At 39.7% G+C, this 288,358-nt stretch overlaps 1 protein-coding gene and 1 pseudogene across 2 annotated transcripts; one reads left to right on the forward strand and one right to left on the reverse strand.

Annotated features, from left to right (window-relative positions):
• Positions 1-23,497: 23,497 nt before the first annotated feature.
• On the reverse strand, positions 23,498-228,978 carry CRADD (CARD and death domain containing adaptor protein). Of its 2 annotated transcripts, none has more exons than XM_090273874.1 (3): positions 228,848-228,978; positions 227,369-227,672; positions 23,498-24,205 (listed from the first exon to the last, which is right to left on the reverse strand). In XM_090273874.1, the coding sequence occupies exons 2-3, from the start codon at positions 227,664-227,666 to the stop codon at positions 23,904-23,906; spliced, it is 600 nt and encodes a 199-aa protein (XP_090130000.1). In that variant the 5' UTR covers positions 227,667-227,672; positions 228,848-228,978; the 3' UTR covers positions 23,498-23,903. The 2 variants fall into 2 exon arrangements, with proteins under 2 accessions (XP_090130000.1, XP_090130002.1); XM_090273876.1 differs by lacking the exon at positions 228,848-228,978 and adding an exon at positions 228,618-228,739.
• On the forward strand, positions 45,910-46,641 carry LOC150012585 (2-iminobutanoate/2-iminopropanoate deaminase pseudogene; annotated as a pseudogene).
• Positions 228,979-288,358: the final 59,380 nt, after the last annotated feature.

Genomic DNA, 288,358 nt, shown 5'->3' on the forward strand with positions numbered 1-288,358 from the left:
AAAGAAAATCACTGAATTTTTCAGTTTTTTTAAAAGGGTTAATTTTATAATACATGAATTGTATCTCAATATAATTGTCATAAAAATAATCATGGGGTGGCAGCTATTTAGAGATATGGTGAATCCCAAGTGGAACAGCTAAATAAATTTAAAATGGTTTTCACAGTGGAGTTTTAAATGAGGGAGTAGGATATCATGAGACTGATATTATTTGTAATCACTGTTACAAGACTGTTTGATTCTTTACAGAATTGCATCACTTCAATGAATGTAAAGATTAGAGAACAAGTGAGTGAAGACCGTGTGGAAAGATTTGGAAGTTCCTGCCAATCAGCACCTGGCAGCTGATAGCAGTGTTTGTAAAGTCTGGGCCACATGAGTTGACCTCAGCATGACTGTTGCCCCTTCAGGGTGTCAGTTCCTCCAATGACTTCCTGATGTGTCCATTTAACTTGGCAACAGTAGACATGAGCTGCATTGAGCAAGATGCTGTTTATGTCTTGTCACCACGGCCCACTTATTGCCTTGCACAGCACTTGATACATTGGTTTAAGTAGTTTTGAATTAGTAATAAATAAAACAACATTATTCAACTAAGTCCCGTAGGCAAATTAGAGGCTAATGAAATAATATTACGTGATACCACCTCTTAGAACACTGGGGTTCTGGATGCAAGGCCCAGGACAGGATATACTGCCCGAATATGGTGAAGGGCCAGGGCACAAGCAAGGGCCCCTCACTGCCAGTCTTATAGAAGTGGCACAATCAATCTTCAGGAATGTTTCCGGGCTTCAAGCTGTTGTGTATCATGCCAACCTTTCTCCCTGTTTCCACAGTCATTGGCTAGCATTTGTAAAAGACAATCCTTTATAGCTTTACCGTGTTGTCTTTGGCTCTAGTTCAGAGACCTAAGGGGATTACAGAGAGGTGGTCTCTTGGGAGGAAGGACCCAAGAGCCATACAAACGGTTCAACTGAGCCACCAAAATGGAAGGCTAACTGATGAAGGAACTCCAGGACGAGATCTGAGGCAGTGAAGCCTCCCTGGGGAACCAAGGTGTCCTCCCAGGAACCATTAACCCCAGGAGAAGATTGAGCCTCCTTTTGGTATGCTGCTTGGCTCCCTGATCTTTTCCTTCTCATGGCTTGTTCTTGCCCCTAACATTTTGCTAGATTGTCAGCTCTGTGAGGACAGGACCGATCCTTGTTTTGTTCACTATGATATCCCTCACCTGTGCCTGGCACATAGGAGGTGCTACAAAAATGGTTTATTAAATGAATGAATGAATGAACCAGGTAAGTGGAGGAAAGTTTCAAGTGACAAAGTGAGATGTAGAGGCTAGAGAGACAAGAGGAGACCATGGTGGCTTGATGTGGGGTATCAGCAACCCGGACACGAGGTAAGGGGCTGTTAGAGCTGCCAACTGCGCCTGCAGGCGCCAGCAGTTAAGATGCTTACGGGTGGGTTTGTACCTGAAGCCCTCACTGGGAATCTTGACTACTGGGGACATTATTGCCCAAGTAAGCACTGTTATACTAGGGAGGCCCCTAGGGTGGGAAGAAAATTCTTCAGATTTTTATTTCAGAGACCAAACTTCAGGTTGACAAATAGTGACCTCAAATAATCTTCATTGGAATTAACAAATTGAGACGACAGGACATTTCTCAGTCCAGTGAATGATCTAACAAAATTAGCTGTTTGGAAGGCAGGATGCAGTCACAGTCATCTATAAAAGGCAGAGGATTATTCCCCAGAGGGTAGAGCATGCTACTGACATTTCACTTGGGAAACAGTTTTGGAATCTGCTTTGGGGTGGGGCTAGAGAGCAAAGGGGATTCTTCAGTGAAGTCAGGAAGGAGCTCAGATTTTGTTTGGTTAAATAGAGCCAGAATAGTCCCCAGAACACTCAGATACAGAGACAGCCTTAGTACTGCCCTCATAATTGTGGGAGAATGAAAATTTAAGCCACTTATCTAAAATCAGTGTTGTCAGAAGCAGGACGTGGAATCCCCTTTTCAGGGAAAGGGGATAGGCCTCTTCTGGAGAATCTGGCTCTTCCTACACTTTTTCATGCAAAAGGCTATCATGAGGAGGTTATGAATGGAGTTATTTTCCTTCAGCCAACAAGACAAACACTCCATTCAAAATCCGATGCCCACAGACTGTCTCAGCTGGGATTATCTTGGCTTTGACGAAATCCCAGGTGGCAATAACTGCAACCTCGCTTTGCTGTGCTGTTTCACATGACTCTTTTGGCCAGTGGCAAGCAGGAGCTATTAAAGATTATCTATTTTATCCATGGCACTCACTTATTCTCTGCAGTAATGAGGGAAGAGAGGTGCTGACACCAAAAATCCAGCAGGTGGGCTGGAAATACCTGGGTCTGAAGCTGACATATACATTCGGAGGCCCTCTGCAGTTTATAAAAGACAACTCTGATGGGCCTGAGTTCCAATTTTAGCACTGCTGTGTATTTTAGTGAATGACCTTGGCTGTGTTAGTTAACTAGCTTGAAAATCAGATTTGTGACCAGGGAAATAAGGAAAATAAGGCCAAAACCCTGGATCCTAAGGTTGTCAGAGGGTTAAATGACATGACACTTGGAGTCACCATCTAGGTCATAAGAGATGTTCCATCAGTGTTGCTTCCTCCCCGTGGTGTCCCATTCCCTGCCTCTCTAGGCTCATTGCATGTGAATGTGGTGTTCCTGAGGAGTGAGTCAGTTGAGATGGAGCAGTTCAGTTCATTGGACATGGTCCAGCATTGCCTTAAAAAAAACCAAGATGAAATCTCTGGGCAGCCTGCAGCTGAGGAGGGGAGTATCACCCTAGGTTACCTGTTAGGTATCTGCAGCAGGACCCCTGCCCTGGAGCTCTGCTGCCTTGGGAACAGCTGACCACTGGGGATATGGAGTGTAGGAACACTGCAGCTCAGCATCTGTTGATTCGCTCTTTCAACAAATAATCGAGGACCTAAGTACAAGACAGGCACCATTCATTCATTATCAAGTGTTTCTATAACATTTATTCCATGTTTGGCACTGTTGTAAGCACTTCACAGATATTATCTTACTGCCTCCTCATAGCAGTACTGTGAGGTTGGTAACTATTCTCTCTGTTTTAGAGATAAGGAAACCGAGCCACAGAGAAGGTACATAACTTGCCCAAGCAATATGTGTGCAAGACTTTTTCACTCGGTGACAGTAGCATTTACACTATTCCATTGTTTATCTCCAGGTGCTTTCACTCACTCACTAACACTTTCATTAACGATGAAGAGTGTGCCAGACTTCACGTTAGGAAAAATTGGAGCACAAGACGCAGGGCTGCCTAACTCTTACCCTCTGGCATCACAATCAGCAAAGAAACAGCTGGCTTGGGTCAAGGATGCTGTCATTGCCGGTGCAACAGACATCTGTGTGTAAAAAAAAATTATCTTATAGGACATTAAGTACGTTGGTTTTGCTTTATAAGGCCTATACTAAGGGGTCTATCATGTGCACTTGCTTAGACCTTCTTAATTCTGAAGAGAGAATGATGATCCCACTGAGAACCCAACAGGATATGTGGCCATGAGAAGACTCAGGATCCCCAAACTTCATGTGTATATCACCAATGAAGAATGTTTTATATAAGGTGTTAGGTATTTATGCTTATTATGAACAGTATAAAATATAGAAATACCAATATTGATCCATTATTTAAAATATATTGTTGCTTAGAGTACAGAATTTTTAAGTGAATTAATTTAGAGAGAACTGTTAAATGATGTCACAGATATTGAAAATTATCAAAAAGGTACTCAAATGACTGGAGTTTAGGAAACATATGGTTCTCATTGGGCAATTGGAATCTTGGGTAAGGCTGCTTTTCCTTGTGTAGGGCTACTGCCCAGAGAGCAGGGTGCCTTATGTCCCCAGCCCCTTCCCACTACACAGCAATGGTGCTGCTCAGCCCTCCCCTAATGCGTGATGACACCACCCCAGCACACACACAAAAAATGCTTCCAAATGTTTCCAAACTGACACATGGTAGATGGCTGGGGGATATGGGACCACTCCAGGTTGGGAACTATTGCTAGGGCTTGCTGTCAGCCCCACTGGAAAAACAAACAAGCCAGTTTCAGATATTTTAAAAACAGAATGAAGATCAATGGAACAGAATAGAGAGCCTAGAAATTAACACACATCTCTATGGCCCATTAGTATTTGACAAAGGAGGCAAGAGTATACAATGGAATAAAAACAGTCCCTTCAATAAATGGTGCTGGGAGAACTGGACAGGGACATGCAAAAAAATGAAACTAGACCACCAACTTACTCCATACATCAGAATCAACCCAAAATGGATTAAAGACTTAAATATAAATTGTGATACCATAAAAGTCCTAGCAGAAAACATAGGCAGTAGAATTTCAAATATCTCCTGTAGTAATATTTTTGCCAATATATCTCCTAGGGCAAGGGACATAAAGGAAAAAAAAATAAACAAATGAGACTACATCAATTAAAAACTTCCGCATGGTTAAAGAAACCAACAAAATGAAAAGGGAACCAACTGTGTGGGAGAACATATTTGCTAATGATACATCAGGCAAAGGTTTACTCTTCAGAATATGTAAAAAACTTATATGACTCAACACCAGGATGACAAACAATCTAATTCAAAAACAGACAAAGACTTGAATAGACACTTCTCCAAGAAGGACATACAGAGGGCCCATAGACATATGAAAGAATGCTCAACATCCCTAGCCATCAGAGAGATGCAAATAAAAACCACAATGAGATACCACCTAACATTGGTCAGAAAGGCCATCATAACAAATCAACAGACAAGTGCTGATGAGGATGTGGAGAAAAGGGGACCCTCATGCACTGTTGGTGGGAATGCAGACTAGTGCAGCCACTGTGAAAAACAGTATGAAATTTCCTCAAAAAAATTAAAATTGTAATTACCTTTTGACCCAGCAATTCCACTGCTGGGAATATACCCTAAGAATCCCAAAACACCAATTCAAAAGAACCTATGCACCCCTATGTTCATAGCAGCACTATATACAATAGCTAAGTGCTGGAAACGGCCTAAGTGCCCAACAATAAATGAGTGGGTCAAAAAACTGTGGTACATTTACACAATGGAATACTACACAGCAGAAAGAAAGAAGGAACTCCTACCTTTTGCGATAGCATGGATGGAACTGGAGAGTTTTATGCTTAGTGAAATAACCAGGCTGTGAAAGACAAATACCATATGATCTCACTTATAAGAGGAATCCAATGAACAAAACTAAACTAATGAGCAAAACACAACCGGAGACATGGAAACATGGAACAGACTGACAGCAGCCAGTGTGGAAAGGTGGGGATAATGGTGGAAAGAAGGGGAAAGGACTAGACAAAGAACATGTATGAATGATCCATGGACATGGACAACAGTGTAGTGTTGTACTATGGGAGCAGGGGGTAGTGTGGGCAGACGAGGGCAAAGGGGAAAAATTTGGGACAACTCTAATAGAATAACAATTTTAAAAAACATAGGGACTTCCAGACAAGATGGAAGCTTAGACTGACACTCTCTGTCTCCCTCCACAACTAAGAAGGAATACAACTACCTCAAAACTAGAAACAACCAGAAATTCCAGAAAATCAAACTGCATGGAAGTCCAACAAACAAAGATATAAAGAAGAAATACTCATCCAGACAGGTAGGAGGGGCAGAGACAGGCTAGAGAGGACGCGGTGTGGTGGCGGTAGCAGCGGCGGTAGCGGCAGGCTGGAGGAAAGCACAGTTACATGTTTTAGAAGTCAGGAGGGACACCTGGGGAGTGTTCCCAGCTCTTCACCAGACCATGCAGCTCACAGTCCCAGCACTGGGGAAAATCAAGCCTCATTACTCCTGACCATGCAAACCAGTGGGGGCTGGAGTGGAAAAAGAAACTTCCAGTCTCTCAGCAGAGTCTGCTTGTTTAAAGGGCCCCCATAGTCCTAGAATGTCTGCAGACCCATCCACTCTGGGAACAACAGCCAGAGCAACAGCTAGAGAGGTACCAGTCCCATACAGAAGTGGGAGAAGTGCCTGGAAAAGGGACAAGTGCTGGGCTAGCGGCATTGATCCCTCTCAGACCCCACCCCCACATACAGTGCCATATGTGGTGAAACAGGTCGCCCTATACTGATGAATACCTAAGGCTCTGCCCCTTACAACATAACAGGAGCGACAGCTCTACCTAAGACACAGAGGCAAACAAACACAGGAACCTGTCAAGATGAGGAGACAGAGAAGTATGGCCCAAAAAAGGGAACGGATCAAGGTTCCAGTGGGAGAACTAAGTGACGAGGAGATAGCCAACCTCACAGGTGAGGAGATAGACAACCTAACAGATGCAGAACTCAAAACACCAGTGATAAAGATGCTCACAGGCTTGACAGATATGCTTGAGAATGGCAAACGAATAAGGAAGAAGTGAAGGCTATGCAGAGTGAAACGAAGGAAAATCCACACAAAACCAATGGTGAAGGAAAGAAAACTGGGGTTCAAGTCAATGATTTGGAACATAAGGAAGAAAAAAAGAGTCAACCAGTGCAGAATGAGGAAACAAAAATTTTAAAAAATGAGGAGAAGCTTGGGAACCTCTGGGACAACTTTAAACATGCCAGCATCTGAATCATAGGGGTTCCAGAAAGAGAAGAGGAAGAGCAAGAAATTGAAAACTTATGTGAAAAAATAATGGAACACTGGAATGTCATGCCTAAAGGAGACATGCTTGGGCTCTGGTTGTTACCAAAAAGCCCTGAGCAACTGGGACTGACTTTCAAAGGTAATAAAAGTCCACGAGATAAAAGGCCTGGTACCTTGGATGGATGAGCGGTCCATAGCAATCTTTCCAGGGAAGGAACGAAGGTTGTTTTCCTGAAAGATGGCTAGAAGGGACCTTAAGGCACAATGGAAAACCAGGAGGACCTGAAAAAGACAGGTGTTTACAGGCAAGGCTGAATGCCAGGTATGTGGCTCAGCTTCTGTGCCCTGAAGGGCAGACTGAAGGTCACCCTAAATGTTCCTTCCGTAAGTTCCAGCAAAGCAGAACTAAAGATCATAAGTGATCATTTGCTGCTCTTGTTGTGTGTATGCAAATGAACAGGATAAATTAAAAATGAACTTAATGCAGTCTCTTTAATGACAAGGAGGGTAATCTTAGGGAGAAAAATCACGATTCAAGGAAGATCACAATGCCCAGTGGTAGACTATAAAGTAGTGCAGCTAACCGTCTTTAAAGTTTCTTTTCATTTAAAATTTGTTTTCATTTGAAAGTTAAACTATGTCTGTGGCATTATCAAAGATGTTTAATTTACAGGCAAGAAGAATGTCAAATGCCTTGCAACTGGATGTCTTTCCGATAAGACAGTCCTACAGATCTATAAACTTGTGTGTGGGTTATGTTACATAAATTAACATGTGTTTTCTGTTTTCAAAGGGCATAATCCTACGATTTCATTACCTGAGTGATTGTCTGTACGTATAGGCCTCACTTAATCCTGTCTGCATTGCTGCCTCCTGAGACTCAATGGTTTGGCTGAACTAAGTGGCTGGGTTGGTGAAGAACGGGGTGGTCTGTGGGCTTCACTTTAAAACTGGTTTCTCTTTTCTATCCTAATGGCTTGGACAGAAAGAGCCCAGAGGCCTGAGAGGGGGGAAACCTAAAATATTTCCCTCAGTCCAAACTAAGTATAATGGGCAAAAGGGTTTTGGACAGGTGAGATGTACCTGGTATACCTTCCTCTAAAGAAGCCCTTCTTTTCCCTAATGTGGGACATTGAAAAATTAATACCTGTCTTTTGTCATCTAGTGGTTACGGATTGAATGATGTCCTTTAACCCTGTTGCCCCCAGAATACAACAAGGATGCCAGCCTGTTAAACCAAGCATGCCGTTGTCCAGAGACAGCCAACCAACCTGGAGTCTGCACGATCCTTCCCCTTGTGGGAAGGCCACCCTCCCCTCCACACCCCCACTCTTATTAGGGATTTCTTGACCCAAGGATAGGTAGGACAACGACCATGTCCAGCTTGAAGCAACTAGAGGAGCTCGAGACCTTCGTCCATTGTCCTTTATAAGATTGTAAAGGGTCTTAAGTCTGAGAGGGAGGGATTGTTATTTTTTATTGTTAAAATATTTAACTAATTAATTAATTATTTAAAAAAAGAAGAAGAAGAATATATGAAAGGGTGAGCCATGGGCATGGACTTGGGGAGGGGATTGTCGGGGAAGGGGGGTGCTGGGTGAAGGGGAGCAAAGGGGAAAAGTTTGGAACTATTGTAACAATATAATCAATAAAATATACTTAAAAAAAAAAAGATCAAAACTGTGAACACTAAAATGACAAGAAACTCACAACTATCAACAACTGAATCTAAAAAATAAAAACAAAATCCAACTAAGCAAACGAGAATAGGAACAGAATCACAGGTATGGGGATTATTTTTAGGGTTATCAGCTGGGAGGAGGAAGGGGAGAAATGGGGAAATGGTGCAGGGATTAAGAAGCATAATTGTTTTGTACAAAATAGACAGGGGTAAGTTAAGAATAATATAGGAAATGGTGAAGCCAAAGAACTTATATGCACGACCCATGGACATGAACTAATGGGGGTGGGATTGCTGGAGGGAAGGGGGGTACTGGGCAGAGGGGAGCAAAGGGGAAAAATACTGGGACAACTGTAACAACATAATCAATATAATATACTTCAAAATAAAAAGCATAAAAATTAAAAAAACAGAATGAAACTCAAGTTCAATTGCCCAGTGGCTTAGTTTGGGGTGCGGGGGACACTAGAGTAAGGTAATGAGAGCCTAAAAGAGAACCTAGCAAAGAGATAGACATTCCTGGCAAGAATGAGGACAGGCAGAAAAGGCCTGGGGCTATCAACAAGGTCTTTCTGGCTTGGGGCTGCTGTTATGGGGCAAATCCAGTTCCTTCCTGCTTGTCCTACAGGTGCCTCCTGGCATCTGACAATGACCAGAGAGAGTGCCCACTGCCTGCCGAGGAACAGGCAATACAACCTATTGCTTGAACAAGTGCAGTATGATGTCAAGCCAGGAAAATGTTTGCAAGGATACGAGAATCATGTGATTAAAAATGCGGCGGAGTTATCAATCATGGAAGAAGGCAAAGAAGGGGCCAGAAAATTACGAGTCTCTTTCCAAGTGATCTGTAATGTGTTGCTTACAGTGAGGATGAGTCATGAGAGAATAGGAATAAATATGCTGTTTGTACACCACCTGACATACTGTTGGTGCCCTTTAAAAATCTTGGTTGTTTTTGGTACCTTTGAATCACTAAGTTTCCCCAGCACACTCCAAGGTTGAGTGTTCTTTCTCTCGCTGTGTACACAGAACAAATCTTTGCAAAGATATTAATAGATGGTGTCATGGAAAAAAGCTACCAATCTCAAGTTTGGGAAATACTGCACATTTCCATTTTGGAGATTCACAGTGCACATTGACACCTTAAGGGTTTTGAGACTCCCTCTGTTTCCTTGGTAATTTCAAGGGTGAAATCCAACTCCTGGACTGGTTTTTAAAACTTGCCCCACTTTACCAAATTGATGTAATCTGCTTGGGAGACAGACTCATCACAACTGTTCGCAGTATCTGTCTTATCCATCCCCGCTTCTAGGCCTCCTATCACCTTACCCCTTCCTCTAGAAATACCCTTCCTTGACCTTTCTACCTACTTTATACTTCTGTCATGTCCAAGCTCAAGATTCATGTCCTAACAACTGCTCCCCAGTGAACTTTCTCTTTGCTGTGAATTTTCTCAGAACTGTACCTTTACCACTGATGTCATATCATTGTGATTACATTCATGTTGCCTCAGAATTATCATCTAGGTGTGTGATATATGCAGTTTGTAAGCGGCTTTACTTCTTTTCAACACCTTATGGGAGCCCATTACTGTACCATAAATTATAAAGGCCTTGTAGAAAAAAGAAAACATTTCTTAATACATATCCTAGTGGATGTTCCAATGTCTGACTTTGTTCTCTTATAAAACCACTTAGACTCTCTGTATCTCTATGAATTAGCAACCACTGAGTAATGATTGAGCACATGTGTTCACATTTGCTATGTTTATTTGCTCTTTTTCTCAAATTAAATGAAATGTCTGCTACAGTAGATTTTATCTAAAGATGAATAATGTTGGGAATATTCAAATTCAAAGGATGTGCTTCCTAGAAATGGAATTTGACCTTTTACCTGCATGAATATTAACAGTTTATTTTTTACTTCTAACACATTCCCTACCTTCCCACCTGTAAGAATGGAGTTGCTCAGAAGGCTATTAAGATGTGGCGAGCAGGAAAAAAGAAGTTTATTGGGAGAATCACAAGCGGGGAAGAAGGGAGCTGCGCTGTGGGTGGCTCCACGCTTAGCAAGTGGGGAGGGAGGGAGCCGTGCCGCGGGTGGCTCTGACTTCGAACTCCTAGGGGAGGAGGGGGTTGCTTTATAGGGGGAAGAAAAAAGAAACTACTGTATTGAGTTTAGTGGCTGTTTGGGTATCTCGCAGCTGCAAGTTCGATGGGCTGATCAAGGTCAAACGCGGATTGGTTTGATGCACCCTGCTATATCCCAGGCCACTACAGGCGGGGAACTCCTGGCCCAAAATATTGCTGTCTCCCAGGCAGCTGCAGGCAGGTGAGGGGAGGGCATGGGAACTGAGGCTGTCACTCCCGCCACCTCAAGTTCTGCCTTTGACATGATCTTTCTCATATCAGTTAATAGTAATTTCATCCTTCCATATGGTTAGGACAAAAATCTTTGTGTTTCAGAATTGATTTTTTTTTTCTTTTTAACATCACCTCCAATCCATCAGCAAATCTATTTGATTCTACCTTCAAAATATATTCAGAAGCTGCCCACTGCTCATCACCTTACGTCACAGGTGTTCCCTTGGCAGCTGGTGCTGACACGAGCTAAGTGGGCAGGAAGATCAGTGCCTGAGGAAGGGAAGGAAACAGGCCTGGACTGGGATGTGGTCACAGCGGAAGGCCTGAGCTGACTCCCCGAGAGCTCTGAGCTGGGATGGCCCATAAGAGTTGTTCTGAGCTGAGGTGAGAGGCCAGGCCACTATGCCCTTCACCAACTGGTCCCTGGATACAGATTGCCCTGAGAAAGCGGAAAGCCAATGGGCAAGACTGCTCTCTTCAGAAGAGGTAATTTTTGAAGAGGGTCACCAGCCAAAAGTTATTAGCTGGAGACCTCCCAGATGCTGAAGGAATAAGTCATTCTGGAAGCAAGCCAAGCGGCACATCAGACATCCAATACACTTGGCCATGACCATCCTGATCTAAGCCACTGTCCTCTCAAGGTCAGTGCAATAGCCTCTTTACTGTTTCCCTGCCTCAGATTTCTTAAAGCGTTAGCTGGAGTGATCCTTTGAAAATGTAAGCTAGACAATGGCATGCCTCTGCTGAGAACCATCTGGTGGCTTCCCATCTCATCCTGAGTAATAGCCAGTGTCATTACCACAACCTCAGGCCCTCTACCCTCTGCTCCCCACAGCTCTCTGACCTCAGCCCCTATTATTTGCCCTCTTGCCCACTGCACTCTAGCCACTCTGACCTCCTTGCTATTCCTTGAAAACTTGGCAAGTTCCCATCTCAGGCCTTCACATTTTACTCTTTCTTCTACCCAAAATGTTCTCTGGGGCCTCAGCATGGCTCCCTCTCTCACCTCCTTCAGGTTTTCACTCAGCTCACCTTCTCACTGAAGCCTTCTCTAACAAACCTTAAAAGTGTAGCTCCCTTCCCCCTGGTTTGTTCTCTCCCTTGGTTGTATTTTTTCTCCATAGCACGGAGCTCCACAATAGGAGGAAGTCTGGACCATTGCATCAACTGCTGTATTTTTAGTACCTATATCCATGCCTGGCACATAGCAGGTGCTCAACATATACATGTTAAATTAATTTCTCTAAGTTTCAGAAGAAAGAGTTTCCATGGTTGTTCCAAATGGAAAATTGTTCCCCGGGCTTTGTAGATCTCTGGGAAAGTCTAACAACTTTCTTTCTTTTCCTTCTGTTAAGCTTTAGTCATATAGGCCATTCGTTTTTCTTTATCTAAATTAAATGAAGAGCTAGTTTAAATGTCTTTTATAGAACAGGCAAAAATTTTTATTTTACCTCATACCAAACCTTACAAACGCAATTTCTTTTAAAAAATGTGCTTTAATCTTTTAAATGTCAAAGAAGATGTGACTTTTGAGAATGTTAAATTTTATCTGAGCCCTGTGCTCTCAGAAAACAGTTTTGGTTACGAAATCCCCTCACCCTTTTGTATTCCAAGAAACAGCTAACCACCACAAAGGACAACCCAGCCTTCCCATATTCTGAGATAAGACCCACCTCCATCCTTCCTCATGACTCCCATAAGACTTGTGGATGACTCCCTGTGTACTTGCCCCTATAAAGCTCATGCTTCCTTCCTGCTCTTTGAGACATTTCAGGTAAAAAACGTTCTCCCTATTGCAACAGCCTGAATAAAATTATATGTATAATTGACTGGAGTATTTTCTTCACACTTTCATAAAGAGGGGACTTATGATGAAGGATTTATTTTTAGCCTTAAAGATAGTGTCCATTGGAAAATCTGCATCTAACAATAGTAAGTGACAAAAGAACTCTTGATAATAGACAACAGACAACCAAAGGGTCCACGCCCTCAGCAGAAAGCCAGCATGGAGCTCAGTTTCAGAGCAGGAAATAATTACTACTTCCAGAGGCTTACAGAAACTTGATTCAAGCAGATGGTTGGACAAAAAGATGTTGTTGGAAATAATTTCCCAATATATAAAGTAGATGTGACTCTATACAATTTCTCCCTGAAATGAATTATCCCAATGTGCTTGGCACATTCAATCCTTTCCAGTCTAGGATCCCTGGTTCTAAAGAGAGGGATGAAGGCAGGATGATCCTTAGAAGCTAGAGATTGTCATACATTGTATGTCTAAAAGCTCTTACCTTTCCAAGAGGTAGGTAGAGGAGGGCCCCCAGCCTGTCCTGCCTTAGGGCAGAAAATTTGTGACCACCCATATAAAAATCAGACTTTAGACAAATGGCTTTACCTTTATTCAAATACCTGGTTAGCTCTTTATACCAGGATTTACATCCTAGTGCAATCCAAAAGAAACACTTAGCTCCATTCTGTTGGACACAAGACCTCCAAATACTCTACAAAACCAAACAATGACCAGTTAAGCCTAGATGTTAATGAAGTCTGGTGCCAGGAGCCCACTTATAGTGTACAGACAGGATTCTCAGGCTGAGTGAATTGGATTCAGGTGTACCGGGAAGCCCCTAAAGATCATATGCCAATGAATACATGGAACAAACTGACATATCTCAGAGGGATGAGGGGTGGGGGAACTGGAAGAGATTAGCTAAAGAAAACATATGCATACATGCATAGCTCATGGACACAGACAACAATGTGGTGAAGGCTGGCAGGGGTGGGCAGGGTGAAGGGAGGCAAAAGGGGGAAAAATAAGGGACATCTGTAATAGTGTCAATAATAAAGGATGGAAGGAAGCAAGTAAGTAAGCAAGCAAGCTTTGCAATGACCCAGGTGTTCCTACCCCCAGGGGAGACCCATCAGGGAATGCTGAGGACTAACACTCATGTTGAGAAATAGATAGTTCCCTCCAGAGGTCCCAAAGCATTTTCTGGCTCTTCTTTCAGTGGAAAAAAAAAAGGTACAAATTTAATTTTTAAAAGAACCTCTCACTTCATCTATAGCAGATACAGGAAAATAACAGAAGAAATTACATTGAACCTACATCCACCATTCACCAGTGGACTTGATGTGGATTTCTTGAGTCCTTGAATCAGGCAAAGCTTTCTTTTTATTACTTTTATCTTATTAAGTAACTCATAAGAACGAAATAACCCATTTGAGCTCATTTTTAAAATTAGAGATAAAGCTTAAAGGATCAAGGAAAAACAGATTATATGCCAAATGTTGTGTGTGTGCATGTGTGTGCACACATGCATGTACAGTTTTCTGAAGAATGGTTCCACAGCCTTTCACATTATTAAAGGGATCCTTACCCCCTGAATAAATAAGAACCACTATCAATGCCAGATATCTTAGACATTCAAAAAAATATTCCCTTGACAAATCTCCCTCATCCTTGACCAAGACACAACCAGGAACATCAAGTTCACCACTGGTCTATGAATGCGCTTACTTATTTATTTCATTTGTAGGTACTCATTCTTCTCCTAGGATCAGCAATGAGCCAATAAGGCATGTCAAATACCTTGGTATCAGCAAAGTCATGATTAAACCGATTCATCTCCTAGAAGCTGACAAGAGGGAGGTTTTATGCCACCAATAGAAAGATGAGTAATTATTTGATCAAATCTAACCCACTTGATATTGTCTTAGTGTGTTTGGACTGCTATAACAAAATACTACAGATTAGGTAGCTTATGAACAATAAAAACTCATTGTTCACAGTTCTAGAGGCTGGATCAAGATCGAGGTAGCAGCATGGTTATGTTCTGATGAAGACCCTCTTCTAGTTCCTATCTGAAGCCTCCTCACTGTGTCCTAACACAGTGGAGGGGCTAGGGAGCTCTGTGGGATCTTCAGGAGGGCTCCACCCTTATGACCTGATCACCCCCAAAGGCCTACTGTCCTACAACTCTTACCTTTAGGGGTTAAAATTTCAACACATAAATTTTAGGAGGACACAAACTTCCAGACCACAGCAGGTATTTTCCACAAATATTCTCCATTTGAGAATATAATTTGGGTCAAGATGTGGTGTAGACAAACGTGGCTCACCTCTTCGCACAACTACATCAAAATTACAACTAAAATATAGAAGAACCATCAGCCAAAACCATCAGAAATCCAGTTGAATGGAAGTCTGACAACTATGGAATTAAAGAAACCACATCTATCAAGATGGGTAGAAGCGGTGTAGATGTGGAACAGGCTGGTCCCACACCCATGTGTGGTGGATAAAAATTCAGGAGGGCTATTTCAGGAGCAGGAGTCCCAGCCCCACACCAGCACTTTAGCCCAGGGTTCCAGTGCCAGGAAGATAAGTTCCCACAACTTCTGGCTGCAAAAACCAGTGGGGATTGAGTCAGTGGAAGAAACTGCTGGAGCTCCGAGCAGTTCCTCTTAAAGAACTCACACATGGACTCACCTACTCAGATTCACTCCAGCTGAGCTCCAGCTCTGGGATGGTAGCTTGAAAGGCACCAAGGGTATACAGGAAGAAATTGAAGTGTCTGGCATTAAGGTGAGTAGAGGCCATTGTCTCTTGTCTAAACACTTCTCTGTAGAGCCGGCAAGCTGGTGCCATATCTGAAACTCCATCAACCTGACTAATGCTGTTTGACCTGCTTTGGAGACCCCCAGACTCCACCCACCCAACTTACAGCCCCCCCACCAAGCTGCTTTTCTGTATGAATTGCTGGTCATGGCTCATGCATCACAACTCCCTAAATCAAACAAGCAACAACTGGCTTCAGTGAGCTCAAGGCCTGGCACTACCAGCAGTTATCTTAGACTCACATCTTGGCTTCACCTGGGAATATCCAAACCCAGGACAAGTAGCAGCCATATCCGATTGCTTTATAGCTCAGGCAGGGTTGCCCGGGGCAAAACACAGGTAGGGGCTGACCTTGGCCTGCATCACGCGGGAAACCCTGGGGCCAGCACACTCAGTGAACAGCTATGTTGGAGTGCCACCACCCTGCCTCTGCAACAGTTGATCCTCCAAAGAAGGCAAAGCTTGGTGGTCAGCGGTCACAGCCAGTCCTTGCAGCTGACTGGCCTGCGAAAGTCCTTCCCATTGATCTACCAAAAGCAGCCAAGGCTCAACTACAAGAGGAGAGTGTACTCAGACCACACAAAGGGCAAAACTCGAGTACCCAGCTTGGGTGATAGGGAAGACTATGCCACTGGACCCTACAGGACACCTACATTAGGCCATACTGCCAAGACACAGAGCCAAAGCAGCTCTACCCCATGTACAGAAACAGACACAAGGAGGCTGCCAAATTGAGGAGGCAAGAAATATGGCCCAAATGAAAGAACAGAACAAAACCCCACAAAAAGAACTAAATGAACAGAGATAGCCAACCTATCAGATGCAGAGTTTAAAAGACTGGTGATCAGGATGCTCAGAGAAATTATTGAGTACAGTCACAAAATAAAGGAAGATGTGAAGGTTATACGAAGTGAAATAAAGAAAAATATACAGGGAACCAACAGTAATAGGAAGGAAGCCGGTATTCAAATCAACGATTTGGAACAAAAGGAAGAAATGAACATTCACCTCGGACAGAAAGAAGAAACAAGAATGGAAAATAACAAGGAGAGGATTAGGAACCTCTGGGGCAACTTTAAACATACCAACATCCAAATCATAGGGGTGCCAGAAACAGAAGAGGAAGAGAAAGAAATTGAAAAGTTATTTTAAAAAATAATGAAAGAAAAGTTCCTTAATTTGGCAAAGGAAAAAGACATACAAGTCCAGGAAGCACAGAGAGTCCCAAACAAGCTAGACCCAAAGAAGATCACACCAAGACACATCATCATTAAAATGCCAAAGGTTAAAGATAAAGAGGGAATCTTAAAAGCAGCAAGAGAAAAGAAGAGAGTTATCAACAAAGGAGTTCCCATAAGGCTATCAGTTGATTTCTCAAAGGAAACTTTCCAGGCAAGAAGGGACTGGCGCCCTGGCTGGCATGGCTCAGTGGATTGAGCACCAGCCTGAGAACCAAAAAGAGTTGCCAGTTTGATTTCCAGTCAGAAAACATACCTGAGTTGCAGGCCAGGTCCCCAGTTGGAGACGTGCAAGGGGCAACCACATATTAATGTTTCTCTCTGTCTCTTTCTCCCTCCCTTTTCTTCTCTCTAAAAAATAAATAAATAAATAAAATCTTTAAAAAATAATTTTAAAAAAAGAAAGAAAGAAAGAAAGGACTGGCAAGGAGTATTCAAAGTGATGAAAAGCAAGGGCCAATAACCAAGATTACCCTATCCAACAAAGCTATGGTTTAGAATGGAAGGGCAGATAGAGTGCTTTCCAGACAAGGTAAACCTTGAGTTTGCCATCACCAAGCCATTATTACATGAAATGTTTAATGGACTTATTTAAGAAAAAGATCAAAACTATGAACACTAAAATGACAACAAACTCACAATTATCAACAACTGAGTCTAAAAAACAAACTAAACAAACAACCAGAACAGGAACAGAATCATAGGTATGGTCACCGTTTGGAGGGTTATCAGCTGGGAGGGGGAAGGGAAGAAATGGGGAAATGGTGCAGGGATTAAGCATAATTGGTAGGAACAAAATAGACAGGGGGATGTTAAGAATAGTATAGGAAAGGGTTAAGCCAAAGAACTTACATGTAGGATCCATGGACATGAACTAAGGGTGGGGATGGGATTGCTAGAGAGAAGGGGGATACTGGGCATAGGGGGGCAAAGGGAAAAAAATTGGGACAACTGTAACAGCATAACCAATAAAATATACTTTAAAAACGGGTGGATTTTATGTTATAAAAATAGTATCTCAATAAAGCTGTTTCTAAAAATAAATTAAAATAATATTGTATGGCTAAAAAAATGTATAATTTGACACCAAAACAGCACTTGCTAGAGATGGAACTTGAAAAGGAAATGGAAACGTGTTGTGAAGGTGGTGGGCCTGTTTTTGTTTTTGTTTTCGTTTTTAAGTACTCAAACCTGGATTTCATGGTCTATTTTTTTAAATTAATAGTAGCTTTCAGAATTATTGCCATATATTTTGCATAATTTCAACAGACAAGACTTAACTGGTTCACTAAACTGTGTCTTTGTAAGACTTTAATTTTCCTATATAAACAGTGTCAACAAGATAGATATCCCTTTCTTTTAAGCCCTGCTTATAGTTCCAAGAAATAAACAGACAGTTATGACACTGAAAACATTCCCTGTATGCCAACAACATCCAGTTTTAATCCGCGGGGTAAGAACTGGAGATGGCACGAAGAACTCCAAAAGATGCCTGTTGTCTACAACCTGAAACCTGATGTGATTCCACTGTGAAGGATGAACCACATGCTTCTCAGTCTCACTGTTGTCTTGATGTACAGAATGGGATAATGTTGGCCACTTAGGCTATCAATAAGATTCTCTTAGTTTCTAAATTGCTTTGATACAGCACCTTGGAGGCACCCTCTATACCCACAGCAAGAAGTGTCATTTGTCAAATTGGATGTAATATAAATTAAGGGGAAATCTGGTGTACGTGTGCTTTAATGTCCCCCAAAGAGACCAACATACTAACTTGGGCAGAACTTACAAAGCTCAGTTAGTGTCACATCCTCTGAGGCCAACATAATTGCTCCCTGCTCTGTGCTGGCCACACAGTATCATAATTGCTGGCTGTTATGTTTGTCTCTTCAACAGGCTGATATCCTACAAGACAGAGACTATGGCTTCTTTATCTTTATATCTCCGATAGTTCACACAAATTGGTAGTTTGCTGATTGTTTTGCAATCAGCAAGAATTTGTTTGATGATTATAGGGATTCTTATTTAATAATAATGAGGTGTTAGATCAGAATCCCATCCCAAGTCTGAATATGCTCTGAAGAGTGCCTACCAGTTCATATTCCTTATCTTTAGAGTCCTGGTCAAAGTATTGAGGGACCATGTACTTCATGTTTCTATATCATAATTCACATCAGGAAAAGGTGATTCTGACCCCCACACTTCTCAGGGCCCTCCCTGATAGCAGGAGAATGTTAGAGAAATTCTGATAGCTAAAACAATCCAGCTCAACAATTTAACAAAACAGTTTTCTGTGCCAAGCACTGTTCTAAGCTTTTATCTTGTAGGTTCCTCACTGTAGCCATAGTTGGGGGTACTGTTATTGTACATTTTACAAAGTTGGAAACTGGGACAGAAAGATGGAGTAAATTGCCCAAGTGAGGGAGGCTATGTATTTCATATACCTCTCACCTCTGAAGAAGACAGAATGAATGAATCATTTCTCCCAGGTTCTCATAGACTTAGCACTCAGGTGTGGACCTCATTGAATTATTGGTTAAGTAGAGAGCCATGTCAGACTCCTTGGCCAAGCACTGAGTTCCTGGAGAACTGGGACTGTGTGTTTGTTGCTCATTTTTTCCCTCCCTACTCAGCAGAGTGACTGACTTACAGTAGCTTCTCAATAAGTGTCTTCTGAATAATTGAATGAGGGGAGTCCCTTTACAAAACTACCACTTCTGGGGATTTGCCCAGAGAAAGAAATGAAGACAGACTCATCCTACTGCCTCAGTTGTGTTTGTACGTATGTGTCCACAGTGGGCCACTGAAGTCTGGTGGCACTAACTGGCATTTAAAGCCAACCACCTTTATTTTGCTTAAGTAAAAGTAGTTTTTTGAATAATTTTTAAAAAGTTTTGAAAGTCAAAGTAGTTTTTAAAAATACGTGTAACTTAAACTGGGCTATTCCACTTCAAATTTATGCTAAGACTCTTTAAGGTCGAATGCCTAGGGCCGCAAGTGGACATGTGTGGGGCTGAGCAGGAGACGCAGCAGGGAGGGGAGTGGTGAGGGGCTGCATTCTATAGATGGTTGGGATGGTGTCACACTGGAATAGGCCTGCCCGTTATTGCGATGTGATAAGTGGGATACAGATTAGCCAAGATTTGTTTTTCAATAATGCCTAGACATTTCCATTTTCAAATATTGGCTTTGGTAGATTGCAAATAAATGGACCCAAGTTATTCCCCTCCCTCTGCCCAAGCCCTTGGGCAGAGCCCTCACATGGTGACTCTGGGCTGGCCCTGGGATTTGCTTTGGCCAACAGGATATTAGCAAAAAGGGATGTAAACAGAGGCTTGCAATGTGCTTGCACTCCAGGGCTTGGTTTCTTGCTGCCCATGGAACCACTGTCCCCACTACAGCAGTAAAAAAGTGGGACAAACTTTGTGAGTAAAAGTATGCGACCTAGACTGGCAATAAGATCCACTTGCCAGTCAAGCACATGAGGCCATCTAGATCACCAGGCCTCAGCCAGCCCATCTCAGATTCAGGAGAGCCCAGGAGAGTTCAGCTGCGTCGTCCCAGAGCACAGCAGTCCAGCCAGCTCCCAGAATTGAGCTAAGTGTTAAGCCAATACATGTTGGAATGGTTTCCTATGTAATAAAAGCTAATTGGTAACAAAATTTAAATCTGTTTTGAGCTGAATAAAAGAGGAATCTGGTTCACTGTAGCCTCTGGTGAACATAAAGATTCAACAACAATGACTTCTTTTACATGACATTATAATAGTCAAAAAGCAAAAACCACCTAAAGATCCACGTAACGTACTAGGAAGTGTCTGACAAGTCGTGGTACATGCAGATACAGGAAAAGTGCTAAAAGCGATGGTGTAGTGTAGAACGGCAGCCACATAGAGACCTATGGTGTGCCGCACAAGCCTGGGTCGACAGGTGCAATTTTACTGCCCCCCCGAACACATGCTCTTGCAGAATTGAATATTGAGCTGAGTGGATTTTACAGTGCAGTGGAGAGGGCAGCATGCTGTAAGGGAGAGATAAAAAGCTCAGAAAGGCCAGAATATTCACAAAAATATGCTCAACTTTGCTTTTTGAGGATGTAAGGGTACAGTAAACAGCTCTACTCAAGTGATGACAGGTTGTGAAGGAGGGGGCGGTCAGGCAAACATGTTTTGACAGTGAAAGCCATTCTTATATTTAGGAGTTAGTGTCTTTTAATTTCTTCAAACACGCTGCCAAACTTGTAAGACTTAAAAGAGTTCTCCAAACACAAAGAATGCTGACCATCACTAGGATAGAAAAATCTTTATTGATGTGAAAAGATATGTTATCTAAAAGAAACCAATTATAAAACAGCATTATGATACAATCTAATTTCTGTTATAAAAAACTATGCAGGCTTAGAAAGTAACTAAAGGACAGAGACCAAAACTGGGGTGTACAGTGGTTATCTTTGGAAGGTGGGAGTAGGGATAATTCTTATGTTTTTCTTCTTGCTTATTAGTACTTCTTTAAACTGCTACAGTACTATTTTTGTGTTGAAAAAATTTCATTACAGTTTTTAAAAAGTTTTGGGGCACAAATATCCTGTGTATGCACATGAATATGTGCAAACAAACACACACACATGCACTCCCAAACCAAGTGGAGCAAGACTATTTTTTTAACCTTTTTTTTTGTCAGTGCCTGCAAATGCTCAGTCACATCATTGAACTCATTCAGTGGGAGGAGGCCATCTCTGACATTGCAGTCTTCTTCCATACACAAACACATGGACTCCTGGCTTGGGAGGTAGGCTGATGTCACGTAGCTTCACTCTTTGAAGCCAGAGGTAGAAATGAGGCAGTGATCTGGATATTCTATCCTTCCATTCTACAAATCCCCTGCAAGACTGTGAGCAGGCCCACACAGGTGCAGCTGCCATGTGACATCTGGAGACACCCCGCTCATTAAGGGCAGGAAGTCAGAGCTCCCTAATGGCCTTGGCAGCCCACCATGGGCAACTTTGTCATGACTTGTCCTTCACTGTTGACAGAGCATAGAAGTATCTCTGTCATGACAGATTCCTTACAAATGGCAGGAAGATGGCCTAGCTAATCATCTGACCCACTTTAAAATGCGATCTAGTCAGGTGCAGCGGAGCCCAGCTATACTCTCTCATCCATAAATGTGGTGAGAGCAAAAGCTAAAGCAACCCTCTGTTAGTAAAGCCAGGGGGCAAATAGCACATAACAATTCCAAGGTTCAAAAAGAACAAGGAGTTTACTGAAGATGTCGTAGAAGTACAGTCTAACACTGCACACAGTGATGGGACCAAAAGTATGAGAATTTTACAAGATAATGAATTAATGGCTGGGCTATAAAATGGACAATCAGAGCAAATGAAGCCAGTGGCACATTCTCCTGAACTGGTTCTTGAACTGTGAAATAACCAGTAGCTTTTAGTAAAGGGAATATGGTTTAGCAGACATCCAAAAGGATGTTATCAGCATATCACCATCATCTTTTTTTAAAAAAATAATTTATTTGTTTGTTTGTTTGTTTATTTATTTATTTTTAGATAGAGGGGGAAGGAGAAAGAGAGGGAAAGAAACATCACTGTGTGGTTGCCTCTCACTCGCGCCCCCAACTGGGGACCTGACGTGCAACCTAGTCATGTGCCCTGACTGGGAATCGAACCAGTGACACTTGGCTTGCAGGCCGACGCTCAATCCACTGAGCCACAGCAGCCAGAGCACCATCATCTTTTTGAGCACCCATTTCATGTTCAACTTTACTAATTCTATATATATACTTCACCTCAGAATGGAAAGATATAAAAAGTACAATTATCTTTCCCTTTGAAAAATCCTGAGTTAAGTTAGGGTTAAGAAGTAAGCTCTTTGATTATTCAGACGGTCAGATCACAAACTGGGGATGCTCACCAGTCCCTCTCTTGATTGGACCCATTATAGGGTTAATAAAATCACAGCACATTTAAAGCTTAGGGAGAAGCATGGTAATAGCACTTCTTCCTACACTACGAAGCTCTGTCTGTGAACTGCATCCAGGTTCAGCCACAGCAGCAAGTTAACAGCTCCGATTTCCCAAGGGGTGATTATGGCCCAGGCAGGCACTAGATGAGCCCTTAGCAGACATTATTCCTTTTATCATCCCCAAAATCTTGGAGGTGGGGACAATCTTGTCCTCATTTTACAAATAAGGAACCTGAGAGGCTTAGAGAAGTGAAGTAACTTATCTAAGGCAATGCTGCTAGCAGAAGGAAGCAGGACTCAAGCTTCTTCAATGAGCATGTGAGAGAGGAGGAGGAGAAGCTGTGTTGGGCAGCTGGAAAGGGCACACAGGGGCAGTACTCCCAGGCCCACATTCTAGCTCATTCACCCAGGCAAAGCAAGTAATCTCCCTGTAGACGGAGGCTCACCTCTCTAGCCCAACTACTTCATAGGATTTTTGTGAGGTCCAAATGAGATCCCATATATGAAAAGCCTTAAAAACAGTAAAGCATTTGACAAATATGTATCATTAGTAAAAGGACAGAAGACTAAATCGAACTCCTGAAGGCCTAATACTTCAATCATTCAATGGAAAAACCACAACCCCTTTTGTCTTGGACTGAATCATTTAAAAAAATGGTACAGCATTTTCTTAAGCAATCTTTTAAAGATGAAGGGCTCAGGTATACATGCCAGTACATGAACTGTCTTTGCAGGGAGCCTCAGTGTCTTAAATTTAATGCAGAAACCCTGCCTGAGCTATTTATCTTGACTAAAGAAAGTAACCATAATCTTGCTGCTATCAATTCTGTTCCAAAGAAACGACTACTGTAAATTTACCCTTATTCTATGCAATTCAAGAATGAGGGAAAAAAAAAAATCAAAACACTTTCTCACAAAAGCACCACATTATATATAGTAATTCACTTTTTATTATCATCATAATTATTAATAGCAAAGTCCATAGTTCAGTTCCCAGGCAACATAAAAGCAGATGTTTTATGTATAAGACACTTGCATGTAACATGATAACACAGCATGGTTTTTGAACCGCTATGCTTTACCAATCTATTACAAGGCAACCACACAATTAAAACCTGAACAATTAAAATAAAGCAATCTTTGAGCAATTGAAAACAATGAATTGTAAAGCCAATGTGGGAGGTCTGAGTAATCTGGCCCTTCAGGTAATGTCAAATAGAAACCCTATTTTCTCCTTTCATCTAAAGATCATTAAAAATAAAACACACACATACACCAAAAAAAAACAAAACATTACGTGCCCTGGGCACATGTGACTCGGGGACACACTCCCCAGCAGGCTGGTAGAGACACGATCATTCCAACATGTGCTGGAGCACTGAGGGGTCCGCCTCCACAGCCTGCAGGCCCCTCTGCAAGCTCTGGAAGGTGGCCTGCTTCCCGTAGCGCTGCCTCCAGCGGACGAAGGCCTCCACCATCTGCGACTGCACGTTGTGGGGGTGGTTGGCCTTACAGCGGTAGATATCGTTCTGGGACAGTCCCAGGGACAGCACCATGGGCTCCCACTCGGGGCCCAGTCTCTGGGCCAGCTGGTTAATCTGCCGGTCTGATGGGGAGCTGTTGAGGATGTGTGGGGGGATTCCAGTCATCTGGTCATCTGGGGAGGAGAAAGACAGCAAGGTGAAAAGAACAAGCAAACACATCAGAAGAGGGCAAAAATGAAAAATGTTGCGACAATGACATGCACTTCCAAATGCTGAGGCCAATTTTTCCTAGTCTTCTTGGGGGTTGCTTAGTACCAAGTCACAGACAGGGGCTTAAAAAATACCATTTGGCATCTATAAAAATTCAGCATTTATTACAGGAAATTTGAAAACAAGAAAATAAAAATAACTAGAAATCCCATCAAAGAAGCTGACTGATACTAATTTGATCTATTTCCTTTCAGTCCCCTATATCTAAAACATACACTTAGGAACTAAGGGGGGTGGGATTGCTGGAGGGCAGGGGGGTACTGGGCACAGGGGAGCAAAGGGAAAAAAGCTGGGACTACCGTAACAGCATGATGAATAAAATACACTTAAAAAATAATAAAAAATAAAATAAAACACACATTTAGGGTTATATCGCACATACTGCTTTGTAACATGCTGTTCTCACGTCAATCTCTCCCACCGGAGAGGCCAAGCAGGGGCTCCAGGGAATGTGAGAAGGCTGCATGGGCCCCATTCCCTCCAGCTCTGGCCCGTGGTGCAGGGGTGACAGCCTCCTGCAGGACTGGCTAGTGCTGGACGGTAACATATCAAAGAGAACTGCTGCTCTCTCCTTATAAACTTGAACGTTGCCAATAAAAGGTGCAGTTTCTAACAGAAGCAGGAGCCAGGAGCCCACTGAGAAGAAAAGAAACATAGAGGCCATGACGTAGCAGGTCGAGAGGAGAGCCTAGTTCACTGCCCCAGTACAGGCCACAGGAGGAGTTACCATCGCGGCAGAGCCCCGAGGAGGAAGGGAAAACATGTGCTGAGGACGGGCAGTAAGAACCCGACCTTGCAGTTCTAATTGGAGTCCAGTCTCTCGGAGGCCAGTCCACTGAGGCAGTCTGACCTTTAGTGAGTGATTATGTGTGTCCCCAGCACAGGCAATGAGAAGTGCCAGTGGATAAACAGAAGGCCTGAACATAGAAAGGAGCCCAGCAAGAGGGAAGGAAAGGAGTGTTACATACAAAAGTCCCTGTGGCAGGAGAGAACATGGCATGTTCAAGAAAGTGAGAGAAGTTCACTGTAGCAAAGGGAAGAGATCCAGGGCTCCAAATACCCTAAATTATTGTGCTGGTTACTGGTTAGGCCAGGACTAGAGGTGAGCTCTTCATATTCCTGGTTCAGACATCTGTACGGTGGCACATTGTACTACTACACTTTCCCCAGCATCTCAGCTCATTCTCACTTCACATTCACCAGCTCACTGTTTTGATTTATGAATGCAATAAGACAAAAGGTATCCTATTAGAATAGCTAATGTTTTCCATTCACGTGCTTTGGCAATTGCCATTACCTTGGGCATGAGTTGTAAAATTCTTGCCAAAAACTCCTTCTGGTGTTTATCAAGATTGTAATTTTTGAAAAAATGACTAAGAAACAATTAGAATAATGATGGTAACACTGAGCAATATTTTATATTAACAGTAATAATTTTATGGCTTTTATTTTTAAAATATGGGCTCATTAAAAATTCAAGCAACACAAGAAAGTACAAAGAAGAAAACAAATCATCTAATACCCCACCACTGTATTTACAGAGGGCTGACATAATTTGGGGCACGTCTTTATGCACATATACTATTAGAAGAATAATATTACAGCTTTTTTCTAAGAGTTACTTAATTTTGTTTAAGTATAACAGAAGAAAAACAAGAGAAACTAAATGACTTTTTGATCTGCAGTTATAATACTTAAAACACACACACACACACAAGAATCAGTGCTGACAAGGAACTTAATATGCATGAATCATGGACATAAACTAAGGGGGGCAGTGGGATTGCTGGGAGAAGGGCGGTACTGGGCGGATGGGAGCAAAGGGGAAAAAAACTGGAACTATTGTAACAACATAATCAATAAAATATACTTTAAAAAAAGAATCAATGCTGAGAAAATATTTTTTAAGATTTAAGAGCTAAATTGCATGTTTTAACATTAATACTCTACAAAAACAGGAAAAATATATACACAGTTTATATAAATAAGTTTAGGCATTTTTTTGGGTTCCCCCCTTGTATATCTCTCTGCCTATCTTTCTGTATTTGTTTCCTTTCTTCTTTTTCAAGAAAATATTAAATTATTTATTGATTAGACATGATAATACAGAGAAGGAAAACTCTGACTCCAAAAAACCTCCGCTGCCTTGCGGCATACCTCTTCAGGGGAAAGGCTAAGGGAGTAAACCCTGACAGAAAATCCGGAGCTGGAGTCCCTAAGGCGGTTTGACGCTGTAGTCAACACCGGCAACTCCTGCGGCGCACCTGAAGCCAAGCTGTATTGACTCCGTCTTTCCCTTGGACCCTTCAGCTGCGAAGAGAGGGGGGGTCTGCTGCATGGGCAACAGCAGACCCTCCATATCACCCTGCTCAGGCTCTGTAGCTTCAGCTTCACTGGAGAGGACACTCCAGCGTCATCGCAAGATGTCGATTCAACACGGGAGGAGACAGATACCGTGTCACTCCCGAGTCGAACTGCACAGCCATTCTTGGCGGTGCAGATAGACTCTTGGGAAGCTACACCATCGTCTCTCGAGACGGACGGCTGCCGCTGCCGCTGACTCTACAATAAACACTTTATATATCCTCACACCTCTTGATATTTTTGCTTACATCATTTTTATTTTGCCAGATGCGTAATATTTATATGCTTCTGTAACAATAACACCCCCTCCCCAGTTGTTTACTCTTAAAACTACATTGTATGGTTTGACTATTCACCCTTCTTTTTTTTTTGTTGTTATTGTTTTTTTCACCCATGGAATTTCTACTTCTGAGCCTGTTATTTTCATTTAAGTCTTTGGATCAATTTCATCATAGGGTGGTTTTTCTCAAGAAATGCTTATGGTTACTATATTCTTTGAGTTCTTTCAAGTCAAGACGGTCTGATTTGCAGATGACATGATAGTGTACATAAAAATCCCTATAGACTCCATGAAAAAACTACTCGACCTAATAACTGAATTCAGCAAAATAGCAGGGTACAAAGTTAATATTCAGAAATCAAAGGCATTTCTGTACACCAACAATAAAATCTCATAGAAACTAAAAGAAAAATCCCATTTGCCGTAGCAACAAGAAAAATAAAGTACATAGAAATAAACTTAACCAAAGAGGTAAAACACCTGTACTCAGAAAACTACATAACACTGAAGAAAGAAATTAAGGAAGATACAAATAAATGGAAGCATATACCATGTTCATGGATAAGAAGAATCAACATCATTAAAATGTCCATACTACCCAAAGCAATTTATAGATTCAATGCAATCCCTATTAAAATACCAATGACATTTTTCACAGACCTAGAACAAATACTTCAAAAATTTATGTGGAACCAAAAAAGAGCCCGAATAGCCACAGCAATCTTCAGGAAGAAGAACACAGCAGGAGGAATCACAATACCTGATACCAAACTATACTACAAGGCCACAGTAATCAAAACAGTCTGGTATTGGCATAAGAACAGACATATAGATCAATGAAACAGAATAGAGAGCCCAGAAATAAACCCAGGCCTCTATGGTCAACTAATATTTGACAAAGGGGGAAGGAACATCAAATGGAGTGAAACGAGCCTCTTCAATAAATGGTGCTGGGAGAACTGGACAGGGACATGCAAAAAAAATGAAACTAGACCACCAACTTACACCACACACCAGAATAAACTCAAGATGGATCAAAGACTTAAATGTAAGCCATGGCACCATAAAAGTCCTAGAGGAAAACATAGGCAGGAAAATTTCAGATATCCCACGTAGCAACATTTTCACTGATACATCTCCTAAGGCAAGGGAAATAAGGGGAAGAATAAACAAATGGTACTACAACAAACTAAAGAGTTTCTGCTCAGCAAAAGAAAACATCAGCAAGATGAAAAGGGAACCAACCATATGGGAAAATATATTTGCCAATGATACCGCAGACAAGGGATTGATCTCCAAAATATATAAAGAACTTATACAACTCAACACCAATTAAAAAATGGTCAAAGGACCTGAACAAACACTTCTCCAAAGAGGACATACAGAGGGTCCATAGACATATGAAAGAATGCTCAACATCACTAGCCATCAGAGAGATGCAAATAAAAACCACAATGAGATACCACCTCACACCAGTCAGAATGGCCATCATCAAGAAATCAACAAACCACTTGTGCTGGCGAGGATGTGGAGAAACGGGAACCCTGGTGCATTGCTGGTGGAAATGCAGACTGGTGCAGCCACTATGGAAAACAGTTTGGAATTTCCTGAAAAAACTAAAAATGGAACTGCCTTTTGAACCAGCAACTCCACTGCTAGGATTATATCTGAAAAATCCTGAAACACCAATTCAAAAGAACCTGTGCATCCCTATGTTCATAGCAGCACTATTTACAATAGCCAAGTGCTGGAAACAACCTAAGTGCCCATCTGTAGATGAGTGGATCAAAAAACTGTGGTACATTTACACAATGGAATACTATGTAGCAGAAAAAAAGAAGGAACTTCTACCATTTGCAACAACATGGATGGAACTAGAGAGAATTATACTTAGCGAAATAAGCCAGGCAATGAAAGAAAAATGCCTTATGCTATCACCTATTACAGGAAACTAATGAACGACACGAACAAATGAGCAAAATTGAACCAGAGGGCATAAGCCTATGATCTCATTACCTGAGTGATTGTCTGTACGTATAGGCCTCACTTAATCCTGTCTGTATCACTGCCTCTTGAGACTCAACGGTTTGGCTGAGCTAAGTGGCTGGAATACAACAAGGATGCCAGCCTATTAAACCAAGCATGCCATTGTCCGGGGACAGCCAACTGACCTGGAGTCTGCAAGATTCTTCACTATGTAGGAAGGCCACCCTCCCCTCCACACCCCCACTCTTATTAGGGATTTCTGGACCCAAGAGTAGGTAGGATGATGACCATGTCCAGCTTGAAGCAGCTAGAGGAGCTCGAGACCTTTGCCCATTGTCCTTTATAAGATTGTAAAGGGTCTTAAGTCTGAGAGGGAGGGATAGTTATTTTTTATTGTTAAAATAATTATTTATTTATTTATTTATTTATTTAAAAAAGAAGAAGAAGAAGAATATATGAAAGGGTGAAGCAGGAAAGCTTGTATGTACAACCCATGGGCATGGACTTGGTGGGGGGTTGCTGGGGGTGGGGGGTGCTGGGTGGAGGGGAGCAAAGGGAAAAAAATTGGAACTATTGTAACAATAAAGTCAATAAAATATACTTTACAAAAAAAGAGAGAATCTTTAAAGCAACAAGAGAAAAGAAGAGAATTACCTACAAAGGGGTACCTAATAAGACTATCAGCTGATTTCTCAAAAGAAACTTTGCAGGCAAGAAGAGACTGGCAGAAAATATTCAAAGTGATGAGAGGCAAGGACCCACTACCAAGATTACTCTCTCTAGCAAAGCTATCATTAAGAATGGAAGGTCAGATAAAGTGCTTCCCAGACAAGGTAAAGCTAAAGTAGTACACCATCGCAAAGCCATTATTTTATGAGACTTATTTAAGAAAAAGATCAAAGCTATGAACATTAAAATAACAACAAAATCACAACTATTAACAACAGAATATAAAAAATAAAAACAAAACAAACTTAGCAGACAACCAGAGTGGGAACAGAATCATCGGTATGGGGAGCATGCAGAGTGATGTCACCTAGGAGTGGCAGAAGGGGAGAAGGAAGGAAATGGCACAGGGATTAAGAAGCATAGTAAGGGGGTGAAGAATAGACAGGGGAATGTTGAAAATAGTACAGGAAAGGGTAAAGTCAAAGAAATTATATGCATGATCCATGGACATGGACTAAGCGGGGTTGTAATGCAAGAGGGAGGGGGAGTGATGGGTGGAGGGGGGCAATGGAAAAAGAAATTGGGACAACTGTAACAGCATAATCAATAAAACATACAAAAATAAAAAAACTAAAAAAAGACTGCTTATTGCCTTCACTGCTAAATAATAACAATATTATTTAAAATTTTCATATTATATTATTTTAATGTTATACTTTTAAATTTTGAGTACAATTTTAATATTTTTTTTCCTCTTACAGGTCTGTAGACCTTGCTCATATTTCATGGTAGAGAGTGCTGGTGTGGAGAATTCTGATACCAGCTTGATATCCCAGGTTCATGTAACTTGCTTTTTCTCTCTGGAGTTCAGCGTACTGAAGCTTTAGACCAGGGTACAGCTTGGTCATTTTTTATCTGCTTTTCCAGGAACATGGTATGACCTTGTGACCAAAGATTTACTTCTTCCTTCCTTTTAAAAAAATCTCCTTGTGTTATATCTTCGCATTTTTTTCTGCCTCATATGCTGCACGGCTTTCCTTATCCTCCACAGCTATCTTTTCCCCTCTTTCTGCCTTAACTCTGTGATAAGCTCCTGCCTTTCCCCGTGTCACTCATTTGATTTTCTGCAATGTCTGTTTTATTTGTCCTGGTTCAAATCTTGTTTCATGTTTTTGTTCTCAATTTATTTATTTATTTTTTAATCTTAAGAATCCCATTGCAGTCCTGGCTGCTGTGACTCAGTGGACTGAGTGTCAGCCTGCGAGCCAAGTGTTATTGGTTTGATTCCCAGTCAGGGCACATGACTAGGTCGCACGCCAAATCCCCAGTCTCCCTCTCTTTCTCCTTTCCCCTCTCTCTAAAAATAAATAAATAAACAAATAAATAAATTATATTAAAAAAAAAAAAAGAATCCCATTGCACCTCACACCCATTAGGATGACTACTATCAAAAAACAGAAAATAGACTTCCAGTCAAGATGGTGGAATTGGTAAATACTGTGCTTGCTTTCTCCCATGACCACATCAAAATTACAACTAAATTATAGAACAACCATCCTTGTCAACCAGCCAAATACTAGCTGAATAGAAGTCCTATACTATAACTAAGGATAAAACAAAGAGTCTAGGAGAGCTGGAGATGCAAAACAAGCTGGTCCCACAAACACAGTGTTGTGGTTAAGAAACAAGAGGGATATCGTGGCTGTGGAGATCTCCCCATAAGGAATGAGGTGTTTCCAGCCCCACACTGGGCTCCCCAGCCTAGGGTTCCAGTGCAAACGCAGCAGGGATTGCAGCTGAGTGAGAAGGAGGACTTTTGGAGTCCCAGGCATTCATCTTAGAGGGCCCTGCAAATGGACGTACTAGCTCTAAGCTCCAACAGTGGGACAGCAGCTAGAAATATGCCAAGGACATAGGGGAGAACCTGAATTGTCTGGCTCAGGAAAAGAAATGGAGCGGTAGTTTCTCCCCAGTAGAAATGCTGGCAGACAGCATTGTCCCTGTGTTGAGACCTCCCACAACATAGTCTGTGGGCACAGGTGGGCAACAGGTCTGACTTTCCATCCACATGGCTAACACACTTCCCTGAGACCCTGTCCCACCCACTTTTTGGTCTGCCCAGGCTACTTCAAATAGCTTTTACACACAAATGGCTAGTCTCAGCTTAAGCTATGGACTTTCCTAAAATCTTTCAAAGGTTCACAAATCCCAAACAAGCAGTGTCTAACCTCAGCGTGCCCCATAACCCTTTCTAAGTGACTCCAAGCTGACCATTAGTGGCAGCCAGCCTTGGTTTGCAGTTTAGCCTCTCCCAGGTATGTCTAAGCCCACCACAAGTGACAACCATCTGGCGATCACTTGGTAGCTCCAACCAGATAGCCCCAGGCTAGGAAAAACGATGGCTGAAGTAGCCTGATTCAGATCCCCACCTAAAAGGCCCCAGAACCAACATACTCGGTGGCCAGCTTCAGATCACATGAGAACATCATCCAGTTAGCTCCACAAACAATATACCCAAAGAGTGGACTCCGCAGGCCCCAGAGCCCTACTAAATTGAAGTAGGCTCCATGGGATCAGCCACTGTAAAATAGTTCGTCTGATGTAGTCACAGCCGTTCCACAGCAAATCAGCCTGAGGATCAATCCCTTCCACTAACAGGCCAACAGTAATCAAGGCTCAACTACAACAGGAGGGCACACACAAACCACACAAGGGACACCCTTGAAGTACTTGGATCAGGGGACCAGAAAGACTGTGCTACTAGGCTCCATAGGACACCTACCACATAAGATCAATCTACCAAGATAGAAGATAGAGCAGATCTACCTAATACATAGAAACAAACACAGGGAATCAACCAAAGTGAGGAGACAAAGAAACATGTCTCAAATGAAAGAACAGAACAAAACTTCAGAATAAGAACTAAAAAAAAAATGAATATAAACAATTGACCAGATGTAGAGTTCAAAATCTGGTTATAAGGATGTTCAAAACACTCAGGGGAGGAGAAAATAAACACAAAACTTTAAGAGATGGGAAACATTAAAATGAAGGTAGAAAACAAATAAAATAACGAGTCATAAATGAAGATTACAATAACTGAAATAAGAAATACATTAGAGGGAATCAACAGTAGAATAGATGAAGTAGAGGGTCAAATCAGCATTTTGGAAGACAAGGTAACAACAAAAAGTAAACAATTTTTTTAATGAGGATAGTTTAAGGGATTGCTGAGACAACAGCAAGTGTACCAACATTTGCAACACAGAGATACCAGAAGGAGGAGAGAAACAGAATAAGGGACTGAAAACCTGTTGGAAAAAATAATGATAGTATAGGGGGATCACCTTGTAAAGTATATGACTGTCTAACCACTATCCTGTACACCTAAAATGAATATAAAATAATATTGAATATGAACCATAAATAAAAGTAAATTTAAAAAATAAATAATTATGAAAACCTTTTTTAACCTGGCAAAGAAATAAACATACAAGCCCAGGAAATACAAAGATCCCAAGTAAGATGAATCCAAGAGGCCCACACCAAGACACATCATAATTAAAATGCCAAGAGTTAAAGACAAAGAGAGACGAGAAAAGCAGTTAGTTACCTACAAGGGAACTCCCATAAGACTCTGAGCTAGCTGATTTCCCAACAGAAGCTTTCCATGGCAGAAGGGACTGCTATGAAATATTCAAAGTGATAAAAAGCAAAAAACTACAACCAAGATAACTCTACCGGCAAAGCTATTGCTTAGAACTGAAGGAGAGATAAAGAGCTTTCTAGACACCAAAAAACTATAGGAGTTCGTCACCACCAAATAAGTAATACAAGAAATGTTAAAGGACCTTCTTTAAAAAGAAGAGAAAGAAAGATTAAAAATATTAATAATAAAATGGCAACTACATATCTATCAACAATTACTTTAAATGTGAACAAATTCAATGCTTCAATCAAAAGACATATGGTGGCTGAACAGACAAGTAAACAAGACCTTCACATATGCTGTCTACAACAAACTCACTTCAGAATAAAAAACATACAGAGACCGAAAGTAAAGAGATGGAAAAATATATTTCATGGAAAATGAAAAAAAAAAAAAAAAAAAAGCTAGAGTAGCAATACTTATAACAGACAAAACAAACTTTAAAACAAAGGCCACAGCAAGACACAAAGAATGATCCAGTAATTCCACTTCTGGGTACTCATGCAAAGAAACCCAAAACACTAAATCAAAAAGACATATATACATTCCTATGTTCACTGCAGTATTATTTACAATAGCCAAGATATGAAAGCAACCTAAATGTCCATCAATAGACAACTGAATAAAGATGTGGTATGTATGTATGATGGAATATTACTTAGCCATAAAAAAAAATCTTTCCATTTGCAATAACATGGATGGACCTAGAGGGTATTACGCTAAGTGAAACAAGTGAGACAGAGAAAGATAAGTACCATAAGATTTCACTTAAATGTGGAATCTAAACAAACAAACAATACAGAAACAAACTTGTAGATACAGAGAACAATTTGATGGTTGCCAGATGGGAGAGGGGTTGGGGAGATGGGTGTAAGGGGACGGGATTAAGATGTACAAATTGCCAGGTATAAAAACAGTCACAGGGATATAAAGTACAGCATGAGATAACAGTCAATGATACTGTAGTAAGTATGAATGGTGTCCAATGAGTATTAGACTTATTGGGATGATCACTTTGTAAGTTATATAAATGTCTAATCACTATATTGTTCACCTGAAACTAATATAGTATTGTATGTCAATTGTAATTGGGAAATTACAGGAATTATATTTTTAAAACTGACAATAAGTGTTGTGAAGATGTGAAGAAACTGGGACCCTTATGCACTATTGGTTTAAATGTAAAATGGTACGGCTGCTATGGAAAACTGTATGGTGGTTAAATTAAAAATGGGTTTACCATACAATCAAGCAATTCTACTATATACCTAAAAGAACTGAAAGCAATGATTCAAAGAGCTATTTGTATTGATATATCCATTCTCATAGCAGCATTGTTCACAACTAAAAAATGAAAGCAACTCAATTGTCTAACAAAGGATGAATAGATAAACAAAATGGTATATATTATATATTAGAATATCATGCAGCCATAAAAAGGAAAAAATTCTGACCCGTGCTACAACATGTATGAACCTTAAGAGAATTATGCTAAGTGAAATAAGACAGTCACAAAAGGACAAGTATTCTCTGATTCAAACATGAGGACTGAAGCAGACAAATTCATCAAGATGGAAAGAATGATGGTTGCCAGGGACTGGGGAGGGAGACATGGGGTGTTGTTTTAAAAAGCACAATGTAAATGTACTTAACACTCCTGGCATGTACATTTAAAAATAGAAAAGATGGAGAATTTTATGCTATGTATATTTTACCACAATTAAAATAAAAATCTAAAAAGAATCTCATTGTTTTATCATAGCTATCTACATTGAGTTTTTATTTCTACTGAATTGATACAGAGTTCTATGGCATTAAATACTTCTGAGGTTGAGTTTTCTTGAGTTGGTTTTTTTCTCAGACCAGGTTGTTATGTCTATTTTTTGCAAGCCATGTTCCTTTCTTTCATTCCTCTGCGTAGCATCTTCACAGTTGTCATGACACTTATCTTCATCTTGTGCATATTAAAGGTGAGTATCTCCACCCAAAACTTCTATCTGTTCTCTTAGAGTAAGTTGATGTATCCTTGACACTCTGCTCACTTTATTGGGGACTAGTTGTTCTTCCTTCCCTGAGCTACAATTTCATGTTGGCTGTTGCTTTCTGTGCAGTGTTCTGCCATAGAGGAGAGCTAGGATTCACTAGGTGCGCCTTTGCTGGGGTCCTGTATTCTACTCTCTCTTTCTGAAGCTAATTAAATACCTTGTACCAGATCCCTCTCTGCCTAGCCACTCCTATGGGCTCTTCCTTGGAACTCAGCATGGAGGCTAAGGGATAGCCTGCTCTGGGTTGCCTTCCTGCCTCAGCTGTGGGTGTTTGCTGACATTTACGGAGGCTATCAGCTCACATCTATAGCCAGATTCTTTCCAAACTGATCTGTATTAGCAGGAATGCTCAGGATTTTGTCCCCTTGCCTTCCTCTCCCAGTATTGCTTCTGATGGGTCAGGGTGAGGTGTTTCCTTCATTGCCCCCCACTTTTCAAAGTACATGGACTAAAGCTGTGATTCACTTGTTTGTTTGTTTGATTGCTCCTGGTGAATGCTTTTAACAGCTTATGGGTTCAGCTCACTGGGTGGCGGGGAGGGAGCATCTGTGATTCTGCTCACTCCATCATCACTCTTAACTCCTGACCGACTATTAATGCAACATATGTGTTGAGCCAATTAACTGGAAGTGAGGACAGTGCTCTCATTCTTCTGCACTTTCAGGGTTACATTTTCCTTGGGAATACTTCCACATAACTAGGAGATGGCTAGTAGTTTGTGGACACAGCCTGGAGTGAAGATAACTGGCACATAAGCACACCCAGCCAAGAGCATATCAGCTCCTCCAAGGAGAGCTTATACACATAAAAAGACAGTAACAGCTATTTGTGCCGTCTTACCTCTATCTGGGAAAGTATCCTCATGAGGCCCTTCTAGCTCACGAATTCTGCTGAATGCGAGGTTACTTAAAAATGAAAGTCCTAAGGCTTAAGTGTCAACCTCCAAGGATACTACATAATATCTGGTCAAGCTGTAAGTTAATCCATTGTGACCATCTGGCCACTGTTTCTCAAAGTTTGATGTGCATACCACTAGCGGTGTGTAAGATGATGTCATGTGGTACATGAGTGAACATTCTGTATTAGAACAATAATGTATCTATTTTAACACAATTAGAAAAGTATAAATAGCACTTCAACTCATGATTGCAAGGATTAAGATAAATATATAAAAAGTAAACAAAAAGCATATATATTATAGAATGGTAAAAAAGTAAGCAAAAAGAATAGTAAAATTTTAAATAAAAAGTAAAATTTTGAAAAAGGATTGAATTACTGATACAGGTGGGACAAAGATATGGCAAAAATTATACAAGTATAACCCCAATGATTGACATTCGGGAAGTCTAGTGTTTCTCAACAATTGCACCATTGGCACTCCGGGCGGGACACTCCAGTGTGCAGGGCTGTCCCCAGGGCACAGCAGGGTCTTTGGCATCACTGACCTGCACCTACTATGTGCTAGTCACATCCCTCTGTGCAGCCTGAGCACACATGTCCACATACCCTGGGGTGAGGCAGCACTGCCCCTGGTTAAGAACCGCCAGATACTGTGACATAAGAATGTCCAACCTAGTTTTTAAGATTCTAGACAAGGAAGTAAATCCTTTTATACTTACAAAATGCTCTCTTATATAAAGCCTAAATGTTTCATGCAATGCTTTAATCACGTTTTCAGTGAAGTTAAAACTCACTTGTTTCAAAAGGATCAACATTCTCTGGCAAACCCATCTACCACAATGAAGCCAAGAGTCCCTTTGAAGAGATGAAACTCTCGCTCCCATCCCCCCATGTCCTTACCTACCCCTTCGCTCCTACACACCCCTGTCTTTGTGGTCATGACAGGAATGAAAGCAGCACAGTGTTCCCCTATCCTTCTCCAGCTTCCTCCCTCACTCATACCTATCAATAGCTGCTCTGGCCTCAAACCTAAAAGTCTCCTTTCCAATTCCTACTGCATTTAGAGTCATGTCTAAGAGATCACTCAACTTCTCTGTGTTTCTTAAACAACATCGCTGTCTCCCAAGCTCCTTATGGGCAGAGAATTCTATCTCTGCGCTCTCCTTCCACCTTTAGCTCTTTACTGAGCACAATGTATACTGTTTAAATATATACATATAGCTTTTAATCCTTACCTGAGGTTATGCTTATTATTTTTTTAGAGAGGAAGGGGGGGACAGGGAGAGAGAGAGAGAGAGAGAGAGAGAGAGAGAGAGAAACATAGATGTGAGAGAGAAACATCGATCAGTTGCCTCCCGTATGCACCCCAACTGGGGATTGAACCAGCAACCTAAAGTATGTGTCCTGACCAAGGATCAAACCCACAACCTTTTGGTGTACAGACAATGCTCCAGCCAACTGAGGAACCTAGCCAGGGTCACAAAGTATACTTTGTCAGTAACTGATCATATTTTTAAAACAAAAAGTTCCTCCAAGTTTTTAAATCTGTGCAGGTAGTACTCCCTGGTACATCTTGTCTGGGTGTGGATTCTCCAAGTAAAAGAGAGTCCACAGACTCAGCATCCTGTTGACCTCCTCCTTTTACCCTGTATCCAATGATATGTAAATCATTTAATGGTGACCTAAGAAGAGGAACTATACAGGGTTCAAGAAGACAGGTCAAAGACTGAAGGCCATGGAGTAAACGAGAGGCACATCAGACATGTAAACAGCTGCTACGAAAGTCAGATAAACTAGCAGTCAGAGATCTAGAAAAACAGAAGGTTTTTTAACTATAAAATTTCTTTTTAACTTCAGTTATTTTGTGATGTAACTGGAGATATCATAAGCATGGATGAATTCTTTATAAGAATGATTCAGTTGGCCATGGGGTAGCACTTTGTAAAACTATACACATTCCCCTTGGAGAGCCTGGTAGTACACCAGCCTCCCCAACACACTGCTGCAGTAAGCCACTATCACTGATGGAAGCGTCATATGCTTCAGATTTGCTGTAGCCCCCAAAAGTAAATAAATACCCCCCCCCAAAAAAAACAACTGTTGAACTAAGAGATTTTTCCCTTCTGGTGCAGCCACTTTTCATATGTAAAAGGCTTGAGAACATTTAAGGTTTCTGCTCAGGTCAAGTCTACTACTCTTCCATTGACCAAAGACATGTGGCCAAATCCAGGACTAATAGGACAGGGAATTAAATCTTCCAACAGGGTGAGAGGAGTGAAAATTTGCTAAGCAATCATCTATAAGCATTCACAAGTATACTAATAAATTTTTAAAATCTAAATGAAGTGATACATTACTGAGAATATATAAGATATCAAAATTGATGCAGGAAAATAATAGAAAATTTGAATAGACAGAAGTAATATATACATTGAAATAGCAATCAAATCTCTCCACTGCTAAAGGGCCCTAGGCCCAGACAGTTTTACAGATGAGCTCTACCAAATGTTCATGAGACATTAAATTTCCAATTGTCTGTTTTTCCAGAAAGTAGAAAACAAAAAACAAAAAAAACAAAAGCTATATGCCCATTTTAGTCAGCTACTATACTATTTACTCCAAACAGGATAAAAAGAATACAAAAAAGTAAAAAGAAAAATCACAGGCTCATTTTTGTTATGATTTTAATGCAAAAAATCCTAAATATTAACTAATAGAGTAAAAAGCCTATTTAAAATAATAGATCATAAACTAGTAGAATTTATCCCAAGATTACAATGACTTCAACATCATAAGACTCTACCAATTAATTCAAGATATCAATAGTCTAAAGACAAAATCCATTATTATCTTAATAGATGCAAAAAAATTGATAAAAGTTGACACCATTTATGATTTTTAAAAAGACTTTTTAATAATTGGAAGTATGGGGAATATTTTTAACTTGGAAAACTTGGTAAAAACCTTCAATAAGAATTTGATTTAATGGAGAACTTTAAAATGTATTCCCTTTAAGAATGGGAACAAGACAAGGAGGTCCTGACCAATGCTATAAGGAAAGAAAAAATGGGGTATCTAAGATGGCAGCAGAGAAGATGAAAACTACACTCACCTCCTCCTAGGACCAAACTGGAATTACAGCTAAAAAATAGATCAATCAACTGGAATAAACAACTGAAGACTAACTGAACAGAAGTTTATAACCATGAAGCCGCCACATTGAGACTGGTGGGAAAAGTGGAGTTGCAAACAGGGCTAGCCCCGCTCCCAGGGGCAGTGGCTGGGATTCTGGAGGGACATCTCAGCTGTAAGGGGCTCCCCCTGAGGAGCATGGGTTTCAACCCCACATCAGGCTTCCCAGCGCCTGGAAGAGGCACCCACATAACATTGGGCTGTAAAAATCAGTGGAGATTCTGTCCACCAAGGAGAGACAGGAGTCTGCTAGAGACAGAGGCACCTTTTTAAAGGGCCAATGCACAAAATCTCCTCACAGCCACTCACCCACGGCACCAATGGAGGGAGGGCAGAGCAGACTAGAGTCACATGAGGAGATATAAGGTTTGTGGCTCTGGCAAGAGAGTTGAATGGACAGCCGCCAGGATCCCTGTGCTGAATCACTCTCCTGCCCTGAAGACACCATCTTTCTTGGGTGGAGCACTTCCCTCAGTGCAGCATCAGCCTGGGGGGGAAAATAGCCCCACCCTCTAGACTCTCTGTCACCCCATCCTGTGGAGCTTGTGCCCTGCTGAGAAGTCAGCTGCCTGGGCAGGAATGTAAAGGGCTGGGCAGATCCAGGGGGTGTCAATGACCAAGTTGTGTGGCTTTGGGGCAGGGGGCATTCCCCTCACTTTCTTATAAACCTGACTGGTGCCTCCCCCTCACAGAAGATCCACTAGCTCCACTCTCCAGATCCCCCATGGCCCCACTCTCCTGACTCCTAATGGCTACATCCTGCCAAGGTCTGGGCAGAATCTAGGACAGACAGTTGTGTGGATTTGGGGTGGGGCCACTCCCTGCACTTTTCCCCAAGCCTGATTGGCAGCCCCCCTCTTCTGATTTCTGGTGGCCCTGCCCCACTGAAATCAGGCTCCTGGAAGAATGTGGGAGGCACTGAGTTGTGTGGCTCTAGAATATGGGAAAATTTTCCCTTGCATGCCCAAGCAGTGCAGAGTGCTCCCTTCATAAGGACGATTCTTGGCCTGTTTGGGCCTGATAAACTCCACTGGCATCACCCTGATGAGTCCCTGAGACCCTGCTCCACCACAATGTGTGCGAGCAGCCAGTAGATGGCAGCTAGACTTGGTATACCCTGGCATATTTGTTGAGTGGCCTCAGACCCAGCACTGGCACCAAGTTTGAACCTGCATCAATCTGATGAACACCCCTTGCCCCTACCTGGTGACTCACTGAGAACATACCTTATGCAACTCAAGTACAGCCAGAGGCCCTTTCATTGCCTGAGCCTATCAGGCAGCCAGCAGGAGGAGGCATAAGAAGGCAGATCTCAAGGTTCCTTGGTACTTCTGCTACCTGACCCCTAGCCTGGTGTTGGTGAAAGACAGCCTTAGTGTGCAGCTTGATTCTTCCCATGCACACCCAGGCCCAGCAGGGGCAACCACAAACTATGGGTCACTCTGTAGCTCCAACAGATTGCCCAGGGCCAGTCACAGGCTGCATTGGACATTGGGTTGCACCACAGTCCCCCCCAAGAGGCCCCAGAACCAACAGACCCAGTGGTCAGCTTCAGACAACATCAGAGCAGGGCCCAATTAGCTTCAAGAGTGGTACATGAAAAGGGAGACCCTGCTGAGGTGAATTCTGCTCCGTGCGGTCAGCACCTGCACAGCAACTCTTACACTGTGGGCAGGGTTGAACCTCACAGTCAAGTTAGCCTGAAGATTGACCCCACACATGACCAATAGGCCGATAGCTATCAAGACTTAATTACAACAGGAGGGACCATGTAACCCACAAAGGGACATTCCTGGAGCACTCAGCACAGGTGATCAAGGAGACTGCACCATTGGGTCCCATAGGACGCCTACTACATTAGGCCACCCTACCAAGACTGAGAGTCATAGCAGATCTACCTCATACATATAAGTAAACACAAAGATGTAGCCAAAATGGGGAGACAAAGAAACATGCCTCATATAAAAGAATAGGATAAATATTCAAAACATAAGAGCAAAATGAAATGGAGGCAAACAATTTACCAGATATAGAGCTCAAAAGAATGGTTATAATGCTGCTCAAGGAACTTAGTGAGAACTATAGCAGCATGAAATAGGGCATAGAAACCAGAAAAAGTACATCAGAAATAAAAGAATACTATACCTGAAACGAAGACTACACTAGAAGGAGTAAACTAGTAGGCTGGATGAAGTAGAGTATCAAATCAGTGGTTTGGAAGACAAAATAGAACACACCAATAGGAACAGCAAAAAGAAAAAAGAATTTTAAAAATGAGGATAGTTGAAGGGATTTCTGGGACAACATCAAGTATACCAACGTTCATATCATAGGGGTACCAGAAGGAAAAGAGAGAGCAAGGAATTGAGACCTGGCAAAGGATATACATAAAAGCCCAGGAAGCAGAGTCTCAAACAAGATGAACTCAGAGGCCCGCACCAAGACACATCATAATTAAAATGCAAAAGGTTGAAGACAAAGACAGAATCTTAAAAGCAGCAAGAAAAAAGTAGTTAGTTACCTACAAGGGAGCTCCCATAAGACTCTCAGCTGATTTCTCAGCAGAAATTTTCTAGGCCAGAGGGACTGGCATGAAATATTTAAAGTGATAAAAAGCTAAAAATCACAACCAAGATAACTCTATCCGGCAAAGCTATCATTTAGAATTAAAGGATAGATATAGAACTTCCTAGACAACAAAAGCCTAGAAGAGTTCATCACCACCAAACAGTATTACAAGAAATGTTAAAGGAATTTCTTTAAGAAGAAGAGAAACAAAATTATAAATATGAATAATAAAATAGCGATAACTACATACCTATCAACAACTACTTTAAATGTAAATAGATTGAATATTTCAATCATAACACATACAGTGGCTGAATGGATAAGTAAATAAGACTCTCATATATGCTGTCTATAAGACACTCACTTCAGATCGAAAGACACATACAGACTGAAAGCAAAGGAATAGAAAAAGATACTTCATGAAAATGGAAACAAACAAAAAAGCAGTGGTAGTGATACTACACAAAATAGACTTTAAATTGAAAGCTATAACAAGAGACAAAGAAGGACCCAGCAATTTCACTTCTAGCTATTTATCTGAAGAAACCCAAAAAGACATATGCATCCTTGTGTTCACTGCAGCACTATTTACAACAGCCAAGATATGGAAGCAACCTAAGTGTCCATTAATAAATAAATGGATAAAGAAGAAGTGGGGCATACATATAATGGAATATGACAGCCATATAAAAAGAATGAAATCTTGCCACCTGTAACAGCATGGACGGACCTAGATGGTATTATGCTAAGTGAAATAAGTCAGACAGAGAAAGATAAGTACCATATAATTACACTTATATGTGGACTCTAAAAAACAAAATAAAAGAACAAACAAAACAGAAACAAATTCATAGTTACAAAGAACAGCTTGATGGTTGTCAAAAGGGAGGGGTGTTGGTGGGACGGGTTAAAAAGGAGAAGGGATTCAAATGCAAATTTGTAGTTACATTTTGTAGTTGGGTGTGATGACATTATTATAACTTAAAGATGACAATTCTTGTAATGATAATTAAAATTTCATAATGGGGAAAGGAGAGACTTTTTGCAAACTGGGAAAACTAGCTAATTATATAGAGGAAAATAGAACTAAACTTTTACATCACACCATAAACAGGGACTTCATGTAGGTAAAGGCCCAAGTATAAAAACTAAAACTATAAAGTAAGGGAAAACAATGCAGGGGTACCTTTCTGATCTGCAATGGGAAGTGACTTGTTAAAGCAATACCCAAAAGATTAATTTTTTACATTAAAATTAAAGATTTCTGCTCAGCAAAAGAGACCATGATCCAAGCTGACAGAACAGAATTGGAAAATACATGTGTTAATAGTTTTAGACTACATAATGTACTCCTGAAACCAGCAGGAAAAGATAAGAACTTCCACAGGAAGTAGGATAAGGGCATGACTAGGTATTAAAATGTGAGAAGATGAAAAAGCAAGTATATGAAAAGATGCTCAAATACGGACATTTAATCAAAATGAAAACAAGAATAAGAAGTCACCTGATGTGCATACAAATCTAGACAATACAAGTTCTGGCTGAAATGTGGAGATGTAAGGAAGTTTATTCACTGCTGATGGGAATGAGGGATAGACAGCCATTCCAAAGGGCAAGCTTGCAGTGTGGGTAAAATTGAATATAGTTTACAATCTTGTTCCTGTGTATATATGTACCCAAGAAAAATATGAACAGACCCATACGAGACATTTTTAAGGTTGTCTGTGCAAAGTTACGTTATTTGTATTAGCAAATATTCATATACCTTATAACTCAGCAGTCTTGTTTGGGGTTTATGCATCCCAGAAAAATTCTCAATACAGATCCATGAGGGGTCATGTACAAGGCTGTTTACACCAAGTAACACTGTGGGAAGAAAGGAGTTGGAAACAATCTAAGATCTTACTACGAGGGGAACAGATAGAGAAATATTAAGAAGCACGTAGGGAATACCAGGGAGATTTAGAAAAAGGATTGCCTAAATCAAAAATGTAAGAAAAAGAATGAAATCTAGAGCAATGAAAACTTTAAAATACATGTTCAAAACAACATCATTTACAAAACCACACACAAATAAAAGAATATCCATCAGACATATAGTTGGTTTGGGGAGGAAAGCGAATGGGTGGTGTGGTGGCTGCCAGGCTGAGAAAACTAGTCTGACCCACCACCTCCCGGGGCCCACCTGTTAGCCTTGGTCCCTGAGTGCATGGCCGCAGAGAAGTCCCTTTGGCTCAAGGACTGGCTGCCTGGAAATGAAAGAAAAGCACCTTGAAAAGGAAACTAGTTAGAACCCCTTGTTCTGACAGATAATCACAGAGAATAATCTGGGCCTCACGGAGAGGTGAAGAAACTGTTTGGTCTTCTAAAACCTATTTCAGGATGATGAAGTGACAGCCTTCTCCAAATAACAAGGCTGTGTTGCAAAAGACAAGTAAATCGTACTCACTGTAGTGGAAAACTTGATTTGATTATCAAGTCCATGGAAGGTCAACAACAAAAACATTAGCAATAATTGAGTTCTCACTGAATTAAAAGACAGGAGGTAGGATGGACATGGCTCTGGGCTAAGAATTAGCAGACCTGGGTACTATCAAATTTGAACCTGCCACCAGCTAGACATGTAACTTGGGATAAGTCATTTAGCCTCTCTTTGATTGTTTTCTCATTTGTAAAAGGTAAAGCGATTACTTCCAAAGCCTCATGTAGATATGACATGTTATACTACCTTTTTCAAATGCAATTTTATCTTCTACAGATCTTATGTTTTTTACTTCATTAATCAACAATTATTCATTTATTGTTGCATCACTTTTTCCTACATGCATTCTAAGATAAAAACAAGACTTCTGGTGTTTGTGTAATAGGCTTTTTGCTTATTTTTTTCTGCTTTTCAAAGATCACTCAGGGAACCTTATCCTTATGTAGCAAACAAACAAACAAAAAGTGAAGTGAATAATGGCAGAGTAAAATTTTTCAAAGCAGTCTAAAAATTTTTAAAGTTCAAATTGATAGGCTATTCATTTTTTTTCATATCCTCTCACAAACCTGACTGAAGTCCATCAAGTTGTTATTCATCCTGCTCTTTGAATATACCAGCCCGCCTGGAACCTCAGGGCCTTGCACTAGCTGCTCCCTCTTCCTGGAACGTCCTTCCTGGAACCCTCCATTAAATGTGACTTCTCAGTGCAGCCCACGCTGACCACCCTATTCTCAATCACAAATCCCATTCCACTCTGTGATTCTCCCTTATCCACGTATCACATTCTAACATCTTATACATTTTATGGGTGTGCCATGTTTGTTCTTGCTGACTGTCCCCACTCCACACATCATTCCATCCCATCCCTGCTCACATGCAGGCGACCTTTGTCAAGTTTTGTTCAATGATGTATCCCAGGCACCTACGATGGTGCTAGCACATAGATAACACTCACTACACATATGGATGCTGTTGGATAAATGAACAAATTAAAAGGAATAATCCATTACAATTACAACATATTCGTTTAGCTCTGCTCTCTACTGCCACATGTTACCAGATGCTCCCACTTTTAGTTTACTTAGCACCTAAAAAAAAAAAAAAAAGAAGAAGAAATTATATTGCATAATCTGGGAATGGAGAGAAAATAAAAAACTCCATAACAGCAAATACCGTCAGGGTTAAGGATACATAAGCTATCCACTTTCTATACTGAACTGGGCAACAGTGAACTCCTCCCTCCCATATCCACCCTTAACCTGGAGAGTTAGAAACATAGACAGACCCAAAGGCAGCTTCTGAGTGACTATGGCACAGTGAGGCTTGATCCCAGAGTCTCCATTCCCCCAGTATCTATAGAAATAAACAGAATTTAGTAACAAGAAGCCAATGAAAAAAGATGGCAGAGTAGGGCTGACCCTGGGCTGGTTAGTAGAGTGAGACTCAAAAGGTCCTAGTGTACGGGATTGTTCTCTCCCAGGATCCTGACGAGAAAAGGATTAGCCATGTCGTCCTTAATCAGAAAGCTGATCAGCACCGCGAAAGCCCCAGCGGCCACTGGTCCCTACAGTCAAGCTGTGTTAGTGGACAGGACCATTTACATTTCAGGACAACTAGGCATAGACCCTTCAACCGGACAGCTTGTGCCTGGAGGGGTGGCAGAAGAAGCTCAAACAAGCTCTTAAACACATCAGTGAAATTCTGAAACCTGCAGGCTGTGACTTCACTCATGTGGTAAAAACAACTGTTTAGCTGGCTGACATAAATGACTTCAATACTGTCAATGAAATCTACAAACAGTATTTCAAGAGTAATTTTCCTGCAAGAGCTGCTTACCAGGTTGCTGCTTTGCCCAGACGAGGCCGCATTGAGATTGAACCCATAGCTGTCCAAGGCCCTCTCACAACAGCATGACTCTTAAGTAGGCAAAGTGTTCTTTAGTCTGGAATTTCCAAATGTTTTTATATTAACATCTTAAATTTTATAATCAATGTTGGAAAGTGTAAGACTGGCTAAAATATCTGAAGTATTATGGAAATACCATATAATAAGGGGAGTTGAATGTGAATTGAAAATGAGGTGATGAATCCAGTTACTGATACTATACATTTCATTTATGCACTCATGTTGCTGTATGTGAGAAAAAAAAGAGTATACCTAGTTCAATTAAATCATTTTAATTTAATGTTATGAAATATGTCATTCTCATGTCAGATGTATGATTCTGCTTTTACTTGAGCAAAATTAAAGATTTAAGTTTGAATGATAAGAGGTAAAAAAAAAAAAAAAAAAAAAAAAGATGGCAGAACTACCCTCCAATTCCTGCTTCCCTGAAGCTGTATCAATTATTCAGTAAAATTCCACTCTGATACCCCCTAATCTTGAGAGAAATAAAGAATTAAGGGGGATTTCTCGCCACTTTTCTCTGCTGACTTTAGTGGATTGGGGTGGTGATTGCTACATGGAGGGTTGGGCAGATCAGCAATGTGAACAACAAGGATGGGGACTCCCTGCAGAAGTGATGGGAACTTTCACATGGTCTCAGGAGGCAACAGGACACAGCTGTTACAATGTGGCTCCCATGTAAACAGCTCGGCTAAACTCTCTCCTCTGCGGTGACTCCTCATATGCCCTTTCCACCAAAGAAAATGGGCAGAATAGGAAATACTCAATCGTCAAGGGCCCACAGATGGGGTCAAGGAGAAATCAACCCCATGTATCAGAACACCAAAGGCCAAGCACAGCTGCCCAAACATGGGCAAGATGGAATGAAACAGCATGGCACTTGAGTAACATATTAATTTCTAAGTCACTAGTAATAAGTGATTTAAAAAGGGAACTTTAATTAAGAGTACGTGGAGAAAAACTGACAAAAAAATTCACAATCCCCAAGGAATAAGGGAAAGTATTTTGTCATATAACAACTTAAAAGCATAATAGAAACACAAATACAGTAAAACAAAACCCCCTAATCTTGACAATGAGATAGTCAATTAATGTTTGTCATACTAAAATGATAAATTGAGGGCCAAAAGAGCAGCATTATGAACTAATAAATAAATTAGAAACACCAAGGAATAGACATGATTCCAAATTGTTTTCAAAGGCTTGAGGTAATGAGAGACAGAAGGCAGAATTTAAAGCAATTGGGGAAAATGATAGGTATAAAGAAGAGATAAATACAGTCCATTAAAAAGTTAATAACAGGCATCCTTAAGTAAAAAACCCAGCCCAAAGTATTCAAATATACAAGAAAATAGCCCTAAAATGAATAAGCATCAGAATCTATAAATTAAAAGACCACACTCTGTTTTAGGAAAAATTGAAACAGAATTATCAACTGTGAGAGATATTCCGGCTAAATAACTGAATTTCCAGTTTCAAAAAATAATTCTTCAAGCAAAGAAAGCAAGTTGCCTACAAGTAGGAGAAAGGCAGTCATTTTTTTTCAACACTACTTTACATGCAAGAAGCAATTTCTTCAAGATTTTAAGGGGCATAAAGTACAGTCTCTGAATATTATTCCTAGCCAAGGTGACTTTCAAACACAAAAGTAATTGGTAGATATTCCTGAACATGAAAGCAACTCAAGAAGTCACTGTTCTGAGCCCTCCTTTAAAAGTCTTGACAATCTAGTCAGTGCAGTAAGATAAAATAACACATCAGTGGCACACCAAGGGTGGGCAGGGGATACAGTTTGCTTCAGGTGCAGGCAATAAGGATTCATTGTTGATAGAGAATTTTAAAAATAGAAATAAAACCACTAAAAATAAGCCTGCTTTTCCTATCACCATGTACCAACAATTTTAAGCATTGCAAATGATAAACTATCTCTCCTTTCTGGGGTGGAATACTACCCCTACCAGATAGTCAGCCCTAAGCCCCTTGCCCTGCTTCTTGATGTCAGTAATAGGAAAGCCACAATAAAAAGGTCATTACTGGACACTGAATTTATTTAATACAAAACTAATTTTAAATAACTGAATAGAACATAATGTTATATATATTGATCATATGAAAATAATAACATAAATACTCAAAATCAAGGCTAGATTATAGAACAGAATGTAAATATTATATACCTTGACTGTGTGAAAATTACAATGTAACTAACCAAAATCTAAAAGGAAGAAAGGAAAGAGAGAGAGAAGGCCTATGATCTCATGTATCATTGCAGGGAAGAAATCAATATGGCATGAAATGGAGAGGACAGCAGTCAGGATAAGCTAAGTAACTATGGTAGGAGAAAACCCCAAATCTCAGCGACTGAACAGAACAAGACTGCAGGCCCACATGGCTCCTCAGACAGCATATCTGCAAGCTGGTTCTGCTTTTTATGCCAGATGGTATGCTCCTCCACATTTACAGGAGCATCCATGATTGCCAAGACAGGAAGGGAAAGGGTGAGAGACTGCAGATCTGGCGATTAAATGCATTCACCCATAAGTGACACTAGTCACTTCTGCTCATGTTTTGTGGCTAAAGCAAGTCACAGGTCACACCTAGATGAATGGAGTGAGGAAATAAAATTCTCCTGTATCCCAGAAAGGAGACAGAACTGGGTGAGCAGCAATAATGTCTACTAAGAAATATAGTTGGAGAAAAAGAATAACCAAAACCAAATACATCAAGGTCTTTATCACCTCTTTTCTTAACCTCAGAAGGGAAAACCAAATAACATTTCTTACTGTGAAAACAAAAGTTTATTCAAAGTTCAGTAATTTCTTAATTTTCACTTTCCTTTTCCCCAGTTAATTCAAATAAAATTGAATGTAATGGTTTTTTAAATTTAAAAATTAGCATATATCATGATCCAACATTTATGGAAGTGTTTCTATCCACCCATCTATCCATTGAGAACATCTACAGATACTCTTAGAGAGATGTCCAACAGGATTCACTTAATGAGACTTTTTTCTAAACGATCGGATTTTTGATTTTTGTTTTTCTGTATTCCTTGGATTCTCTATAATGAGATATATCGTTTTCATAAACACAGTAATTATCAGAATATGAATGAATTAGAAACAACACTTGACCTTGTGTTATTATAGAGCCTTCAAAGCACTGGATGGGAAAAAGAGAAACAAATGTTTACATTGCTACAGGAAAGGAATGGGGGATTAAAGAAGAAAAAGGTGTGATTTTCATGGTCATGATACACTGTTTTAAATTACAAAATGGGCAAATGCTGATAGCTTCAAGCCATGGAACTGGTTTGAATCAGCTGTATAAAGGACATACACGTTATTTTTACCAATTTTTAAACTCTTTTATATCTTATTCAAAATAGTGCTTGATATAGGTCAGGGCTGATAGAGGTCATTCCTACCAAATACTCAGTTGTGTACAGAGTTTGATAGAAGTTGTCTACGGAAATAGAGTTGGCTTTTCCCATATAAAAATATGAACATTAAGTACAAAGGTACAATTAATAAGCTGAAGAAGAAAAAATAATAACTTCTAATCAGAGTCAACATTCATTAGGCAAGTGGGGACAGAGCCGAGAGCCCATAATACTTTCAGTTTAATTTCATTTAAAATCAGAAAATCAATGAATCTGAGGTCAAAGAAAATGTTTGAATATATAATACATATTCATCTTCATGCCAACTCAGTCATCAGCTGCAATTTTTAATATTTTTTAAATGGAGGACTGGAGCCACAAAGGCACCAGCACCTCCAGCCCATGAAAGTCATAATGTGGCTCTGTTTCTAATACTTTTAAGTCACAAATTCATTGGCAGATGGCAAAAATTACTTAGTTGAAATATGTACTTAGAAATTAAAATCAGTGTAGTTATTGATAGATAAAACTCCAAAGTGCCTTTTTAGCTACTCAGAATACACAGATGACTAATGTAAATTCTCAACATAAACAGCAACACTTTTTTCACGGGCTATCAGCAAACAACATTAAAGATCCTTTTATATGGAAGGTATATTATACAGATACAAAGTTTTGAGCTTTTCCTTTTTCTAAATAGAAACATGAACTCTTTAATCACAATATTTCCCACAAAATGATTGTCCCCAAAATCTTCAAAATAAAAAAAAAAGTGTAATTTTATTTTAGTGTTTGAGATCAAATACATAAAGTTTTAAACTGATGACCAAATTAAAGAAAACAAGCTGGCTCTGTGTTCTCTTGATACTATTATGCTGCTGGTTCCTGGACAGTAAAGAGAGAACTCCTTTAAGAAATTTCAATTGCATATTAAAATTATAAAAGAACAACTCTGGCCCTTGTCATGTGGCTCAGTTAGTTGGAACATCGTCCTGTGCACCAAAAGGCTGTAGGTTCAATCCCCAGTCAGGGCATGTAGATTCCCAGTGGCGATGTGTACAGAAGGCAACCGATGAATGCTTCTCTCTCACATCTTCCTTCCTTCCTACCTTCCTTCCTTCTTCCCTCCTTCCCTCTCTTTCTAAAAATCAATAAATAAATGTGGTGATTGACATAATCAAGAATTAAAATAATGTGGATAGATCGATGAAATGATATTAACAAGATTAAATTTGTTCTGGAATAAATTTGACATCCTACCAAGCTTAAAAAGTCAATAATAAAGACGCAGGCTATTTTCAACTTGCCTTAAATGCACTTTAGGAAAAAAGGTTCATATGTTTTAATTGATTGTGAATGCAATATGACCCTTGGGGGAAAAGAAAACCCAAAGAACAAAAAACAAAAACAAAATTACTTGAGTGTAATCTTGGTTCTAAATACATGTTTGGAATCAGAAACAAAGAAGATGACAATCTCACAGAAATCACCTTAGAGAAACACCTTTCAAATCAATGACCTGACTGCACATTATATTTCAGCAAATATTAATTGAGACCTACTATGTTGCCTGGTACTTTTCAGCGCTAATGCTACAGCAGTGGGCAAATTTAGCTCTTCATGTAAATTGTTTGCATTTTGTCTAAAGCATCTCCATGGAATTTAGGGCTTGAATTATCTGCTTAAACCAATTCATTTAGTTTACCAATGAAGGGAATAACATCAAAAAATTAAAGTCACTTGTTCAATCTCACAATTAATTGGTGATGGAGCAGGAAGACAGTGATCTACAGAGGCCTGTCATAGCAGGTATTCACTGCCCGCTCCCCATTGCATATAAGCAGCTAAAGTTCACAATTTGGAGGCACATTTATAAAAGGATCTCAGAAGTAACATAGGGCCATCAATAATAAATATTCTGTTAATGTACTTGTTAACATTCTCAAAAATGAAAAATTTCCCAGACTATGTTTTTCCATGGGTTTTTTTCTTTTTAATCCTCATCAGAGGCCATTTTTAAAATTGCTTTTAGAGAGAGAGGAAGGAAGGAAGAGAAACATCAATGTGAGAGAGAAACATCAATTGGCTGCCTCTCATCTGCTCCCAGGACTAGGGATGGAACCTGCAACCTAGGTGTGTGCCCCAACCGGAAATCGAACCTGCAACCCTTTAGTTACAGAACAACACTCCAGCCAACTAAGCCACACCAGACAGGGCTTTCTATGTTTTTTAATCAAAAATTTATTTTAAAAATATACATGTACTAGAGGCATGTATATGTATATGTATGTGAAACTAAAAGAAAAGTTTAAGAAAACAAAAAATACTTACTTTTATTATATGCTATCCTATTTTATTTTATTTTAATCCTGATTAGCAATCACCAAATGGACTTCGTGTTCCATTAATAAGTAGCAACCAGAAGTGTGATTAACACTGTTCTAGTGTACATTCCGCTGGCTCATTACTACTCTATAGTCAATAATTAACTCACATGTTACCTCCTCGGAGAAGCCTTCCAGGACTTTTCCAAGCATAAGCAACATGACTTTCTTTAAGCCCTCAAATCAGTGACAGTGAGGATACAGGGAAGGAGAAAATTCAGGAGCAAATAGGAAGTGGCACTGAAATGACTTTCTGTGTCATACCCGAGCTCCCGTTGGAACAGGAACCCCTCGAACACAGGGCACAGAAGGACTTCCCATCCCTCATCCCCAACCCATCTTATATTGAATCTCAATAAGCAATTGTTGAAATAACTCATTTAGGGAGCTGAGGAAAGAGATGACTCTGAAAGCAAATGAAAGATCTCATCCATCACAGGCTGCACACATCGTGATACCAGAGAACTGAACTTGGCCCTCACATGTTTCATTTGGCCTGTGCAGTTCAAAAAAACTACAGAGACAGCATTTGAAAATTGGGAGGTTTCACAAACTTCCAGACTTGTGGCTTTGCCTGTCAGCACAACAGGGTCATCCTCATGCCGGTTACCCCCAACATCCACTTCCCCACAATGCACGAGAAAGCCCAATTGCTGGGCTAATTTCCCATGTGCAGGACCTCTTGGGCCATACAAGTGTTTGATCTGTGAGTCTGTACCAAACAAGGGGAGAAAACTGTGTATAGTATAATAGTCTAATACTTTGTGAATGAGCCTCCAGCTATCTGGGGGAAGAAAAAGAACACAGCAAAAAGGACCCCTCTTATACAAGAAAGCACAGACCGAAGTATCTGCGACCTTTTCCCAGAGATGAAAGGCTGCCTGAGAGAACAGTCTTTACTCTTTTCTCTCTCTCGGAGGAGATAGAAAGAAAAAAAAAAAAAACAGTGAAATCATAAGAAATGAGGGCCAGTATTAGAACATTTTATTTTTCCTGTATCCTTTGGCATTGAATAATATCATTTTGCACAGGTGGGTTTTCAATAAACTTGGAAGCAAGGCTGTGGAAAATTTTTTAAATGCTATATTGGTCTCAAAAATTCCAGCTGTTCAGATGTAAAAGTGATGTTTGAATACCTTCCTTCCATGAACACATCCTCATGAAATTCCAAAAACTTTCAAGTGAAATCACTCTTAATCAAAACCCGGGATATTTTTAGGTAGAAATTGACAAGCTAATTCTAAAATGTATAAGGAGATGTGAAGGAACTAGAAGAGCCAAAATCTTGTTGAAAAACAACAAAGTTGGAGAAATTAGACTACTTGATTTCAAGACTTATTCTGAAGCTAAAGAAGTGAAGATAGTGTGATAATAGTGAAATGACAGACATACAGACCAATGGAACAGAAATAAAATACAGAAACAGATCTACACCTATATATGGAAAACTAATTTTTGACCAAGGTGCACAGGCAATTCAGTGGAGAAAGAATAGTCCTCGCTTGTCTGGCCAAGATGGAGGCATAGGTAGACATGCTTCACCTCCTTGAACAACCATAAGAAGGATTACATCTACCTCAAAACAAAAACCAACCAAAACTACCAGAAAATTGAATTGCATTGAAGTCCAACAAACAAATATATAGAGAAGTAACACTCAACCAGATAGGTAGGAGGGGCAGAGACTAGAGTCAAGGCAGAGAGGATGTGATGTGGCCGCATGGGAGGCAGTGTTGGCAAGGCAGTGGCTGCGACCAGATGACGGAACGAGCAGTCACACATTATAAAAGATGGAGGGACACCTGGGGAGTGATCCCAGTCCCAGACCAGACCGCGCAGCTCATGGTTCCAGTGCTAGGAAAATAAAGCCTCATTGCTTTTGGCTCTGAAAACCAGTGGGGGTTGGGGTGGCGGAAGAAACTGCTTATCTCTTGGGAAAGTCTGTTTAGAGGGCCCCAATTATCCTAGAACGTGGGCAAATCCACCCACTCTGGGAACCATCACTAAGGCAACAGCTTGAGGGGCGCCAGTTGCAAACGGGAAGTAAGTGAAGTGACTGGAAAAGGGGCAAGTGCTGAACAAGCAGCATTGTTCCCTCTCTGACCCCACCCCCGCATACAGCACCACAAGGCTGTGAAATGGTTCGCCCTGTACTGACAAATACCCAAGGCTCCACTGCTAACATCATAACAGGTGGAATAGCCCTACCTAATACACACAGGCAAACACAGGAGGCTGTCAAGTTGAGGAGACAAGGAAGTATGGCCCAAAAAAGGAAGCAGATCAAGGTTCCAGAGGGAAAATTAAGTGACAAGAAGATAACCAACCTAACAGATGCAGAGTTTAAAACACTACTGATAATGATGATTACAGAAATGACTGAGTATAGCAAACACATAAGGGAAGAAGTGAAGGTTATATGAAGTGAAATGAAGGAAAATCCACAGGAAACCAATAGCAAAGAGGAGGAAGCCAGGGTTCAAATCAATGACTTTGAGCATAAGGAAGAAATAAACAGTCAACTAATACAGAATGAATAAACAAGAATTGAAAAACAAACAAACAAACAAAAAAAAAAAAAAACAAGGAGAGGATTAGGAACCTCTGGGACAACTTTAAACGTACCTACATCCAAATCATAGGGGTTCCAGACGGAGAGGAGGAAGAACGAGAAACTGAAAACTTATTTGAAAAAATAATGAAAGGAAAACTTCCCAAATTTGGTGAAGGAAAAAGACTTACAAGTCAGGAAGCACAGAGTCCCAAACAAAATAGACCCAGAGAGGAACACACCAAGACACATCATAATTAAAATGCCAAAAGTGAAAGATAAAGAGAGAATCTTAAAAGCAGCAAGAGAAAAACAGAGTTACCTAGAAAGGAGTTCCCATAAGACTGTCAGCTTATTTCTCAAAAGAAACTTTGCAGGCAAGAAGAGACTGGCAAGAAATATTCCGAGTGATGAAAAGCAAGGACCTACAACCAAGATTACTCTATCCAGCAAAGCTATCATTTAGAATGGAAGGGCAGATAAAGTGCTTCCCAGACAAGGTCAAGCTAAATGAGTTCATCATCACCAAGCCATTAATTATATGAAATGTTAAAGGGACTTGTTTAAGAAAAAAAAGATCAAAACTCTGAACATTAAAATGACAACAAACTCACAACTATCAACAACTGAATCTGAAAAAACAAAAACAAACTGAGCAAACAACTAGAACAGGAACAGAACCATAGATATGGGGATCATAGGGAGGGTTATCAGCTGGGAGGGGGAAGGAGATGAATGGGAGAAGTAGTGCAGGGATTAATAAGCATAATTGGTAGGAACAAAATAGACAGGGGGATGTTAAGAATAGTAAAGTAAATGGAGAAGCCAAAGAACTTATATGCATGACCCATGGACATGAACTAAGGGGCTGGGGGGGCAAAGGGGAAAATTTGGGACAACTGTAATAGCATAATAAAAAAAAAAGTCATTCCAACAAATGATGGTGAAAAAACCGACTATCCATATGCACACACAAAAAAGAGAGAACTTCAATCCATACCTCATACCACATACAGAAATAACTCAAAATGGTTCACAGTCCCAAATAAAATACCCATAACTACAAAACTTGTAAAAGAAAATGAAGGTGAAAACATTTACAAACTCAGGCAAAGTTTTCTTAGAAACAACACCAAAAGCATAATCCACAAAAGTACAAACTGATAAACTGATGTCATCAAAATGTAAAGCTTCTGCTCTTCAAAAAACAATGTTAAGAGAACAGACGAGATCCAGGAAGTGCAGATCATTCTAAGAAGCACCAACAAACAATAGGAGTCACAAAAATGGGGAGACAGAGAAACAACCCTCCATCGAAAGGAAAGGTAGAGTCCCCAGAAAGAATGCTAAATGAAATAGAGGGGAGCCAACTATCAGATATGGAATTGAAAGCACGGATTATGGAGAAGCTCAATGAGTTCAGCGGAAACTACAAAGAACTCCAGAAAAACTACAGTGAACTCCAGAAGAACTATAAGGAACTTACTGAGAATTATACCAGCATCAAAAAGGACATGGAAGCTATCAATAAGAGCCAGGAGGAAATGAAGAATACGATCTCTGAATTGAAGAACACAGTAGAAGGAATTAAAAACAGGCTAGAGGAAGCAGAAAATCGGATCAGCGAGCTGAAGGACAACGTAGACAAAAACTCACAGACAGTGCAACAAAATGAAAAAAGGCTGAACAAGACTGAAGAGGCTCTAAGACAGCTGCAGGACAACATGAAACGTAATAATATCCGTATCATACGAATTCCAGAAGGAGAAGAAGAAGAGCAAGGGATAGAAAACCTCTTTGAAAAACTAATGACAGAAAACTTCCCTAACATGAAGAGAGAAAGAATCATGCAAGTCCAGGAAGCACAGAGGGTCCCAATGAAGATGAACCCCAACAGGCCCACTTCAAGGCACATCATAATTAAAATGCCAACATTCAAAGACAAAGAGAGAATCCTAAAAGCAGCAAGAGAGAAACAACTAATAACATACAAGGGAGCTCCAATAAGGCTATCATCAGATTTCTCAGCAGAAACACTACAAGCCAGAAGGGAATGGCAAAATATATTCCAAGTAATGAAAAACAAAGGCCTACAACCAAGAATACTCTGCCCAGCAAGGCTCTCATTCAAAATGGAAGGTGAAATAAGGAGTTTCCAAGAAAAAAGAAGGTTAAAAGAATACATCTCCACCAAACCAGTATTGCAAGAAATGCTAAAGGGTCTGCTTTAAGAAGATGAAGAAATAGAGAGAGACAGAGAGGAACAGGAGTACAAAGGGCGAAAATGACAATGAATAAGTACTGAAAGAAAGAAGGAACTTCTACCATTTGCAACAACATGACTGGAACTAGAGAGAATTATGCTTAGCGAAATAAGCCAGGCAACAAAAGAAAATTACCTTATGCTATCACCTGTTACAGGAAACTAATGAACAACACAAACAAATCAGCAAAATTGAACCAGAGGTATGTAAACGAGGAATGAACTAACAGTAACAAAGGGGGAGATGGGAGGGAGAGAAGTGGTAAGAAGGGGAAGGGTCTAGTCAAAGAGCATGTATAAATGACCCATGGACATGGACAACTGGGTGGGGACTGAATGTGGGAGAAGGGAGGGACAGGGTGCAGAGAAGCAAGAGGGGGAAAAAAGTGAGACAACTGTAATGGAAAAACAAACAAACAGAAACATTTTTAGTGGGGGGAAAAATAAAAATATAAAGAATAGAAATGCAAGTTCAGTGAATATTAGAAGGACAAGGTTTTTCCTTCACACTGTATACATTTTCTCCCTATCTGATCCCTCCAGAATTTGGCATTCTAAAGAAGTAAGTAATGACCTAAGTTTCTTTGCATAAAACTAATAAGACCAGTTGTTAATAACGATTTTTTTGACTAAGACTTTGACTGGAATGTCATGCCTAAAGGAGACATGCTTGGGCTTTGGTTGTTACCAAAAAGCCCTGAGCAACTGGGACTGACTTTCAAAGATAATAAAAGTCCACGAGATAAAATGCCTGGTACCTTGGATGGATGAGCGGTCCATAGCAATCTTTCCAGGGAAGGAGCGAAGGTTGTTTTCCTGAAAGATGGCTAGAAGGGACCTTAAGGCACAATGGAAAACCAGGAGGACCTGGAAAAGACAGGTGTTTACAGGCAAGGCTGAATGCCAGGTATGTGGATCTGCTTCTGTGCCCTGAAGGGCAGACTGAAGGTCACCCTAAATGTTCCTTGCGTAAGTTCCAGCAAAGCAGAACTAAAGATCATAAGTGATCATTTGCTGCTCTTGTGTTTATGCAAATGAACAGGATAAATTAAAAATGAACTTAATGCAGTCCCTTTAATGACAAGGAGGGTAATCTTAGGGAGAAAAATCAAGATTCAAGGAAGATTACAATGCCCAGTGGTAGACTATAAAGTAGTGCAGCTAACCATCTTTAAAGTTTCTTTTCATTTAAAATTTGTTTTCATTTGAAAGTTAAACTATGTCTGGGGCATTATCAAAGATGTTTAATTTACAGGCAAGAAGAATGTCAAATGCCTTGCAACTGGTTGTCTTTCCGATAAGACAGTCCTACAGATCTATAAACTTGTGTGTGGGTTATGTTACATAAATTAACATGTGTTTTCTGTTTTCAAAGGGCATAAGCCTACGATCTCATTACCTGAGTGATTGTCTGTACGTATAGACCTCACATAATCCTGTCTGCATTGCTGCCTCCTGAGACTCACTGGTTTGGCTGAACTAAGTGGCTGGGTTGGTGAAGAACAGGGTGGTCTGTGGGCTTCACTTTAAAACTGGTTTCTCTTTTCTATCCTAATGGCTTGGACAGAAAGAGCCCAGAGGCCTGAGAGGGGGGAAACCTAAAATATTTCCCTCAGTCCAATCTAAGTATAATGGGCAAAAGGGTTTTGGACAGGTGAGATGTACCTGGCATACCTTCCTCCAAAGAAGCCCTTCTTTTCCCTAATGTGGGACATTGAAAAATTAATACCTGTCTTTTGTCATCTAGTGGTTATGGATTGAATGATGTCCTTTAACCCTGTTGTCCCCAGAATACAACAAGGATGCCAGCCTGTTAAGCCAAGCATGCCGTTGTCCAGAGACAACCAACCAACCTGGAGTCTGCACGATCCTTCCCCTTGTGAGAAGGCCACCCTCCCCTCCACACCCCCACTCTTATTAGGGATTTCTTGACCCAAGGGTAGGTAGGACGACGACCATGTCCAGCTTGAAGCAGCTAGAGGAGCTCGAGACCTTCGTCCATTGTCCTTTACAAGATTGTAAAGGGTCTTAAGTCTGAGAGGGAGGGATTGTTATTTTTTATTGTTAAAATATTCAACTAATTAATTAATTATTTTTTAAAAAAAGAAGAAGAATATATGAAAGGGTGAGCCATGGGCATGGACTTAGGGAGGGGATTGTCGGGGAAGGGGGGTGCTGGGCGGAGGGGAGCAAAGGGGAAAAAATTGGAACTATTGTAACAATATAATCAATAAAATATACTTTAAAAAAATCCACTAAAAGTGCTATCCTTAAAACCAAAATGTTTTTATGATAGTGCAGATGATTCAGTTCCTAAATGCGCAATTTCTAGTGATGATACCTAAACTCATAATGCTCAAATTGGTAATGGCATGTAAACACCAAAAATAATTAAAACTTGATCTTCTATTGAAAAAAAAAAAAAGAAACATTTGTGGTCTAAATTTGACATCACTCTTCAGTTAATTTATTTCCTTATTTTTAATTATTCTTTTATATTAACTTATTTACATCGCTGACATCACTTAGCATTCTCAGTCACGGCCTTTTTCTTTTTAGCTTTCCCCCCACCCCAGTGGAAGGTTTGAAAAATGTGTAATATCCCTTAATTGATTTATATCATTGAAGGACAATAATAATTTCAATTCAACCTGGAGATGGGAAAATTTAGTTTCTAAGAACGTTTGATGTGCACATCACTAAAGAAATTTGCAAGAATAAAATACCTATGCAGATTATATTCAACAACAGTTTGGTTTTTGACATCCTTTATATTTTGTCATAACAGAAGCAAAAAACCTCTTTAAAAATTAGAATCAGAGTCACTGTTGTTTATTTAAATGCCAGTGTTCTAATAACACACAATCTTAGCAACATATCCTGGACTTCTAAAGGCATTTATAAAAAACAAATTTTGAATTTATAAAATAAAAAAAAGATTAATAAAGTGTCTATTATTTTGTTTGTTTTTAATACAAAATTTTATTATTCTTTTCCCAAAAAGTTATATTATAATATATAGAATTTATCACAAATTTTTGATTAACTGGAAAAACTGTATACTTAGAATAGTGTTACATGAACAAGCCTCAATATTTAATATTCTCTTAAATGTGTAAATTAAAACCCTGTGTGAAAATCTTGGCTTCTTCACTCATTAATTGTGAATATTAAATAAAATAACGTTAAAATACTTAGGATATTGTCTTCAGTAAGGTAAGCAGTGCCAGTGATTATTATTACATAAACAGTTTACCTCTAAGTAAATATCTCAGAATAACTCTTACGGGAATTGTTATATTTCTTGCTAATGAAAATTGTGTGAGTTATTAAACTTTTGTTTCAGACAATAAATGCAGGCTTTATAAATAAAAGAAAAAACAACTCTGAGGTAAACATGAAATAGTTCACAGATTATTTTTAAATGTTTTAATACATAAATATTCTGCTCTTATTCATCTGTAAACACACACACACACACACACATACACACACACACACACACGATAAACTACCCATCAGAACTCCCAGACAAGTTAGATCCTGTTTTGCTTCAGTTTCCTTTTAATGTGTCAGGACTCCTTGGGGAAGGAAATGGAAATCTTTCCCAGTGGCCTCAGTGATGAAGAGAGAGGTCTGAAGTGTCACTGGCAATGTGTCCAAAAGAGAATGATGGTTAAGAAGAGTTTCACATTTCCTCGAAACTCGAAGACTCAGCCCTGGATTTTTTTTATCTGGATATTCTGGAGTTGCTTGTGTTTTTAAGAAACATGAGGAGAGAAAATTTGGAGATTGCTTCCTAGTCATCAAATTTGAAAGACCACATTTTTACTGAGGGCTAAGTCATCAAAATCTGCATTATATGTTGTTTGTGTTTAATAAAGCTTGTACAAATTTACTGTTGGACCATTAAAAATGGCAGAAGCACCAGGGCACAACTAATGACTTGAAATGATTTATGTTGTTAAACAGTGGAGCCTGAAGGACATGTAGATATACTAGAGGCACTGGGATTACATAATAGGTGCATTTCTGAAATATAGAAAATATGTATCATTTTTTAAATAAATGAATTGAGATTTAAAAAAAAAAAAAGAGAACAGACAAACTACAGACTACAAGAACATATTTGCAAATCATATCTTATAAAGGACTTATATACAGTATATACAGAAATTATCAAAGCTTCATAAGAAAACAAGCAACTCAATTTTAAAATGGGCCAAGATTTGAACACACATTTCAATTGAGAAGATACGTAGATGGCAAATAAACACATGAAAAGATGTGCAACATCATTAGTCAATAGAAATGTAAATGCAAATTAAAACCACAAAGAGATGCCAGTATACACCAATTAGAATTATAAAAATTAAGAAGACGATATACCATACAATGTTGGCAAGGATGTGGAGAAACTGGAACTCTCAAACACTGTTGGTGAGAAAATACAATGGGACAACCAGTTTGGAAAACAGTTTGGCAGTCTCTTAAGAAGTTAAACATAACACCTACTATACAATCCAGCCATTCACCCTACTTATACACCAAAGAGGAAAAACTGCCTGTACAAAGACATGCACATGAATGTTCACAGCAGCTTTACTTGTAACAGCCAACAACATAGGTGTTCATCAGCAGGTAGTTGGAAAAACAAACTGGTGCATCTGTATGACGAAATACCGTTCTGTAATAAAAAGGAACAAAACACTGACACATACTTCAACATGAATCAATCTAAAAATCAATATGCAGAGTGAAAGAAGCCAGACAAACAAGGAGTACTATATAACTCTGTTTTCATAAAATTCTAGGGAATGACATTAATGTATAATGACAGAATGCAGGTTAACGTTTGCCTGGGTACGGGGGTGATGAGAAGCAGGAATTCCAAAGAGGTAGGAGGAAACTTTGAGGTTAATAGATATGTTCATTATTTGATCATAGTAATGGATATATACATGTGTCAAAACGTATCAGATTGTACGCTAAGAATATGTGCAATTGATTGTATGCCAATTAGACCTCAATAAAATAATAAAATGTTTTTTAAAAAACAAAACAAACAACAAAATGAACAAAAAAATAACACTCGGTTATGCTGCCCCTTCTTGTCCCCTGACCCTACGCCACTATGTTAGGTCCTCTTTGCTAGACTTTCCCATAGCACTGCCTGCTGGCCCCACTGGAATATACTTGCTATATAGTATAGTTTTCAACTAATTGTTAAGTCGAGCCATAGAAAACTGCCAATGTTCTATAAGTTCTGGTCTTAAAAGTGGCAGCTTCATATGGCTCAACCTAAATGCTTGCTGTGTACTGCACCTGATGACGAGCTCTCTGAGGTCTGGCAGGGTCTGGTCAGTGAGGCTTGCTGAATGAGAGTGATGCCGCTGTGAACATTCTTTTCTCTCCAGCTACCCACTCTCTGCTGGGTCATCACGGGCATCTGAAAAAAGGCTCTGGGGCCCTGCCTTTACAGCCTCATCCCTTTTATCCACTTAAAATCACTCAAGCATCCTGTACTGTAAGACCTCCTTTTTGTATAATCTTAAAATTTCCCATGTGAAAAGGATATTTTAAAGCAGCAGAAACACACCTCTGGCTGCTGGAAGCAGAAGATGTAGCTTTGAAAATGTAAAAAGTGTTAAACATTTAAAGCAGCCATAAATCAAAGTAAAACTCTAATTCTGGATATCTCTCAGAGGAAAAATTCCAGAGGCTGCAGTACTTTAAAATAATATCATGTGCCTTGGCCCCCCGCCTTGGCTGCTTCTCCCTTAGAACAACAGAAAGAAGCATGCCAGCTATTAAAGGCAGTCTTGTTATATAATGCAGTTAATCTCACATACTCTTCCCTATGGGACTTAACCCAAGTTTCACAGTGGTCTATTTTATTTAGCATTGATAGTTTTATTCGTTTCTTATTAAAGAGATCTTTCCACAAAATTGGCTGCTCTCTCGGCTTGGCTTGAGAAGGAGGAATATCTGAATTAAAAATCTGTGTAACAGATGGACTTCAGTTACAAAGAATATCTCTGGCTTCAGAAGTTCCTCACAGAGGCAAGTGTCAATCCTGTTACCAAGTACCTGGCTTACAGATATTCCTGAAGACACTTTAGGTCTCCCTTTATATGCACTTTGTAGGAGGAACAGAAAATAAAAGCAAAGAGCTCCGTAAATACTGGTTGAACTCTGGAGATGTATTTGCCTCAATTTTGTTCATTTAAAAGGAACAGTATTTTTATTAATGATTAAAAAACAAAACAAAACAATGCCATCAGGCAGATCTGAGGAGGAAGGAGAGAAGGGACACATAGTATTGCTGACATGCCCACCCTCCCCAAGAAGTAGGGTCCCAGGCCATGGAGGGTCTGAGAGGGAGGGAGAGACGCACTGTACACCTTGCTTACCCATGGCTCTGCACGAGGAAGGGATTGAGAAAGGGCTGCACAGAAGTTCTCCTGGTTTCCTATTATTGTTCCTCTTCCTAGCCTTAGCCAGCCCCTGTAGTTCTCCTCCTAGCTACTGGGTGGACAACAGAGAAAAGAAGCAAGGTAAGCCACTTCATTCTCTACTGTGCGGCTGAGATGACCAACGCCCTACCTGGTTTCGAGAGCTCTCATACGTGTATTCCCTCGTATCACTTTAAAACAAGGTGAAGGGAAGACAAAAGCAACACCTTTAGTCTTAAAGTAGGTACTATCATCATATTCTTTTTAAAGAGGGTGTTAATAATAGGAGAAGTTGAATGACTTGCCCCAAACCAATCAGCCTAAGAAGTGACTGCCACCTGGCTGGCTCCAGAGTCTACACTTTCCTAATGCGTCTCTCTATGCTCCTGAATGATTAGATGAGTGGCAACAAATCCCTTGAGAAAGAAAGATTACTGGACAGTGATTTCACAATGGTTCAAATACAGTTTCAAACTGCAAGTACCCAGAGATGATTGAGTTGTAGCCAGTATGGAAAGAAAACATCTGCAGAGAAGAATGAATTTATTCATTGTATAGCCTGAGGATCCTGGAGGGAAATCTCTCTGGTCAAACAGTTTGGGATTAGGCATACTTTAATAAGTAATACCAACAATAACAACAACAAAAACCTTATTTTCATGACTGGGTTTAAAACAATGCCTGCAGTGTCTACCTAACTGAAAAGATAATGTGACCAATTTAATTGACAAAGAGATAGGTGGGCCCAAAGGGATACCTCCTGTAATGTGCTGTCACCTCCCATCACCATGCTCTACTTTGTCCAGTGGCAGCTTGGACTTCCTGCTGATCAGTCACATTCTGTGACCAGAGCAAGAAATGCAGACACCACAACTAGCATCTAAAATTTTGGTGACTGAATCCTGTGACTTCCCAGAGTGAGCACCTCAGGAATACCACTCAGCAGAAGGCTAGGGTTTTAGTTTCAGCTATGACATGTCATTTTAAAATATTCTTCAGTGTTAACACAATTGTTCCATAAGTAATCTGAACTCTGACAAATATATTTGAAGTAATTTTTTTGAATTTCATTCTCCAGCAGTAGGGTACTTCTTTAAAAAAGAAAGAAGAAAAACCCAAAACAACAGAAAACCACATGTAATATTCTTTTAGCCTACTTATTGGCAACACTTTGTGTGTAAGTGTTCCAGAGAGCATAGAAGCAGCTTTTATGGTTAGAAAATTGAAGTGCTATCAAACCCAGGAAATTATAGGGATGAAAAACAAAACAGCTTATCTACACATGTCCCATCTGCTTTTGGTCTTGTGTTTTGCACAATCAATTACTGGAAGCACTGGAAAGTATGCCGAGACACTGGAAATGGAACCTGGGGTGTGTCAAAATAGTGACCAGGAGTGGACGTAATGCTGCCCTACAGCTGGCACCAAAACCCAGACTCGCAGGAGAGTTTCCAGGAACCATCAAGGCAGGGCATTACAAATAAAAACACAACACACCAAAGTGGAGCCAGTGTTTTGGAACACGGTAAAAGCAAATTTCCATTCACTGGGGAAATGCCATCTACTTCATTATTTTGTTGGTGTAGACCCTGTGTTCACCACAACTCAGGGTGTTCACGGCTGAGTACAGTTTGCTCCCAAGCTGCTGGATGGCAGACTCTGCTCTTTGACAACCCCCAGACTCGTGCATCTGGCTGGGTTTTACGATGGGTGCCCTTCCGAGCATGGTTCCCTTGGATAACTCCATTCCAACAGCCCTCCTTTCTCCTCTGACAATTCTCCACTTCACACCCCCTGTCCATTACCTACTTCTAGACTCTCCCTGCATTCTCCACAAAATCATTATCTCCACTTCTGCATGAGCCACCAAGGAAAAAGAACTCACTTTTAAAAAGACAAAGTTTGACAAAGATGAGAATAGCAATGAATTCACATTTTAAATGACTAAAAGTGAATGTATGACTATTGTAACAAAGGAACATTCTTTAGCTGAAAAAACTTGGTGGCAGAGAATTCTTAAAAGAAAAATGTTTTCTATTCTTTTTGATCCAACCAATTAATGAAAATACATCATCAGTGTAAGTAATTTTAGTTTGAATTGTGAAAATTACTCTTGTTTAAGGGAAAAGGGAGTGGAGGGGATGATATTAGTTATTGATCCTTTACTCGCTCTTTTGGTATATTCTTTAAGGGAGCAAAACAGATAAAAGTCCCAGGGGTTCTAGAAATAAAATCAACAATTGAGCCTATTTTTAAATGAGTGCATTTCATTTGCATTCATCATCATATTGATTAGTCTGCCATTATAAGATGACAATCTATGAAATCATAAACCTGATTTCCGTTGCTGAGCAATGATTAATAAATTTGAAAGAAAAAATGTGCTTGCTACATCTATGTCTAGGTGAAAATATTTCTCTCACTGATAAAATATTCAAATTATATTGGCTTAATCATAAGAGAATGTTAATGTGTGCAGAAATTGTCAGATATACTTGAATACAGATAAAAGAAGTACTATCAGGTATCATTAAACTTTTTAGATTACAATGGAAAACAAAAAGGAGAATTATACAATAATACAATAGACAAAGCCCAAAAGGTGAATGCATGTAACAACAAACTCCCTCCCATGGATTGTGATTGGGAACCTGTCCTGTCACTCCTTTTCCCTCATAAACTTTCACTCATTAGCTTGCCTTTCTACAGCTAATAGAGAAGGAACCCAGAGTTGCCACGAGGATGAGGTCTAGAGTCCTGATTCATGAGCAATCTTGTCTCTCATCTGCTTGGCAATGACACACTGTGGTACAAAGAGGATGCAGTATCCGGGAGGAGCTGGTAGTTGTCAAGGCTAATTTCCCTATGGCCTAATGTGGCCTCCTTCTCTGAAGAACACAGGAAGATTTTTTCCTTCTGACTCAAGGCTCTAAGGCTGTATTTCATTCCAGTTTCTCTTGATTAGTCAAAGCCATTGTTTGCCAAGGTAAATTGTATATTTCCCTCTTTGCAGTGATTGATCTATACACAGTAATTTTCAGGGTGTGGCAGCATGGTACAGGGAAACAAGCCCAAAGATTTGCTCTCCAGTCCTTTTCCTGTCTCTGACTATTTGCTGTCTACATCTCAATTTCTCCATCCCTGAAAAGGTGACAACCCAGCTGACTTCATACCTTTTTGCAACACAGTAAGGTTTATTTTCCATGTCATTATTCAATTCTATTTCTCCACTTTTCTTATTTGGGCTAGTCTTATGCAGAGTAGGTGATATTCATAGACTACTAGCTTGGTCCTTCAAATCATATATTCTAATTTCCATGTGGCCACAGATATAAGCAAAACAACCAAAGGGCACTTGGCTAGCAGTCATAGCAGGAAGAATAATTAGCCAAGTTGCATAGTATGTTTCCTTTCAGTCTTCAACTGAGAGGCAGCTGCAATTCAGCAGAGATAGCAGAAGCCAGGAGATGGCTCACGATCTACCTTTCTAGCCTTTACTTCCTCCCATGTAAAATTCAAGGGTTGGCCAAGCTCAAGGGCTACACATGCAAATGTATGCTGGCCTGGTGGGGAACATAACTGGGTATGCACCTGGAGCGTGGGGGCTGGGAGAATGAGTGCGCAGGCTCCAGCTAAGGGGGGCTACTGCTGCTCAGCACCCGCCAACCGTCACCCTAGGAGGAGGAGGACCCCACATCTCCACATCTTCTCTGAGGCGATACCAAGAATCTCTAATGTATTTCAGGCGAAATTTTCATTTTTAATAGTGTCAACTAACTAAATTTTCAAATGCTGTGTGAACCAAACAAATGTGTCTGCAGGCCGGCCACAGCACTTAGGGGTTCAGTACATGGCCTCTGCTCTAGGCGGAGTGTCTCTCAGCTCTCCAAAGGACTAATATGTACCCTGGGTCTAGTTTTTATAGCAAAATATTCTACCTTATTAATAACTATAAAGATAATTAACACGACGGATATTAATATACCACTGTAGATGGAGCTCAAATTTGATTTGGGGCTCAAGGGCAACAGGAAGCCATCAAAGGCTGTGACATTGGAGAGAAGTGTGATGTGATCCAACTTACATTTTAATAAAATCACTCTGACTGCTGTTGGAAGAATGAACTGGAAAGAAAGACCAGTGCATATGGTGAGCAGGTGTTGAAGTACAAGGTTGCCAGCCACCAGTGAGGGGTGAAATCTGGCTTCCGTCTGCTCACAAAGGCCTGGCCTTGGGTGCATCTTCCCATAAGGGCAGTGTACCTACTCTTGGTACACCAAGCTACCCTATAGGCTTTCCAGCCTTGGGGCAGAGGTAAAACAGGAAGGCCAGTTAGGAAGTTAGTAGAGGGGAGAGATGATGATTCCTTGAACTAGAATAGCAGTGGCTATGTAGAAAAGTAGATGCTCCAAAGATATTAAAGAGGTGGAATGGACATCTGCTGTTGATAAGTTACATATGAGGACAAGGCAGATAGAGGCATCAAAGATGACTGTCAAGTTTCTACCTTGAGTGACTGGGTGGCTGGTATTGAAATAGAGAAGGCTGAAGGAGGAGCCAGAAGAAATAGGATCCAGAGATAAGTTTTGAACATCTCAAATGTGAGATGCCTGGGAGATATCCAAGTGGAAATGTCAAGTAGATGACTAGATATGCAGAACTCAAATGCATCTGGGTAAAAGAATAAGTCCATTTGAACTCTAGTTTGCTTTGCTTACTGTTTTTCAAGGGGCCCGCTGGGCAACTCTAATATTAAAAGAAGTTAATCTATTTATTGAAGTAGATTCTCCACTGATCCAACTTTGGTCGTTTGGTGAAGGCCACTTGCTGCTCCCAGCCTTCTTATGCATAATAGCAAATATATATTTAGTGCTTGGCCTATCAAGCACTATTACAAGTGTACTGACTGCTAAATTCTCACAACGGCTCTATGAGATAGATATTATCCTCACTTTCTTAATGAGGACACTGAAGCATGGAGAAGTGAAATAATGTTCCCAAGTCCTCAGAGGTCATAAGTGCCTTAACCAGAACTTGAACTCAGGCAATCTGACTTCTAACCACCACACACTAAGTTCCACCGCCTCTGCAAATATCTTGAGATGACGTTCATGGCTCCTTTTAGTCCTCCCTCTCCACTAAATACCTGGCTCCTCACTTGAATTGGCTTCTAGATCCCTCATTAGTATTAGTTTTATTTTCCTCACATGAACTGGTTTCTAGACACCCCACCCCACCCCTGCTAACTTTATTTTCCTGCTCTTGAACCACCCTAGTTTGTTGGCTTAGACCATGTGTACAAATGAGTCTTCTCTTCAAGATGAAGGGCAGGAATCAGGCCCTGTGTTTATTCCTACTGAATCCTTTACAAAGCTGCCAAGAATGCACACACAGAACAAGCCCTCACACAGAGGGCCAGACCCAGTCAGGATAATAGGTCTGCCCATGTGGATAACAGGAGTCAGCTGGAAACATATTTTTATCTGTGACAGCCCTAATTAAGGGGAAAAGCCTTATCTGGTGGCTCAAATGCCAACATAATGGATTGGCTAATTGTTCCTTTTTGCAGACCTTCTCCAGTACTGAGTCCAGGTCCCAGTACTGAAGTTGGAAGGCATCTTACTTGGCTATGTCGTAAGATATGACTGACCCCATGTATAACACAGCTGCTCTGGGGCCAGACCACCTCTCACAGTGCATTTGATCCTGCTCTGTCTCATTGGGGTATCTTTCTGGGGCAGGATTGTTGCCCCCATCAAGACAGTGGGGAAGAGCTTCTCTACGTCTCTGTGTGTGGTTTTTCCTTCCTGCCCTGTTCCCCAGGGCCTGAAGAGGTCAGAGAATACTCATCAGCTGCTCCCTGCCAGGGGCCTGGGAACACTCCTTTCTGCGGTCACTTGATAGCTCCTTGCTTAGCGCCTACCCCCTGCATATCCTCCCCTCTGCAGAGTACAGATCTTTCTAACTCAGCAGACCCCCATGTGCTTCTTCTCCCAACTGGCCTCTGTCATTCCCACTGCTCATGCATGTCCCTACCTCCTGCCCCTATCTGTCAAGAAAAGAATTGGTGAAGGAAAGTAGCCTAACCAGACGACACAGTTACCTGGCCTGTGTGCAGGTACTTCCCTGTGCAGGAGATGGAGGCTTCAGACAACCTAACCTGTGGAAGCTGGTGATAAGGGTTGCCTCTGAGGGAGGGGCTAAGTAAGAAGTGAGTGGCTGGGGAGGCCTAGAGGGGAAGCTGGCCTTTTTTGCTAGCTGCCTTTGTAATAATTTCCTCTTCAACTATAACTACTTAATTTTTCAACAATAATCTAACTCCTCTAATTTTGATTCCAGGTGTGTTAAACAGCCTTCTTATAAAAGGCTCACTCCTCACACAAGGTTTTCTGCACAGAGAAAATATGCTGATAAGCAAACAAATATTTCTGTCCTCTGTAAAAAATAATATAAATGGGGCCACTTTAAAATGGGGTTAGAGCTGCTTCTGGAGCTTTCTCCAACCCAGAGGAACTTGCTTACACATCTTAGGCCTTTGGACTGGACCTAAAGCAACACTATATCCAAAAGAAAATGTTTGCGCCCTGGCTGGTGTGGCTCAGTGGATTGAGCGCTGGCCTGCAAACTAAAGGGTCGCCAGTTCAATTCCCAGTCAGGGCACGTGCCTGGGTTACAGGGCCACGTCCCTGGTTGGGGGCACATGGGAGGCAACCACACATTGCTGTTCCTTTTTCTCTCTTTCTCCCTCCCTTCCCCCCTCTCTAGAAATAAATATTTAAGATCTTAGGGAAAAAAAATGTTTGCAAGGGGAACAAGGAAGCAGATATGATGACTACTGGATTGATGACCACCAAACTGAAAATTTAAAACACTGTTTACAATTAGTGTCACTATACTGGCTTGTCTGCACCAATAGCAATGCTTTCCTTGTGTTGATGTAACTGTTCCCCTTCCCCTACCTCTTGCCTTTGTCCCTGACCAGCAGCAGCAGCAGTCCCCGTTCTGACCCCCAGGAGATGACAGGCAAACTGGATCCCTGACGGCTGTATTATGTAAAGTTGAATCACACATTCCCAGCTTGAGCTTCCAAAGGAAGGATTCTGAGCCATCAAATGAAAACAAGTTTAGAAGTCTGAGGGCCACAGATAGTGGATTAGAGGCCTCCAACTTATTTTATGATGAGCTTCTCCTCACTGAACTGAAGCTCATTTGTGGTGGAGGGATGAGGCGCGTGGGGAGAAGAAGATATTCATGAAAAAGAATAATAAATAAGAAGGGGCAGGCAGGTTTATGCCAAGAAAAAAAAATTCTGCCACACAACCATAAAGAATAGAATAACGACAGCTACTGGGACCTCTCTTGCCTCCATTTCCTTTTGTGGAAAATGAGAACAACTAAGGCATCTACCTCAAATGGTTTTCCTACTGAATCGTATGTTAAGCACTTTGCCCAGCCAGGCTCCGCACTCTCTGCCCCCATCCACCCTCCACACACACACAGACACACACACACCCTGAACGCAGCTGTTGGACATTTTAAAAACATATTTTAAATACTTCAGAGCCACTGTGGGGAGACCTAGCCTGAATTTGTGTCCCTTGAAGGACCAGGTCCAATGCTCTAATGAACTGCTTTCCAAACTAGGAGGCAGTAACATAAATAGGGAAGGACTTTACAAAGTCACCTGGTCCAATTCCCTTTGTATATGCATTCCATAAATGAGCTACATGAAAATGTGAGAATCAAATGAGAATAAAAAAGTATTTAAAAAATAGTGAATTTGTGAAATTCTAGAGTTAAGTTCTATAGTATTGAGCCCTTGCATTCCTGGTACTCAGCCACATCTCCAGATCCAGACCTCCCATTCCAGGCCATCAGTCTCTCCTTCTGGGGCAGGCGCCTGAGCACACTAAGCTGTGCGAGTAAGATTTAGCAAAAGCCCACCCATATTTTTAAAGCCTTTGACTCTAGCACAGGAAGCAGGTGGGTGATAGTAAAGGTCACCTGTTATACCCGCATCCCCTAGACTGGGAATCAGTGCATGTGATGAGAGAAGTTATTTATAGATGTGAGTGCCCAGACAGGTGAACCAGGCAGAGACAGAAAAAGGGCTGAAAGCCACCGCGGTGGCCACTAGCCCCATATGAACTGCAGTGTGCTATCAGTGTGAAGTACACAGCAGATTCCGAATCTAGTAGGAAAAAGTGTAAAACACCTCATTAATGATTATTTGCTATTCTTGGCATGTTGCAATGATAAAACTTTGACTATTTTGGGTTAAATATATGTCAGGCTAACTTTACATATACTTTATTTTTTAAATGCAACTACTAGAAAATTTAAAATTACATATGTGGCTTGCATTATGTTTGTTAGATGGCACTGCTGTAGAACCAGCTTTCTGTGCCCTTCCCTCTCACCACAGCTATCCTAATGTCCATACAGGTGGGGGGATAAAAGTGGGGGGAGCTACTCTGAAAAAGAAAGTAGAGAGTAAACTAAAATCTTGTTCTTTTTATTGGTGATATATTCCCCACCCAACCAATGATCACAGCCAGAAATATTTCTGGCCTTAGAATGTCAGGCCCCTCCCCAACTCAGGCCCCTGACCAACGGGGACAGAGACCAGTGCTCAGAGCAATGGTGGGTTCTAGATGCAGCGGAGCTACTAATCAGCTATGGGATTTGCTATTTTTTATCTCTTGGCATATATTTCATCTTGGCTACCAGAGTGGAGTCTCCTTGAAGACAGGGATATTTTTGTTCATGGTAACAAGCTATACACCTACATCCTTAGGACAAAGTCAATAAATATTTGTGGAATGCAGCCCATGAAAGACGTAATGGACTTCAGTTTACTCACCTGTGAAGACATCAGACTAAATAACCTCACGGGCTCATAGAATTTTTTAAAAGTATATTTTATTGATTATGTTGTTACAATAGTTCCAATTTTTTCCCCCTTGCTCCCCTCTGCCCAGTACCCCCCTGCCCCCAGCAAACCCACCCCCCTTAGTTCATGTTCATTGGTCATGCATATAAGTTCCTTGGCTTCACCCTTTCCTATATTATTATTTTTAATTAGTTAATTTTTATAACAATAAAAAAATAACAATCCCCCCCACCCAGACTTAAGACCCTTTGTAATCTTATAAAGGACAATGGGCGAAGGTCTCGTACTCCTCTAGCTGCTTCAAGCTAGACATGGTCATCGTCCTACCTGCCCTTGGGTCCAGAAATCCCTAATAAGAGTTGGGGTGTAATGGGGAGGGTGGCCTTCCCAGGCTGGCATCCTTGCTGTATTAGACAATCACTCAGGTAATGAGATCATAGGCTTATGCCCTCTAGTTCAATTTTGCTAGTTTGTGTTGTTCATTAGTCTCCTGTAATAGGTGATATCATATGGTATTTGTCTTTCATTGCCTGGCTTATTTCACTAAGCATAATTCTCTCTAGTTCCATACATGTTGTTGCAAATGGTAGAAGTTTCTTGGGTTGCCTGTCTTCTTGGTGTTGTGTAAGTTCTTTATATATTTTGGAGATCAATCCCTTGTCTGAGATATCATTGGCAAATATATTTTTCCATATGGTTGGTTCCCTTTTCATCTTGCTGATGTTTCCTTTTGCTGAGCAGAAACTCTTTAGTTTGATGTAGTCCCATTTGTTTATTCTTTCCCTTATTTCCCTTGCCTTAGGAGATATATCGGTGAAAATATTCCTACGTGGGATATCTGAGATTTTCCTGCCTATGTTTTCCTCTAGGACTTTTATGGTGCCATGACTTACATTTAAGTCTTTGATCCATCTTGAGTTTATTCTGGTGTGTGGTGTAAGTTGGTGGTCTAGTTTCATTTTTTTGCACGTCCCTGTCCAGTTCTCCCAGTACCATTTGTTGAAGAGGCTCTTTTCACTCATTTTATGCTCCTTCCCCCTTTGTCAAATATTAGTTGACCATACAGACCAGGGTTTATTTCTGGGCTCTCTATTCTGTTCCATTGATCTATATGTCTGTTCTTATGCCAGTACCAGACTGTTTTGATTACCATGGCCTTGTAGTATAGTTTGGTATCAGGTATTGTGATTCCTTCTACTGTGTTCTTTTTCCTGAAGATTGTTGTGGCTATTCAGGCTCTTTTTTGGTTCCACATAAATTTTTGAAGTATTTGTTCTAGGTCTGTGAAATATGTCATTGGTATTTTAATAGGAATTGCATTGAATTTATAAATTGCTTTGGGTAGTATGGACATTTTAATGATGTTGATTCTTCCCATTCATGAACATGGTATATGCTTCCATTTATTTGTATCTTCCTTAATTTCTTTCTTCAGTGTTATGTAGTTTTCTGAGTACAGGTTTTTTACTTCCTTGGTTAAGTTAATTCCTAGGACTCAGGCTTATAGAATTTTAAAGTTAAAAGGAAACAGGATCCTTTGGTACAGTTGTTTTCAATCCAATCAAATACAATGCATTTTTATAACATTTTATAGTATTATATTTACCAATCTGATATAAAGCAAAATAACCTACCTATATATTTTTTAAATTAATATAATGTACTAATTATAATACAAAGGAGAAATAAAAAGAACTTATATAAAATAATATGTATTTTAATATATAAATACTCTGCACAACCATTCTAAAGGGTAATGAAGACTCAGAGTCACACATGTATAGAATCACCATGAATGCGATCGCTACAGTGTCGATTGTACAACTGTGTTGTTTTGGTGACTCAGACATCATTAGTGTTTGCTATTGGTGATCTGATTTTCCTGAAACAATGAATAACTCTTGTTAAAGTTATGAAAAAAACAAAGTACAGTATAATCTTACCTCAATTTATACATATTCCTAGACAATTCAGCATATATTTTTAAATGTGTGAAAAATACAATGTTTATATGTAAAGCAAAGTTGGATTCTTTGACTATCTGGCAGTACCTAAAATACATGCTGGTAGTGGGATGATTCCTTGAAGGATTACCACAATATTATTTAGCAGCTCTGCCCATGTCCATTGACTGTCACTAGCACTACACTCCCAATCATTGTGACATCTAAAAAGTACCCCCATAGATTGCTAAAACACACCAATGGGGTGATTCCAACCTCTGTAGAGAACCCTTGATAGACCAAACCTTTTAATCACTCACGTAATTTGAAATGAAACGTGGGGGCACAGATATTAGATATAGTAACAGTAAGTTTTGATTTTCTATTTTGAGAAGAAAGTTGGGTATATACACTATCACAAAATAAATAGAACCATGAACTCAGGTTTCACCATTAATATGGGTGATTTCATGCATCCCTGTTTGTTCTGTCATGTTTCAAATTATAAAAACGACTTGTTCTCTGAGACGCTTTGCTTGTGTCCTTAACTGACCAGAGACCTAGAGGCTCTGAGAGCTAGTGGTGGGCTAAGCGGGAGAAGCCAGGCCTGCTGGCTGCCAGTTCCGTGTTTTCAGGCTTGTTTCCTCTGGCATACTCAAAAGTTTCTAGGATGTCACAGCAGAAGTTGTACTAGTTGCAACACTTCTGACTCCAACTGCACTGTTTATATTTGGTCATTACTGCTTACATATGATTCTAGGATTCATGATGAGGGTAGGTTAAATATTTAAATCCCTCAAACAACTTAAATTGCAGTTGGACTGAATTCCTATTGAGTAATCCCATTTGAACCTTGTTTACTTTGGGGGGAATGTGGCCTCTATTCATTTCATTCCAAACTTGCATAAACAGAAGGTGAAGTCAGCTCCTCTCCATCTCCCTCCACCCCGAAACTGAGAAACTCAGAATGGGGAATCCATCCAGTTCTTCAGAGGACTCGCCCTGCCTTGCTCACAACAGAGCATGTGCACTCAGTGGGAACAATCTGCTCATGCCAGGAAACTAGAGCCTGTTTGAATGACTGTAGTTAGTGGGAACCAATATGTCTACAGCCAGGACGAAAGTATGGTTTGTACTTTGTAGCTGGCATTGCCTCAGCAGAGAACTGGCAGGCAGCTGAGAAACCTTACATGGCCACTAGGCTCTGACAACCAAGTCAACTACTGCCCTTGCTTTCCCTTACCTGTCTATACCCCTCAATTTAAGCATTTGGTCTGCAGGGTAACATTCTCTGTCTCTGTTCTGAGACACCCTTAGCAGATAGGGTAAAGGGTGGTTCTGGATTCCGATCTGCTCTCAGTTTCCTTAGAAACACCTATTCCCCCATCCCTAATTTACATTCTTTCCCTTTTCTAGGTAGCTCTAAGCTCATCCTGCCCCCTTTCCTACCCCAGCTCCACCTGTCCTTAGGCTAATAGTTGCCCAATGTCCACAGCACTCAGGCCAATCCTACATCATGCCAGCAAGCACCCCTTGTTGCTGGCATCTGGACCACGGAGGTACCCTTGGCTTTGAGATAATTTGTCAGACAGATCCCAGTCCATGAGCCAGCGACTTCAATCTAAAATGTTAGAGAGGTGGGGCAGAAGAAACCAACTACAATGCTCAGTGTCTCCAACAGGTGTGGACAATGTGGATGTGAGAGGAGGGATACAGGCACAGATGTGTGAGAAAGAGGACAGGAAAGAGAGGGGAAGTTTCCGTCACAATTTCCTCTGATTACTTGTAATTCCACATCTCCGAAATGAGCCAAGAAAAGCTTCCAACCAAGAGGGAGACGACAGAAACACGGATGTACCGTTTAGCTTTTCAGGGCTCTGTAGAAGCCCAGAGACTTTATATTCTCGACAACCTCTGCACTGTTGTGCTGTGCTGGATACGAGTTTGTGGGATTTAGCCACTTCGAACATTTTTGCACGGCTATATTTTTAGCGTCTAGTGAAAAAGGGAAAGGGATTCTGAAGCACTCAATTTCCAGTTATAGAATAGGTGTTAGTTCTTATTTAATGATACAATCCCTTTTACTCTGTCAGATGTTGGCAAAGTCTTCTGTACACCATTTTAATGCTTTGTGATGTAATTCTTTTATAATTCAACTTGTCACCTAAATTTATATTTCCTGATTCTTCTTCCCATTCTAATTTAAACCATACAAAAAAAACTTATACAAAAGAGAAGAAACTTCATGAAGGATAAATAAGGAAACTGTACTTGGGCAATTCTTGATTACAGTTAGCATTTTACATTACAATATAGAATATGGCAACAATCAACTCAAGATGGTGTATATTGCAATTGCATTATAACTAACCAAGTCCAGACCCAAATTTTACATCAACTGTAAATCATGAACTGCAATAAAACTCAATGTAACATGCTTGAGCCAGAGTGTTCGTTACTTGAATTCAGCAACAGACCATTATTAACTTTGTATAGGATAAACAGCAATGGAGAAAATATATTTTTTTGAACCAATCCATGGTTACAAAGGAGAGCTAATTCTCATTTGGTAACCAGCTAGGTTTTTAAATAATAATATCACTTTTATTTAAAACTGAAGTGAAACAGAAACTGTGTCTGAATAACATTATTGGAACTTACATTAAGAATAAAAAATTAATATCTATCATTTATTACAGCCTAGCATGAACTGGTTAGTAATTAGGTAGTTTATATACATCATCCTATTCCATTTTTTGAGAAAACTTTGTTTATTAAAATTCATAGTTTACATTAGGCATCACTCTTTGTATTATATATTCTATGGATTTTGATTAATGCACAATGCCATGTGTCCACCATTTCACTATCATACAAAATAGTTCATTTCCCAAAAAATCCCCTGTGTTTTAGTATCCATTCCTCAACCTCTCACCCCAAAACCCTGGCAATCGCTGATCTTCTTACTGTCTCCATAGTTTTGCTTTTGTAGTGTATCATACAGTTGGAATCATACACTATGCAACCTTTTCAGATTGGCTTCCTTTAGAAATACACATTTAAGGTTTCTCCATGACTTCTCATGACTCAATAGCTTGTTTCTTTTTATTGCTGAATAATATTTCATCACATGGAGGTACCACAGTTTATTTATCCATTCAATTATTGAAGGGCATCTTGGTTGCTTCCAACTTTTGGCAACTATAAATGAAGCCGTACTATTTGCTGTATCATTTCTTAATCTTTTAATAGTACCTTCAATGTATATTTTACACCTGTTACCCAGATAAGAAACTGAGACTCCAAGAAGTTAAATAACTTGCCCAAAGTCCCACAGCTGGGTAAAAGCTAATGCTGGAATTACAACGCGAGTTGGTCTGGCTTTAGTGCTGGTGATCTTTCTACTAAACTACTCCATGTCTCTGAGCAAACCACAGCTTCACTCATCTGGGCAGGAGCCTTCAAGGGTGCATGCTTCTGTAGCCAATCTCCACTGTACATATTAATGTTCCTGTCCCAAGTCTAAAGCCAGACATCAGGAAAGGCCCTGTTGTTTAAGCCTTATAACTTTCCACCTTTCCCTAAACCACAGAGTCACTCTCCTCCTCCGTCTGGGCCACAGCTCCAGGGAGGACTGTAAGGCCCAGTGAATATAGCAGAGGACAGGCATAGAAATATATGCCTCAATACCACTCCACCTGTAGTTTGCTAACATTAAACTTTGCATTATCATCCCCCAAAATCACTTTCTGTAATGCAAATACTGTACTAACCAAAAGCCCCTGCATTGGTCACTGGCTGCCACTTTTAAGTTGTTTTATCAGAAACAGTTTAGGATAACTATCATAGATTCACAGGTGGAAGCTAACTAAGGGACTTAGTCACTTAAAATGTTTCTAGATTTTTAGCTCAAGACATGGGAGTTTTCTATTACTTCTGAGGGGTGATCTGAGCCAAGTCCTCATTATCAACCAGGGCAGAAATCCAAATACACTTATACCTCAGTTAACTAGTGACCATAAAGTACAGGTGGTAGGAACAAGTGTCAGGCAGTGATGGAGAGGCAGAAGACATGGGCAGCCTAGGCTCACTGTTAGGAGTGGGTTTGAGGCCCAGCCCTGTGACTTAGTATGACCTTGAGGCATGATCCGGAAACCATTCCACCATCTGGAAGGTGGGAATATTTGCCACATAATAATATACTTATCAGATATACTGTATTCTGCAAAGGGACTAGTAAATTTCCCTGTTCTTAAAGTATATCAGTTCTTTCTCTCCATTCAATAATTCCAGCTATGTTAATCAAACCAACTTTCAAACAAGGCACACAACGTCCTTCTTCAAGAGGAAATGCAGCTTGGAGAAATAGCTTAAAGAGCTTAAAAAGAAACCCTGGTCAAGTGGTTCAGTTGGTTGGAGTATCGTCCCATACACCAAAAAGCTACAAGTTCGATTGCCTGTCAGGGCACATACCTAGGTTGCAGGTTCGAAACCTGGTCGGGGTGTGGGTGGGAGGCAGCCAGTCAATGTTTCTTTCTCACATCAGTGTTTCTCTCCCTCTCTTTCTCTCTCTCTCTCCTCCCTGCCCTCACCCCGTTTTCTCTCTCTCTAAAATCAACCGACACATCCTCATGTGAGGGGGAAAAAAGCTTAAGATTAAGAGTGACACTTGTTCTCATAATACAATCTGGTTAATTTAGGGAGTGTGCTTTACACAGAAATTTGGACCAGCACAGAAGTACCACCCTTCACAGATGGCAATTTCTTTTAAAAGCTGATATACGTTTTCAGCTCTTGGTTGAGGTTATAGAAGAATATTTCTTTGGCTCCCTCTTGTAGAAGTGGTTAGATTTCTATCAGAAAGGACACAGGTTGAGGGGAAGGGACGAGAATGGTAAATATAAAAACTGGTTAATTCATGGAACTCTTATGCCCATGTCTTTATTTGCCAAGGGAGGTCTATGGATTTTGTTCATATTAAATTCGTATTTCCATCTAGGTAGGAAAGGGAAAGAGGAATGTGTAATCAGCTATGCCAAAATGCCCACTCATTCTTTATTAATTCACTAATAAAAAATCCTTAGTGTAGCCCTCGTCGGGAGGCTCAGCTGCTTGGAGTGTCATCCCATACACCAAAAGGTTGTGGGTTCAATTCCCAGTTAGGGCATATGCCTAAGGTTGTGGGTTTGATCCCCGGTTGGGGTGTGTATGGTAGGCAACTGATGGATATTTCTCACATTGATGTTTCTCTCTCTCTCTCTCTCAACATATCCTTGGGTGAGGATTTTTAAAAAATCCTTATTGTAATTACAAGATAGCTGTAGACCCCAAGAAAGATACCTACCAAGAAGGGCTCCTACTGGCTAACTAGGCTCAAATTTATGAACAGAGCCTAGTAGCTATTTCTAAACAGGGGCTTCTCATGCAAGCCATGCTTCAGAGAGAAGCCCGCACTAAATTACCTGCCTCCTGCACTGAACTGCCTGCCTATGCTGTGTCTCTGTTGTTTGAGCCAACATTTGTAAAGCAGTTCTTGAAATCCTATTTCAGCCAATAGTACTGAGATGTTCCCTGTCCAGTCTGAGCTATGAGCTATATCCTCATTAGCATGTTCAGTGACCACTCAAAGCAGCTCCATTCCAAACAATCAGAACAGTGCCTTTTGGACCAAACAAACCGTGAGAATTTGGACCAATAAGGGACCAAGGGCAGGGATTTCTCTCTGTATAAGTCGGTTTCCCTCTAGCACCAGGAGCACACTTCCCCTTTCCTTTGAAGATTGAAGGCTGCATTATCCCTGCTAGAGCTGAAACACCAACACTGTTTCTCTGAACCAGAGTGGAGCAGAGCAGGAGAAGCAACCAGAGCAGAGCTGTCTAACCAGAGAGCCGCCTTGCCTGAGGGTTGCCTCACAGCCATGTGGTTCCCTAATTGAGCTGTGACACTACAGCTGGTCCACAGTGGTGCTGTATCACAATTGAACCCTTCGCACTGAAGAGTTTCCTCCTTCACTGCACCCCAAATCAAGGGTTTCCGTTGGCATTAAATTGGCACCCATGACCATCGGCTGACATAGTAAAGATGGTAAGGGCTGTGAATTGTGCGCACTGGACCTTATGACCTATGAAGTGCAACCACACAGGTCCTACTAAGTGATGGGTCTAGCACTCAAGATTCTTTGTCATTACAGAATGACAAAAGGGAAGAACTTGGCGATTATCCCGTCTGACTGCTCACCTCCCCCTAATTAATAATATAAAGGAAATGGAAACCAACAGGTTTAAACAAATTTCCCAAGGTCACAAGGCTAATTTATCACAAAGATGGGCTAGAACCCAAACACCTCTACCCCCAATGAAGTATTCTTTCCAGTACATCCACATTCCTCAAACTGGGGCAGAACCACTCCCTGGGGCACCAACAGTATGAAAAGCAAAAGGCTAAATATGGTGCTTTTTCCTGGAGAGCTGGTTTTATTAAATGATAAACACTTTATATTAAAACATATAAACATATTGTAAAAGTCAAAATTCACATATATGTTTAAGATGAAAAGAAGGCTTCACAAGGAGTTCGTGCTTGAGATGAGCTACTGCAGTTTACCTTTCCAGACCCTCCTAGGAACATGGTCAGGCTGAGGTAGGGGTTCTTCAGAAAAAACCTAGAGTAGCATTGGAGTAGTACTGGTGTTTAGCCATTTAATAGCACTGGTTCACTGTGAGGTGATCAGGGACTAGAAATATATTAACTAAAGTCACAAAGTACTGGACCGATAAGACACAATGCAGAGCAAACCAAAATACTGTCACTTGCCAATACCTTCTAGTCTCACTGGCCTCCTTAAAAAAAAAAAAAAACCAGGGTAGGAACAGTGTTGGATTAAATGGGAGATGGATAATTTCAAGAGATAATGAAGTTTTTAAAATCTACTGCAACATCACGATGTTACTTTCCCAATGAACTGAATACTCACATTGGCCAATCAGGATACCCTCTCCTTTCCCCTTAAAATTAAACTTCCTGAATAATTTCCCTTTGCTATTTCTAATATTGTTTCTTCCCTCCCTCATGAACCTATGAATGAATGGTTGACAAAAAAAAATGGCAAAAAGAATTTATAAATTTACAATGTAACTTAATTATATTAGATATAATTCAAATTTCTTTCTGAGTTTTGCTAACTAACCTAGTTGCATGATGGAATTTGAAAATAGCCAAGTGTCACTGGTAACACTGAGCTTTTAAAATTTTGTTTCTAAAATATGGGACTATATAGCCTGTTACTTACCTAGATACTTAAGAAATGAAATGTTCAGCCCTAAACATTGCCCATTGTATTATATCAAAGTCAGAACATATCTTTAGATAGTAAATATGCACTTCTTTATTTCACCTTCATTTTATTGAACAACAACAACAGACTACAGAAGTTTCTGGGACCTATTCTATTAAAAACACTTAAACCATTTAGGGAGAGTGTTCTACTATATAGACTCATGAGTGTATGTCTTAATTCTTCGTTTTTTACAAAGCATACCTGTACTGTTGAGCCAAAATGTTGAACCTTATGGTTCTTTGGGCTCCAGGCTGTTTTGAATGGGTTATATCATTCTGGTCTCTAAGACCCAACAACTATATTTGTATTCCAGCTTCTTCCAAGGAAGAATGCAGGCCTCAGAAATTACATTTCTTCCATACTAACACAAATCAAAGTGAATATTAAATGATTTTTAATACTCTAATCAATGGCTAGTAATCATATTTTTAAGACAGTGGAAAACACCAAATTTATGCCAAAATATTTTACAGTAAAAATCAAAGTTGCAAAACCCAACTTTAATGACTCCAATAAAAATATTCCAGAAAAGCATTAAAGTTTTTAAATTTCTAAACATCAAAGTTATTAAAATGAGTAGGGGAAAACAATACACTGTAATATTTAGCCACTGGTGTCTTGGAATATCAAACTTAGATGGGAAAAATAAGTTTGACCATCAGTTAGTTTCAATAATGACTTTCCCAAAGGCAAAAACATTTTTCAGGTCATCTACTTGTTATAACATGACCCAGTCTCATGTTTTTCTGCGTTTGTGAGAACTCCTTGGTATAATTTGATTTTCAATTTTATTCTTGTTGCCAGAGGTAATAAAATGGAGTTTTACTGTATTTAATCCAGTCTAGGAAATAGATACCTCTTTTTACCATTTCTTCCTGAAGTCTACAAGCAACACTACCATAAAGTCTGACTCAAATTCCATAATAGATAGTATTTCTGCTATCTGCCTTTATATCTTGTCACTATAATGCAGTCCTCACAGCTTTTAAATTTAAACCTTAAAAAAACTAAAATGTTTAATATGTTTAGTATATTTAGCAACTCTCAGTTCTAAGTATAAAAGACTCAAGAAGATAAGATTTATAAAAATAATAAACTAATCAGAAATCTTGAGAATGAAAAAAATATGATTATTGAAATAAAACAAATAGTCCCCTGGCCAGGTGGCTCACTTGGTTGGAGCATTGTCCTGTACACCTAAAGGCTGCAGGTTCAATCCGTGCTCAGGGCATATACCTAGGTTGTGGGTTCAATCCCCCATCGAAGTGCATACAGGAGGCAACCAGTTGATGTTTCTCTCTCTCTCTCTCTCTCTCTCTCTCTCTCTCTTCTTCTCTCTCTAAAATCAATAAATATATCCTCAGGAGAGGATTAAAAAACAAATAGCAGAGTTGAAGCAGAAAATTTGAGAGCTGGAAGATTGGCAAAGGAGTCTCCTTCCATATTGGTAGAACACCATTCAAAATGACCAAGATGGAAGTATGAAAGCAAAGTTGAGGGGCATAGAGAATAGATTCAGAAGTTCTAATACCCATCTAACAGAAGTTTGAAGAGTAAGAAAATAATGTAAGACAGAAAACAGTCAAAGGGATACTATTTTTTAAATTCTCTGACTTGGAAAAAGTAATGAGTCTTCAGATTAAAGAATCCCTTCAAGTACTGAGCCCTCTCTTCCTGAACACCTCAACATTCCCTGAAGACAGGCCGCCCTGATCTCTTTAATCATCATGAGCCACAGCCTCTGTCTCCCTCTTCCCAAGAGCAAGACCAGCAGTATCAGTATCGAATTGCCAGTATTCTCAGTGCCACAAGACTTCCAAGGCATGTGAGATCAACTTTCCCAATGTTTTGACTCTCGTTAAGCATTCAACGAAGGTTAGCTATTGTTGTTATTATCATCATCACCATGTCTTCGTAAGTATCATCATCATCCATGCCCATGGCTTCAGATGTCACTCAATTTGCTATGGACTCAAATTTTATCCCCAGACAAGATCTGTTACCTGAGTTTCATGTATTTAACTATGTATTTGACATTCTCACTGGGATGAAAAGTCAGAATCCCAAATTTAAAATAAACAAATCGGATTTGTTTCTCCCTCCCTACTCTTCACCCCAAATCTATTTCTTAACACAAGCTCCCTGCTCAGTGTTCAGCATGTGGATAAATGGTAGTGCCCTCCACTCATTTTCTCAGGTTAAGACTTTTGATTCTTCATTTCCCTCATTTCTATTCAATCAAAAAGACCTATGGGATCTGCTACCAAAACACATACAGTGATCCAACTATATCTCACAATCTGTGCTACTACCACTCAAATTTAAATTGTAAATTCTTCAGAATATTGTTACATTAGCACCTACATTAAGAATATTAGGCCTTTGTCACAAATATTTCTTCCTAATTTGTTTATATTTACTTTGCTTAAAGTTGTTTTATTGAAAAGAAGCTTTAGATATTAATATAATTAAGTTATTTTTTTCCTTTTAGGGCTTATTGTATCATGCTTATGAAGACCTTTCCCTTACCAAGACTATAAGGAAACTCATTTACATTTTCTTCCTAGTTCTTTTATAATTTCATTTTGTCTTTGATCCTTCTAGAATTTTTTAATAATATAACATTAAAGGTTGAGCTCTTCCAATTTCTTTTTCTTCTCTAGTCAACTTTGGCAATTGATATTTTCCTAGAAATGTCCACTTCATCTAAGTTTTTAAAATCTTTGCATAAAGCTATACATAAAAGGATAACAAAAGGTAAAAAAAACCAATCTCTTTCATTATATCTCATTTTCATTTCTAAAATTTGCTATTTTTGTTCTTGCCTCTTTTACATGATAAAACTTGCCAAAGGCTTGCCTGTTTTATTTGTCTTTTTGAAGAACTGGCTTTGGTTTTACTGATTAAGTTTACTGATTCTTTCTGTATCCCTTTGATTACCTTCTTCTTATGGTTGTTTTAAATTCTCTTCCATCTACCATTTTAGGATTTATTTGCTTGGGCCTTTTGTTTTGTTTTTTTCCCAGTCTCCTGAAGTGAATGCTAAGTTCATTTATGTTCTAGTTGTCCTCTTTTGTAAATAACTGTATTTAAGGTTTACATTTTTCTCTTTGTACTAACTTCGGTGGCTGAATCCTCTCAGGGTTTAATGTGCAGTTCTCTTATTGTTGATCTATAATTTCAGGTTTTGTTTTTGCATATTTTTGTTCTCTTTAGTAATTTTTAATTTTTAATTAATTTCATATCATAATTAGACATGTGGCCTGCACGATTTCTGCTTTAGAAATTGGTTTTGTGGTTTTCTTTGCCATCAGGTTGTAAAATTAAGCTCTCAGTTCTCAAAGTGGTTTACCAGGCAAAATGAAAACCTAATGATTTCTCTTTGTATATGTATGCCTTTATTATGTTTTTGTATTTTGATGCAATATTATTAGGTTCACAGTGTATCTCTTAGCCCGTCTATGTATACTTTATCAACATGAAAAATCACTGTTATATTTGATACTTTGACCTTGAATTCTATTTTGTCTATTTCTAATATTGTTATACTTGTTACATATTTCTTTGCACTCTTTATTATTATTACTATTAACTTTTACTTAATTTTTATAGCAATTTTAGGTTTCTAATACAATTGACAGTAAGGTACAAAGATTTCTCATATACCCCTTGCCCTCACTCATGCATAGCCTCCCTATTTTCAACATCACTCACCAAAATTATAAATTTTTTAATCAACGATGAACACACATTGACACATCACAATCACCCAAAGTTCATATTATACCTTAGGGTTCACTCTTGGTGTTGTTCACTTTATGGGTTTGGACAAAAATATAACATATAAAGTGGGGGAAAAGTAGGTTTACATTTGTTTGTATGGAAAATAATATAATAATTAATAAATAATAATACAAGAATAAACTCTGTTTCACATACTCACAACTGTAAACCTACTTTTGCCCCACCCTGTATATCCATCATTACAATACCACACAGAACATTTTCACTGGGCTAAAAATCCTCTGTGCTCTGCAGAGAGTTCCGGATAGACTGGACCCAGGGAGGACCACACCAAGACACATTATCATCAAAATGTCAAAAATTAAAGATAAATAGAGAATCTTAAAAGCAGCAAGAAAGAAGAGAAGAATCATGTACAAAGGGGTCCCAATTAGACTATCAGTGGATTTCTCAAAGGAGACTTTACAGGCAAGAAGGGACTGGCAAGAAATATTCAAAGTAATGAAAATCAAAAACCTACAACCACGATTACTCTATCCAGTGAAACTGTCATTCAGAATAGAAGGGCAGAGAAAGTGCTTCCAGGACAAAGTAAGACTGAAGGAGTTTGTTAGATCCAAACCACTGTTATATGAGATGTTAAAGGGACTTGTTTAGAAGAAGGAGGGTCAAGACAATGAACGTTAAAATGAAAACTGTATCACAACAGCCAACAGCAGAAGCTAGGGAACTGAGGCAAGGGCAAACTAAGTAGGCAACGAGAAGGGGAAAAGAATTATAGGTAAGGGGAGCATACTGGGGGGAGATCAGCGGGGAGGGGGTGGGGGGAAGGGAGGGAGATGGTGCAGGAATTGGGAATCATAGTGGGAGGGAGTGGAGTGGACAGGAAGATGTTGAGAAGAACTATATGCAGGACCAATGGGCATGGACTAAGGGGGGAGACAACTGGAGGGAGGGGGGTGTAAAGGGGAAGGAAATTGGGACAACTGTAACAGCATAATCAATAGTAAAAAATTAAAAAAAAAAAATCCAGGCAACAAAAGACAAATACCATATGATATCACCTAATACAGGAAACTAATGAACAAAACTAACAAATGAGCAAAATTGAACAAGGGTCATGTAAACATGAGGCTGACACTGACCAAGTGGGAGGGAAGAGGGAGAGAATGGTATTAAGAAGAGAAAGGGTCCAGTCAAGGAACTAATATAAATGACCCTGGACATGGAGAGATAGGGTGTGCAGGGTCGGGGGAGTAAGGGGAGGTAAGTGGGACAACTGTAATAGAAAAACAATAAATCTTAAAATTTTTATTTATTTTTCAAAAAAATAAAAAATTCCTCTGTGTTCTGTCTAGTCATCTCTCTCTACTCCAAGATCCCTGGCAACCAATGACCTTTTCATTATCTCCGTAATTCTGCCTTTTCCAGAATGTCATATGATTAGAGTTATACAGTATGTAGCGTTTTCAGATTGGTCTCTTTCACTTACTGATATGTCTTTACGTTTCCTTAATGTCAGTTTATGGCTTGATAGCTTATTTCTTTTTAGCATTAAATGATGTTCCAGTGTCTGGATTTACCGCAGTTTATCCATTCACCTACTGAAGGATGCCCTGGTTGCTTCCATTATTTGGCAATTATGAATAAAGCTGCTATAAAACATGTGTGTGCAGGTTTCTGTGTGGAGCAATATTTTACTTTTTAACCTTTTTTATAATTTTGTTTTAGGCAGGTCTCTAATAAAGCACTGGAATTTTACTGGAGGTAGAAAGTGGTAAGGGGTGGGGTGGGGCAGGAATCTCTAATCAGAGAGCCTCCATCTTGTAAAGAAAGAGTTAATTCCATTCATTTATATGTTCTTGCTCACTCCTCAAAGTTTTTTACATATATATTTTCTTGTCATTTTTTTCTTTTGCCTCATTTTTAGTGAAATAATTATCATATTTTTCACTCCTTTAAGTTAGATATTTTATTTTTGTTCTATTGATAAATTTAAATTAGAACTTTTAACACATAGCTACAGTATATTTATATCTGCTGAGAAAAACAGTTATCTGTGGAATGCCTTCTTTTCCTCTATTTCTGCTACTTCTCTCTTTTGAAAATCATGTACAATATAAGCTCCAGATATTAAGTGCATAAAATTCACTCTTTTAAAGTACAAATAAAAGAATAAAAATTCTTCCTTTTGTCTAGAATGCTTTCTGCCAAACTTCAATAAACCTGCTCCATTTACAGCCTTCCCATCTCAAATGACGCAATCTGTCTTCCAGTTACTCAGGCCACAACCTTGGACTCATACCTGTCTCTTCTTTCTCCCGCATCCCTTTCCAATCTGACAAGAGATCATGCTGGCTTTACCCTTCAAAATACATCCAGAATCTAACCACTTCTCACCACCTCCACCACTGCCCCTGGTCCAAACCATTTTCATCCTGCCCTGGATTACCGGCCCTCCTAAAGGGCTCCCTATTCCACTCTTACTCCAGGGCACCAGTTCTCCACATGGCAGCCAGAGTGACCCTGTTGAAATCTAAGTCAGCTCAAAACCCTACAATGGTTGCCTCTTTTGTTTAGAGTGAAAACACAGAATCCCCCCACTGGCCTGCATGGCCTAGATGGCCTGTCCCTGGTGACATCTCTGGTCTCCTGTCTAACCCTAATCCCCCTATGTACTCTGCTATAGCCACATTCCTGCCATTCCTTACACACGTCAGCATGTTTCCATCCGCGGGCTTTGTTCTAGCTCTCTCCCTTTTATAGTCACCTAAGTCTACACGCAGAGTCACAGGTTCAGCGATGCCTGCCCAGGCACCGTGATTATACTTGCCTGCCTCCATACTACCTATATTCACGAGACTGTTCTACACCTTTTCTTTTTGTATAACACTCACCATCTTCTCACATAGTGTATAATTTACTTGTTTATAATGCTTATTGTTTAGTGTCTGTCCCCTTCTCACCCATTAGAATGTAAGATTTCCAGGGAAAGATCTCTGCCTATTTTCCAATGTAAACTAAGTGCCTGTATGTAACAGGCACCCAATAAATATCTGCTAATTTTGGATGCGCTCATTGATTTTTATGTGGATAGCTTTAGGTCTCAAATGCCACTTCCTCTGAGAAGCCATTTCTGATCAGCCAAGCTGGAGTAGCCATTCCAATCATATCACTCAGGTGATTTTCATCATATCATTTACCTGTACCTCACATGTTCTCACAGATTTGTTTATTTTCTCTGTTTCTCCATCTCTATTCCACAAATGTAAACCTTCGTGTGTCTTCATTAGCAGAGTCTCTCTGGTACCAAGGACAATGCCTACCACATAGTAGATACTCAATCATCGCCTCAGATCATAAGTAGGGCTGCTGAGGCCATGAGTCGTCCGAGCCTGCCACTTTGGGAGAAGCTCCACCTCTTGTGTTGCCTTCTGTTGGAGGTAACTGCCTGCACCCTGAAGGAGACTCAGCGCACCCTCAAACGCACTTGACCCACAGCATCTAAATTGTTCTAAACGGAACATCCCCCTTCTTCCCCTCAGCCTGCCTTATCCATCCCCTCCATGTTCCTCCTCCTACAAAGTACCGTACTCATTGGGCCCACAAGCCCTTCCAGCAGTCTCTCTCCCAGCAGTCTTCGAATGGACTTTCCAAAGGCACAGTTTTAGGGAAGTGAGTTCCTAGACTCTCACCTTCCATATGTACTCTTTTCTAAAACTGCCTGAGAAACTTTTGGTCCTAATAATATTCTTTCTCCCACTCTCCAAAAAAAAAAAAAACAAAAACAAACAAAAAAACCCAAAATCACGCTATTCATATGGCTCAAATCTTAATATGGTATGCTGCTCTAAATGATTCAAAATGTTAGTTTGGAAAAACCCCCTACCTTTCTCTCACTCCCTGTTCAGTAAATAGGTCTGCAAGGATGAGCTTGACCAGTATTGGAAGTTTTAATTCACAATAAAGATATTAATGACATGGATTATTTTTAAAGTAACTGAAATGTTAAAAAAAAATAAAAATAAAAAAACCTAGAGTCACCAAATTTTTCAGGATGTGCTGGATAAAGTCTATATGCAACTTTTTTACTGATTTCTTTCAGATTTAACATGTTATTTAGCAAAGTCATTAAAACCTATTTTGTCAAATCATGTCATAAAATAATTTATTTCACAGTCTTCACCTTCTTTCAACTTATAAAATGTGTAATGCTTTCTACCTCCTATTTTAAAAATGATAAAACTCATTTAGATATCAAGTGATAAACATGAGACAGTACATCATTTTAAACAATCCTTTTACAGGGTTATCCTGCAAAAAGTTTGAAGACCACTGATCTACACTTACTGCTGTCAAGGCGATGCTTCTGCTTGGTGGAGTTGAGTTGAAAATGAATCCTCCGGAACCAGCTATGCTACATCTAGTAGCGACTCCGACTCTCTAACACATGGGCTAGCACCCTTCTCTGACTTCCAGCACTTACGCAAAATATTTTACATTTCATTTAGGATGGAAAAGGGTATTAGACGACTATCTTCAGGCACTAACCATTACTTACAAAACAATCTGGCCTCCATAATGAAACTTTCAACAATCCAAAAGTCTCACCTTGATCTCCTATAAATATTACATTTCATGCCGTGGGATAAAGTTAATGGGATGCTTTGTATTAACAGCATTTCTCAGCAAGAATACAAATGTGTAGGGGCTGTGAGGGAACCGAAGATAAGCAGAAGTACACTTTGTAAGTTTCCAAACTATCGGAGGAACAAAGAATGGCAGTATGTCAATCCACCACTTCTGTTTTTTAAAAAGGTCAGCTATACCTGTTTGATGGTTACTGACATTTTCAGTCACTGGAAGAAACAGAGTTGTTCCTGGAAAATTTACCAGGGGAAAAAAATGTCAAAATACCGAATGTGCTCAGTAACAGCGTGCTGCCATCACCAACATCTAAGGACACAAGGACGCTGGCACATTGTTTTTCCTTCATCGGCCTGAGAAGCCACAGAATCCTTCAGGGGCTTACTGTGCTTTGCCCAGACAAGCTGCTCTGGGCAATTTATGGAGGAACTGAGTACTATACAGCACATGATGATCTATGGTCTCCTCTTTCTCTCTGAAAGAAATGTCATCATAAAGGCATTTGCGACATCCTATTCCATGACCAAGAAGCCGGATGTTGCCCACGATGCAAGGTGTGGGCAGCAAGCAGTGAGAACTGGTTTTATTTATTTTTTTTTAATGTGTTTTATTGATTATATTACATTTGTGCCAATTTCCCTTCCCTCTGCTCCCCTCCACCTGGTGGCCCCCCTCCCTCCAGTTGTCCCCCCCTTTTAGATCATGTCCATTAGTTGTGCATACAGTTCTTCTCAACCTCTCTGTCTATTCCATTCCCTCCTACCATGATCCTTAATTCCTATATCATCTCCCTCCCTCTCCCCATTCCCCCTCCCTATTGACCTCCCCCCAATATGTTCCCCGTACCTACAGTTCTTTTTCCACTCTCGTTGCCTGTTTAGTTTGCTTTTGTTTCAATTCCCTAGCTTCTGTTGTTTCTTGTGATGCAGTTTTCATTTTAGATTTCATTGTCTTGATCCTCCTTTCTCTAAACCAGTCCCTTTAACATCTCATATAACAGTGGTTTGGATCTAATGAACTCTTTCAGTTTTATTTTGTCCTGGAAACACTTTCTCTGTCCTTCTATTCTGAATGACAATTTTGCTGGATAGAGTATTTGTGGTTGTAGGTTTTGGATTTTCATTACTTTGAATATTTCTTGCCAGTCCCTTCTTGCCTGCAGGGTCTCCCTTGAGAAGTCAGCTGATAGTCTAATTGGGACCCCTTTGTACATAATTCTTTTCTTCTCTCTTGCTGCTTTTAAGATTCTCTCTTTATCTTTAATTTTTGACATTTTGATTATAATGTGTCTTGGAGTGGTTCTCCCTGGGTCCAGTTTTTTGGGAACTCTCTGTGCTTCCTGGACCTATAAGTCTATTTCCTTCCCCAAGTCTGGGAAGTTCTCCTTTATTATATTTTCACTCAATTTTTCAAGTTCTAGTTCATCTTCCTCGCTCTCTGGCAAACCAATGATTCTTATGTTGGGCCTTTTATAGCTGTCCCAGAGGTTTCTGATCCTCTCATCGTTGCTTCCCATTTCCTCTCTCTGCATTGGTTGACTGCTTGTTCCTTCTCCATATTCCAGTTTGTTGAAATGAACTCTGGATTTTTTTTCCTCACCGTCTGTCTCGTATGTGGTTTTGTTCCTTTCATTATGAGTGTTTTTTGCTTCTTTCTCATCTTTTTCCAGATCTTTTGTGAATTCTGTAAGCCACCTGATAACAATGGCCCAGAACTGAGCCTCTGACAGGTTTCTTATCTGTTCATCTGTCAGGTTCTCCATCTGTTGCCTGGTGAGTTGTGCCACCGGGATTTCTATAGTTGCCTGCCTCATTTTGACAGATGCGTTTTGCTTTCTTGGGCCGGCTGTCGGGGGCAGTGCCTGTGTACGCGTCACAACCCAGCGACCGGTGCCTGTCCGCGACCTATTTCGCAGCCCTGTGGCGCTTTCTTTGGGGGCGGGGGTCCAAGATGGATTCACACAGTTATTCAGCTAGGAGACCGGGATCCGTCCTCCCGCCCCCCTGGGCCTCACTGTTCAAGGCGAAGCGGCGGCCGCTCTCCCCAGCGCCGGGGTCGCGCACCGCCAGGGGCTTGACGGATCCGGGATTCCTCGCCGCCCGCCGCTGTCCAGGTGCGACCGCAAACAGCACTGCCCTCTTCAACTCTTACCTGCCCAAATGGCACCGCTGGTTTATAACTTCATATGTTGGACTTCCGTGTAGTTTTATTTTCTGGAATTTCTAGTTATCCTTTGTTTTGAAGTAGTTGTATTCCTCTCTAGTTGTAGAGGGAGACCTAGCGTGTCCGTCTAAGCCTCCATCTTGGCCGGAAGTTGAGAACTGGTTTTAATGTTCTAATTTCATAAATGAAATTTATGAATGTGGATTTCTAACAATCTTGCTAATATATACTTCTTCAGAGAATTTGTTGTGGGGGACATTTCTTACATCAGTTAGCTGGGTTTTACACACACATATACACAACACTGTGGATTTTTGTTTATTTGTTTTACATTGAATGACTCAATGTACTTGGTAGGAAAAAAAGGGTTAACAGGCTCTGAGGACTAGCTCAAAAAAGAGGCAATTAACTATAAAGCAATATAAAATATTTTAATAAATGTAAGTAAATTTATTAAATACATTAAAATTTTTAATAAAAAATGATTTTGATAGTAAATACCCCTTCAAAGTATTTTCTATACTGTAATGATTTCCCATTTCTTGCTACTTAGTTATATAACATATATATTAAGAGAAAAAATGACCAAGAAGTATCTTTTGGACACCAATTGACTTTAGTGTAAGACTGAAGTCTATATTACAGAATTCCATATATGGTAAGAGAGAAACCCTTAAATGATTATGCACAAAGATGATATAATTCGATCTTCAGAATTACAATATAGCTACACCAAGGAAATTACTGTCGATTTAAGAATATTTAGTAGACAAAAATAACTGGCACCAGACTCAGAAATGACATTGAACTCTTCACAGAAAGAAGAAATCTTGAGAAATCTTGAAATCAGTAGCTGTTATATTTGCTTATCCTTCACCCTTAACTACCACTAGTTCTTGCCACCTTTGTACAACAGGTACTATTAATCACCTTTTAGAGTTCTGGAAAGTTAAGGACCAGGGACGTTAATGCAAGGTCAAACACCAGGTCTCCCCAAGCTAAAACGAGATCTGAATCTCTGAGTCTTTCATTCAGTTTTTGGTTCCCAATTATGTGTTTCCTCCTCCCTTTCCGCACCCCTCTCTGCCCAGCCATGAGGTTTTATTTTCCAACTGTTTTGCTCCGTGTGAATTAGAAGGATGACACCCTAACTGAGAGATGGAGCAGCTAGGGCTGGTGATTTAGAAGGAAACGAAATCTCAGTTGTGTCATTGGCTCAAGGGCCTGACCACAGCATTCAGGGATCATCCTAATGAAAGCCCCGTGACTCCCGCAGACATTCAGGGCCCATTTCATTGTTCTCCCAGAGGCGGATTAAGGTTGATTGAGGCCCCAGGTGCAGAAGAAACTATTGGGCTCCTTAAAAAAAAAGAGAGAGACAGGGAAAATAAAAATACATGTTGACCGTATTTTATGCAGCGTAGCAATGAAACCAAAGTTGGTGTCATTAGAAAAAAGTGTAAAGCTGGGGTTTTGCAGGGCCCCTCAGAAGTCGGGGCCAAGAGCACGTACCTGGTGCACCCGCAGCTAAATCCGCCTCTGCGACACACGGGGACTTATTTGCTTCCAGCTGGATCTAACATAGTCTGGAAGCATCAACTCTGGCCCAATGAAAATTGAAAAATTTCCTTCAGATGTAGCTGGTCTACACCTGGCTATATAATTCCAACATTCAGATACTTGGAATCACAAAAATGACTTACTAAATGTTTACATTTTCCCTTCGTATGCCTGGCATTATTTCAACATCCTAGATATATTTCAGCTACTGAGAAACATCCTCACTGACATCACTTTTGTCAAATGTATTAATTAAAAATGCAAGTTTCCAGAGATAGATCCTAGGCATTAAGGACCTTTACATATGCCTATTGTACAAATATATGTGTGTGTGTGTGTGTGTGTGTAAAATATGGTTGGTCAAAAGTGGGTTTACAGTTGTAATACAATAAATAATACAATAATTAATAAATAATGAGAATAAACTCTGTTTCACATACTCACAACTGTATACCTAGGTTTGCCCCACCCCTATATATTTACTTTAAGGTCTTTTTGTGGAATTATATTGATATCATAGCAAATAATCATAAACTTAATAATTTAAAACAACATTTACTTATGGTTTCTAATCTTAGAGTAGGTCAGAAGTCAGATATGGGTCTCACAGAGCTAAAATCAAGGCATCAATGAGACTGTGTTCCATTTTGGAAACTCTAGGATTCTGTTTCCTTGCCTTTTCCAGCTTTTACAGACTGTCAGCATTCCTTGGCTTGGGGCCCCTTCCTTCCGGAAGCTTCAAAGATAGCAACAGTGGGTCAAATCCTCACATCACATCTCTCTGACCCATTCTTCTGCTTCCCCTTTCCAATTTTCTCATGTGATTATATTGGATCCAGGATAATCTCTTCATCTCCAAATAAGTTCCCTTAATGAAATCTGCAAAGTCCCTTTTTTTAAGGTAAACTCCCAGGTCCTGGAGTTTAAGATATGTACAACTTCTTTGGGGGGTGGGGTGGAGATATTACTCTACCTCCCACAGATGAGTTCCTATTTTGTTTTATTTATTTTCCATTTCAACTGCAAGTAATTTGAGACTTCTGCTTCTCAGAACACCAGAATGCCAGAAGAGACAGATCTCTTGAGTTAAGACTTGATAACAGCTTATTGGCAAGGAAAGGCACTTAAGGTTTTTTTGGATGGTTTTAGATGCTTACTGCCAAAAGGTGGATATAGCATGGATTCAAGATGGAAACTGTATTTGTTAAGGTAGGCTCAAATACAGCAGCTATTTGTTTGTTTTGTTTTTGTTTTTCGTTTTTTTTGCTCATAAATAAACAGTACTGGGCAGGAGAACAGATTGGACAGGTGGGCCTCCTCCATGTGTGCCAAATGGGACAGCCAAGCTTTATGCACCTTCTGATGAAATGCATTTGAGAGCATACAGCACCACCTAGTATTGTGAAATATTGAGCCTGAATCTAATCAGTCCTCTAGATCCAACTACTAACTTACAGGAAATACAGGGGACAGAAAAACATACTAAACATCATTACAAGAATAAAAGCACCCAAATCCAGAATGTGTAAAATGATACAAGATAAATGATCCACCCACTTTAATAGTGTATCCCAAAATAAATAAAATAAAGATGTCAAGTTTAATGGATCGACCCACTTTAATAGTGTGTCCCAAAATAAATAAAATAAAGATGTCAAGTTTAATGAAAAAAGAATTACCTACTTGGTACAGCATTTTGTACTGAGGACTTGTAAGCTGGTGTATGCAAAGGCGGAGTGATGGATCTGAGCGCAGGTGGTTCTGATGCAACCGTGTACCAACCTGCTACAAAGCCTCGGCTCCTACAGCAAAGAAACTCTGATGTGGCCTTTTCTTGGTGTGTAATTCCAGTGCACAGACTTAAAGAGATTAAACTACCATGCATTTTTCTCAGTAATCCATAACAAAAAAGTCATTATTTCATACCTTTAATTTGTTCTCATGATCCAAAGACTCAATTTATTAAGTAATTTAAGAAGCTAAAAATTTACTCTGTAAAATATCATTCACTGGAAAATTTCACTAAAAAATAAAAATAAAAAAATTCACAGCCCAGACATGCTCACTGTTAAATACTGTGATCTTTCTAACTGAAGATTGTGGGTCAGGATTGGCTGGGGAGGGAGGGGAAGGGAGAAGAGATGAGGAGAGGGGAAAAAGAGGGTACTTCCTATGTAGAAAAGGTAAATAGTACTTCTAGAAATATGTTGCAGCCAGATAGCAAACATTTGGTCCTGAAATCAAGAGGCAGGAGTCCATTAGAAGATGATCCCAAATAAGGTCATATTAATTTGTTAGTTAACGTTTAAATAAAAATACCTGGATTTCATAGAACTTTTGGATCCACTGGGTTCTCAAGACTCCAATCTGAGAATTCTGTAGTTCAAGTCCCTCATTTTAACATAAAGAAACCAACATGCAGACTGGTAGGAATACGTGCTCCATCTCCATCTCTCGCGGTCTCCCTCACCTGTTGTCTCAGAACTCTGTTCCTGGAGTACCTTTCTCTTCCACAGGCTATAGGAGGGCAGGGATTCTACAGTCTGAGAGCCAGGTTATTAAACTTGGGGTGGGCAGTAGCTGGCTTGTGTGAGTTTACCCAGGGCCACAGAGAGAATTCTTAAGCATCCCTTGGCCTGGACTCACCTGCCCTGCTATCTGACGCTAACTGAGAGTTAAGTAGGGGCACATCTAGAATGAAAGGACTTGCGAAAAAGTCAGCCGCATGGTTCAGTTTAGCTCTGTAGTAATATTACAGTAATAGTAACAGCTGTGACCTGGCAGATGTTCAGGATCTGAGCTCATTCCATCTCTTCCAAAGTTAGAGAGGAAGAATGATGGTCAAGAGCCCAGCCTTGGAGTCCAGATCCTGATTGCCACCTACTAGCTGAGTGGCTTTGAGCAAGTCACTGACCTCTGTCTCAGCTTCTTCCCCTGTAATATATGTAATGCTTAGAATGGTGACTAGCGTAGCTGCTGTTATTATGCTATTAATCCTGCTTCTCACTATCCGTCTTCACTCACCCTTCATTCCAGGAAAAAACAAAAAATAAAAATACCTCTGCTTCTAGTATACCCTTCTTTACTCATGTCCCCGACATCATTCATTCAGCGAATATTTCTGGGGAGACACATGCACAAACAAGATAGTTTCCTGCCTTCAAGAAAGGTATAATCTCAAAGAAAAATACATACAATCAATTACAGATACGTGTCAACTGTAAGAACTAAAGAATGTACAAAGTGCTAGGAGGCAGAGAGGAGAAAGCAATTGAGGGGTTTGAAAGAAGGGGTCTCAGGTGTAGTTAAGGAGAGAGGTGAGGGACGTGATGATCTAAGTGAGGCTTATACAATGTAGAGATTGTTTCTGATTTTGAATAAAACTTTACCTGTTGCCTTAATAAATTACCCAAAGCCTTAAAGATGCTACTAGAAAGGAAAAATAAAAACAGCTGATTCACAGGGTGCTGGGATTGTGGGCTTAATCCTGTAAACTACTTAAAGACAGGAACCACCTCCTACTGACCTTCCTATTCATACAGCTGGAACTGACCACCTGTTTGTCAGACATTTGAGACTCTTGGCTGAACATGTTCCTTTATCTTGATTTTTAACATTGCTTTTGGTACATGATTATGTATTGTTACAATGTTCTTTGTATAATAAAGAAATTTTTATAGAACTGCAGACATATAAACACACCAAGCACACATAAAATACAGCATCTGTAGTCGAGCTACCAATTGCAGTGGTGTTAAAATTCTTTTGACAAAATTATGCCAGATAGGACCTAGATGTAATGCATGGGTTAGCTGGACACACACTGTGCTTCAAGATGTAGAAAAAATTGGTAACCTTGCACTTGCCCTAGCTATTTTATAGAAGGCTAGTTTTTAGTTCCATAAATAAGCCTGGGAAGGGGCCTTTCTAGCAATGGATCTCACTAAACTAGAAATATATGAATTGTTTGCAACATGAAAAGAAGAACAGAGGGGAAGGGAAAGGAAGGAGCAAATTGATAACTAAAAATAGGCTCGTAAAGATGAGAAGAACAAATGTGTCTTCCTTAGATCAAAGAGTGATGAGGCTGGTAGATCTCTGTTGCTCTTTGCTCAGACTGGGTAGGGCCCTAGCTTCACAAATAAATGGTGTGAAGTTCAAACACCGCTGGGGAAGAGGAAATACAAACAGCCATGAATTATTACTATCTTTCTTAGAATCTGGGCAACTGGACAATGACCCCAAAGTACGACACACAATACAAAGTGCAACACTCAGCTTTCACACAGTACACAGCAGAGTCCAAATGAGCAAGGTATGGAGGTGGGAGGAAAAGTGTAGGGTAAGACTGTAGAAATTAGCCTTGGAAGCAAAGGTCTTTGATCAGAAACAAAAGTCATCCATTTGTTCATTCATGTAATGAGTATTAACTTCTTATATGTTCTAGATATTATTCTAGGTACTAGGGATACAGCACTGCACAAGACAGACAAGGGAGCTGTCCTTCTGGAGTTTATAGGCTACAGGCAAAAAGTGAGCACACAAATACACAAATGCATGCATCCTTTCATATTAATTCAAATAAAACAGGTCATGGGTTAGTGTGACCTGGGGCTATTGTGGGTATTTTAGATAGGATGGTCACTCGAGCTGAGACCTAAATGAGATGAAGCTAGCTTTATATAGCAATCCATATTCCAGCGAAAGAGTGTGCGAACTCTGCTTGTTATAGTAAGAGCGGAAAAGGGACCAGTGTGACTACAGTAGTGAGCCATAGGAGAGTGGTAGGAGGTAAGGGACAGATGTAGGCAGGAGCTACATCATAAATGAGCTTGAATTTTCTTCTAAGTACAACAGGAAGCCAATGGAGGGTTTTAAGTAGGGGAGTGACATTTATGTTTTAAAAGACTGCTCTGGCTGCTCTCTCTGGCAGGCTGCAGGGGTGAGCAAAGAAGCAGAGACAGGGTAGAAGGTGATATGGACGTCCAGTGAGAGACCGGGGTGGTAGCAAAGGAGATGAGAGAAGTGGATGGGCTTGGGTCAATTTGGAGGTATTTCAACCAGTCATACTGATACACCAGATGTGGGCAGTGAGGGGAAAAGAGCAATTATGGTGATGCTCGGGTTTGGGGCTCAAGCAGTTGGGTGCATAATGGGGTTATTTGCTGAGATGGGGATAGAGGGAGGGGCAGGTCTGATGAAGAAAACAGGAGTGAGATTAAGAGTTTTGATTTGGGTATATTAAACCTGAGAAACCTCGCAGATATCCGGGTCTGGAAGTCAGGGCAAAGAGAAGATAGGTGAAGCAATAGAAATCAAGGAGATTACCCAAAGAGAGAATTCAGAAATGTCTAAAGGGTGACGAGGAAAATGAATAACCAGTGAGCAGCAAGAAAAAACAAGAAAGTGTGGTTGACATCAGTCAAGAAATTATTCCAAGAAAGTAAAATGTAGCCTACTATATCAAATATTGCTGAAAGTCAAGGGACATGAGAAAAAAGACTTAACCACCATTAACCATGATATATGGCGAAATGGAGGCCCTGGTACCCTTGATAGAAGTACTTTCAGCAGCCTGGCGGGACTGAAGGAGAACAAAATGGGCTGCACAGAGAGTGGAGGATAAGGAAGTAGAAATGGGGTAAACAGAGAGAGCTTTCTGGAAGCTCTCCAATGAAAGGAGAGAGAAGAAATGATAGGCATCAGGAACATTTTTTGTTGTTTTTTTGCCAACTTTTTATTTTCAAAGATAGAGAAAAGCAGAGAGCAGTATAATGAATCTCCCATATCACCCAGCTTTGACGATTATCCACTCCTCACACACTTCTTTCATCTATTCCCCCACTCATTCCCAACTCCCCACCCACAGGACTATTCTGGAGCAAATACCACACATTATTTCCAGGAAACAGTGTTTTTATTTTATTCTGCTTTTGAGTGAGAAATATTATTTGTTACAAAAAAGGAAAATAAAAAGTTCTAATATACACTGCTTTCACTGAGAAAATTCCAGCTCCACTGCTTTAACAGACTGACTCCAATAAAAGGTAAACCTTTTATTTTTCCTTTAAAGTAGAGATGCTGAAACTGTGGCCCACAGCCCACCGATGGACTGTGTGAGGCTGCCAGATGAGCAGCAAACTGATGGCAAAACCCAAGTTCTTCCATCAGCTCTAATGAATGGAGGAAGTCCAAACTCCTGGTCTTGTTTATCTTTGTGTATGTGTGTCAGGGGGGTGGTTTTGTGTATGAATAAGTAGCATAACTTATTAAGTAAGTTACTTAGGATTACTAAAATTAGTACCTTCCTAGAGGTTACAGATGACTATCATATAAAGTTACACTAAGAAATCTGACTGCCACACAATGCCAGGCACTGTTGCAGAATGCATACAGAGATGGCCACAATTCCTGCAACTTGAAGGAAGGATGCCTAAGTACCAACACAAATCTTCAATTGCTTATGGCTTGCCATTCTCCTATCCTTACTTTTTTTACCACAAACGACTTATGTTTATTAGAAACAATTTAGTTTATTGTGCATTATTTGACTAAACCCTTAGCATACAGGGATGCATATTTGTATCATGAATAGTCATTTGCCACTTGTTCATTCCTTGGTAATTTGTGTTTCTGGGTACATAGATTTGAGACAGAAAAGCTTAAAACCTAGAAAATTCTCTATATTGTTAACTTCTGTGGATTAAGAGGGACTTTATCATTTATTTTAGCAGTGGAAAACTTCAATCCTATTAAGACAAATTCTGGATCTCAAGATACTTGGTAGTGTGAATTTGGGAAATTAAGTTACGTACTTTTCTGTTCTTCAGTTTCATCATCTGTAAAATGGGGATAACAATAGTACCTGCCTCATATTTTTAAATGAGTGAATATCCATAACTGGAACACCATGCAGCACATATTAAGGTCTATATCTTTCCATATAAAATATTACTACTACGCCTACTACAACAATTTTACTACTGTAACAGCTTATGACACCAGGATTCTAAGAGAGGACACTTCAAAAATTATACAGTATGATTTGAAATCCACATAAGTGGTATATATAATAGCACAAATGGTGGCTAGCATTATAGCAAAATCTTTTTAAGCCGTAACGTAAGTAAACCACTCACTAACCATACTAGCCTGAATTCAGGATCTTGGAACTTGGGTGCAAAAAGCAGTAAGAACATATGAATCCTTTTGGGAACACTGGACCAGCCCTAGATAACACTGTAAAGTAGGCGGAGGCGGGTCTTCATCATCTTCTCACCATCGTTCTACAAGCCTGTCCTACTCTCTAATGCCATTCTTTCTAAGCCCCCAAGTACCCTTATTTTGTCCTGAGTCCTTTACTGTAATACTTACCAGGCCAATTCTCCCCTCAAGTATTCTCTTCTTCAAAGAAGAATTGTTTCTCTAGGACCTTTTACCCACCCCACCCCCAAGCTCTGTGTGGAAAAAAGATGCTCTTTAATTTTACAATTAATTGTATATACCTATTAACACCTTAAGAATCTCAGAAGTATATTTACTCTTAAAAGAAAGTTCATATCAAAATAGCAAATAGCAAATTACTGGAAGTTTGGCAGAGTAAGATAGCTAAGTAAAAAAAAAAAAAAGAAAAGAAAACAATTCAGGCAGCAGGGCCACCCCAGGGCCTTTTCTAGGAGCCATGAGATCAAAACCCATTAGCACTATTTTCATAGAATGTATTTTTCTATTTTGAAACAATGTAGTATTTTGTTTAATCTAATTTTTTTCTATAATAGATCCTGTGGTATCAGAGACCACAGTGCTTGAATGAAAGAAAGAAAGAAAAGGGGAAGAAGGGAAATGGGATTATCTATTTGTATGCCGAGAGCAAGCGAGCGAGCGAGAGAGAGAGAGAGAGAGAGAGAGAGAGAGAGAGAGAGAGAGAGGTGTTATACTTCTTGGAGTAGTTGCTAATACTCAATAATCACTAGTAATAAAGTGACTTCCTTTGGGTGGGAGGGTTTAAATCTGAGTGTTCATAAGGAATTCACATCTATTCAAAATTTGGAACCTAGAGAGCCAATTCCTAAGGACAGTAGAAAGACTGAGGGCTGATCATGCTTTAAATCTGGAGACCACATTGGTTTTTCAAAGTTATCATAATCATTGATTTTTCTAGCATAAGTATCTCTTGCCCAAAGAAAAATCAGTAGATTAAACCACAGATTTCTGACATGTTACAAAAGGATTTTACAGAATTTACATCAAAAACATATAGTGACAGTTTTATGTCTCCAATTCTTATGCCTTTTCATTTCTTTTTATGGCCTAATTCCTCTGGCTAGGACATCCAATATTATACTGAATAAAAGTGGCAAGACTAGGCACCCTTGTCTTACACCTGATTTTAAAGGAAAGACTTTCAGCTTTCCACCATTGAATATTTTGTTAGCTGTAGGCTTGTCACATATGCCCTTTGATATGTTCAAGTTTTTATTTTTTTTAATATATTTTTTGGCTATGCTATTACAGTTGTCCCAATTTTCTTTCCCTTTGCCCCCATCCACCCAGTATCCCTCTTCCCTCCTGCAATCCCCCCATCCCTTAGTTCATGTCCATGGGCCGTGCATATAAGTTCTTTGGCTTCTCCATTTCCTATACCATTCTTGACATATCCCTGTCTATTTTGTACCTAACAATTATACTTCTTATCCCTGCATCACTTCCCCCATTCTCCACCTTCCACCTCCCAGCTGATAACCCTCCAAATGATCCCCATACCTATGATTGTGTTCCTGTTCTGCTTGTTTGCTTAGTGTGTTTTTTTAGATTGAGTTGTTGATAGTTGTGAATTTGTTGCCCTTTTATTGTTCATAGATTTGATCTTCTTTTTTTAAAATAAGTCCCTTTAATATTTCATGTAATAATGAACTCCTTTAGCTTTACCTTTTCCAGGAAGCACTTTATCTGACCTTCCATTCTAAATGATAGCTTTTCTGGATTGAGTAATCTTGGTTGTAGGTGCTCACTTTTCATCACTTTGAATACTTCTTGCCAGCAAAATTTCTTCTAAGAAATCAGCCGACAGTCATATGGGAACTCCTTTGTAGGTAACTCTGCTTTTCTCTTGTTGCTTTTAAGATTCTCTCTTTATCTTTCACCTTTGGCATTTTAATTATGATGTGTCTTGGTGTAGTCCTCTTTGGGTCCAACTTATTTGGGACTCTATGCTTCTTGGACTTGTATGTCTATTTCTTTTGTCAAATTAAGGATGTTTTCCTTCATTATTTTTTCAAATAAATTTTCAGTTTCTTGCTCTTCCTCTTCTTCTGGCACCCCTATGATTCAGATGTTGGTATGTTTAAAGTTGTCCAAAAAGTTCCCAAGCCTCTCCTCAGTTTTTAAATTTGTTTGTTTGTTTGTATTCTTGTTTCTTCCTGCTGTTCTAATTGAATGCTTTTTCCTTCCCTGTATTCCAAATCATTGACTTGATTCTTGGCTTCATCCTCTCCATTGTTGGTTCCCTGTAGATTATTCTTTATTTCACTTAGCGCAACCTTCATATCTTCCCTTATGTTTTTGCTATACTCAATCAGTTCTTTGAGTGCCCTGATCACCAGTGTTTTGAACTCTGCATCTGATAGATTAGTTATCTCTGTTTCGTTTAGCTCTTTTTCTGGGGTTTGTTCTGCTCTTTCATTTGGGCACATTTTCTTTGTCTCCTTGATTCTGCAGCTTCCCTGGTTTGTTTCTGCGTATTAGGTAGAGCTGCCTTGACTCCCTGAAAAAGGCATCTGTAAATTGTGTGGGGCAGAGACTTAGATAATCGCCAGGGCTGAGCAACCTGCTTCACCACTTTGTGTCTGTGTTGGGGCAGTGCTCGGAGATTGGACTTTACGACTGCCTGGCTTCTAGAGGTTCGCACAGCACTTGCCCCATTTCTAGTCACTTCACCCACTTCCTGTATGTGACTGGTGCCTTTCCAGCTGTTGCCCCACTGGTGATTCCCAGAGTGGGTTAGTTCATGTATGCTCTAAGTCTGTGTGGGCCCTTTAAATGAACTGTCCTTGAAAATCTGGCAGTTTCTTCTGTTGCCCCAACTCCCACTAATTTTTACAGCCAGTAGTTATGGGGAATTATATTCCAGCACTGGAACCCTGAGCTTTCAGTCTGGCCTGGGGTTGGGATTGTTTGTTCCCGAGGTATCCCTCCCGATTTTTACCCTTCCATGTGAATGTGGGACCATCTGTTCCACCGCCAGCTCTCTGCCCTACTCTGCATCTCCTTGCCTCTCCACCTATCTCTACGTCTCCACCCTCCTACCTGTCTGGATGAATGTGGCTTCTTTAAATCCTTGGTTGTCATACTTCCATACAGCTCAATTTTCTGATGGTTCTGTTTGTTATTTGTTTTGAGAAATAGTTGTGATTCTCCCTATGGTTGCATGAGGCAGCAAAGCACATCTACCTACCCCTCCATCTTCACCGGAAATCCAAGGTTTGTTTTCTCTGGACTACTTTATTGAGAGTTTTTATAATAAATGGATGTTGAATTTTATCAAAGTGTTACTTAGTTAAAACTGTTAGAATTAATAAACAAATTCAGTAAAGTTACAGGATACAACATCAATTCACAAAACGTTGTTATTCTATACAATAATAACAAACTAACAGAAAGAGAATTAAAGAAAACAATACCATTTACAATTGCACCAACAGGAACAAAATACCTAGAAATAAATTCGGCCAAGGAAATGATGACCAAGGAAATATTGAAAACTATAAGACATTAATGAAAGAAATTAAAGAAGACACAAATAAAGAAAAAATATTCCATAATCATGGATTAGAAGAATCAAATATTGTTTAATAATCTACAGATGCAATGCAATCCCTATAAAAAGTCCAATGGCATTTTTCAAAAAATAGAACAAATAATCCTAAAATTTGTATGGAACCACAAAAACCCTAAATAGCCAAAGCAATCTTGAGAAAGAAGAGCACAGCTGGAGGCATCACACCTCTGATGTAAAACTGTATTATAAAGCTCTAGTAATTAAACAGTAAGGTACTGGCATAAAAACAGACACAGAGATGAATAAAATAGAAAAGAGATCTAAGACATAAACCCATACATGTATGATCAGTTAATTTATGACAAAGAAGTCAAGAACATACAATGGGAAAAGGATAGTCTCTTCAATAAATGGTGCTGGGAAAACTGTATAGTCACATGCAAAAGAATGAAACTCAACCACTATCTTACACCATTTACAATTAACTCAAAACAGATTAAAGACTTGAGTGAAAGATCTGAAAGCATAAAACTGCTAGAAGAAAACATAAGTGGTAAGCTCCTTGACATAGGACTTGTTGATGATTTTGTGAACCAGAAACCAAAAGGAAAAGCAGCAAAAACAGTAATAAATAAGTGGGACTACATCATACTAAAAAGCTTCTGCACAGGCAAGGAAACCACCAACAAAATAAAAAGTCAGCCTAATGAATGGGAAAAAATATCTTCAAATCATATATCTGATAAGGAACTAATATCCAAAATATACAGAGAACTCATATAACTCAACAGCAAAGAAAAACCTGATTTAAAAATGGGCAGAAGATCTGATTGGACTTTTTTTTTCTTTCAAAAAAGACATAGAGATAGCATACAGGTACATTAAAAGAGGCTCAACATCATTAATCATCAGGGAAACAAATGCAAATCAAAACAATGAAATATCATCTCACACCTGTTAGAATGGCTAATATCAAAAAGACACAAAATAACAAGTGTTGGCAAGGATGGGAAAAAGGGAACCTTTGTGTACTGTTGATGGGAATGTAAACTGGTGCAGTTACTATGGAAAACAGTATGGAGGTTCCACAAAAAAATTAAAAATAGAACTGGCATATGACCCAGCAATCCCATTTCTGAGTATCTGAAGAAAATAAAAACACTAATTCAAGAAGATATATGCACACCCATGTTATTACTGCTTTATTTACAATAGCCAAGATATGAAACAAACCAAATGTCCATCAATGAATGAATGGCTAAAAAAAGTGATAGATATACATGTTGGAATATTATTCAGTCATAAAAAACAATGAAATCTTGCCATTGTGACAGCATGAATGAACCCTGAGGGCATTATGTTACATGAAATAAGACAGAGAAAGACAAATACCATATGAGCTCTTTTATACAGAGAATCTAAAAACATGCCCTGACCAGTGTGGTTCAGTTGGTTGAGAATCATCCCACAAAGCGAAAGGTTATGGGTTCAATTCCTGGTCAGGGTACATGCTTGTGTTGTGGGCTGATCCCTAGTTGGGTTTCATGTGAAAGACAGTTGATCAATGTTTCTCTCACACATTAATGTTTCTCTCCCTCTTTTTTCCCCTCCCTTCTCCTCTCTCTAAAATAAATAAATAAAATATTTTTTTGAAAAATCGAAGCTCATGGATACAGAGGACAAGACTGGTGGTTGCCAGAGGCAGGGGTGTGAGAGAAATGGTGAGCTTTGTTTTTTGTTTAAATGAAAATAAATAACATATAAACATATAAAATTATCAATGTTCAAAAATTACATAGTCTACACCAGGAAAATATATATAAAATTTAAATTCAAGACCAGTGAAAATATAAACACTAGAATGCAGACTGTGGTTACAGTTAAGTTTCAAGTTAACATCTGAGTTTCTTGGGAACCAAAAAGAAGGAAGGAGTAGTATCCATGACAGTTTTCAAAAGGATAATTCATATACTCCTACCCACAGGAACAAAGATTCTCCTGCAGCTGCGTTCCACAAGCTACTTTTCAAATGGGTTATAAGTTTACAGCCTTGAGTAATAGAGTAACAAGCGGACAGTATCTTCAACTCTGGGATCTCAGGCCAGCACTCGCACTGTTTAGGAGTTCCCACAAAATTGCATCAAATGACAAGTTCCCCTAAGAGGTGGGAGTGGGGATGGGGACTTGTGTTCAATTTATAGAAGCAGTATATGCTACAATTTTCTGAAATCTCATCTACTACCTAAATTACAACTTAATCTTCTAAAGAGTTCAGACTACTTTTATGTATTGTGAGATCTCCAATTAGAGAGTCTAAAACAGAATTTGTGGAGGAATAAAAAAATACAGAATAACTGGGATTATGTTTGATTTTTCTTTCTGGAATGTTATTTCCTACAGCAAACATCTCTTTTCCAAAATTTCCCTTCTTCCAGAATAATTGAAGCTATATAATTTTTAACAACTCTATTGAGGTATACTTCACATACAATAAATGGAAAAAGTCCAGCCATTGTTGATATAATGGGAGCAGTTTGCGTGACATCGATGTAACCTGGCAGCCAAGGAGAGGGGACTGGAATGCACATGTGTGAACATGACGACTTCACTCTACTAATCAGTGGGGGCGGTAGATGCTGTTGAGTGAGCATGTGTACTGTGTGGCCCTTGCATTCAAAATGAGTGACTGAGTAGAGCAACAAATCTGCATCAAATTTTGCCTCAAGTTTGAATATTCCTCTGTGGAAACTATTCAGATGACTCAGAAGGCCGCAGCTATGGGCAATTGATGATTGGCAGCTTCATCATGGCAACACACCCACTCACACAGTATGTCTTGTGCAGTTTTTTGCAAAACATCAAATCACCCAGGTGACTCAGCCCCTCTACAGCCCTGAGTTGGCACCCTGCAACTTCTGGCTTTTCCCAAAACTAAAATCACCTTTGAAAGGGAAGAGATTTCAGGCCATTGATGAGATTCAGGAAAATGTGACGGGGCAGCTAGCTGATGGCGACTGGGAGAACTGTGTGAGGTCCCAACGTGCCTCCTTTGAAGGGGACTGAGGTGCCACTGTCCTGTGTACAATGTTTCTGGTATCTTGTATCTTCTTTAATTAATACCTATTTTTCATATTACATGGCTGGACACCTTCTGGACAGACCTTGTATTTTCAGTATGGAATTTGGAACAATTTGACATATGTATACATTCCTGAAATAATCACCACAACCAAGAGAAATAATATACAAATCCACCATTCCCCAAAGTCTCTGCCTACACCTTTGTCATCCCTCCTTTCTGCCATACCCTACCTTCTCATCCTGGGCAAGCACTCATCTGCTTTCAAGTTTTAAAGCTATGTAATTAAAAAATAATTTTAACCAGCAACTAAAGTCTGTACTTTAACATTATTGTTTTGCATATGTTCCCTAGGCATTCCCTGCCTCTTGTAAACTAATCAATAGCCCTATGTTCTATCTCTAAAATTATAAACTGTTGAAGTCCAATACCGTATCTTTGGTTCCTTCATGTTCTCCCAGATCCTGCAGCATCAACATGCATGCACAGCCCACTCAATAAAGATGGAGTGACCACCCTTCCCTGAAGCTTCAGCTGCCCAGATAACGTTCTGGAGATAAACCAGTCACGTTTTGAAAACGAATGAGTACATCAGGCACTTCCTACCCTCTGCTTGAGGAGAAACACAAACTTAGCCTCTAAGAGAAAAACTTCAGCAATTCTGGGAAATAAGATTCTATCACTCAAAACAGGAAGTAAGAAAGAGAAAGACTTGGGGCAGGGGACGGGGGAACCCAGACCACCATGGGGTGCCAGGGACAGACCTCACCACCACCGTCTCTGGTCTCTGACTTTGAAAAGTTTGACTACTGAAGATAAGATATACAAATAACCCACAGAAAGAAGAAGAGCTCCAAGCTAAGAGCTATGAAACAAAGTGCTAACAAACTCCAAGGGAAAGAGAGATGCTTCTGTCTTGGTGCAGCCAAGGCTTCATGATCAGAAGGTAAGTGAAGGCAACAAGGACTAACATCCACTGTTCCCAAAATGCTTTCACACACCCAGTCTCCTGCATCCCCCACAATGCTGGGACTAAAAACAGTGTTATTGGTCTCCCTTGGAAGGTAAGGTCATTGAGGCTTATATAAGTCAAGTGGTCAGTAAGGAGAGCAGAGCTGAGACTGGAAAGTGTCTCTGATTCCAGAGCCATTGCTTGTTCCTTATTCCCCGGACAGGATCCTCAAGGAGTGATGGAATGTGACAATGACTTCAGAGTCTCCTAGAATCAAGCATTTCACTCTAACAAGGGCTCAGTCACGCATTTGGTAAAGAGGTGCTCTGAGATCTATCCTTGGACCTCAGGGATATGCATGATGACCAGGTGCTGTGGCAGAGATGTAACCTCAAGGGTGTGTATACATTCTAACGGTCATAAAGTGAACCATATTTCAAATGTACTATAGAGGCCTGCCACTTCATGGAACTTGGAATAAACCTTTAAGGGAAGGGTAAGATAATTGACAATACTACTATCAATTATACTCAAGTAACTTGTAAAGTAAGTTGCATATCAGGCTTCCTTGAGGTGAAACATGTTTGTGCCATCATAGTGCCTGATAATGCCTGGCATACAGTAATCCTCAAAGGATGTTTGTGGGAGAGATGAATGGGGACAACAGGCCACACCACAAAACTTTTTTAATTCTAATGTTAAACACGCTAATGTTAAACATTTATTTGTCCCTAAATTATTGTAGAATAATCACAGTCAACAATGAGGCAATCCTTTCCAGTCAGGTAGTTTTAAAGAACTTGGTATAAACAGGTACTTCTTTCCATTAAAATCTTCTGAGCATGGATCAGATTTGTTTCATTTTCTTGGAGGAAATCAATCTCTGAGCTTGAGAGAATACCATAACATTTAAAAGAAAAAACAAACAAACAACTAGGCTTACTAAGAGGCAAGCACAAGGCTCTTGAAGCAAATCTACTATAACACATGAACGAATGAGCACCACCCCTTTCAAAGCAGCCCTGTTGGGAAGCTATAAATAGATCCAGTGATACTCATTTCACACAAAACACTTGCAGACTGACTCTCTAAGAAGTGCCTTTAGCTCTATAGTCAGTTTATGTGAAATACAAGGAAACCTGTCATATTACTTTATGGTCCAGGCTTGTTTTCAACCAAAAATTACACTAGCCAGTTTGATCACCACCTATGTGGTAGATTTGGTGGTAAACAATTCTTGACCAGGCCCCCAAATCAAATCCACCTTCTAATAATGAATGCCAGCCATGGCTGAGTAGCTCAGTTGGTTAGAGTGCTGTCCCTATATGTCAAGGTTACGGGTTCAATCCCCGGTCAGGGCACATACAAAAACCAACTAATGAATGGATAAATAAGTAGAACAACAAATCCATCTTTCTCACCCGCTCTTCAAGATAATTTTTTTGAGAGCTTTATTTTTAATAAAATAATGAATACCAAAAGTATAAAAAGTCTTCAACAAAATGTGCCAGCGGTTCTAAAGGCAAATTACAAAGAGAGATTTCAAAGGTATCTTGAACAACGACAGCATTATTGGAAGATGTGTGCAGTTCTCAAGGTGAACTCATACATAATTCTGCAAAGACTGTAATCTGATGAGGTGACAGTCCTGTACATAATTCCATTGTGTCTTAATCATCTTTATATTATTCCCCTGGCATAGCACCTTACACATAGCAGGGCATGCAACGAAATTCTTTGCAAAATAGATTTCCCTTGGAAATAATAAGGCTATGGAATAACCCACCACAGGGCCTTTAGTCACTACACTTTTAACCTACAATCTTATGTTCCTTATTGTCACAGATGGTTTTTGACAGTAAATAATCTATTTGATTTTACTGCCTCCTATACCCACTGGCAAATAGAAAATTTATCCCTCCAAATCTCTTAAAGAAAAAATCTTTATTTTTAAACAACTGAAATATAAGTTGAAAAAGCACTGGCATTTACCATTCTTTTCTAAATTTTGAGCAACTGGCCATCAAGATAAAAGTGAAAACATTATAGAAGACCTATCCCCACAGAGAAGGTAATGATAAGACCATTTAGAATGGGCCTACTCTGTAGTAAGTACCGTGCTATGTGTAATCTTCAGGAAATCCAACAAAGGAGATACTACCTTCTTATTTCTACAAATACAGCAACTTGAAACTCTGAGAAGCTGAATACAGATGTACAAGTTTACACATTTATTAGAAGGCAGACACGTAAGGTTCAAACCCAGATTTGTTGAAATCTAAACCCTGTCCTTTGCCTCTAAAATATGAAGTGTATGGCAGAAACCTAAAGCAGAAAGCCCATTTGTGGCCTACAACAGTGATTTGATAAAAATAAAATGACTTACCAGTATTTAAAAATAAGGGGTTTTTCATGAAATACAGATTCATACTCCCTTCATACCAAATTTAGTTCACTCATATGTCTACACAATCCAGACAGATCACACATTGGAGTCTGTAACCACTGCTACCCACTGCTGCCTTTCCAACACTTTCTTTTAAGGCAAAGACCAAAACTAATGTTCCACTTGTCACATCTTATCTGGATATCCCACAGGCACTTAGAATCATACCATTGTGATGAAGTAGAAAATAGTCACTGAGATCAAGGATAAAAGCCCTTTAAATAAAATGTAAGGCCAAACTGTGAAGAGAAACTGTTTCGAGGTCACAAGCTATAAGACTATATGTCAAATGCTCTTAACTCTTGTCTGCTCTACTACCTGGCTTCTCACTGGTAGCCAAACATATGTCTGAGTTAATGACCTGTGAAATGAGATACCACTATTTCTCCAAAATTCCCTTTAAATTACTATTATGAGCTTGCATTTCTAATGAACATTGCTAGTACTACCAAGACTTCAGATCTGTTTTCTTTCATTCACCAAAGGTCTCCCACGAAAAACCAGTCTCCTTTTACAGACCCACACCTTGACCTCTTTCTTGCTCTGCCAGGAGCTGCCAGCAGCTCTTGTGGTTGAGTACTGAAGGAGAAAAGAAAAAAAGCCCCCCAAAATCATCCTGAACTTCTTACCCACAGGTCAGGGAAGATGAGAAAGATCGCATACCAGTGAGTGATTAACAGGTTGTATATACAAGTGGGTGACTCAAGCCTACTACCTTGTGGAAGAGACACAATTTTATTTTTAATTCTGTATTAGCCAGAGAAAATCAGTTTAAATCACTCTCAAGTATTACATAAATACTAAAGCATATTCTAATCATATAAACTAGCAAAGTTTCTCCTCCTTACTCCCAAAGGAAGCAAGTTAATCAAATTTAAATTGTAGAAACTTTCTTTCCTGGACCAGCAAAAGATACTAAAGAAACAGCTTGCCAACTGAAAGTTATTTTTAGAGGTGTTTGTAGCATAGGCATTATCAAATATAGCACTTCAGTTCCTATTTTAAAAAAGAAAAAAGAAAAAGGAAAACACCATGCATGCATTCCAAAGTTTCTATATGTGACTGAAGCCAGAAACAGCATTTGTGAAAACATCCTTCTTTTAAAGAAAGGAAACCACATTAATAATGAGGTGGGCCTGAAGAGGTTATAGGATTTCAAAGTAAGTAGGAGCCATGCTATTCTGAAACATTGAAAAGGAAGACATCTCCTCTATTAAGCAAAGCAGATTTTTTAATTTATACCAAAATGATGTTTCTTTGCCATTTGTTTTCATTTCATTTCTGACCTAATTTCTTTCTGATAGTCTTCAATGAATATCCTCCATTCTTATTCTTTAACTTAAGGTAGCCAGGCCAACTGGTTTTCCCACTGGACAGAAAATCACTCTGGGACTCTGTGTTCTAATATCAACTTTCTGTCTCTAATATCAAGTACCACAGATTCGCCCCAGGTGCTTTATCAGTCACTTCCTCTCTTGCAGCTTGGCTCCAGATATGTGTAAAACTGGAAAATGGAGCCCTGGCACATGACAAAGTAAGTTTTAAGGTTCTCTGAAAGACCGCAGAAGGACAAGTCACGGCAGTGCGGATCACTGGGTGTTCCCATCTTCACACTGGCACTCTGAGACTACACAGTGGTTATAGAGCACAGGTTCTAGACTCAGAAGGCCTAAGTTTAGAGCCTGGGTCTGCCGCTTCCTAACTGTGCAACCTTGGGCAAGTCACTTAATCTCTCTGTGCTTCAGCCACCTTGGCTATAAAATGGGATTGCTAAGAAGGTTAAAGTAAGTAATTAGGTATTTAAAGGGCTTAGCACAGCTCCTGGCATACAGTGAGACTCAATAAATATTAACAATATTTATTATTTGTCCATGTTGATGCCCTCACTTGTGTATCATATGAGTAAAATTTTGTCATTCCAGTTGAATATATTTAGTGCCTTGATTCTTGAAGGAAACAATGTCAGACACATTAGTATAATTTTTTTAAGACTCCAGTCAGACACTTCTAGGGCATTAATTATCATGTGAACCAGCCATGAAGTACTGCACTGCAGGTGTTTTAGAAAGTCACCCTGAATCTTGTAAAGCGGAGGGTATGATTCATGTGCACCCTGCAGCAGCCATTCAGCCATGAGGCTGCTGTTGTTCCCTCACTGATGACTGCTATTTCTCACGTCCAGTGCAGCACACATCACAGGTGACAGTGACATGGCTGCACATGCCCACAGGCACACCTGGGTTTTGCAAACACCAAAATAATTTTGCAAGAAAGTAAAGGGGAAGTTCTATATATATATATATAGCTTGTTTTAAAGGATTTCTTTATTGTGATAGTCTAAAAATATTTTACTAATACCTGAGAAATGAAATCAGCCATTTTTCCTTTGGCTTCCATTTCTGTAAAAAGATGATCAAATATATATTGTTGAAGAAAAAGCATAAATAAATGTTATTTTGTGGCATAAAGTAGCAATGTCTAGGGTTGTATTCTTTCATGAATATGAAGAAAGTTGCTACACATTTCACTCATCACTGCTTTGCCTTTGATTATGTGCTTGCAATTAGAGTAAGATATCCTGCATCTTTCTCAGACACATAACAAAGTTTATATAAAAATGTTACTTCCCTTAATTCTTATTTACTCATTGTTTAAAATTTATCCATAAACAAAAATTTAAAAACTATAAAATGAAAGCAGTACTACTGGGAAGCTCTAAATAATGTGTAAGAGATTAGAATTGGTGACAGGCAACACGGGTTTGTGGGAAAGAAATTTAACCCTCTAAACTTCAGCTTCTTCATTTATAGTGTGAATAACAAGAGTATATCTTATAAAACTAGTAGCATCAGAATAGTGCCTGGTGCAAAGTGTGGCTCAGTAAACAATTTTTAAAGACACAGAAAAAATGGAAGGAATGTAAAAAGGAAGGGAGGGAAGAGAAAAAGGAGTGAGTAGCCATGACATTCCCTGAGTTAGACAAATAGTGGCTATAATCCAGGTCTTTTGCTAGGATTCTGCCCCTAAAATAGCATGACTTCTTTTTTTATTATGTAAAATTTCCATATTCAATAAAACAGGAAGAAAGTGTAAACAACTCCCATGAATATGTCACCAAGCCTCAACAATTATTACATTCTACCATTCTGATTTCATCAATTTCAGACATCATAGCAATTCAATAGTAAGTGCCTCCTTCTAATAGGTAAGGAATTTTTTAAAATATCAAATCACTATTATCAAAATCAATAACATAATCAATAATTTCTCAATAGCATGTAATAAAGAGTATGTTTCATCTTCTCCTATTGATTAAAAAGGAAAGGCATTTTTAAAGTCCTTATGTTCAAATCAAGCTTCAAACAAGGTTCATACATTGCATTTGGTTTATTGGTCTCTTAAGTCTTTTATAACAGTTGCCCATCCCTACTTTTCCCAATAACATTTATTTGCTGAACAAATCAGATCATTTATTTTGTAGAACTTCCCACATTCGGGACCAGGCTGATCTGTATGCTTGTGCTAGTATTTAACAGTTACCTCTATGTTCTATATTTCCTGTAAACTGGTAATTAGATATGAAAGCTTATGAGATTCTGGTTCAAATTTGTGGGGAGGGCATGTAGGCAAGAATGTTTCACAGGAGGAGCTGTTTCTTTTCTAACAGATCACATCAAGAGGAATATAACGTCCCATTATCCCACTGTTAGTGACGTTGAGATTGATCAGTGGGTTCAAGTGTTGTGAGCTTGGTTCTCCATTTTAAAGCTCCAATTTTACTATTAGTGGGTGATTTTAGCACCAACCCACTAATGGTTGTTGCCTAGCTCCATTACTTTATGAGATGTTGCAAATATGTGTATGTATTTGATACACACAAATATATTTGTATTTTCCCTTCTTTCTTATGCTGCAAGTAGCATACTTTATGAATACATTTTTCTACTTTACTTTTATCACTTAACAACAGATCCTGAAGATTACATCATGGCAAAATGTACCACATGGTTATTTAGCCATTTCTGTATTGATGGATATTTGGCAAGTTTCCAGCCTTCAGCTATTGCAAACAATGTTGTAATAAATAAACTTGTATCATTTTGAATTTTTGGTACAACATTAAAATGAACTTTTGAATCCTCTCATAAGTTAAATATGCTGTATTAAAAATGATGCATTACACTTAGTTAAAAAGAAATTGAAATCCAAGGTACAATATAATGTGGAATGTTTTTTTCAAGTGTGATGCAATGCACACCTGCTTCACAATCAGTCTCCTGGAGTGTGACAAAATACGAATTTCTAACCTCAACACTAGGCCTATGAACAGTCAACTGTGGGATTCCCTGACCTAGTGTGGAAAACAGTGTACTTAAGACTCAGAAGACAGACACCTGGATTCAGTCACAAAATTTGAACCAACATGATCAGCTCTGGTTTCTTTAGGAAAGATCGCTTGTAGGTTAGAGATAAAAAAATACCTTCCCTACCAACTTCACAGGACTTCTGTGAAGCTCAACTTCAAATATGTATAAAGAGAGCAGTTTGGAAACTTAAGAGAAATTTAAATGTTAACATCTAGCAACAGAAGGGCATCTGCTAAACCAATATCACCACTTTCACCATTAATATATATTCTACCGCTACCTTCAATCTCAAAGACAAAAATAAGGGCCTATTTTTTGCCCTTAAGTGCCTGTATTTCTTCATTGATTCATTTCTGAAAGTTTGTGTGAAAGGACCTGGATAGTCAGAACCCAAAGTACACAGTGCTCTTTAGGAATACCCACTTCTGTCTAGGACACCGCAAGGCAGTCATGACAAGGATTTGGTCCAACATAGTGAGAAAAAATAGCTCAAGGCCACTAAGAGTTTGCCTTTGATTAACTTTCCACAAAGGTGGAGAATGCTTGATGCTTCAGAAATCATTGCCAGTAATGAGACACACAAAGAAAGAAAGAAAAGGCCAACCCACCATAAATGTCCTAAAGAAGAATTTGTTCTGTCATAATTAGGTGCACAGAGTACTTTCAGTCTGGTTCTGTGAAGCCAATAAATCTAGACAGGTTCATAGTCTGTTTATTTTTTAAATGACAGGCAAAACCACTATAATTTTTGTCATCTTTCTAAAATAGAAAACTATGCACTATTCAGTGGCATTTTCTTCTTAAGGTTCCAGAACAGTTTCTACCATTTGATTGTGAAAGTCATTCCTCTACTACAGAGCATCATGTACAAGGTACGGCCAAACAATATGCAGGGTAAACAGCAAAGTCTTCAGGACAGGGGTTGGCTGGATGGATGAGAGGAAGCAAGGGTGCTCTCCACGTCTACTCTGGGGAAAATATCTTTAGTCAACATTTATTAAGGATTCAGAGAAATTCAGTAAGATGAAAAAGCTGCAGATGACCTTTCAACTGTTGGATATGAGTAATGCATTAAACATCCACTTTCAAAATGCATGTTAGGCATTAGGTTTCAGAGGATAATTAAATTGAAACCACCTCTTCTCTGAATCAAGAGTAGCAAGAATTTATTCTTCACAGATGGCCATGCGGCGCTGGGACAGGTGCCTACGAAATCAGAGCCTCTATCCTCTGTGAGCTGTGGGCTCAGAACAGGCACAAACAGAAAAGAGCATCCTTTTCTAAGCAAATGTTGATCTTCTAAACACATATTCAGATACAGAGCAAATAGTGAAACAGAATTATATCTCTTTACGAACATACCCCAATACTACTATGTTGCGTTCAATTGATGTGGTATGTTCAGAAACAGTACATGCAGGGGAATTACTCATACCTCTCAGTCTTAGTAAGGAAGATTTCATGAAGGAAAGGGGATTTTTGAAGGCTCTTATACAGAGGTAAAGGAGGTCAACTGACAGACATGGACAGGGAGGATCAGCCCAGCCTGGAGAGGGGTATGGAGATGGGAGATAAGGCCCAGACTTGGAGGTAGACAATGGATTTGCTTACACAGACTGGAGAAACAGGCAGGAAAAAATGGGAGGCCAGAGGAGAAGGAGGAAGAATAGGAAGCAAAAGATCAGGAAAACCCAACCTATGGATGAGTCTTAAACAAGGAGTGAGGCTCTTGGCCTTATTCAAAATAATTTTAAACACTTAATTGAGGGTTTTACTGTGGGCTTTCTACTTGAAGGGCTTTTATGTGGATTAAATCAATGATCTTGTGATGTTGGTACTATTCTTTCTCATCTTCAGTGTTTAGATGAGGAAACTGAAACCCAAAGGTAATTTATCCAAGGTCACACAGCTAGGGAGCAGCAGAAGTCAGGATTTAAACCTTGTATTCTAATACTAGCGCCCACGATCTCACCCAGCCCTCAATGCTGCCTCTCTGGAAGACAGGAGGGAGAGTACTCTAGAGTATATTGGAGAACGGCAGAGTTGGCCTTGCAGAAAGACGAATTCTCCCATAATGTTCAGACCTGTTCTGAGAAGAAACAGGAGAGATAAAGACTAAGTCATTATAAGTAAAGTGGGAAATGACCTGGTTTTGACCAAAGGGTTAAATAGGGCTGAAAACTGTGGATATTAGATAACATGAGCCCAATTTCAGTATTCTTTGAAAAGCAGTATGCCAAGGATCTGCCCCAATCTGTGTCCTGGGTAAGACAACAGCAGCTAAGGAGGAAGAGGGATGATAGAGAGAAACAAGAGCAGAGACAAGGCATAATCCAAGGAGGATGCTCAGTATAATGGCAGGAACTTGAGATTTGGAACCAGGGACACTTGGGTCAAAATTTGGCACTCTCGACTTATTTCTGTGTAACCATGTGCAAGGTAGCTGTGTTTTTGTTTCCACACCAGTAAAATAAAATTTTAACTGAAAGCAGTATATATTATGAAATGTATAAGATATGCAAAAGCACTAGCACAGCACTTGGCATGGTGAGGTCTTCCAAAAATATTCAAACTCAAAAAGAAGGAAAGAAGGAAGGGAGAGAGGGAGGAAGGGAAGGAGGTAAGGAGAGTGAGAGAGAGAGAGAGAGAGAGAGCAAGTGCGAGAGCGGAAGAGAGACAGAGACAGAGGAAGAGAAAGAAAACCACATGCTCGCTATTGCTTCTTTGGGTGGGGAGACCGGCGGGAAGGACTTCCGAACTGACAGAAAAGGGAGGCAGGACTGCAGCAGCATCACAGCTACCAGGAATAGTGAAGGAGGACTCAAATGCTGAAAAATTTTAGTTTCACGTAACAGCTAATAAGATTTGTAATCAATGTATGTAAAGAGCTATTGTTTTAGGAACTAGAGGTAGGACCTACCTTGATTCCAAGAAACCATAGGCAGTTCCACCTGTGTGCCTCTGGAGGCCTGCAAGCGATCAGGATGGTATCTGAGCCACTGTCCTCCAGGGTGACCACCGCCCAGGGCACAGATGAAAGAATGTTCCAGCTTTTATCTGATTAACCTTTTCCCTAAATTCCGAACCCCTTACTGCACTTATCCTCTCCTTATAAAAGGGCCCATTTTATACTGAAATTTAAGACAGTCTATTAGGGTACAAACCCGCTGTCTTTTCAGATCGCCGGCCACCTGAACAAAGCGCCCATAAAGATACAACCCCTGTCTCTGCTTATTGGGTCTGGTAGGTGACAGGCAGCACCGACACCGCCTTTTCTGGTTTCAGTAGTATCTGCACACTCCATGGTCACAATGTTGCACTTTCAGTCCTATCTCTAGAAGGATCTTCCACTCCATAGCAAAACAGCTTACCTGTTCATTCATTCCTCCTTTTGACATTCAACCAACATTAGTTACAGCTACAGAGTTTGGCCAGGAAGTCTGTACAAATAAAAAGATGTGGGGGAGGAACCACCATAATGTCTACGGTTGTAGGTTCTTGCTTTTCATCACTTGGAATATTTCTTGCCAAACCCTTCTAACCTGCAAAGTTTCTTTTGAGAAATCAACTGACAGTCTTATGGGAGCTCCCTTGTAGGTATCTAACTGCTTTTCTCTTGCTGCTTTTAAGATTATCTCTTTGTATTTAACCTCTGGCATTTTAATTATGATGTATCTTAGTGTAGGCCTTTTTGGGTTCATCTTATTTGGCCCCTCTGCACTTCCTAGTCTTGTATGTCTATTTCCTTCACCAAGTTAGGGAAGTTTTCTGTCATTTTTTCAAATAGGTTCCCAATTTCTTGTCTTTCTATTCTCCTTCCTGCACTCCCATGATGCAAATAATGATAACTTGAAGTTGTACCAGAGGTTCCTTATACTATCTTCAATATTTTTTATTCTTTTTTCTTCCTGCTGTTCTGATTGGTTGATATTTGCTTCTTTATGTTCCAAATCACTGATTTGATACTCAGCTTTATTCACTGTACTGCTGATTCCCTGTAAATTGTCCTTTATTCAATTAGAGTATCCTTCATTTCAGACTGGATCTTTTTTTATGTTGTTGAGGTCCTCACTAAGTTCCTTGTGGATCCTTATAATCAGTGTTTTAAACTCTGCATCTAGTAGATTGCTCCATTTTATTTAGTTTTTTTATGGAGTTTTGATCTGTTCTTTCATTTGAGCCATGTTTCTTTGTCTCCTCATTTTGGCAGTATATATAAACACAGCTTGGCTACTCACAAAACCACATCAAAATTACAACTAAACTACAGAACAACAATAATTCAGAAATTGAGCTGAATGGAAGACCTACAACTACAGATTTAAAGAGAAACCACATTGCGATTGGTAAGATGGGTGGATATGGAGCAGGCTGATCCCACAACCTATGGCAGGCAAAAATTGGGAGGGCCATCTTAGTAGCAAGGGGTCCCAGCCCCACACCAAGACCCCCAGCTCAGAGTTCCAGTGCCAGGAATATAAGTCTCCATAACTTGTAGCTATAAAAACCTGTATGGATTGAGGCTGTGGAAGACAGAAACTGCTGGAGAGCCTGGCAGTTTCTCTTAAAGGGCCCATCCACAGACTTACTCAGACTCACTCCTTCTGAGCTCCAGCAACAGGGCAGCAGAACAGAAAGCATCAAAGATATACAGGGAGGAACTGAATTGTCCAGCATCATGACGAGAGCTGGGGGGCAGCTTTCTCTCAGACAGAAGTGCTAGCAGAGGCCATTGTTCCTTTTCTGAGCACTCCCTGCACAGAACTCACACTGTTTGCCCCACCCTGGTGATTCCCTGAGGCCCTACCCACATAACCTTCAGTCCCACCGAAGCTGTTTCCAATGGCTTTTCCATCATCTTGGCCCATGCTTTAGATTTTCCTAAATTCTCTCAAACAGGGAGCATCTGGCTTCTGTGAGCCCCATAACTCTCGCTATTGCCCCAGGCCTTGCACCGGCAGCAGCCAGCTCTGGTTCACAGCTTGGCCTTGCCTGGGCACTTCCAAGCCCAGCACAAGTAGCAGCCATCTGCAGATCACTTTGTAGCTTGTGATGTGTGACCCCAGATAGAACACAGGCAGTGGCTAACCTAATAGATAGAAATAAATACAGGGATGCTTCATGCACTTTATTAAACAATAGTCATATTTTATCTGTCCCTTGTTCATTTCATATTGTTAAGCACCAAGTGTGCACTGAACTTCAAAAAACTATTCCCTATTATATTTTTCAAACGCTGATGTTGCCATAGAATTCACCCGAATTCACCTAAATTCACCCAAAGACCAGCTATAACTCCTGGCACTATTTTGTTTCAATAATAAAATACAATCCTGTCAGTCCCATTACTTTAGGTATTTACTCATTAAAGTGGAGAAATGACCTATTTTCAAAGAACTACTACTTGTTCTGACAAAGTGAATACTGACTGCAGCCCTATCCTGGCAAAAATTTCACAAGCATTGCTTCCTACCTACAGGGCAAGATTAATTCCATTTTCCTTCAAACTTCTGCAAAGTTTTATTCTCAACACAGTCATGTCATATGCAAACAGGTGCCTAACCAAAACTTAGTTTTCCTTCTTTGAAGATAAATAAAAAGAAAACCACTTAGAATAGCACTACTGAAAGAGCACGCAGTGATGGTAACCCCTCAACTCACTGTAATAAACTGAAGGGTCCCTAAAATAGATCCACTGTCCAACCAGCCATTCCCTTTGAATAACCAAGGCATCAATTACTCTTCAGAACTTGAGATGACACAGCTTTTCCTTGGATAATAATGGTACTGCAACAAAACAGTCTTTGATTTCCAAGGATTTAACAGTACCTATTTCTAGCGATGTATGAAACAGAAATGTCTGTAATCATAGAATCTTAGAGTCAGAAGGTCATCTTCTCTAATATCGCATCCAATGTATGAATCTTTATACCTCTAACAGATATACAATCTCTATTTGAAGTTTTCAAATTATTAGAAAGCACTCTCTATATTGATGAGAAATGTCTCTATTTTTATCTTCAAATTACTGCTCCTACCTTAAGCTATCAGATAGTATACATATTGTGTCTAATTCCTCTTCAGATCTCAAAAGGTAAAGCATAAATAGGTATTAAAGCCCAAAACAATTGAGAATATGCCTAACTACTTTCAAGAATTTCAAGTCACCAAGCCCACATGAATTATATATATTCTAAGATGCTGAATGAACTGATAGATATGTTCTGTATAAAGGGTATGAAGAGGAATCAAAGAAAAGGCAAACAATCCTGTTCAGATTTTGAAAAGAATGGAAGAGTCTGATTCCCTAAATCATATATCAATGAACTTGATGTGTATCCCTGGCAAAGATTAAGAACAAATTATTACACAAATCAGCATTTCCTAAACTGTGCTATCATGAGATGACACCTATTAACTTTCCTAGCACTTCAGAGTTCTTTGGAAAACAGCTTGAGGAATACTGACATAAATCATTCATAAGCACTTAGAAGGCAATAAATACCGGGAGCCACCAGGAGTTTACCAAGAACAATTCAGGCCAAAACACTGCATTTCCTTTTTTTATAGTTTCTGTTTGGATAGACAGGGGGGATGCCATAAACAAACATAGTATTTTAATTTTAATAGAGCGTGCCTGTCTAGAGTAGTTCAACCAAGCATGAATCTATCCAACTGAGCCTAGATTAATTCAACTTGTTTATAAGCCATGTGGAATCATCTTTCAAATGATAGGGTTCCCAGTTAAGTAACTAAGAAGGAAGGGAGGCAGGAATGGAAGTTTCATTTCTTTGTGAACCTATGCTGCCTCCTAAGGATCTTGACTTTCTTTTACAACAATTCACTTACATAGCATAACCACAAGTGTGCTAAGGACCAACATCAAGCTCTTTGCTCTAGATAGTCCAAGATGAAACTTCAAAAAAGAAATCAAGACAGTCTTGGTCTCTTTGTTTTATCATTTTGATATTCCATTTTCCTTGTTTTCTGTGCAATTATACACCGTAGCTCTTCAATAGCATCTACTGGGTTTTGTGTGCTTGTTGGTGTGTCTTTACAGCATAATTTAAACTGAAGGACACAATCCCATTTAAAAGAGCTAGGGGCTGGCAGGCATGGGAGTCAGAGTGTCTAGTCAAAAGAGTTAGACTTTAGTCCTGACCAGTGTGGCTCTCTTGGTTGGACATTGTCCCACGAAGTGAAAGCTCATTGGCTCAATTCCTGATCAGGATACATGCCTTGGTTGCAGGTTCAGTCCTAGTCAGGGCGTGCATGAGAGGCAAGTGGATGAGGGGCAACCTATCGATGTTTCTCTCCCTCACTTTCTCCCTCCCTTCCCCTTTCTCTAAAAATAAATAAATAAAATCTTTAGAAAAAGAAAAAGAATTCTAGGAACTAAAAAGAAAAAAGGAAGGTCAGTCTGGATCTTAGTCCTAGCCCTTTATTTATTGGCTATAGAACTTGAGGTCTGTTAGTAAATCTTCTGGAGCCTCAATGTTTGCACCTGTAAAATGGGGTTGATAACAATTCTATCTACCATGCACAGCTGCAAATAGCACTGGGGGAAAAAGGCAACTAAATTTTCTTTCCTAGTGCTCAGTCCTGAGTAGAAACTCAACAAACTGTAGTTGTAACTACTATTATCATCACCAATCTTGTGTGCTTCAATTTATTCATAACCATGTTTCTGTTACACATTCCAGTTTGAAGATCGCTCTCTTTGATAGAGAAGTCAAATAGCTGAGTAGGTCTGCTTCTCATCATGTTATTATTCTGTCTGCCTCGAGCAATGAGCGGAGCCTTTACTTGTTCTTCTTGCTTTGAACAGAGCTTTAAAGAGCCCCTTTCTGTTGTCTTTAGCGTTCCCTGCAGCCCCCACTCGGTCTGAACAGGAGCTTTGCAGATATTTCTCACTGGTTTTATACCCCTCCTCTGAACTTGTCCTTGAGCATGTACTTGTCTTTCCGTCTTCAGTACGTGTTCTCTTAATATCCAAACCCATTAAAAACTTGTTTGTTTTTAATGGTTCCCTCCCTTTTTCTTCCTAATCAAAAAAGAAAAAAAAAAAGTAATTGTGTTGTAAGCATTTTCCTTTCTAGTTCTTTATTGCTTTCTTTCTCCCCTTCTCTCTTCTTCTACTGTCTTCTCTTTCCAAGTCCCAGGATATTGAAAAATACCTATCCTTTCTCTAAAATATATTTTCTGAAGTCACTGTTACTGCATGATTATGCTCAACTTTCCTTTCTTTTGCAGTTAAAAAAACAATACTAACGTGGTTGCTCCCTCGCAAGTTTTTATTCAATTCTACTTTGATAAAAAGTTTTTCTACTTGGTTAGAACTAAGTTCAGAGCAGTATTTCCACCTCATTGCTTCCTCGATCTTGGTTTAAAAAAAACAACAGAAAGGCCTTTGCTTTCCATGGTTTAAAACACGTATCAGACCTCGAAAAAGTTAAAGTCCTCATCAGTGACTGTATATTGGTTGTGGCAATTTTAACCTTCAGCCAAATCTAAATATGTGCAATATCATCAACCAGCAAAGTAAGACTCTTACTCACCTTCTACACTAACCTATAATAGCTGTTCAAACACAATTAAAATGTTTTGGCTCCACTGCCAAGAGAACAAGCTGTGCTTTGAAGTGAAGTCATGACAGTTCACAGTCATAGTTTCTGAGGGGGCTGGCAAAGGATGAAAGTTCATACCTCCAACTCAGTAAGTGGTGGAAACACCTTGCTAGTGCATTCCTTGTTGTTTTTTTATTTTTAATTGAGATATAAATGACATAAACTCTGTCACATTCTTGAGTCCTTGTGTGAATTCATTGCTACTTCCAAAATTCTAACATAAAAACACAAAAAGAAATTCTAATAGAGGTCATAACCAATTACCTTTATATGTACTTAAGAGAAACAACCCAAAAAGTAAAACAAACCAAAACCAAACAAAAACCCCATGTGGGCTAAGTTGGAGTGGTTAAGATTTAGCTAATAGTCAGAAACAAAGAATAATTTATAATTATCTTGCAGTTTAATCTGTTAAAATTTGTATTCTTCATTTATGGAATGAGAGGGAATTCCATGAGAGGGTTTGCATTTCAAAAATCAGCTAAACATACTCGTTTTCCCAAAGGCCTAGATATTGCCATATTCAAAGTAAAATCTCTTTAACTCTGGTAAGTATAATTGAGTTTAATTACTCCCTAGTTAACTACAGGCCTTAGACTAAGAATAGCAATAAATATAAAAATATCCTCCAGCTGTTATTCAACTGGTGCGCATGTGCCAGAAACACTCCCTTCCTTTCCCTCACACTCTGAATCATCAATCAAATTTTCACTCAATGCTAAAGGTTCTGTAGCAAGTTAAAAGTAAAATCAGAGGAAAGTTCTTTCTTAGAAAGGTTTAAAAGTAGGTGAGATTCCTGTTTTCATACTATTCAATCACAAAGACTAAGAATTTAATATCCATTGTATATTCTTAAATGAAGTTTTCATATAATAAAACATATTCAGGGTGGTAAATCAAATACAGTGACAAAGAAAAAAACCTCTGATACAAGATCCACACATATGCTGTCCTGGGCTCCTAACGTAAACTCTTGTTAAACACGCAGGAGCCACCTAAAAACATTTAACCTTTAAAAATGGAACCATGAAAACCTACCTCAGTTCTTTCCGAAGCTCTAAAAGCCTCAGACCTGAAAGTAATTAATAAAGTTTTGGATGTTGCAATTTGATCTGATCTATGCTACAGAGCCAGATTGTGGGGAATGAGAAGTAAAAAGCTTGCTCTAAAAACCACAATCACAAGGAAAAGGGCTTCTGCAAAACGGTGTGTTGATTTCCCTTTAACTTGCTGTTTAGTGCAAGATTAACCCTCTTTCCCTTGACCTAAATTTTATCAATCAGCACAACTAAGAGGCCATTTATAATCCTAACTTCCTTTTAAACATTCTTATCATGATATTCACTAGCAAACACAGTCCAAAAGAACAGTCACTTCCACTAAAACTTAATTGCTGAATTTAAAACTGACTACTTGCTTTTATTCACAAACGGGCCTCATTGTTCTTTGTGACCTTAGGTCTTTTTCCCCTTCTCCTTGATTCAGCAGCTGAGCTCAGCTTCCTCTCTCCGACCTTCCTTTTCCAAATGCTAGAGCACAACAGGCATTTCTAGGTCAGCAAAGGAAACTATTACTACTGCCTTCCAGACAGTACCTTCTGTGTATTCGAAGGAATGAACAAGGACGAGGAGTCAGTCATTTAGTGTACTAACCCCCATCCTCACCCTGACTAGGGCATGGCATTAACTGCCTCTTGCCTCCATTCTGCTGGGAGGGGAAAAGCCCACCATCCACCTCTTTAGCTTGTCATCATCAGCCACAAGAACACTGGGCTCACAGTTGCCCAGAGGAGTGCCTTTCACACCCAAATTCCCTGCCACTTAGCGATAGTTGTCTTCCTGCCTGTCCCACAAGCATGTGATAATGGCCATTCTTTCTATCCCATTCATGCATTCCACAACTATGCGTTTTTTTCAACAGTTTTATTGACATAATTCACATACCATAAAATTAACCCATTTAAAGTTAGTTCAACTCAATGGTTTCAGAATTGTGCAACCATCACCATAATCTAATTTTGATGGGGGACTCAAATGTTGGAAAATTTTAGTTTCATTTAACAGCTAATAAGCTTATTAATAAACACATGTAAAAAAGCTATTGTTTCAGGAACTGGAGGTATGAAGCACCTTGATTCCAGGAGACCATAAGCACTCCCACCTGTGTGCCTCAGGAGGCCTGCAAGCCATCAGGATGGTATCTGAGCCATTGTCCTCCAGGGTGACCACTGCCCAGGGCACAAGGACCACCGCCCAGGACACAGACGAAAGAATGCTGCAGCTTTTATCTGATTAACCTTTTCCCTGGATTCCAACTCCCTTACCTACTCTTCTCCTTATAAAAAGGGTCCATTCATAATGGAATTTAGACAGTCTGTTAGGGTACAAACCCACCGTCTTCTCAGATCCCCGACCACCTGAATAAAGCGCCCGTAAAGATTCAACCCCTGCCTCTGCTTATTGGGTCTGGTAGGTGACGGGCAGCACGGACACCGGCTTTTCCGGTTTCAATTTTAGAACATTTCATCACCCCAGAAGGAAACCCTGTACCTATTAGCAGTCATTTCTCAAATCTTCCCTCCCACCAACATCCTCAGCCATAAGCAATCACTAATATACTTTCTGTCTCTAGGGATTTGCCTAGTCTGGATATTTCATATAAATATGTGTGGTATTTTGACTGGCTTTTTTTCACTTACCGTAATGCTTTCAAAGTTCATCCACATTATAACATGCATATTACTAGTACTTAATTCCTTTTACTGCTGAATAATATTCCATTGTATGTGTGGATTCCAAGAAAAAAGAGTCATTTGATGTGAACCCAGAGAAGGAGTTTGTCTGCTTCAATTGACTCCCCATGGTCAACTGAGGGACAAAATTTTATAAATAATCAGAGCCTAGAGGCCATTGCTGACAGGGGCTTCTCACATGCTTTGTACACCAGGGAGAACCACAGGCTGAACTTTCAGCTTCCCCACTACGCCCTGCTCATTTCTGCTGTCTGAATCCACTATTATAAGGGGGTTCCTGGTTTTGTCTTTTTACCAACAGACTAAGACCTGCCCTGTCCCATCAGAACTGCTCCATAAGAACAAATCTGGATGCATAATGCCAACAAGTTAGAACTGTGCAACTCAGACCAATCAGACATGTATGATTTTGAAAACCTCAGTTACATAAGAGAAATATAATTGGGAACCTGGGCAGAAACTTTTGCTATAAAAGGTGGCCTCCCACCCTGGCTGATGTGTCTCAGTGGATTGTGCGTGGGTCTGCAAACCAAAGCATTGCTGGTTCGATTCCCATTCAGGGCACATGCTTGGGTTGTGGGCCAGGTCCCCAGTTGGGTTAGGGCATGTGAGAGGCAACCACACATTGATGTTTCTCTACTTCTCTTCCTTCTCTTCTCCTCTTTCTAAAAATAAATAAATAAATATTTTTTTAAAATTAAAAAGGTGGTGGACTTCCAGCCAAGATGGAGGCCTAGAGAGACGGGCTGCATCTTCCTCCACAACTAAGAAGGAATACAAATACCTCAAAACTAGAGACAACCATAAATTCCAGAAAATTGAGCTGCATGGAAGTCCATCAAACAAAGATATAAAGAAGAAATACTAATCCAGACAGGTAGGAGAGCCAGAGCCAGGTTCAGAGAGGATGTGGTGTGGTGGCGGCAGTGGCAGAGGCAGCCCGGCAGACAGTGCAGTCACACGGTTTAAAAAGTCGGAGGGATACCTGGGGTGTGTTCCCAGCTTCAGACCAGACTGCATAGCTCACGGTCCCAGCGCCAAGAAAAATAAAGCCTCATTGCTTCTGACTGTGCAAACCAGTGGGGGTTGGGGCAGAGGAAGAAACTGCCAGCCTCTCGGCAGAGTCCGCCTGTTTGAAGGGCCCCCACGGTCCTAGAACATCTGCAGACCCACCCACTTTGGGAACGACGGCCAGGGCAAGAACTACAGAGGCGCCAGTCTCATACAGAGGTGGGAGAGGTGCATAGAAGAGGGGCAAGTGCTGAGCAGGTGGCATTGTTCCCTTTCAGACCCCTCCCACCCCCACACCGCCACAGCATGATGAAATGGGTCACCCTGTACTGATGAATACCTAAGGCTCCGCCCCTTATAATGTAACAGGAGCGACAGCTTACCTAAGACAGAGAGGCAAATAAACACAGGAGCCTGTCAAGATGAGGAGACAGGAGAAGTGTGGCCCAAAAGAGGGAACGAATCAAGGTTCCAATGGGAGAACTAAGCAATGAGGAGATAGCCAACCTAACAGATGCAGAATTCAAAACACTGGTCATAAAGATGCTCACAGACTTGATAGATAAGATTGAGTATGGCAAACACATAAGGGAAGAAATGAAGGCTATGCTAAGTGAAACGAAGAAAAACCAGTGGTAAAGGTAAGGAAACCGGGCTTCAAAACAATGATTTGGTTCATAAGGAAGAAAAAACCAGTCAACCAGTACAGAATGAGGAAACAAGAAACGAAAAAAATGAGGAGAGGCTTAGGAACCTCTGGTCCAACTTTAAACACGCCAACATCCAAATCATAGGGGTGCCAGAAGAGGAAGAGCAAGAAATTGAAAGCTTATGTGAAAAAATAATGAAGGAAAACTTCCCAAAGTCGGTGAAGGAAATAGACATACAAGTCCAGGAAGCACAGAGAGTCCGAAACAAGCTAGACCCAAAGAGGACCACACCAAGACACAGCATCATTAAAATGCCAAAGATGAAAGAGAGAATCTTAAAAGCAGAAAGAGAAAAGCAGAGAGTTACCTACAAAGGGGTGCCTATAAGATTATCAGCTGATTTCTCAAAAGAAACTTTGCAGGCAAGAAGGGACTGGCAAGAAGTATTCAATGCGATGAAAAGCAAGGACCTACAACCAAGATTACTCTATCCAGCAGAGCTATTATTTGGAATGGAAGGGCAGATCAAGTGCTTCCCAGACAAGCTAAAGCTAAAAGAGTTCATCATCTCCAAGCTATTATTATATGAAATGTCAAAGGAATTTACTTAAGAAAAAGAAGATCAAAACTATGAACAGTAAAATGACAACTCACATCTATCAACAACTGAATCTAAAAAATAAAAACAAAACCCAACTAAGCAAACCAGAATAAGAACAGAATCATAGGTAGAAGGATCATTTGGAGGGTTATCAGCTGTGAGGGGGAAGGGGAACAAATGGGGAAATGGTGCAGAGATTAAGAAGAATAATTGGTTGGTACAAAATAGACAGGGGGAAGTTAAGAATAATATAGGAAAGGGTGAAGCCAAAGAACTTATATGCATGACTCATGGACATGAACTAAGGGGGGTGGGATTGCTGGAGGGAAGGTGAGCACTAGGCAAAGAGTAGCAAAAGGGAAAAAAATTGGGACTACTGCAACAACATGATCCATAAAATATACTTTAAAAAATAAATAATTTTTAAAAGGTAGCCTCCCCTTACTCTCAGGACATAATTCAGGTTGCTACCTGAATCTCTGTCTCTCTGGCTGCAGTGCTTTTTGCTCAATTAAATGCTTCTCACTGTTTATTATAGTCTAAAATTAATTTTGGTATACATATATATTTATATATACCACATTTTGTTTATCTGTTCAACAGCTGATGAACATTAAGGTTGTTTTCACTTTTCAGCTGTTATGAATAATGCTGTTATGTACAAGTTTTTGTGTGAATATATGTTTTCATTTCTCTTGGCAAACCACTTATTTTTAGCAGGCTCTCTCCTCTTTGCTTCCTCTTCTCTGGCCCTAAGTCCAGGATTGAAATATACTTGGGAAAAAGAACTTCACATACACGGTGGAGAGAATGAAAATAAATACAGTCTTTCTGGAACAAAATTCACCAATATCTATTGAACTTTTAAGTACATGTTCTCTTTGACCGAAAAACTCCACTGCAAGTTTCTGCAAATCACACTGCAAATTTACAGATGGCTACAAGGATGTTCTCTGCAGCAGAGTGTGTAATAAATAGCAAAGGATTAAGAAAGTAAACTGTAAGATTGTTCAATAAGAATCACGTAGAGGCCTGGCCTGGTAGTTCATTTGGTTACAGCACTGTCCCTCTATGCTAAAGTTGCAGGTTTGATCTCCAGTCAGAGCATAACAAGAAGCAACCAATGAATGCACAAATAAATGGAACAAATTACTTTCCTCTCTCTCTCCCTCTCCTCCCTCTTCCTCTCTCTAAAATTTAAAAAAAAAAAATTTTTTTTAAAGAATCATGTAGAAGCAGTATAAGGAAAACTATTCTGTTGCTTAAAAAAAAATAAGGTAGAACTATGTAGTAGTATGAAAAGCTATGCTGCCCTGACCAGTGTGGCTCAGTTGGTTGGGCATCGTCCCACAAAGTGAAAGTTCACCAGTTTGATTCCCGGTCAGGACACATGCCTGGGTTACAGGTTTGGTCCTCAGTCGGGGTTCAGACAAAAGGTAACCGATCAATGTGTCTCTCTCACTTTACTGTTTCTCTCCCTCTCCTTCTCCCTCCTTCCCCCTCTCTCTAAAATAAATAAAATATTTTTAAAAATTATTTTAAAAAAGAAAAGCTATCTCACATATTAATCAAAGAAAGCAAGTTAGAGAAAAATGTATATATAAAATGAGCTCACTTATATAAAAAAGGATATATCTGTGTATGCATATAACTCCAAATAAAATGTCTAGAAAGATACTTCTTAAAAATGAATATTGAAGGATTGGGGAAAGAGGGACAATTACTTTGTATTTATATATCTTTTTTGCACAACTTGAATTGCTACTATAAGAATGCTTTTAGAATTTAAAATGTATATTTTAAAAAATACAAAGTCTCATGACACTCAGCTGTGAATATGTTATGGGAAAATGTGAGAAGATGAATGCCAAGGAGAGAAGAGAGACACCAAAGAGGAGCCGGAGGTGCTGAAGACCAACACCTCCACTTTCTAACTGATCCCCGGCAACCCTGACTTTAACCCCTAAAACAGAAAGCATCACAGGAACCTGACCTGCCTGCATTCTCAGCCAAGCAATATGGCACTATGGGAGAAGGACAGACATGAGACAAACTTGATACCAGACATGCCAACCCTCAAGCATTTACAACAACCCCACAAATCTAGGCTCTAAATAGTACCTCTCACAGAAAACTTTCTGAAAATCAAGCCTCCAAATCCAAACCTATAAAAATGTTCACACATCCTCTGCAGTGTGTGTGTCCCTCTTCCCACTGATTTGTAGTTTCCTGGCATTTCATTCATCTTACACCTGCTTCTACAAATCCTTATAAGGGTCCATAATCAGCCGAAAAGTAGGCAAAGCCCATTGGGCCCAAAAGGATGGTGTCAAGAACTTCTGGGCTTGCAAGAAAATATCCATTGGTGATGACTGACCTGTATCCAAAAGGTTATTTTATGTAAATATTGACTGGTAAAAACTCAACAAAAAGGATAGGTGAATGGTAAATATGAGTGCTAGATGCTAATTTAACACAGGACATTTGATCATGGTTTTTGTTTGTTTGGTTTCCTTCCCCCATTTTTCCTCAATGCCAAGATTATCTACACTGATTATACAAATACATACACAAGTGTATATGTTTCAGAGCAGATCACGTTTCCAATGAATTCTAACCCATGCTTTAAGATCCAGTTCAAAGAACTCCTTCCTCTGAAACTGGAAAAGCCAGTGCTTGTGCTGCCTGTTACCTACCAGACCCAATAAGCAGAGACAGGGGTTGAATTTTTACAGGCGCTTTATTCAGATGGTCAGTGATCTGAGAAGATAGCAGGTTTGTACCCTAACAGACTGTCTTAAATTTCAGTATAAAATGGGCCCTTTTATAAGGAGAAGAGTAGGTAAGGGGTTTGGAATTCAGGGAAAAGGTTAATTGGATAAAAGCTGCTGCATTCTTTCATCTGTTTCCTGGGTGTTGGTCCCTGTGCCCTGGGCGGTGGTCACCCTGGAGTACAGTGGCTCAGATACCATCTTGATTGCTTGCAGGCCTCCAGAGGCACACAGGTGGAACTGCTTATGGTTTCCTGGAATCAAGGTGGCTCATACCTCCAGTTCCTGAAACAATAGCTTTTTACATACATTGATTACTAAGCTCATCAGCTGTTACTCAAAACAAAAATTTTCCAACATCTGAGTCTCCCATCACCTCCACGAAGCTTCCCTTACTCCCTCAGCACTCAAGTAGCTGGTCACCTCCACATTATTGCTTCTAATCCACTCTCATTTTATGTAGTAATTATCGTTTAAATATTTGAGACCTTCCTTAGTGTGTGAAATCTTCTGCCTTAATTGCTGCTGCATCCACATCATTTTCTATAATTTGGTACATACAGAAGAGGGCTAGAGAAAAGTTGCTTAAATGCATGAGCTGGTGAGTGAAATTCAATTCTCACTCTCAGTAACAAATGAGAGGCCACAGCACCTTCGGGGGCTCTCACTACCCTAAAATTCCTAATCTTCCTTCCAAAGAAAACTGAAGTCTACCTATAATGACTGGAATAACTTATTTTAAAACTCCTCATCTTCACATGCCAAAAGGCAAAGGCAACCCTATGGCAGAAAATAAAGAATAACATTTCAAATAATTAAACGCAGAATAAACAGCAGCATTTGGGAGAAGCAGATTTAGATTCTCTAGTCCTGCTACTGATAGCGGGAAGAGCTTGCATAGGTCACTAAATGCCCTAGGGCCCTCAGGTTCCTCATCTGAAAAAGACAGGGTAAAGCCTGATCACTTCTAAGGTCCCTATCAGCTCTGACACTCTAGGAGTCTATGGAAAGGAAAATAAACAAAGAACCTGGTCATTTTTCACTCTTTCATTTATTCAACAAATGTTACTGGATGCTAGTACCAGAGGATTATGTGTTCACCAAACAAATCCATTTTGGTTTTTCCCAGGCTCACTTGAAAGTAGTAGACACACTGCCCTGACCGGTGTGGCTCAGTTAGCTGGAGTACTATCGGGTTCAACTCCTGATCAGGGAACATGCCTGCATTGTGTGTTCAGTTCCTGGATGAGGAGCTTGCAAGAGGCAGCTGATCGATGTTTCTCTCTTGCATCGATGTTTCGCTCCCTTTGCCTCCTTCCTTTCCTCTCTCTCTAAAAATAAATAAATAAAATATTTATTAAGAAAAACACAAAACTAGGAAAGTAGTAGGTACACTTATGGAACTGAGTTCTGGCCAGTGGGATATGAGTGAAAGTGACAGGTGCCATCTCCAGCCTGGCCCATAACCCCACCTGGGCAATCCACATGCTCATGCTCTTCCCTCACCTGTCACCCAGAGACACATGATCAATTGACGGGTTCCAAGGCCCTAGAGAATGGCAGTGCCACTGGATGGAAGAAGTCTGTGTCACTGAATGTGTACATGGAGCAGAGCACTTCCTCTGCACAGCAGGAAATAACCTATATTAAATCACTGGGATTTGGGAGTTCTTTGTTATAGCAGATAGCTTGGACTCTTGACTATGTACACCTTACACACCTTCAACACTCCCAACAACCTGAATGGTAGATATTACTATTTATATTTTACTAATAAAAAAACTGAATATCAGAGAAGGGAAATAAGTTGCTCAAGTCACACAGCTTCAAAGCAGCACAAGCAAGATTTGAATCTATGAGTATCTAACTCCAAATTTCATCTTCTTTACCACAAGATTGCTACCAAAGCCCATGTACACCCTTCCCTTTCCTCCTGGATCCCTTTACTTGTTGCTAACAGTTCCTGCAGGTGCTGTTCCTGCATAAATTTATTACTGAGAAGCAGTGCAAGGTATGGCAAATAGGCCTATCTAGAAACCATCAGCCAGGGAAGTACCAGAACCCAGCTTTGCTGCAATCAAGTTTGTTTTTGGATTCGACTCAGTTAGCCTGTGAACAGTAGAACATTAAAGCTCCCACTAAGACCAGACAATCAAAAATACCAAGAACATGCTCTAGGAAATAATCAGGAGGTGACTTCACTGTTTTAATGTTTTAGTTTTCTCTTTAGTCAGTCTGACATCATTAAGAGTGACACTTAAATGCTAATCAAAATAAGCAGTGTTCCCAAGTCTGGAGCCAAGTATTTGCATGTTAATTAATTCTGAGGATAAGAAAACCAGCTTCCAATATGAGGTGTCAAAAGGATATAAAGTTCCTTTGCAGAGGAAGACAATTATGTCTCTGCTGTGGCAGAGACATAATTAAATTTCCTGGTTTTAAGAGTTGTTGGGTTTTTTTTTTTAAGCTATCCTTTGCAATGCAAGTTAACATTGCCTCTTTGTGAAGAGTGCATTTTAGTGAAAGGACCAAAATATAGGTTTTTTAACATCAATGCTCTTTTAATGCAGTGCCCTCACAGATCAAAATGGCTTTTATCAAAATGATGGTAATGAGCTCACAAAGGCTGTTAATATTGAAGCTAGAAGCCCAGTGCCCTAGAAGCCAATATACTACAAACACACTGAATTATCACAGAGGATCAGATTGATTTTTTAAATCAACAAACCATTTATTTTTAAAGCAGTCATGCAAGCCAGTTCAAGTCCACAAACCACAGACTTAGATATTAAGCTGAATATTTAATAAGCTAGGTTACCTCAAAAGATGATAATTTTAATAAAGTATACAGTACATTCAATTTTCTATACTTATACTAGCATTGAAATTTGAATTGTGTAACTTCTACTGTTTGTAATACTTTTTCTCATATATGATCTCATCTTAGCACAGTGAGATATAGAATATAAATGTGCCCATTATACAGATGAGGGAATTAAAGTTCAGAGACAGTATGTGGATTAACCAAGATCACAGAGGTAAAGAGGTAGGGCCTGGTCTAAAACCTAGGCTTCTGGCTCTAATTTCTATGATCTTCCCACTCTATTATATAATCTTTCTTCTATTTTATCTAGTTGCTGACTGTCCCTGCTAGTAAGCACATTATTGCTATGATATTAATAAATATGTAAATGACAAATATTTGGGACATAACCACAATTTCAATAGGCTAAACAGGGTTTCCTCTTCTGCTTTTCTGAAAAGGCCCACTCTAGTATTAACAAAAATTAATACTGGTTAATTCATTTCTTCTACAGATTTATATTTTGTAAATACATGTGAGAAAGGGTTTTTATCTGTGACATATAATGGGCACTGACTAATTAATAAGAAAAAGATAAAAACACTAATAGAAAATAAGCAGAAGCCACGAACAGGCTATTCACAAAAGAAATACAAGTACTCAAATCTTTGCTCAATCTCACTAGTAATAAAAATGCAAATTAAAAGAACAATGAGTTACTATTTTCCCCATAAAATCAAACATATTGAAAATAAATCACTAATTTTCTAGGTTGGCAAGAGTGGAATCTATTATAACTATTGATGAGACTTAAAAATGATACAATTCATAGGGAAAGATAAAAGTGCATGAAATTCCAGTTTCAGGAGTTATTTTAAGGAGACAGAATGATATTAACAAATGTATATATGTAAATATTCATAATCATATTGTTTATAACAATATGAAAATATAGAAACAATCTAAGTTTACAACATATGCTATTGATTAAATAAATCTGGATATGTAATCCCCAAAATTCTACAAGCATTTAAAAGAATTATGTTAAAGCCAAATCATTAAAATATATAACATTGAGCAAATTAGATAGGACCCAAATGGGAAGATATTCCATGAACATGAACTGAAAGGCTCGATATTGCAAAGATGTCAGTTCTATAGATTTGATTGTCAAAGCAACTGACCTACAGATCCAAAGTAATCTTGATCAAAATCCCTGCAAGTCTGAGTGTGTCTCTGTGTCTATTTGTAGAAACTGACAAGCTGATTCTAAGCTTTATTTGGAAACACAAAGGAGAAATTGGTACAAAGAAGATAGTCTTCACTTTCCTAAGCTCCAGTAACTGAAGCATATATTAGTACAAGGGTACTGCACCAGTGGAAGAGAACTGAACTGCACATGTATGGATACCTGATTTATGAAGTAGGCGGCACTAATAAGAAATAGGGAATAGATGGTCTTTTTGATAAATTCTTCTCGATCAACCAGATACCAAGGTAGAATAAAATGGAATTGAACCCTAACTTCTCATCAGATACATAAATTGATTCCATGTGAATTGTAGATCTTACTATGAAAGGTAAAACAATAGAGTTGATGGAAGGTAACACAGGAGGATATCTTCGTGTTCTTGGGTTGGGAGTAAGCAAAGATTTCTTACACAGGACTTAAAAAGCACTAATAATAAAGGGAAAATGGTTAAGTTGAATTACATTTAGACTTAGATCTTACCTTAACCTCTGTTACAAAGTGACAAAAGCAAAAGAGTTAGGAGAAGATGTCTTTAACACATATAACTAGCAAAGGAACTCATATTTAGAATATATGGAATACAAGCAAATTTTAAAAAGTCTGATAATTCTATAGACAAATGGGCAAGAGACTTAAACAATCACTTCAAACCACACCACCACCAAAGAAACCCCACTGGTAAATAAAGACGTGGAGCAACAGGAACTCACATACATTTGATGATGGGGTGTCAACTGGTGCAACCACTTCAGTAGTATCCCCTAAAGTTAAACACAGACATATCCTATGACCCACCAATTCCATTCCTAGGCATATAAACTTACAAAAATAAAATTAAAAACAAAAGCTATGTACAAGAACGTTCAGAGAAACATTTTCATCATAGTCTAAAACTGGAAACAACCCTAATGGCTATTAACAACACAATAAGTAAATATTTTGGCATGGTCTTTCAATGAAAAAATATTCAGCAGGGACAATAAATGAACAAATAATACATATTAGAAACACAGATGAATCTCACAAATGTTGAGTAAAAAAGTCAAAAATTAAAAACAATGTATTTTTCTTTTATATAGTTTAAAAACTTTATGTATTAGAATTCAGAACAGCAGCGTTCTCTGAGGAGGAAGAAGAGGTTGTGGGGGGGGCTTCTAGGGTGTGGGTTACATGGATGTGTTTGCTTTGTGATCATTCACTAAGTGTACCTTAGGATTTGTGCACTTTTCTAAACATATGTTATTGCCATTAAATATGTTTATCTGTATTTATCATCTTGGAAATATGTCCATGGTGTATTAATTTTAAAAAGTAGCTTAGTAAATTATATAATTCTCCCTTTCAGATATAGAGTAGAAATATCCTTATCTAATGCATCTACAACCTGAAGTTAATTGCTTAATTTCAAAGGCTAGTGAAAGTGAGGATTTATAACAATTGCTCCTTAAAATACTTAATTTTTATTTAACACTAAGAACTTGAGTATTTACTTAATAGAATTCCACATCATCTTTCCTGCATAAATAGTAGCTATAATACATCTCTATTTTTGGTTTTAGTTTTACTAATATAGAACAAAAATCGAAATACACTTGTGAAGCAATATGAATATAGAATCCTTCATGACTTTTAACATTTGTTTTCAAATCTTTTACAGTTATTCTACCTACTCTAACTTCCTGAACAATTGTTTTAGAGATTCATCTTGATCACATTCTGCTAAAACATTCAACCTAATTTTAGTGGAGAAAACATTTCTATTTTTATACTTACATTTCATTGGTTTGTATAATATTTAATTAAATTACATAATTGCAGTAAGCTCAACTGGCATAAACAGGGCTAAGAAAAAAGAAAAGTGGCTCTTACAAGCACACGTTTCTGAGCATACTAAAGAGAAATTTATAGACTTCAGGTCAAGATGGCAGCGTAAGTAAATGTGGTACTTAAATCCTCCCACAGCCACATCAAAATCAGAACTAAACTACAGCACAGAACAACCACCATTCAGAACCACCTGAAATCAAGTGAATGGAAGCCCTACAACTACGGAATTAGAGAAGAAACCACATCCAGACTGGTAGGAGGGACAGAGATGCGGAATTCTCTGTTTCCACACCCACATATGGAGGATAAAAATCAAGAGGGATATCTCAGCTACAGAGGCTCCCAAGCCCAGGGTTCCAGTGCCAGGAAGAGAAGTCCCCATAACTTCTGGCTGTAAAAACCAGAAGGGAGTGTAGCTGAGTGAGACAAAGGCTTCTGGAGTCCCAGGCAGTTCCTCTAAAAGAGCCCCCACAGACTTACCTGGAGTCTCTCCCTCTGAGCTCCAGAACTGGGCAGCAGCTTGAAAGGCACCAGGTACATACGGGGAGGAATTGAATTGTCTGGCATCAGGCTGAGAGCTGGAGGGGCAACTTTCTCCCAGATAAAAGTAAAGAGCTTTCCAGACCCCCCAAAAAAGAAAGCTAAAGGAGTTCATCACCACCAAACCAGTATTATATAAAATGTTAAAGAAGAAAAAGATAAAAAATATGAATGATAAAATGGCAATAAATACATATCAATAATTGAACCTAAAAAAACAAAAACTAACAAGCAGAACAGAAACAGACTCATAAATACAGAGACCATTTTGACAGTTGCCAGATGGGAGGAGTGATGGGGGATGGGTGAAAAGGGAAAGGGATGAAGAAGTACAGATTGGTCCTTATGGAATGCCCATGCGGACGTGGAGTGCAGCGCAGGGAACACAGTCCTGGTACTCTGGTAGCTACGTGTCACGTGGGATTTATCAGGATAATCACTTGGTGGGTTATGTGGTGTCTGGTCACCAGAGGGTATCCCTGAAACTAGTATAATATTATACTTCAATAGTAATTGAAAAACAAAAACTGATTTAAAAAATAAAATTAAAAATTTCTCAGCTATTAAAATGCCAAGAGAGAAATTTGTTAGTAGAATGCAGTTAGCCTAAGAGCACTCCCAGTATATATTCTTAATTCTTTGCATTAGAAAATGGAATAATATACTCCAAAATGTTAATATCGGCTTATCTTGATTGAAGGGGTTTCTGGTAATGTTTAATTCAATTTGTTTGTGTGCAATTATTCAGACCTGTACCCATACATTTTTTTTCAGGTCATAAGTAACTTTACGACATACTCTTGAAGAACAGTGGGAGTTGGGGAAAGTAGAGGACAATGAACACTGACCTCCTCTAAGAGAGTATGGAATGTGATTAAGCCTTTTATATCAAACAGATCAAGACTGAAACCCCAGCTCTGTCGTCTACCTGCTATACACCCTTGGGCAGGCCTCCACCTTGACCTGTAAAATGTGGACAATACCACCTACCGCTAACAGCTGCTATAAGAATTAATGTGATGATATAGGATCAAAATCCTAATCACAGTGCCTCACACACAGTAAGCCTCACTAAACGTTAACTTGAAAAATGAAAAGAGGAGACAGGGACCAGAAAGGCAACACAGAAGGCTCTTAAACTTCCCTCCTCCCATGGACTCACTGAATGTACAGCTATACACAGAGCAATTCCCTCTGAGAAAAATCCAGAAACTAGCTGAGTGACTTCCACACACAGGTGAATGGGAAAACACCCACACTTAAATGGGTAGGGAAGGCTGAGAGACACTCCCACCATAAACCCCAGCATTGGGTCATACATTCAGGAAGGAACTTTCTGTCAGAATATAGAGGTAGCCAGGATGCAGATCTGGTCAGACAAAAGGAGATGCTAACTAACCTGGTGGGGGGGAAACAATGAAATGCAAACAACCTACTGAATATGTTACAGAGTGGGGGTCTCCAAAAATCCCCAGAGCCTGAGGATTGGGGGATGGGGAAAAGGGAACAGCTTTTAAGATACCTTTGCATGACTATGGCTAGTAGCTAGTGTCTCAGTTATGCAAACGGCTTTGATTCTTCCAAGGCCCCAAGGAGATGGGAGTGGTTTTGACCTTGGAACGGTTCGGAAAGAGCATACAGGGTCTGCACAAGGTTCTGTGAATGGTCAGAACTGGTCACCACGCCCAATGCATCAGAGGATGCAGTCAGGGATTTAAAAATAGGTGGCAGACATTTTAGCAAGGGTCTCCATGCAGTTTTGAGAAGAAGGCTCTCCATGCGGTTTTGAGAAGAGGAGAGGAGATCCACGCAGTTTGCAAGGAAGGAGGAGAACACCTTGTGGCTTTGAAAGGAAACGGAGAACTCAATGCGGTTTACAGAAGACTGGGAATGCCACATGGTTCTGCACTGACGGCACCACAACACAGGCAAAACCTCCCCGATCAGGATCGAATGACTGGGAGCTGCCGGTAAAGATGAACTGTGTCTGGGAAGTAGGAAGACTGTATCTCTGACTTTTCTAAAACTAGTCTGGTTTGGTAGGGGGAGACAGAACTATGTGTTTGGGGGTGTTTTAAAGAAAATAAGACTTAACAGCAAAAATCCGCAAATAATCTAAATCTATATAACTGTTAAATAAATAATTCTTTTTCTTTTCACTAAACTCTGGTATTGAGAGTTATGCTTCTGGCGGCGGGCAATCGGGCCCCTGATAACTGAACAGCCCATGGGTTCTGTTACAAATAATGCTAATACAACAAACCCTCGCTAAAATGTGCTGTTGGCAAGTTTAAAAGGCACATATGCAGAAGTCCGGGTGGGACTCCTACAGGCCAGCATGGAAGACTGGGAGTACCCATTCCCTTGCTCCTACGGGCCCTTGAGTAGGTCCAGGAGTGGCCTCCCCTCCACCTCTTCCCCACTTTCCGTTGCCTGCTCCCACAGTGGTCCCCGGGTGATTTCTCAGAGCAAGACTGCCCTGACAATTTCAATGCTCAGCTTCTCCCTCAGAAATGAATGTTTGGACCACATGTCTAGTGCTTAATTTTTAAGACTCCTACAGAAGGGACAGGCCCCCAAAACCCTAGCTCTGAAAGCCAGTGGGGCCCACATCCATGAGGCCCATGAGACTATAGCAAACAAAGAATCAATTCTTAACAAGCACCAGAGCACTCACCAAGGCTATCCCTCAAGGGCTCAGTGCAAAGGGAGAGGGCAAAGACTCCCATCTCCCAGTCTTTACCTAGAAGGGGTTTGAGTGCATACTTTACAAGCTGCTGCCTGGAGGTCAAACTTCTAATTTAGCAGGCATCTAAGGACTGGCTGAGATCCATCCTGAAGCCTTGGGGAGCCAGCAGGCACTTCTCCCACCTTCTCCCTCTGGTCTGCTCCAGCAATAAAACCAGGTCACTAACATCTCTCTGGAAGGAGCTCATACACATGTCAGGCACCCCGGTTTTTGTAGCTGCCACCTGAAAGACAGCCACCAGATTGCCTAGTTCTGATAGTCCGGGGCTTGCATTCAAGGGTCTCACAGGACTACAGAAAACAAACAAGCAGTCCTTAACAGGCACAAATGGGGACTCACTGCAGCTGTATCTCCAAGGCTCAGTGTGAAGAGAGCAGGCAAGAATGCAAATCTCCTGGTTTTTATTGCAAGGGGTTTAACTGCATACTCTATAAGCTGCTGCCTGCGGATTTGGCCTCTTGTCACCATACATATAGGGACTGCCTGCAGTTCTCCGTGGAGCCCAAAAGAGTGAGTGGGAACTTCCTCCTCCTGTTCCCTCTAGGTCCCTCCAACAATAAAACCAAGTCACTAGTATCTCCCTGGAAGGAACTTTGCCTCACACTTAGTGCCCCAAGTTTTATGGCTGACTTGATGGATGGCCCCCTTTCACATAGCTTTGATACCAATGGGGCTTACATTCATGAATCCTCCAGGACAATACCGAAGAAGCAGTTCTTAAACAGGTACAGGAGTACACTCCATCCCATGGCTATACACCTGGGCTCAGCCCAGAGGGAGCAGCAGAAACACCTGTCTCCCAGTTTCTCCCTGGAAGGGGTTTACCTACATACTTTCCCAGCTGTTGCTTCTAATCAGCCTACACCTGAGTGCTGACTGAAATCCTCCCCTTTGGGACATCAACAGATCATAACATATACTAAACTACTGGGAGCCACTAAAAACAAAGATGGTAGCTTGGACAATCACAAAAGTTTGAGAGACAACTTGGAGCTCAGGCCAGACTGATTGAAGAGGTTTATCTCTTACATAAAACCAATCTGCCAACAATGAAAGAAGTGGATGCTTGTAGTAACAGAAACCAACACAGATAATCAAGAATAATGAAGAAACAAGTGAATAGGTTCCAAACAAAAGAATGAATCTCCAGAAACCAATCTTAATGAAATGGAAATAAATGATTTTATCTAATAGTTGAAAATAAGATCCTAAAAATGCTCGCTGAGGTCAGGCGAGCAATGCATGAACAATGTTTAAATTTCAACATGTTAAAAAATGTTTAAAAGTACCAAACAGAAATCATAGGGCGGACTAATACAATAACTAAACTAAAAAAAAAAAAAGTTAAGTAGAGGAAGTCAATAGTACACTACATCAAATGGAAGAACGGATTAGCAAATTTGAAGACAGAGTAGTGGAATTCACCTAATCAGAGGAGCAAAAAGAAAAAAGAATGACAAAGAACTATAAGGGTCTCAGAAGAAGAAGAGAAACAGATAAGTTTATTCAAAGAAATAATGGCTGAAAAGATCCCTACCCTGAGGGAAAAACAGATATCCAGATGCAAGAAACCCCCAAAGTACCAAATAAAATGAATCTAAAGAGACACACACTGAGACACAGAATAATTAAACTGTCAAAAATTAAAGACAAAGAAAGAATCTTAAAAGCAGCAAAAGCAACTTGTTACATATAAGAGAACCCCCATAAGACTATCAGCAGATGTCGCAGCAGAAACTTTGCAGGCCAAAAGGGGTAGAATGATATATTCAAAGTGCTGAAAGAAAAAAAATGCCAGCTAAGAATATTCTACCTAGCAAAGCTGTCCTTTGGAAATGAAGGGTAATTAAAGAGTTCTTCAGACAAACAAAAGCTGAAGGAGTTCATCATCACTTAAAGAAATGTTAAAGGGTGGGCTTCAGGCTGAAATAAAAGGATGCTAATTAATAAAATAAAAACATATAAAAGTATAAAACTCACAAATAAAAGTAAATATATAGTTAAATTCAGAAGACTCTAATGTTGTAATGGTGGACAAGTCACTTATAACTCTAGTATAAAGATTAAAAAACAAAAGTATTAAAAATAACTATAAGTACAATAATTTGTTAATGATACATAATATAAAAATATGTGATATCAAAAACACAAAATGTTGGAGAAGGGGAAATGTAAAAATACAAAGCTTTTGTATGCATTTGAAGTTAAATTGTTATCAACTTAAAATAGATTGTTATAAATATAAAAAATTTATGTAAGTCTCAGGACAACCACAATTTAATTACCTACAGTAGATACACAAAAGATAAAGAAAAGAAATCTACGCACAGCAGAGCAGAAAATCATCAAATCACAAAGGAAGAGTGCATAGAAGAAAAAAACTATAAAATAACCAGGAAACATTTAATAAAATGGCAATAGTAAGTCCATTCCTATCAATAATTACTTTAATGTAAATGGACTAAATTATCAAAACAAAAGACAATGGCCAAATGAATTATATTTTTAAAAAGACTCAATCATATGCTACCTATAAGAGACTCACTCTAGCTTTAAGTACACGCGTAGAGAAGTAATGGGATAACAAAGGATACTTCATGCAAATAGGTATCTTGGATAATAGACCAAAAGAAAGTAGAGTAGCTATAATTATATCAGACATGATAAACTTTAAGCCAAAAATTATAAGAGACAAAGAAGGTCAGCATATAATCATAAAGGGGTCAATTCATCAAAAGGATATAACAATTATGAACATTTATGCACCCAAACCAGAGTACCTAAATATATAAGTATTAATATATCTGAAGTGACAAATAGAGAACAATACAATAATAGTAGGAGACTGTAATACCCCACTTGCAACAATATAATCATCCAGACAAAATATCAATAAGGAAACATTGGACTTAAACTACACATCAGACCAGAATGATCTAAAAGACATAAAGGATGATTCCATTCAACAGAACAGAATACATATTCTTCTCAGGTACACATGGAACAGTCTACAGGATAAATTTTATGTTAAGGCACAAAATAAGTCTTATAAATTTAAGAAGATTGAAATCATATCCATCATCTTTTCTGGTCACAAAATATAAAGCAAGAAATCAATTGCAAGAAAAAAACAAAAATTTACAAATATGTGGAGGTTAAACAACATGCTCCTGAACAACCAATGGATCAAAGAAGAATCAAATGCAAAATCAAAAAATAACAAAGATCAGAAGAGAAATAAATAAAATAGACACTAAAGAGGCAAATTAAAAATTTTTAAAGAACAATGAAATTACAGCTGGTATTTGAAAAGATAAATAATATTGACAAATACGATTTTTGAAAAGATAAAATTGACAAGCCTTTAGTTATATTAACTAAAAAAGAGAGAGAGAGAGAAGACTTAAGAGAATAAAATCAGAAATGAAAAACGAAACATTACAACTTACAACATAAAAACCCTCAGGATCACAAGAAACAACTTTGACAATTATATGCCAACAACTTAGATTACCTAGAACAACGGGTAGATTCCTAGGAACATGCACCCTACTAAGACTGAATCATGAAGAAATAGAAAAACTAAACAGACCATTTACAAGTAAAGAGATTGAATCAGTAATCAAAAACCTGCCAGCAAAGAGAAGTCCAGGACCAGATGGTTTCACTACTAAATTCTACCAAACATTTGAAGAATTAGTGCCAATTCTTCTAAACTCTGCCCCCTGCGTCCCCCCCCCCAAAAAAACGGAATACTTCTTAACTCATTTTATGAGGCAACCATTATACCAAAGGCAACCTTGTATACCAAAGCCATACAAGGACACTACAAGAAAAGACAATCATAGGCCAATATCCCTGATGAACATAAATGTAAAAAAATCAACAAAATATTAGAAAACTGAATTCAACTATACTTTAAAAGGATTATATACCATGATCAAGTGGGATTTATTGATGGGATGCAAGGATGATTCAATATATTCAAATCAATAAATGTGACACACCACATTAATAAAATAAAGGATAAAATTATAGGAGGACCTCAATAGATGCAGAAAAAGTATTGGACAAAATTCAACATCCTTTCATGATAAAAACTCTCAACAAACTGAGTATAGAAGGAATGTACCTCAACATAGAAAAGGCCATATATAACAAGCCTACAGTTAAGATCATACTCAATGATGAAAAGCTAAAAGCTTTTCCTCTAAGATCAGGAACAAGCAAGGGTCCCCACTGTTGCCAAATTTTTTCAACATAGTACTGGATGTCCTAGCCAGAGCCATTAGGAAAGAAAAAGAAATAAAAAGCATCCAAGTCAGAAAATAATAAATAAAATTGTCTGTTCACAGATGACATGGTATTATATATACAAAACCTGAAGACTCCAAAAAAACAAACAAACAAAAAAAACCTTGTTAGAACTAATAAATTAATTCAGCCTAGTTGTAGGATTAAAAAAATCAATATACAAAAATCGGTTGCATTTCTATACACTAATAATCATTGGAAAGAGAAATTTAGAAGACAATCCCAATTAAAATAGCATCAAAAAGGAAAAAAAAAATACACAGGAATAAATTTAACCAAGGAGGTAAATGATATGGAAACTCTAAGACTTGGATAATAGAAATTGAAGAAGACCTAAATAAATGAAAAGATACTATGTATGCATGGATTGGAGGAATTAATATTATTGAAAGGTCCATACGATACAAAGCAAACTAAAGAGTTGATAAAATTCCTATCAAAATTCCAATGGCATTTTTCACAGAACAGAAAAAGCAAACCAGAAATTTGTATGTAATTACAAAGGACCCTGACTAGCCAAAGCAATCTTGAGAAAGAAAAAGAAAAAGCTGGAGGTATCACACTTCCTGATTTCAAACTACATTACAAAGCTATAGTAATCAAAACAGTACAGTATTGGGATAAAAACAGACATATCAATGGAACAGAACAGAGATCCCCAAAATAAGTCCATTTATATGTGGTCAATTAATTTTTGACACAGGAACCAAGAATAAACAATGTAGAAGGAATAGTCTCTTCAATAAATAGTGCTAGGAAATCTGGACAGCGATGTGCCAATGAAGAAAACTGGACCCCTACATTACAGTATACACAAATATCACCACAAAATGAATTAAACACTTTAAACATAAGACTTAAAACTCCTAGAAGAAAACACAGTGGGAAAGCTACTTGATGATGAACTTGGCAATAATTTTTTTTTGACACCAAATGCAAAGGCAATAAAAGCATATATAAACAAGTAGGACTACATCATACTAAAAAGTTTCTGCACAGAAAAGGAAACCATCGACAAAATGAAAAAGCAACTTACTGAATAGGAGAAAATATTTGCAAACCACATATCCAATAAGGAGTTAATATCCAAAATATACAAGGAACTCATACAACTCAATAATAATACAAACCAAATATTCCAATTTTCAAGATGGGCAAAAGATCTCTATACACATTTTCCAATGAAGACATACAAATAGCTGACAGATACAAGAAAAGGTGTTCAACATCACTATTCATCAGCAAAATGCAAATCAAAACCATGATAAGATATCACCCCATACCTATTCAGATGTATATTATCAAACAGAAAAGAGGTAACCAGTGAAGGTGAGGATATGGATAAAAGGGAACACTTGTACACTGTTGGTGGGAATGTAAACTAGTACAGCTGCTATAGAAAACAATATGGAGGTTCCTCAGAAAATTAAAAATAAAATACCATATGATTCAGGAAATCCACTTCTGGATATATATCTAAAGGAAATAAAATCACTGTCTTGGAAGAGATATCTGCACTCACATGTTCAAAATAGAGAAGGTATGAAACAATAAAATGTTGATGGATGAATGAATAAATAAAATGTGATATATATTAGTATTTTATATTTTATATATATAAAATTCAGTCTTACAAAAGAAGGTAATCCTGTCCTATGCAATGTCATGGCTGAATTGAAGGGCATTATGCTAAATGAAACGTCAGGCAGAGAAGTACGAATACTGCATGGTAACACCAATATGTGGAATCTGGGGGGGGGGGGTCAAAGTCATTGAAACAGAGAGTAGAATGGTGGTTGCCAGGGGCTGGGGGGTGGGACGAAAGAGGAGAAATTGGTAAAAGAATAGAAACTTTCACTTCTAAAATGAATAGGGTCTGAGGAGCTAATGTATAATATAGTGACTATAAGTGATAAAGTCTATTGTATAACTGAAATTTAATTTGGTTAAAAAGTAGAAATTCAGTATTGTGACAAGAAAGAAAGGGAGGGAGGGATGGAGAGAGGAAGAAAAGGAAGGAAGGAAGGGAAGGAGGAAAGGAAGGAAGGAAGGAAGATTGGAAAAGTTAAAAATCTTAAATTATTCTCAGTAATCATTTTGTGGATGTTAGTGTTAGGATTGTTACATTGAGACTATTGTGTATACGCTGTGGGGAAAAAGTAAATGAATTATTTTTAAAATGAAAACGGGAAACAGAACAAATGTATACGTGATATAACAAAATGCAAGGCCGCACGGCACAGCCTACTGCAGCAGGCTGCGGAAACCCACGGTGAGGGGTGTGGGATCTAAGGCAGATGAGGCTAATCTGGGAAGAGGCTCCAGGTAGGGCTTAAGGGAAGTGAAGAATAGAAACCAACAGTTAAATGTTCACCCAATCTCTAGATGGGGAAGGATATGAAGAAATCATAATAAATTGGCTGAGATCTTTTGCATATAACCGGAGCGTGGAAAATATAGATAAACCCGAAGAAACCAGACTCCTTGGACATGTGAGATTTAATATTTTGGAGAGCATAGGCAATGGGCTTTGGGCCCAGGACTAAACAGAAAGGACAGGCTCTGATCTCTGGCTGGGTACAAGGGAGAGGGAGCAAATCATGGAAATGTGCCCAAGCCCATTCTGTATCTGTCACTTGCAGTCACAAGTCCTGATGCTCAGATCTCTAAGCTGAGTCAGCAGTCTTCAAAGAGTCCCCACAGAAATGTTTTATTCCTTTCATCAACCAATCTTCCTCTCCACTGTTCCAGGCACTGTTTTGGGCACTAGGAAGAGAGAGATGAATAAAACAAGTTCACTGCCCTCATGGAGCATATATTCTAGAAGATTTGACTCCCTACCACCCAGCAAAGGAGAGTTGATGCTATTTACAGAAAGTATTTGTCTTCTGAGAACAGCAAATACCTAAGGAAAAGGGAGACACGACCACCTTCTTCAGGACCAGCTATATGTTGGAGTTAGTTTTAACCGTGGCCCAAGGTAGAATAAGAACTTTTAAAAAAAGGCATTAGGAGCGTTGCCAGTTTAACAAAGGAACTGTAGGACAGCAGCCAAAAAAAAAAGTCCCACAGGGGACACAGGCAGTTGCCCATTCAAATTAGATGATACAGCCAAACAGGCCGCTTTTAAAAAAGTATATTGTCAAAGGTGACAATTGGGAGTCTTTAGCTTTCATTTTAATCAGGAAAGGCAGCATCTTTAATTACATTGAGTATTCCCTTATTACATCCCATCATTAAAAGAACCACATGCTCATTTTTGGATAACTTGTGTAGCAAAAGACAGTGTGATGGGAGTGGGGTAACGACAAGATGCAGCCCGGCACAGCCTACCTAATACACTTGGCCCCAGACTCTTTAAGATTCACTAAGGAAGGCTTAGGGTAAACGAGTCTCAAAAATTACAAGAGGCTTAGTAAAGAGGCTTCTTTAAGCTGTTAGAAGATGAAAAAGGACAAGTAGCTAGCAGCCCTGTCTACTTGCTCTCATCGCTGACTGGACTTCAGTACACACACAGAGTGGAGAGTGAGTGAGAGTGGTTGTGAGTGAGTGCCCACAGGGACAAGAGCGTGGGGACTGCATGGGAGTGGGCAAAAAACTGTGGCCCATACTTTCTAAGCGGAACTACCAGGGCTGCCCAGCCTAGTGCTTCTGGCTGCACCGTGTAGTGAAATTGAAGCAGTAATCAAAAAACTCCTGGCACACAAAAGCCCCAGACCAGATGGCTTCACAGGCAAATTTTACCAAACATTTAAGGAAGAACTAACTCCTATCCTTCTCAAACTATTTCAAAAAAACACGGAAGACTCTCAAACTCTTTCTATGAAGCCAGTATTACCTGAATTCCAAAACCAGGTCAAGACACAACAAAGAAAGAAAACTACAGGCCAATATCATTGATGGATATAGATGCTAAAGTCCTCAACAAAATATTGGCAAACTGGATCCAGCAACACATTAAAAACATCATACACCATGATCAAGTTGGATTCATCCCTGGATGTGCAAGGATGGGATAATATTTGCAAATCAACAAACGTTAGTACACCACACAAATAAAACAAGAGACAAAAATCACATGATCATATCAATAGAAACTGAAAAAGTATTTGATAAAGTAGAGCACCCATTTATGATAAAAAACACCTGGCAAAGTAGGAATAGAGACAGCATACCTCAACATAATAAGGCCATATATGAGAAACCTGTAGCCAACATCATACTCAATGTGCAAAAAATGAAAACTTTCCCCCTAAGGAACAATACAAGGATGTCCACTCTCTCCACTCCTATTCAACATAGTGTTGGAAATTCTAGCCACAGCAATCAGACAAAAAAAGAAATAAAAGGCATACAAATTGAAAAGAGAGAAGTAATACTGTCATTCTTTGCAGATGACATAATAGTGTACATTGAACACCCTATAGGCTCCACCAAAAAACTACTCTACTTAATAAGTGAATTTGGCAAAACAGCAGGATACAAAGTCAATATTCAGAAATCAACAGCATTCTTGTATACTAACAATGAAATACCAGAGATAGAAATGAGGGAAAAATCCCATTTACTATAGCAACAAGAAAGACATAGTACTTAGAAATAAACTCAACCAAGGAGGTAAAAGACCTGTACTCAGAAAACTACATAACACTGAAGAAAGAAATTAAAGAAGAAACAAATAAATGGAAGCATATACCATGTTCATGGATTGGAAGAATTAACATCATTAAAATGTGCATAATACCCAAAGCAATTTATAGATTCAGTGCATCCCTATTAAAATACCAATGACATATTTCATAGATATAAAACAAATATTTCAAAAATTTATATGGAACCAAAAACGACCCTGAATAGCCTCAGCAATCTTAAGAAAGAAGAACACAGTAGGAGGAATCACAATACCACTTCAAACTATATTACAAAGCCACTGTAATCAAAACAGTCTGGTACTGGCATAGGAACAGACACACAGATCAATGGAACAGATCAGGGGACCCAGAAATAAACCCAGGTCTCTATGGTCAATTAATATTTGACAAAGGGGTAAGGAGAATAAAATGGAGTAAAAATAGCCTCTTCAACAAATGGTGCTGGGAGAACTGGACAGGGACATGAAAAAAAAATGAAAGTAGACCACCAACTTACACCATACACCAGAATAAACTCAAGATGAATAAAAGACTTAAATGTAAGCCACGACACCATAAAAGTCCTAGAGGAAAAGATAGACAGTAAAATTTCAGACATCCCACGCAGCAGTATTTTCCCCAATATATCTCCTAGGTTAAGGGAAATAAAAGGAAAGAATAAACAAATGAAAAGGGAGCCAACCGTATGAGAAAACATATTTGCTAATGACACGTCAGACAAGGGTTTGATCTCCAAAATATATAAAGAACTTATATGACTCAACACCAGGAAGATAATCCAATTAAAAAACAGACTAAGGACCTGAACAGACACTTCTCCAAAGAGGACATACAGAGGGCCCATAGGCATATGAAAGTATGCTCAATATCACTAGCCATCAGAGAGATGCAAATAAAAACCACAATGAGATACCACCTCACACCTGTCAGAATGGCCATCATTAACAAATCAACAAACAACAAGTGCTGGCGAGGATGCGTAGAAAAGGGAACCTTAGTGCACTGTTGGTGGGAATGCAGACTGGTGCAGCCACTACGGAAAACAGTATGGAATTTCCTCAAAAAACTATACATGGAACTGCCTTTTGGTCCAGCAATCCCACTGCTAGGATTATACCTGAAGAATCCTGAAACACCATTTCAGAAGAACCTGTGTACGCCAATGTTCATAGCAGCACTATTTACAATAGCCAAGTGCTGGAGGCAGCCTAAGTGCCCATCTGTAGATGAGTGGACCAAAAAGCTGTGGTACATTTACACAATGGAATACTATGCAGCAGAGAGAAGTAACTCCTACCTTTTGCGACAACGTGGATGGAACTGGAGAGTATTATGCTTAGTGAAATAAGTGAGGTGGTAAAAGACAAATACCATATGATCTCACCTAATACAAGAACCTAGTGAACAAAAGAAATAAACGAGCAAAATAGAACCAGAGACATGGAAACAAGGAACAGACTGACAGTGACCAAAGGGGAGGGGGGTGGGAGAGCAAGGGGCAAATAAGGGGAAGGGTTTACTCAAGGAGCATGTATAAATGACCCATAGACATGGACAACAAGGTGGGGATTGACTGTAGCAGAGTGGGGGGTGGGTAGGGCAGGGGAGAGCAATAAGGGGAAAAAATGGGACAACTGTAACAGAACAACAATAAAATAAAATAAAAACAATACAAATTTTTATGACCCCCCAAAAAAAGGTATTTACTAGCTCTATCTCAAAAATAAGGTTTCTTTTAGTGCTGTTCTTTCAAATATAAAAATTTAAAAACTTAAGGAACTGTTCCTCAGAAGACATTAATCTACTTTTTAAAGAAATATCTATTTCAATCACTTTCAAAATGTTTGTTAGTGGTTCTCAAACTATGCCTCCAAGGATAACTGGTTGGGATTCCCATATCTGGGCCAAGACATTCTTGTAAAATCATACACAGCAGTCTTTTACTAATTCACAGAAAATAAGTTAATAAATAAAACATTCTCAATGTAAGTTATTTTTCACTTTTTTTCTTAAACCTGTGGCACTAATTAATGCTTTCCCTAAAGAATGCCAGAAGGAGATAAGGGGATAAAAAAACAAATAAATTTTACTGGAAACAAATAATAGCTGATCATGCTTAATGCTCCCCTCACATGTGTGATCAGAGCTGTAATTTTTGTACTGAAACCTCTAGCATAGCCCTAGGAGAGCACACCCAGGAGACACTTCACTCCTTCACACTCTGTAAGAGGCTTACCTTCTCCGCAACAGCTGTGCTGTGGATATTACTGTAACCCATGGGGAGTACTGGTGTTTGCTGAAAAAAGTACTGTCCCAGGAATCAGACAACCTGAGGTAAACTTCTTAGATCTGTTTCCTCTTTCCTAAATGGAGATAATATTGCCCTGTCTACTTCACAGAGGGCTCAGTGGAGCATGCATTTTAAACAGCAGTGTAAACTAAAAAGTGCTATACAGATATAAGGCATTATTATTATTACTATTATTAATTAATTAAAACCTTCATTAAAAACAAAATGAGGCCTTGGTCAGTGGGGCTCAGCTAGTTAGAGCATTCTCCCATACATCAAAGGTTACAGGTTAAATTCCCAGTCAGGGCACATGCCTGGGGTTGCTGCAATAACCCTCAGGCAGGTCTCCCTGCTTCCAGGCTTGTCACTTCCAAGTCGCTGTTCACCGAGCAGCGAGGGTGATTGTTCCTAAGCCAAAAACCTGATCATGTCTGATCCCTTGATTAAAATAACTCGCCAGGGGAAAAAAAATCCTAAATCTGTAATAGGTTTATAAGATCCTTCAAAATCTGAGCCATGCGTAAGTCTTCAGTGTCGTATCTCAGCCCTGGCTGGCCCCTCATACTGCCCACTAACCTTTCTAAAATCCTTAAAAATTCCCTGAACAGGTCATACTTGCTCGCTGTTTCTGGGCTGTAGGAACAACAGAGAAAGCTAAAGAAATGGGGTTGATGTCTTTCACTGAACAAGAAGGCTACGAGCAAGCAGCAGGAGCCACTGGTGAACATCTCAATGGTTCCAAGCCAGTACACCTGCTATTCCTTCAGCCTCTCACTCAGAGCCTCAGATGGAAGCCACAGACACTACAGAAACTAGAAATTGGGGTGGGATTACTAAAAATAATAACAATAGCCAAGAGTATGTTTACTTTGAACTAAACACTGTTTTAAGTGTTTTATACTTATTTAATTCACTGAAAGCTTTGAGGCAGACATTCTGTTCTATTCCTCATTTTGTGGGTATAAATTGCCCAAGGTCCCATGACTAGTAAGTAGAAGATGTAGGCTTCAAACGCAGAGGTCATGTTCTTTAACCAGACCTACTCAGCTTCCCAAAACCAAGCAAAAATGGCCTGTGAAAATATCTGCTCAACGAGAGCTTTGTCCCCAGCCTCGGCTGTGATTCACCACCACTGCCACCTTAGTTTAAGCCACTACCATCTCTTTCCCAGACCCCTCCCAGACCCTCCTGACACCCTGCGCCTCTCTCCTCCAGCGTACCCTTCACACTACACGCGGCCTCAAAGCGATCTTCCAAAGAACGACGACCTGACTATATCACTCCTCTTCAAGGCTTCCCGGGCAATCGGAATCAATCCAGGCTCAGATGAGAGTTGCCTGCGGAGCTTTTTTAAAAATGCTGATGCCTGAGTGCCACCAGAGATTCTCCGGGCTGAGTGTGGCCTGAGCCAGCTAGAGGAGTGCCACACGCAGCCAGAGCTGAGAGCACTGCTGAGCCGCCGCGTCTCATCTCTCAGCACTTCTCAGCCTGCTCCCTGGGCCCCAGCCCCAGCAGCCTTCCCTGCCCTTTGCACATGCCCCAGCTCACGCCCACCTTACGGCCTGTACATGGTAAGCCCATCTGTTTGAACCAAACTTCCCCTTAATCATCACTCAGGTTTCAGCTCAACTGTCACTTCCATGAGGAGGCTTTCCTGACCTTGGCGAAAGCTGTTTCCCACTGTGCATAGTACCCCTAAGTTGTCACTAAAGACACTCATAGAAAACAGCGGGACACATGGAGAGGAAGAGCCCTCCACACTCACCCAGGACAGAAAGCAACTACAACAGTGTGGGTGCTCAGTGGAGGCTTGCCACGTAAATGAATGAACGAAACAGGGAAGACATGAACCGCTTCGATGCAAGCTCCTACTGAGGAGCCTCCGTTACACGCTCAGGCTCTGGGTTGCTACAGAGTGAGTGGGGAGGTACGAAATGCCAGTCACTACGGGTGGGGCGAATTGTATGAAGAACCTAACACCTCAGACATCTTATTTTCTAAAAGCAGACTATGAAAACTGCTAATTTTTCTACAAAACAAAAGCAAGAACTAGGAAGACTTCTTATAGCAAACAAAACATGCCTAGATGAAATAAACAATGAGCCTTCTATATATATTAGCCAGACTCCCCAAAATGTGCTCTGGCATTCAAGACCTTCTATTATCAGGCAAAAAGGTACATGTCCCTCCCCTTACATACACTCTCCTCTCTAGACATACTAAGTTGGTCATTTCCAAACTTGCCTCATGCCCCTCACCCTCCGTACTTTGATCATCCTGCTTCTTGCTCTAGAATGACCTTATCTCCAAATCACTGCTTGTCAAAATCCCATTCTTAAAATAACCATCTTAAAAACCCAGATAAAACATCACCATGTTCTATAACCCAATTCCTATCCCATAACTTCCCAATACTCCACTTTTCCCTGTAATACAGAGATTTTATTGAGATTTCCATGCTTCTACTCTGGCCCCATTAAATGTATTCTCCATATATCAAAACGTTTGGACTTCTAAGACTAACATCCCAGCAAGACATCCCTTTCAGTGGCTTCCCACTGCACCTGGAACACAACCCCAAATCCTTATGGCTCCAGGTCCACTTCCCTCTTGGATCTTGGACACTCCATCTTGCTAGCTCCAGCCATCCCGACCTCGTGCCAGTTACGCAGAGTGGCCCACTCTGCCACTCAGGGCCTTTGCATCTACCATTCCCTCCAACCAGGAAACTCTTCTCCCAGCTCTTCCCAAAAGTGGCTTCCTCTAATCCTTCAGTTGTCTCCTGAAATAGCCCTCCTCAGCTTTCCCCTTTACTCTCTGCCACTGATAAAAGTAACATTTACTATTTATATACTTGTTTCCTGTCTCCCCATTATCATATAAGCTTCTGGGAGGTGGTGCCCACACCTGCATTATCACCATTGTTACACTGTCCCCTCCATTCCTGGCAGAATACCTGGCAAATGGGGGTGAATAAATGAACGCAGAAACTCATGTGTAATTCTTAGTCTCCACAGCAAATGAAGTCATTTTTCTCAGAACACCCATGGAACTTTGCTTTCTACCTCTAGTAATATTCTCATGGAGTACTGTATGCCAGTTACGTCTTTGCTGACTTCTTGTCACCCAAACTAGATTTGTTATTCATCATCTCTGGTCACCACATTAAGCTTAAAAAAAAAGAACAAAACAACAACAACAAAAAGGAGGATCAGGAGAAAGGAAAAAAAGGAAGAGATAGCAGAGGACAGGGGGAAATGGGAAAGAAATCAGAAGAAAGAGTTAAGAAAGGAAAGAATGAGTAGAGAGGGAATGTGAATATTAGAAAAAAAAATCCTTTATAATAGATTAATAACACATAGGTTAGTAAGGTGATGGTTTCCCCCGAACTAATTTTTGGGCCAACATTTCCCTATTTTTGCCTGTCCTCTTTTCTGTCCTCTTTTTACTTCAGCCGAACAGCCTCCCCATACCTTTGTGTTGTTTTCCCCTTGGGGCCCAGACTGACGAATGACTAAGTATTCTCAACCTCTCCTGGGGATGGGTGAGGGCATTACATCTACAAATCAGAGACTGACCTTGAAAACCCAACAAGGATAGCTGCCACTCCTCAGCATCAGAAGGGAGTAACTAACAGGACAGTCAGCTCTGGATCAAAGTTTATTTTGAAAAGAGTAGATTACCAACAATTTCCACTCCTGGAGATCAAATCAAAAGTCTTTGTTGTTCTCTCATTTTCCTTTGGCCACTTCTATCTGTGTTAAGTTGAGCTGTGTGTTTTCCTGTATTTTCTGCTATTTGTTTTTCTGGGATTAGACAGATGTAGGGTGCCTGTGGATGTATCATACCAAAGTGATTTTTCAATCAGTTCATAAAAGAGAAAGCCTTGGTCAAGTTCCTTTCTTGGCTGTAGGAAAAGAGAGGGTAAAGTGAGCAGTGGGGCCCAGGAAAAGGAAGAATGAAATGGGGAAAGGCTCTCAGCGGGCAAAGTGCAAGATGAAAACAGAAATTATTTCAAAATAGCCAAACAGTATCCTCTGGTGATTAAAATGAAAGATGAAGAACTTCAGAGAGCAAAATAATGGAATTACTTTTTCAGTCAAAGAACAGAGGAACTTTTTTTCCTTTACCAAGTACCTAAACAAAAAAAGATGGAAGAAGTTTGTAAATTTTCAGGAAAGCTAGGTGAAGGTTTTATTATTCATTCATCTATGCAACTCCTTTTAACAGTCGTACTGAATAATTTTACTCTAATTGGTAACAGATTTCTTTTCTCTTCTTGTGCCATACTCCCCATTCCCCACACCCCACCCCTCCGCCACCTCGAAGGCAAATTATATCAACAATTAGTATTTCAGTGTTGTTTTTTTTCCATTCTGGTTACATCATCAGCAATAAAAGTAAACATATTTATAACAAAACATGTTATGTAACACAATACACTTCTCCATTTTGCAGGTCCTTAAACTTAAAAATTAATAAACACTCTACACGCCCACAAAATTAAATAAATGCTTTTGTATTTCAAATTCTTAGTACAAGGCGCATTAGCCCTTGAATTCCTGGAAACATGTAAGGATAGCTCAGAAGAAACAAGGTACCACAAAAGCAGAACAAATAATGGCTGCCGAATGATTATGAGAACTTATCTGATTTCTTACGAGTCAGCTGTGAACAGTTCCAGCTTCAATCCAAACTTTTCTTTCTTACAAGATTCGACATTGGGGGTTAAACTGTATACCCCCAGGATCTTAATGAAGGCTTCAAATGTAAATTGATATAAAGTGGTATAAAGTTAAAATCTACTGAATCTAAAAATCAATGATAAAATTTTCATGTAAATCAAACTGATAACAAATTAAATAATTTGAGTAATTCCAAATGTATTAATTTCCACTACACTTAAAACATGGAAACACTGAGATGATCTTATTTTATTCAAAGCTGCCATGAACTATAAAGAACCACAAAAATTTTAACTAAAAGAAATGAGTGAAATTATGTTTTCTTAGTAGCCTATGAAAAATATTTAAATGTTGATTTTGAGATTTGTGTATTTCCTTAAAAACTGTCAAGTTTCTACAACAAGCTCCCCAGATTATCTGTTTGACACACGATATAATAAGGATAACAAGGGGGAGGCGGAATCTCAGAGATTCTGATCTCAAACATTTGTATTGCTTGCCACAGAATGGGGACTGGTTTTCATTCTCTATTTGGTAATATGACTTTTGAAGCAAATGCAACCACGGTAATAATTGTAGTAATGAGGATTTACTCACACACCTAACTTCTTAGCAAAAAACAAATGTAGGGTGTGAATACATATCATTAAACTCTAATGAATCACAGTATCTACTCAGGCCCAGCACTCAGCCCTGTGCGCTCTGCTCGCATTTCATTCTTGGAGCCCAGCCGCCCTTTACTAGCTTCACCACTTCCACTCACGTCCCAGCCACCACCCCCATCACCTGGACAACTACCAAGACTTCTTGACTGACTTCCCTGCTCCCTCCTTGATTGCCTACGATCCATTTTTCCACTCCAAAGCCTGAGCACTCTTCAAAACGATCTATCAGAACATGACACTCACCTGCACATTTTCCGTTCCCTTCCTCCCTTATCCTTCCTCCTCCTTCTTACCCTTCCTTTCCTGCAGAATTAAAGAAGTTTTTTTCTCCTTCTCAAGCTCTGATGAGAATGGGGGTAAGAAAAGTGGTTCCCCAAATTTGCATATGTTTAGTAGTGATGTTCTACTACCTTCAAAATTAGGAACAGAAAAACTACAGGTCACTAACACCCCATGTCTGATGAACCCAACCTTCCAGAACACGGATGGGAAAACTCAGAGATGCAAGGGATGAGGAAGGAGATTCATGGCCATCCCACAGTCCATTACCTTATCAATCCCTCATATTTTACACAAACCTAATCAACTCAGTCATCCATTTTCCTATGTATAACCAGAGAGAATATACTGCTGGGGACTAGGAGCTCTTGAGACAGGCATGAGGCAATCATTAAAAAGATCACTGTGCTTTGGAATGTTACCTGGAAACCGTCAGCAGAAGCCTTGCTTTACCCTCCACTAGCGTTCAGTGGAAATAAAGACCCAGAAAAATGGTCACAGCCTACACTTGGCAGGTAAAGATGCTTAAAAGGGTTCTTCGAGTACAATGCAGGCAATTACTTGCCTTCCCTCTACCTCAACCCACGGAAGGCACAGCTATCTTATTTTTTGTTTCTCCACTGCATTCTTCAGAGTCAGGTACTTGTGTGCACTGTTTATTGTCTTCAGGTATTCGGAAGATGCTGCTTTGTTGCCACACATTTTTGGATAGTACTTCTAAGTTCAGTCTATACCAAAAGATAAATAGTAACTAGTTTTTAAAGCAAATACAAAGATATTCTATTATCAATAGAAGCTGAGCAAAACAGCAGATATGAGTATACTTTTAAAAAATCGTTGTTAGTTTGTGGGTAAAAGAATCTAAGTTTTAGGTTTTAAAATGTTAAGCCCTTAAAAAATTACTTGTTTTAAAACAGATTAGTCTGTTTATGATAGCCAGCCTGCAAAATGACCCAGTGATTCTTGCACACCCCGGGGTAGCCCTCCTATGCCACCCCACCCAAGGGGGCCTGTATTACTGATGAGAAAGGAGTGTGACCTTCAAGACTAAGTCATAAAAGACATCGTGGCTTCCACCCTGCTCTCTCGGATGGTTAGCGCCGGGGGAAGGCTAGGCTCCGTGCGAGGAGGACCCAAATGGAAAGGAAGTGAGACCTGCCAACAACCAGCACCATGCGAGGTGCTGCACCCCTCAGCCAACTGATAGTGGCGCTGTCAGCCAGCAACGTCTGAGACACTCGTCTGGGCCCTGTATGACTTGTGGTGAGACCCCATGGGCATTGCCCAGACTGAAACCAATGCTGTAGCTGGACTGGCCCTTGTGGTTCTTATTAATAATGATTTTGCAGGACACACTTCAGCAAACCATCAGCGAACTCTGAAAAACAAGATTTATTCCTCACAGACCCTGGAAGGTACATGGCACCCCTGAGGCCCACACAGCAAGGTCGCGGAGAGAGCGGGGAATGAAGCGAGGACCTGGGCCTCTGGCTTTATTAGGGCCTGGGGGTGGGGCTGGGTGCCGACGTGCCTAGGGTTTTAAGGTTTCACTCCTTCCTGGTGACTTTAAAGGATATGAGCAGGAATGAGGGCGTGGGGGAGGGGCAGTAGGGCCACTTAGGCGGCCGTTACCACGGTTACCCAGGGCTTTTTGAAAAGGGAAGTTCATGGGTTGGGAGGGGGTGGCCGAGTTGTTCTGCTAAAAGCTGTATTATACAGCCAAAAATATGTTAATATGTTTATTCAAGATGGACATTTTTTTAAATGGATGCTTTGAGAATCAAAAAGCTTAATCCCAGCCACTTACATTACAATCAAAAGTCTTAATTTGGGGCACTTACACCACATGAGTGCACCATCTTGGAAGCAGGTCCTTCAGCTTGCACTAGCCTTCAGATGACCCTAGTCCCAGCTGACATCTTGAGATTTTATGAGAGACCCCAAGACAAATTTATTTATCTAAGGAACTTCCAAATCCTCTTAAATTAACATACAGGTTTTCTGTAAGTTCACAGCCCCCAAACATCTGGGCACCAGGGACTGGTTTTGTGGAAGACAATTTTTCCACAGACTGGGGTTGGGGGGATGGTTTCGGAATGATTGAAGTGGATTACATTAAAGCTCACCTCCTGCTGTGTGGCACAACTCCTAACAGGCCACAGGCCAGTACTGGTACCAGTCTGTGGCCCAGGGGTTGGGGACCCCTGCTCTAAGTGATATATTTACTTCTGTATATAATTCCTCTTATTGTGCCATCTATTAGGTTTCCATTCCAAAATTACATGGTAGCACATAATTGGGTAATTTGGACGGTGACCTACCTATACATTCATGGCTCAGGACTTTACTTAATATGAATGTCAAAACATAATTTTAAAAGGTTAAAAATATCAGGTCAGCCAAAATCTTCGTTTGTTTTTTTTCCATAAGATGGATCTAATAGTGCTTAGTTGTCTTTAACTTCATTTGAAACAAATTTGTTAGATGGTATTGTGACAGCTGTCATACCAGAAAGCATTTTTTAAAGAAAACTTATCAAAATTTGTGAGTTTTTGTGTAGTCACTTTAATATTGAAGATGGAAGAAAATACACATTTTCAACATATTATGCTTCATTATTTCAAGAAAGGTAAAATGCAACTGAAACTCAAAAAAATATTTGTGCAGTGTATGGAGAAAGTGCTGGGAACTGATCGAATGTGTTTGTGCTGGAGATTCCTCGCTAGATTATGCTCCACAGTCAGGAAGACCAGTTGAAGTTGATAGCGATCAAATAGAGACATTAACTGAGAACAATCAATGTTATACCATTCAGGAGATAGCCAACATACTCAAAATATCCACATCAATAAAGTTATTGGTGAAAATGAAAAAATGTGTCTTTTATTTTATGGAAATAACTAAATGGATTTTTTTGCCAACCCAATATAATGCACACACAAATATATGATGAGCAGATGTTAAAGACATGTAACTCATCATGAAAACAGCAAGGTGGCAAAGAAGTTGATATAGTGCATTTTTAAGAATGATGGTATGAGACTGATAAATTACGTACAAAAATAGTAATATTCTACAGCACAATAAAACATGACATTTGGGGTTGTCTTTTCTACCTGTGAAAAATCTTTTGCTTCATAACATTTTCTATAAGTTAACTTCTATCTTTAACAGGGTGTCAGTACTAATTAATAATAAATACTAAGTAAAACAAAGTTACATTTTCTGGATAATTAGATGACACTTAGACAATGCTATATTATGACTCTGAAAAATTATACCTTCATTTTGTTATCCTATTACAAATTTAAAGATCATTTTAAGTATATTTTATTGATTATGTTGTTACAGTAGTCACAATTTTTTTCCCTTTGCTCCCCTCTGCCCAGTACCCCCCTTTCCCTACAGAAATCCCACACCCCCTTAGTTCATGTCCATGGGTGGTGCATATAAGTTCTTTGGCTTCACCCTTTCCTATGTTAATCTTAACATCCCCCTGTCTATTTTGTAGCAACCAATTATGCTTCTTAATCCCTGCACCATTTCCTCATTTCTCCCTCTTCCCCCTCCCTACTGATAACCCTAAAGAATGATCCCCATGCCTATGATTCTGTTCCTATTCTGGTTGCTTAGTTGGATTTTGTTTTTATTTTTTAGATTCAGTTGTCGATAGGTGTGAGTTTGTTGTCATTTTAGTGTTCATAGTTTTGATCTTCTTTTTCTTAAGTAAGTCCCTTTGACATTTCATATAATAATTGCTTTCTGATGATGAACTCCTTTAGCTTTACCCTGTCTGTGAAGCACTTGATCTGCCCTTCCATTCTAAATAATAGCTTTGCTAGATAGAGTAATCTTGATTGTAGGTCCTTGCTTTTCAACACCTTGAATACTTCTTCCCAGCCTCTTCTTACCTGCACAGTTTCTTTTGAAAAATCAACTCAGTCTTATAGGCACCCCTTTGTAGATAACTCTGCTTTTCTCTTGCTGTTTTTAAGATTCTCTCTTATCTTTCACCTTTGGCATTTTAATTATGATGTGTCTTGGTGTGGTCCTCTTTGGGTCTAGCTTGTTGGGGATTCTCTGTGCTCCCTGGATTTGAATGTCTATTGCCTTTGCCAAATTTGGGAAGTTTCCCTTCATTATTTTTTCACATAAGCTTTCGATTTCTTGCTCTTCCTCTTCTCCTTCTGGAACCCCTATGATTCAGATGCTGGCACGTTTAAAGTTGTCCCAGAGGTTCCCAAGCTTCTCCTCATTTTTTTCAATCTTTGTTTCCTCATTCTGCACTGGTTGACTGTTTTTTTCTTCCTTATGTTACAAATTATTGATTTGAACCCCAGCTTCCTTCCCTTCACCATTGGTTTTGTGTGGATTTTCCTTCGTTTCACTTAGCAAAGCCTTCACTTCTTCCTTTATGCGTTTGCCGTACTCAACCATATCTGTCAAGCCTGTGAGTATCTTTATCACCAGTGTTTTGAACTCCATATCTGTTAGGTTATCTATCTCCTCATCTGTTAGGCTGGCTATCTCCTCATTGCTTAGTTCTCCCACTGGAACCTTGATCCGTTCCCCCTTTTGGGCCATACTTCTCTGTCTCCTCATCTTGACAGGCTTCTGGTTTGCCCCTGTGTCTTAAGTAGAGTTGTTGCACCTGTGACACTGTAAGGGGCAGAGTCTTAGGTATTCGTCAGTACAGGGTGACCCATTTCATCACATTGGGGCGCTGTATATGGGGGAGGGATTTGGGCAGGAACAATGCCGCTTGCTCAGCACTTGCCCCCTTTCCAGGTACTTCTCCCACTTCCGTATGGGACTGGCACCTCTCTAGCTCTTGCCCTGGCTATTGTTCCCAGATTGGGTGGGTCTGCAGACATTTTAGGACTGTGGGGGCCCTTTAAACAAGCGGTCTCTGCTGAGAGACAGGCAGGTTCTTCCTCTGCCCCAACCCCGACTTGTCTGCACAGTCAGAAGCAATGAGGCTTTATTTTCCCTGGCTCTGGGACCATAAGCTATGCAGTCTGGTGCTGGGAGTGCTTCTCAGGTGTCCCTCCTGACTTTTTTAAATGTGTGACTGTGCTTTCCACCGGCCTGCTACTGTTGCTGCTGCCACCACACCAAGTCCTCTGCAACCCAGCTCCGCCCCTCCTACCTGTCTGGATGAGTATTTCTTCTTTATATCTTTGTTTGTTGGAGTTCCATACAGCTTGATATTCTGGAACTTCTGGTTGTATCTAGTTTTGAGGTAGTTGTATTCCTTCTTAGTTGTGGAGGGAAATGCAGCGTGTCTGTCTAGGCCTCCATCTTGGCCAGAAGTCCCAGATCATTTTTTAATATAAATAAAATTCTCATTCTTTTGTGCATAATGATTATTATACATCTTTCTCCTTGAAAAATCCTCCTACTTAAAATGTCAGAACAGAGGCTGCATCTGGAGTCAAAGTTATATTCCAAGCTCTTTTACACACTGTACTTACATCCTTTATTAGGGTCCTATGCCAAACACTGACTTTAGGTTCTTAAGTGGCCCTGCTTAGACAACAATCTGTTTAAGAGTATAAATATATTCACCTTCATGTTCATCACAAAGCCCAGCAGATCCTCCTAAAAGTTCACTGATTCATATAAAAAAAAAAAACAAAAAACCTTCACTACGTACCTATTCTGTACAAGGGAGTTGTGTTTGGTTTGTTATATCAAACTGAGTTCCATAAAGGAAATCTGCATAACCAAGAGAGAATGCCGTGTAGGTCATTTAAGAAGTAAACACACACAAATAAAAATCTATCACAATTGCAAAACTGTTGAAGGAAAACAGAAAGGATAAGAAGAGAATGCAGGCCAATGGGTTGTTGGAATATAAGCAGAAAAAACCCATTGTACGAAACAAACAAACAAAAACAGGTAATAGGGGAACTACTCAATATTAAAGAGGTGACAGGGTCATGTGTTCCTTCACCAGAAAGCTAAATTAATGATGACACTTAATTGGACTTGAAGGAAAAAAATCTAAACAATAAAGAGAGACAAATGATTGCAAATCATTTACATCTGAGTTGAGAACAGGGGAACTCTGAAATATTACCAAAGGAGCCTAGCACTCTGTCAGTATTTAATATTGCATGACGTCCACTTGAGAGGCAAAATGGACTCATGCAAACAATGACGCCCCTGCCCCAACCTCACGCTTAAAAACCTTCAGGAGCTTTTTGTTCTGTGAATGAAATTCACACTCCTGTCCAGAGCTTACAAGACTCAGCAAGGTCTAGCCCCAACATGCCTTTTCCTCCACCCCTGATCCTCACCCCTTTGCTCATGCAGCTGCAACAAAACAGCTTCTGACAGGTCATAGGACACAACAAGCTCCTCCCTATCTCAGGTCCTTTGAATTTACTGGGTCCTCTATGATGCTCCTGGCTTGGCTAACTCGTTGGCTAACTACTTATCTTTCAGGTCTCATCTTCAACATCATCTCCTTGGACGGATTTTCCCTGACTATCCTATCTCAGAGAGCCTCACCCACACACACCCAACAGCACGCTATTATTTTCTAATATAGTACCTTCATTTGTTCCCATGACAGTAGAGATCTTGCTATGTCATTAACCATTATATCTCCAAGGAGGGTGCCTGGCATACACTTAGCACTCATTATTATTGAAAGAATGCATGTAATCAATATCAAGGGCTAGCTAGCCACCAAACAGGACCCATGGCAAGTCCCTAGAATAGCTGTAAAATTTCTAGTGCCTTCTTGGAAGATTAACTGAGACTCTTGTTAGGCCATGGCCCGTGGGGCCACAGCAGCTAGCGTGGCTGCAAACAGTTTCAGGTAAGCCCAAAATACAGCTGGCTCCAGCCTGACTCCCAGAAGAGCCTACAGATTGTTCTTTCTTCCAGAAACATCCAAGTCCTAGGGTTTACCAAATCCAAGACTGGGACACAAAGGGGGACTGGATGCCTTGGCGGGGCCAGGTACAAATACTCACACTTCGGGGCCTTCATGCCTTTGCAGACCACTTCTCCATCACAGCTGGCATACTCATCACCTGAGGAGCCTCTCCCCACACCTTCCAGACACACTGCATCTCCACCCAGGTCCTGGCTCCATGCTCCTCACCAATGTTCAGGGGGAGAAGGAACTAATTACTGGAAGATGTGAGAGGCGACAACAATGCTGAAGGACAGATAGTACCATTCACTGAACACCCCTTCTGTGCGAGGCACTTACACGTAACATCACACTGACCTCAGAACCTAAAGTCTTCTCAACCACCCCAGGAAGCAAACCAAAAAAAATTTTTTTTTCCATTTTACAAGTTGAGTAAACCACCTGAGGTCACACAGCTAGAGGTAGAGGGTAGCAGAGACAAGATCTAGATTTAGATTTAACTACCTTTAAAAATTGTTATTATTTCTGGCACCATCTGTTGTCTTTATAGGCACTTTTGGGGCAAAGGTGAAAGTAGAAAAGAGGCAAAATGCCACACCAACATCATGATCCTTGCTCTAACATTAGAAGGAAAGAAAAGGTTAAGAGAAAAGGGGGAAAAACAAGGAGAGAAATGAATAATAGGAGACAGTAAAGAAAGCTCCCCACCCCTGCTCTCCCACCTCCCCGGTCATGCTTTTACCAGTCCCCGGCCCTTGGCCCCGCACCTTCGCCAGCACCTGCCTGACAAGAGCCCTCTCCTGGGTTACAGGAGGGCACTTCCGCTCTGACTCCAGCCCCATGGAAACGCTTCACTCTTGCCGCCGGGCTGCAATAGTGATGACTTACTGGCTTCCCTAATTGGAAGTCAACACATTTTTCCATAAAAATAACATTACCTTGTGGTTAGGATTTATAATACAAGTAGCTTTTTTATTTAAAAAAAAAAAAAAGTATAATAGAGATCTACTCATTTGAAATCCAAAATGCTCTGAAAACCCAAAGTTTTTCATAACTCATTTGGCAGCATAATCTGACCTGACCTGAACTCATTTGGCCTGAATTCATTTGGCAACAAAACATGACCTGAACTGACATGAGGCTATTTATAGTTTTTATTTATCCCACTAAGCGTGAATATTCATCAGTTTCACTGCAGAAGTATTAATGTGTTTGATTATAGGATCCTGCTCCAGACCACACTGCAGTGCTATGTAATAACTGGTATATGCACAATATTATCCTTCTCAAAAAAAAAAAAAAAAGAAAAAAATCTAAAGTCAGCAAAATCTGACCTACAAGGTTTTGAATACAGAATTGTAGATCTGTATTTATTCAGATTTAATCTCTTTGAAACTTGGGTTCATTGCAAGTCTGAAATTAGATCATAAACAACATCATTTCTTTGGGAAAATATATTTTTAATTTCAAACAAGCAACTTATAAATGAACTTATGGAATACCACTAATTCATGGGATGGAAGCTATATAGAAGTATAAGTAAAGTAAAATTCTTAATAATAAAAGGTTACCATCCTGAAAAACAAAAGTGATCAGATTCTGTTTCCCGTTCCCACAGAATCTTCAGGGAAGTCTCCAGCTTCTGAAAAGAATGGCCAAGCTTCTTGGAGCTCTCTGTGCACTGAGCCTCGCTGGAATATTAGAACACAGACCAAGGAAAAAACGAAGTAACATGACAAATTCTGTTAACTGCTTCCATTCTGTCATTCTATTCATTTATATTTTTTCCAGAATTATGGTTTTATGTCTTTTATTGCAATTCTAAATTAATCTTTCTAGCATAAGAAAAGCATCAAATGCTCCTTCAAGACGAGTTCAAGCAAAAATCCCAATCTTATGACCATCTAACGAATGTGATGAATCTTGTAGCTTATTATCTTTCTCCATTTTTTTTTTTTTGGTTGCTAGATAAACCAGAGCCAAAGATATAGCTTACTTCTAGCCTCTGTATAGAATTTATACTAAATGTTCTTTGCACTAATCCTGCCCCCCATACCAACCTTGTTGTTTTTCTACTAATCTTATTTTCTTTTTGCTTCATTTCTTCACCTATTTATTTTATGTGGTGGTGATAGTAGTGGTGGCGGTGAGTGTGTATGTATGTGTAAATTTCCTCAAAACCTTTTTATATTAGAGTGTGGATAAATACATAAGTAATTGTACACTTAATAATGTACTGGCATGCCTCCATCATTTACTTCCAGTTATAATGACTTCTGTACTAACAGAACTCTAAATTATTGCACTTGATTAATTGCATGGGTTTTGAGCCACAATTAAAACCTTCCATACAGAATGCCCATGGCCATCATTGATGACATGAAAATAATCATAAATGAGGGAAAGCAAAAGAAGCACCTTAGCTATGCTGTTTCAAATATGCACAGTTAGGCAAGATAATGTGGTTAAGATTTGACCACCACATGGCCCAGGGTGTGGAGGAGGCCGAGTTTCCGGTCTCAACACTCAGGCTGCCTCTCCCTCTGCCCCACATCTCCGGACCAGTAGTCACTTCCCCAGAGCACCACATCTGAGTCTGAGATTGTGACATGCCCTCTTCTCACACCATGCCCTCCTACTTGCTGGAGTTACTAGAAGACATTGGAGTTACTGAAAGAAGATGGGGAAATCCCAAAGAGTATTCATAAAACTACCCTGAAAGCCAAGCATTTTCGGTTCTACTGCTACATTTGGTGATTATTCTTTGATTTTCTTTTCAGTAGTTACAAAGGACTAGAATTTTCCCATGTATAACCCAGACTTCTGAATAGTTATCTAGTTAAAATTTCTGAAGGAAAAGTTAAAATTTTAGTAACAAATGGTAATCAAGATTCAGAAACAGTAAATTAGGATACATAACGTAAGCCTGCCCTCCACCTGCCCCAAGCTATAAGAACCATGAGTTCTATAAGAAGTGATGAGGGCTTTAAATGTGCCCTACAACTAGAAAGTTACATATTCAAGGACATTTTAGATGTGGGTAAGTAGCAGCCAGGTCAGGGGACCTGGTTTCTTATCCAAAATGGGACTCTAGTAGAATTTGATATATTAGAAAATATCACAAACTCTCCAAGACTAAAATGAGACTCCAGAAGAAAACCATTGTTTTAAAAATGCAATGGTTAGTAGTATATATTGTCTGGTATAAACTTCTTATGCTACCCTATTACGAGGCCAGTGCAAAACAAAACAAGATTAGGAAAGATTTTGCAATGCAGAAGTTTGAGTTTTTAAATAAAACAATTTATAGATGAATGTTTGTTGATTAAACCACTAAAAATTATAATATTTGACGTTACCTGGCCTTTTTAGTTTTAATTTTACCTTGGAAAATTTTGAGAATTAAAATGCTTCAAGACTCTTTGAAATGATGGAGTATGACTCCATATAGAACTGAATTCTGCTAATGAGTCTGGAAGTAGATTCTCCCCTGGGACCTCCAGGTCAGACCTAGCAATACTCTGACATCAGCATTATGAGGCCCTGAGCAGAGAATCCAGAAGAGCCATTTTGTGCCCAAACTTTTGACCACAGAAATGCTGAGATGATAAATATTTTTGTAAGCCACTAATTTTTTGGTAATTTGTTATAGCAGCAACAGAAAACTAATATAGAGGTAAAGCAAAAAAGAACCAAAAGATTAGACTTCTTGAGTCTGTTACACTCATTTATCTTTATTTAATGATTTCAGCTAAAGCATAGAACATTACATAGAAACAGAAAATTAGAATATAATAGTTAAATTGAGACAGGCTAGTAAGCCAGGACAAGTGTAATTGGAAACTGAGACAGAAGCTGAACAATCTGGCCAAGCAATTCACAGCCAGATACATAAGATTACTAGGGCAGAAAGCCTCATGTGCCTTAACAAGGACAAAATTGATGCTGGGCCTCACCCCGGGGTGGCCTTTCCTCCCCTGGCATATCTCTGGCCATGTGGTTTAGACCCCCTGACCTTTCATATCACCAGTTATGTGATTTAGAACCCCCTGATCTTTCCTCCCCAGAGATAATATCTAGGCCTCAGTTGTATTTCAGCTCCAAGCCCAGAAAAATGGCAAAACCACGTGGATGATGCCCGGACCAGCTGAATTGAATAATGAACCCCTGCCATGGTGCCAAGCAATCAGTGGAGACCACAACCCTGAAAGGACAGACCTGGAAAAGTTGATGAATATTCTACTGAGATCCTCCCAGCCTTTAAAAACCCTCAATACGAAGGTCCCAGTGCACTTTCCCCCCAGACATGCATCTCCTAAACTCTAAGGGTCCCCATGAGACTTGCAACCAGGGGAGAAATGGACAGCAGTAGCTCATCCTGAACTAACCCTCCTGAACTTGTCCCTAAGGCCCCCTTTTTTTCAGAGTTTATAGTGAGCTGACAGCAGCCCACTTTGGCTCACTTCTTTCCCATAACATTTCTAGGGAGCCAAAGCAGCCCTGCCTAGGCTCGCTCCTATTGTTTCTTCTGTTCTAAGTCCTTCCTAGTTTCAATGTCCTCAGCTTTACTAAGTGTACTCTCAAAATCACCTGGACTTGTGTTGTGAAATCCTTCCTGCATGAAGTCAGGAACCCTCACACCACAGGCTGGCGGCCCCAGGCAGACCCACTCTGGGCCCAGTCCCTATCTCGTAACAAAATAATCAATGGGACTTTTTAAATAAAAAAATATATTGTCAATATAACATTGTATTGATTAATCTCAAGTACTACCTTGAAATGGGAAATTCTGCCATTGTTTCTAAGCAGTTCAAAAGAACATTCATAAGGCAAAAGGCAAGGATCTGGAACCCAAACTGTGGTTATCATCACTATAAATCTCATTTCTTATTTTATCATGGTCTTCAAATATACATCACACTCACCAAAATATATGAATAAGAATAATTTTAGGTTTTTATTATTTAAGAAAGAACAAGAACCAAGGGGGACAATTACACAGAGAATTCAATTTAATATAAGGAATAACATTCTAAAAATTAGAGCTTTCCAGAAATGCAATGGACTGCCTTAAAAAGTCAGAAATGTTATAAAAGAGTCTTATAATTCCAAGAAAAATTGGCCTAAATGACCTCCACACTCTATTCCAACTCCAAAATTTTGATTCCATCAACTTAGTAACAGAGTTATATTGGCTGCTACAAGAACACTGGCATTATCAAAGTATTAGTTAAATTACTATTATTCTGCAGGCCACAGGAACTCATTAAACTTAACACTAAATAAGCAGGGCAATAGTCACAGCAACACAAATTATTAGCATTCTCAGTTTCTAAACAAGAGTAACACATACAGATATACAAAAATGAAACTATTTTAAAGAGCAGCCTTTTATTGTTGATTCTGCTGAACTCCTCTTCAAATGTGAAGTTTCAATGTTCTCTTCTGGTTCTGGGGTAGAAGACAAGAATGGGAGAGACCCGACAAACCTGCCCTGAGGGGAAGGGACCCGAAACACAGCTTATTAATGTTCTTATTAGTACCAATTGCCCCTTCAAAATAAAATCGGGGGAACAATACATTTTCTGGCAACCTGTGATTGCTAATTTACAGAATATGGGCAGCAGGCTACTGTAAAAAATGCCAAGTTGCCTGGTATTCTGTTTCCCAAAAACAAATAAAAGTGTTTGTGCAAGATTCACATTTCACTCAGGTTCATATTTGGTTTGGTTTGTCTCCTTGTGATTGGCTGAGTTTCACTGGATTTGGTGGACTGAGGACAAGCCAATCACTTCATGTTTACCTTTCACTAAGGCCAAATTGGACAAATGGAAATAAACGCGTTTTTCAAGTATACCTCAGTCACTCGGGCACCACCTTTGCATAAGGTGCAGGGAAGAAGGGAAACTGCCCTTGGGACGGCAGGGTGACTTGCCGCCTCCCAAACGAGGCTGCACCCGACGATGGCCAAGCGCCCCGAGCCAAGCTCGGCTTATCTGCTGTTCGCACAGCGCCACTGCACTCACCAGTTCCTAGAGAAGGGATTCTGAGAAAAAAGAAAAGAGCCCAGTTCCCTAGAAACATTAAGTTAACACAAGGGATCTGGAAACGAAACAGCAGATGCCCGAAAGCTTTCCCCTTGACTGTTTCCTGCCTTCTTGGAAAATCTCTGCATTAAAATAGATTGGATTACCCAGCGCTGCCAGATGCTACTCCAGAACTACATTTTGGGCTAACACGAGACCGAAGTTTGTCATCTTTTTAAAATATTCTTCTTTCTTTTTTCCTTCCGGGGTGGTTTGAATAGTGCCTTTGGGTTGTAGATATCAACCAGAACCTGAAGCTGAAGCTTTCTGCCATACAATATAGAACTTTCCATAACATTGACTTGCAAATCAGATGACAGGCAAAGGAGAAAGGTGGAGCGCAGAATGAGTAGTAAGAGTTTAGATTGGAGGTTCCTGCGTCTGGAAGCTGCTCTGGAAGAGCAGGGTCCAGGCCCCTTATTTTACAAAGGAGAAAATGATGTATGTTTTATTTCTAAGCCTATACACTTTGACCAAAGCTATAAGAACACAAAGGAATACAACTATCTAATAGCATTTCCAGAGAGTCAAAAACAGAAGCAGAAAGGCTCTGAGTAATTTTACCAGCCTCCTCTTTCTAAACCCCATCGGTCCTATCTGCAAGTTAATCTCATACTATGCAATTTGTAAATTCAAACCAAGATTAAAAACCACACACCTTGAGAACATGGGGCTTTATGTACAGAATTTGTTAGACGTTCATGTTATCTTTACTTTCATATTTAAACTTTAATAGCTGAGATTAACATCCAAGGCTTCCTATGAGATATCAGGCTTTTACATAGGAAATAACATTTTTAACTGCAGTCACACCTTCCTTGATATTTTAACTGTTTTTTCCTGATAACTTTCAACACGGGACTCCATAATCCTTAGCCACTATTTTAACATGTCATGCTTTCTAGTAAATCAGACAAGTAACCTGCAGTCCTAAAAGGATTCTATACTTTTCCCCAAACTTGGGAGTGCGAGATGGGGAGAAGTTATTCTCAACAACAACAACAAAATTAAGTATCTTTGCCTAAGCATGAAAGCAACAAAACTTATTTTAAAGTAATACAGTCAGACAAAATCACTTCATCTGTAATAAAGCAAGTATACAGCTCCATGAGAATGGCAGACCTAAGTATTTCAGTTTTAACAACTCACAGGGGATACACAAGATCTATCATTCCTCCCTGATATATGAAAAAAATAAAGGGCAATTTCATAGTAACTTCAGTGCTTGCTAACTTAATGGCTGGACTTTCAGAAAAGCAAGTTAAATTTTTAAGTGTTTATAAGAAAGCAAAGAAAAATGCTGCAAAAATTATCTGGCTGGCATGGCAGGCCATGGAGAAAGCCAGAAACTTTGTAGGAGTAACATACTACAGAGCTATTTTAAAACCGAAAGTCAAACAGTTTTTAACAGGTATTAAGCATTTTATACAACAAAATTATCAAATGCATATAACTTTTTTGATATCACAAATAGACATATTTCTAACTATTAGGAAAAAATTATACTTACACAAAAATACTAAACTGCTGTGACAAGAATAACTATCCACACAATATTATTAGTTGGCTTTTTTTTTTTTAATGACCAGAAAATTTCAAAATGATTATGAATGATTGAGTATGACTCCTATATTTTCTAGGTAGGTATTGATATTAAGAATATAACCTTCATAGAAATACATTCCATTTTATCTTATTTTCATGTATTAACTACAGCAATAAAACAATCTACAAACAAATGAATTGACTCAGAAAGTTTCTTTTTAAAATTCTTATTAAAAATAAACATTTGGTAAATTACACATTAAAGAATATTAAAAGATTTAAAAATCCCCCTCCAAATTATTTTTTGAAAAAATGTCTTCATGCCATAGAATAATGTTGATAGCCTTGATCCTCAGAATTCCTTTCATATATAGCCCAATAGGCATATCGTTTCTGGAATGTCTTCAAACTTAACTGAAATGTTAAAGAAAATGAGAAGTCTTTAGATGTTGACTAAAAAACGTTATTCTAATTTTCCTATTTCACTATCAAATTTCAGCTTTTTAAAGTTAAATATCCAGTTAAGTGCCTGGTATGCCCCGGCAGATTTTTTTTTTTTTTAATCATTACTAAACACATGAGGGAACTACTAGTTAAAGCTCTAAATCCAAATGTCATGTGCTCTGTGGTAAATATGTACAGTATTAATTAAATATACTTTCCCTTTTTTTTTTTTTTTTTTAATCTTTGGCTAAACTCCTCCAGTAAAGTTTTTGTTTATAATTTGTATCCTAAAGTAAAAATGTTTATTTTTAATACTATAAAAAATCAGTAAATTTCTAAAGGCAGATGCTTCAAATAAATGATTAAAATGTTTTCATGAAGGCCCTCTTGTCGTTCAAGAAGGTGATTGGTAATAAAGAAGAAAGTTGAAGGCATATTTATAGTAAATCAAAAGACAATTGTAATTACTAGCCTCCACAATGATTAATGATGTTTATCTAGAAAATACTGGTCTTTGTATTAATTCAAAAGTACAAGCTCAGTTTCTTTTCTTAATAAATAAAAAATAATAATATTCTGCTTTCTTCTATTTGTAAAATGAGAACAACTATTTTAAAAACAGAAGAGTTTCCAGGATCTTTCTCCTTCCCCATTTCAAAACTACAAGTTTTTTTGTTATTTAACTTTTTGAATTCTTGAAATTCAATGACACTGTCATAGCTCAGAGAACCAAGATAATAGAAACCACCAACTGTAGGAGACAGACTTGATGCTTTCGATTATGTCTTCCTAGAAAGATTTATGTGATATTGATATTTAATCTTAGTAGCTTTTTAAATAAGAAATACTCATTGACGATAAAAACTAGGTAATCTAAATTTCAGTCTTTCAGACAAATTTAACCCATTGGCATGTCCTAAAAACAGGATAATTTAATAGAACCTAAATAACACATTACATTGGATTTTAAATAATATGTTACATACTTTGAATATACATGTCCTGTTAAGATCAATGTGTACCAACCTCAAATCTGCCTTGGAAATGAGCAGGGTACACGTTTTTTAAAGGAGCAGAAGTTATATTACCACTGCTCAAAGTTTTCACATTTGGACATAGGAAACACATGGAAAGAAAGTATGTACAGCCAGCCTGGTTCTTTAACGGGGTACAGGCTATGCCATGGCAACACACTTGCTATGTCCTGACTATTGTCAAAGTCAATCAGAATAGCTCAGCTCAAGTATCTCTACAGTCAAATACCTACATATTTTGCTGTAAAAAGCAAGGAAAAACAAAAAAATATAAAAGTCTCTATTCCCAAACTCCCTGTATCCTTTCAAAATCACACTTTACTAACAGAAGTTAGAATGATGCAGAAAGAAACCGCCAGTAACCTAAATGATTTCCCCTGAAGACACATTTTGAAGCCAACAAGAGGATATATCCTTTTTTCTTTCCTTTTTTTTTCCCTCTTTTCGTTTTCCTTTTTTTTTTTTTTTTTTTTTTAAGCCAGACTCTGACTTACTAATGATTTTTATTCTGTTTGAATCTGGTCCCTGTTTGTTATCTTTTGTGATTTTCTGGAAAGAAACAAGATTACTGTTGTTTATGAAGATAAAACAGGAGGTTGACACTTTATGGACAAAAAAGAATAACCAAAGGTTACAGTGACGTCAATTTTAGTTTTTGCTGAAGGCTGGTGTTTTCTTTTGCAGGGAGACGGGAGTAAGGGTTGGTGAGGTAGGTGTGAGGAACTGAGTATTTTCCTAAAAGAGGAGAGGATTTTCACTTCATGCCGGGGTTACCCTAGTTCTAAGGACAAGTCCGCTCTGCCGGCCCTTCCGGGTCGGCTTCAAAACAGAGTCAGCAGGCTCTATTCTCTAGGAAGGCTGAAGTTGGCAACTGCATCTCGTGGAAGATTCCACAAAAGGCTAAATTAGGATGAAGTTGTCAACAGGCTCATAAAGACAGAGTTCCAGGCCCCATCCCTGAGGCCAAGCGGGGCTCCTTCAGGTCCTTGTCCCCACATTCTGACACTTCTGGCCTCTCCACTTTCCTTCAGCTTCCCACCCCTCTATTCTGCCAGCTCTTCCTTTTCCTCTAACCCTGCAAAAAAAAAAACAAAAAACAGTGCTGTTGTTTTGCTCCACCTGACAAAACAGCGAAGAAACAGCAGAACACAACTACCCTTTTCAAAATAGGCCACATGATCACCCTATTTAAATCTAGCTCTTAAAGTAAGTAAAAAATGAAGAGAGGGAGCTGTTTATGAAACTCTTCTGCTTGCCTTCATAATACTCTCCCCTCCCCACCGCCCCCATCTCCTACATGCCCAAGTGAAATTATATAATGAGCTTTATTTTCTCACTCCGAAATTCCTCCTTAGTCCAAATGGCTAATGCGGCAGGTTCCAGCTGCCTAAATTCCCTAAACAACATTCCCTGTTCCATAAAAAGCTTGCAACTGCAAGCACAGCAGTCCTGCTCCAGTTCTTAGAACTGTAAACTGACTACCCAGTTCCTTGGCCGGAGAATGCCGTGAAACAAGCAACATGGATGATTTAAAGTGATACAATAACCAAGGTTCCATTTCACTTCTAAACAGCCAAGAGTGGACAAAGGAGAGGCCACCCTCCATTTGTCTCCGACTCTTACATTGATTCCCAAGAACTACCTCTGCTGCAAAAGAAGCCACCCCTCCCATGGGGAAAGGGTGACATTGAATTTGTACTGCTTTTTATGAACGCATTTGTTTCACTAAGAGGGGGCAGAGTCCCATACAAAAGACTGCCTTAGGTGACTTGAAAACTGTATATACTAAAATAACAAATATAGAAAAGTACAAAGTTTGAGTCCTTTCTTTTAAACTAATTAATACAATTTCAATGTTACATAAGAGTCATTGATTTTTATCTGACACATATATTACATGTCTCTACCTCTGGCAAAATCACTATCTGAATCATACTAAGCAGATGTGAATGCTTTGTTTTGATTTTTAAGACTCCAAAGAAAGAGATTCCATAACCTATATCTTGGTATTGCCAGACTTCACAACAGTCTTTGTACTTAACATCTAGCAGTATCTAATTACTTGGAGTCCCATGCACACACCATGATAGCCTACACCTTCCTGTCTCTCCATGTACTGATACCTTCTTCAACCTTGTACACAGAGCAAACTCTAACTTACTCTTCAAAAGGTGGCCTATGCTACTACCCCTTACGTGTCCCGGACCCGTCATCACTGCCTCCTCTGTTGCTTGAACATGTACCTTTACTGCCCCATCACACAGTACTATGTTTGTTCATGTATCTATCACCCCTGTGGGACTCTAATTCTGTGAAAAAGTCCTTTTGTATCTCCTGTGCCTTACATATTTTGCACACAAAAATAGGTGCTATAAAAGAGAACTAAACCGATGTGGCTATAAAATGACTTTTAGTTTTAACCATAATAAGCCTAGCACACGGCTCATGTAGATCCTGTTGGTTGATCCTAAGGCTGTCATGCCATATTCTGAAAGCATTTGTTCTTTCTCTATTCTCAGAGAAAACAGAAAAATTGGTCACACTCCTCTGTCCTCTGTATCATAATTAGATAAGGGGTGGCAGCTGGGGGACTAGAGAACAACTGGCCTAACTCATCACATCCTGAAACAAATCAGTGTGGGACTCAAGGAAATCAGTGGATCTATCGAAATTTAACACTGCATTGCTGGAAATAAACGCGAGAAAGTGCTGCGAAGAAAAAAACAAAACCAGTAAAAAGAACTTGAGGACAAGCTGGAGTTAGGCAATATTTTAAATAAAGACAGGGAAAACATAAATGAAGGAAGTCAAAACAGAAAGTTTTGAACATAAGGACTTTACAAATCAGTCTGGTATCTCTTTTTTTAGTAACAGACTGACCACAGACGAGAATAATAGGAACGTTATCCCCAAATTCCTGCACAAGGCACTGCACTACTGTTTACACGTCCCAGTGTCAAGTCTGCTTTGATAACACAAGTGCTACGTACTGATTCGTGTCAGTACTCCGTTGCCATGATTCTACTCTGAGGTTCTCATTCTCTAAAGATTGATGGACTGCATTCCTTAAAAGTCTTTCTGGGAATGACCAAAGGAAGAGAGGCAGAAAAAGGGAGCTGAAGTTTCCTGAGGACCTATTACATGTGCCTGGTGCTGGCTAAGCACTTTCTATGCATCTATACACCACCGTCCCAATATGCCCACGTGATAGGCACGATTACTCTCATGTTCAATGCCATGTTAAACCTAGGTATCTCTGGTTCTAAACCCAGTGTCCTTTCTATGTATCATACTATTCCGATTTCTAATATCGGCACAAAAAGTCAGCTTCAAAGGTAAGAGGTATATAACTCATTCATTCAATTTTTACCCAGCAGCTCCTATGAGGTAGGCACAGTGCTCTCTTGGAGGATCAAAACACAAGTTCTGGTACTTGCTTCAAACTGCTCACGGTTTGGTGGGAAAGAGATACAAAAACAAATGACTTGGTTTATTCCTTTTTCCCCCAGGTTCTGTATTAGGTTTTGTTTTCACCCTTTGTCACTTTTTGCAGTCATTTTACTAACTTTCCAAATCTTAGCTGTTGCTTTCCCATTTGCTATTTAAACACTAGTAAAATATAACAAACCTACACCATTTCATAAACACTTTATTGCTAGAATCACATTCTTCTGGGAAGTGAAATAAAACAAACCGTGGCATTTAAACTTGTTTGTGCTGTTCTTGGTTCTGTACTGCTAGAGTGTTCATTCATTTATTTATTCACATTTTTATTTTAATAAATCTGATATAAGGCCCAGTGCTAACTGGGGAAACAGTAGTGAAAAAGATAACCAGTGGTTCTGACCTTGGCTGGGGGGTGAAGAATGCCTCCCTTCAGAAGAGGCATTAAAGCTGAGATCTATGAGTTAAGTGAAGCCTGATGACGGTCAAGGTGGAAGGGCAGGAAGGGGAACAGCGAGGAGCTTCCAAGCAGAGGGAACAGCATATGCAAAGGCCTGAAGATGGAAAGAACACAATGCTTCTGAGGTGAGGAAAGAAGACCAACATGTCTGGAAGACAGGTACTATGAAGGAGAGTGTATCTTTATCCCAAGATAAAGCTGGGAAGGTGGCACTGCCAAATGATGCCAGGCATTGTAGCCCACATTTTGGGTTTCAAATCTCACCCAGAAAGCAACTGGAATGTATGGAGGTTATAGCAGGTCCACTGAACTCATTTAATATTCTTTCCAATTCTCTTGGCTACCTGTGGTTGATGTATTAAGGAAAAAAAATGTAAAAAAGTATTTTGATGATGGAAAACATAATTTGAATCAAAAGCAGAGTGTCATAAAAGAAAGGGAGCTAAATTAAGAACGAAAAATAATGGGTTCTATTCATAACGCTATTATCCTGGGTAGGTCACTTAATCCTAAAATATCTCCATTTCCTGATCTTTTTTTTTTAATTTAAAAATTATTTATTTATTTGTTTGTTGCTTTGTTTATTTATTTATTTTTCGAGAGAGGGGAAAGGAGAAAGAGAGGGAGAGAAACATCACTGTGTGGTTGCCTCTCACTTGTGCCCCCAACTGGGGACCTGATGTGCAACCGAGTCATGTGCCCTGACTGGGAATCGAACCAGCAACACTTGGCTTACAGGCCGATGCTCAATCCACTGAGCCACAGCAGCCAGGGCTCCATTTCCTGATCTTTCAAGTGAAAATACTAAAATGAATCAAAATTCACATACTTGTAAAAAGCCAATGAAGTAATACATTTGACAATGGTTTGAATCTCTAAAATATAAGCTCCTAGAGATAAGGATTTTATTTGTTTTGTTCACTCTGTACCCAGTACCTAGAAGATAGATGGAAAGAAGGGAAGGAGGAAGAGAGGAGGGACAGGTAGACAAACGGATCACATCAAGCACCATACTGTGCAAATATGAAGCAAGAGGTAGTGTGTGTGGACAAAGGCCCACCTAGGCGTGCAGCCTCCACAGGGGAACCCGACAGCACATCAGATGTGGCGGTCAGCCAGCCTCGCCTTCCCTCAGTGCCAGCGCATCGCCACCTCCATCAGCGAGTCTAGAGGACTGGCCAGCTGGCCAGCCAGCACAGGTTCAGAGGCCTGTGGCATCTGATGGCTTCCTCAGTGCAGTAAGTGAAGGGATGATTGTGACATATCCTTCACACTTCTCCTTCCTAAAGACTGGCCCCTGACAAGGACCCCAAAGCCAGGCCCTATGTACATATCCTTCCCTGCTAATATAACCACTTCAGATTCTTATTCTTTTTGTTTACCAAATGTACTATTATGATCACGTTCTACATAAGTGTAACTTTTCTTACATTGCATTATCTTGGATATGTGTACCCAATTTCTTAAAGAAATACAATTAAAGATAAAAAAAGATAGGGGAAATATAAAAAGCCCTAAAATGTGCTTTAATATTTATTAGCTTTATAGCACTGATATTAGTAGCCATTTGCTGAGTACCTACTTTGTTCCAAACATAGCTTCACATTTGGCCTGTTATCTCTAATCCTCACATCACCTGACAAGGTAGGTAAAACATTACTGACTCCATTCCATGGAGGAGAAAATTAAGGCTCAGAACATAAGTGACTTGCCCAAGATTATGGGGTTATTAAGCCAGGGTTAAAATCTGAGTCTGTTAGACTGTACTGCACACATTCTTTCTATTCGTCGGCAGCCGTCCGTCTCGAGAGACGATGGTGTAGCTTCTTAAGAGTCTATCTGCACCGCCGAGAATGGCTGTGCAGTCCGACTCGGGAGTGACATCGTATCTGTCTCCTCCCGTGTTGAATCGACATCTTGCGATGACGCTGAAGCTACAGAGCCTGGGCAGGGTGATATGGAGGGTCTGCTGTTGCCCATGCAGCAGACCCCCCCTCTCTTCGCAGCTGAAGGGTCCAAGGGAAAGACGGAGTCAATACAGCTTGGCTTCAGGTGCGCCGCAGGAGTTGCCGGTGTTGACTACAACGTCAAACCGCCTTAGGGACTCCGGCTCCGGATTTTCTGTCGGGGTTTACTCCCTTAGCCTTTCCCCTGAAGAGGTATGCCGCAAGGCAGCGGAGGTGTTTTGGAGTCAGAGTTTTCCTTCTCTGATGTGCCCTGACTGGAAGATCGAACCAGCGACACTTAGCTCGCAGGCCGACGCTCAATCCACTGAGCTAAACCAGCCAGGGCCAATTCTTTCTATTATATCACATAATATTATTAAAAATATTCTAAAAGAGATTGAACTATATTCAGGGTGGTGCAAAAATAGGTTTACAGTTGTGAGTGCACAAAACACTGAGTTTGTTCTTGTATTATTAATTATTGTATTATTTTCTATACAAACAATTGCAAACCCACTTTTGCCCCACTTTGTATGATAATAAGAGCAAACTGAGGATTTACTTTGCGTCAGATGTTATTAAGCTCTTCACAAAAATTATCTCATCTAATCCTGTCTACAACCTTGTAAGGTTGCTACTTTTGAGAAGAAGAAAGTGGAAGTTAGAGACCGGGCAACTTTCCGAAGGTCAAAACTATTCAGTAGTGAAACCTGAATTTTCACCAGGTCTGCCTGACTCCAAAATGCACCCTCTTAATTGCTGCACAAGAATTCTGCTATTCAAATACTATCAGTACAACTTGTCCGCCTTTGAAAGAGAATGTCAAAACAGAAGAACAGGGTCAATAAAGCATTTTAAAGATAATTCAAATAACCGCTGCATTAAGACACTGTCTCTAAGACCCATTACTAACCACTTTCTCAGGCTCTTGTCAACTTATTCTGTGCCCCAAATGGCCTTTAGAACTGTCTACAACCAGCATTTTCATCACAAGTATTTTTCTTTTTCATTTCGTAAGCAATTAAAAAATCTACTTCTTAAACTACCAGTTCATTCAAATAGAACGCATATCTCTGCATCCAAATCTTCAGACACCACCAAAATCTATAGACGTTACTTAGTCCACAGTTCTTATCATTAAACAATGTTGAGTGGTTATGAAGGTGTGGAAAGTCACTGTGAAAATTGTTCACATGCCATATAAAATACTAGTCTTTGCAGTTTCATAATAAATTCTAGGTTATATCAAGGCTTTTAATATATTTTCAACATGACTATCTCCCTATCATAAATAATACTTTTCTAAACCAGGGGTTTCCTTGAGCAGGAAAAAGCCAGCTATATTTGTTAAGACTACTTTAAACATTCCATTTTGTTATTAAGAGGGTGTCAGCCCAATAAGGTAACCTGACCTTGTTGATCTACTGATTGGGCAAACATGAATAGAACTTCCTTAAATCTATTGAGAAGTTTACTCACGTCAATTCCACATTGGCTGGATTTGTAAACCAAATAGCTGGCCAGCTATTACTTTAAACACAATCAGTGAAAAAGAAGGCTGGCAATTCTTGGAAAAACCTGTGGGAAATCATGTGTATGTGTGAACTCATGCTGGTGTCAACTCTCAAAGAGTAAAATGGAAGTACAGGAGTTGCCTAAATACTCCCTAACAAAAGCAAAGTAAATATGCAAACCTGGATGAAATCCCCAAATTCTGTGCTTAATCTTCAAGTTGAGATGTTCCATCAGTATGGGAAAATTATATATATATACTTTTAAAAAATCAGAGTATATGTGTACAGTAAAATTAAATTAAAAATACTGCATAAAAATATAAAGAACATAAATCACTTAATTACATCACTGTCAACACCATGTTCGACTTTTTCCTGGCATATAGGGTATATAAAAACACTTTGAGTTGCTCAATTATAGGGTTGTGCCACATGTACTGTTTTGCAACCTGCTTTGTTTTATTTTTCCATCCAAAAGTAAATCAGGAACAATATTTAAAAATTAACAAATATAGCTCTTCATTTCAGTTCTCCATTACTGACTTAACCCATCTTTCACTGATAGACAAGTTTCTTTCAATCTTGTGTGTTTATAAACCATACTAAATTGAACATCCTTGTACATACCAGTACTTGTCAAATTAGTCCTTTCAGATAAATTCCTAGAAGTAGAAATACTATGTCAAAGGATGTGGCTTTTGAAACATATTGCCAAATTGCTTTCCAGAAAAATCATGCCAATTGACACTCCTACCAGCAACAGAAGAGAGTGCAGGCTTCTCCACGCCCTGACCTTCCCTATCGATGAATATTCTTTTCAAGTTGTTTCCACTCTAACAGACAAAACAAATGGTCACTTCAGGTTGCTTTCGTTTGCATTTTCTTTTCATAAGCATATTGATATATATAAGCCGTAAGTCAGTGTCTACTAAAGAGCTAAAGCTTTGGAGGCAGTCCTGGGTTACAAAAGCCCTACTAAACCTGTTACCTAGGACATCCTGCCCTCACTCCCTAAATTGAACTCTCCTCATTGCAAATAATTACACTGTCTCAGTATTTTCTTAGGCAGTAAATATAAATTCTTTAGTCCAATGCATGGCACACAAACAACACTCAGTAAACTGCTAGTTGTAGTTGTCATAATTGTCAGAGTGGTAGTAGTATTGGCAGCCATTTGTATGTCTTCTCTTGCAAATTGCCTTTTCATATCCTTGGTCTATTTTGTGCTGGAGAATTCATCTTTTGTTTTTTAATCTGTAAGAGCTCAACATAAATTATGGGTAATAACTCTTTGGCTGCTATATATGTTGCCAACATTTTCCCAACATTGGCATTAGTTTTTTTTCATCCTCAATGGAGGATATATTCATTGGTTTTTAGAGAGACACAGAGAGGGTGAGGGAGGGAGGAGGAGAGAGAGAGAGAGAAAGAGAGAGAGAGAGAGAGAGAAACATTGACTAGTTGCCTCCCCTACATGCCCTGACCAGGGATCGAACCTACAACCTACATATTTGCCCTGACTGAGAATTGAATCCATAACCTTTTGGTGTAGAGGGAGACACTCCAACCACCTGAGACACCCAGATAGGGAAGTATTGGTTTTTAACTTTATTTTTGATGTTATTTATTACTTATAAGTTAATTATCTTTTCCCTTGTTTTTTATACTATTTAACTTCTGCCATTGATATCATGCTTACAAAAATCTTCAGTACCACAAGATTATAAATAAAGATTGAGAATATAATATATTCCATTACTTTTACAGGTTCTTTCATTTTTCAATACTAAAGTCTTTAATCAGAAATAATTTTGCTATAAAGTAAGATTTACCTTTATCTTTTCTCTCTTAAATGCCATTGTGTAATCCCAACACCTTTTACAAGTCATTTCATCATTTATTTGAAATTTCTCCTTGATGTAAAAGAAGTTTTTGATTCCTTATCTGAGATTTCTGAAATCATAAAGCAATGAAAACAAAGAGTTTTTGGCTTGTTTGTTTTAAAGTTTGGTGCCAAAATTCGTTTACTGGCAAAGCCTGGCCTGAGCTAATGTCGAAGCCATCTGTATATAGTCTTTATTCCATTCAGTGTCATTAGTCATGTTTTGCTGTGGAAACAGCCACAAATTTGACTATAAGACGTTGCTAAAAACCCCCAATTCTGAACATGGCTGGCCCCAAACATTTCAAATGAGGGACTGTGAACCTGTACTAGGTTTCCATATATACTCAAACCTGCTTTTAGACTTCTTATTGTAACTATGCCGTTTTAATTTTTTTAATTGTCTTCTGAATGCCAAACCATCTTGAATTTCTGGGATAAACCCAATTTGGTAATAATGTATTATACTTTTTCTATTTTGCTAGATTCAACTTGATAGTATTTTGTTCAGAACTTTTGCATCTATGCTAATGAAGTCTATAATTTTTTCTTAGGTGTTTGTCAAGATTATACTGGCCTCTATTTTCTAAATTTGTATGCTATTTTGTTTTCATTATATTTTATAATGTTTTATCTCATCAAATATTAAATCTCAGCATTTTTCATTCTTCACTAGTCTCAAACAATATTTTTCTGAACTTTAGAATTGTTTTGTCAAATTTGATACTATTATCCTATTGAAATTTTTGTCCAAAGTGCATCAAACTTTAGATTAATGTGGACAAAAGTTATATTGATATATTCACTATATTGACACTTCTTATCAATGAGCACGGTATGCTTCCCTGTTTATTTGCGTTCTTTTATGTGCTTCAGGTAAATCTGAAAGTCTTCTTCGTATATGTCCTGCCTAATTCCTATATATTTTATAATTTCCTTTTCTTTTTCAACTCCATTCATGTCTATGCTACCATGTTTCATTAGTTCTGATTATCAATTATGGATAACTGATATAATTTTTTCCTTAGAAGACTTGGAGTACCATGTGGAAGAAAGCAGCTGAGCATCACTCTTTCTTTTACTTGACAAACACCTATTGAACACATAATATGTAACAGGCACTGCGTATTCAAACAGTGATAAGGCACTGTCCTCAAGGGTATACAATCCAGAGGGAGAAATAAGCAGGGAACCAGACAAGCATAAGATAGCAAGGTAAGTTCTGTATGAGAGGAGAGCTCAGGAGAACATCGCAAAACCCTCCTCCAGGAGTAGAGTACTGTCAGGAAAAACTTCCTCAAGAGCTGACCCCTGATCCTTGAGATAGTCCCAATTTCTCCCTTGAACATGCCTGGCACTGAGGAGTTACATCTAGAAGCTGCAGTAAGTCCTCCAGACCTAATGAATGCCATTAATATAGAGCCTAATGGGTCTTTCACATCTGAACACAACAGCAAACCCTTTCAAATCTGATGGCTTCTCAGCTATCATGGCTGCCTGTTGCTGAGCTGGCAACTGTAGGTCAAGAAGCCATATTTCCCATTCCCTCAGCTCCTCAATAACTTCAGGAGAAGGCTATCAGGGTCAGGTGGAGTCATTACAGCTTCAGTTACTAATGGGCCTGCCTCTAGATTCCTTAAATGCTATAAAGTGCTATCACTTATTTCCACACAGGGGCATTACTTTTGGAGAGAAAATGGTCCCATTTCATGCCTAAAATGGTAGCAAAGCAAATGAAGGCAAAACTGCTGGGTGTCTCCTGGATAGTGACAGGTTCTGGTACCCAAATAAGCAAACCCAACAAAACTCAGATTCCCTGCTTGAACAAACTACCCACCCCTTCCTCAGTTTGGTATTAACTGTGGAATCACTGCACAGCTACAGAGTCCTTTACGGAGTGACCACAAGAAGCTGTGCATGGAGGAAGGGGGCAAGAATACAGTCGCTTGTGTTATTCCTAAAGAGACCCCAGGGATCTGTCCAGTTATTCAAAAGCACATCTGGAAAGAATTCACCTGTCATGAACCCTGCTTGCTCAACAGCAAAACGAAAGCACCACAAAATGCTCAATCACAGTCATCTTCTCAACTACGAGGCTGAAAGTTTCCCACCTGAGTATCATAAATGAGACAAATTGCATAATAGGATAATAAGAGCTGTTGCTGATTGATGCAATCACAAAATAAAAGAACCTTTCAAAATTTGAGTATAGTTGGTAATTATCCAGGAATGGCATACAAAGCAGAGCAATTCCAAGGTTCCTGCTTCTTTGTGTTATCATGAAACTTGAGATGGCCAGATGCCAAAGGTTACACTTTCAGTTACAACAGATCTGACTATGTCTTTGGCAACGGCTCTATTTCTTTCTGATAACTGGGGTGATATAGTACACCATTTTGTTTATCATTCTAATATCAAATGCCACAACTCACAAAGTTGCCATCTGTGATATGATTTATGACATGGTAAGATTCACAACAGGAAAAAAATAATAACTTGCAGGAGTTCTTTAGGCTTCAAGTGTCATGGCATGTAATTATCTGAATAGAATTTACGCCTGGTAAGGAATATATCCCTCTAAAAAAGAGTACTAGTAAAGCCTGGTTCTCTAATACAAAAAGCAAGACCTAAGAAAAATCAAATATACAAGGCCTGTCCGGAAAAAGTCCAGCCATTGTTAATACGAGAATGGTTTGTGCAACATCCATGTAACCTGGCAGCCAAGGAGAGTGGACTGGAATATGCATGCGTGAACAATGACAACTTCACTGTACTAGTCAGTGGCGGCAGCAGACACCATTGAGTGAGCGTGTGTGCTGTGTGGGTGCCGCATAAAAAATGACGGAGTAGAGCAACAAATCTGCATCAAATTTTGCATTAAGCTTGAACATTCCTCTGTAGAAACTATTCGGATGACTCAGAAGGCCGCAGCTATGGGCAACTGGTGACTGGCAGCTTCATCATGACAACACGCCTGCTCATGCATCACATCTCGTGTGGAGTTTTTTGCAAAACATCAAGTCACCCAGGAGACTCAGCCACACTACAGCCCAGATTTGGTGCCCTGAGACTTCTGGTTTTTCCCAAAACTAAAATCATCTTTGAAAGCAAAGAGATTTCAGACCACGGATGAGATTCAGGAAAATATGACAGGGCAGCTGATGGCAACTAGAAGAACTGTGTGAGGTCCCAACGTGCCTGTTTTGAAGGGGACTGAGGCATCATTGTCCTGTGTACAGTGTTTCCTGTATCTTGTATCTTCTTCAATAAATGTCTTTATTTTTCATATTACATGGCTCGATACCTTCTGGGAAGACCTTGTGTGTAGTTAAATGTAAAACTCTATTTATTTTCCCAAGTAAATAATGCATGATTTCAAATAAATAAGCCCAACAAAGTTGAGAGTCATTAAGTAGTTAAACTATTTACTTGTTACCAGTTCAAGAATAGTGACCACAAAAACAATCAGAGCTGCAGTCTTTGCAAACATTCAGTTGAGCTCAGTAGGAGAATCACAGGTCTTAAGAGTCAGCCCTGGATTTAAATAACAGCACTATGATATTTCAGCTTTGAGACCCTGGAAAAATTAATCTTCTGCACTTCCTCCTCTGCAAAAAGAGGGAAAACACCTAACTCATAGGGAGAGGTTTTTGAGTTAAAATAGATACAGATTTATAAAACTGAACAATGGATAAGACAGAGGAGGCCTTCCCAACACAGCTAGTTTCCCATTCAAATTCTCTGTACATTAAATGGTGAAAATACATGTACCCAGCTTCTCAACCCTTGTTGTTTAACCTATCAAATTCTTTCCACTACAAAACACCAATCTCATCTTGCATTACAATACTCCATAAGTCAATTCTCCTCTTCAGCAAAAATTTGAATTTCTTATTCATTTCCAACCTTTCCTGTTTTCATGCTCTTATGAACATTAACATACCACTGCCATCATCATTTCTCAAAGCAGTTCTCAAGGGATTTGCAAGGGAGGAGTGGGGCAAGGTATAGTGGGGTAGAGGCTTTGAGTCTTTAAAGGCAGTAGTGGCATCTAGTTCAACCTCTATTTAGAACTACAGCTTCACACCCCAGGGGATTATAGCATTGCTCTGCAAGGGGGATTAACACTCCTCCCTGCTTCCAGTACAAGATTGCTGGGGGCACAGTGGGAGATGGTGGACCATAGAGGCCTGTCAGTCTAACTAGGGCGGAATCTATCCAAAACCCACAAAACTTGGGAAGTTCATTTGCCGATTTGAAAAAGCTTCTGGTCTTGCCCAAGCTAACATAATCCCAGGGTAACAAAGAAACTCGCTCTCACACACTAAGCTAACTGAATGCTGGGCTGGACTGTACTTTAATATGGACCAGAAATGTTAGGCACCGGCTTTTGCTTTGGCCTTGCTGAATACAAGATTGGACCTTTTCCATGGTGAGATTGACAGAGATGGGACACTGAGAAGTCAGGAGGGGAACACCCTTAATTTTACATCATCAGTAAAGTTTATCATGGAATCCCATCCTACCGTGTGGGTCTCGGGAAATTCTTTTCCTCGCTACACCACAAGAACTCCACTTCCAACAATAACATCTCCATTCTAGACACCAGAAGAGCAAACATTCACTTTGCAGCCTCCCTTGGAATGGTCATGTGACAGTTCTGGCCAATGAAACAAAAGGGGGGGGGGTTATTTGGTATTTCTGAGAAGGCTATTGCTTTTCCTGATAAAAGTGATAGCCTCTTTCCCCTTATCTTTCAGCCTTTCAGACACAGGCATGGTAGCAGCAGCCATCTTGGTACTGTAAGAAAAAAAGACACTCTTGCTGATGCCTTTGGGCCAATGAACCAATCAACATCAGATGCAGTCTACCTCCAGATTTGTCACATGATTAAAATAAATCTCTATTTTTTTGCCAGTGTCAGTTTGTTTTTGTGTGTTTGTTGTATTTTTCTCTATTTTTTTTTTGCCATTGTCAATTTGTTTTTGTTGTTTTTTTTTCTACTTACTGCCAAGAACATTCCTATCTCATATACTGTTCACCAAATTCACTAGGTTTAGAGAACCAAACATCTTTCTGAAACCAAGAATGCAAAGCACTTCAACTAAAAAATATTCATATGAAAAGTTTGTAGGAAAAGAACACAAAGAATAAAGTAAACTTCAGAATCTAGTTATTTCATGTTCTATAAAATCAGCCCTCTGCCTGTTTTCATCTCAGGATCAGAATCTCAAGATTGAAATCTTAAACACCTGAACTCTTAACCCTAATAGACAGTTGTCTAGCCTCTGCTTGAATTACATATAATGATCAGGAATTCATTATCTCTAGAAGGAGCCCATACTATCTTAGGACAATACTTTTAGAAAGGTCTTTCTTATATTAACCTGACGTTTCTATTTGTCTTCCTCTACCTTCTGAGAAATACAGAAAAGAGAGAATCTCTTTTATGAATTAGAGCCATCCAAATGCATGAAAGCAACTGCCATATCACCTCATCTGCACATTGATGTTCACCAATTCCTGCAACCTCTCCTCCTAAAGAGGCAACAGGTTCTAATGCTGCACCATCCAATAATGCTAGCCAAATATATAATTTTAAATTTTCTAGCACCATAGTGGCCGTTTTTAAAAGGTGAAATTAATTTTAATAATATGATTTGTTTAACCTAATATATCAAAAATATTAGTTCAATAAACACTCAAAATAAGAATGAGATATTTTACATTTTTTTGTATTGTCTTTGAAATCCACTATGCTTTTTTTCTCTTCTTTTAATATGCTTTATTGATTATACTGTTACAGTTGTCCCAATTTCTTTTCCCTTTGATCCCTTCCACCCAGTGATGCCCCTCCCTCCAGTTGACCCCCCTTTAGTCCATGCCCATTGGTGGTGCATATAGTTCTTCTCAACATCTTCCTGTCTACTCCACTCCCTCCTACTATGCTTCTTAATTCCTGTACCATCTCCCTCCCTTTCCCCTTTTCCCCCTCCCTGCTGACCTCCCCCCATAATGTTCCCCAGACCTATAATTCTTTTCCTACTCTCATTGCCTACTTAGTTTGCCTTTGTTTCAATTCCCTAGCTTCTGCTGTTGGTTGTTGTGATACAGTTTTTATTTTAATGTTCATAGTTTTGATCCTCCTTCTCCTAAACAAGTCCCTTTAACATTTCATATAACAGTGGTTTGAATCTGATGAACTCCTTCAGTTTTACTTTGTCCTGGAAGCACTTTCTCTGCCCTTCTATTCTGAATGACATCTTCGCTGGATAGAGTAATCATGGTTGTAGGTTTTTGATTTTCATTACTTCGAATATTTCTTGCCAGTCCCTTCTTGCCTGCAGAGTTTCTTTGGAGAAATCAGCTGATGGTCTTATTGGGACCCCTTTGTACATAATCCTCTTCTCTCTTGCTGCTTTTAAGATTCTCTCTTGATCCTTAATTTTTGACATTTTGATTATAATGTGTCTTGGTGTGGTTCTCTCTGGGTCCAGTTTTTTTGGAACTCTCTGTGCTTCCTGGACCTGTAAGTCTATTTCCTTCCCCAAGTTAGGGAAATTCTGCTTCATTATTTTTTCACATAATTTTTCAATTTCTAGTTCTTCTTCTTCACCTTCTGGCAACCCTGTGACTCGGATGTTGGCCCCCTTATAGCTGTCCATAGTTTTCTGAGCCTCTCCTGATTTTCCTCACTTTTCATTTCCTCTTTCTGCATTGATTGATTGTTTGTTCCTTCCTTATGTTCCGATGTGTTGATTTGATCCCTGGTTTTCTTTCCTTCACCATTAGTTTCATATGTGTTTTTGTTCCTTCCCACCTTGTTAAGATCTGCTGTTAGGTCTGTGAGCATTCATATAACCAAAGCCCTGAACTGAGCCTCAGAAAGATTTCCTATCTGCTACTTCATTAGATTAGATATTTGCTGTCTGGTCAGCTGTGTCACAGGGATCTCTATCATGATCTGTGCCATCCTGTCAGTTTTGTGTTTACCTTTGCTTCCTGGGCAGGGCTGTCACACCTCCTACGTTACAGGAGGCAGAGCCCCATGCACTCGTCACAACCGGGCGACCCTTCTCACCACACTGTAGCATTTTGTGTGAGGGCGGGGGTCCAAGATGGATTCGTGCCGTTCACTCTCCGCTGAGAGACTGGGAGCCTCCTCCTCCGTCCCCATTCCCTCCAGGCCTCACGGTCCAAGGCAATGGGGGTCTGCCTTCCCTGGCATTGGAAATGCAAGCTGATGGGTCTGGTCTTCAGCCAGCGGTGCTCCCCAGGCACTTCTCGCCTCCCCTTAAATATGGTGTCTGTGCTTACTCGTCCTGCTGCCCTTCACCACAGCTTCCACCGCCAACACAGCTTGACCTCTCCATCCCGGCTTCACCCTTCCCACCTGTCTGGACGAGCACCACTTCTTTATAACTTCATACATTGGATTTCCACTTATTTTCTGGAACTTCTGGTTACTTCTGGTTTTGTAGTAGTTGTATTCCTTCTTAGTTATGGAGGGAGACGGAGTGTGTCAGTCTAAGCCTCCATCTTGGCGGGAAGTCTCCTTGGAAATCCACTATGCATTTTATACTTCAAGACATATCAATTTGGAGTAGTCAAATTTTTATTGTTCAACAGTCACATGTGATAGAAGCTTACTGTATTGGATAGCCCAGGTCTAATGGAAGTACGTATGCTATTTTCAGTAAAGGGACAAAAGGTATTGTTTAGTTAATCACATAGATTGGGAAAAAACATCAAAGTGGCAAGTTTCTTAATCTGGAATACTGCACAGACCTGTTTTGAAGGAGTGCAAGAGGTAATTACAAGTCATGGACCTCTGAGACCATGCCCTTGAACTTCTGAGAAACTGTCTACAAAAGCAGCTTGTTTTTAAAGTTTATCCTTTAAAAAGACATAAGAAGTTATATTTTTTTATAGAATTTGAGGAGCTCTAAGATCCTACTTTGAAAACACTGCGGAAGCAGAATCAGGAGGTCTTTATTCTCACTTCAATTCTGCCACCAAACTAAGTTTGAAGAATTTATTTTTCCGGGCCTCTTTTCTCTAAGGATGCCCCACTTTCCCACTGAACAATGCTGTTCTGAGCATGCAAAAACCAACCTTCCTATAATACATTCTAGAATTCTGCCCACAGTCTATGTTTTTGAACCTCTATGGGTTTCTGAACCCATATTCCTCACTATTAAGAATCAGGACTGCATTTACCTACCTTTATAATTCCAACATTTTCCTACTCATCAATATTTCATAAAATAAAACTTAATAAATGTTCTCCACGTTTTTTCAATGTCCTGGAAAGGTATTCCTCTGGATCAAATATCTTAAACTCATTTTAAGCAACTAAATAAATCTTATACAACATATTCAAATTCTCAATCATTTATTTCATGTCACCAATTTTTTTCTGGCCCATTCAGGATGACCATTCCTATTTTTTATTTACGCATTTTAAAAGTACTAGTTGACTTCCAGTGAAGATGGAGAAGTAGGTAAACATGCTTCACCTCTTCATGCAAGCATGGGAAGAATTACAACCAGATCTCAAAAACAAGTAACAACCAGAACCATCAGAAAACTGAGCTATATGGAAGCCTTACAACCAAGGATTTAAAGAAGCCACATTTGCCCAGATGGGTAGGAGGGAAGGAGTCAGGAGATGGAGACAGGGAGGAGAGGCATTGTGGCTCAGATAGGTGGGAGCAACAGGAGCAGTGGTGGAACAAACTATCCCACATTCACGTGTGGTGGATAAAAATCAGGAGGGATAACCTAGGAGGGAGTACTTTCAGCCACATAAACCAGGGTTCCAGTAATGGGAAGATAAACCCCCATTACCTCTGACTGTAAAAACCAGTGGGAGTTTGGGCAGAGGAAGAAATTGCCAGATTCTAGCTGCTTAAAGGGGCTGCACAGGGAGGCAGAAGAAACTGCCAGATTTTTGCCACTTGAAGGGCCTGCATGGTGTTAGAACATACGCAAACCACAGGGTAGCAACTGGAAGGGTGCTACTCACATATGGGAAGAGGGTGAAGTAACTGGAAAGCCAGAAGCCAGGCAGCAGCACTGTTCCCCTCACAGCCATCCACCACAAACAGAGTAGTGAAGCAGAAAGCCTCCCCCTGGCAATTACCCAAGGCTCTGCCACACACAATTTACAGGTGCCCTTCCAACACAGGCCATGCTAGTAAGACAGGGAGTCAAAGCAACTCTTCTAATACACAGAAACAAATACAGGGAGGCTTCCAAATTGAAGAGGAAAAGAAATGTGGCCCAAATGAAAGAACAGAACAAAACACCCAAGAAAAACAACTAAATGAAACAGAAATAGCCAACCTATCCAATGAAGAGTTCAAAACACTGGTGATCAGAATGCTCAGAAAACTAACTGATAGAGTACAACAAAAAAATAAAGGTCAGCCAAGATGGAGGCCTAAACAGACACGCTGGGTCTCCCTCCACAACTAAGAAGGAATACGGCTACCTCAAAATTAGAGACAACCAGAAGTTCCAGAAAATAAAGTTGCATGGAAGTCCAACAAAGATATAAAGAAGAAATTCTCATCCAGACAGGTAGGATGGGCAGATCCCTGGTGGAGAGGACGTGGTGTGGTGGTGGTGGTGGTGGTGGTGGCGGTGGTGGTGGTGGCGGTGGTGGTGGCAGCGGTGGCGACGGCAGCAGTGACAGGCCAGCAGAAAGTGCAGTCACACGTTTTAAAAAATGGGGAGGGATACCTGGGGAGCGTTCCCAGCTCCTGACCAGACCGCGAGCTCATGGTCCCAGCACCAGGGAAAATCAAGCCTCATTGCTTCTAACTGTGCAAACCAGTGGGGGTTGGGGTGGAGGAAGAAAATGCCCGTCTCTCAGCAGAATCCACTTGTTTAAAGGGCCCCCATAGTCGTAGAATGTCCACAGACCCACGATGGACAGGGCAATAGCTAGAGAGGCTCCAGTCCCATATGAATGTGGAAGAAGTGCCTGAAAAAGGGGCAAGTGCTGAGCAGGCAGCATTGTTCCCTCTCGGACCCCACCCCCACATACAGAGCCACAACGTGGTGAAATGGGTTGCCCTGTACTGACTAATACCTAAGGCTCTGCCCCTTACAATGTAACAGGAGCGACAGCTCTACCTAAGACACAGAGGCAAACAAACACAGGGGCCTGCCAAGATGAGGAGACAGAGAAGTATGGCCCAAAAGAGGGAACGGATCAAGGTTCCAGTGGGAGAATTAAGTGATGAGGAGATAGCCAATCTAACAGACGAAGAATTCAAAACACTGATGATAAAGATGCTCACAGGCTTGACAGATATGCTTAAGTACAGCAAAGGCATAAGAGAAAAGTGAAGGCTATGCTAAGTGAAACGAAGGAAAATCCACACAAAACCAATGGTGAAGGGTAGGAAACCAGAGTTCAAGTAAATGATTTGGAACATAAGGAAGAAAAAAACAGTCAACCAGTACAGAACAAGGAAACAAGAATTGAAAAAAATAAGGAGAGGCTTAGGAACCTCTGGGACAACTTTAAACCTGCCAACATCCAAACCATAGGGGTGCCAGAAAGAGAAAAGGCAAGAAATTGAAAGCTTATGTGAAAAAATAATGAAGGAAAACTCTCCAATTTGGCGAAGGAAATAGACGTACAAGTCCGGGAAGCACAGAGAGTCCCAAACAAGCTAGACCCAAAGAGGACCACACCAAGACACATCATCATTAAAATGCCAAAGGTGAAAGATAAAGAGAGAATCTTAAAAGCAGCAAGAAAAAAGCAGAAAGTTACCTACAAAGGGGTGCCTATAAGACTATCAGCTGATTTCTCAAAAGAAACTTTACAGGCAAGAAGGGACTGGAAACACGTATTCAATGTGATAAAAAACAAGGACCTACAACCAAGATTATTCTATCCAGCAAAGCTATCATTTAGAATGGAAGGGCAGATCAAGTGCTTCCAAGACAAGGTAAAGCTAAAGGAGTTTATCATCACCAAGCCATTATTATATGAAATGTTAAAGGGACTTATTTAAGAAAAAGAAGATCAAAACTACGAACACTAAAATGACAACAAACTCACACCTATCAACAACTGAATCTAAAAAATAAAAACAAAATCCAACTAAGCAAACCAGAATAGGAACAGAATCATAGGTATAGGGATCATCTGGAGGATTATCAGCTGGGAGGGGGCTGGAGGAGAAATACGGATATGGTGCAGGGATTAAGAAGCATAATTTGTTGGTACAAAATAGGGAGAAGTTAAGAATAATATAGGAAAGGGTGAAGCCTAAGAACTTATATGGGATTGCTGGAGGGAAGGGGGGTATTGGGCAGAGAGGGGCAAGGAGGGTGGAAATTGGGACTACTGCAACAACATAATCAATAAAATATATTTTTTAAAAAGTACTTGCTGAGGATCTGCTGTACATGCCAACACAATGGGAATACAGATGAGACACAAGTAAGGCAAGAAAGGGCAGTTCCTGCTTGCTAAGAGCTGACACTTTTGTGATGAATGAGAAAAAGCTAATAGATAAGCTGGACAATTTCAGGCGGTAAAGGCAAATAATAAGACAGCTCACATTTGAGAGCATATTATATGCCAGATACCCTTCTAAATATTTAATATTTAATCTTCAAAACAACTCTATGAAACATATACTGTTATTATCAACCCCATTTTGTACATGAGAAAGTTGAGAAATAGAGGTTCATTGTGAGAAAGAACAGAGAAATTGTGAGAGGGAGTTCCTGGGGTACTGCTATAGTCTGGCAGGTCAGAAAAGGTCTCTCTGAGGTCATGTGGGCTGGGCCTTGAATGAAGAGCCAGCCAAACACAGATCCAGGGGCAGAGCTATCCAGAGAGAGGAAAAGCAAGTGCAAAGGCCCTAGGACGGGATGAACCAGGCACGATGAACCTGAGGTTAGGGTGGTGAGGGGGGCTGTGGTGGGCTTTAGGAACAGAAAGAAATAAAATGTGATTGAAACATAAAGAGGGAGGAGACAGCAGGAGGAGGTGAAGTTGGAGAGGTGAGAGCAGGAGCCAATTTATGATGATGAGTCTGTATTTTATTACAAGTACAATGGAAACCCATTAGAGTATTTTAAGCTGGGGAATAACATGATCTGATTTACATTTTTAAAAGATCCCTCTGGTTGCTATGGGGAAATGAACTATAGGAGGAAAGAAGGGAATCAGATAAAACAGGACAGAGAAGATGGAAGCCAAACAGCAGCAGAGTAGTTCTTAGCTTCCCTCTTCCATGTGTTAACATTACACTATCAGCCCAGAGCAACAGGTTGGTTTCCTTTTGCTTCCTGGCCTATGCTGACCCACCCTCCTGATAGAGTCACTTGCTCTCTAGTTTACACTGAGAACCAGAGAAGAGTCCAGGACCACCCTTCAGATCCTTTGGCTTCTGATTCCAACCTGAACGCAAACAAGGGGAACATGTACAAGCAGTATAAAGGGAAGGAAAGCAGAAAACAAGGGCAACCCAGTCAGTGGTCATCTTCAGTTGCTGTTCAGCTAGACCCAAATGTACACAGTACTTCTCTCTATAAACAATTCACAATTCAGAACCACAGGATTCAAATAATAAAAAAATTCTGATGGTTAACTAATAATGCTTTATTTCTCACTGAAAAAATTATACTGAATTATAACGAATATCTAAGCACGCTGAGGCGAACTGTCTATAAACACTGACACTAATTCCTTCCATCCCCATATGTACCTGCTACCTATCCCATCAAGAAGTCAAGTTTACTTCTCTTCCTTTGAATATGGCCTGGCCTTGTAACGCCCTCTGACCAACAAAATGCAGAAGTTATGCAATGCCAGTTACAGATCTAAAGAGAAGTGGCATCTTCCATATTCACACACTTGGAGCCACCATCTTATAAAGAAGATGCTCTAGGTACTGGAGAAAATGTGGCCTTGTTTCCATAAGAGGACAAAGGTGCCCCAGCCTGCAGCCAACATAAGACAGGTACATGAAACTTTCTTGGACATTCCAGTCCCAGCCAAGCTCTGAAACTTAAAGAATCTGCTTTACTTATAACACTAGTCAATACTACATGGAACAGAAGAACCAGTCAGTTGATCCTCGCCAATTCACAAAATTGTGAGAAACAATGGTTTAAGCCACTAAATTTGAGGATAGTATGCTATGAGGCAGTAGATAACTTATATAAAAATGTATGAGTTGTTAATTCTACAGGCCCTTTGTAAATATGAATGAAATCTGAGGGAGCTATTGGGTTGGCCAAGAAGTCCATTTAGTTTTTTCTACAAAATAAAAGACTCATTTTCCATTTTCACCAATAATTTTATTAACTTGGATGTTCTGAATGTGTCAGCTATCTCCCGCTATTGGCTTCTAGTGCATAGAGGCCAGGGGTGCTGCTAAACATCTTCCAATGCATAAGACAGACCCGCAGCAATGAATTATTGGGCCAAAAGGTCAGTAGTACCAAGAAACTTTGCAAACTACTTTTGACATGTTCGATCAGTCATAGCACCTTCTCCATACACTGCACAAATCATTTTTTTTTATTTCAGTTACGTTTTTACCTTTCTTAAAATAATGAAGCATAATAAACTAAAAATGTTGCGTATTTCTTCTGTCTTCAATATTAAAATGGCTGCACAAAAATTCACCAATCTGTTTTTTTTTAATGTACGCTGATATGACAGCTGTCACAAAGCAATCTAACCAAATTGTTTTGAATGAAGTTAAAGACAAGTAAACATTACAAAAGCCATCATACAGAAAAAACTAAATGAATTATTTGACGAACCCAATATTTCATTGTTTAGTTTCTTTGAAAATTTAGCATTGCCACTTCTGATTTCTAGGCATATATATTTATTTTACATTAGAAACTGAAGAACTCTGATTTCCCATATTCAACTAAATTTAACACATTTTTAGTAAGGATCTCTTATGTACTACAAGGGTAGTAAATAAAAGATAAACCAGACCCAGTCTCTGCCCTTTAAAAGTTTATATTCAAGGGAAAGAAATGCATGTACACAAATATTTCCAGTTGAAGAAGAATGTGCTTATGTGATAATCGAATCGTGTAAATACTAAGTATAATGGATTAAAGAAATCATTCATGTGGAATTTCAACAGGTCAAGACAAAAAAAAAAAAAAAAGACTATTCCAGATAGAAATATGGATAAGAGCAAAGACAAAGAAGTGGTATATAGTGCAGTGTTTTTCAGGAATGACAAGTTTTCTGACAACTGAGAGCAGGTGTGACCCAGCTCTTCTGGTCTGAATGAATCACTCCCTGTGTAACTATTAGAAAGCCTATCACATGGAACTACAAAGAGGATGGTCTGAAGGACCCAAGTTGTAAAATGAGGATCCTGATGTCAGGGTGCTGAAACAGGTAATCTATAAATGTATCATGTACACTTTTGTTTCTCTTTCACTCTACCTTGCAGGCAGCCAGCAACATTATCTCTTCTCCACTTTGCTAAATCCTTCCCCTGTTTCAAGGTTCTACATTCACTTATTTATTCACTCAACCCTCTTTTATTGGGAACCAGCTATTTGCCAGACACTGTTCTAGATGCTGAAAATACCATAATGAACAAGGCAGACAAAAGCCCTGTCTTCGTGGAGATAAACATTAATGAGGGGTAGGAAGTAGGTAGGGTGGGTCGTCAGAGAAGGCTTGGGGGAGGCACATTTGACGAGAGAACTACTGAAGTGAGAAAGCAAGCCATGGGAATATCTGGGGAAAGAGCATTCCATGCAGAGGAAGGAACTAGTGCAAAGGTCCTGAAATACCTGCATATTAAGAGAAGGAGGCCAGGAAGTGAGGAAAAGGAGGTAGAAAAGGAGATAATTTTTTTTTTTTAAATAGTGGGGGGCAGGGATCCAAGTAACACAGGTAATGGCCAATATTTTGGATTTTATGTTTTCATTGTGATGAAAAGCCTATCTCCTTACACATTCTCCCAGCCCCCAACACAACCCCTCAGCCTCTACCAATCACTTTTTGTGCACTTATCACCTATACTTTTATTTTCCACTCAGTCTACGTTCCATGGATTTCTATTCATCTTTTATGCATCAACTGTGTCTCAAGACACAGGGTAAGAATTCGGTCTTACTCTCCTTTGCATTCCAAGGTTCTGGCACCAAAGCGGTGCTCAATAAAGCTCTTTGGAAGGTGATGATGACGTAATCCCTTAAGAGTCCTTTTCAGCTGTAAGATCTATGATTCCTTTGAACTCTTTCAACAAATTAGTTTGCACAATGACTTCAGAGAACTGTTATCTTTCTAGATATTTTGAGATTACACTTACGACACTTTTAGAGTTCCCATCCATCAAATGACTGGGATGAATCAGAGTTTTTGTTTAAATGAAGGTTGCGCCACTTGGAATGGGGTCCCCTTACATGAAACTGCATATTTATATCTGTACCTTAAGCCACTTGAACCTTGAGAGAGGCATAAATTGCTATTAAATAAATGCTATCCTGATGTGATTCCACTGTCAGCCATTAAAAATGGCCTCAAATTCTTGGCTGCTTCTCCCAATGAAAAGTGGAGAACAATTTCCCTCCTCTTGAGTGTGACTTATTTGAGAAGTAGGGTTCTGGGACTTATGAAGCTATGTCACAAGAAGCCTTGAGCCTTAAAGTTTCTATCCACAACATTTGGGAAGGGTCCCTCTTGATACCCAGTTGTCATGCTGTGAGAGATCACCCATCAGTGCTCAGACCAACAGCCTCAGCTGAGCCACCTTGTCAAGAGCCAGCACCTACTAACAGCCATCCCAGCCCAGGAACCGGACATATGAGTGAAGGGGCAATCTTCAAAGTGGATCATCCAGCCCCAACTGCTCCAGCTGACACCATGTGGATCAGAGACAAACCACCCAAATGAGCCTTTCCTAAATTCCTAATCCACAGAATCATAAGTAAAATAAAAGTGTTTTAATCCACCAAATTTTGAGGTAGTCTGTTATACAGGAATAGATTCTTTAATCCACAACATTTGGGAAGGGTCCCTCTTGATACCCAGTTGTCATGCTGTGAGAGATCACCCATCAGTGCTCAGACCAACAGCCTCAGCTGAGCCACCTTGTCAAGAGCCAGCACCTACTAACAGCCATCCCAGCCCAGGAACCGGACATATGAGTGAAGGGGCAATCTTCAAAGTGGATCATCCAGCCCCAACTGCTCCAGCTGACACCATGTGGATCAGAGACAAACCACCCAAATGAGCCTTTCCTAAATTCCTAATCCACAGAATCATAAGTAAAATAAAAGTGTTTTAATCCACCAAATTTTGAGGTAGTCTGTTATACAGGAATAGATTCTTTAATTTTTTAAACATATCACCATGCAACATCACAACTCATAAGAGTGCCTCTCCCCTAATCATTTATAAAAATAAATAATATACATAGTCCATGGTTTGCCCTATGTCCAGTGACTGTTCTGCCCAGAGAATTGATTCACAGGACATGAGGATGACAAGTAACTTTGAATGAGTATCCTGAATCAATCTTACTAATAAAATTGCAGGCCAACACAAGTCAACTGAAATTTATCAAATGCAAAAGCCAAAGTACTCATTTGGAGAATACAGGTCACAGAATTATGCTACTGGGCAAATTATACATATTTTCACTCAGCCACCCTGCAAGCAAGGAAACAATTACATTACTTAAAATATATGGATGGGCCCTGGCCAGATGGCTAAGTTGGTTGGAACATTGTTCCATACACCAAAAGGTTGCAGGTTTGACCTCAGGTCAGGGCACATACCTAGGTTGCAGGTTAGATCCCCAGTTGGGGTACACATGGGAGACAACCAACTGCTATCACTCTGTCTGTCTCTCTCTCTCTCCCTCTCAAAAATCAATAAAATACCCTCGGGTGATATATTTTTTAAAGCATGATGGGACTTACAACAGAAATAAAATGTACAATTCTACCATAAAGATGAAAGATCCAACTGCTAAGCAATGATTGCGTGCAACAGTAGGAATTTCTGAAATTATTCTCAATCGGATGTTACCAGAATGGAAAACACTCTACTGTAAATGGCCCTCTCCTTTTGAATATCCATTTGTTTGTATTACAGGAGTTCTATTATGAAAACAAAAGCTCCCCAAAATGGACAGGCATTTTTACCCTCATCAGCATGAATATCACTTCTCCCCAACAACAGTCATTCCAGACCTTGCAAGTGAAAGGCTTCTGGGAAAGCAACCTGCTCGTTTATACCCCTCCTACTCCTCTTCTCCCCAATTACCTTCTTCAAGTCATGTTTGGCACTCCAAATAAAATTAAATTAATTTAAATTTAAATTTAATTAGATAATAAAATAAAATAAAACCATTGAATGGACCTAAGCAGATGGGGAGGGGTAACACAAAAAGAACAAATTTTGGTAGCAAATGCTTTAAAGCATCATTTTTTTACATAATTACTATCCTAAAGTGTGTCTCATCATAGTCCATGACTCACATATTTCACAGTATGCATTCATACTCACTACTGGTACACCTTTTTTCTTTTTTTTAAATCAACAAAAGAAAATCACTTCTTAAGAAAATACCTTAAAAGCTAGGGACATATAATGTGAAAACGGCAAAATGCTTTTAAGGGAAAATATCTTCCACCTTTAAAAGTACATTATTTGCTTGAAAATTAATTCATTAGCAATAACAAAAATAAAATCATAACAAAAAGAAGAAAAGATCAACTTTACATCACTGAATACAGGTATTTTTCAAAAGAAAACTCCAAAAGTTAATTAGAGAACAGAAATGCATTGACGAGAATATTGAATGAAAGACTACAGTAGTCCCTCTCTACATCACAGTTCACTTATCACGGCCTCACTGTAACGCAGGATTTTAAAAAATATTATATTTAATAATTCATTGCGGAATTTTTGCTATATCATGGGATTTTGCGGTACTGTATATGTATGTTGTTAAAGTTACATAGGTTTAAGAGTGTAGAATATGTTTAAGAACATAAGTGGTGTTTATAAAAGTGTGGAAAAAGTTAATAAGGGTGTGGGAAAGGTTAATAAGGGACTGGGAACGGTTTATAAGTGTGTGGGAAGGGTTTATAAAGCCTTAAAATATATGTAAATACTAAAATAAATGTAAGGTTCCTACTTCACAGGTTTTCACCTATCACGAGGGGCAGGGGGTGGGTCTAGAATGTAATACACGCTATAAGTGAGGGAATATTGTACTCATTTCTTTCACACAGAAACCACTCCTTAAGCAGCAGTAAGTCATAAATTCAGCAAGTCCATGTCTAAAAACAGATATACTGATATTCCTACACTGAAGCACATTCCTAAAACTGCGTAAAAGGCACAAGTAGCTGGTAATACCAACAAAAGTAAATATAATGACATTTTGGTTATGTGGCTCTGATAATCGATAAAATGAAAGTTAACAGGAATTTAACAAATGAAGTAGAAGACATAAATTGTATCCTATTCATTTAAGTTAGAACATGTCTCCCAGATCTAGGAGCCATTGCTTACATGTTAAATTCAAATTCAAAAGAAAAGTAATGTCTTTATGATAATAACGAAAACTAGTTTGACTAAATGTCAAACCACAATGACACTAAGTTTCTTGCATCTTCTGTATGAACAAGAAAGTCAAGCCCTGCTCATGATCTCCTCCAATGCAAAAGCAGTTTATGAGGGTAATGAACTTACGTATTTCAAAGTTACCTCTTCAACACCACTCTGGTGGTCTGACATGTTCAGGCAGACAGGAGACTGTTACCAGGTCTTGGTGGACATACCTTTCCTATCTAAAATGGTCCTGCCTCAGAAAAAAGACCTTTTATTAATATATGGCAACATAAAAGGAAACTTGTAGCATATAGAAATTTAAACATAATGTTCTGAGAGGCCCAGATATGAAATTTAATAATTTCAAACATCAAATTATTTCATTTAGTCAAGTAATTATTCTTTCGATTTCAGAAACCTTTGTGAATATCTCGTCCATTAAGGCATCTACTCAGTAAATAATTATTAATGCCTTCTAAGGGGCAGACACTGTCCTCGGCTATAACGATACAGGGTGAACCAGGCAATTAAGGCAGTTCTACTTCTCAAGTCTAAGGAGGATAACTCCCTGGTCAAGTAACAAACAAGTCCAGTCTAGTGCAGAGATGATTTCAGATAAGTGTTAAATTCTGTGGAAGAAATACTGGGTTGGACAAAAAAATCATTTAGTTTTTTCCATACAGTGGCTCTAGTAGCACTTAGTTGTCTTTAACTTCATTCAAAACAGTTTTGTTGGATTGTATTGTGACAGCTGTCATATCAGCGTGCATTAAAAAAACATCAAAATTGGCGCATTTTTGTGCGTCATTTTAATACTGAAAATGGAAGAAAATATGCAACATTTATGGTGTATTATGCTTTATTATTTCAAGAAATGTAAAACTGAAACTGAAACACACAAAAAAAGAAGGTGCTGTGACTAATCGAACATGTCTAACAGGGTTTGCGGAGGTTCTTGATATTATTGACCTTTTGTCAAATAATTCTTTGCTGTGGGGCTGTCTTATGCATTGGAAGATGTTTAGCAGCACCCCTGGCTTCTCCCCACTAGAAGCCAATAGCAGGAGCCAACTTGGGAGGTATCTAAGTTGGACTAACTGTGTAGCCTCTCTAAAGAAGCCTGACACCTAATTACCAGAGGGAGGTAATTACAGAGCAAAATCAGGAGCAGGACAAACCAGACCGATGGAACAGCCAGAACAAAGGCCACAAGGTAGGGACTGACCTTGCTGACTGGAGAGACAAAGGAGGCCTGTGTAGCTGGAGCAGTGAGGGGGAGGATGGTAAATGTGACCAGAGTGGCTGCGGAGCTTTCAGATCACAAGGGTCTCGTGGGCTCTGGTGAGGAGTTTCAATTTTAGTCTCAGTGTAATGCGAAGCCGTAGGAGGAAGGCTTACACAGAGGAAAAACATAACCTGGTTTGTATTTCTAAACAATGGTTCTGGCTGCTGTGTGGAAAATGGGTTGTAGAGGGAGTACATATGGAGGTTACTGCAGTCATCTTGGCAAGGGATGGAGAAAGGTGGACAATTTGGGGGAGTATTTTAGGAGACTTGCTAATGGAATAAATGTTGGGCAGAAGGGTCAGTGTGGCAAAAGATGAAAGCAAGGATGATTACTAAAGTGAAGCTACTTAAAAACAAAACTATCTGCTCATGGACACAGAACCTGTGGAGAAAAGCCAATATTTGAGCCTACATCAACTGATTTCTACTTCTTTTGACTACAGTATACCACAAGTTTTATTCAAATTTTTAAAACCTTAAGAAAAAGCACCCTCTCCTAATTTGCACCTGTTCTTTAGTGAATAAAGAGAATCTGTGTTTTTGTCCCTTTTAAAGGTGGTAAGAACCTTTGGCTGGATTACTTCTCTGCCTTCAAGCACACAGTCAGCATGGAGTTAGCAACCTGGGAGCAAAATCTGCATCTCGCTGGCTCTGGGAGTCTATAGTTGGTGTGAAACACTTCTAAAGGAATTAAAATCTCCATGCTTTCATTTTCTGAGTGGGTGGAACAAAACACAAATTATTTAGGCCATTGGTGAAATGAATCAGAATGGAGCTTACCAAATCTGAGTGGCCCAGAGTGCAAAAAAACATTGACCTCAAGGTGGATGATTCTATTTATCCAGGGCCACCGCTCTAATGACCCTACAAAGAACTATTAGTAATGCCAAAAGAACAATTCCCATTTGCAGTCCTACCACAGTGCCTATAAGGTGTGCCTAAAAGAGTTGTGGGGTTTTGGTTTGTTTATTAGGGTGTAGAGGAGAAAAAGGAGATACAGATTAAAGGTGAGGCAAGAGTGTAAGAAGCCAGGAAAATTCCTTGGCAAGTGGAATGGGGAAACTGAGACAGATAGCTGATTCAAACTGTCTTCATCTAGCACGCTAACTCACCTGCCTCCTTCTCCATTGCATGACCGCTCCCAAAAGCACTAAGCCCCCAGGGCAATGAGGATCTGATCGTCGTCGTCGTCGGCAGCCATCCGTCTCGAGAGACGATGGTGTAGCTTCTTAAGAGTCTATCTGCACCGCCGAGAATGGCTGTGCAGTCCGACTCGGGAGTGACATGGTATCTGTCTCCTCCCGTGTTGAATCAACATCTTGTGATGACGCTGAAGCTACAGAGCCTGGGCAGGGTAATATGGAGCGTCTGCTGTTGCCCATGCAGCAGACCCCCCTCTCTTCGCAGCTGAAGGGTCCAAGGGAAAGACGGAGTCGATACAGCTTGGGTTCAGGTGCGCCGCAGGAGTTGCCGGTGTTGACTACAACGTCAAACCGCCTTAGGGACTCCGGCTCCGGATTTTCTGTCGGGGTTTACTCCCTTAGCCTTTCCCCTGAAGAGGTATGCCGCAAGGCAGCGGGGGTTTTTTGGAGTCAGAGTTTTCCTTCTCTGATGTACCCTGACTGGAAGATCGAACCAGCGACACTTAGCTCGCAGGCCGACGCTCAATCCACTGAGCTAAACCAGCCAGGGCAAGGATCTGATCAGAATCAAATAATCACAGGAACAAAGCCTCCGGCCCGGCGTGTTGACCACAGAGACAAAGTTCTGGTCAAACTACAGACGACATCTAGACCCTCAACTGTGTTTCAGCTCCAGGCCCAGAAAAGCAGCAAAACCAGATGAAGCAATGCCATAGCTGCGATCAGGACCAGGTGTCATGACCAATGACCCCCTACTCTAGCCCCAACCAATCAGTAGAGACCATGACCCTGACCCTAGATGTTTATTTTGATGAATCAGCATATTAAAGAACACATCTGGAAAGCTGATGAATATTTTATTGAGATCCTCCCCTGAGACCGCCCCTAAAAGTCCCACTTTTAGAAAATAGATAAAAGTTCTTAAAACAGATCTAGTACATGCTCTCTCTCTCTACAGCACACCCATACATTCCTTCTTTAGGCATGTAGCTTTGCTTTCTTTCTCCTAATGATGGAAATGTTGGAAAATTTTAGTTTCAGATAACATATAATAAGCTTAGTAATCAATGTATGTAAAAAGCTATTGTTTCAGGAACTGGAGGTATGACCCATCTTGAACCGTAAGTACTTCCACCTGTGTGCCTCAGGAGGCCTGCAGGCAATCAAGATGGTATCTGAGTCATTGTCCTCCAGGGTGACCACCGCCCAGGACTCAAGAACCACCGAGCAGGACACAGACGAAAGAATGTTGTAGCTTTTATCTGATTAACTTTTTCCCTGAATTCCAAACACCTTATCTACACTTTTCTTCTCCTTATAAAAAGGGCCTGTTTATGTTAAAATTTAAGATGGTCTTCTCAGATTGCCGACCCTCTGAATAAGGGGCCCATAAAGATTCAGTCCCTGTCTCTGCTTATCCGGTCTAGTGGAGGACAGGCAGCAGGAACACTGGCTTTTTCAGCTTCAGAAGCTCCAAGGGCCCTCCTTTTGCCTCTGTAACTTCTTTCCCAAATCCACGCAGCCCAACTGGCGGACTTTTTCTGCCTCTGGTGACTTTCTTTCTAAAAGGCCAATGCAGCTCTCTGAGTAGCCTACTTGGGTCTTCTCTTCGAGAACTATGCTAAATAAACTTCCTCTTGTACTAGAGTTCTTGACTCTGAATTCTTTCTTTGCCAAACTCAAGAACCAAGGTTGCTGAACCAAGGTCCAATATCACAGCTAACATCAAGACAGCGTGAATAAGGCACTAAGAAGACTGGAGGCAGGAAGACCCTGAAAAGGAGTCAAAGAACAGGCTTAGTTACTGCTTTCTTGATGGGAGACTCAAATATTGGGAAAATTTAGTTTCAGGTAACAGCTAATAAGCTTAGTAATCAATGTGTGTAAAAAGCTATTGTTCCAGGAACTGGAGGTACGACCCCCCCTTGACGCCAGGAGACCATAAGCAGTCCCACCTCTGTGCCTCAGGAGGCCTGCAAGCGATCAGGATGGTATCTGAGCCATTGTAGTCCACCATGACCACCGCCCAGGACACAAAGACCACAGCCAGGGCACAAGGACCACCGCCCAGGACACAGATGAGAGAATGCTGCAGCTTTTATCTAACTTTTTCCCCTGAATTCCAAACCCCTTACCTACTCTTCTCCTTATAAAAAGGGCCCGTTTATAATGGAATTTAAGATAGTCTGTTAGGGTACAAACCTACCGTCTTCTCAGATCACCAGCCATCTGAATAAAGCGCCCATAAAGATTCAACCCCTGTCTCTGCTTATTGGGTCTGGTATATAACAGGCAGCACGGACACTGGTTTTTCCGGTTTTACTCTCACAAGGGAAACTACAGAGTTTGAGTGTCTTCATGTCATGCAGAGACACAGTCAAATACCACCTAGAATATAGGATTCTCAGGCCTAGCAGCAGCACCAATCTAAAACCAAGTCAGGATGGCTTTTCTTAGTAAGATAAGAAATGGAATGAAAATCTATCTCAACAAAAATCTGGAGATATCTGGAACATATGGGGTAGTTAATGAAGTCTGCTCTGGAAGACAGGAGTTGGAGTAATGCTTTTCTCTCTCCTTAGGCTGGTTTCCTCACACTCAAGGCTCATTCCCCTACATATCAAGCCCAAATCCAATGCTGAGACATCAAGATCATCATCCATCAACTCATTCCCTCTCTCTTACCTATCCTCACTTTTTCTATTTTTTTTTTAAATACATCAATTCATTTAGCCAAACAATGTATTTGCTGTCCTTCCCCTCATGTAATTCACTCATTCAAGAACCTCCTTTGTAAAAGACAGGTACATAACTCAGAAAACTAATGGCATTGATGAGAACACTGGTGACAGGAGGAGGCCCTGGATTTAGTGGGAAAAACTCATTCCATTTCCAGCAATGGGTTTAATGTTCCAGCAAGGCATCCTGAGATGTCTAAGAGGAAGTACTCAGCATCCCCACTGCCTGGACTAGCCTCTTTCCCAGTAATCATTGACTAGCTTCCTCAAACACTCAGTCCCTCTAGGAGTCCTTTGTACTTTACCCACCTCCCCATGAAGATCATTCCTTCATGCTGCATGTTCTGGGGGAACTCCATTCACTGGTATTTCTTTACAGGCTGTTGTTAAATATTCAAAAATTCACATGCATGTCACTCTCTCTTGCCATACAGACTACGAACTCCTTGAAAAACAAGGGCTCTACCTCCTATTTCTGATGTAATCCTTCTGACGCCTTTTAGAGCCCACAGCACTTGGTGAACACTCAAAGGTATTGTTAACAAATGCCTGAGGGTATTAAGAAACTCAATACAGCCCCACTTCTGAATAACAGACAGAAAGCACACAATGGCTCTTATCCTTGCTTGGCATTAATCGTCAGGAGGTTTGAGTTTCAATGATAAATGATTTCCTTCAAAGAAGATGAAAACAAAAACAAGATGGGGGGGAGGGAGTGTAAAAAATACACGAAATACCTAATGGATAGGAACAAAAGCAAATGTTCATGCCTAGAAACTTTTCTTAACATTTTTTGTGGTTAATATTCAAATGCTACCATTATCTCATTGCCCCAATACTTAAAACTTTTTTGAGGCTCATACAAGGGGACTAAATGGTAATGGAAAAAAAAAATACAATAGATTACATTTTTAAAAATGAAAAAAGATGCATGGTACAAAAGTATTCATGAGTGGAATTATATGGTGTCTGGGATTTGCTTTCAATTGCTACAGCACAAACACACACACACCACACAAAATGGCAGGAGAAAGGTGGAAAAAATGGCCAAATGTTAATACTGTAATTGGTGAACTTAGATCTTAGGTGCTAGGGGGTTCATTATCCTATTCTCTCTACTTAAGCATATGTTTGAAATTTTCTATAATAAAAAGTTTTTACTTTTTAAGAAAAAGTAATCTTGAGACTAAACTGAGGGAACTGTAATTAAATCCTCCTGTGAGTGTGCAGAATACACTCCTCTGGTTTACCTAATCTTTTTCTCTTATGTACAATCTTAGAAATGAAAGAAAAGGTTCAATGCCCTGGTATGATAAACCTCTTCTGGCAAAATTAAATTCAAAAGAAATGGCAAAGATAATAACATTTTTTCACAGGAAAAGTCTGCCCTGAAGAAAGGCCTCTCCAGTTTTGACTCTCAAAACAATTTTAGAACTAAGTATTATGTTTAATCTAGCATCCTCTTAAGCCCCATGAAAAAGGTACACAGCTGATTTCTGTCAGGCAAAGCTATGTTCTGGCCTTTCTCACTCTTTATAGGAAGAGCAGCCAGACTTTTCTCTATAAAGGGCCATACAGCAAATATTTTTTAGTCTCTGTGGGACATAGGAGTCCCCATTGCAACTACTCCACTCTGCTGGTACAGTGTGAAAACAGCCACAGACAACATGTAAACAAATATGCACAACTGTGTTCCAATACAAGTTTATTTACAGATGCTGAAATGCGGATTCCATATAATTTTCACATCATGAAACATTCTTCTTTCATTTTGTTTTTGTCTCAACCATTTAAAAATGTAAAAACCATTTTTAACTCACAGGCCATATAAATACAGGTAGCAGTCTAGATTCTACCCACACAGAATTGAGCCCTGCTTTACACTAAAGGCACGGTGGCTACAAAGTCCAAATAACTTAGAAATCATTCAGCTTGTTTCTGAAAGGAGAAGGCTGCTGGGGAAGAAAAGAAGAAAGAAGGTGAAAAGAGACCAAGAAGGAATGCCCATGAGATATTAAGAAAACTGCAGCCCTGGTGAGGAGAAATCCAAGCAAAAGAGGTGAAAGCTTAAGGAGGAAGAGTTAAAAAAAAAAAAAAAAGCAGCAGCAGCAGCAGCAGGGGGTCAAGTCTCAAGGGCTTTTGTGGAAAGTAAATGGGGCAAAAGGGAAGTCAGCTAATAACTAGCCCAGGAAAAAGGATGTAGATTAAACCAAAAATGCAGATTCATGAGGCAGCCCAGAATTTAAGAATCAAGGCTACCATGTGCACAAGTTAGTCTTGGCTTGGCAGGCGAGTACAGTTCTGGTGTTCAGAGTCTGTTGCGGTATGTGCATGTTGGAGGGAGTGATACTCATTTTGCTTTTGTTTTGTGCAATGTTCCTGGGAATATCAGTTCAAATGGGCCAATCTGAAAGCCTCAAATATTTAGTCTTAGAATTTAATCTCATCTTTAAAATGATTTGGCCCTGGGCAGAGGTGAGTTTCAAGGGTTCTGATTGCTGTACCCACCCCTATACCCAACCTGTACCTCTACAACTGGAATTTTCAGCATTAAGAAAGGTAAGAAACACCTTCCAATGTTAGATTTCATTATTATAACAATTACTAATAATACCAATAAAAGGAATTAGTAGCCAGACACACAGGTTAGAAACTGCCTTGCACAGAGGCCAGAACAAGTTGTTTTAAGTTTGAATAGCTAATGGCTGGCATTCAGTAAAAGCTGCCAAAGAAAATCACTTGCATGGAGGGTCAAGAACTAAGGAGTTATTAACCTCTAAGTCTCAAGGAAAAGGTAAAAAATAGTTTTAAAAAATTAGCGATAATAGCGTTTTGGGCTTAACAGTGTCTCCCCAAACTTCGTATGTTGAAGCCCTAACCCACAGTGCCTTGGAACATGACTGTATTTGGAGATGGGGTCTTTCAAGAAGTAACTAAGTAAAAACAAGGCCATGAGAGTAGCCCTAACCCAATCTGATTGGTGTCCTTATAAAGAAGGGAAGTAGGACTCATGAAGAGACACCAGGGATGCACATACACAGAGGGATGACCATAAGAAAAAACAGCAGGTGGGTGGCCATCTGCAAGCCAAGCCAGCCTCAGAAGCAACCAAGCATAATGACACTTTATCTTGAACTTACAGCTGTTACAGAGTGAAAGGGGGTTCTTTCACCTGGCGCCTTGGTGTAAAACTAGTGTTGAGGAAAACTGGTATTTATTTACAGTATTCCAACCTGGGGAGGGCAGTGAGCACTTCATCTCAGAGCCCTGTTCTCCCAGAGGACCCAGCACTTCCCTTGCTCCCCAAAAGGCTAGAAGCCAAAAAAACATGCCCAGAAGTTCCCCATCCCTTATCTGTCAGCTGTGTCTTTCAGGATCTGGGGTACGATGTCATCAGCCTCCGTGTAACAGTCCAGGAAAACATGTGCTTTGCCCTTTCAAAGCCACATGGTATTCTCCCTTTCAAAGTAGCGTGGAGTTCTCTCTTTCCTTTCCAAGCCACATGGAGTTCTCTCTTCCCTAAAATGCCTGCCACCTACTTTTAAATCCCTGACTGCGTCCTGTGACCTCAGCAGGCGTGATAACCAGTGCAGACCATTCACAGAAACTTGCGCAGGCCCTGTATGCTCTTTCCTCACTATTTCATAGTCAAATTCCTTCCCGTCTCCTTGGGGCCTTGGAAGAACCAAACCATTTGCACAACTAAGACACTAGCTACTAGCCATAGTTATGTAAGGGCATCTTAAAAGCTGTTCCCTTTTCCCCATCCCCCAACCCGCAGGCTCTGGGGATTTTTGGAGACTCCCACTCTGTAACACAGCCTCCAGAACTGTGAGAAAATACATTGCTGTGGTTTGAGCCACCTACTCTTATTTATTTTATATTTTTGTATAGCAACCCTAGCAAATGAATATTAATAGTTAAGGTACTTGGAGATTAAGAGAAAGGTAAGGAGAGGAAATAAGCTCACCACAGATTCATTCATTCAACCAGCATTTATCGGCCCCACTAGGTATCTAGCAATGTGCTAGGTTCTAAGTATATAAGGATAAAAACTTAAGTTCTTGCCCTAAACTAACTCATAGTCTACTAAAAGGACAAAATTCTACCATAATATGGATGTGCCATAACAGAAATATGCCCTTGGTGCTCTGGAAACACAGGAGTTTTTCAGCCAGCCATGAGGGGTCACGCAAAGCTTCAGGAAAAGACAATGTTGATGGAGGACTCAAATGTTGGAAAATTTTAGTTTCCTGTAAGGGCTAATAAGCTTAGTAATCAATATATGTAAAAACCTGTTGTTTCAGGAACTGGAGGTACGACCCACCTTGACTCCAGGAGACCATAAGCAGTCCCACCTCTGTGCCTCAGGGGGCCTGCAAGCGATCAGGATGGTATCTGAGCCACTGTCCTCCAGGGTGACCACCGCCCAGGACACAGATGAGAGAATGTTCCAGCTTTTATCCGATTAACCTTTTCCCTGAATTCCAAACCCCTTACTGCACTTTTCCTCTCCTTATAAAAAGAAAGGGTCCATTTATAATGGAATTTAAGACGGTCTGTGAGGGTACAAACCCACTGTCTTCTCAGATCAGCAACCACCTGAAAAAAGTGCCCATAAAGATACAACCGCTGCCTCTGCTTATTGGGTCTGGTAGGTGACGGGCAGCACGGGCACCGGCTTTTCCGGTTTCAGTGTCTGGGCTAAATTCTTTAAAACAAAACAAAACAAAGCCAAAAACAAACAAAATACTTGACCTTTGGGAAAAAAGTTTCTTCTGATATTTGAGTAGGGGAATATGTAATTTGAGCTGGGGAAAACAAATTGAGGAGGAAGAGGCTGACGTGAGAGAGGAGGTGTTTTATTCTGGCCATGCTGACTTAAAGACCAGAGTGAAGGTATCTGTTTGGACTGGAGGTGGATTTAGGGGCAGTTAACAATGAGGCAATTATCAAGCCCTAGATGCAGATGGACTTTGCCAGAGGAGAATGGTGCCAGTGAGGGGATAAAAAGGTTTTAACACAACTTGGGAGAAGACAAGCTTTTAAAAGGCAAGTGGAGTAAGAAGAAACTGAGAAACAGTAGATGGAGAGAAAGGAAAAACATGACCGAGGAAGGAGGCAACCCCGAGAACGTAAGAGAGTGGGCCCAGTGTCAGATGCTGACGAGACAGCAAGCGGTGACCTGAAAAACACCCACGGACATAAGCAGAGTCACTGGTGACCTCTGCAGAAACACATGTACAGGGCAGAGGTCAAATGAACAGCTTGAGAAGTAAATCACTGTGTTTAGATGGGAGGGCATTCATGAAAACCCAAGGAAATAAGTTACTAGAGTCATCTTCTGAGATTAAAGAGGGGGAAGAGTCAGAAGACATGGAAATAGTTGCCACAGAAATGGTGGGCGTATCAGGGAGGCTTTCATTCTGTCCTTCCAAGCCTCTGGGAGCTGCCTGAACCCAGAGCAGAAAGGTAGGAGGTGGGGCAAGGGAGACAAAAATGGCATTTATTGACTACCTAGGGGAGCAACTGATGTTAAAAATACTACCTATATTTACACAGCACTTTATGTTTTCAAAGATTTATTCACACATCCTCTCATTTAACTTTAATTACTCTTGAAGATAAGCAACAGGCAGCTTTGTTTTATAAATAAAGAAATTAAAATTTAAATAAAAAAAGATAATCCACTTGAAGTCATGGAGCAGACAGAAGTAGAAGCAGAACTTCATCCTTAGCCTAGACTCCTATCTCCAAAGGCTTACTGAGCATTTTCACTGAAGGAAATGCTGCGTGGCTCTAGGCTGGTCTCAGCTTCCTCATCTGAAAAAAGGGAACAATAATATCTACCTCACACTACTGATAAATGTAAAGCATTAAAGGGTCTGGCTCACAGTAAGTGCTCAATAAATGTGAGTCATTATTAGCTTACATTCAACAAGCACAACCTACGTACCAACCATACACCCTTTGTACCCTGTGCTGGTGAATTTGAATAGCTTTCTGAATCAGAAATCTGACGACCGGCCTAGAATCCTCCTTCTCCCCCAGCCCACAGCTCAGTCAGATGATGAGTCCTTTTAACCCAGTGCGTTTCACCCTTATTTTCATTATTATCTCCTTAAAAAGACTTTTTAGACATTTTTCCCTAATTGCATCTGCTCCCTTAAAAATTTTAAACCATAACATATCTGTTTATGTACTGTAGCCCTTTGGAAGTCCACAAGATTTTTTATACCATCACCCCCAGAACCAGTTTTGGCCCCCTGGGACCCACATCCCCCCACTGAAAACTGATCCTTCCTCCAAAATCTCTCTTGGCCCCATTCCCCTCTTCTCCATCCTCAGTGCCTTGTCCTCACAATGTTTCATCCGAGTTATTACTAACTGGGCTCCTTGCCGCATTTTGTCCAACTCTCCATCCATATACTGCCACACTGAGCTTTCTAAATGCAAGTCCATTCTTGTCAATCACTTTCTCAAAACTCTATCAGTGTGCTCCATTACCTGTCGGGCATTTACATGGCCCTCACAGCCCCCACTGAGCAGTCCTGGGCCTGAAACCTTAGCCTTGGCTGCCGTCACCCCACCTCACCATGCACATAGCACCTCCGTGCCTTGGCACTTTGTTACCTCTGCCTAGAATGCCCTTTCTAGTGAACTCCTACCTACCCTTCAACACCCAACATAAGGTGCAGTATACAGATGCTCTTTAAAGCCTTGGGCATACTGCCTTACCACAGGCCAAGTGGAACCATCACTGTTCCTTTCACAGACCTTTGTGTGTCACACTCTTCGGTCACACCGTATGATGATAAAGACAACTAACATTCAGTGAATGTTGAATATATGCCAGACTCTGTTGTAAGCACTTCACATGTACCATCTCATTTATCTGGGGCACCTTTGAGGGCAAGGATTATACCTTATTTATTTCTGCCCCCATTCAACTCCTGGCACATAGTAAACATTAAATAAATGCTTGCAGGAAGCAGTACTGGAGCTTCATAGGTGCCCATTCCTTTGACTTATCCACACCTCCTCTCACTTCCTACAATGGTTTATGGCATCTACACTGGTAATAAGAAGTGAGGAGGATGGGATATAATTATTCCACCAAAGGTTTTAACAGTTCCTTTGAAATACACTCTGATTAAGTGCAAAAGATCATTAGAAATGCCTTCCGACGTGTGAGGGGGAAAATATAATCTATTATCCAGAACACTTACATTTTTATAAATATAGTCTATTTGAAGGATATAAATTTATTTTAATATGGCACAGGTAAAGGCTTAACCACCTACAGTTTAACTGCTTAGGAAGAACAATAAAGAGAAAAGATTTAGAATTGTAATATTTAAAAGCATACAAACAGGAGACACTGAAAAAAATCAGATTACATAATAATGTAGTGAAACACTCTGAAATAGAATACTCATAGAAAGATAAACAGAAAAAAAACAACAACAGCAGAGTGAAAAATATTCCTTGTAGTTCCTTAAGAGTCATTTCAAGAAGGTCATTTAAGTGCAGAGCTCCCCACCCCCACCTCTGCTAACTGAAATAGCAACTAGCCTTGGTAATAATTTGAAAAGACTACTTCAAGTTGATTCAGAAAGTTTTACTCTCTGAAGGAAATGTATATATATATATATATATACATCCATTTAATCATCTGAATGTTACTCTTTATTTGGAACCACATAAGAAAGTCTATATTTAAGTGTTAGTATCAAATAATAGCTTTCTGAAAATGGCTAGAGTTCAGAAAAGACAGAGCTTCAAAGCAGAATTTCCCATGGTAAAAACCCAAATAGTGTATTTCACTATTCATTTATTTTAAACCATGATTATCTTGAGGCAATAAAATAATGAGTGATTTCTATTTTCTTGATACCTTTATAGTCTTTTTTTAACAATAAATATGTGCTGCTTTTACATTTACATAAAAAGCTATTTCACTTAAAAAACATATTTATAAAACTAATAACAAACATTTGTTATCAATTTACAAGTCACTTTCATGTATGGCAGCTAATTTTTCACTTATGATAAAAACAGTATTCCCTCATTTATCGCAGGTATTACGTTCTAGACCTCCCCGCGAAATAGGAACCTTACATTTATCCTACACTCTTAAACCTACGTAACTTTAACATCATACGTATACAGTACCAAAAAATCCCGTGATTTAGCAAAAAATCCGCGATTAATAGTTAAATATAATATTTTTTAAAATCCTGCGATACAGTTAAGCCGCGATAAGTGAACCGCGATAGAGAGGGACTCCTGTATATTTTTTAAACCATTACATATGATAAGTGCTGTAAGGCCCCAAAATGACTTGACGCACCTCCCAAGGAAATGTGAGAACTCTATCCCCTCTCTTTGAATCTGGGCTTTGGGATAGCTTAACTAAAAGAAAACAGCGAAAGTTAACATGATGCCAGGGTCCAGGCTCACACCTTAAGAAACAAGCAGCTTCTACCTTCTGCCTCTTGAAATTCATCACCATACTGTGAGGAAACGCCAGCCACAAACAGAAAGGCCTAGGTGGAGAACAACCAATGAGCAGCATCAATTTACCACAAACCTGAATGACCTATCTAGGAAATGGATCCTTGGCTCCAGTTGGTTAAGACACCTCAACTAACACCAGGTAGAGCAGAAATAAGCTGTCTCTTCTGAGCCCTGCCCAAACTGCATATTCATGAGTAAACTAAATGATTGTCAACTGAAGCCACTAAGTTGTGGAGTAGCTTGTTAAACAACAAAAGATAACCAAAATATCATATTATCTTCTATTTATTTGCCTCTACCTTTCCCCAAGTACAATTTAAACTCTTTGAGGGTATGCCTCTGTTTTTACATTCATCTTTATAGTCATTCCTTCCTTTATTCAATAGACATGTAAAGATTAACACGTATCTAGCACTATGCTAAACAAATTCCTCAGGTAGAGATAAAAAGTCTCTGTCTTAGAGAAGACCACAGTCTAGCTGCAGAGACAAACAAACAATAGACAGTGACAACCATAATCTCAGAGCCTTAGCAGAATAGCCCTCAGTAGTAGATAATCAATAAATGTTGGCTAAATGAATGCATGAATGAGGTTCTCAGGACTACTTTGGGAATTTTGCACATACTATCATCATTTTACAGATGAGACGCTCCAATTAGCACTGTATTACTTCTCGGCTCTAAATTCACCTTCTTCCCCTACTTGGGGAGACTGGGGCTAGACTTTGGAAACATTTCTCTTTTTGCTAGATGATTCTGTGTTAGTTTCATCAATAGAGAAACAGTGTAAGGCCACAGCAGAGGAAGGTGCTTTTTATTCTGGTTTGGGATGCTTTGTGCCCTCTAAAGTGGACAGCCACACCCAGCGGCATTTTGAAACCCCAAAGGTGGGGAGGGCAGGGGCGCTCACTCTCAGGGAATTTCTCTGCCCCTCAGCAAAAAGTTTTCTGAGGATCAGCTCAGGTCCACCTACATTCCTTACTGTTTCTCAGCCAGCTACTCTTATAGACCAACTCCAGCCTGTACCCTCTGGCAAGTTGTACATTCATGAGGCAGTAGTCACTTCATTTCCAAGGAAGTCTTAAGAGTGAGGAACAACCTCTTCCAAGCTCTTAGTGCCCCCACCCTGTACTCTCCTTCAGCCCTAAATAAAAGCAGCTTCTTCCATTCACTATTTCTGTATCCCTTATAAACCTCTTTTACCCCTTTAGTAATAAATCATAGTTAACTTTTTGATAGTTAATAGATCGTTATGTTAAATTTTTCTTGTTCAAATTACTGTGTGGTTTTTGCCTTTTGGATGGATCTCCTGACAGATGTAAGGGATAAAGAAGCCAATGACTCTCAAACCAGTAGGAGCTAATTAACAGATGAATCACAGAAAAGGGGCGAGAAAATGACATTCTGCAGCTCCGAACACATATCTCTGGAATCAAAAGGAGGAAGATTGTCATCACCAAACACAGAGAAATGGGAAGCTGTAGCTAGGTAAGTTCGCAGATAAGTTGGAGATAGACCTATAACTAGATTACCCTTAGTTAATCACACCCTTAGTTAAGTAGTTAATCGCATTAGATTGTGAACCTCGATTAATCAGTAATGGAGAAACGGGGGGGGGGGGGGGGGGGAGTTAATGTATTAGCATAGAACCAATTTACTTTGTCTACTTCGGGCACATGCCCCTGGCTGGCTGTGCACCTGACTCCGCAGACTCGTGAATAAATGCCTCGCTTTGCTGTTGAAGTCCTATGTCCCAGTGTTTTATTGTGAGCGTTTCTCACACAGGCACATGAAGTAATAAAAGTGCTCAAACAAATACGAGAGGCCTGACAAAGCACATTTGCCCATACCACCATCAAATGACTGATTAACAATGAAAATAACTTGAAAGTTTAGACTCAACAAACAAAAACTGGCATATCAATCTCAATCAAAATCTTTAGTTTGTCTAATCACGTTTCTTAAAAAATGTTTCTTGTCATCTTTGGTATTTTTTTTTTTTTTTAATCTTTCATTTGGTAAACTGTTAAAAAAAAAAAAAAAAAAAACGCAATGAAAATGTTGGTTAAATGTGAGAGCCAAGGCAAGATAGGGTCAGCAAATAAAGAAGCTATAGCTTGCCCAGGGGACTGAAATCTGAACCAAGAACTAGTATTAGGGAAGGGTAGCCTAGTGATTAACAGCATGGACTGGAGAACCACACTTGCCCACGTTCAAATCTCAGTTCTACTACTACCCCAGCTGTGTCACTTTGGGCAGTTTAGCTAATACCTTCATTTGTAAAATGCAAATGATAATAGTACCTACCTCAAAGGCTTATCAGGACAAAGTGAATTTATGTATGCTAAACCTTTCGCTAGAACCCAATCCAAATTCTCTCTCTAACCTCCTCTCTACTTTAACATTCTCAATCGATTTTTCCCCAATATCTTCTCATTTTGAAAAGTTGTAAGACGATCTGTTTTGCTCCAAAAACTGCTCCCCTGTGCTTTTCCTATCACCCCCGGCCTTCAACCTGGGTTTTGCTGTATTAACATGTAGAGCGTTCTCCTTCCTTAAAGAGCCATCATTTCTTTTCAGGCCTGCAAGTGTGGAACCTGTCCAACATAAAAAGAATGGGAGTGATATAGTATAGCGGACATCTCTTACTCAGCTTTCACCTCTTCCTTTGGAACTGCCCCTTCTCCACATGTGACTCTGGTGTCTGAAGGGAAGGGGTATGACTGAATTTAGACCAATCAGACTGAATCTTGAGAGAAGGCAGTGAAGGAACTCAGGGGAGGTGGTCATTGACGGACACAGAGTCCCTGAGTTGCCTCATTCCTGCCCTTACTGAGCCATAGAATTTTAGGAACTCTTGCAAAGTTGTTATTTCCCCAGTATACATTTTAAAATTCCTATTTTTGCCTATGATAGCAAGAAGTCTACTGCTTGAACGAAAGAGCCCACATACATGCTAGTAGATTGACTTGCATTCCTTAGTTTCCATATCTGTAAAGTGAGGGTCCTTCGGGTCCCTCCAGCTCTGTCTAACCCTCTACAGTTCTAACAGGACAAACCCCGCAGATGTGCTGCTTGTTGTGGAATTCTCTGTAACAACATCACCACTGACCCTCAGCACCCATATACCTTACATACAAATGGTGGAACCAAGAGATGTTTTTAAAGCCTTATATTTAGGCTACAAAACCGCAGGCCTCCCATTTGCCACTTACTACACATCAGCGGTATTTTGCTAACAGTGTTGCCAGCCTCTCTGCTATGGTGCTGGGCATAAATAGAACATGAACATTTCCAGGAATTATCAACTTGGCACTTCTTATACAGAGTTAGGATTTCTTTTATAACATTAACAAAAATAAAGCCTAAGACTAAAACCTGCCCCAAACTTTTAGAGGTTATATTTCCTTATCAATTAAGATTTACTGTTTGGGAAAGTACAATGTACTCTTCTCCTCCACCGCCCCCCCCACCTCCCCCCCCACCCCGGGCAGGAGGTGGGGGGGATCCTCCAAAGAATCATATACTCCTAACTGCTCAAACTAAGGAACAAGTATAAACACAGCTGCCTATTAAAGTTAAGTAAAGGCAAACATTCCTGCAGCTAGCTCTGACAGCAGCCTACAAGCCCAAACTGTACCTATAAAAAGAGAAAGCTACCTTGCTGAGCGTATGTTTGGAACTCCAAGGCTGCGGCACCAGAAAAGCTGGTTATTGGAACTGCCAGCTTTCGACAGCAGGATTTAAGAACTGCAAAAGTGGGGCCTGATCTCAGTATCAGGAGAGCCAACACACTGTCCCCAGATCACAGCCAAGTAAATTTAGGGTTGTTTTTCTTATTCTCAAGGTAGGAAGGTGGGATGGGAGCAACCCGGGGGCTCTGCTCCTTGACCCCACCTATGGCCTCACATTAGACCTCACCAGCCAAAAAGCAGATAGAGAGAGATGAAAAATAGAGAGATACCAACCAGGAATTAGTCTCCTGACAAAAGGCACGAAAGGGAAAGACAGAAAAGCGCCTAGTGGCCAGTACCTGGGAGATACTGGAGTAGGGGAGGGAAGAAGAATGGGGGCTGGTAAGTGATGGGCTCTGGAGTAACCAGTTATCAGAATTAGGAAGGAGAGAAAAGCCAATTTTGAGAATGTGTTTTTATATGCTATGAATTAGCAGGCTTTGAAGTCTAAATGCCTGGATTCCAAATTTGGTTCTACGACATTGTATGACCTTGAGCAAGTGACTTAAAACCTCTGTGCCTCCATTTTCTTTCAGTGCGATGGGGGTAATAATACCACCTGCCTCATCAAGTCACTGTCGGGATTACATAAATAAATAAATGCCAATGCCTGGAACAGTGCCTGGCGCAGAGTAAGCCCCCAATCAATATTCTGATCATTATTTTACTGATAATACTTAAGGTTCTTTGTTAGACACAGAAAAGATTGAAGTTCATTTTTAATTATAAACACATTGTCTGACCAACCCAGAGACAAACAGACTAAGCCTATCACAGCCTTCCCGACTGGCCACTCTCTCTCCTCTCATCCATCCTCAAGCCATCTTCAGCTCGCTTTGTATCTGTGAGCAGCATCCAGCTCATTCTCCACTGGCAGGTCCTGCCTCCTTATGGACAGAGCTTGATCTATAGAGCACAGAGTACTGTGAATGGTTTTTAATTATGAAACAATGCGAAGAAGCAATGAAAATAATTCCCCCAAATCCAAATTCACCAGCTAATTCGAAACCTTCCAATGAACTTCATTCTATGTACATCTAGCATATGTTCTATTGGGTTTTAGAGTTCTAATGGATTTTAAGGTTGCTGTTAGAGTGACACCTGTATGGGTCTAAGATTCTGGAACATTTTTAAGTAACAATGTTCAAGAAATTCAGGGAATTACAAACATTTGTGATTACAGATTTGAAACAAAACTATATATCCTTCTACATCTCCATTCCTACCACCCTTCCACCTTCGCCCCCACAAGAACAAGAGTAGCTCTTCAAGCAAGTGCAGTTTTTGGAGGCCCATCCTGGGGGAGCAGTAAGTGAGAAAGGAGCCGTGTGCCTAATCAGTTGGTCTGAAAACAAGACGCTCAGCACTGGCTTTACTTAGAATAACCTAGTAGGGCATCTGTGCATGCGCACGGGTATATGTGCATGTGTGTGTTGTTGTGTGTGTGCATGTCCTTAATAGCACTGCCCATTCCCCACCTCCACAGATTTTGACATGAATTGGCCTGGGCAAAGTCTGGAGATCAGTAGTTTTTTTAAAAGTTAAGGTAAAACTAAGTCAACCCTGATTGTCAATAAGATAACTGATGTAGCCACATGACTAATATAGTCACAGCAGAGAGGGAAAAAAAAGTCACGGTGAGAATCCTTAAGAGAAAAAGAATAATAAATCCACTTTTTAAAGTGAAATGGATGCATCCCTGCTGGGGAGAGACCTGTCACATGGTTTGCTTTTCCTAGAAAGAGCTGCAATTAGCTGCCAACAGATGCATTATTTCATCAGTCCCATAAATATTAGATAAAATTCTTCCGCTCTTCCTTTATGTCAGCCTTGCAGAGGTTAGGGGTGAGGGAGGGAATCTTCTGATGAAATGCACTACTGAACTATCAAAATTTCCTTCTAAATGATTGAAACTAGCATAATAAAAATAAAATAGTTTAGTAAAATCTTATCCCAAAATACCTCTAAAACCCCTTGAAATTTTTCCTCTTAAAATGAGAAAAGAAAGCATTAGTACAATTTTTTACAAAGCTAATTTCAGCTATTAACACTACAGTATAATACAATTCCATTTCAAACCCAGTGGGGAGCCAAGATTGCACAGCAGAAAATGTCCTAAATCAAGAGTTGGGAGGCCTGGATTCCAGTCCTGGCAACAAATAGCTAGCTATGCAATCATGGCTAAGTGCTGACTTAATCTCCCTAGAACTTGGTTTTCTCAGAAAAGTTAGATGATCTGTAAGTCCCTCCCAGTCTAAAAGTCTAGAAATACCAGGATATGTCTTCATCTTACTGACATTGTTACACTAGCAAATTAATGTGTTTACAATTTAGATAACCTAAAAGTAAGATATTCTGGCAATTTTAATAAATTTAACCAGTTCCCAGCCACTGCGCATAACCTGAATGAGCAAACCAGTCAAGCGCTTTGAATATGGCAGTATCTGCTATCTGAATGAGAGCTAGTCTCCCTTCCCCCACTATGCCAGCCAGGCGGTGGTTCCGGCCCCAAACTCCTGTCACTCTTTTTAAACAACAAAATACATGAAAAGCATCTCCATGCTTTTGGCCATATCCTCATACCATTATTATTTTCTTAGTATTTTTTCTTTATGTTGACTCATTTTAACTTAAATAAAAACAATGTATTTTTAAAAGAATTTCATCAATAGAAAAGTTTATAAAAAAAAAAAACTGTTAAATGGATACAAAAAAAAAAATCAAATTCTAGCTAAATATCATTGTCCACAGAAGGCTTTAAGCATGAGGACCTTTTTCTGTCTGTTACAAACAAAAACTGGCAAGTATCAGCGATATGTTTCAGAAATATTTGTACCAAACAAAGGCTTTTACCCGGTTACCAGTATTGAAACAGAAAGAAAAAGGAAATAAATTTCTCACTATGTGATTTAAGCCCATTCTACATACCATCAAGAATCATTTTAAGAACCACCCAAGATCATGGCTGTGCACACATCTCACATTTGGAAACCGCAACAGCAAATGGTTTCGACCACGCCTACACTGACGTGCACTGTGATTAATGTCTCCAGGAGGAAGGTTCTTATCCAAGATGGGTCTGGGCTCTAGCCACACTGTCATCTGGGGCTCCCACTTTCTGAACCGCTCTTCCTCCTACATCCACTCTGTCGCAGAATTTAGATCTCAGCAGAACACCCCTTCATCAGAGAGGCTTTCTCTGACCGCCCCTAATAACATGCTAAGCCTTTGCTCACCACCATGCATGCTGTTACAATTTCACTATCATCACCTGATGTACAGCCATGCGCTGCTTAAGGACAGGGATACCATTCTGAGAAATGCGTGGTTAGGTGATTGCATCATTCCATGAACATCAGAGAGTGCACGTACACAAACCTAGATGGTACAGCCTACTACACACATAGGCATTATACTATGGCCCACTGCTCCCACGCTACAAGCCTGTACCACATGCTACTGTATAAACAACATGAGATTTAATCGAGCTCAAGAGAAAATGATGCAATCAAGAGATACAGTAAATGTGAGAGGTATGAGGTAGCTGCTAGAGTAACACAGCACACTGCTGTACAGCACAATTTTTTTTAATAAGTAAAAAGAGGACGCTCTAAAAGAATGATAAAAATTACAGTATGCTAAAACACAGACCAATAACATAGTTATTTATTATCAAGTATTATGAACTATACATAATTGTATGTGCTATACTTTTATAGAACAGACAGCACAATAGGTTTGTTTATACCAGCATCACCACAAACACCTGAGTACCAAGTTGCACTATGACATTATGACGACTAAGAATCACTAGGCAATAGGCATTTTTCAGCTCCTTTGTAAAGTTATAAAACCACCATCATCCATGCAGTCTGTCATTAACCAAAAGGTTGTTATGTGGCACATGATTGTATTATTTATTCATTTGTTTGCTGTCTGTCCCCATCAAACTGTAGAATATAATGAGCTTTTAATAGGGGTTTTGTTTACTACAATATCCTTGGCACCTAATGTCTGGCACATGGTCAATACTCATTATTTGTTGAATGTACAAATGAATCCCCTCAGTTGATTTGGAGGTCCTTCACACATCTTTATTACCTAGTCCCTGGCACCTAGCAGGTCCTCAGCAAGATGTAAAAATCATGCCAGGGATACAAGAAATCTGGGCTCTCTGCAGACTCTGCCCTTATCACAAGAAGGGGTCTTGCTGTGAATGCTCACCCACCATTCCCTCTCTAGTACACAGGATGCCACAAAGTAAACTCTACTCGGCCACAGAAGTGCCTGGACAGACCACAAGCTAGATAAACTGAGATCAACACTAAGCTTATATGCAGAATATGGTCAAGTCATGGTATGACTGGAAAACCCCAGACTAGAAATCTCTCTAATAAATCTATTACAATACTTAAAATTTTTGCCATTGTCACTCAGTAACTTCGGATGCACCCAAGTCTACATGTGAGAGCCAGAGTATATCTCGAGACAGTGGCTGATGGGGTTATACATGATCGGGCAATGCCAGCTCCAAAAAGGACGGGCTAAGTCCTGGAGCTGATGAGTCACAGGGGAACAGGCCAGCCATGCATCTTGCTCCAGTGAGGGCAGCCATGGAGGGCAGGGCATAAAGGTCCATGGCAAGCACCAGCTCAAGCTCAGGCAAGACTAAAGGACATGTCAGTCCCAGGACAGCCACTCTAGCAGGGTAAAGAACTGAGGCATCTGATGCTAACACAAGAGGCACAGAGCTTTGTTCCAAGATATCCTTGCCAGTGGAGCAGAAATCTAGCTTAGAGAGGTAAAAAATAAATAAATAACTCCCAAGCCTAAAGGGTTAAAGGCAGAGTTGCCAGGCTGTCTGTTAAATGAGAATCATGGCAGAGACCCAGTCCCACAGCCAAAGCCAACACAATGGAACAGGAAGTCCTAGGGCCCAGGAGTCACTCCCACCACCACTTAGGCTAAGTCCTACCAACTAGCGAGACTGGGGCTGCCCATAAACTCCTGTCCAGAACCAGATTAGCTCAGGCACTGGAGTGAGCCTGTCAGTGCAGCCAGAGCCATGAGTAGTGGGAAGGCAGACGGGCAGGTATGTGCAGCCTTCGCCCAAATTCAGCATTATCCTCATCTCCTAAAACCTGACAAGGGCCCAGAGAGGATTTCCAGATAATCTAGTGTCTACTATGTGACCTTGGCCAGTACTCAGCACATGTCAAGTGTTCCTTCCACAGTGCCAAGCTGGATTAAGTCATTTTATTGCCAGAATTCCTCTTTTAAAAGATAAGAGTCCTTAAAGGGTGAGAAAAGCACAAAATCAATTCCCCATTAACATCTCAAGAGTTTTAGTAACAGAGATAGGGAGAACCAGACATCTAGGCAGATTCTGAGAGAATCAAAGGTTTAAGTCTAGAACAAAAATAAAAAGAACTAATTAGGTTCAAGCACCAAATAAGGCCTTTGAGGCAGCTCAAAATCTACAAAGTGAAGTACAAAAATTCAGCTCACTAACAAAGGGGAAACCAAGAATCTCTGGAAGAACTTTTTAATAAAATAAAATCAGTTCATTCTTGGAGAAAGACCTACCTCTTGGACAAAGAGAAAGCCATTCCTCCCAAGAGGAAACCACCAAATCTATACAAATTAATTAATAACTGCAACCAAAATTATTGTAAAAGGCCAGAAGAGGTTGAAGTACATACATATATAGATAAACACCACATTTTCCTGCAGTCTAGGTCTTCAAAATTTAAAAAAAAAATGTCTTTACAAAAATTATATGGACTACTTAAAAGCTTATCAAAATTCCTCTTTTACAACACTGAAGAAGCACTGAGGTCCTGAAAAATAGGTCTCTGGGTCCATCCACATGTTTTTACAGAGACATTAAACTGAAGTCACTTCAACTCTGACTTTTCCCAGGATTAAAAAAAAAAGTTTCAATTAGGTCCCAATTTAATTTTATAACTAAAATTATGCCATCAAATTAATTAATTTAAACACAATGTTTAAGGTCTCAAATAAGAGGCCACTACCTAATAACTCCTTTAAAATAATATCATTTCCTCCATGTCTTACATATATATATGTATACATATATGTGCATACATATATAAAGCTAAAATTATGGCATAGTGGATTTTCTATAATTACATAGATTTTAAAAGTGATTTTATAAAATGGAAAACTACAAAGTGAAAAAGGGAATGACAATTTCCAAATTCAGTGTTTATCAGTGAGTGGAGGATAAGGTAGGAAGGACTGGGGAGGAGTACCCGGAGGGCCTCAAAGACCATGGTAATATTTCTTTTAACTGAGTGACAGAGAAATAGATGTTTACTGCACCATTATTCTCCATACCTTATGTATATCTTGTAATCTTAAAATATCCAATAATTAACAATAACTATTTAAAAAGTAAGCTTATGCAATTGTCATTATAGAAGGTATATAGATATGTAAATCAATCTCTCCAGAATATTACTTCAGTAGGAGTGATACTCAACAAGAGAAAAATTAAGAATACTTAATTTGTGCAGTAGTCAACTGATCATCACATTTGGCTCCTTCCACATAATTAACAAACTAACATCATTTTTTTAAACTTCAACAGATACACTAGATTTTCCTTTCCCCTCTATATTGTTTTGTTCTGCTTACTTAAAAAACAAACCAAAAGAAAACTATTATTCCCTCAACTTCTCCATAACTTTCGCCATTTGGTTAAAAAAGAATCTTAAGTTTTTTCTTGTTCTCTGAATGAATCTGAAGAAATGACAATGACATCATACCTCTATTAAAAACATATAACAGTACTATTTACATCACCCAAAACGATTATAAAAGTAAAGTAAATATTTTGGTAGAAACAGGCTTTCAGCTTGCCTGTTTTGTTGTTTCCAACTATGTGTTGCCAAGAGGAACCTCTAAATCAAATACCAGGAAAAGACATTGGATACCCTAATATTTCTTTTAACATCTCCCCAATTCTATATTATTTATTCTGCCTTTAATAAAGTAGTAATGTCTTTGATACTTTAATTTGTCTTTGTTCACACACCTGAGAATTCCTGTGGTCTTCAAAGGCCAACTATTTACAGTTTAAAAAGCATGAAACATACATTTTCTTGTAATTTGGTCATGCCAAGAAATGAAAATATTTTTTTCTTTTTCCACTGGGATTTTACTAGGCCTTCCTAAGTTAACTGGTTATGTCATGCTGATCAGATATTCAGACATATGTCATTAATAAAAATAGAAAAATTAATCATGAATACTTAATAAATGTGGCCTGGAAAAATTCAAAATATGAGCTCCATGAGGCAAAAACAATAAAAGTGGTCTTTTATTACTGGTATTTGCTTTTTAACCAGATAAACTGGTATTTTAAAAACAGCAATAACAAAGTCTAGGGACCACTTTTTGGAGAAGTTTGCACTATTGCTGCTATCAAAAACTCCAGAGAATGTTGATTTCCTAACTCTGTTAAAAATTCGCAAGTCGACTTTCAATTTTTTTGTCAGTTCAGTTCTCTGCTCCTCAATTTTTGTAAAAAGTATAAATCACAGTAGCCGTTAAGAGTGAGCAAGTATTTCATATCACATCTTCCTGCTACAAGCCAGGTTAACGTCATTAAGACTCTCTTTTGCATAGCTTTCAACTTTCCATAAAAATCAAAATGGGTGCCATCACAAACTACTATCCTTACAAAGTTAAATACTCTGGGTGTCTGAACAAACCCAAACTAAAAAGGATGACTTTAAATCAATACCTTTAAAAACAAATTAAGCCAGCCTTCCAAACAATCTCTTTTGGCCATGTAGGACAGCCCAGGGAAGAGGTGGAAGGTGTGCCTTCCTAGAGGCTGTCCCCTCCTTCAGGAACCTGACCTTTTCCAGCCTGCAGTTCTGACAGCCCATGAAGCAGTTATCAGGAGGCCTGATCCCCGCTTTCCCGTCTGCACTTTCCAAGGGGCTCCTGATGGCAAGGGCTGAGATACGACCTGGCTCTCAGATGAGAACATGCCTCCCAAGTGATTTGCCAAGTTTCCCTGGAAGCATTTCTAAATATATGTTCTCTGAGCTCCTGCTCAGTCATGGTTCATTTTTCCTTCTTTCTGGGCACTTCCTAACTCCACCTCCCCATCCCGTCCCTGCAATGCCATGTGTCTTCAGTCCAAACTCCTTACCCACTTTTGGGAACTGCTGATCCCCTCCCAGCCTAAGACCTCAACTTCAAATCCAAAGGCCATAGTGCCAAAATTTTGGATCTGGTTTGAAGCGATCTATCTGAAGCATACCTGCAGGAAGCTCAGTTACGGCTTCTTGTCTTGCTTTCTCCAGCTTTTCCCTGACCCAGGGAAATTCCTGCAGAGAATCTAGGAATGCATCAAATGCTTTAGGGCCTCTGGAAGGTAGGATATCCAGCAGCAGCATTGTTTTCCGGAGGCCTGTGGTTTGAGCTTTGATTTCTTGAACGTGGTTTTCCGTCAAGACCCCTTCCTGGTAAAGATACTGAAGGACCAGTCCCTCCACCAGAACCTCTGCACCCAGCTCCAGGCGAAGGGAGCGAAGCACTTGCTTGTCTCTAGCCTCCATCTCCCCCTGGGAAGAGACAAAATTGTAGCTCAGATTACAGGAATGCTGATGAGCCCCTAAAGCTACTGCCCTGCCATGTCATCTCCTTAAGGAAATCGACATCTTTAAAGTGCCCGCCATGGGGTTTAACGCATGGTTGTTAAGCCAAGTCTAATTAATTTTCATATGTTTCCAAACCTAATGAACAATCCTGAATATGAATCATATTTTCTGTTCTTGCTTTCCGCACAGGGGGTCCCAGCTCAATTCCTTGTTCTATAAAAAAGATTTGGGGAAAAAAGTGGGTCAGACACCCTACTTAAAAGCAACTTTTATCCAAGTATTTCAGCGACACTTCATTTTAACACAGTTGAGAAGAAATAGTGGGGCGTAGGTGCCCCACCATGCAGGTACCCTTCGGAACATGGGCAAGGGGGCCAGAAACTAACGGGCACCAATGGGTTTAAGAATGTCTTAACCTAGGAGAAAAGGCTTAAACACCCATCACCTTCAAGAAAAATATTTAAGTGTTTGTGTCCAGTCCATAGTAATCTTATACGTAGTCAGAGATTTCCACCCATCCTTTGAGGAACTCAGAATTGCCATCGCGACACTGCCGTGACCACACACGCATGGGACACTGAGTGGGATTCTTTTTTTTCTTTAAAATAAAAATGTCCACACGCCAGCCCTGCCAGGCAGGGTTTGAGGGCCTATTGCCAAGACCACTGCGCCAGTGAGCCGAGGGCAGGTCGTGTAAGAAAGTGGCGGGTGCACCCACCCAGAGGGAGTCGCGGCCAGCGACCCCAGCCCTCCGGCAGCCCCCGCGCAGTCGGACTAGCGGCGGGGAGGCCCCTGTGCGCTGCTGGCTGCCAGCGCCCGCCTGCAACTGTGTATCCCTGCCTCACCAGCGGAAGCCCTGTGGTATCACAACCTGGAGGGACTACAAGAGGTTTTTCGGGGTAACCTGACCTGCTAAAAAGAGGGTGCTGGGAATGACGTTCGGAGAGGACCGAGGGGAGAGGTGGGCCCCCAGGCACCCCCACCGCCAGCCGCCCAAACCGGCCCCGCTCGGATGACCGCGAGCAGGATGGGGGGGGGGGGGGGGCGCCACGCCGGCCCAGGCCCTCAGGCCACAGACGCCGCTGTGCGGAGCCTTCGAGAAAAGATGGATACAGGGCTTCTGGTTTCCTGTTACTTACGTTTGCAAACACGTGTCTTAAAAAATAAATCTAAAAGAACTGCAACCGGAATCCAGACTGTTAGGGAACCTATGCCATAAGCACCATCTTTATTTAAGGCGAAAACCCAGAACAGGAAGTATTGTCGCCATCTTTGTTGAGGGCAAAGACAGGAAGTGCTGTAGCTATATTGGGGCTCAAGTGTCGGGCTGAAGCCTTTTCCGCCATGTTTACTGTGGGTAAACAACAGCCAACTGAAAAGTAGCAGCATCACTTAACGGGGTTATTTAAAGGAAAAAGTAATTTGGATAATTACATTTTTAACACGGTGCAGTATTCCCTCACTTATTGAGGGTATTATGTTCTAGGCCCCCCCCCCCCATGAGGTAGGAACTTTACATTTATTCTGCTGTCTTAAACCTACGTAACTTTAAGAATATACATATACAGTACCACAAAATCCTGCAATATAGCAAAAAATCTGTGATAAATAATTAAATATAATATTTTTTAAAATCTCGCGATACAGTGAGGCCACGATAAGTGAACCATGATATAGAGAGGGACTACTGTAACTCCACCACCACCTTGCACACAATTGAAATAACAGATAGTCAGGTCTCAATATACATTTTATCAGCGAGGCCTTACATGACCACTTTATTTAAAATTGCAAAATTCATCTCCTGTAGTCCCATGCCCTTTTCCAGCTTTATTTTTATCTGTAGCATTATCATCATCTTACTAAAACTTCTACTCAGTCATTTATCATCTGTTTCCCGCAGAAAAAGTGCAAGGTCATTTCTTTATATCACAAGGTTCCTGCTCACAAAGTACCGTATTCCCTCACTTATCACAGAAGCCCCCCACGATGTAGGAACCTTACATTTATTCTACACTCTTAAACCTACGTAACTTTAACAATATACATATACAGTACCACAAAATCCCGTGATATAGCGAAAAATCCGCGATAAATAATTAAATATAATATTTTTTTAAATCCCATTATACAGTGAGACCAGGATAAGTGAACTGCGATATAGAGAGGGACTACTGTATCTACAAGTCAACCAGTTAGGATTCAGTTGCAGTGATCAGCCAGCTACTCTAGACAGAGATTTTCCATGGCAGTGAATTGAGTAAATTCAGTAATTGGAAAGGCTGGAGATTTGACATAGAAGCATAACTCCCTAAACAAACACCGACAAACTGGCTCATGGCCACAGCCAGAAAGATGGAGTCAGGAAGCCACTACCCCACAGTTTCAGTCTTCTTAACACTGACAGAGTGATTAGACAATGAAACACTGCTGAAGAAAAAACAAGGTCTCCATAGCTGTATTTGCCAGCAACATCAAAACAGAATCTGCAAAATCTTACTCTGATGCACAAGTGAAGACCCTCCCCCAAAACAGAATTATCTTCTGGAGGTGGGTCCCTTGTAGTACAGGCTTCCCTTGCTAGGTGAGTGTTCTAGGAACCCATCTGTATCCATGTACCAGCTGGCATTGCTCTGAGAGGCTGCCTTCAGCTTCAGTTTTGTTTTGTTTGGTTTGGGTTTTCTGTTTGTTTTTTTGGAGACTCTTTAAAGTGTTTGTCCATTTCATGATATGGGTGATTTACCAATACACCTGCCCACACTGCACTGAGTGTTCCACAGCTTTTGACCAAAAATGTCATGACCTCCATGCCCCACTCTCCTTATTCACCTGATCTCAGCCGAGTAACTTTTCTTTTTTTTCCAGGACGGTAAAAGTCCTCAAAGGGAAACGTTTTGCTAATGTGGAACAGGTGAAACAAAAAATGGCAGAAACACCAAAAGACATCAAAATCAATGCATTCAAAACTGCTTTGAGCAGCAGAAAAAACATTTTGATAGATGTAGTATATCAAATGGAGAGTACTTAAAAGATGACTGAAATTTAAACATGTAAGAATAAATACACAATTTTTTATAAAGAAATTGCAGGGTTTTTTGGTTCCTCACTCATATGCAGTTGGTGAAACAATTCACATACAGAACATTATAAGCAAGAATGTCTGGAACATGCAGTTTGGAGATTTCCAGCTTCTGAAGCACAGAAAAGTATGCTAAAAAGAGAGAGGGGCTGATACTGTGATACTGGGAGGTAGATCTGCTGAGTTCACCACATTTTTAATTTGGAAGCCAAGACAAATGCATGATCCAAATATAAAGAGATACAAAAAAGTCAAATTGAGGTTCTTTCCTCAAATTCCTTTATGAAATGATGCAGTCAATACATACATTTTTTATTCACTTTTAAATCAGTTGGATGGTATATACAGAAATTCATATGTACTGCTAAAACTTAGTTGACAGTAATAACAATAACCCCCTCCAAAAAAAAAAAACTTTTAGTATCCTTATTCCCATAGAAGTTTTCACGAGCAACACCTCTAGTAGAAGATGAAATGTCTTTGTAAGCAAATTAATGGAGAGCAATTCTAAATCTCATGCCTCAAAACCTTCCATTTTTTTTAACCAATTTAAAGTGTTGTTAAACCAATTTACCATTTGACTCTATTATATTTTTACATGGGTGGCAGGTATTAATTTTATAACTAGTATTTTACATATGTGAAGAGTGTAGAATCAAAGTGGTCAAGTGTCTTAGCCAAATCTCACAGTTAATATATGGGTATAGCAAAACCCGAATTCTAACCAGTTGTCTCTGGTTTCATGCTATTTCCAGTACACAGTACACCACACAGCTCTGTATGGTGAAGAGTCTGTTGTTCTAATGACAGCCCAAAATATTGGCAAATCATTCTGGTGCCACCTCCCACTTCTGAGACTCTTAAGTTTCAGGTACTCTGTTGACTCTCTCCCTCTTTCTTTGTCCTGGAATTGCTTTCCTTTCCTGGGCAAGATTTCTGCATGTAGACAGGTATTAGCAACATTCTCTGTTTTTATCCAGATAAAGTGCAGACCTCTTGTGATACTGCCAATAGCTGAGGTTACTGACTTCTGGGAAAGGAAAAAAAATGTATTTTTTCCAACCACAAAGTAAACTTTGATAATTTTCCAACATACAGTAAAGTTAAAACAAATAGCACAGAAAACACCCATATAAAAACTACCTAGTTTAAAACACTTCTTGATGATTTGTTGTATTTGGAAAGGCTTTAGATCTTCTGGGAACTAGAAGGTAACATTGATGATGACATCCAGGGGAAGATGAAGAGCCAACAGTGAGTTCCATGAGAATTCACAGAGAAAAGAGATAAGAGATAGCATGATAAGGTTTAGTTCAGGAGCCAAGGGGCATAGAGTTTTTATGGTGAACAACCTGAGAGGTTAGCATTAAAGTTCTGAATTAAATTCATAAAGTGAAGCCATTGACCATCAAAATCCTCTTCCTAGGGCAGATTTAGATGAGCATCCATGCTGCCTCCCAAAGGATCAGGCTAGTTCTCTCAGTGATTAGCCAACTGCCATCAATTAGCCTGTTGAAGGACCATCACCCTTTCTAGTATACAATGATGCTTCTGAGCAGCATACCAAAGTTTCACCTTCACTTATATAAATATCTGAGGCCAACAGGCCCCAAAGGAATCCACAATAGATCAGGATCATGATCACTCTCCACTCTGTCCTGTCCCCCTCTGTAGGCTGGAACTATGCTCCCACAGAGGATTAAGCACCTGTTACTGAGTGGCAAACAATCCATTTTCAGGAAGGACAGATGTTTTCCTTTTTACCTCTTCCCTACCATGTTTACTTGCATCAGGATTTACCCATTGCAAGTTTGCAAAAGAAAGAATCAAGAAGCTAGAAGAACAAGTGTAGTATTTTTCTGTCTTTCAGTTTGGTCTTTGGCTTTGCAACCTTCAAAACAAAAACTGAAGTTATTTTTTGGTTTCTCCTGCTTCACAGATGTGTAAATTAAGCCATAGAGAAAAACAAATTCATTTCAAGTATATCTGAAACAGTTACAGAAATGGGTCATGAATTAAGTCACAAAGAAACTTCAATAAATTCTGAAAAAATTAATAGCATGCAAACTATGTACTCTACCATTTTACACTGAAATTAGAAATTTTAACAGGATAGCTTCCACAAATTCCATAAGTTTGGAAACTAAATAAATCAACTGTTAAACCCTTGAGGGAAAAAAAAAGTCATACACAGTTGTATTGATACAGCCATAGAGAAAACATTATGGAGATTCCTCAAAAAATAGTAAAAATAGAATTATCATATGATCCAGCAATCCCACTTCTGGGTGTAGATTCAAAGAAAATGGAATCAGTATCTCAAAGAGATATCTGCACTCCCATGTTCATTGCAGCATTATATACAGCAGCTGCAACATAAGTGCCCATTAATGGGTGAATGAAAGGAGAGAAAGAAATATTAAGTAAATATTACTAGGTGAAAGAAATCAATATGAAAAGGTTAGGTACTGTATGATCCCAATTATATGACATTCTGGAAAAAATAAAACTATGGAGACAGTAAAAAGATCAGTCATCGCGTGAGGATTGAAGGTGAGAAGATGAATAGAAGGATTTTTAGGACAGTGAAAATATTTTATATGATACTATAATGATGAATACATGTTATTATACATTTGTCCAAATCCACTGAACATATAACACCAAGAGTGAAACCTAAGGATTATTATGGAGTTTCGGTGATTATGATGTGTTGATGTAGGTTCATCAGTTGTAATGAATGTACCTCTCTGGTGGGGAATTTTGGTAATGGTTGAAGCTACAAATGTGTGAGGTGAAGCGTATATGGGAAATACATATACCTTCCCCTCAATTTTGCTATGAAGCTTAAAATGCTGTCAAACAACATCTTAACAAAAAAGCAAAACAAAAAGAATTCCTGTCATACACTACAACGTGGATGAACATGAAGAATATTATGCTACGTGAAATAAGTCAGACACAGAAAGACAAATACTGCATGATCTCACTTACATGTGAAATCAAAATACGTCAAACTCATAGAAGCAGAGAATATAATGATGATTGCTAGGACCTGGCAGGTGAAGTCAAAGAGATGTTTGTCAAAGGGAACAAAGCTGAAGTTACACAGAATGAATAAGTTCTGGAGAGCTAACGTTCTACATGGTGACCATCATTAATAATGCTACATTGTATATTTGAAGTTTGTTAGGAAAGTAAATCTTAAATGTTCTCATCACACACACACAAAAAGATAACTCTGTGAGGTGATGGATATGTTAATAAGCTTGATTGGGGTAATCATTTCACAAATACAAGGGCGGGCAAAAGTAGGTTTACAGTTGTTCCTGTGGAAAATAATACAAGAATAAACTCGGTGTCACATACAACTGTAAACCTATTTTTGCCCACTCCTGTATACATATATCAAAGCATCATTTTGTATGCTATAAGTATATACAATTTTTATTTGTCAATTATATTTCAATAAAGCTGAGGAAGAAAAGACACACTTCTGACCAATAGAGTATAGAAAGGAAAAAACTCTACAGCAGAGAAACCTAGGGCACCTAAACCATGTGATCAAGGTTAATATCACCAGAAATAAGTTATGTCAATAATCATGTGCCAATATAATGGGACAAGAAGGGCACATCACCGCTGTGGGACTCTCCCTTCAAATTCATAAATTCCCTCTTTTCATGAGAAAACATCAGACAAACCCTAATTGAGGGACCTTCCGCAAAATATCTGACAACCACAATGCAAAAGTGTCAAGGCCATGAAAGACAAGGAAAGACAGAAAAGCTGTCATGGATTGGAGGAGACTAAGGAGAGAGGACAACTAAAGGAAGAGATGGGAGAAAGGAAAGAGGAGAGGAAAGAATAGAAAAGGAAGGTGGTGAAGGACTTGCCCATTGTCAGGAAGATATGAAGACTTCTGGACCTAAATTCTTTCATCTTTGCTATTTTCTTGACATGCAACGAGAATCCCATGCAGCCTCCTTCCCTGTGCCTCTGCTTCCACAAAAAAGATAAAATAGAAATTGTCCAAGAAAATACAGGCATCTATCCCTGTAACTGCAAATCCTAAAACTATACTTGAAATATGCAGCCATGCTGTCCCTCCTTCTGTATAACTCTTGATAAAAGTATTATGCTGCAGATAATATTACCTGAATAATGTGCACCAATTAACTACTAATTTACTCAGTTATGAATTCTAATGATTCCTTTAGTTCTCTAATATCTCGCTTTGATCTTAGGTTAATAATTGCTTACTGTGAAAATCCTGGGACAGTTCACAAAAACCTAAATTGCAAACCTTTCAAAGCAGCCAAATACATTTTTATATAAATTATTGTGCACTAATATAATGCCCCAACAACATTTCAAGATCTTTGAAGTATTATGTAATAAGATTATAGTAATTGATAATACTAGGATTACTGCAATTTATTCATAATTTGACAGCAATAAGTTTTTATTGAGCATTTATTATGTGCTAGGGTGAGTTAGAGCTAATATACAGAGAGATAAATTCTCTGTCTTCATGAAGCTTACAGTCTAGAGAAGACAAACACACACAAGCAACAAAAAATAATAATTACATATTATTATAAATGCAATGAAGGGAGAGTGCTTTAATAAGAAAAACTTGTCAAGGGGCTACGGGACAGGAGCTGATTTCAATTGAGTCTGCAGAAAAAGCCTCTTTAAGAAGGTGACCGTTCCTATTTTTCTTCAAAAAATCTGCAGTAGTCATAAAACTTACTACACACATTTAAAAGAGAAATTAAAAAACCAGTTAAAAAGGTAACATATTAGGACACCTAAAGATATTAGGACATGAAAAATAAGTTTTTAGTTTCTTGGCATTCACAATGAAAAGAAAAAAACCATTGTGTTATATAGTTTCCATCTCTCAAATAAAGAAGACATACTGAGTCATTAAAAATTGCTACAATTTCTCTGACACTAATTTCAAGCAGAAATTTATCGTATGATTCTTTATATAAAAATATCAGATAAATGAATAAACTCTGATTTTTCCTGTTACTTTGCTTAAGATACCAAAATATTCTTCCACTGTATATTTCTGGTATTAACCAATGTAAAGTACAAGATAATACATCCTAGCTGCTGACTGGTATAACCAAATGCAGTGACTGAAAGAAACTAGTAAATGGATGCCATTTGAACTCTCTCAAGTACTACCTAACAATCTAAACTTGGTATCCTAAATGGCAAAATTTAAGAGCTAAATTCTCTGCTGAATATTTATGGGGCTGACACTATGTATCATTGATTGAAGAGAAATCCAAACACTTTGAATTAGCAGACATAAACAGGATTTAACTTAACATTTTGTGATGAAGAATTGGGTGTTCCTTCCATTCTTGATCAAGTGAAGCTGCACTGTCGTTAGGGAAAGTGGCCAAGGTGTTTCTCAATGAACAACAATAAAAAAAGAGCTTGAACCTGTTTAAGCATATGGCTATGTATTTGGCTGAGACCACAGAATTTGACGTCATAAGCACAAAGAAATTATTTTAATTCTCCCAAAAAACCCTGAGTAATTCTGTTACCAGTTGGCCACAGTAACCCTCAGAAAACTTCACATGGACCTCACTGAGAGATTTCTTTCAAGAACGACATTCTGGGTCTGCCAGGATGACTTAGTAAATGTATCAAGCAGTTTAATGAACCAAGCTTTCATCCGGGGTTATTTAATAAAGTCCACTTAAAAATTTTAAAATGATTACTAAATATACTGATCTTTGTTTCAGCGTAATTGAGGCTGGGCTGTTCTTTCTGACAACAATCTACCAAAAGGCTTAGCTGCATTTGATAAAGCAAATATGTACGGCCATTATCCCACAGAAGGGTGCTTCCCTTCCTTCTCATTTGCACTGATAAGTGGGCATGCATCCAATCTATTCACTAGTTATACAAGAAGTATAGAATGTTGAACAAATAGTGGATATTAATATTGAAGAATTAGAACTGTTCTTTGGGGAGACTCATCTAGTAGGGAAAAAAACTCAGCCATTAAAAGTGCTAATGGATTCTGTATGCCTCTTCTCCCCAGATAATGAGAACATGAGTGCTGGAATGCTTTAAGTACTAGTCAACTAGAAGCATGGGATGGGCTGAGATAAGCTTCTCTCCACCCAGAGAAGCTCTCCCATTGACTAGAAGCATAAGGGAGGGGAAAAGACAGTGAGTGATGGCCTGTGGCTGACCTCATCAAATTCATTTGGCCCACATGATTTCTCCTAATGGCCTAAGGACATCAGATATTCAGAAGGAAAAGGAAACACACTATCCCTGTGACTTTTGAGTGGTTTATTATTTTTTTGAGTGGCAGTTTTAGACCATCTTCTCTTGGGGACAGAGAATTGTTTTTCTATTTGGGGGAGTCTGCACTCAAATGACCTAGTACCATGCACACAGCATGTGCTTAGTAAATATGGTTGACCAATAAATAACAAGAGTGTCCTATTGATTTTATTTTACACGCAGTGCCTAATATAATGCTTTACAGTAGGCACTCAAAAACATAGGTCATTAAATACATATAAGACCAGTGTACTTCAACCAGATTTCTTTTTGGCTCCCATTTTTGTATTCTAAAGAATGTGAGAAAGTCAAAAATTCCTATCGATTCATTTTTCTGTGGTTAATTTTATAAGCATTACAGATAATATGTATATACATATATAGAGAGAGGTTATTTCTATTAGGTTTTGTTATGAGTCATAAATGCCTGAAATTTTAAGAATATTCCTAAAACCTCTTTTCATTTCTAACTGTACTTTTTTCCCCCGAAGTACTCTCATCCAACCCATTCCATTAAATATTATCTAAAGGCAAAAAGTCTTTCAAATATTTAGCTCCGGTCAACTTGACATCTCCACTTGGAGCTCAATAGGCACCTCAAACCTAATCTTTCCAAATCTGGACTCCTGATTCTTCTTTCCTCTGACCTATTCCTCCTCAGCTTGCTCCACTTATGTATATAGTACCAACATCCCACGAAGCCGAAGACTGTAGGATTCATCCTTAACTCCTCTCTTTCCCTCACAACTTCCATTCAATCCATCAATAAGTCCCGTTGATGCTATCTTTACAAAATCTCCTAACCCAGTCATGTCTCTACATCCTAACCACCACTACCCTCATCTAAATCACTATCATATCTTGCTTAGACTTCAGAACTTTGCTGTCCTTTGTCATCCAGGTGACATCTTAAGTGTCACCGCCCTAGAGAAGCCTCCTCTAAGTACCTAACCTAAAATTGCTCCCCAGACTCTATCACATCACCTTGTTTCATTTTTTTCTTAGCATTTATCACTACCAGTTAATTATTTGTTTGTTTCTTTGTTTATTGGGAAGGGGAGTATTTTCTGTCTCTCCCCATTAAAACGCATGTCCATAAAAGCAGGGACCTTTGCTGTCTCATTGGCTGCTGTATTTCCAATATCGATTAGGAAATCTGACATATAATAGGTGCTCAATAAATGGTTCTTGAATTAAGAAATCAATAAATTAATTAGTGAATAAGCCTAAAACACATCTGAACATGAAGGATAAATAGAATGCAGAACAACACAGGTTTTTAGATAAAGTAACATATTCATTGAGATCCAATTGAAAGTGTTCAGGTTCCCTCAATAGCTTTAATTTTAATTTTTTAAGCCAAAATTATTGAACATTTACTACATACCAGGAACATTCTTTACACAAATCATCTCATTTAGTTTTATTCAGTCCTTGCACAGCCTTCCGAAATAGGTACAACTAGCAAAGTGGCAGAGCCAGGATTCAAACACAAGTCTTATTCCCGAAGTCCTAGATTCTAACTACTGCCCTATGGATACTATGCTCCCTTTGGATTGTTCAGTTTCCCCAGAAACAGTCACCCAGGAGAGTAAGGTCTGGGCAGCTTAGCCCCAGCTCAGAGCTCAGAGCTCCCTCCTGGAGGGTTGCAGTGATAGCATTCACTTTGAGGACACATGGCGGTCAAGGCTTGGCTGCCCAAGAACATTCTTTCTCTGATGCACATCCTGCACACAGAGCAAGACACTGTGCAAAACAGCATTTCCCAGGCTAGTTAATTATTAAATGTCTGAGCCTTCTCCCAAACCTATACAATGATTACTACATGTTTTCTAAGATTCAGGTCTCCAAAATTAAACATTTCTTTTACTGTACAGAAGGATCAGGTTCTTGTACAGGCCAAGTGAGTAGTACACATGATATCTCTTTGAAAAAAATACAAGCTGTTTTTCAGAAAGTGGATTATCATACAATCACAGAATTCAGGAAATGGAAAGGAGCTAAGAAATGGCTCCTTATTTCACAAAACTGAAAAAAAGGAGCTACAGAGAGGAAGAGTAGAGTTAAATTACACTACTTACCAAATTTATTTCTCAATATGTAACTGAGCAATGAATAGACATGATTTTAAACTCTCAAAATGGCACCAAGTTTATGATATTAAAGTGCACATATTTTTTTTTTCTAGACTTTATGTTTTATTTAAAACTTTTCAGGTTACCAATCTTCTGTGTAATAATCAATGGACGTAATTTCACCTTAATGTCTCTGGGGAGAAAAAAAAACCACACTAAATATTCTTGATAAATGAGCTCTTCAAAAATTGATTGTCACAGATGCAATTGGTGGAAGGTATTTACATATAGCTCCAATTTCAGCAGGAAGTGAAGGCTACCTTGAAGAATCTCCTCCATTGTACATGCTTCTTTCCGAGTTCAAAATTGTACAAGAGTTCAACAGTGGTTCAAGATGTTTCACTAGTGCCAAACTAAACTTAACTCTTAAGCTGTCTACTTTTGTATCTCATACAGTGACCTTTTGTCAGAGATCCCCATGAACATTACTTATCAACTGCTGATTAGTGTTTTGGAAAATAATAAGTGCTATTGTTGCAGGTAAGATTTTATTAAGCATTTTCCATTTAGTAATTCTTCATCATAGTGAACAAAGAGGAACACTCACTCCCGTGCGGTCCAGACCTGGTTCTGTTGCTTAGTGATGGGCTTCATGTATCGTTACGGTATTGTGTTTCTCTCTTCAAAAAGGGACAGTGTGCCACAGGTACTTTTTAACTCTCCTGGAGTGCTCCCTCAAAAGACTCATAAGCATTTTTATTTAATCTAGCAGACTAAAATTTCTCAAAATGAGAAGCTTTCTTTTAGGGTGCTTTAAAATGCACCGTTCTCTTTCTTCAAAGTGCCAGTCTATGATTTCCCCATCACTGAATTCACCTCTGGAAGGGAGCCATCAATCAGTTAATACATATCATAAAGAGCTTCATCTATGTTCAGCTGTGGCCAGACAACTGGTAGATTCTAGAGACATGGAAAAGAAAATATGTGAACACGTTTGTACACTGTAAAGGAGCGGGTTTAAGTATGAATATTATTAAGATAGTGTCGCCTTCACAAGATCTGTGATCCATAAGAAAGATGCAATTAACTTAGAAGAAACTGTATTAAACTACCTAAGACAGTATGCAATTAGCTACTAAGTTATGAAGCACTCAACCAAAAAGCCTTTTTTAAGAATTCAGAGAGGGAAGAAACTAATAAGAAGTGCCATTTATCAAGTGCTTCCTATATGCTAAGCACTTCCAATGCGTTATCTCTTTTAATTGTTACAACAGTCCTGAGAACTCAGAATTATTACCCTCATCTTTTCAGATGAGGACACCAAGTCTTAAAGATTAATGAGCTATCAAGTAAACAAACCTATAGGTCTGGGTTAAGTGAAGGATAGCTTCATGGAGTGTTGCCTGAGATCCACCCATCATGCTGCCCTTTTCCCTGGTGTCTCTCTGCATCATTCCTAAATGCAGAGCCTAATTCCAGGCTGGGTGTTCCTCAGGGAAAAGACCTCAGTTTTAATTCATACCTATTAACTTGCGTGAATATCTACCCTTTCAGCCCTTTCAGCTAAGAGGAAATCCTCTGAGACTAAGATAAAGGAAGGAGAATTTCTCTTTACATTATTTCTGAATAATGAGTTCTCTAGGATGATGTATGATTTGCATAGAAGTATGTTGCCCTATAAAAGCATATCAGGGTTTTCATACTAGCAGAATCAGATCAACCTCTCAGATTTAAATTGCACAGCACCTCTGTCCAAATAACCTTTCTCCTTAGTTGCCTTACTAACACCTAGGCCTATTTTGATGAACCTTTTTCTGATTCAGCCATTCCTTGAATTTTATCTCTAGCCCTGTCTTAAAGTACCCTAGACTTTCCAAATGACAGTATATAATTTCACCCCTACTGCTCTGCCCTATTTTCCACACACACTTAAAAAACACAAGATAAGTAGTCATGTTTTCCAGGAAGCTTTTGAAATGAAAGACTCGCTGTATCCCCTTTCTACCAGACTTGGGGCAAGAGGGAGTATAGGGCAAAAGTAAAACTTCAGGCCCACAACTTTGTCAATTATCTTAAAATGTCTCTGAAAACTTTGTAGAAAGTAGAAGTAAAAGAGCATAAATGGTTATTATTTATATTAACTACTGAGCCCTGGGTTGGGAATGAGGAGTCCTGTGTTCTAGAACTGTTTCTGTCCAAGTTCCAAGGCTTTCACAGTCTATAAAATGTGAGGGACAAGGAAGAAAAAATCTGCCACTATCCAGCATTGTCTAGGATACAATGAAATGAGAAGTCTCATATGCATCCAGTGGATTTCTTCTGTGCAAAAAGGGAACAATCAACAGGGTAAAAAGGCAACCTTCAGAATAGGAGAAATATTCACATACCATATACTACCCAGTGAGGGGTTAATATCCGGAATATATAAATAAATAAATAGCCCAATTAAAAAATGGGCAAAAAACTTGAACAGACATTTCTCTAAATAAGACACGCAAATGGCCAAAAATAGTACAAATTGGCAGTTACAAAATAGTCACAGGGATGTAAAGTACAGCAGAGGGAATATAGTCAATAATATAATAACTGTATGGTGCTGTGGGGTAACGGAATGTTGGGGAGAACACTTCGTAAAGTATATGATTGTCTAATCACTGTGCTGTATTCTTGAAACTAATACAAAATAATATTGAATGTAAACTCTAATTGAAAAATAAAATTTTAAATAAAATAAGACTAAAGCTGAAGTAGAACTTTAAAAAAAGCATACACAAGGTCACTAATCATGAATAAAATGCAGATCAAAATCTCAATGTAATATCACCTCATACCCATTAGGATGGCAAATATCCAAAAAGAAAAACAAACAAATGAACAAAAAATAATAAGTGCTAGTGGAGATGTGGGGAAAAATCGAACAATTGTGCACCTTTGGTGAGAATGTAAAATGGTATAGAGTGCAGTGTGGAGGTTTCTCAAAAAATTAAAACTAGAACTATCATACGGCCCAGCAACCGCACTTCTGGGTGTAGATCCAAAAGAACTGAAACGGGATCTTGGAGAGATACTTGCACGCTCAAGCTTATTGCAGCATTATTCACAATAGCTAAGAGGTGGAAGCAACCCAAATGTCCAATGACAGATGAATAGATAAACAAAATGTGGCATCTATATACAGTCATATTATTCAACCTTAAAAAAGAAGGAAATCCTATCATATACTATAATGTGGATGGACTTTGAGGATGTTATGATAAGTGAAACAAGCCAGTCACAAGAGGACAAATACTACATGATTCCACTTATATCAGTCAAGTGCATAGAAACAGAAAGCAGAATGTGGTTACTAGGAGAGGGAAATATGGTGCTCTTATTTAACTGGCATAGAGTTTTAGTTTTGCAAGATGAAAAGTTCTAGAGATTTGTCGTACAACAATGTGTATATAGTCAATACTGCTGCATTGTACAGTTAAAAATGATTAAGATACTTAAATTTTGTTATGTGGTTTTTTACCACAATAATAATTTTTAAAAGCATGATCCATGAAACAAAAATCAATGATGGACTTCGTTAAAATGAAAAATCCTTTAACTGGGAACAAAGCTTTTGGTTGTATAAATTAAGTTGAAATGAAGAAAAAAAAGAGCAGGCAAAATTGAATGTGCTGGGAAAATCACTCCTGTAAACCCCACGTAACAGTGCCTGGCACAGAGGAAGCTTCAATAAGTACGAATTATTATTGTACTTTGTTAGTGTAAGGTTCATATTGCAGTTTGTGTTCAAGCAATAAGGCAGTTTGCTAGGTTGGAGCAATACCTTCTTGAAGTGATTAAAATATAGTCTGAGTTTCCTTAAAATGGTTTAAAAGCTCCATTTCTAGGTATCTAAACGAGAGAATATTGTCTCAAGTGCACATGAGATATGTATAAGAAAGTTTATTAGACTACTGATTTATTACTCCTCCAGAACTAGTGAGGGAACAACCTATCCAGATGTGAGCAAACCTCAAAATCATGCACGCATTTAAAAAGTACATATAACAATTCTATAGGTAAGTATACATACCTACCTATGCAGTAAGTATTCCAAAATACGTGTGGTGATACTCATCGATTTCAGGATAGCTATTACTTCTGAGTAGAAAAAAAAAATAAAGGGATGAAGGAGATGAAGGATAGAACTTAAGCTGTAACTACTGCATTTTTCTTCTAAAAATTAAAAAACAAGTGAACAGATATTTAAAATGAAGGTTATCATATTACATTTGGGGAGCAGATATACAGAAGTCTGTCGTAGTATTTTCTGTTTTGTGTGTGTTTAATATGTTTCATAGTTTACACTCAATGGCATTAGGGTGTTGATACTAATTTTCACATGCATTTAATTTTTTTTTAATTTATTGATTTGAGAGAGAGAGAAACGTAAGTTTTGTTGTTCCATTTATTTATGTATTCATTGGTTGATTTTTCTATGTGCCCCGATTGGGGACCAAGCCCACAACCTTGGTGCATTGGGATGACACTTCTGCCAATTGACTACCTGGCCAGGGACACATTCATTTTTATTACTTAGTAAAACTCAAATGTCAACCCTCTTAAAAGCCTTCCTGGAATCTCTGGAAGTCTCAATCCTTGGGTTCCCACAGCACTTAGTTCAGTCTTCTGTTCAGTTATTTTTTCTTTACAACTTGGGTGTAAACTGTTAGATTCTCAATTGCAGTGACAGGCATTTACCTTTGTATCCTATTCGAAGTTTAAGGCTAAGGTGACTATGTTACTATATGTTTAACAAATTCTTATGCAATAAAGTAATGAGATCAAATTGCATATTCCATAATTGTTGACGAAGTTGGATATGATTGCTAATAAAAATAAAGAAAAAATTACTACAAAGAAAGTTATAGTCATGGGACAATACACCAGAGAAATCTAATTCGTTTACTGAATTATCCGAAGCCTAGATCTCAGTCTGCTCAAGTTGCCAGAGCAAATACCAGAGACCTGGTGCCTTAAACAACAGACATTTCTCACCAATCTGAAGGCCAGAAGTCCAAGATCAAGGTGCTGTCCAATTCTATTCCTGGTGAAATTTTTCTTCCTGGCTGCACTTTCCTTGTGTCTTCACATGACAGAGACAGAGTTCTGAGGACTCTTCCACTTCTTAAAAGAGTACCAATCCCATCATCAGTTCCCATCTTCATGACCTAACCTAACCCTAATTATCTCCCCAAGGCCCATCTCTAAATACCATCACACCGGATGTTAGGCCTTCAACATGCAAAGTGGGGTTGGAGAGGGAGTGACGTAAACATTCAGTTCCTAACATCAGTTCAAACTTAGTACTCCACCTGTCAACATTATTACAAAGATTTGGGTCTGGGGACTACTGCCATGCTCAGAGACCCATGTCTAGTTGAGGCAAGGAGAGGACAACTGTAGCAGAGTCATATGGACTTTTTCTTACCAACACATTTCTGTAATCTCTTCATACACACCTCAGTGCCAGCAAGTTTTAACACTTACTGCTTCAAAATTTTTATCAGACTTCTGGTCAAGATGGAGGCACAGGTAGACACACTTTGCCTCCTTACTCAATAAGGTCTCAAAAACAAATAACAACCAGAACTGTCCGAAAATTTATCTATACAGAAGTATGATAACCAAGGATTTAAAGAGGCAACATTCATCTAGACAGGTAGCAGGGGTGGAGTCATGGAGATGGGGTGGAGAGGCAGTTTGGCTCAAACGGCAGTGGAACTGAGAGTCCCACATTCAACCAGAAGAAACAAGAATGCAAAAATCGAGGAGAGGCTTAGGAACCCCTAGGACAACTTTAAATGCGTCAACATCTGAATCATAGGGGTGCCAGAAGGAGAAGAAAAAGAGCAACAAATTGAAAGGTTAGTTGAAAAAATAATTTTAAAAAACTTCCCTAATTTGGCTAAGGAAATAGACATACAAGTCCAGGAAGCACAGAGTCCCAAACAAGCTAGACCCAAAGAGGACCACACCAAGATACATCATCATAAAATGCCAAAGGTTAAAGATAAAGAGAGAATATTAAAAACAGCTAGAGAAAAGCAAAGAGTTACCTACAAAGGATCTCCTATAAGATTATTGGCTGATTTCTCAAAAGAAACTCTGCAGGCAAGAGGAGGCTTGCAAGAAGTATTCAAAGTGATGAAAAGCAAGGCTCCTAGCAAAGCTATCATTTAGAATGGAAGGGCAGATAAAGTGCTTCCCAGACAAGGTGAAGCTAAAGGAGTTCATCATCACCAAGCCCTTATAATATGAAATATTAAAGGAACTTATTTAAGAAAAAGAAGATCAAAACTATAAACATTTAAATGACAGCAAACTCACAACTGTCAACAACTGAATCTAAAAAACAAAAACAAACTAAGCAAAAAACTAGAACAGGAACAAAATCACAGGTATGGAGATCATTTGGAGGGTTATCAACTGGGAGGGGAAAGAGAAGCATGGGGGAAATGGTGCAGGGATCAATAAGCATATTTGGTAGAAACAAGGTCGACAGTGGGATGTTAAGAATAGTATAGGAAAGGGAGAAGCCAAAGAACTCACACACATGACCCATGGACACGAATTAGGGGGTATTACTGGAGGGAAAGGGGTATTGGGCAGAAGGAGGCAAAGGGGGAAAATTTGGGACAACTGTAACAACATAATCATTAAAATATACTTAAAAATTAAAAAATTAACTAGAGACCCAAGATGGCAGAGGAGTAAGTGGAAGCTACACTAACCTCCTCCCAGGACCAATCTGGAATTACAACTTAATTGTGGAGCAGTCATCTGGAATAATCAACCAAACACCAGCTGAAGAGAATCCTTATAACCACGGAGAGACAGAGAAGGCCACTCCATCACAGCGTGACCAGTAGGAATTGCGGAGACGCAAAAGGGCTGGGTGGGCTCCAATGGGTGGCAGCTGAAGGAACTGAGAAACAGCTCAGCAGCCGGGGGTTCCCCCTGAGAAGGGCAGGGTCTAAACCCCAAGTTGGACTTCACAGCCTACAGCAACAATGAGGAAAGTAAAATAACATCCAGCTGTGAAAAGCAAAAAGCCGTGGGGTTTTTTGCTGGCCTGAGAGAAATGGTGGGAGACAGAGAGTTTTTAAAGGGAGCATGTACAAAAATATATTGGTGCCCACTTACACTGGGCTCCAGCAGAGGGATGGCAGAGAGGACTAGAGATGCTTAAGGAGAATTTGGGGTGGTGGCTTTCTGAGAAATGCTCACAATAAAAAACCAGGACACAGGACTTGAGCAGCACAACGAGGTGTTTATTCATGATTACGCAGAGTTGGTTGTGCCACCAGCCAGCAGCATGTGCACACGAAGTAGACAAAGAAAATTGGTTTTATACTAATGCGATTAGCTCCCCCTCCCTAACACGATTAGCTCCCCATCCTCTCTCCTATTCCCCTGTTTCTCCATTACTGGTTAATACTATTCACGATCTAATGCAATTAACTACTTAACTCAGGGTGTGATTAACTAAGGGTGGTCTAGTTATAGGTCTATCTCCAACTTATTTACAAAGTTACCTAGCTACATCTTCCCATTTCTCTGTATTTGGTGATGACAATCTTCCTCCTTTTGATCCCAGAGATATGTGTGAGGAGCTGCGGAATGTCATTTCCTAGTCTCTTTTCCATGATGCATCTGTTAATTATCTCCTACTGGTTTGAGAGTCACTGACTTCTTTATCCCTAACAGCTTTCAGGAGAGAACTGAGGGGGCGTCCGACTGGGTATCAGTGCTGACTCATCCTCCATACTGCAAGCAGACCACTCCCCTCCAAGTGGCATCAGCCTGAGGTGACACAATGGCCCTGCCCACAGGAGTTAATCCACCCCACCCTTGGTGCTTAAGCCTCATGGCAGATCACAGATTGAATAGATTAACAACTAAAGGAGGCAGAAAAAGGCAGTAGATCTCTGGTAGTCTCCAACAGGCTGCTTAGACCCAGATTGGGACACAATCTGACACCACCAGGGGCAAATCCAGGAAGTAAAGAAAGTGCACCTCTACAACAACATACAAGAGATGGTGGGAGAAGTGACTCTCAGTTGGCTAGCTGGAGGGTAGGACCCACCAAAGAGAAACCCAACAACAACCAAAACCCAAGTACAACCACACAGCCCAAATAAATGGCATAAATGTCATCCCAAGAGTATCAAGTTCAGGAGATCAAGGAGACTGCACCACGGAATCCCACAGGTGTCCTACCACAGAAGTTCACAGCACGAAGACAGGAAGTCAGAGCAGATCAATCTAAGAAGCAGAAACAAACAAGAAGAGTCACAAAAAAATGGGGAGACAAAGAAACAATCCCCCAAAGGAAAGGCAGAATCCTCAGCAAGAGTGCTAAATGAAATAGAGGTAAGCAAACTATCAGACATGAAATTCAAAATAATGATTATAGGGAAGCTCAATGAGCTCAGCACGCTCAAAAAAACTACAAAGAGCTCCAGGGGAACTACGAAGAACTCCAGGGAAGCTACAAGGAACTTACTGAGAACTACACCAGCATGAAAAAGGACATGGAAGCTATCAATAAGAGTCAGGAAGAAATGAAGAATACAAATTCTGAATTGAAGAACATGGTAGAAAGAATCAAAAACAGGCTAGATGAAGCAGAAGATTGGATCAATGAGCTGGAGGACAACATAGAAAAATATTCCCAGACAGTACAACAAAATGAAAAAAGACAGAAAAAGAATGAAGAGGTTTTAAGAGAGCTGCAGGACAACGTGAAACGTAATAATATCCGTATCGTAGGAATACCAGAGGAGAAGAAGAGGAAAAGGGATAGAAAACCTGTTTGAAAAAGTAATGACAGAAAACTTCCCTAACTTGATGAGAGAAAAAGTTACACTAGTCCAGGAAGCACAGAGGGTCCCAGTGAAGATGAAACCAAACAAGCCCACTCCAAGATACATCATAATTAAAATGGCAAAATTCAAAGACAAAGAGAGAATCCTAAAAGCAGGAAGAGAGAAACAGCTAATGGCATACAATGGAGCTCTGATAAGGCTATCATATTTCTCAACAGAAACACTACAAGCCAGAAGGGGGTGGCAAAAAATATTTCAAGCAATGAAAAACAAAGGCCTACAACCAAGACTACTCTACCCACCAAGGCTCTCATTCAAAATGGAAGGTGAGATAAGGAGTTTCCAAGACAAAAGAAGGCTAAAAGAATACATCTCCACCAAACCAGCATTGCAAGAGATGCTAAAGGGTCTGCTTTAAGAAGATGAAGAAACAGAGAGAGACAGAGAGGAACACAGGTACAAAGGGGGAAAATGACAATGAATAAGTGCCTATCAATGATAACCTTAAATGTGAATGGATTAAATGCACCCATCAAAAGACATAGGGTAGCTGAATGGATTAGAAAGCATGACCCACATATATGCTGTCTATAAGAAACCCACCTCAGAACAAAAGATCTACACAGACTGAAAGTGAAGGGATAGAAAAATTGTTTCAAGCAAATGAACATTAAAAAAAAAGCTGGGGTAGTGTTAAGGATAAAGAAGCAAGCCAGTGACTAGTAAGAGATAATTAACAGATGAATCATGGAAAAGTGGTGAGGAAATGACATTCCACAGCTTCTCACACATATCTCTGGGATCAAAAGGAGGAAGATTGTCATCACCAAATACAGAGAAATGAGAAGGCGTAGCTAAGTAACTTTGTAAATAAGTTGGAGATAGACCTATAACTTGATTACCCTTAGTTAATACACCCTGAGTTAAGTAGTTAATTGCATTAGATTGTGAATCTGTATTAACCAGTAATGGAGAAATGGGGGAGAAGGAGAGGAAAGGGGGCAATAATTGCATTAGTATAAAACCAGTTTTCTTTGTCTACTTCGCGTGCACATGCTCCTGGCTGGCGGTGCACCTGACTCTGCAGACTCATAATAAACACCTCGCTGTGCTGCTCAAGTCCTGTGTCCTGGTTTTTTATTGTGAGCATTTCTCACAATTTGGGGGCTTGTCCAGGATACTCTGCCTGTGTGCAGGAAGAGGCTCTTTGCCAAGGCAGGGAAACACATCCTCCCCACTTTTGGGTGATCTGCTTGACCCAGGGCCCACCCACCTCACAGTGTCCAGAAATTGACCCGAGACTTGTTGGGACAGCAGTAGAACCGATGCAGGGGGGAAACAAAAGCAAACACCGCAGTAACCAGGCAACCTTCTGCACGGGCCAAGGTAAGAAAATTGGGTTAATTACTATCTTGGTGGTTGGGCATCCTTGGAGATCAAATGTGTGTGTGTGGCTGAGGGCTGTGAGCAAGAAACTTCCAATATGGGGGGTTGAGCTCACAGGTTTGTGTGCAACAAACCTCCAGTATTGGGGGTTGAGCACACAAGGCATGAACAAGAAACCTCCAATATGGGGGGTCAAGCTCACAGTGTTTCCATATACAAGAAATCTCCAGTAAGGGGGATTGAGGACACAACCAAATCCAGCCATAGTCACAGGAATCGACTGAAGATGGGAAATAAAATTCTAAGGCTAAGGAAACTAAAGAATTAGGTAAAATGTTAGAACACTGGGGAGAAGTTCCCCAGACCCAGAATAAGAAAAAACAAAATGGTAAAAAAATATTGGTATCTCCTTTGGCCAAAGGAATCCAATAAGGGGCAATCTGTTTTCTGGCCCCAATTTTGGTCTGATGAAATTTGGGTTTGTCAAGCCCTGAGCTTATATGTGAGTGATCAGGCATCAGCTTCTAAGGAAGAGAAGGCATATGCTCTCTGCTGGTTACAGCCTACCAGCAGGTCTGCAGGTCTCTTCCCTGTAAAAGAAAAAGAAAATAAAGCCTCTTTCCTGTCTGCCACTGCCTTACAGCCCTGGCCATCAATGGCCAACTGGGCACTGGCACCGCAGACAGACAGTACAGATGAATCAGGCCAGTGATACCTAACAGGTGCCCAACTAGTAGCCATGCCCACAACACCCACAGCACTGATGGGAACTTACTCTAGATTAAGAAAAGAATTAGAACAATGTAAGCAAGACCTGAAGAACTTTCCCGTTCCCACAGAGAAGCCAATGTTTCCCCTTAGGGAGGTGTCCATGAGCCCAGGACAAATTGGATATGTCAAATGCTCCTTTAACAAGCGCTGAAGTTAGAAACTTCAAGCGCAATATGAAGTGGTTGGTAGAGGACCCCTTTGGATTGGCAGAACAATGAGATCAGTTCCTTGAATCCAGCATACACATGGGGATGAAATTAATGTCTATACTAGACATCTTCAGTGGGGAAGAGAGGGGAATGATCAGACTGGCTGCTATGAGGATATGGGAAAGGGAACATCCTCCTGGTCAGGAAATTGTCCTGGCTAAACAGGACCTTAGGAGCCTCATCATCAGGGGAGTCAAGGAGTCCATTCCCCAAGCACAGAATGTCTCCAACACAGTCGAGATACAGCAAGAAAGAGTTGAAGCTCCATCAGCATTCCTACAGAAGCTCAGGGACCAGATGATAATGTATTCTGGTCTAAATCCAGAGAATGCTGTAGGGCAGGGCACCTTAAAAGTCACCTTTGTAACAGAAGCTGGCCATATACTTGTAAGAAATTGCAGAAGGTAGATTATTGGACCACATAGGACAGTTGAAAAACTCAGGAAAGCTCAGGAAGTTTACATTAGAAGAGAAGAAGAGAAGCAGAAGTTTGTTTAAAGCTGCAGGATATCTCTGCAAATCTAGGAATTTTTAGCTGCCAGATACTGAGTTTGAGTATAGTCCCTCACAATGTGAAAAAGAACAAGGATTGGAAACATATTATGGTTAAATCTAAAGAAGCAAAGGGTATTTAGAAAGTTTGTGAATGTTGCGGAAGGTCTGTGGAAAGTCATAATAATAAAAAGGAAAGTTATGGAAGTTTTAAACCTAGGAAAAGGAAACCTCAGCTGCTTGTGTTCTGATTTTATAAAAGTGTATTTTGGTCTGTTCTGTTGTAGAATTCTCTGTATCTGTTTTTGACCAATGAGACCTAGGAAAGGTCATCTGTAAACCGGTCGGCGAAAATTCCTCTTGCCACCCAGGACCCAGGAAGGGTCATTCAGGGCTGATGAGTGCTCCAGCCTGGGCAAGTGAACATATCTCTGCCAAGGGCATGTCTCTCTAAGAGGCCAGTGGATATACTGGAGAGAGAGAGTCTAGCTATTTGTGTTTTGAATTATTGCTCTGTTTATGCTCTGAAAGGAAAAACTGAGGTTTCCCAGGAAAAGTTAAAACATCACATGAAAGAAAGGGAACCAGGAAAACTGTAATGCATGTAAATGAAAATGGTTTGTTAGAAGTTTATAAAGGTTTTGAAACGAAATTGTATATTTTTAGTAATGGAAGGTATAAAGCATGGAAATGCAATTTTGAAGGACAAGATTTTCCCATCACGCCTTATATTTTTCTCCCTACAGAATCCCTCCAGTATTTGGCATTCTAAAGAAGTAAGAAATGACATAAGGTTTCTTTGCATAAAATTAATAAGTCCAGTTGTTAATCATGGTTTTGTCAGCCGAGGCTTTGACTGGGATGTCATGCCTGAAGGAGGCATGCCTAGGCTCTGGTTGTTACCAGAAAGCCCTGAGGAATGGGAGTTGACTTTCAAGGCTAATGAAAGTCAAGGTGGAAAAAGTCTGATACCCTGGTTAGCTGTGTGGTTCGTGGTAATTTTTCTAGGGAAGGAACGAAGTTTGCATTCCTGATTGATGGCTAGAAGGAAACTTAAGGCACAATGGAAAACCTGAAGCACTTGTAAAAAGCATGGATTTTACAGGCAAGGCCAGATGGCAGGTGTGTGGCTCAGCTTCTGTGCCCAGAGGGCAGTCTGAAGGTCAGTCTGAAGGTTCCTCGTGTGTGTTCCAGCAAAGCATACTTAAAGATTATATGTTATCAACTGCTGCTCTTGTGTTTATGCAAATTAGGAGGCTAAATTAAAACTGGACTTAGTGCAGTCCCTTTAACGACAAGGAGGGTAATCTTAAGGAGAAAAATCATGATTTGAGGAAAATCACAATGCTCAGTGGAAGACTATAAACTAGTGCAGCTGTCTTGAAAAGTTTGTTTTCATTTAGAAGTTAAAGCCAGGTTTGTAATCATCAAAAATGTTCAATCTACAGGCAAGGAGGACCTGTCAAATTGCCACTGTTAAATATCATTCCAGCAAAGGCCCTGTGACTGGATGTCTCCATGGTTTTACTGATTCAGAGGCTGGTTTGTGGGTTATGTTGTGTGAATTAATATGTGTATTATTCCTTCTGTTTGTATAGGACATAAGCTTATAATCTCACTACCTGAGTAATTGCCTGCATATATAGGCCTCACTTAAGAAGCCCATCTGCATCAACGCCTCCTGAGACTCAGTGGTTTGGCTGAACTAAGTGATTGGGTTGGTAAAACGTGGGGCAGTCTGTGGGCTTCACTTTAAAACTAGTTTCTTTTTTTTTTTTTTTTTTTTTTTGTCCTGTAGCTTGAACAGAAAGGGCCCAGAGGTCTGAGAAAGGGGAAATTCTAAAATATTCCCCTTGGCCCAAACTAAGTTTAGTGGGCAAAAGGGCTTTGAACAGGTGTGACATGCCTAGCACACCTCCGCCAAAGACGCCAATTATTTTTCCTAATGTGGGGCATTAAATATTAATCCATGCCTGTTGTCATCTAGTGGTTATAGTTTTAATTATGCCTTTTAACTCTGTTGCCAAATCTGTTGCCTCCAGAATATGACAAAGATGCCAGTTTGTTCAGCAGTGCCAGCCCTTGGAAACTGAGCGTGCTGCTGCCCAGGGATAGCCAAGTGACCTGAACTTTACAGAATTCTTCCCCATGTGCGTAGGCCAGCCTCCTCCTCACTCCCACTCTTTTAGGGATTTCTAGACTCAAGGATAGGTAGGACAATGGCATGTTCAGCTTGAAGCAGCTAGAGGAGCGTGAGATCTTTGCCCATTGTCCTTTATAAGATTATAAAGGGTCTTAAGTCTCAGAAGGAAGATTGGTATAGAGTAAGGTCCCTGAAAAATTCCGCAGAGCCTGCAGTTAGAGAGTGGGGGAAGAGGAGAGCTTTCAAGATGCCTTTGTATAGCTATGGCTGGTAGCTACTATCTTAGTTATACAAATGGCTTTGGTTCTTCCAAGGCCCCAAGGAGATGGGATGGATTTTGACTATAAAATGGTGACAAAAAAGAGGTCAAGAGACCCTGGTGGATCATTCAATCCTCACATCTATATCAATGCCATTGGGGTCCCTAAAGGAGTTCCAGATGAGTTTAAGGCTAGAAATCAGATAGAGACAGGGTTTGAGTCAGTCTTCTTCTGGTGGTCAACAAATAATATAAATGCTTATTGGATAAACTATATTTATTATAATCAGCAGAGATTTATTCATTATACCAGGGATGTTATAGAAGAAACAGCTCAACAGATAGATGCCACCAGTCGAATAACCTGAGAAAATAGGATGTCACTGGATATGATGTTAGCAGAAAAAGGAGGTGTATGTGTAATGCTCGGGGGACATTGTTGCACTTTTATCCCCAATAATACAGCTCCTGATGGGACTATCACTAAAGCTCTACAGGGACTGACCACCCTAGCAAATGATTTAGCTGAAAACTCAGGTATCGACAATCCTAAAACAGGATAGTTAGAAAACTGGTTTGGCAGTTGGAAAGGAATGACCACATCAGCTCTTGTCTCCCCTCCCTCATTGTAGTAGCAGGAGCCCTTACTGCTTTAGGCTGCTGTATTATTCCCTGCATCAGAGGTTTAGTTAAGAGATTAATTGAGACTGCACTAACTAAACAGATGCCAGTAATTTACCAACAGAATAATCTCCTCCTTCTGGAGGCTGAAGAAAATCCTTGCTATGAGGAAGAGAATCGAGAAATCCTCAGAAATTTTGAAGGGACAAATTAGAGATTTGAGTAGTCAATTTTCCAAAGGAGACAGAGAATTGTTAGAGATAAGGAAGGAAGCCAATGACTCTCAAACCAGTAGGAGATAATTAACAGATGAATCATGGAAAAGAGGCGAGGAAATGACATTCCACAACTCCTCAAACATATCTCTGGGATCAAAAGGAAGAGGATTGTTATCACCAAACACAGAGAAATGGGAAGATGTAGCTAGGTAACTTTGCAAATAAGTTGGAGATAGACCTATAACTAGATTACCCTTAGTTAATCACACCCCCAGTTAAGTAGTTAATCGTGTTAGATTGTGAATCCGGATTAACCAGTAATGGAGAAACCAGTGGGGGGGGGGGGGTGCTAATTGCATTAGTATAAAACCAGTTTTCTTTGTCTACTTCACGCACACATGCTCCCTGTTGGCGGTGCGCTAGACTCTACAGACTCGTAAATAAACGCCTCACATTGCTGCTCAAATCATGTGTCCTGGTGTTTTATTGTGAGTATTTTTCACAGTAGCAATACTTATCTCAGACAAAACAGATTTCACAACAAAGGGCATAACAAGAGACAAAGAAAGACATTTCATAATACTTAACAGAACAATCCATCAAGATGACATAACCCTGTAAACATATGGACCAACATAGGAGCACTCAAATATATAAGGAAAATCTTGGCGATTTCAAGAAGGATATCAACAGGGACTTCCGGCCCAGACGCAGGCCTAGACAGACACGCAGCATCTCCCTCCCCATCTAAGAAGGAATACAACTACCTCCAACCTAGAGACAACCAGAACCTCCAGAATATTGAGCTGCATGGAAGTCCAAGAAACAAAGACATAAAGAAGAAATACTCATCCAGTCTGGTAGGACAGGCAGAGCCAGGGCAGAGAGGACACAATGTGGTGGTGTCAGCAGCAGGCTGGTGGAAAGCGCAGTCACGTGTTTTAAAACATAGGGAGAGACACCTGGGGAGTGCTCTCAGCCCCAGACCAGACTGTGCAGCTCATGGTTTCAGCACCAGGGAAAATAAAGCCTCATTGCCTCTGACTGTGCAAACCAGTGGGGGTGGGGCAGAGGAAGAAACTGTCAGTCTCTCAGCAGAGTCCTCTTTTTTAAAGGGCCCCCATCCTAGAACATCTGCAGACCCACCCACTCTGGGAACGACAGCCAGAGCAACAGCTAGAGAGACACCAGTCCCATACAGAAGTGGGAGAAGTACCTGGTTAAGGGCCGAGTACTGAGCACATGACATTATTTCCTCTCAAACCCCGCCCCCATATATAGTGCCACAATGTGGTGAAACAGGTCACCCGTTACTGACAAGCACCTAAGGCTCTGCCCCTTACAATGTCACAGGTGCTACAGTTCTACCTAAGACACAGAGGCAAACAAACACAGGAGCCTGTGAAAATGAGGAGACAGAGAACTATGGCCCAAAAGAGGGAAGGAATCAAGATTTCAGTGATAGAACTAAGCGATGAGGAGACAACCAACCTAACAGATGAGGAGATAGCCAACCTAACAGATGTAGAGTTTAAAACACTGGTGATAAAGAGGCTCACAGACTTCACAGATATACTTAAGTATGCCAAATACATAACGAAAGAAGTGAAGGCTCTGCTAAATAAAATGAAGGAAAATCCACACAAAACCAATGGGGAAGGGAAGGAAACCAGGGTTCAGATCAGTGATTTGGAACACAGGAAGGAAAAAAAACAGTCAACCAGTACAGAATGAGGAAACAAGAATAAAAATAAAAATAAATAGAGGCTTAGGAATCTCTGGGACAACTTTAAACCTGCCAACATCTGAACCATAGGGGTGCCAGAAGTAGAAGAGGAAGAGAAAGAAATGAAAAGCTTATGTGAAAAAATAATGAAGGAAAACACCCCGAATTTGATGAAGGAAATAGACATACAAGTCCAGAAAGCACAGAGAGTCCCAAACAAGCTAGAGCCAAAGAGGACCACATCAAGACATATCATCATTAAAATTCGAAAGGTGAAAGATAAAGAGACCATCTTAAAAGCAATGAGAGAAAAGCAGAGAGTTTCCTACAAAGGGGTGCCTATAAGACTATCAGCTGATTTCTCAAAAGAAACTTTGCAGGCAAGAAGGGACTGGCAAGTAGTGTTCAATGTGATGAAAAGCAAGGACCTACAACCAATATTACTCTATCCGGCAAAACTATTATTTAGAATGAAAGGGCAGATAAAGTGTATCCCAGACAAGGTTAATCTAAAGAAATCCATCATCACCAAGCCATTAATATATGAAATGTTAAAGGGATTTATTTAAGAAAAAGAAGATCAACACTATGAACATTAAAATGACAACAAACTCACAACTATCAACAACTGAATCTAATAAATTAAAACAAAATCCAGCTAAGCAAATCAAAATAGGAATAGAATCACAGATATGGGGATCATTTGGAGGGTTATCAGCTGGGAGGGGGAAGGGGAGGAATGGAGAAATGGTGCAGGGATTAAGAAGCATAATTGGTCGGTACAAAACAGACAGGGGGAAGTTAAGAATAATATAGGGAAGAGTGAAGCCAAAGAACTTATATGCATGACCCATGGACATGAACTAAGGGGGTGGGATTGCTGGAGGGAAGGAGGTTACCAGACGGGAACAAAAGGGAAAAAAAAATGGGACTACTGTAACAACATAATCAATAAAATAAAAAAGAAAAATAAATAAATAAATGTAATACACAACATAAATAAAATGAAAGACAAAAATCACATGATCATATCAACAGATGCTGAAAAAATATTTGATGGAGTTTGGCACCTATTTATGATAAAAAAACGCTTAGCAAACTGGGAGTAGAGGGAGCATACTTCAACATAATAAAGGTCATATATGAGAATCCTGAACCAACATCGTACTCAATGGGCAAAATCTTAAAGCTTTCCTTCTAAGATCAGGAACAAGACAAGGATGTCCACTTTCTCCACCCCTATTCAACATAGTTTTGAAAGTTCTAGCCACAGCAATCAGACAAGAAAAAGAAATAAAATGTATCCAAATTGGAAAGGAGGAACTAAAACTGTCATTATCTGCAGATGACATGATAGTGTACATACAAAACCCTAGAGGCTCCATAAAAAAACTACTTGACCTAATAACTGATTTTGGCAAATAGCAGGATGCAAAGTCAATATTCAGAAATAGAAACGATTTCTGTACACCAACAATGAAATATCAGAGGTAAAAACTAGAAAAAAAATCTTGTTTACTATAGCAACAAGAAAAACAAAGTACCTAGGAATAAACATAACCAAGGAGATAAAAGACCTATACTCAGAAAACTACAGAATGCTGAAGAAAGAAACTAAGGAAGATACAAATAAATGGAAGTATATACCATGTTTGGCTCAGTGGATTGAGCGTCGGCCTGCGAGCTAAGTGTCGCTGGTTCGATCTTCCAGTCAGGGCACATCAGAGAAGGAAAACTCTGACTCCAAAAAACCTCCGCTGCCTTGCGGCATACCTCTTCAGGGGAAAGGCTAAGGGAGTAAACCCCGACAGAAAATCCGGAGCCGGAGTCCCTAAGGCGGTTTGACGTTGTAGTCAACACCGGCAACTCCTGCGGCGCACCTGAAGCCAAGCTGTATTGACTCCGTCTTTCCCTTGGACCCTTCAGCTGCGAAGAGAGGGGGGGTCTGCTGCATGGGCAACAGCAGACCCTCCATATCACCCTGCCCAGGCTCTGTAGCTTCAGCTTCACTGGAGAGGACACTCCAGCGTCATCGCAAGATGTCGATTCAACACGGGAGGAGACAGATACCGTGTCACTCCCGAGTCGGACTGCACAGCCATTCTCGGCGGTGCAGATAGACTCTTAAGAAGCTACACCATCGTCTCTCGAGACGGACGGCTGCCGACGACGATACCATGTTCGTGAATGGGAAGAATCAGCATCATTGAAATGTCCATATTACCCAAAGCAATTTATAGATTCAATGCAATCTCTATTAAAACACCAATCACATATTTCATAGACCTAGAACAAATACTTCAAAAATTTATATGGAACCAAAAACAACACCGAATAGCCTCTGCAATGTTGAGAAAGAAGAACAAAGTAGGAGGATTCACAATACCTGATATCAAATTATACTACAAGGTCACTATAATTAAAAGAGTCTGGTACTGGCATAAGAACAGACATATAGATCCATGGAACAGAATAGAGAGCCCAGAAGTAAACCCAGGTCTGTATGGTCAATTAATATTTGACAAAGAAGAAAGGAGTATAAAATGGAATGAAAATAGCCTCTTTAACAGATCGTGTTGGGAGAACTGGACAGGTACATATTAAAAAATGAAACTAGAGCACCAATTTACACCATACATCAGAATAAACTCAAGATGGATAAAAGATTTAAATGTAAGCTGTGACACCATAGAAGTACTAGAGGAAAACACAGGCAGTACAATCTCAGCTATCCCATGCAGCAATATTTTTGCCAATATATCTCCCAGGGGAAGGGAAATAAAAGAAAGAATATAAATGGGACTATATCACACTAAAAAGTTTCTGCTCTGCTAAAGAAAACATCAGCAAGATGAAAAGGGAACCAACCATATGGGAAAACATATTTGCTAATGATACCTTGGACACGGGTTTGATCTTCAAAATATATAAAGAACTTACACGACTCAATACCAAGAAGACAGACAATCCAATTAAAAATGGACAAAGGACCTGAACAGACACTTCTCCGAGGAGGATATACAGAGGGTCCACAGGCTAATGAAAGAATGCGCAACATCATTAGCCATCAGAGATGCAAATAAAAACCACAATGAGATACCGCTTTACACCAGTCAGAATGGCCATCATCAACAAATCAACAAACAACAAGTACTGGCGAGGATGTGGAGAAACGGGAACCCTAAGTGCACTCTTGGTGGGAATGCAGACTGGTACAGCCACTGTGGAAAACAGTATGGAATTTCTCAAAAAAACTAAAAATGGAATTGCCTTTTGATCCAGCAATTCCACTGCTGGGATTATACCCAAAGAATCCTGAAACACCAATTCAGAAGAACCTATGCACTCCCATGTTCATAGCAACACTATTTACAATAGTCAAGTGCTGGAAACAGCCTAAGTGCCCATCAGTAGATGAGTGGGTCAAAAAACTGTGGTACATTTACACAATGGAATACTATGCAGCAGAAAGAAAGAAGGAACTCCTACCTTTTGCCACAACATGGATGGAACTGGAAAGTATTATGCTTAGTGAAATGCGCCAGGTGGTAAAAGACAAATACCATACGACATCACCTAATACAGGAACCTAATGAATAAAACAAATGAGCAAAATAGAACCAGAGACATGGAAACAAGGAACAGACTGACAGTGACTAGGGGGTATAGAGGAGGGGGAGAAGGTGGGAAAGAAGAGGAAGGGTCTAGTCAAAGAACTAATGTAAATGACCCATGGACATGGACAACAGGTGGGGACTGACTGTGAGAGAGGGGGGAGGTGGGCGGGACAGGGGAGAGCAATGGGGGAAAGATGAGACAACTTTATAGCATGACAATAAAAGAGATGAAAAAAATAAAAAATAATAAAATAACAGATCTTATCAGTTTGTCCCTGATTGCTCTCATGTGTTGATAATGAAGGATTATAGATTTTACAGTCAATTATAGAATTTCATAATCAAATACACAGCCCTTGAATGGTCCACAGCTCCTCCATGCAAATGTCAGTTCACTGTTTAATTACTGAAAAATCCAGTGAAACAAAGAAAGAGATATTTGGTTCATTGATTCCCTATGGCTGAAAAAGAAAAAGCCATCTTTAAGCATAAACTGTTAGTTAATTTATTGTAAAATCAATTTAATAGCATTATTAATAATTATAAATCTAAATAATTATTTCCACATGAACGTTGGTTATGTTAAAATAAGCAGGTTGTTGGAGATGATGCTGGTTCATCATTGTCCTGATGGACTTTATTAACCACATAAAAAGGAGACCTGATTCATTTATTTAAGGCTTCATAGAAGGCAGGTCTTAACTTCTGTGCCTAAAAAAATACAAGTAAATAATAAAGATTCCATTTTTATTTTTAATCATGAAATAAAAAACTGTGCACTTTCTTAATCAGAACTGTAAGCTCCTAGACTCAAGACTGACTTCCAAGGCTTCCACTGTCAAAAGAAGCTTTCAGGAGTTCCCCCACACCCTATACACACACACTTACTCAATTCCCATCAAATTCAGGATATAAATCAATGAATGACTCACCATATTAGTTCTTCAGCAACAGACAGGCATTTCTTGCTACTGCTACTCTCAAGTTCTATGTATATCATTAGCCCCAAGAGACCATGACAATTTCTCCTAACTGCAAATTCATTCACAAAACTGGGTGAGAATCCCACAGGGACATATTAGCATAAGAATCATTGTAAAGGTTGCTTTTTTTCTCCACAGATCATCAAAGTTCTTTCAGCTTAAGTAAGGATGGCAGATAACCTTTCGATCTTACTTTATATGAGGTTTGGTTGGTCAAATCCAGTTATCCCTACTCAAGTTAACTCAGATAAGTTTTTATTATTTACAACTCAGGAAAAAGACTAGCAAGTAATCAAAACAGTTTTCAGATTATAAAGCATTTTGACCACTAATGATCTCATTTAATTTTTACATCCAGCCTGTGGGGCAGATATTATTATCATTCTTATTTTGTTGATGAAGAAACAGTCTCTGAGAAACTTTATCAGTTGCTTAAATCGCATAGCAACAAGTATAGCTAGGGCTGGAATTAAATCCTTCAGGCTCCAAAGCTGGGCTCTCTTTCTACTTCACTGTGTGTAAAAACCTCTGGGAGGGAAGAAATTACACTTCTAACCCCTTACTGTGGGCAGTATTATCAGACTGTTTGCTCTCCGGAAGAGCAAATGACAACATGAAGCTACCAACACTCAGGAAAAGGAGTAGATGGAAATGAAATAAAAGGGGCTGCGGGGACAGCTCAGGCACACCAGACCCTTCATCTTCTTCCTCGTGTTGTAGCGGCTGTGCTTGGAATTCAGAAAGAAAATCTGATCAAAGCCAAAAGGTAAGAATTCTTATCCTATGGACACCTACATTTTGTGTTTGACATTGGATCATTCCTCAGACTATGACACAAAAACTTACAGAAAGCCTGAAGGGAAGCAAGACAAACGGCAAAGATCTTGAGCCATGGCACCAAGATGAAAGGCACTGGGGTCTTCTAGCCTAGGTGAGAGAAAGGATGAAGGACAACTGTAAAGCCACCTTGTGCACAATAAATAATGACATAGCCCTGGAATGACAGCGAACAGCTGCTTGGTTTCCTCAGAGCTAACAGCTGCAACCTCTGCTGGGCTTTCTCTACCACCAGCTCCTTTGACATCCAGCCTAACAGAATTTATGATCCAGGCTCCCCGGTGCCAGTGAAGCCTTTGCTGGAGGGAAAGGTCTTTGAATGCTGCTGGAATAGGAGGGGAAAGTGCCAGGTAGAAACAACCTCTACAAAATAAAGATAAAGTGCTCAGAGCAAACTGGTAACAGGATATGGATAGAAGTCTTAAGGCAGCCTGTCTTTACAGGAATTTTCACTGGTCCCAGGCAAAAAAGAGAAAAAGGACAATGTAGCAAGTTTTTTCTTTTTAAAAGCATCCCACTTAAGGAACTGTCCTTTAGCAAGATTACTTCTTTACTTGCTTTGATGTTAAAGTCGTCGTCAGCAGCCGTCCGTCTCGAGAGACGATGGTGTAGCTTCTTAAGAGTCTATCTGCACCGCTGAGAATGGCTGTGCAGTCCGACTCGGGAGTGACATGGTATCTGTCTCCTCCTGTGTTGAATCGACATCTTGCGATGACGCTGAAGCTACAGAGCCTGGGCAGGGTGATATGGAGGGTCTGCTGTTGCCCATGCAGCAGACCCCCCCCTCTCTTCGCAGCTGAAGGGTCCAAGGGAAAGACGGAGTCGATACAGCTTGGGTTCAGGTGCGCCGCAGGAGTTGCCGGTGTTGACTACAACGTCAAACCGCCTTAGGGACTCCGGCTCCGGATTTTCTGTCGGGGTTTACTCCCTTAGCCTTTCCCCTGAAGAGGTATGCCGCAAGGCAGCGGAGGTTTTTTGGAGTCAGAGTTTTCCTTCTCTGATGTACCCTGACTGGAAGATCGAACCAGCGACACTTAGCTCGCAGGCCGACGCTCAATCCACTGAGCTAAACCAGCCAGGTGATGTTAAAGTGCCCTTTTACAAAATGATCATAGAAAACTGTATTCTTTTTTCTTCCTGGCAAAATTAAATGTTGGCAACATAATTTCAGTCATAGAATTTTTGTTTTCTCTTTATTGGTCCATGAAACTGAAAAGTCTGATACTCATTCAAAAGTCTGAAACTCTTTAAGAATCATTCACAAAGAAATAAAAAGAGAGGAAAAAAACTTAGGAAACACATATATTGGAAGGATAAATCTTATAAATTCAAGGACAAACCTATGCTTAGAAATAGAATAAATAATAGTGTCTTTGAGGAAAGTCATAATACCAAACAGAAAAGAATTCACTAGTCTGTTTCTTTCAGCCTTAGGCATCTGAATTTGCAGTGCCTTTTAAAGACATGTGGAAAAAGGAATGGATGATCCAACTAAGCCCTGACCTTTACTCACAATAATCTCTAAGACCGAAAACGCAACTGACATGAAAAACTAGGGGCTATTAAAATTTTCAGAATGGATTACAAAATACTAGCCAGGAACCGACTACCAAGATTTTGACAACAGAAAGGATCCCAATATTCACAAGAGTAGTGAGAGAGCTAACTGAAGCAGCTGTCTTGCAAACATGCAAAGGAAGGGCGGAAGAACAAGAGAAACAAATAGTGCAAATTCACCAAGTAACTCTTGAATAAAAGCTATAAATGTTTTTATACAAAGGGGTCTACCTTAACGTTCCACCTGCTTATACTCTAGGACCAGAGCACATGACAAAATGAAACAGTCTGGGAAAGGAAAAGGCCTGGACTAAAGTGCAGAGGAACAGGGATGAAAACATAAGGCATGTTTTCCTTGGTTGGTTGTCTTTGAATTTGAGATACCCATGCACGAATTTAACTGAAAATTGCGTTCCTGACTTGCAACAATAACACAAAACATAGTTGCAATATAAGTAGAAAAACAATTGTGCATAAAATCGCAAGAAATTCACATTCCCTGAAAATCATAGCATTAATTCTCTTGCTCCATGTTTTTAACTTTACAGTGGAAATGGAAATGATTGAGGAGTGTTTGGGAGAAGGAACTAATACATTTATTGAACACCTCTTATGGGCAGATCCAGTGCTTGAAATTCTCGATATAATATCTCATAAACTTCTAATAATAACATTTTGAGATAAGTATCATGGCCTCACTTTCCAGATGACAGCCTGAAGGCTCAACTACAATAAGAGGCTTATTCAGTGGTTGGTAAGCTAAGAGTCAAGAGTCAACCACTCTCAACCTCCAGTTACTCTCTCTGCCTGAAAGCAGAATGAATGGTTACGAAACTGGGATGAAGACAATCCCTTCTGTTAGAATCCCTCTTCCCACAGTTGCCCCCTTCATTACCAGAGGTGTCAATTCCAGATGCCTGGGTCTGCTGTACCTAATGTTGTACCCTCTTATTAGCTCTCATTAAAATTGATTTGCTTGCCTGTGCCCAGAAACTCACTTTGTTGTGATAAGCTAGAAAAGAATTTATATCATCAAATAATATAGTTATTTACTACTGATGCTACTGGTGGAAATTTCATGTCTGCTAACCCGAGAGCTCAGCAGAAATCTGGGAGTCTTAACACTTCCACTATCCAAAAAAAGAACATTCCTTTTATAGTAATTATCTGTTCAAAATTACAATGGTTAAAAAAATATGTATATATCCCCTCCCCAACAGCCACAAAGACATAAAAAGAAGTAGACTTACTGTACTGGGTTGAAGAGTATCCCTCCCCTCCCAAAACCTGTGAATGTAACCTTTAGAAACAGGGTCTTTGCTCAAATAAAATCATACTGGATTAGGTGGGCCCTGTTCCAATAACAGCTGTCCTTATAAGAAGGAAATTTGGATACACAGAGGGAACACAGCCACATAATGATGGAGCCAAAGACTGGAGTGATGCAACTACAAGTCAAGAAATACCAAGAATTACCAGCAACCACCAGAAGCTAGAAAGAAGTTTTCTTTCCCACAGCCTGGGGGAAGCATGGCCCTGCCCACAACTTGATAACAAAGTTCTAGCCTCCAGGACAGGGAGAGAATACATTTCTGTTGTTCTAAGCCACCCAATTTCTGGTATTTTGTTACTATGGTCTTAAGAAATTAATACATCTAGCACATTCCTTCCATGAGCAAGTCTTGCCTATTGTAGAATAAACCCAGTGAAATGTAAGGAAAAGAAATGAAAAGGCAGGGACAGAAATAAAATAGGACTAATAAACAGATGACAGATTATTTGAAAAAATTAACAAAATAGACCCAACTTTAGCAAGCCTGATCAAGTATAAAAACAATGATCTGTGGGATTTTTACATTGAATATACATTTTAAGCACACACAACAAACAATACATATTTTATAAGAATACATATATTTTTTGAAGACCTATATTAAACATATTAAGGTGGGTGTCCACAGAATATTAAAAAATGGGAGTGGGATCAATGATGAAAGTAAGAAATGTAAATAAAGAGAAGGGCCTCGCATGGGTGAATGAGGACAGAATTCCACAGCATCAGATACAATGGGCAACAAGACTCATTCAGTAATTTCTGTGAAGACAGTTTGGGAGAGAAAATAATAAAGTTAAATCTTTCTTCATTCCCTACGGTAATGTTTTCCAGATTTGATTTAAAAGTTTGATGCAAATAATGAAACCAATAGCTAAATAAATATATGATTATCTTATCTTGACTTTGGGAAGGCCTTTGTAAGCATGAACACAGCTTATGCAACAAAAGAGAAAAAACAGATGCTTTGACTTTATTAAAATAAATCTTTAAAAAATAAAATCTTTTGTCCATCAAAGAAACATTAAAAATTAGATACAAAAATGAATAGGAAAAAATATTTGCAACAAAAACTACAAAAGAAAAATGTCCACAATATACTAAACGTTTATGCAAATAAATTTAAAAAGCACAATAATAAACTTTATTAAAAGTTGCACAAAATTTTTATTTGAATTTTATTTTTCAATTAGTTACATTTAATATTATTTTATGTTAGTTTTAGGTATACAGCATAGTGGTTAGACAATCATATACTATACACAGTGTTCCCACTTGATATTTCCATTGCCCACCTAGCACCACACATAGTTATTACAATTTTATTGGCTACATTTCCTCTGCTGTACTTACATCCCCATGACTGTTTCGTTACTGCTTACCTGTACTTCTCAATCCCTTCACCTTTTTCACCCAGTCTCCCACATTCCCTTCCCTCTGGCAACCATCAATGAGCTCTCTGTATCTATGAAACTATTTCTATTTTGCTTATTCATTTATTTTGTTCATTAGATTCCACATATAAGTAAAATCATACAATACTTATCTTTTTCTGACTGGCTTATTTTATTCAGCATAATACCTTCTAGGTCCATCCATGCTGTTGTAAATGGTAAGATTTCATTCTTTTCATGGCCACGTACTATTCCATTATATGCATATACAACCACTTTTTTACTTTTAGATTTTATTTATTTATTTTTAGAGAGGGAGAAGGGAGGAAGAAAGAGAGGGAGAGAAACAGCAATGTGAGAGAGAAACTTCCATCAGTTGCTTCTCATATGTGCCCCAGTGAGGGACCAAACATATAACCCAGGATGTGCCCTGACTGGGGATCGAACCTGGCAATCTTTTGCTTTGAGGGACGATGCCCAAATGACTGAGCAACACCAGTCAGGGCTGCAGCACAACTTTTTTAGCCACTCATCTATTGATGGGCACTTCTGTTGCTTCCTAATCTTGGCTATTGTAATTAACACTGCAATAAACATAGGGGTGCATTTCTTTCAAATTGGTGTTCTGGGTTTCTTCAGATATATACCCAGAGTTGGAATCGCCAGGTCATAAGGCAGTTCCATTTTTAATTTTGGGGGGACCCTCCGTACTTTTTTTCATAGTGGCTGTACCAGTCTGCATTCCCACCAACGATGTATGAGGGTTCCTTTTCTCCACATCCTCACCAACACTTGCTGTTTATAGATTTATTGATGATAGTCATCCTGACATGTGTGAGGTGATATCTAACTGTGGTTTTAATATGCATCTCTCTGATGATTAGTGACATTGAGCATCTTTTCATATGTCTATTGGCCATCTATATGTCCTCTTTGGAGAAGTATCTATTCCAATCCTCTGCCCATTTTTTAATTGAATTGTTCTTTTGGTGTTGAGTTGTATGAGTCAAAAATTTTTTCTAGCAATCCACAAAGTAAATACAATCATTAATAAAATTTAAAAAATTGATCTCATTAGTAATATAAAAAATTCAAATTAAAACAAAATTTCCATCTACCAAATTAGTAAACTCTTTTTCTTATGCATTCCTTTTGAAAATATGAACTGGTTGAAGATGGAGGCCTAGACTGACATGCTCTGTCTCCCTCCACAACTAAGAAGGAATACAACTACCGCAAAACCAGAAATAACCAGAAGTTCCAGAAAATAAAGCTACATGGAAGTCCAACGTATGAAGTTGGAGGGGCGAAGCCGGGGCGGAGAGGTCAAGCTGTGCAGGTGGTGGCAGCTGCGGCAAAGGCAGCAGGACAGCAGTAAGCACAGGCACCCGTATTTAAAGGGAGGCGAGAAGTGCCTGGGGAGCACCCCTGGCTACAGACCAAACCCATCAGCTCACGATTCCAACACCAGGGAAGGCAGACCCCCATTGCCTCAGACTGTGAGGCTTGAAGGGAGTGGGGATGGAGGAAGAGACTCCCGGTCTCTCAGCGGAGAGTGAACGGCAGGAATCCATCTTGGACCCCCGCCCCCACACAAAGCGCCACAGTGTGGTGAGAAGGGTCACCCGATTGTGATGCATGCATGGGGCTCTGCCCCCTATAGTGTAGGAGGTGTGACAGCCCTGCCCAGGAAGCAAAGGTAAACACAAAACTGTCAGAATGGCACAGATCATGATAGAGATCCCAGTCACACAGCTGACCAGCCAGCAAATATCTAATCTAACAGCTCAGCAAATAGGAAATCTTTCTGAGGCACAGTTCAGAGCTTTGGTTATAAGAAAGCTTACAGACTTAACACCAGATCTTAAACAAGATGGGCAAGGAATGAAGGCTAGTCCTGTTGAAATGAATGAAAACACATATGAAACTAGTGGTGAGGGAAAGAAAACCAAGGATCAAATCAACAAATCAGAACATAGGGAAGGAACAGTCATCCAATGCAGAAAGAGGAAATGAAAAGTGAGGAAAATGAGGAGAGGCTCAGAAACCTATGGGACAGCTATAAGCGGGCCAACATCTGAATCATAGGATTGCCAGAAGGTGAAGAAGAAGAACTAGAAATTGAAAAATTATGTGAAAAAATAATGAAGCAGAACTTCCCTAACTTGGGGAAGGAAATAGACTTACAGGTCCAGGAAGCACAGAGAGTTCCAAAAAAACTGGACCCAGGGAGAACCACACCAAGACACATTATAATCAAAATGTCAAAAATTAAGAATCAAGAGAGAATCTTAAAAGCAGCAAGAGAGAAGAAGAGAATTATGTACAAAGAGGTCCCAATAAGACTATCAGCTGATTTCTCCAAAGGAACTCTGCAGGCAAGAAGGGACTGGCAAGAAATATTCAAAGAAATGAAAAGCAAATGCCTACAATCATGATAACTCTATCCAGCAAAACTGTCATTCAGAATAGAAGGGCAGAGAAACTGCTTCCAGAACAAAGTGAAACTGAAGGAGTTCGTCAGATCCAAGCCACTGTTATATGAAATGTTAAAGGGACTTGTTTAGGAGAAAGAGGATCAAAACTATGAACATTAAAATGAAAACTGTATCACAACAACCAACAACAGAAGCTAGGGAATTGAAACAAAGGCAAACTAAGTAGGCAATGAGAGTGGGAAAAGAATTATAGGTCTGGGGAACATTTTGGGTGAGGTCAGCAGGGAGGGGGAAAAGAGGAAAGGGAGGGAGATGGTACAGGAATTAAGAAGCAGAGTAGGAGGGAGTGGAGTAGACAGGAAGATGTTGAGAAGAACTATATGCACAACCAATGGGCATGGACTAAGAGGGGGGAACAACTGGAGGGAGGGGAGTCACTGGGTGGGAGGGAACAGAGGGAAAGAAATTGGGACAACTGTAACAGGATGATCAATAAAGCATATAAAAATGAAAAAGAAAATATGAACTGGTCCCACTTCCTAACTCAGTAATTTTTCTGCTAAGCATCTGTCTTTGGGAGAAGACCTACATGTTCTTCAAAATAGGAATTCATCTTGGTACATCTATACTGTGACAATAAAACTCATAGTCTCTGAATCCTCAGGGCCTGCCACAAAGTAGGGACACAAAAAATTTGTTAAATGACTCTGGAATTCTACGTAGCAGTTTTTTAAAAGAATGAGTTCAAATTATCACATGGAAATATCCCCCAGTCATGTTGTTAAGTGAAGAAAACAAGATGAAATACAGGGCATTCAGCATGATCCTATTGATGTAAAACTGAAACCAGCATCAAAAGCCAAAATACACAAACAAAATCAACTCTCTCCCTCTCTCTCTCTCTCTCTCTCTCTCTCTCTCCCTCCCTCTCTCTCTCTCACCCCTTTTCCACCCCCATGCGAGTTAATGCATAGACAGATATATGAGAAGATACCCACACCAAGGCAATAAGAGTGATCATGTTTAAGGAAAAGATGAGGTGGCTTATGAAAGGGGACTTTGGACTGTCTGAATGGTTTTAGATATAAATATATTCTCAGATTAATTACATACTTTAAAAAGGAATGTTTCCTAAACAATATATATGCAAAGATGTTTATGATACCATCTTTTGTAACGATGAAAAGTTGAAACAACTCATTAGGAGAATGATTAGATACATGTTGACCATGAGCCATGTAGTAAGTTATGTTTCTGAAGAAGAGTCACAGGAAATGACACAGTACAGTATTAAGTGAAAACAACAGCAACAATAATTTGATGTAAACAATATAGGTTCACTTTACAAGAAAAAACTAAAGAAAGTTGTTCAGGTCGAAAGCAAGTGACCCTAGAGAATAATTTGATTTCACACACTCGGTATTCTTCACCCACACTCTTCTCCTCTTTCCTTTTTATACCACCTTTTTGATCTTGGTTTCTTATTTTACAATAAAACTTTGCTACCCCAAAAATAAACAGCACCAATAAAGATAATTATAAATGTAATTACAAGAGAGAGGATAAATGCATATTTCTTCTCTGAAATTATTTTTAAAACAATTGTATAAAAATATGTATATAACTATTTTTGGGCCTCCAACATATAGAAACATAATATATTTGACAATAACAGCAGAAAGGAGGTGGGTGGGAGCAAAGCTGAATGGGAATAAGGAAATTATACTGGATGACAGTTCACATCTACAGGAACAAATGAAGAGAACTGGAAAGGGTAAATAAGAAGGTTAATATAAAAACTCTATAAATATATACTTGGTGTCCTTTTTTCTCTCAACTTCTTTAAAAGACATAAAATTATATAAAATATGCATGTATATGTATATATTATACATGAATATATATCTTTATGAGGTACAAACCCAACAATGATTATCGTTACTATTTTATATAATTCTGTATCTTTTAAAGAAGTTGAAAGAGAAAGGAGAGCAAATATATTGCAATAATAGCACCAAAGGAGGGAAGAGAAAAAAGAGCTATGTAGGAGTAAATCTTCTACATCTCACTGTAATTAAGTTTGAATAAAACCAAAGGCTATTCTGATAAGCTAAGATATATTTGGTAAGACCTAGAGCAACCAAAAATGCAGTGAAAAATAAACACTAACAGAATTAAAATGTTACACTGGAAATTAATCACAATGCAAAAGAAAACAGCAAAGGGGACTAGAGGAACAAAGAAGACGTAAGGTAGGAGAATAAAGTAAAATGGAAGACATAAATCCAAATATTCAGTACTTACAGTAAATGTGAATGGGTTAAACAATCTAATCACAAAGAAGAGATTGTCAGACAGGTTTAAAAAAAAAAAGATTTAAACATATGCTATCTACAAAAGACACACTTTAGATTCAAAGATACAAATAGGCTGGAAAGAAAAAGATATAGCATGCAAATGGCAACCATAAAAAAGCTGGAATATTTATAATATCAGGTAAAATAGATTTTAAAGATAAAGGACATTTTATAAGGATAACAAGTTCAATTCATCAGTAAGACAATAATTATAAACATATCTCTGCACTCAACAACAGAGCCCCAAGTGCATGAAGCAAAAAATGACAGAATTGAAAGATAAAACAGACAATAATAGTTAGAGACTTCAATCCCCTACTTTTAATAACTGATAGAACTGAGAATAAGATCAACAAGGAAATGGAAGACTTGAACGACACTATAAACCAACTACTCATACCTAGCAAACATGTATAGAGCACTTTATTCAACGACAGCAAAATATGAATTCTTCTCAAGGGCACAATGAAACATTCTTCAGGAGAGATGCTATAATAGTCTCAATAAAGGTAAATATGATGCAAGTCATACAAAATATGTTTTCTGACCATAAGGAAATTAAATTAGAAATCCATAACAGAAGGAATTATAGGAAAATTCACAAATATGTGGAAATTAAACTACGCATTTCTAAATAACAAATGAGTCAAAGAAAAAAAATCACAAGGGAAATTAGAAAATATTTTGAGATGAATGAAAGTGAAAGCCCAGCATTCAAACATTTATGGAATGCAGTAAAAACAGTTCTTAGAGGGAAATTTACAGCTGTAAACACTTTTTTTGAAAAGGAAAAAGGAAAATCCCAAAACTATAATCCATTCTTACACCTTAAGTCACTGGATAAAGAAAAGCAAACTAAACCCAAATCATGCAGAAGCAGCAAAATAATTAATATTACAGTGGAAATTAATGAAATAGAGAAAAGAAAAACAGTAGAGAAAATCAATAAAACCAGAAGCTGGTTCTTTGAAAAGATCAACAACATTGACCAACATACAGCTAGACAGACCAAAGGAAAAAAGAGAGGAGGCTCAAACTACTAATATTAGGAGTGAAAAAGGGACATTACTGCCAACATTAGGAAAATAAAGAGGATTAGTAGGAAATACTATGCCAACAAATTAGATAAGCACATGAAATAAACAAATTTCTACAGATACTTATTACTGAAAGTGATTCAAGAAGAAATAGAAAATGTGAACAGTCCTGTACCAAGTAACAAGATTAAATTTGTTTATTAATCATGCCTTTTTTATTTTTTGTATTTCTGATGCTTTGACATCTGGAGTCTTTGTGGACCTTGGAGACACTGCCCTTCCAAGGTTAGCCAGTTCTTAGAAATAAAAAACTATTTATTTGTGAGTGAAAATTTCCTGTGCAAATAAACAAATCCAGAGCCCACACCCCACCATCTAGTCTACTGGGCTTTTATAATGTGGGCCACTATTTCCCTGCCCTAATTAATTAGTCCAGGTCCTGGCACCAGACAAGTAGAAACAACCCTTATCTATGTCCCAGAGCCTAATGAGATTATTCAAATTAGCCAATTTGAAACCTGCATACACTGCCTTCCACGGGGTGGTGGGAGTGGGGGAAGGTTCTTGACAACATTCTTCCTTGCTCCTTTTGCCTCCTGACTAACCCTGTTATTTCCCCATGTGTGTGGAAACTTGGGAACTATGAGTAACAAACTATTTTTCAATAGTAATCATCTGCTGATCTAACAGCCTCACCAGACCTGAATAACAATAAAACTTATGTTTTGAAATGATGAAAAACTTAAAAGCTACCCATAGAAGACCCCTAGGTGCAGATGGCTTCACTGGTGAATTTTACAGATATTTAAAGAAGAATTGATATCAATTCTTTACAAACTCTCCCAACAAATAGAAAAGGAGGGAACACTTTCCAACTCAGTGCATGAGGTCAGTTTGACCCTGAAACTAAAACCAGACAATGATATTAACAACAAAAGAGAACTACAGACCAATATCCCTCATGAGCCCAAAATGCAGAAAAGCATTTGACAAAATCCAACACCTCCCTTCATGAAGAAAACAACAAAACAAAACACTCCACAAACTAGGAATAGAAAGGAACTTTCTCAATTTGATAAAAGGGCATCTATGAAAAACCCACAGCTAACATCATACTTAATGGTGAAAGACTAAACTTTTTCTCCCAAAGATTAAGAACAAGACAAGAATGTCTACTTTCACCATTGTATGCAACACTATACTGCAGTGAGTTAGGCAATTAGGCAAGAAAAGAAATAAAAAGCTTTCAGGTGGGAAAGGAAGAAGTAAAACTCTCTCTATTTACAGGTGACACAATCTTTTGTATAGAAAATCCTAAGGAATTTACTAAAAGACTATTAGCACTAAAAATTTAATTCAGCAAGGTTGTAAGATACAAGATCAATATATAAAAGTCAGTTGTATTTCTATACACTTGGGATGAGCAATCTGAAAATGAAATTAAGAAAACTATTTCATTTACAATACCATCAAAAGGAATAAAATGCTCAGGAATAAATTTAACAAAAGAAGTACAAAGTGTGTACACTGAAAGTTACAAAATATTGCTGAAAGACATTAAGACCTAAATAAATGGAAAAACTTAATATTGTTAGGATAGTAATATTCCTCCAATTGAGTCACAGACTCAATGCAATTCCTTCAGAATCCTAGCTGGCCTCTTTGCAAAAATAAACAAACTGACCCTAAAATTCATATGAAAATTTAAGAGACCCAGAATAGCCAAAACAATCTTGAAATAGAGACTAAAGTTGGAAAACTCATACTTTCCAGTTACAAAACTTAGTACCAAGCTACAGTAAGACACTAGGGTATGGGCACAAGGGCAGACATACAGATCAATAGAATAGAATTGTGAGTCAGGAATAAGTCTTCACATTTAGAGTCAATTGATTTTCAACAAGTGTATCCAAACAATTAAATGAAGAAAGAATATTTTCCTTCAACAAATGGTATTCGAATAACTAGATATCCACATAGATGAAGTAGGACATTTATCTCACACCATTTGCAAAAAGTAATTGAAAATAGATCAAAAGCCTTTTAAATGTAAGACCTAAACTACAAAATTCTTAGAAAAAAAATAAGTAGAGATCTTGATGATCTTGGGTTATGCAATGATTTCTTATCCCAGCAACAAAAGAAAAATAAGTAAATTGGACTTCATCAAAATTGAAAGCTTTTGTGCTTCAAAGGACATTATCAAGAAAGTGAAAAACAACCCACAGAATGGGAGAAACATTTGCAATTCATGTATCTGATCAGGGAATTATATCTAAAATATACACAAAAAAACTTTTTCAGCTCAGTTATAAAAAAAAAAAACCAAAAAAAAAAAAAAAATGAATTACAAATAGGCCAAGAATCTGAATAGTTTTCTAAAGAGGATATATAAATGGTCAATAAACACATGAAAAGATGGTCAAATATATTAGCCACCAAGAAAATGCAAACCAAAATCACAATGAAATAACACTTCAAACCCACCAAGAGAGCTATAATCAAAACGATGGATAATGATAAGTGTGGGTGAAGATGTGGTGAATTTGGAACCATGGATACATTGCTGGTAGGAATATAAAATGGTACATCTACTTCGGGGAAAAAGTCCAGATGTTCCTAAAAAAGGTTAAACGTAGAGTTAATATATAACCCAGGAATTCTAGTCCTAGGTATACAACACATATACTCCAAAAGAAATGAAATGTGTATGTCCACACAAACAGGTGTACACAAATCTTCATAGCAGCATTATCCCTAATAGACAAAAAGTGGAAACAACCCAAATGTCTATCAACTAATGAACAGATAAAGAAAATGTGGTATATCCATACAAAGGAATATTATTCAGCCATAAAAAAGAATAAAGTACTGACCTATTATATAATGTGGATGAATCTTGAAAATATTCTAAGTGACAGAAGCCAGGCACAAAGGGCTACACAACTGAATATTGTATGATTTCATTTATATGAAGTACTCAGAATAGGCAAATCTATAGAGGCAGAGTGCAGATAAGGGCTTGCCTGGGGATGGCTTAAAATATGAGGGAGATCAACATTAAGGTCAAGAGAGTGAGTGCTGTAATAGAGGTGTATGCAGTGTACAGCAGTGGATCCAAAGTTCTGGTGCTGTCTGGAGAAGTGGGAAGGCCAGAGAGGTTAAAAAAAAAAAAAAAAGTTTGAGTAGGGTGTTTGAAGGATAAGTTTGAGTTTTCCTGGTAGTTGAGGTGGAGAAGGGCATTCTAGGAAGCGTACAGTATGTTCAGAAGCTCTGATGTATATGGCATTGGGCCTGCTTAGTAATTGTGTGACTAGTTAGGTATGCTTGGCCTGTAGGGTGTGTAGGAAGAGGGGGGAGGGGTGGAGGAAAGTCAACAAGACACGGCTGCAGAGGTGTGCCATGCTAAGGAGTCAGGACTTAGTGTACTCTGCAAAAGTATATCAGCATTCAGCAGAGGTCAACATTATCTTAAGAAGCTTTCAAGGAGTGCATTATTAAGACAAAGTGGCAGCTGTGGGATAAACAGAAAGAAGCTCATTTTACTTTACTCCCTGGTGAGGCCGAAGCAATGATCTCAGGCTGTAAGAACCAAGCGTCTGGTTGAACGTTCTAACAGCTGGGCTAAGGATTCCTTGTGGCGTCTGCCCTTCATCTCACTTCTATCTCTTTCATCAGGCCTTCTTCTCTGAGTTACTGAGCACCCTAAGTTTTCAAGGCTTTTAAAAAATAATAAAATAGGATTGCACCACTGCCTCTGTTCGTCTCATTACAGAATGATTTCAGACACAGAGTTTGGAGACAGAGCAGTTGAAGGTAGCAAAACAACTGATCCAATGGGCAAAATAGTATTGATATGCATTCTTTTTCATCAAGAAATTCTTAAGCTTTGTAAGGCTGAAACCTGATTTTAACACTCTTGGCTAAACCTGGGACTTAGTTAAAGATTAAATAATCAACTTTTTTTCCAACTGTATGAACTAGGAAACTAAAATATAAATGAAGACACACCGAGGAAGCAGAAATTCAGTATCTTATGACTAAGTAGAAACTTTTTTAGCATTTTATATTTCATGTGTGTATGTATGTGTGTGACACAGCGACAAAATTAAATAAATAAAAGAACTGGTAAGAATACATGAGTCACTGAGAATGTTTCAAACTATTTGACTTCCCCCAGGAGATAGCCAGATAGTCAGTGAATGATTCAGCACGGGAAATCACCAGTATGAGCAAACACCAACCGTAAAGGGATCTGAGAAATCAGAGGTGGGGAAAACTGGGACCTACCCTTGCTGCTGAGAGTTTTAAAAAGATTATCTCAGGGAACTAGTGAAGGACTGGGCTCCAACTTTCTTGCTCTAAAGATAGCTCATATGATATAGTTGAAAAAGAACAGCAAGAAGCAATACCCATTATCATTGCTAACCCAAGAAGATTCTCTCTACCAAGAAACCTGTTGCTAGGGCTTGTTTTGGGTTCTATTTTTGTTTGGAATCAGAACAGCTTTCCCTGTTGGTTTATGGATTGGCACGCAAACCCCATTAAGAAGTTTCAACAATTTTTTGAACTTTATTTATTGTTTTTCTATTACAGTCGTCCCACTTTTTCCCCCATTGCTCCACCCACCCCGCCCAACCCCCCCCCTCCCACAACCAGTCCCCACCCTCTTGTCCATGTCCATGGGTCATTTACGCTAGTTCCTTCACTAGACCCTTCCCCTTCTTTCCCCCCTTTCCCCTCTTCCCTCCTCCCTGATCACTGTCAGTCTGCTCCTAGTTTCCATGCCTCTGGTTCAATTTTGCTATTTTGCTTCTTTTCTTCATTAGGTTCCTGTGTTAGGTGATATCATACGGTATTTGTCTTTCATTGCCTGGCTTATTTCGTTAAGCATAATTCTCTCCAGTTCCATTTATGCTGTTGCAAATGGCAGGAGTTCCTTCTTTCTTTCTGCTGCATAGTATTCCATTGTGTAAAGGTACCACAGTTTTTGGATCCACTCATCTACAGATGGGCACTTAGGCTGTTTCCAGCACTTGGGGAGTTCTAACAATTTTTGATGCCTGCAACATTCACATGTCTTGCTCTGTTCCCCTTTTATTAAACAAACAAACAAAACCACAATGCCCTCTGGAGTTGTTTGCGTGATAAGTACCTAAAGGATCATGCGCACATCCTTGTAAAGCATCTTATTGTCATCTTTGATGTGAACCTGAAGGCACCATAAACATTGCTCTGTGCTGTTGATCATGCAGCTGGAGCAAATACACCAATTTAATCTCAAACGCTAAACCTCAAAGTCATCATGCCACTTTGAACCTATATTAAATCTCCTTTCTAAAGAAGTCAAACTGATTCCTTTTAAAATCTGCCTAAATTTTCATGCCTCAAACCTCCCACAAGACAGAGAATTTGTAGTATCATCTGTTGAATGCATACTATGTAGCAAACATTCTAAGCATTTATTAGTCGTATCATTTTGGGTAAATTCTGTTTTCTCTAACACCCTCATTTGATCTGTAAAATGGGAAATCATAAGTTGGTTGCCTACAGGTAGATAAATAAGCAGGGGGAGCTGGGTGTAAGCCCTTGAGCCATTATCGGGTGAGATTTAGGTTGGTGCAAAAGTAATGTCCGACTTTTTTAAAAGAAAGTTTTAGATAGTATTTATTAAATTTGTGCCTCTTCTTATAATTGTTTGATGTCACAGTGACTAATTTATACGTTACTTTTTCAGATTATCAAAGTATTGTTCATAATCGTCCGCGATATTTGCACCCATGTTCGTCCCATCTAAAGACCACATTAGAAATGTTTTACTCTATGAGTTTCATAAAGGTGCCAATGCAAGTACAGCAGCAAAGTCTATTCAGAGCGCTTACGGGGACAATGCAGTGACTGAAAGAAGTTGCAGGAGGTGGTTTTCCAGTTTCCGAAGTGGGGATTTCAGTTTGAAAAACGAGCCAGAAGACGGTCGTCCAAAAAAACTTGATTCCAAAGTGTTGGAAGCTGTTGTCACAGAAAACCCCACCATTACCTCTAGGGAACTTGCAGAACAATTTAGCGTAGCCCATACAACTGTGCTATGCCAACTGAAAAGGATCGGAAAGGTTTCAGTAGTTGGAAGATGGGTTGCACGCGAACTGTCTCCAGAGAATCTGCAACAGTGTGTTGCCCATTGTGAATCATTGCTTTCGCAACACCTTCAGGCACCATTTTTAGGTAGGCTCGTTACAGGTGCTGAGAAGTGGATCCTTTACCATAACGTTAAATGCTGCCGATCGTGGATCAGTCGAGGAGGAAGAAGAGTTCAACAACCAAGAGGAGGACTTCATCCAAAGAAGATCATGTCGAGTATATGGTGGGATATAGAAGGAATTGTCCATTACAAACTGTTACACAACAATCAAACAATTACTGCTAATCTTTACTGTGAACAACTCATCGTAAGCAGCTTTGAACCAAAAGCGACCCTCCTTAGTCAACAGAAAGGGTGTCATCTTCCATCACAATAATGCTCATCCTTACATAGCTCAATTCATCAAAAATTTCTTGTAAGAGCTTGGTTGGGAAATATTGCTTCATCCTCCATACTCTCCTGACCTTGCTCCTTCTGATTATCACTTGTTTCAGGGACTACAGGACCATTTTGATGGTCTTAGGTCGACATCAAGAGAAGAGATTGAAAATGCGTTGGATTCATATTTTGCTTCAAAACCTAAAGAATTGTACAAGCATGGCATTTATAAGCTAGTTGACAGATGGAATGAGGTTCTAGAAAGCAAAGGAGGTTATGTTAACAAATAAATATTTTCATAATCATGGGCTTTTTCATTTTTAAAATAGACCTCGAAATTGGACATTAGTTTTGCACCAACCTTATACATAGCATTCTCAGTAGCCTGCTCTCTGACCTCACTTCTTTCTTGTAGGCAGCCCTGCCTTCACATTTAGAGTAGCAGGAAGTGTGAGACATGCTTTCCTAGGCTCCCTGGCAACTAGGGTATTGGCCTATGAGCCAGTCTTGGCCACTTTTAAGCTCAGTGGGTAGTCAGCTAGGGATTTTTTAAAAAGGATTTCCCTTATGAGTAAAAGAGACCAAGAAGAGGGCAAGATCCCCCCTTCTGGACACGTGTGTGTCTGTATGCATGTGAGTGTGATCCTTCACAGAGATGAAGGGCGCTTCATAGCTGACATGCTTAAGATGTCAGAGGAAAGGCAGGAAACACCAGCGGTGGGGGGAGCAGAGCAGCTGCCCTTGACTATGTCTGTGTCACTGTATTAACCCTGGAACTCCCCTACCTTGGACTTCATAACTGAGGTAATAAATCCATACTTGAAGCAACTGTTAGCTGGGTTTTCTGTCACTCACCGCTGAAGTCATCCCTGCGTATCGCAGCATGCTGCCAAGGAACATTCCTCACCTAAAGAAGTCAGCGGCTCTTCACTCCCTCTGCCAGATGAGGACTGTTCAAGAAAAACCAGGGATCCAGATTTTCATATAGACTCCAGATTCTAAAATGTTGGCTCAAACTTAAAAAATATGTGTAGATCAAACAAAACACATGTGGAGGCCAAGTTCAGCCCATAGGCTGTCAATGTCAGTCACTGATCTACCTCAGACAATTGTTGTGAGAACTAAATTAAATGGGTTTAAAATCAGATTAGTAATAATAATAGCAAAAACTCACATAGCACTTAATATGTTCCAGGCAGGCAGCGTTCTGCTTGCTTTACCAATCTAGTCCTAATATGTAACCACACCTTACAGTAACGTATAGGGAGGTATAATTATTACTTTCATTTTACGGATCAAGATAGTAAGGGAAGCAGAAGTTAAGAAATTGGCCTGGTCACACAATCATGATAAAATGGAGAAGGTAATCTGGCTTCAGATTTCACTATGCTTAATCATTGCATCATTCTTGTATGATATACAATACAGATTTCTGATTCTTAATAGATATTCAGTCTATGTGACTTCCCTTCTCACATCCTCTACCATGCTTTGAGGCAATTTCAGGGATAGAACTGGGGATTGCTGATGCTAAAGAGAACAGTTTGCTATTTTAGATACTAATGAAAGTTGTCACTTCAGTTTCATGCCTCAAAAGCTGCTATAATGTCAGACAGATGATCAGTATCATAATGAGTGGAATCTATATGATTTTGGCTCCAAGATGGAACAGTTGTGATGACATCTGTGCTCACCAAACAACGGGGCTGCACTGAAGATGGTGAAGTTACATTTTCAGACAAGGCAGCCAACCTCCTGTGGTGACCGCTGCATTCCCACCAGGACTCCTGGGCTGTGTGGGCTGCATGAGTGCACGGATAATGAATGGATGGATGATGGACTGGCTGCCCAAAGCTATTCATACATCTGCACATAGCAGGAAACAGTTATTTTGACACTTTCCTTAGAGTCAATCCCAAAATGGATTACAAAATAAACTAATCTCAAAGCTAAGTCCATTTAGTGTAATTAACAACTGTAGTGTTTAATCAGTCTAACTAAACAGTCCCTAAAAATGGGCTCTTACAGGAATGTGTCCAATGAGAAAAATGCACTTCCAAAAATGATTGTAACAACATTGATATGGGGGGTGGGGGAATGTGAGGGAAAGCTATACACCTAAATATTGAGCAATAGAAAAGTGAATTTTGGTGCATACACAGGATTGACTAGATCACCACTGAAAACATTGATTACAAAGACTGTATAATACAAAAACACTTAAGGTCCAATATCAAATGAGAAAATGATACAAGTTTTTGATATTACAGTATATGTAAAACTATATCATTTAAGTAAATTTTTCTTAAATAACAACAAATGTTGAAAATGGCTTGTATAATACCAGTAAAGAGACAAAGCAACAAATACTTATTGATTACCTACTAAGTGCTATAAATCCAAAAGTTCCTGCTTCCAGGAGCTTTCAAAGTAGTTATAAGGAAATGAGATGCTCTCGAATAGTCAGGTTATAAAGACATTAGATGGCATATGAGCAATATATGACAGTTGCTATAATTTCAGAGGAGAAAAAGACGACCTCTGGCTGTGGTGTCCAGAGCAGGCTGTGAAGAGGAGGAGTGGGAGTGAATGAGGTTTACTGGGTGTTCTCGGCAGGCCAAAGGCATTCCAAGTAGGAAGGGATGCAGAGTCCGGGCTGATGTAGGAATGGCAACATGCAGGATACGTTTAACATGACACAGGGTTAAAAAGTCAGGACCTGCATTGGAATCCTGGCTCCATAATTTCTCCTGAATGAGATATGTTAACTTCTGGGGCTGCAGTTCTTCAACCATCTGTGAGCATAACAATGTATCTCATAGGATTTCGAGGTGGATTTAAACAGATCATTTATATAAGATGCCTGGCCCATAGTAGGAACCTACTCAATGTTCATTCTTTTTATATCCCTTTTTCCTTCTCTTTCAGCTTTCTTTGCTCGTTCCTTTACCCATTCAGTCATTCAGGCATCCATTTATTCATTCAATCAGCATGTGTTGAGCACCTACCGTGCACCTGGCACAGGACTGCTTCTTGTCTCTTTGTTCCCATCCCTGCTCTGTTCTGTGCCCCAGGAGGCTGACTACCATGGACTGCATCTCCCAGGCTCCCTTGCTCTTTGGCTTGGAACTGGGTTTGGCCAGAAAACACTGGCGGGATATCTGAGAGAAGGAGGAGAAAGAAGGAAGTTTGTTCCCCTCTCCACTTCTTCCCTGCCTTGTCCTGTGTGCTTTCACGGCCCAGCTGTCACTGAGTTTGGGACACAGCCCTTTCAGGCTTGGAGTGGGGATGGCTTTCCCTATGCCTTATTGATCTCCTTCAACCTGTCCCCATTTCTGTACATGGTCTCTTTGTTAAATTCCTTTCGGTTAAACCCTTTTGAGTATGCCATCTGCTGCTCACTAGGACACTTAGTGATATAAATGGCAAAGGCAGACAAGTCCTTACCATCATGGGGCCTATACTCTGATAAACAACTATATAAACCAAATAGCCATGAGTACTATGAACAAAAGAAAGCAAGGTGACGTGATCAAGAATGGCTGGGAAAAGCTACTTGAGGGGATGGCATTTGAACTGAGACCTAAAGGCAGATGGGGAGCCAGCAATCCAAAGATCTGCAAGACCCCTAGTTCAGGCAGAAGTGCACATGTAAAAGCTTTAAGGCAAGGACAAGCATGGGGAGTTAAGTGAACGAAAAGAGTCCAGTGGGGCTGGAAATGGGTGAGCTGGGGGGAGAGTGGTGGGAAGATGTCAGAGAGGCAGGAAGGCCCAGTCAACACTGCGTGTGATGGGCCACAGAAATGGATCTGGACTTTAAGGCAAAGAATATTAGGAAGTCTTTGGAGAACTTTGGGTTGGAGTGTAATTCAAGCCATATTTTGAATCTAGTCTTCTACTTTGTGCGCAATGGATTATACATTAGGTAAGAGCGGGAGATTATTGCCAAGGTCCAGGCCAGAGTGGCTGGTGGCTTGAACTAGAGTGTTGGCAATGCATGTGGAGAGATATGAATGGATCTGAGATCAATTTACACTATGATTCTGAGGTATCACAATACTTCAGTTTTTTTCAACCAGTGTCCTAGACGCCTGGAGGATGGTGAGCAATCTACTATATTTTTTAAAATTTTTAAATTTTGATTATTATATATTTCAAAATTAATATGAATATATTCTGGGTTACCTGTATGCTAACTTTTTAACAGAATAGTATTGTCATATAATTTCAGTGGCCTCCAATTCATTTTGTTTCTAAGACCTCAACAGTGTCAAATGATTGCCTGCAATGAGAGCATTGCCCATAATGTAGTCTTCTCTTGAAATAACACACTTATAGAAGAGTGTTCCACTCATAAGTACATAGCTCAATACATTTTCACAAACTGAGCATCTCCAAGTGACCAGCCCTCAGTTTAAGAGCCCAACACTCTAGGAACCCCTCTCAAATCCTCTAAGTCACTCACTACCCCACCCCCAACTATAACCATCACCTTGATTTCTCATATCATGGCTTAGTTTTGCTTGTTTTTGAACTCTATTTTTTTAAATTAATTAATTAATTTGTTTGTTTATTTATTTTATTTTTAGAGAGAGGGGAAAGGAGAAAGAGACAGAGAGAAACATCATTGTGTGGTTGCCTCTCACTCGCGCCCCCAACTGGGGACCTGACGTGCAACCTAGTCATGTGCCCTGACTGGGAATTGAACCAGCGACATTTGGCTCTCAGGCCGACACTCAATCTACTGAGCCACAGCAGCCAGGGCCTTTGAACTCTATTTGAACGTAGAGGTGAGAGTCGCATACATGGGATGACACTGACCTAAAAATCCCATGCTGCTGTGTGGGCAGAATGGGATTCCCACTTGGGACAGGCCTCAGTTTCATTTCATGCTTCCTGGGCACTGTGATGAGGATCTGATCTCAGAGACTATAAACCAAATTATCCCCAAAGCAGGAAGCACTCTCATTAGCATATCACAGTGATACCATTGTTGGCCTGCAACCTCATCAATGGACATGGCCCAACCCAGTCACAGGAGTAGTACTGAGTCTGTGGCTGTTCTGCAGTATATTTTCCCACACCTTAAGTGAGTCATGAGATTTTAAGAACAAAATGTCTTGACTTTTGTCCTCGTTTTTCCAGTCCGCACCCCAGCAACCTTCCCAGGTCCAGACCAAATGGTGTTTTCATTAATATAGGAGAAAAGTCCAGCTGAATCTGCTTCTGGTCACATGTACACCCTGACCCCACCAGTCCTTAATCATTAGAATGCCAGAGTCAAAACGGGAAAGCAGGCAGATTTTGGTTTCAATGTACTCTTTTTCTTTTTTTCTTCAATTCTAACTTCTCCCATTACCTCAGTGACCTCATGTCTCCCACTGGTCCCCAGAGGCCCCCTCTGGAAGCACATACCCCCTTCCCATCCTAACATAGCCCTCTTGTCTCCATGCTCCCCCGGTTCTGCTTTCTGTTAGGCGACAATGGGTGGCACTGGGTTAACCAGAGGAAGGCCCAGTGTGGTTTAGTAGAAATATCACTGCATTTGGGAGTTAAGAGGCCTAGTTCTAACATTATATCAATTAGGTTAGTCAAAAGTGACAGAATTTGACGTAAGCAAAAAACAGACAAAAAAGAATCCAGTAATTAATGAGTCCCTCCAGGGCTCGGGTCAGACACAGCTGTATGAGCCTCTCCAGCAACATCACGGGGACAGACTTACTCTCTCCATCTCTTGGTGCTGCTTCGCTTGGCTCTCCTGTCCTCTCAGCAACCCTCATAGAGCACATGAGCTTCTCTATTCTCCATTTCCCTGAAATCAGGCCTCCTGGAACACTTGCCCTGATGCTCTGATTGGCCAGGCATCGTTCACACGCTCATCGTGGATTTGGGAGTGAAATCGGCACCACCTAAACCATGAGGACTCAGAGTGGACAGGGCTGGTTCCCCAAAGGGACTGAGGCAGGCGAAAGCAACAAATGTCCTATCGAGCCATTGACTGATCATGAGAGCTTCACAAACCTCCCCACCCCTGGGCTTGATTTCTCACCTGCAAAATGAGAGCGAGGGACCCTATAAACTCTAAGATCCCTTCTACCTTAACACTACCCAACTTCTCGTGAGAATGCTATGTAGTGTTTTCTCCATTCAGAGGATAATACCTCAACCCAATTAACATGGGGAACAATAGAAACATAACCTCCCACATAACAAGCCCTTTGGGAGGGGCAAGTCCCACCATAGATGCAGGCCTTCTTCATCTGCTCTGCAGGATCCTTGCCCAGTGAACTCACAGAGAAACATCTAGAGAGGCTGATGCCAATGGAAAGGCAGAAATGGAATCTGAATCAGCCATTCACTGATTAATTCAATCAATAATCATGCACTTCCTCTAAAGCAGTTCCCCTTATCCACAGTTTCACTTACCTGCAGTCAGCCATGGTCTGAACGTATGAAATGGAAAATTCCACTAATAGACAATTCATAAATTTTAAATTGCACTCTGTTCTGGGTAGCGTGATGAAATCTTGTGCATCCCACTTTGTCCCACCCAAAACATGCATCATCCCTCTGTCCAGCATGTCCCTGCTGTATACACTTCCTGCCCATTAGTCACTTAGTAGCCATCTCAGTTACCAAGTTAACTGTTGTGATATCACAGTGCTTGTGCTCAAGCAAGCCTTATTTTACTTAATTATGACCCCAAGTGCAAGAGTAGCGGTGCTGGCAATTCTGATCTGCCCCAGAGATAGACTTCCTTTAAGAGACAAGGTATAGGTACATAGGGAAGAACATTGTGTATATGGAGTTTGACACTATCTGCAGTTTCAGGCATCTATTGGGGGTCTTGGAACATATCCCTGTGGGTGAGGGGGACAACAGTATCCCAAACACTGGACTAGGCTCTGGGAATGAATGGTGAACAGGGCACAGCTTCTGTTCTCTAAGACAATAGTCTTGAGGTGGGCATAGACAAGTAAACTGCTGATTATCAACTCAGAATGCCAACATCCATGGCAAGAAGGCTCAGAAGATGGGCAACTAGCCCAGTGGGAGATAGGGTTCAGGGCATGAGGAAAAGGGAGGATAGTTAGGGAAACTGTCCCTAAGAAGAGAAGAATTTAGCCAGGTGAGAAAAGCAGAGAAATGGCATTCACAATGCACCCAGTTGGGGTATGCTCAAGACATTGCAATTTGTTCTAAGTGGCTGCCATTTGGAGTTTAAATGGAACAAGGGCAAGAGACAAGGCCAGGCCTGATTGGGACCTGGAGTACCAAACCAAGAAGGCTGGATTTTATCATAGAGGCACTGGTACCACTGAAGGATTTTAGGCAGGAGAGTGACACAGTATCATATGTACAAAGGATCTACCAGTACTGTGTGGGATGAGAGAGACATAAAGCTGATTGCTGTTTCCAAGAAGTCTGTAATCATACCATCTGAAAGAGAGAGGAAGGACTTCATGCACAGTATCCGTCCGCTTGCTTCCGTAATTTTTGTGATGTGTATGTCTCTTCACATTTCACCTTGCCCCCCATAAAATATAAAACTAACTCTTTAGAAAAATTCCTGCACCTGGGACCAAGACTTTTAAAAAGCACATCCCTGTTCCAAAAATGCTCACAGATGATCTATAAATTTCCGCTGAAAATTTGACCTCCCCTCACACCTGATTGAAAAACAACTCAAGATCTCTGCAGCCCCTGAATAGTACAAGGATTTAAGAATGTATTGGCATTAAGGGGGCAGACCCAGGACCCTCTGCTGGCTGCTCCAGAAGCTTCTTCAGTCTGCCCTCTGTAGAAAGGAAAAAGCCCTCTGTTTTATAGAAAATTGCTTTACACACAAAGAAGTCATGGATCCCTGCACATCCAGCCGTGGGGGTAGAAGGTTATTGCTAATGGCGTAAATCCTCAGAGCAGAGATGCATCTGAAAGCCAGGACTGCCTAAGACAGAGGAGAAAAAAGGAAATGTACTGACTGAGCTGTGAAAATAACATCTACCCGATCAGCCTAAAATCCTGGTCGATACAATAGGTGGCTTCCCAAATCTGTCATGAATTAATGAATAAATGAAAACATGACTGGTTTGCATAGAAGTTTGACATTCTCAGTCCACGATAAAGGACAGTCGATTTTTAATCACGTGGACCAACAGAGACCTTGGCCAAACATCATGCAAAATGAGGGATAATTTTTTTTTTTTACTTTTATATTTGGCTTTGACGTGCACTGTATTTTTTATACCAGCTTTAACTTTCAGGCTCTGTTTCACTGAAGATTAAGTGGCAATGACAGTGACAATGACAATTTCTCCATAGAGTCTGCTGCAGTTTTCAAAGCTTGCTCCTAACCATTGTCTCATGTGAGCTTCTCAAAACCCAGCTCTTTGACTTGATTAACAAATAAATATCCACCTTACAGATGAGGAACTGTGGCTCACAGACACTAAAGCAGCAGAGCTAAGTCTCAAACCCAATCTTCTAACTTGAATCGGTGTTTTTTCCTAGGAGGGGAGGAAAGAGCCAAAAACAAAACAAAACAAAACACTGGATTGCAGAAAATAAAGCATTGAGAGCCTTGGCTTTACATAAGGGTGAGAAAATAATAACAAAGAGGCAGGCCATTTTTCACGTGGACTCAAAATGTGAGTTCTCTCTCTCTCTCTCTTTTTTTTTTTCTATTTATACAAGAGCTTTGTTGTTTGAAAAGGCCCTTTCTTCTCATTCAGAATGAGAAAATACCTTCTGACAGCCATGCAATTAGCAGAGCCCTCGGATATTGATTTTCTCTGTGCCTTGGCAGGGCCTTTCCCCACAGGGCTCCACACGGGCTCCTGGTAGAAGGGACGTTATACCTGCTGAACTGGCCTCAAAACTCACCTAGCAGTTTCTCTTCACCATTTCTCTACTGCTTTCCCAAGGCTTCCCGTCCCTCCTCAGCTCCATCTCAGAGGGTTTGCTAGGCATAGGTTTTAGGAAAGGAAGAGGGGAGAGAAAAAGGAACAGAGAAAATGAAAACAGAGGGGAATGAGGAGGAAAAAAATAGATCCCTTGATAAAAACCCAGGAAATTCCTGTATAATAATTATATTCCACCCTTGCTGGTATGGCTCAATTGGCTGGCATGTCGTCCCGTATACCAAGAGGTTGGGGGTTCGATTCCTGGTCAAGGCACATACCTAGGTTACAGGTTCAATCCCTAGTCAGGGCGCATGTGGGAGGCAACCAATCGCTGTTTGTCTCTCTCTTGCCCTTCCTCTCTCTCTAAAATCAATAAATATTTTTTTTTAATTTTTAAAGTTATATTCACTTTGAAGAAAAGTGAGAGGGTGAAACATAAAACAGAAATTACCAATGACACTACTATCATTGATTTCTTCATTTTTTCCACAAACATTTACTGAGATCCTACTGGCACCAGGGACTGTAATAGGCTCTGAGAATACACACAACTGTCAAAAACAATATAATCTCTACCTTTACTGATGGTACCTCAGTGCAATACAAGTTCTGTTCTGCAGGAAGCTGACTCTGAGACCCAATTAGAATGTATGACCTCTATTAGGAAGTGCTCTTAAGATTAATACTGAAGGGAGGGAGGGAGGTAAGCAGGAATAAGCACAGGATGCAATCCAAGTGTGAAACAGGCTCTGGGGAAGCCTGGGCCAGTGCTACAAGACATTCTAAAGATGGGTTTAGCTTTCAAAGCTGTCCCCAGGTGAGTGAGAAGGCCAGGCATTCATAACCCAGATGTAGCTCACTCACTGGAAGGAGATGTGGCCTTGTGTGGACAGCTCAAGGCCAAGGGTGCTGGCAGAAAAGGACTACACTTCCAGCACCTCAAGCAATCACAGCCTTCAATACTGGAGGCAGATTGGAGAGGCCCATCAGAGCCTACAGCATATATAGTCTGGTAGAGGCGGCAGGCAACCATAAAACCATCGCAGAAAAAATGTGCAATGGCTCTGTGATTGCTGGCACAAAGGAGAGGTCCGTAGTACCCTAAAAAAAAGGGCAACCCAGATTGTGGGGCGGGCTTGGGTTTCAGGCAGGGGAAGCAAAGCCCTGGGTTGGGAGAGAGTGGGAAGGAAGACGGCTTGGAGAGCTCCTCTGCCTGTGAAATGGACTGGCCATGGCTGGGCACTCAGCACGCGCCAGGTACCACGTCGGCATCTTAGAAGCATCCTCCGGTTTGACTTCACAACCACTCTGTGAGGTAGGGATTGCTCCCAGGGTAACTTCTAGCATCTCTTAAGAGCAAAGAACAACATTCCCTGGCACCACATGAAGCCAAAAATGACAGCTTTGATAGGCACTGAGTCAAAAGTACAATCAGTTAATGAGGGCTGAGGTCAAACTAACCAGTTCTGTGAGCAGAGAGACAACTTATAAGGAAAGCAGAGGTGCAAGC

This window comes from Furipterus horrens, unplaced genomic scaffold (assembly GCF_987537825.1).
Source record: "Furipterus horrens unplaced genomic scaffold, mFurHor1.1.pri manual_scaffold_4, whole genome shotgun sequence".
NCBI lineage: Eukaryota > Metazoa > Chordata > Mammalia > Chiroptera > Furipteridae > Furipterus > Furipterus horrens.

Excerpts from the sequence above, each read along its gene's own strand:
- CRADD (XM_090273874.1), bottom strand. The coding sequence starts at position 227,666 with ATGGAGGCTAGAGACAAGCAAGTGCTTCGCTCCCTTCGCCTGGAGCTG. Across the intron at positions 24,206-227,368 it reads CGTAACTGAGCTTCCTGCAG|ATGACCAGATGACTGGAATC; the intron begins GTATGCTTCAGA and ends TCTCCTCCCCAG.